Below are 206,960 nucleotides of genomic sequence, written 5' to 3'. Positions count from 1 at the left end.
TGCTGTCATGCCCGTTATCTTTTCTCCCCTCACGAGCGCACTCCAAATGCTGTTTTTCTAAAATTCCACCACTCCTGCCCCAGACAGCCCTGTGGCTCCAGCCAGAGCATCCTCTTGTCTGAAAATGTCTCCATCCCATTAAAGGGCCTCCTGTGACCTCAAGGAGCACAGACACAGAGGGAAGCAGATTGGTTGTCAAGGAGACAGCCTAATGCAAGGTCTTCAAAGGAATGAGTAAAACCACCAGGATTTGACCCCTACTGTGTGCACCTACTGTGTGCCTGCCCCTCACTAAGCTTTGAGTCACCTGCAGGGGACCCTGCGAGGACTGGCCTTGACCAGGGAAGTGTGAGCAGTAAGGCTCTTCCTGGGGCCAGGAGGGTGCCCAGCAGTCATGAGCACACTCTGAAGTGGGGCCAGGCCACCCGCGGGGTATTCACATTCCCAAACCTATGCTGGGCGGGGGGGGGGGGGGGGGGGGGGGGGGGGGATTGCCCTGAACTCACAAAGAGGATGCCGCAAACAAACAGGTGAGGGTGGAGGAGGAAGCATCCCCAGGGGGTGGAAGAGAGGAAATTTAGGAGGCAATCAAGAATCACCTGTCACACTTTAGTTGCATCTCTGGTGGCAGTGGAAGCTGGAAGACCCCAGGTCGCAAAGTAGGTGGGGTTCACTTTATACACATACCTCCCAGGAGAGAAGACACTGCAGAACCCTGCACACGGGGCTGATCTGCAAGGCTCAAGTGGAATTTCTTGTCACGATAACATATGTAAAAATATGAGGTAACTGGGGCATGTCTCACTGACAGCTGGAGGAAAGGACATAAGATCCTAAGATCTTGGCAGAAGCAGGATTGTTCTCTGCTCCTCATATCCCAGCAGGGTACCTGAGAAGCTGAGCAGGGCCAAGCTCTTTCTGCCCTAGGTCTCTCCTGCTTCCCAGGGAAGCCCAGCCAAGATGAACTGCAAGTCTCTGTGAAGGGGCCTCTAGTTTTCTCTGTGATACTCTCACCTGCCCCTGGGGGTCTGGAAGTAGAGACCCATGGAATTCTCTGCAGCCACGCATCAGCTCAGGCAAAGTACTAGGGGTCTTCAGAACATCTGCTCCAGCATCACCACCTCTAAACATCCACTCCTGCCTCCTCTGGGCAAGAGAGCCAAACAGCATCCTAGTGATGCATTTAGCCCACACCCACAGGACACAGAGCCAAGTAAAGCAAGACGTACACACCCCAAGGTCAGAACTTCATTTACCAGGACCCACCTTTACCTTGACGCAATTCCTTCCTTTTCCTGGGGAATTTTTGGCAGCAAACTATTGTCACTATTAGAAGCCCCGTAAAGTATGGCAGTGCTTCTCCTTTGCTGGGCAACGGCCACAGGCCCTCTTTGTCCCCTTTGTCCCCTGCTGGGGGCTGTGTGTAGTTGGGCCCTACCACAGACAAGACCCCTCCTGTCTGGACACACTGAACAACCAGCTCCCCAGCTTGCACAGAAGCAGCACATGGAACCCCCCACACGAGACAACTGCAGAGTCTCCAAGCCAGAGGAAGGCCCTGCACAGAGACACAGGGGTCCCATCAGGATGCCCCTTCTAGAAGTCATGCTGCCAGTGGACACTCAGAAGGCGGCGGGGATGGACGGGGACCTGCTCCACACCTGACCTGCAAGCCACCTTCTTCACCTGCACATGAAGCAGAGGGAAGAAGCGTTAGGGGATTTAGAGCACGTGCAGAAAGTGGCCCCTCGGCATCTGGCATGTAGTGAATGCATGAGAATATCACCTCCTTTATTACCAGGAACTGCAAGTGAGGAAGACATTCTCCTCAAGACGGGTGCTTTCTTTGGGTTCTTGGGTCTCTAATGAGGTCTTCTGAAACCTTACTCATAGACACAGATGACAAACAAGCCGATTAGGAGCAGGTGGCAAGGACAGTGTCACTGGCCAGGACCCATCTTTGGGACCTGGCACTGTGCTCCCTGCCCGCTCTGTATTGCCCCAACATCTATCTCTACAGAGTCCCCAAACTCACTTTTATGGGACTCTGGCAGACAGATAAGCTCAGGAAAGTAACACAGCCTGTTAGCAGATACATCTGGGTCCTCAGGGAAGAAAATCTCTTGACCCATCAGTTGTCCTCTCCTTCTACTAGGCTAGAGCCATGACCCAGGCGACAGCCAGGTCTATCCCTCTACTAATGACACCCACCCACCCCAACTCAGAACACTGCAGACCTGCAGCCAGCCCAGCCAGGCCCCTGAAAAGGCAGCAGGAAACCTTAGAGCCAGAGCACATTCTCCTTCCCACAGCTGGGGACACCCCCAGGTGGCCCATCTAGGAACCCACAGATGGCATCCACTTCTCCTTCCAGACGCTGGTGTTCTGTGCCCACTTCCAACCCCACAGACTCCTGGAGGGAGGGTATGTCCTCCTAGAGGCTTCCTGGACTACTCTCCCTCTAGTCCTGCCAAACCACTGACAGCCTGACACCTTCCTCAGTTCAAACCCTCCCTCACCCACCCCAAAATAAGAACAGATGACAAGAAGCCTGAGCAAAGGGTCAAGTGGTAATTGCAAAAAGCCTAGATGTGTTCAGAGTCTTCACATTAGGTTTTGTGTCTGGTAAACCACAGGCAGCCTTTGGAGCCAGAAGCTGTTCCTACCTGCCCCTCACCCAGCAGGTAAAGAGGGAAGTGTCTTCACATGGAGACAACCCACATCTGGCCTCTCCCATGTCCCCCCACCCCCACGGACACAAACTCGTCAGAGATTCTCACTGTTTAGTGGGATATGTCAGCCCCTCATGACAGCCCTTCTCTGTCCCCTCTCCATCCCCAACATAGGAAGGGAGGCCTTGCATCCCAGCTGAGCCAATCTCTCCATCTGGGCTTGATATCCTCTCCTTCCCACTACTGATTAAAGGGTCCCTAGAGTATCAACCATGTCCCATATTCCTCTTGAATATTTGATCACTCCCTCTAACCTGGACCCTTCCTGGGCCTTTTCAACCTTTCAGAAGCTTGAGGTATCCATGTTTAAAGAACATAATCTGTCTGGACTCCACACCCCAGCCCCACTACCTCTGCATCCCCACCCCCTTCACAACCACGTTTCTTAAGGAACTCAAATTTGCTGAATTTATTCCCCACTCTCCACTCCAATTGTCCTCCACCTACAGCAAGTGGAGGGTCACCACTAATGTCTATGCCACATCCCCATTGTCCTGCACATCCCTCCCTCCTTGACCCGTGAGTGCTCCCCACTTCGCCCTGTATCCCAAGCTTCTATTCCATCACCGTAAAGGTTCTTGCTGCTCCACTCACTGGCCCATCTGCCATGCCATGGACTCCTCTTCCAACCCCATCCCTGCTCATAACACCTTCTCACAGGACTCAAGCTTTTCCTTCCCCAGTCTCAGTAATCAGCTCCTTGAGCACAATCACTGGGGATCATCCTGGGTCCCAAATCCTGCCACTGCTATTTACTGAATCTTGCCAGAATCTGACCATTTTTCACCTCTCCAGCTGTTTTGTTTTGGTGGCAAATACTGACAAACTGATTGAAAATTCATATGGCAATTCAAGGAACATAGAGTAACCAAAACAATGAAATTGAACCCCTCTCACACCATACACAAAAATTAACACACAATGAGTCACAGATCTAGATCTAAATGTAAAAGCTAAAACTCTTGCCTAACATTATAGTAAATCTTCCTGACTTTGGGTTCGGCAGTGGTTTCTCAGATGCAACACAAAAGCATGCAATAAAAGAAAAAATGGGTAAGTCATACTTCATCAAAGTTTAAACTTTTGCATGTCAAACAATACCATCAATAAGGTGAGAAGACAACCCATAGACTCTATAATCATGTATCTGATAAGAGACTTCATTCAGAATACATAAAGAGCTCTTAAATTTTCATAATAAGACAAATAACACACTTTAAAAATGGGCAAATTATCTGAATAGACATTTTTCCAAAAACAACATATAAATGGCCAATATGCACATGAAAAGATCCTCAGTAGCTGCTCATTAGAGAAATGCTAATCAAACCCACAATGAGATACCACTTCACACCCACTAAAATGGCTATAATTAAAAAAAAAAGACCATAACAAGTACTGGAGATAATATGGAGAAACTGAAATCCTCATACATTGCCAATGGAAACACAAAATGGCACAATTACTTTGGAAAACAGTCTAATAAATCTTCAAAATATTAACCGGAGTTACCATATGACCTAACAATTCCACTCCAAGAAACAGATCCAGGAGAAATGAAAACATACATCCACACAAAGTTTTGTACACAACTATTGATCACAGCTTTATTCATACTAACCCAAAAATGGAAACAACCCGAGTGTGTCCATCAACTGCTGAACAGAATGCCACTTATTAATATTTGGCAACAAAAAGGGTTAAGATGTTCCTCTGTGGTAGAATGTGGTGAACCTCAAAATCAGACACAAAGACCACATGTTGTGCAGTCCCATATCTATGGAACAAAATCTGCAGAATTCCCGGTAATGGGAAGTCCACAGAGACAGAAAGCAGGTCAGGAGATTAGGAGATTGTACCTTTCCAAGGGTACAAATGGGGAGCGGCTGTTAATGGGAACAGGGTTTCATTCTGGGCTGACAAAAGTGTTCTGAAATTAAATGTGGACAGCGGAATGGCTATCACTATGCTAAGACCACTGAACCGTATTCTTCTAATGAGTGAATTATATGACATGTAAATTATACTGCAAGAGTGCTGTTTTTTTAACAGTTCCTGGCATACACACACAGGAAGGAGCCTAAGTGTGAATCTCATGACACACTGGAGCTCTCACTCACCAGAGCTCACCAGCGGGACTAGAACGACCAGCTCTAAGGAGGGGAGAGGCCCGCACATGTCAGATGGCCTCTGCGATGTCCTGCTTAGCCCAGGGGAGTGAATCTTGAGGACGTCAAGGGAGAGCAAGTCCTGCAGAACACCAGGTCACAGAAGAAACTGGGTGCGGGGTGGGTGAGGGCTGCCTCACACATCAGGGGCCATCCACAAAGGATTCAGTGTGTTCCGCGTAGCTTTAGGAGGACCACCAAGTGGATGTTCACAACAATAAGACAACAAGCGCTGCCTTACAAGAGATAGATTGCCTCCCGCTATGATGTGTGACCCCTGGCCGGGAGGCATATGGCTGGTCCCTGGAGCCACCTCTAGAGGCTCTTGCAAAGGGCAGGGGTCTGAGGGAGTTGCCTTTGGTTCTCCCAGCCTGGGTTCTGCGAGCCCATGTTCTGGTCTGGCCTGGACTCCCCCCACCCACTCCCTATCTTGGAGACCATGGAGGGCAGGGGGATGCATCAGAGACCCCACCCCAGCAGCTTAGTCAACACTGACAACCAGGAGGCATCATGAGCCAGGTCAGCATGAGTGCAGCACGGACACCCCTCTGCCATCAGAATGTGTCGGCAGCTTTATCGCTCAGCCAATCTCTCACCCACCCCAGCCTGTAACTAAACAAACACAGGGACCCCTGTCCTGCCCGTGCCTGTGCTTGCTGGGCATGCTCCAGCTGCCCCTGCCTGGGGTGCTGCTGCCCTGGACAGGGCAGGCCCCCTCAGCTTTCCTGGCTTCTTATGCAGGGTGAAACTTGGGCAGTGTGCATTCCTCCTCCTCTCTACCTCACATCACTTCAAAGACATGAACTGAATATATCCATTGAAAACCTGGGCCCTCGAATTGAGTGTAAACAAATCTTGCCATTTAAACATTCTTTTCTGTTTTTCATCTCAATCTTCATCCATCCCCTCAGCTTCAAGGCCTCCTTGCCTGCCACTCAGACATAAGGCAAAGCCCAGAAAGGCAGGGAGAAAAAGGTTAGGATAAAATTGTAGAAATAACTTAAGGCCCACACAAAACTGACCACATGTCACTGTAGACATTTGGGGGGAGCACAGCCCAGAATTCCACCCTCTAGACCCAGAGAATCTCTGAACCCAAAGCCCTGAGGTCCAAACCATGCCTCCGGAGGCAGGAAGGCAAGGCCCTTAAAGGGCACAAAGGCCCCTGTCACACAGCTCCCAGTGGCTGCAGAAGGCAATCTCGCACCTCTCCAAGTTCAGATTAAGACCCCCATCCCAGACCCTTGTTCCTAGGACCTTTCCCACATCTATGGGCCAGAACCTTGGTGGGTGCAGTGCATCTAGGAACCTGTGCTGGATGAACAGGCCCATGTCTTAGAAGGCTCCCTCCTCCACAGCATGGACAGCAGAGCAGGAACTAGAACAGAGCCCAGGACAGCTGGACAGAGCAGACGTGGCCTGGCCCAGCCAGTGGCAGAAGCTGGAGACTGGTATGGGATTTATTTGGGAAGGCTCCCCAGCACCATGTCTGTCTTTCCCAATTTGGAAATAAAATGTAAACCCAACATGAAGAATCCAGTACAAGACCTAGCAGGTAGAAGTGAAGATGTATACTAGAAAAGTAAATAAGGAGACAGGAATAAGGAGGGAAACTAGGTGAGACCTCCCACCCGACTCCAGAGGTCCAGAAAAAAGAGAACCAAAAAAATGGGAGAGAAAAGTATGAACTAAGTAATAAAAAATAATTTCCCAGAACTAAAGGAAATTATATTTTTAGATTGGAAGACCCATTAAGTACCCAGCTGTTAGTGAACACACACCTGCTCCAACCAAGCTGAGCCACAGTAAAATTCTGAACTACCAGGAGTACCGAGAGGGCCCTACAAGCTTCCACAGGGGAAAGGTCACAGACGAAAGATATTGTCAAAATGGTATCAGGTTTCTCAGTGAGGAAGCAAGAACTTCAAAACTGTAAGGTTGAAAATCAACCCGTATGCTGTCTATGCCCAGACAATATATCAATCAAGGGAAATAGTAGAATAAAAATACTTCCAGAGACACATAAGTCCCCAAAGCATGCCACCCACTGGACACTAAGTAAGCCAGGGGGAGAGGGGTGGGGATGATTATCTACAAGAAAAAGAAAAACAAAAACTTGTATGAGAAATAATCCTGGTATATATTACTTGGCCCAACAGTGAAAATAAATGGATAAAAAAAAATATATGCTGCTCAATGTAAGAAAGTTGCTCGAAGGGAAGGTAGCAGAAGAATCCAGCCCTGAAGCTATATATACATTACACTGGGTTTCTCCTGCAGCACAGCCCATGAACCCACAGTCCTGGGCAGACTAGGCCCTTGAGTCCCCCTAGTGTCAGACTCCAAGCAGGAGGAGAAAGCATCCCCTAGAAGGTCTGGCCTGAAGTGGAGTACAGGGCTGTCCCATGAACTGTGGATGAGGAGGGGGCTTTGGCATAGTGGGCAGCACCCGAGAGGAGGGAAGGGGTGTTGATCAAATAAGTATATATATTCAGGACAATGGAAACAGCCAAGTTATGGACAGAGCCCAAATGTCCATCAACTGACTAATGGATAAAGAAGATGTGGTTTATATATACAATGGAATACTACTTGGCAGTGAGAAAGAATGAAATCCTGCCATTTGCAGCAACATGGATGGAACTGGGGGATATTGTGATGAGTGAAATAAGTCAGTCAGAAAAGGAAAGAGCATATGTTTTCACTCATATGTGGAACTTGAGAAACTTAACAGAAGACCATGGGGGAAGGGAAGGTGGGGTGGGGAAAGTAGATACAAACAGAGAGGGAGGGAGGCAAACCACAAGAGACTCTTAAATACAGAGAACAACCTGAGGGTTGATGGGGTGGGGGAGAGGGGGAAGTGGGTGATGAGCATTGAGGAGGGCACTTGTTGGGATGAGCACTGGGTATTTTATGTAAGCCAATTTTACAATAAATTATATTCATTTAAAAAAAAAAGGATAATGGAAACCAGGTTTCTTGCTGTTGGGGCAAGAAGTTACACAGAAGGGCAGAAACCTAGAATACACCCTGTGGGGGAATTCATACTGGAGGGCATCAGTGTGAACTTGTGCTTTTCGACATATAGAGAAAATAAAGAAGTAAGTCCAGATGTAGGTGCAAGTATGCACGTGTGTAACTGTGTGTACGTGCACACACATGTCCACTGAAAGGCTGGGAGCACACCCAGCACCAAGCCCTCCCCCGAAAAGGTGCTGTGGGGTGGGTTCTAAGCTGTGGACAGGAAAGCACAACAGAAGCCTGGGGTGAGCAAGGATGCATTCAGAAAGCAATGGGGAAGCATCAGGACTTGAAGCCACTTTGGGTGGTCTCACTGGCCCACAAGGAGAGGCATCGAAATAACAATTATAGCCCATTGGATAAAATAAGTAATGAGTCAATACAGGGATCAATAAAAATAAATAAATTGGTAGTTTGATGATGAGTGAGGTATTTCCATAGTTTCCAAGTACCTTCCCCAAAACCTAGGAATTGTAAAGGGAAAAAAGTGTCATTGCAGCAGCAAAGGGTGGAATGGTGCCATCTAACCTGGTGACCAAAGTAACAGCATCAAGGTGCATGGAGAAGAGCCTCACACCTGGGTGTTTCCACATAAGCCAAGTCCAGTCATGGGAGCAGCCAACAAACCCAAATCGAGAGGCATTCTACAAAAAACTGACAAGCATTCTTCCGAAGGGTAAAAGTCATGACGAAGACTGAACACATAGCATGATTCTCAGCCCATCCTTTGAGGCATCTGGAGGAGTTTGGACACTGTCTGAGGACCAGATGCCCATACAGGTGACCATGATTCTGCAGGAGAAATTCTTCTTTGTTGGAAACACCCAAACAAGTGGGTCATGGACATAGACTTGGCAAATATACTCTCAAGTGCCTCAGGAAAAACGGGTTTTGTCCTGCATTTGAAACGTTTCCATGAGCTTGAGCTTGTTTCAAAATATATTTTAAAAATGTGGGGTGTGGGGTGTGATTTCACCAACAGGTGGTCAGGGGAGGCCTCTTTGAGGAGGGGTTGAAGCCAGAGCTTGGGAGAGGGGCCCTCAGGCCCCTCTAGCTTCATGTCTCCACCTTCTGGTCTCCAGTACTGCTCCTTAAAGCCTACAATGGCCAAAACATCCTGGGCCAAGAACAGCTCCAACTGTCTTAGCCTGCCCACTTCCCTCTAGAGAGCCCAGGGACAGCGGGACAGGGCGGGGCAGGCCCTCGGGAGAGTCTAACAACCCTGAAAACCCTAATGGAAGGGGCACCTTGTGCCCTGAACATTTCAGGTAGGGGCTGAAGGAAAGGTGGGGCACCCTCGAGACCTTTCATTCCCCCCCCCCAGATATTCCTGCAGCCCCCAGAAGCTCCCAGACCTGAGCAACCTGTCCTCAGCCCCCACTCCTCAGGGGTCCTTCTCTGCTCCAGGCCCTGGAAGGGCCAGCTCTGCTGCAGTGGGGTCTCTGTCCTGAGTTTGGGAGGTCTTGAGGCTGTGTTAGCATCCCACCCACTAGACCACCTTTTGGCAGGAAACACAATCAGGGCCAAGGGGAAAATGAGGGCAAGTTTTGCTCTTTTTTTTTTTTTTTTTTTTTAAGCTGGAATTCAGAGAGAAGTAAAATGGAGACTTGCTGAGTGGAGCAAAGCAGACCTGCTTTTGCTGAGTTTAGGTGAAAATGAGGGAAGAGAGAGGTGGGGGCAGGGGAGTTGGCAGTTCTATAGCTTTGCACATTTCTCTCATTATTTTGCTTCTAAATCAGCCTTGCTGGTACTTTCTCTATTCTATAAAAGCCAAATCCAAGCCATGTCCCTTAATCTCTCCAACAGCAGCTCACTGCTGGGAAAATAATACAGATGTAACTTCCAGCTTCATACACTTTCTTTTCCATTTATATGCAAATAGTGACCTTTCACCCAAGCTGTCTCAAAGAAGTGTTTCCTTAAAAATGCAAATAGCATGTTGCAGGCAGTTACTGTGGCTGAGTCTTTCCTATATTATTATTATTATTGCTTTTAACCTTACCAGTGCTGTAAAAACAACAGCTAAACTGCTTGGCATAATAATGACTTTCCGAAAGAAATCACAGGACAGCTCTCCAGGAGGCCTGTCAGTGAGCCCGCCAGCAGGGGAGGGAGGGTATCAGGATCGAGGGGAGAGTGCTCAGCCCCAGGGTGCCCAAGTGTCCCAGGAGGGGCACAACAGTGGCGACCTGCTTCTACCTCAGAGTCACCTGGGCCAGGCCTCCAACACCCAAGCAGGTGCCAGGAATGACGGCAACAGGAGCAGACCACTCAACACAACTGGGTCCTCCATGCAGGTCCACACGAATTTCAAGAACCTTTCCACCCCAAGTGGGGTTCAATGGTGACCCCAGTCGCCACCTCCACCCGGGCTGGTGAGTCAGCCAGCAAACTCACATGCGCTCTGCCCCCAGATGAGGAGCCAGGTGGCTTCCAAAAGCCCTTGCATTCCCACATCCCAGACCCCTCCAGGCCAACAGGAAAAACAGAGAACAGGAGGCTAGGAGAAGCAAGGAAGGAGCCCAAGGGAAATGGACGTAGCTAGTGTGTCTGCGAAGGCGTTGGCGTGGGGACCTCCGTCCCACTCCTCCTGACCAACCCCACTGACCAAGCCTGGCTGCAGGCCAGAGGAGGAGCTAGGGAAGGGGTCCACTTTATCACTGACACCCACTCACAGCCTCCAGGACCCCACCACCCGTTGCTGTGTCCGTGGCTGCTGCTCTCCAAGGCCCAGAGCATGGGACATGCCAGGTGCTCAGAAAGGAGGGTGTGGAAGGCTAAGCTGACCCCTGGGCCTGCCTCACTGAGCTGAGATCAGAGACACTGGCTACATCTAGAGTGACCTGCCTCAATCCTAGAGAGCACACGGGGAAACAAAGGCTGTGAGAAGGGAACAGGACGGCTCTGGCCTCATCCACCAGGTTGAGAACCAAGAGGGCTAGTTTCTGGGCACCCTCCCTGTAGGTCTCTGGGGTCTTCAGAGCACACACTGGCCTCCCAGGGTCAGGAGAGGCCTTCTCTGGAATTCTGCTCCTGTGCCTCCTGTCCATGAGTCCCAGAAACGCCTTTCTTAATCAGAACTGTCCAGCCCAGGGAGAGGAAGGATGGTCACTTCCGTCCTCATTGAAAACACACTTTATTTAGGGTTTGAAGGTGACCTGACTAGAATGGGCTCTCTCTCGTACAAGCAGTAAAAGTAAGCTGCTTGAAGCTTCCTTTAGGGTCTGTCTGCACCCTGGCTTGTGTCCCCCTCAGTCAGGAGAAGGCTCTCAGGCGGCTGACCTGAAAATCCAGGCAGGAAGAACATTCTGTAGGCAGGCACAGGCAGCTCAGGGGGCCTCAAAGCCCTGGGGGTGGGGGAGGCAGTTTCGACAACTGTGCCTTTTTCCTTCTCCCACCCCCAGTCCCTCTAACTGTAGGACATGGAAGCATTCCTGTTTCGGGGCAGAAAGGTGGGCCCCCAGGCGGCTGACATGATGCAGTTCTTCCCTGGTGAGTTTAATTGTAGCCTCAGCTCCAGGGCTGAGAGTCACCCCCAATTTTCAGGCGGGGGGGAGACCCACCTGTCATCCTCCTAGCACTGCCCAGGAACAGCCCACCTGGCTGCCTTTTAGGCTTAGAAATATTGGGGAGTGCACATGCTAATTTCCCAATCTGAGTGTTCAGTGCTCAGCACCCAGAGAACCAGCACTCAATAGAAATTGGAGAAAACAAAAACACTTCACACAGGCCATAAGCCACTGGCCAGGGAGTGACTCTGGGCAGGAAGGGGGCCCTCACTGGGAGGGTGCAAAGCAGGACAGGGCTGGGAGAACCTCCCACCCTGTGCTAACACATGTGCTCATCAGAGTGCTCTCTCTAGGAATGCATCCTGCATCACAAGAATGGGCTCTAACTCATTACCAGAGTCCATTTGGGCCTCTAGATGCCAGAGACGCAGCCCACAAGCTGAGCGAGAGAGCCCAGATGCTGGGGCATGAAGGGAGCTCCACACCCAGCTACAGGTTCAGAACTTAGAAGCCGAACGTGTGTGTTTGGCAGCCAGACAAGCAAAGCCAGGGCCCGGCAGCCGACAGCTGATCCCTCATGACCTGCTCCAGCCTTCCAGGGGGCTACAAAGCTTCGCCGGATGAAGTTCTAATAACAAATCTACCTTTCTTCTCCCTGTGGGCTGATGCACCGAGGACTCAGACCCCCAACTTCAGTACTTCAGGGCCTCTGTGGGCTTTTCTGACTGCTTCAGTGGCCTCTCTAGGAAGCATCAGAACCACTAGATGAGAGAAGGCTTTAGGCCCTTCACAGATGGTGGAAACTGCTGGCTTGTGTGTGTTGCAGGGAGGAGAACCCTCCCAGCTAATCTGCTTTGGTGCAAAATGAGGCCTCAAGAAGCACTCGCAGCTGGGATCGGGCTCCTGGGATTGGGGCCTCGGCTTTGTGGAAATAAAACAGATCACACAAAAATCTAAACCATCTCTCCAAAACAGTCAGACCATTACAAAGTACTAACAAGAGGCACTCTCTAGTTTGGATGCCAGACTCTGACTTTGCACAGTTCCATGTGCAAAACAGTGATCAACAAACCAATTAATTGTTCAGTTAGCAGTCCTGTGAGCAGGCTGCTTTGAACCACCTAGTCTAGGGGACCCTAGGACGGTCACTGCCCCAGAAAAACCAGCACTGAGAAGACCCCTGTCCCTAGGCTCCTTATTCACATCCCAGGAGAAGCTCTGAGTCTATGAAAGGCCTTTCGGAGAACAGCCTGCCCTTCCAGTTAGGAACCACTCGGATGTACACAGGTTGGCTGCTGATGCCGATTCATGTCAGGATTCAACAAGTCCCGTAAAGACTGAAGGGCTTCGAAATCAGCGATGCGCCTCAGGGACCCTCAGAACTACGGGTCTGGTGCACTGCGACCCAGGGCATCACTCCAGAGGCATTTGCTGCTGTCAGTTTGAGGTCTGGGAGAGCCACAGTCCCTCTAGGACCTTCTAAAACAGGCACCAGAGCCTGGTGGGGCGCTAAGGTCCTGCCCAGCAGAGAGAACCTGAGACCCTCTCCCTCCAGGGCAGAGGCAGAGCAGCCCTGGGGCTCCAGGGACCCTCTCCCTTGTGCTACTCCTCTCACGTGTCGTTTTTAGGCAACAAAGTGGGGAAAAGGGAGAGGACCCAGATGGCTTTTGCCGGCACCCTCAGACTGATGTCGAGCATGATCAAGGTGTGAAGCCAGGCGTGAGGGTGAGAGGTGGAAGCCCGGCAGGCTAATCTGTCAGCAACTCAGACCATATGGCGCGTCCGCTTTTCCTCACAACATCCAAATCACACACGCTCACTCGCACCTTGCCCACCACCCTGAGCGATGCAGGGAGACCGAGCCAGCCCGTCCTTCAAGGGCCTGCCACACGCACCCTCCGTGCAGGCCACAACCCCCTGGTGTACCGAATCCGAGCGATCCCGGGGCAAACCGCCCCTTCCGGTCCCCAGGGCTGGCCAGAAGGTGGCCACAAGGCCCTGGACGCTCGTCAGTGCTTGACAACCTCTCCAACCCCTGGACTAATCCCCACAGAGGCAGGTGTATTCACAGCCTGGCTGGGGCACATTGGAACTGTCCTCTGAGTTACTTGCACGTCATTTGATTGAAATAACATTGCGTTTTTTAAGTACACACTGTAAAAGGCAGGAAGGAAGAAACAATGGGTAAATCCCCTGTTCTCATAAGTAAAGCATCTTTGCTCCTAACCGCATAAGCCAAGCAAGGGGAAACGTGCGAAACCAACACAGGGTCGGCTTCAGTAATGCTGAAGATAAAGAGGACACCAATTGTAAGTATTCAGTAATCTATCTCCTGTGAAGCAAGCTTGATGGAAGTCTGAGAGCAAAAGCATTTCAAGTCAGGTGAAAAACGTCTATCCCGTTTTGTTTTGAGGATTTTCTTTAGGCGACATTTGGGGAAATTCAGCTGTTCATAAAAGACAGAAAATATGTGGAGAACCTCAAGACATTCCACTCCAGCAAGCACTCTAGGCTGGGTAGCAGGCTACCCCTATAGAGGGGCTTCTAAGAAAGAACAGGCCCTGGGGTCTTGAGGGAGCACAGAGCCATCCTGGATAGGGGGGGCGGTCTTCAGGGAGCACAGAGCCACCCTGGGCGGGGGGTGGTATTCAGGGAGCACAGAGCCATCCTGGGCGGGGTCTTCAAGGAGCACAGAGCCATCCTGGGTGGGGGGGTCTTCAGGGAGCACAGAGCCATCCTGGGTGGGGGGGTCTTCAGGGAGCACAGAGCCATCCTGGGGGGGTGGGTGGTCTTCAAGTAGCATAGAGCCACCCTGGGGGCACCACCAGTGGCAGCTGTTCTCATTCCTTCTGGGAAACACAGCATTTTGGGGGCTGATAATCTCGAAATGTTGCTGGCTCCCGAAGACCATTTTTTTAACGTTTATTTATTTTTGAGACAGAGAGAGACAGAGCATGAACAGGGGAGGGGCAGAGAGAGAGAGGGAGACACAGAATCTGAAACAGGCTCCAGGCTCCAAGCTGTCAGCACAGAGCCTGACGCGGGGCTCGAACTCACGGACCGTGAGATCATGACCTGAGCCGAAGTCGGACGCTTAACCGACCGAGCCACCCAGGCGCCCCCCGAAGACCATTTTTGTGTAAAAGTCACACCACAAAATTCCCATTAAGATTACGTCTGTAGACAACTAAATTCTGGCTTATTCCTGAGTGAGTTCACAAGGAAAGAGCAGAGGGGGAGAATCTAGAAGCTGAGGGGAGTAGAGGGAGGGCACCCCCAGCCAGGCCCCCTCTGGGCTCTCCTGTCCAGTACTCTACAAGATAAAAGCGAACAAAAGGGAGATCTGGAATGGGTCTTCCAGGGCCAGGACAGGCACAGGGTTTATCTTTCCAATATGCCTGAGTAATGTGCAAGTCTGGCTGCCCAGTGCCCTGTCTGCCCCAGGATCAGGTGACTACTGGCTGTCCCCTCCTGCCCAACAGACACACCTCGGTCCTGCCGGCCAGGCCAGCTTCCTGCCTCCCGGTCTGCTCCAGGACAAGAGCTGACCAAGGTGTTCTGGTCGACTCTGGTCTCACCATCCCCAGCCCAGGCAGGGTTAAGCAGCACCATGACCTGCTCACTCTTCACCCAGAAGACATGCCTCTTGAGTGGAGTCCATCAGGGAGGAGCTCGGCCCCACCAGCCTGCCCACTGCCATCAGGGTGGCTGTGGGAGGCCCAGGGGTACATGTCTAGTACATTTTCAGTCTGCAGGAAGCTTGTCCTGCTGTCTCTGCCCAGTGCTGGTCCACACAAACTTTTGCCCAAGGGTGGGTGCCCCCAGGACAGCGATCGGCCCAGCTCTGAGCCGCACACACTCCCAACTCCACCAACCAGAGTTAGCACAGACCCTCCCTGCCCCACCCCACATGCTCACTCAGAGCCACCCATGTCCTCATGGACACATTTGGTGACCCCAGACCAGAGGAGGACAAGAGGGCCCAGAGAGGAGGGCCTGGGCTCTGGGCGGCACCAAGGAAGAGTGCCCCCCACAGCCAGGGCCAGGGGATAGGTCAGCTGCCTGGGGCGCGTCCGAGTGCCCAGTGAGGGCTCCCATGGCAACACACTCTGCCAGCCTCTCCCTGATGCCTCTGGGCATTGACGGGGCTTTCCAGTAAAAGCTGCCGAGACCCCTGCCCCAGCTCCAGGACAGAGCAACTTTGTAGCACCAAAGGCTCTGCCCACAGATTCTCCCCCTCTGGCACCAGGAGGACTCAGGGCAATGGGTGACAGCTGCCTTTACCAGAATCTTCCAGGAGCGCCCAGAGCATTGGCTCTGAATATCTGGGGCTGCCTCCAGACCTGCGGACAATGCCTGAGGGTCACACAGACCCCCTGGGTTACACTTTACACAGAAGCAGCTCCCCTGCCCTGGAGAGCTCCCAGGCCCACATCTGGGCCCTGTGGTCCAAGGAAGTTAGAGCCCAGGTGGTTCCAGGATGGAAAGGCCTCCACGTCAAATTCTCACACACGTCAAGCTCTCCACGGCCCCTGCTCAGGTCCCTGGATCCTTAAACATCCTGTGAGGTCAGGTGGCGCCGGGGGTGGAGAGGGAACTTATAGGGGCCTCCAGTCTCCAGGTCCAGGGCACGCAACGGGTCATGAAACTGCCACCTCGTCTTTGCAAACAAACTGCTCTCTAAACCCCGATCAGCCTCCTCTGCACAGTGAACAACTCTGGGGAGACAGGCAGAGTCCTGCCCTGTTGGTGACACCCTCCCCGCTGGCACCACAAAACTCCAATCTCTGCTCTCTTACTATTTTGTTTACCATTAATTAACAGGGCCATATGGAAGGAGGTGATAATCACAGCCAAGGACCAATGGGAAGGAAGCCCTGGTGGTGAGGATCCTGGGCCTCTCCCCGGCTTCCACCCAGCCCCAGGCAAGGACACCCCCCACACACACCGCGCTGGAGTGAGGGCAGGGCGGGCTCTGCCAGCATCTCAAGAGTCAGAGTCCGAGCATAGCCGCTCGCCAGGACTGAGGCTCACCTCCTTGAGGTTTGTCCCACCACTGTTCCTGCCTTTTGTTCACTCAGCCACCAGGCTCAGAGATGCCCTCAGGTTCCTCTAACCTTAAGGTTTGTTTTTTAGACCACTGGGGCAAAATTCCTCACCTCCCTCTCCCAAAAGGATAATAGTAATAATCACTATCATTATCACCACTATAGTGACACAGCCTGACGGCCCACTACCAGACACACCTCTCAGATGTTTTGTTTCAGAAATTACATGCCCAACTTGACCAGCCAATGATGTCCACTGATGCGAAGGAGGCACTGAGGCCAGAAAAGCCCTCTGTGACTCAGAAACAGTAAGTAGCACCCTCGTGGTGAGGACCCGCCACCACAACACTAGGGCCACCATGGGCTTGTTTATTTCCTGATTCACAAAGAAGGAAATGAATCCAACGGACAAAACAAAGTCCCTCGCCCCAGAACACATCATCCCACGGGCAACGGCATTATGTTGTTCAAAGCTCACACCATCTTTCCTGGCCAACCCTGATTTTCAGTTTTAAATACACAAATTCAGTTACACTAATATTATAAGCAACCACACTCATGACCCCCCTCACGGCAGGAAACGGAGATGAGAAGGACAGCCAGTATTGAGTTCTGTGCGCCTACCCCACAAACACATGCACCCTAGACGCTGCTCCTTAAGTTTAGAAATACATGACACGCAAAGACAAAATGCTCACATGACCATCTCTCCTCGGTGTCTTGGGTGGGGGCTCACACGAGGTACCAACTCTGAGATCCCCACTTCAGAGAAGTCTTCTGTTTAACAAGGCAGCATTTCCCCCCACCACATAGCTGCTGGGTTCCTCTTCCAGAAATGCACATAAAGTTTCTTGCCTTGGTACACGATACCCCCAATGTCTTTTCTGTCAGACGCACTACGTGTCCACTAGACTCTCAGAGAGGCCGAGCGCGTGAACAAGCCAGGGAGAGACAGAAAAAGAGAAGGAAAACAGCCACGGGCAGACCCGGTAGGAGAAGAAAGCCTCAGTCCAACAGAGCAGCTTTAAAAAGCCATCCCCAGACCTGCTTTTCCTGCAAAGAAAGCCTTCATCTTAGAAATTAACTCTGCTCGCGCGCCCTCTCCCTGTCTCGGTCCAAGGGGAAAAGCCAAGCGCTTGGATATCTGCCTTTGTCAGCGAAAGAGCATAACATGGACTTACCTTTCCCCACAGCTATTGTCTGTCCTCCTTCAAAATGACATCACGGAAAGCAATCATGAAATTTACATGGGGGGGTGCAGGGTGGACGGGGGAGGAGAGGGGAGGCAGCTGCCTCCCTTACAGCGGTCACATGTGGGGAAGCCTGTGTGCGGGTTTCAATTAAATATCTTCTCCCCTTAGTGTGCGACTCCTAAGCCAGCTAAAGGCGACGTCTCATTTACTTAATGACCGCTCTCATTAGCAGCGGTGGCACGGGCTGGCGGAGAGGCTCCTTTGTAAATACGCTACCCATGAACCCTTGGGGCTCCAATATATCTGTTTACTCTCCGAGGTGAAATAAATTTACAGTATAGCATCAGAAAGATGGGTCTGCTGACTTGGGGAGTGAGAGGTGCCCAGGCCGGCAGAGCCCCTGTCTCCTGCTCCAAGCATCAGCCAACAGAAGGTGCCTGTGTTTGCCCACACTGAATCATAATTAATATGCAGCATGATTGGGGTTTTTTTATGCAAAACACACAAAAGGGCAGAGAGCGTCACAGCCGCCATACTCACCCCCCTGTGCTGTTTCCAGCAGTGGTTCAGTCCAATAATTCCTAATAGCAGCAACCAGAATGACAGATGCCCTGGGTTAGCACGGCTGCAGCGAAAGTACTTTACAATATTTATTGGTGGTTAGGAATATGACCTACCATCATAAAGAATGGACTGCAGAATTTATTACTCAGATGAACCAGGAGGGTTACATAAGTGGTTCATCTGCATGTTCAAGTATCAGTGACTTACAAGGATATGTGTGTGTGTGTTTGTTTTTTTTTTTTTTTTTTGAAGTTCGTAAAAGGTACCTATGACCACAGACCCAAAAATAAAGGCATACACACAAAGAATAGATCAGGAAAAGATATTTTTTCTTTTATCACACATTCCGTTTTTGGTTTAAGTTTTAAAATAATAAAATCCTCTTAATGAGATCTTGGGCACAAGTACTCTATGCCCTAAAGTCACTAAGCTTATCCCAACCAGAGGGAAACACACAGCTCAAGTTCTCTGCTCTTTTTGAGTCTTTTTCAACTGCCTGAAAGGAGCTATCCAATGAAAATCGAGAGGAGGAAAAGGCATCACACACATAATGGAACTGCCCACCTACTCCTCAAACAGCCGAATTGTTTTCCACTTTCAAGGATAAATGCAGGAACTACCTCAGTGAGAGCCAGGGTATTCTTGCTTACTATCCAAACTTCCTTCCAAACTTGCCTGATAAATCAGGCAAACAAACGTTCATTATCATAATCAGTTTGTTAGAAACTGTACCGTGAGACAGGACACAAGCTGGGTTTTAGATGCCTGTGAAGAGCCGCTGCCTCAGACCAGTGCAAAAGCAGGCCAGCCCTTGGCTCTGAAGTTCAGGGCAGAGATTTCAACGTAGTAAATATCATTTCCTGGTTCGTTATGCAGGAACACAACCCCCACCCCCACCCCCACCCCCACCCCGGCAACTTAATCAGCATTAAAAAGCTCAGGCTACCAAAAGCATGAATTAGAGAGAAGACAGTTAGCTTCCTCAGAGAAAGCATGTTCTAAAAATCAGCTGAAACTCTTCCGCAAGCGATTATTTTTAACACGCAGTGTTGTTGCCACATTACACGTAAACCAAGGAGCTTCATACTAAAAGCAAGTATGTTCAGTTCTTATATACACACACATTATTCTCAACAAACAAAATGCATAATGTACTCGGGGCAATCTTTTAAACTGAGTAAAAGGAAATAAACGCAAGCGTTCACTGGTAAAACTGAGGATGAAATATTAATTAGCCAAATGAGAACAGTTTGAGGCTCCTACAATGACTGCCTACCATTGTTTTTATTCTTTTGTGAGCTCACATCCATTAGCATAGAAGGACATATTCAGTTGAGAGCTCTCCTGAAAAGCCATTTTCTGTCTCCTCTGGACACGCTGTGAGTGCTGGGATATTTTACATCCCAAACCTTTGGCATTCAGAAATTCTATTAAACTCTTATCGGCAGGCTGCAGGCTCGGGCAGCCCTGCACGCCATTGTTCTGCGAGGAAGATAGAATCAAAGGGAGGGCCGGTGCTGAATCAGCCGTATTCCCCAACAATACCCAGTGTTTCATGAAAGTATTTAATTCAGATATGTGACAGTCAAACTTAGAGAACAACAACAAACAGAATCAACAACGGGGAGAGATCAGTATGTGCAACCAAAGGCCCCGGTGCAGCATAACTCTTTTCCAGGTAACATAAATTGTACTTGTGCAAACCTCTGCCTTTCAGCATTTCACACCTCCCCCATTGAGCAACCACGGCTTCCTGAGGTGTGTAGCTCCGGTGGCCGGGAATGGACCCTTCGGACTCCACCTGAGGCTGCTCGGGTGAGCATTTCTGAATGTGCTTGGAAATTTCAAATCGCTGCCTGTTCCAAGAACCTGGAGAGAAGCCCCGGGAGGTTACAGTTGAATGAGCCGTTTCAGAAGATGGGTTTTGATGAGGAAAGGTTCAAAATCTTTAGCCGACTCCATCTAGAGAACAAAGAGGGGTTACAGGCAAGGAGCAGGGAAGGGACTGTGCCGGCAACTTGCTAAGGTTTGGCTTCTTCCTTCAGCCCGAGCGGTGGGTGCGGACGCGCCTGCGGTCTGATCAGCACTTTGGACAGCGCTCCCGCCCCTGGAGCCAGGCCCTTTGTTCTCAGCACACTGAAGTCTTGTCGGGACTTCGGGCTGGGAGAAGCAAGTCTAACCCAAGTCCCCCGGCCCTGCTTGCAAGGGACAACAGCAAGGCATAACTGAAAACTTTCTTATACAGGGTGGAAAACTGCCAGGACTCTTTTAATCATAACATATTTTCTTTTCCATAACTAAGAATGGAGTATATTGTTCTTTAAGCTTTATTTGGTAAAAATCTGTCGGCAAGTTGCGTAGGACTTTTAAGTTTGGGAGATCCACAGGGAACAACATCCGTCCGACTGGAGGGTCCTCCTAACTCCACACAGGGAGAAAAGGGGGAGATTTGCAAAACCAAACTTGTGACTGCTTGCTAAGGAAGTGCTTTGTGGGAGGTGGGGGAAGCAGGCTTAATGATTGCTTAGCTGGTAAGATCATTTCAAATAAAATGTAATTACTTGTGCAAATCTGCACACAGACATTCCAAGTGTCAGTTCATTTGCTTCATAAAAACTCTTTCAAGTAATTTTGGTCTAAACTTTCTGCATCTGTAATTGGCACCTTCTCCGGTGACCAGCTGGGGGTGAGAGTTTTCTTGTTTCCTTCTGAAAGCTTCCCTGCAGATGGGCGCCCGCCTTAAAGCTGCAGACGACAATTAGGGCCGTTGTGTGTGGAGCCGAGATGGTCAGCATTAATATTGTATAGGAACAGCTGAGGGCGAGGGGGCCGCTGCCCCAGGCAGGCTCTGGCAGATGGAGCAAACAAAACCGAGAGCCTCTCTTACCAACACCCTGGGCTGACTCTGCCTGTCTCACACTTGCTGGGTTGTGAGCCTTTCACACACACACACACTCTCTCTCTCTCTCTCTCTCTCTCTCTCTCTCTCTCTCTCTCTGGCTCATATTGTGTGATGGTTTTATGCTGGAACATCAAACACACGAACCCTTTGACACTGTGTGAACATACATACTAAGAAGACATACAAATTTGGGGGGATATTGTGGGGCTCACACACTAATTCTTGCTCTAACACTGTGTTAATGTTTCACACACACACGCATACACACACACACACACACATACACACAGGACAACTCTGCACATGCTAGGAACACAAACAGCAGCAGTCCCAGCCAAAGCCCCTTTACTACAGTTAGTCTCAGGTGCATATTGGTCAGCATACACACATGCCTTCTTTCCACCCCACCTTCTCCCAGAGTCTCATGGTCCCTACACCTGCACACATACACCTCCCCCCACCCACTGTCCTTCTCACCTTCAACCTTTGAAGGCAAGCCCACAAACAGGGCAGCCTTAACAGGGGTGTCTGCAAGCCACACAATCAGCTGAAAGGAGAGGCATCAGGCCAAGGACCCTGGCCTCGCTCAGGAACAAGCGTATGTCTATCACCTCCTCAGCTGCCCAGAAAAGAGCACAGAGTGCTGACGGACACACAGCTAATTAGTCCCTTTGGCAGCCAGGCAGAAATGTGTGAACAGGCCCAGGGAGGGGTGCGCAGGGCTGGAGAAAGGTACGCACCCAGGAAGGTCCCACAGAGCATCATCCTGGCTGGGCGGGCACACCTCCACTCTGAAGCTTGGACACACGGTCACATCATGCTGGAAAAAGTTGCTACACAAACTTCTGTGTCACAGGGCCCTGGGGAGTCTCCTTCTCATGCAGCCAATCAGGGCCAGGGAGCAGATAATCACAAATTGATGCCCTGCCAATGAGGCTCCCTTCCCCACACAATGGGCTGGAGACCCCAGACAATGAGCCCCGCCTGCAGGTGGGGGAAAAGCAAAGAGGAAGCCCCCTCACGCCAGGGGACAAACAAATGAGGGAGGGGAGGGGCTCTTCCCACTTTCCCTCTCCCCACACTCTTTCTCCACTCCTTCTCCCCTCCCCTTCCTCCTCCTACTTTCCCTTTCTCTTTGCTGCACCCCAGACTGGAGTCAGGCCAGAAACCTGGTGGAAGACCAGGCTGGATGGGGTGGGGTGGGATCAGGTCCAGACTCCCCAGAGTCATAGCCTCCCCCTAACACAATGGGAGCCAAGGGGACAGGCCCCTGTGCCCCTGAACTATGGACTACTTACCACCCACGTGGAAAGGCTTGTGGGGAGGGGTGAAGGAAGGCGAATGGGAGGGCCAGGAACCAACTCCCTCAGAGATGTAAAGTTAGGAGGTATGGAACTTGCAGGGACAAGGGGAGGAACTTGGGTTGGGACCTTCAACTGCTCCCCAGACCAAGAGTGGGGATGGTGGGGGAGTGGAGGTGGAGGGTGGGAGTGGAGGAGGCCTTTCTGGCATGGCCCCTCTTGCCTCCTTCCATGTCTATGACCCGTCACTGCCTACCAGTACCCTTTGGCACAATGATCGGACCTGGCTGGACACTCCCAACTCAGAGCCTGGCCATCCCCTCTGCTAGATTTCCCTGATGCTGGGAGGAAGCTCCCACTTACCCCTGAGGCAACTCAGATGTCACCTCCTTAGGAAGCCCCATCCCATCCTTAGCTCTAGGTACTGGCCTGCTTGTGTGCAGGTGTCTACCTCCCACAGGTGGAGGCCTGGGTACAGTGTGTGGAGGCTGAGGCCCATAACAGGAGTCCTACATTCACTGACTCTGGAGCAGGCCTGAAGATAGGGCTGGGTGGGGCTCTCCAGGCTATGAAGGGCCCCAGGCATGGACCCCTGCAAGGTAAGAGGGGTACATGAAGCCCCATGTCTTCCAGAGCATTCCTCTAGAGCAGAAGCTCTCAAAAGTGGCCTCTCACGTGATATGGCTGAGAAAAGGAACTCCCAGTCTCTGTCTTCATAGACTCACCCTTAAATAAAGCCTATTGGTGATGAAAACCATCTGCTCAGGCCAGCAAGGGTGCCGGGCACTCCAAGGCTGTCTTGCAAGCTGGAGGAATAGGTGTTGGGGGGTCAGGCTTCACTATCCTGGAGCCAGGGGGAGGCAGATCTGGCAGACCCCCTATCCCCTCATAGCCCTGTGACTGGTTGAATGTCTCCACACCTGCAGTGAGGGCTCCAGTGAGGTCAACTGGCAGGAAATGGACAGGCAGGTGGTCCAAGGGCAAGAGTACCCCAGGTCAGGCTGCTGAGGGTCTAGATGTGAGGTGGGACTCCAGGCTGTAGCCTGAGCCATTGGTTGGGGGCAAAGCTGACTTACTAAGAAGGGGAGCTGTGGCAGGGGGAGCAGGTTTGTGGGAATTGGCAGCTCTGTTTTCCCCAGAATGTGGGCTCTAGTCTGAGGCTCAGGGCGAAGATCAGTCTGGAAATAAAAGATGAGTCATCTGGTTAGAGGTGGTACTGAGAGAGCCTGGTGAAGGTGTGGGGAGGCAGGGAGAACAGCGGCAGGTGGGGGAAACGGGCAGGTGGGAGGCAGAGCAGAGGCAAGTGGGAGTGGAGGCTACCGAAGTGGCTGCAGAGGCTGCAGGGCAGGGTGGGCAGTCCCTCCAGGTTGGTCACTGTCTCTCATCTACAGTGATGATGTGCTTGCAGAGAAGTGACCTCTTATCAAACCCTTCCGTGACTCAGTTTACTCATCTGCAAAGCCAGAGCAATTGGGACACCTTCCCTGCGGGTCCTCAGGTGGGGCCCATACGTGTTGGCTAGTGGTCATCCCCTCACACCCCCTGGCCTCTCAACCTTGGAGACCCCTTCCCTGAAAGTCTGAAAGGCTCCTTCCTGGCACCACAGATGCCATCTGGTTAGGACTCCCTAACTTTGGGAAAATGCATCCTTTGGATGTAATTAATTAAGAATGGTTATTTAAAGTCACAAAGGGGGGAGTCTGGGAACACTGGTGCTGTTTTCTTTACTAAAACCAAACAGCTTCATAATCCATCACGTGGCAAAACCACTTGGACAAGCTCAGAGTCAGCTGAGACAAAGAATGTACTCTCTGAAGGCCTGAGGGGCTGCAGGGAGTGGTCCTCAAGGTTCCTCCACCCCCCATGCACCATCCACCACCTGCCCCACCCTACCCCTGCTTAAAGTGTGCCCAGGGCCTTCACAAGAGCCTGTGTGACCTACAGACCCCCAGGGAGAGCTCTGTCTGTATGATACTTCTCCAGTTGTGCATGCAGCCACCACCCCAGGCTCTCCCAGGGGCTTTGTGCAGTCGCGGTACCTCCATTCCTTTGAGCAGAAGCCAGGACAGCATTGGGCACAGTCACCCTGACCCCTAGAAGGCCCAGCCACAGGTATATTCCTAGTTGAGACTTAAACAGGCCCCAGTGTTCAGCACTACATGATTGAAGAATAGGTAGAGTAGGGCCTTCCCTGTTGGGCCTGTTATGGTCTCCAAGGACCACAGATGCCCAGGCTGGGAAAGCATTTCATTTTTCTTCTTTTTTTGTTTTTAAGTAGGCCCCACGCCCAGCATGGGGCTCGAACTCATGACCCTGGAATCAAGAGTCACATGCTCCACCGACTGAGCCAGCCAGGTGCCCTGGAAGGCATTTCAGATCATGGCCATTGGAAGTTCAGGCTTGCACCTGGAAGTTCAGGCTTCCAGTGGGCTCCAACAGAGCCCCGCCCAATACATGTGCCCAAGAAGCCCCCCAGGTCTACCCCTTTGGTTCCCCTGTCTGCTTGTCTATGGGCAGCTCTCAGCAGATTTACCAAGTGCTCAGCCCCAGAAGGGAAGGTCACTGCACTGCCACAGCACAAGCACTCAGGTCAGACCTCAGAAAGAACCGGGGTGGTCCCAGAGAGGCTGAGTACCGCATGCCCAGACAGTGAAGGGTCACAGAGGAAGCTACGGGCAGACTACCCCAGGGCATGGGGAACCCAGGAAGCTGAGAGCAGTGTCTGATAGCCCCCGACCTCTGACCATCCTGGGGCAGAGCAGGGGAGGAAAGGGAGAGCAGAAGTGTCCAGACCTGGGGAATGAGCAAGCAGCTGGCTCTGCCTGACTGTTCTGGGCACACCCAGGACCAGGAACAGGACCAGAAGCCTCGTGAGGACAGAGAAGGCAAGAGGAAGAGATCAGCTGGACTGGTGGGAGAGAGACAGAGAACAGCCCCAGAGGCAAGGGGCTGGAGACCAGGTCAAGGAGATGGGACACAGAGATGGATATAGACAAGGAAAATAGGAGACCGCTGTGGGTATGAAGGAGAGACAAAGGCAGAGAGGTGAGGCAGAAATCAGATGGGCTCGGATGCACAGACAGACAGAGAGGTAAGGAAAGGAGAGAAAGGAGAGAGGTGAGGAAAGGAAACAGGGCACTAGGGCCCAGGAGCAAGTGAGGGCCGGGTGGAAGCCTGCCTGGATTCTATCTTTGCATCTCTGCGAGACTCGTGCCTCATCTGCGTGTGCGTGCGTGTGCATGCATGTGGTGTGAGTGTGTGTGGTTGCGTTCTTGAGTGTGTGCGCAGGCGTGTGTTTTCTCGCATGTGCACACACGTGGGAGGGTGGAGGGCTCCACTCCTTGCCCTGATCCAGGCTCTGTTTAAATGGCTCTGGAATTCTGCTCTCAGAACAGATGGCCTCAGAGATAAAGCTGCCCAGAGCCTGGACAGAGAGGGAGGCTGCGGGCGGTTGCCATGGCAGGCTGGGTTGGTGGCGCCCGCCTATTAGCGGCCACGAGAGCACAGCCCACAGTGTCAAGAGGGGTTCATGGGGAGGGGAGCTCCCCAGCAGAGCCCTGGGGGAGAAACATCCTTGCCTGAATGTCCAACCCCCACAGAAGCAGGAACGGATTTTGGAGCCAGTGAGTACTGGTTGGCCACAGGCTGAGGTCTGAGAACAACAGCCTAGTCACCTCAGGAGAAGTACTCCCTCCCAAGACTCAGTCGTGAGAAACCCAAGCTGGAGCCCAGGACACGCTGACCCTGGGGTGGTTCCAGCCACACCCAGCATTGGAGACCAAGAGCCTGGGGCCAATGCCACACTCTGGGTGTGACAGGAACAGATTCCTGGGTGAGTAAAGGGACAGAACTGTCAGTCCCCAGCCGCACATACAGTGCCCTGGGGTGAGGGCCGGAGGTGACTAGGGCCTCCCATCCCAGCCGGGGCCCCAGATCCCAGAAGAGGGAAAGGGCAGCTGGGGCTCTCCGTGGAGCTAGTAGTGGCAGACGGAGCCTGGTGCACGCTGTCTTGTCATCCCAACAAACACACTCGCCCCACCAAGGGAGCTAAGCAGGGTGTGCTTACTGGTTACCTGATCCACAGGTCTAGCCCCTGAGGAGGAAGAACAGGAGACATCCTATCTATGCTAGGTGTCACGCAGCTGCGTGCATGGACCCCCTACAGGGCCAACATTGTTGTTCTTGACTTGTAGATGTGGCCCCGAAGGGCTGGGGCTTCGGTACCGCAAAGAGAGGCTTCAGTGGTGGCTTCCTCAAGTGGGAGCCCACTGAGAAAGGGTTCTTAGTGAAAGCCTCTGGGTGAGGAAGGGCCCCACCATAGGATGAAAGGTAGAATGGGGGTGGGAGGGATGATGAGACTCAGCTGCTAGTCCCAGTCCTGAAGTGAGCGGGAGGCATCTGATGAGAACATGAACAAAGCCAGAAGGGCAGGGGGGAGCAGGAAGGATGGCTGAAGGGGCAGATGCCTGAAGGATACATCCACAAGGACAACCACAGAGAACAGAGGCCTCAGGGCTTTGTGCCTGGTCAGCCCAGGACTGCCCATGTGACCTAGCAGACCTAGCAGCTCTGCCCAGGGTCCCAAGGCTTCACCTTTCCCTGGACCCCAACCCAATTCAAGCTCTAGATATTCTAGCCTTCATGGGTAAGAGCAGCTTGGAACCTTCCAAACTCTGTGCAGCCCTCCCACCCCACCACACATACCAGAGCCCTGAACCTCCTGAATAAGGTTACAATGAGCCCATCAATAGCCCTGACTCCTCTGCACCCCAGCTCTTCCATCCATGAGTACCTGGATGGATGGGAGGCTGGGTGGATACATGGACGGGTGAGTGGAGGATGGGTGGATGGATGGGTGGGTGAGGGATGGTTAGGTGGGCAGACAGATGGGTGGGTGGGTAGGTGAATGGATAGGTGGGTGGCTGGTTGGATGGATGGGTGAGTGCACAGGTGGGGGGGAGGGGATCAGTGGGTGGATGGATGGATGGATGGCTGTCTGGCTGGATGTCTGGCTGGTTGGATGGATAGATGGCTGGGGGGATGGGTTTGTGAATAAAGGATAGAAGATTGGTGCATCATCAGGTTTGCTGGTGAAGATCAGTACATGTGGGAAGGGCTACAACCAGGTTTGGACACAGGGAACATGCCCCGTTGAGGCCATGAGGAAAATAATCCACAATGCTCCTGGAGCCCAGAACCCTGTGTCCCCCTACCTACCTGACCCTAACACACACACACACACACACACACACACACACACACACGCACACACACACCTGAATACATCCAGGCAAGGCAACCCCATGTGCGACCAGAGACCTGAATAACAACATTGACCCCAACACAAATGTCAGAATCCCTGAGTCTGGAAGGAAAGAGGGACAGGCCTACAGAACATGGCCACCCTAACCCCAGGAGCATAGGCCTGGGGGAAGGAGATATGAAAGAGGCTGCTGGAAGGGGGCCCAGAGCTGGCCCAAAAGAGGGTACTGTGAAACTGGAAGCTTCCCCAACCTTCACCAAGGTGGCAACCAGTTCCTGATGAGACCAGGAGAGTGAGACATTTCTGATCAGTGAGGCTCCCAGGGTGGCAGAAGGCCAAGAATGCCAAAGCAGTATCACAAAAATTGGGATGTGGGTCCAACATTTACATTTTAAAATTCAACCCTTTTTACATTTGGACTACTCACTAGATAATTGCTAGACTAATTTAAAAAAACAAAAACAATGCTTCAGACACACAGTGACATCAAGGTCTGTTGATGGACCTTCCAAGCCCCACCATTCTGGCTGAGCACCACCCCACTTGGAGGGAGCCCTGAAAGTCTTCATGGGAGTCCTTTGTGAAAGCTCATATCTGGGCCACAGGGTACTCCTCACACATCCTTTGTAGGCCGTTCCCCATGCCCCCCATCAACCCAATTATAGACAAGGAACTGAGCTCAGACAGTCACTAAGCAGGACAAGGCTCCCGGGGGAGCTAATGGCAGAACAAGGGCTCCCCAGAGGCTCCAGACACAAGAGCCTGCCTCCCCAACCAGCCCGGGAGTGAGGCCACAGCTCTGAGGAGGCAGCAGGGGGATAAACCCACTTTGCTAGTGGCCATTGTCTCACCACCTGTGCTCCCTTGCTGCGGCCCTCCCCGCGTGGGCTACTGAGCCCCGCCCCCACCCCTTCAGCTGCACCAGACAGGCGCACCTGTATGCAAATCCCGCGGTGGGGGGGGGGGGGGCGCACAAGGGGAGGGAGGGTTGAGAGGACCAGACAGAAGCAGGGTGCTGGAGAGGAGGGCAGGGGAGGAGGGAAGCCTCAAGGGAACCCGCTGACCTTGTGGAGACATCCATGTGCTTGGGGTGGCTGTAGGCTCGCACTCTGGAAGGGATAAGCAGGATCATGGGAGGAGGGGCTGTGAGCCCCCACCCTGAGCCTGGGAGCCCTGTGCCTGAGGAACGGGACACTCGGAGCATGGCCCTGCAGCCGACCCTGCATGTCAGTCATTGTGTGAACTTGAAGCTACGGCCTGTCCATTCAGGCAGCTGTGGAATCTCCTTGGAGACACTGCAGGCTTGAGTTTGCATAGAACAATAATGAAGGTCAGGACAGTGGCAGGAGGAAGAGAAGTGACCATTCAGTGAGCCCCTAGAAGGCACCACTTACACAGTTATTGTAGTGAATCATCCCTGCGTTTCAGGTAAGTGATTCTACCTGTTTTATAGACTCAAAAAGGTTAAATAAAGTGCTTCTTTGGGGTCCGCAGAATCAGGCCACAAGGGAGGCCTGGGGATGGCACCCCACCCTCCATGAGCCAGGATAGACTTGGAGGCTGGGAAACTCACTGATGTTCCACAAACGTCACATGAAGCAGACAGCACAAGAGCAGGAGACAGACCCTCGTGTGCATGTTGTGTACCCACAGGGCATTGGTGGGGGGGGTGGGGGATGGCGAATAGACACAGAATCCTGCCACCATGCAGAGCCCTGGGGTCAGACCCAGTTTGAAGCAGCTGAGACGGCTGGACGCCTACATGCCCCCACACAGTCTGGGTGCTGGGGGCATGACCCTCCAGCACCTTCACTGCTGGCTTGTCCTGGGCTCTCCCCAACCAACCTGGCCCTGACTCATATAACCTGACACTTGCTTCTCAATCCAAGAAAGAAGACTCTGGACACCACATCAGGCTCCAAATTGACAAGGCAGCCTGCAAACACCTACCATTCCTGCCATTTCCCTTTGTGTGACTGATCATTCATCATCGACGTTTGCAAAAAGCTGACTTCTCCAGTGTCGGGCAGGAGCCAATGCAAATGGAAAACCAGCAGGAGACTTATGTGTGACTGGTGCTTTCGGGTCATAACTGCCGCCTCTATCTCCAACTTCATCCTGGAGGGACAATGGGTTGGAAGCCCCTGGCAGCCCTCCAGCATCCTGTGGACAGAGGGGCCAGGACTGGATGGCACAGCAGCCGAGCTCAGAGCTGCACCTCCTCCGGGGGAGAGGCTGCCGTGTCCTCTTCTCAGTTCAGCGCCAAAGCCAACTCCAGGACTGTCCTCAGCCCAGGCCCAGTCACCTGTGGGGCTCGCCCACCCCAGGAGCCACACCAGCCCCCTGCCTGCACATTCCTGTGCTCCAACCATCCAGCAAGGCCGGTTCTGGCCAACCCAAGTTGCCTCGGATGCCCCAACCCTACGGCTCCTACACGTACCACCCCTGACCATGGAATGAACCTGAGGTTTACGTGTAGGGCTGTCTCACCCACTGAGACTCGAGCTCCACAAGAGCACGTTTAGTGCTCCTGGAACCTCAGAGTGCTCTCGATCAAACACTGAGCAGCCCAACTGGTCTCCTCCCAGGGCAGGGCACATCACGTCCTGCTCAGGCCCTCCAGTGGCTGCCCACAGAGACCCTCACCCCTCACTCCAGCCATGGCACTCTCCCTCTGTGTGCTGATCCTCTCCCCCTCCACAGCCGGCTCCTTAGGCCTCTCCTCCACTCCTCACCGAGGCCTCCCTGACACCCGCCCAGCCATCCCGGGCTTTTCACACCTGTCCCAGTTCCGGTGACCTTGGATGTGTGTCTCAGCCTACCCATTCTCCATGGCACTTCCTCCTCCCACAACAAAGTGGGGCCCGCCCTTCCTCCAACACCCCTAGGGAAGGGCCTGCCCACTCCCCACACAGCACCCTGACACTTAAAGCAGTGCTCAGCCGTCCTCCACATTTGGGCACTTTGTGTTTCCTGAATGAATCACGAGGACAAGAATAAGAGCAGTACAAAGCTCACCTGCTTCCAGCTCGCTGGAGGCCACCCGGGTCTACACCCTTCGCGGAGCTGAGGACAGGGATGAAGTAGCCATAACACAAAACTAGAAGCTCTGTAGCCCCAAACCAAGTGGCCCCTTCACAACCTGTTCCCAACTTCAAACAAACGCTCGGGGTCACCCACATCTCAGCAGGCTAGTTCATGCCCAGAGTGGCAGGAAAAGCTGAAACCATGTTCCTGTGGTCGGAAATGGGAGCACTGCTCTGGGTACCCCCCCCAAAGCACCCCACATCAGTAAGTCCCACCCACTGTGAGCCCCTGGGTCACAGAGTAGTCAGGCCAAGCCAGGCCAGGGTGTGGACAGCTGCCTTGCTGCCGTGCATGGGGCTGTGGACCCAGCAGGCTGGGTGGGAACACCAGCTGCCAGGTCAGCCGTGGGAGGAGGCAGGATCCTCCAGCACTGATTGCTGCCCTGACACCATGGTGGCATCACGCAGGCCACCCTGTAGGGGCAAGATGACAGGCCATCAACTGCAGTGAATCAGTCATCTCAGGGGCTTCATGGGTAGGCTCCCAGAGCCCACCTAAGAGTGGTGGAGCCCCCAACCCCAGTCAGATCTCCGTGGGTCAGTAGATTTTGTCCTTGAGCCAGGATTCAGAGCTAAAAGTTTTCGGCTCACTGGGACCACCTGATCCCACTCTGCCATTCACTTGGCCTTTTGACCAGAAGTTCTCCAAAAGTCGCTCAGAATGCGTAGGGTCTATAGCGGGTTGGCCCAACAGGGGTCTGGCTTCAAGGAGGACAGCATAGGAGGGGCCCATAGGTGTCACGCTCCAGGTGAGGACGAACCCGGTACGACCAACCCACTGCAGGGAAGTGACACCTGGCATCCCATGAACCCCAACCACTCCCATAAACAGAGCCCCTCCTCTTCTTTAGGAGCCTACCCACCCGACTCCTGGTCCCAGAGCACAGACACCAGAGTGGCACTGGTCTTACAAGAGGACTTAACATCACTGATGGCCCACCACCAGCCCCTGGGGCCATGCTAGCACACCGAATCCCTCCAGCAACCTGTGCATGAGATGCCAGTGTCCCCAGTCCACAGACAGGAAAACTAAGGCTCAGAGAAGAGAGTCAAAATTCAAACCCAGGCCTCCAGAGAGTACATTCTCATCCATGAGCTCTGCTGTCTCAAAGTGAGAACCCACAGATGGGAGAAGTGCCAGCTGGCAGCAGAAGCAGGGCTGCTCAGAGGGACTGCTGTGTGTGTGTGTTCTGTGTACGTGTGCGTGTACATGTGTGTACTACGAGCACATCTGTGGTTACAAGTCAGTGTGTGCACATCTTGGAGAAGTTTACATGCACATGCATGTGTGCTTGTGTGCGCACCTGTCTTTTGCATGGGTCTATGTGTCCATATTTGTGTGTGTCTGTACGTATACCTGTACATGTGTGCATGTGCATGCCTACGTGCTTGCACATATGTGCATCTGTGTGTGCGCGTGCATGTCTATGAGTCCATCTGTGTGTACACACCATTCCTGCCCCTACAGAGGGGATGGGAGCTGGAGAAAGCATCAGAGCTACAGGCCCAACCCCTCACCCGCCAGAGGACCCCGCAGGGACCAACCCCCCCTCCAGCAGCTGCCATCTAGTTGGGTGTGCTCCAGACATGGCCAGGGTGTAGCCCTCCCTACCCATCCTCACTGTGGTCTACCTCCCTCCCAACCCAGAGCCCCTCATGTTGCCTTACATCCCTCTCCTCAGACTCGGAGGCCTTCCTTGAGGTTGGCAGTGTGCATCCTGCCGATCGAGGCCCCTTGGGTCTCCCACTCCCACAGGCCTTTCTATGTGCTGGCCACAGCAAGGACATTCTCCAATTGCCCGCCATCGAAGGAAGAGGCTACATCTCAGGGACCCACTCAAGCAACCTTCCTCCAGAGGCTTGCCCTGCACCACACCCCCTTGGGGCCCCCCACCCCACCCTCTCCCTGTGCCCCATCTTTGGGCGCTCCCATCGGGCAAGGGGCCTTGTGAGCCAGGCACCCGGTCTGGAGAGAGTACCTGTCAGTGCCTCCTGGGACCCTCCTTCAAGCCTGAGCCTGCGGTGGGTCCACAGATCACAACCACGAGCTGCCTGCAGCATCCAAAGTGCCTTTATCTCCTTGCTCCTGAGGCCGTTTTTCACATTTATCCTGCAATGTGGGGCCGTTATGCTGTAAATTGCTTCAGGAAGTGAAAACTTGTAATGGGAACAGTGAGCACCAGGGAGACAGTCCTGGCCATTAAGCATCACTTGAGACCCCTCCGCCTTCCTCTGGTCTCATCCTGTGTCTGTGCAGAAGCCCTCAGTGTAGTGGGGGCTGGGAGGCCCGCAACCCCACGAACGAGCACACAGGGTCAGAAAGGAGACTCCGATGAAGCAAAATGTCTCTAACTTAAAGAGTTACCCTGGATTTGAAATGATGCCCTTTCAGGTAGGGGGCATCGAAAACATTTCCTGTTTTGAACCGATGGTGACACGAGTTCATGGTTCACAGCACCTTTCTGGGTCGTCCCACCATTTCTAACGGAATTTTCCTGGACATCTGCAAGTATGGAGCCCACCCCCTAGAATGCCTCAGTATCCCTTCCTTGGGGGTCTTCCCCCGTATACTCACCTGTTTGGTGGCACCTGTGGGGACAGGGAGCATGGATACCTGAATGTGCTGGGGCCAAGGGTAACAAGGCCCACTGAAGGCCACCAGCAGGTGTGGCCTCGGGCAGCCAGAACCAGACAGCGGTGACTGGACTCAGGTGTCGGTCTAACGAGCAGAGGCAGGCTGGATCCCTTCACCTTCTCCCATCAAGGGGCAAACCCCCCAGAGCCCTCCCCAGACCAGTTCGGCTATCTGCAGGGAGCTGTGTGGGCCTGCCTAGTCTGGCCCTATGACACGCGAGAGTACGACAGTCCCGAGTCAGGCATGCCCTTTCCCAGGCTGGAGAACAGATGGGGCCTGCACTCACTCACCCTGGTATTTGGAGTGCAGCCATCAGCACCACACCTGGCAGCTCCCTGCACCTACCTGACCCACCGCCCAATCCTGTGCCCCGCCCCTTTGGGCCTCCACCTGCCAGCCAGACCCCCTTCAGGCCTCAGGCCTCGCTCACCTGAGCTCAGCCACGTTCGGGTTTGCCCCCTCCCACCTCCCGGGATTTACCACACCCACCTCCTTCCCCAGATCCTCAGGCTAAGCCCTTCCTGGGAAGCTTCCAGTCTGGGTCCGGGTGTCCTTGGAGCTCTCCTGGCCCCTGGCCCTCCTCCCAGCAGCCTTATCAGATGGAATTGCACAGTAATTGTATCATCATCTGCCCAGCACCCAACTCCTCTGGGAGAGGCTGAGAGACAGCGTAGGTCTGCCTTACCCAGCACTCGGCTCAGGGCCTGCTCAGAGTTTCAGATCAGTGTGGATGGGTAAAGGAAGGAAGGGCACTGCTGAGGCCCACACACATCTCTGGGAGGCTGGGCTGGTGGGAGGGGTCTCCCAGAGGAGGCTCAGAGAACAGGCCTTCTTTGAGAGGCTGGGGGAGTGGGGAGGGGCAGGGCCGGAAGGCTTGGGGAGGGGTAGGTGGGTCCCCATACAAAGGGTTCTGTCTGCAAAGTCAGGCCTGCACCTGCCCCGCTCCCCCTCCGTCCATCCTTCTGGAAGAGGGGCCCAGGCCTCCGACCAGGGTTCTGCAGCACAGAAGAGCCACCTCCTCCATGCAGCTCAGGAGCTAACTCAGAATGCGCTTGCCACCTGCAGGGGCACAGGGCTGGGCACTCGCTCACCCTGGTATTCGGAGTGCAGAGGCCAGAGCCGCAGACAGAGGCTTCCTTCTGAGACATAACTCCCTACCTGGCCAAGGGGTGCAAGGGGTACCGGGCTGGGGGCCCCTGGAAGACAGAGAGTGGAGGCAGAGCTGGCATGTTCCTCCTCCCCAGAAAACTGGTGCAGACTCCTTTCCTCCTCTGAGGCCACAAAAGTGGCAGCAGCTGTGTGAGCAGAAAAGCCACAAACACCCAATGCCCTCAACACCCTGAGGGCAAGGATTTCGTCCTCCTCCCCCACCCCCACCCCCCCACAAGAGAGGTCAAGGAGGTCAGTGAGGGGGAGGAAGGGAGGGGAGGAAGGAGGAGGGAGGAGGAAGAGGTGGAGAGAGGTGGGGGAGGGAAGGGAGGTGCAGAGGGGAGGGGCTGGCTCTGGTCAGGGCTTTGAATTTGCACCCAGCACCCTGGCTCAGGGGTTGAGCTTCTAACCAGCGTTCTCTATCTTCTCTGAAAGCGACCCCATCGGGTTTCCCTTCCTTGTCACCCTACTTGCCCCGCTTCATTCTAGTCTCAGAGCCCGTGTCTCTGGGTGTCTCCCCTAGGCTGCCCCCCCTCCCCACCACAGACCTTCTAGAGAAGGTGGGGCGCTGTCAGGCTGGTGCAGGTTCTCTAGGAGAGCCCGGGAGGTGGGGGCCAGGAGTACATACAGCAGCCTGGCTGTTAATTCTCTCTAATTGCTTTAAAGTTGTACTAATTGAACTGATCGAAAACAAAGTCTGGGGGTGGGGGGTATGAAGGAAGGAGAGGATGCTGTCCAAGAAGTCACCAGCCCATCCCCCAGCCCGTGCTGAAGCCCCTCAGCTGCCCAGGGCCTCAGCCAGGGCAGCTCTTTGTCTCCTGACCACAGGCCTAGCCTGAGTCCCCTGCCAGGTTTGGAGTTGGGCTGGTGGGCACAGGAAGGAGGGGCCAGACTTAGAGCCAAGGAGTGTCCAACCCCAAGACAAGACAGGGCCCAGAGTCTCCCTGACACGCACAGATCCCACAAGTGGGTCCAAGGCTTCCTGCCAGGCCCCTGGGCTGCATATAGCCCAACCTGCTGGTCTGGTGATATACTTGACAAATATCAGTCCCTGCATATCAGGCCCAGGCCTGAGCACAAGGGCTCCCGGGCCCACCTGTCGCATATTGACGTGGCTGTGATAGATCTGTTCTCCCACCTGACCAGATCTGAAAAGCAGGCCTCGGCCGGATACTCCCCTGGATCCCAAGAGAAGGGGCTGTGAAACACTCGGGAAGGTGAGTGGGTATAAATGGCCCTTTACCAGCTCAAGATACAAGGTTTTTGTTTCTCTGGCTGGTGTGCTAAATGCATCCAGACCCTCCAAGCACAAAATCTGTGATTTCCTTCTTAAGCCTCTTCCACCAACATGTATACTCAGTTGAAACCACTGAGGACTTACCCAGTCCAAAGAGGGACCATTCCCGCCCTGCCCCCGGTTGAGACTCAGTCCTACTACTGAGCGGGCTGTGTGGCTCCAGTCATGGCCACAAGGTGTCGCTGTGGACCAGGTGTCCTGCACAGCCCCTGCAGCCTGGCTCACACTGGAGGAGGGGGTGGCTTGGGAAGGACCCCCGGGGCACCCGGGGCCCTGCCTGCTGGCTATCATCATTTGTCTTGCAGAGCAGAGCATGCACCAAGGAGCAAGCCCTGACTGGTTCAAAATGATCTGAGACAGGATGGTCACCAAATCTGATCTTCCCCGACTTTTCCCCTCCTGCCCAGAGGTAGAGACTTAGCATGCAAATGAAACCCACCATGTATGAAGAAGTGTGTTCTGTCCACTGTGCCTGCACCCCACTTTCCTGAGGCCTCCCGCCCCCATGCCCTCCCACCTTGGCTAGCTTGGGGAGCCAGTCTGTCAACTTCATCTCCCTGCAGCTGCAGCTCTTGCCCTAGTAAAACTTTGCCTGTGCCTTTAAATTTGGGGTCCAGACTCGTTTCTACTGTCACTGGGTCCAGGACCCTAGTTGGGTAACACTTGGCCTCTGCTGCAGCTCCCTGCAGGCTGCCGGGGTGGGGAGGGAAGGGAGCCTGACTCTGATGAGCCCGGGGCTCCCCACATTATCCCACATGCTCTGCCCACAGTGTCCAGGTTCTCGTGTGGAATCTGGACTTTCCCCTCCCCCTTGGAGTGAGCCCCTGTGGGGAGGGGCCCTGGTATCCTTCTCTGCCAGCAGGCTTTCGTCTGGACACTCAAACCCATCAGAGGGGTTCTAATAATGTTTGATCTAAGAAAGGAAGGGGCTGGTGGAATGGGGTAGTCTCTCTCCCTTTCCTCCCACGAGGCTCCAGTACAAATATGTCCTCCTTCCGAGCTGGGCCATGTGACGTGGCTGGACTGCCAGCAGGGAGGGGAAGCCCTCAGAAGAATATTTTGGGAGGCTCTGACTACAAGAAGTGCTCAGCCAGTTTCTCTGTACTGAGAGGCTTGGAGAGGACTCCACAAATGCCACCCAGAAGATTAATCTGTCACCCTCACAAAGGTCAGAAACCAAGGCTCCAGGTCTGCTGCCCGGTGGGGCAGGTGTCACGGGGTCCAAGTGCTGGGCAGGAGGTCTCTTCCACCCAAAGGATCCACCAGCTCGGGCTCCACTTTGCTTCAGCCCGATATGGGCTCACTCTGGGGCCAGCCTGCAGAGGGGACATGGGAAGGAGGGGATAAGGACTTCTGAGACTCCGTGGGAGTCACCCACCCATACACAAGAAGCGGTCAAGGTTCAGTGAATGAATGCACGAAGGTATGAACACATGTGAGAGGAACCTCAACACTCTACGAGGCACCTCCTGGGAGATGAAGCTATGCTGGGTTACCGACACCACCAACAGGAGCTGAGTGTTAGGGACATGGCCTGCTTAGGGACAGGAATGAGCCTCAGGCTCCCAAGTTTCGGTTTTATGTAACTCCCAGTCTTGTAGAGAGATGCCCAGAGACGTCCCAACAAGCTGAGGGGCTGTGACAAAGGTGAGGAGAGAGAGACAAGGCGAGGTCTGCCCTGGGGGGCTGCAAGGTTCAGGAGCCAGGAAAGGAGGAGAAGGCAGGACAGGTCAGCAGTGCCGTCTGCAGGCGGGACGGGTCATGGGGCACACAGCCTCTTCTAGAGCAGGGGAGCAGGACAGAGCAGGGCCCTCTGAGGCCGGCTGGAGAGGAGGAGTGACCCCGCCAGGAGTGGGTGGGCACACCTTGGAGCCCGGGGGCAGGGGAGGGTGCTGGAGGACGGCTGCAGGGGCAGGCATGGCAAACGGCAGGATTTGGGAAGTATCAGGAGCACGAGAAAGGTGGCTGGATAATGAGCTGATTGGCAAATGAGTAAACAGCAATTGCTTGATGAAAAATGTTTATGATGCAATTAGCAGCTGTGCCATAAATAAAAGTTTAACTGTGTTTATTATAAACTTGTTGAGCCACAGGAAACAGCTCCATGATTGAGCCAGCCTTTAATGCTCTGTTTACTGCATGAAACGTTCTCTGTATGATGCGTAATTAAGTGCGCTCTTAGCCTCAGCGCAAGAGGCTCGTTCTTTCAACCTGCAGCCCTCTCTCTTCCATACCCACGAGCTCAGCTCTATCCTGACCCTATACCTGACCCCTGAAGCCTGGACGGAGAGAAACTGGCCCCTCCCTGAGCCACACGTTGCCTCTACTGCCCAGATCCTGCGGTGTGATGCCGGTGCACAGCCCTACCCGCTCCCCGGGGCCCCACAAGTGTCATTCTGACTCTGTGGGACCTGCTTGGCATCAGCCTGCCTTAAGGCCAGAAACTGAGCACCTGCCTCACCCTTGGCCCACCCAACCTTCCCCAGATCCCTTTGCCCTGGACTCTTCCTCTTCTCTTCAGCTCTTCCTGCTACAAAATTCTGCCCGGGGCCCTCAAAGTCCTCCCTCTGTCCAGACCCAACACCGCCTGCTCCTTCCTCCACCACCTGGGGGTAAACTCCCTTCGGCGTGCTGTCTTTTCATCTCATTTCCCATAATCTGTTTGGTTTGGCTTGGTTTTTAAGCATGAAAGTGTTCAAAAACAGGGACGATGAGAAATGCTTGGGCCCTCACCACCCTCCCTAGAGAGCGTCTCTGAAATCGGTTTGTGTCATCTCTGCACATTTTCAGAGTCTTACCATTTGCAAACACACCCAAGAGCAACGCACTTGTATTCTGTGCAGATTGCATCAACGTGATCGCAAATAACAAAACCCTTTGCAGCTTCCTCTCAGGGCTCAACGCTATTTCTGATGCGTATCAGAGCTGGCCCTGCTGATTCTAAGCCCTGTGCAACACTGTGATGAGCAGAGAAACAGCACCTATGTATTTTCCTGCTGAGGGGTCTGCAGGCCCGCTATTTTGTCATGAGAAGCACATTTTCAATGCCTCTGTCTCCTTGCTGCCGGATGCCCCAGATGACCCAGGGTGCCTTGATGACCACAGGTTGCTGTGGGTGACCCGATGCCTCGGATAAGTTTTCTCCAGGGCTTGCGCTGGTCGCTCTCTTGCCACAGCATGAAGTTCACCGCTTCGCATCTATTTGCCTGCCCTTACGGTACCTGAGTTTTGGGTATTGCTAACCTCTTACGTTTTCTTGGTGACTAGTGAGATTGGGTGTCCTTCCATACAATTTGGGGCTGTAGAGGCAGCTTCGTGGACAGGCAGGACGTACCACACACTCAGGTTCCCAATTTGGTAGCCAATGACCCAGAAATCCAGGATTGTCACAAGGGCAGGTGAGGCTTCTCCCGGGTCTTGCTCCCGCAGAACCTCTGGGCCTGGAACATTCTCCATGCAAGACAGCCATGCATCACACCCTTTACCCTCAGGAAATTCGCTGTCTGCTGCCCCGCCCCCGCCCCCTGCCCCAGGACAGGGTTGTGAGTATCCTGGTGTCCTGCTTCTCATAGGCAGCCCAGGACCTACAAGGCCACTTCTTTGTCTGGGGAGAGAGGGAGGCAGCACTCAGGGTCCTCAAAACCATTTATCCACCCCCACTCCTGCACACCGCCTGTTGCCCTTTGTTTCTGTTGGTTGTGATTTTCTTATTGATTTGTAAACATTTCCATGTTTCCGGGAGTAACCCTTGCTCATTGCGTATGTTACAAATGTCGACATCCAGCTGGGGCTCCTCTCTTTCCTTCGGTTATGGCCCTTGTCACCTGAACCCCTGTATCTGCACAGCTTGCTGCCCTCACCCGCTCCCACGGTTCCCTCGCCCACGACAGGGGATCCTGGGCCTCGCTCTAGGAGCCAGCACCCCTCCATGTAGCAGCGTCGCTTCGCAGTACTTTGCTGCTACATACTTTAAACATGCGTTGTGTATTTTTTAATTTTTTTTAATGTTTATTTCTGAGACAGAGAGAGACAGAGCATGAGAGGGGGAGGGGCAGAGAGAGAGGGAGACACAGAATCTGAAGCAGGCTCCGGGCTCTGAGCTGTCAGCACAGAGCCCGACGTGGGGCTCGAACTCACGAACCCACAAACCGTGAGATCATGACCTGAGCTGAAGTCGGTCGCTCGACCGACTGAGCCACCCAGGCGCCCCAGGTTGTGCATTATTTAGAACCCCTTCTCATCACAGAAGGAATGGGATGATGTTACCAACCTGAAAAATAGGAAAGATAAGCACCTTTTTGGTATCCTAAGTGTGATTTCACATGGCTGTATCTATGCACACCCCACATAAAGCAGCTGAGCAAGCTCTTTGTGTTTGTACCTGTCTCTTCCGCGAGGCAGTGGTGCCTCGTGGAGGGTGGAGAGACGAGGAGGAGCTAGAAAAAGACTCAGAGCAGCAGCCTCTCCAGGGCAGTGAAGAGAAGGAGGTGGAGAGAGGCCTTGGGTTTGCTTCTTAGTGACAGACTGCTGAGCGTGTTTGAAGTCCACGGGGCAGGACTCAGATGCCCAAAGAGGAAGGGAGGAATCCTGCCAGGAGGGCATCTCCTCCCCAGCCCAGCCACACGCCCCCACACCCCCTACTGCCTCCTCGCAGGGCTCCCAAGTGCCATTCCCTGCCCCAGCCCTTCCACACACCCCCATACCCGCTCTCCCTTTCCTTTCTAGGCCACTAACGCCTCTTCCAGGCACGTCTGTCCGCCCGGAGTGTGGGCTCTGAACACAAAAACTGCACTTGCTTGGGCCATCTGGGTGCCTCAGTGGGTTGAGTGTCCTATTTTAGCTCAGGTCATGATCTCACGGCTCGTGTGTTCGAGCCCCGCGTCGGGCCCTGTGCTGACAGCTCGGAGCCTGGAGCCTGCTTCCGATTCTGTGTCTCCCTCTCTCTCTGCCCCTCCCCTGCTCACATTCTGTCTCTCTCTCTTTCTCTCTCTCTCTCTCTCTCTCTCTCTCTCTCATATAAACATTTTTTTTAATTTAAAACAAGAAAACTTTTGCTTGTAGGTAAATACATTTATCTCCAGTCCCGAGCAGCTACCCAGCCCACAGTTGCACCTGCCTTCCCTCCACATGGCGTCCTCCGTGGGGCCTGGGGTGGGGACGGTCTTGGGTGTAGGGACAGCTGCTGCCTCCGTGCCATCCCATGCCTCACCCGGCCCAAGGGTCAGAGGAAGGCCCCCAGCACCCAGTCAGAGGGCCACCAAGCAAAATCACCCACTGAGCCTGGGAATGATCACAAAAAGGTGAACTGTCCCTTTAATTTCTTCCCAGGCAAAGCCTTGAAGACTACAAAAACAACATTTTAATTTAAATTCCAATTCCACATTCATTCACGGAGCACCTCTGAGCAGGGATTTCATTAAAGGCTTTAATAGATTTTATAGGACTTGTCACATCCGGAAAGGTGATGGAGCAAATGCATTTTCTCTGCCCCCAGAATTTCAACAACGGCTTGGAAAACAAATTTACCATGAAAATGCAGAGCAGTCCAGCCTTGCACAGACAAGGAGAAACGACCTCACTCCAGGTAAACAGAGCCATGACAAACCCTCGCTTTCTTCCCCCACACAATGGGGCCACTGCCACCAAGGAAATCGAAGGATGGTCAAGACTCGGGGTGCACCGAGGATTTTGCCAGGAACAGGGGAACCAGGGGTCTCGGGTGGCCCGAGGCCCAGCGGCGCCCTGCGGGACCAGGCTGGACACCTCATTTGTGCACTGGTGGGTGTGGCATATAAGCAGTGTGGCCAACTGACCAGCGTTTTCCCAGGCCATCCTGATTTTAAAACGGAGAGTCCTGGAAGCCCCCCCGTTCAAGCAAGCCAGGATGGTGGGCTACGGGGTCAGACAGGCAACAGATCAGCCCCCCTGCCCCCCCGCCAGCCCATTCCACACTGCACCTGCCTGGGCCCCTATGGGTTCCCCAAATTCAACTGCCCTTAGCAGAGCCAATCAGACCTTGGATCCCCCTTCCCAGAGTGCTGGCAGCCTGCAGGGCAGGGCGTCCTGTGGGTCCTCCTCTGAGAGGAGGCCAGGGGCCCTGCACACACCAGTGGCCTCCCTCACACTGTCCACCCCCGCAGACCCTGCTCCATGCACGGCCCAGCATCATCCCCCGCCCCACCCCCACCCCACTGCCCCGGAGAGGTCCCAAGAGCTCAGCAGAGACAGCCCAGGGCTGGAAAGGCAGATCGTGGCTTTGTCCTGAGGGCCACCAGCTCATGGTCAGCTCACCCCACGCAGGTCTTTCTCCTTGGCCTCCAGAGCCTCCAAACTCCCAACCTCATCTCGCAGCCTAAGGGCTCTGTCCAACTCCCCCAGGGAGCTCCTCAAAGAGCCCCTTCCCAAGTCCCGCGCTGCTTCTATAACTGGTTCACCACCTTGTACCGGACGTGCCCAGCATCTAGCCCAGCCCCCACTCCTCCTCTGTCCCCCTGCCCAGAGCCACAGGGCACCTGCTGGCCACCTGCCTCTTGGCTGCTGCCTGAGGACCCTCGCAGGAGATTGGAGCCCGGGCACTTATTCTCACCCACAGGGCTCAGCTCCTGTAAGGCAGCCTTCTCCAGGTGCTCTCGGGTCTAGGGGTGGGCTCCACCTTACCCAGGGCAATCCTCCCGCCTACACCTCGGTCCCCTTTTTCAGCTCTCCTCAGTTTCCCAACTGGAGCGTGGGTCTCCTAGCTGGACCCTAACTGACACAGATCTCTAATTTGGATTGTATACCAAAATAAATCCGAATGGACCAAAGAGGCAAACATTTAAATATAACAATAGAAGTACTAGAATAGGGACGATATTATGAGCTCACAAAGCACAAACTATAAAAAGAATTTCACCTCGCATAGTGCAAACATTTCTACAAGGCAAAACTACTGTAAACAAAGATAAAAGTCAAATAACAAATGAAGAAAAATATTTGCAGGTGTTTAAGGATAAAGCCTTACTGCATAAAAAGGCTGTACAAATCAGTAAGACAAAGTCCAACAACCCAATAGAAAATGGGTCAAGGACATAAATAATTTATAGAACAAGGAGAAGTTACAAACTTTCAAACACATAGAAAGCTGTTCAACTTAGCTCCCGGTAGGAGAAACGCAATCTCAAACCGTGTCGACCCTCTTAGATTAGCAAAGATCCAAAGGTTTCTTGGCACAGACGCGTTGGGAGAATGGGGACGACACCTCACCCACTGCTGCAGGGCGGGGGCAGGCTCTGTGGGGGGCAACGAGACAACAGACCTTCCAAAGTTAAAACTACCCCGTATTCCTAGGGATCTACCCTGAGACAAGCTCACTATCGGGAAAGGCACACGTTCAGGGACATCGCTGCATCACTGTCCATGACGGAAAAGTGAAAAACAGCCTGAATGTCCATCAACAATGGCTAGTCAGCACCGTGGGCCACACGGGGACTCTCACAGACACAGAGCCACGTGGACGGGGCTGCCCTGGAGGCCCCGTGAGAGACTGATGGCAGAACAGATGCCTCTCTGTGGCTGAGAAGGCAGGAGAGGTTCCCTCCTCAGGGTGACCCTCTCTTGTGCCTTTTTCTTTTTGAATCATCTGCATGTATAACCTATTCCCCCTCCTCCAAAAAGGAAAAATAAAATGTATTAAAATATTTATATATACATTTTTGAATTCCCAATCCTGTAGCCAGCCCCAAAGGCTCTGACCCTGGGGACGGGATCGGGGGCCTCCCCATGTGATTTTATGTGTTGGCAGGCTTCCTTTTGGATGCTAGCCCCTCTGAGAGTCTAATGGGAGCTTCCGCTGACTCCCAGCACCCCACAGACGGGCCCCTCCCCCAGGAGCCCCTGGAAGCTGTCCCTGCGGGCACATGTGAGGGAACTCTGCCACCGTCTGGCAGATGAGAGAGGAGACACAGTCTGGGGACCCAGGTGGGTCCCCAGGACCCTGTTAAACCCTGGGGTGTTGCTCTGGGGCCACATTCTGTGTGATCCAGGGCTCTCTGTGAGGGTCCACGGGGACACACACTGGATCTGAATCAATCAGTGTGTTTGTCATACTTCAATTACAAATAAAGAAATAAAACCCAGGTGCCCGGCTCACCCTGACCTGCCTTGGCAGTGGGGTGGGGTCCTAAAGTTAATACAATCCCCAGAAGCTACTGAAGCAAGTGTTGGGGCCCTTTCCAACATGTCTGTGGACAAGACCAATGACCCCAGAGAGAAATGTGGTCTGACAACGCCCCCCCCCCAGAAGCCCCCAGGAATCCACTGGGACGGACAGAACTCAGGCTGGGGGTCCATGAGGACAGGTAGTGACAGGGGTCCCCACAGGATGTGAGAGAGGACACAACCCCCCCTAGGGCACCCCCACCTGGGTTTAGGGCTGAGTCTCAGGCCCCATCTGATGGGCTGCCCAGCCACTCTCGGCCCACAGCCCCAGCAGCGATCCTCACCCTGCCTCCTGTGTGCCCAGGGGACAGGCCCAGCCAGGTGCCTTGGAACAGGGCGTGCACAGACGGCCCACACCGTCCACTCTCTACCACAGGATCTACACTGCAGGGCATCTATACCGCAGCCAGCACGTCTACACTACAGAGGGTCCTCCCTGCACTACACCCTGTACATCCACCTTGCAGGATGCATAGTGGAGCATAGCCACCCCTGATGTGTCTACACTGCAGAGAATCTGCACCGCGCCCTCCAGGGCATGGGTCCCAGGGTGTACCCGCCTTGCGATCTGTCCGTGTTGGGATGCGTCTACAAACACATGTGCGCACAAACACGCACAGTCTGGAGCCAGGACTGCCAGAGCCACTTCTACTGCCATTTGTGGACTGAATGACGAAGCGTCGACAATCCAAGACAAACGTGCTAACGCTCCACCTTCGATACCCAACAGTTGCCCACATGACCCCTGCCTGCCCCTGGGCTGACCTCCGCCAGGACCATCTGCAGAAGTGACTGTGGCTGCAGAGCCTCGAACCCTGTTCTCAGTCCCAGGAGTTAGAACTAATGAAAGGAAAATAAAATCTTTGACGTGAGGATCATGATTTTACCTTTGAAAGTTTTTTCTTTAACATTTCGAGAATGATTTGTTTTCTGTCTTTTGCATTTTTTTTCTCAAAGGCTTCCCACTGCCTTTAGGAAAAGGTACAAAAGTCTCCATGACCCACCCCTCCTCCGGCCTCTCTCGTTTCCCGTAGGCCTGACCCCTCTATTTGGGGCTCCCCGCCAGCATAAAAGCACTGAATGCGTTTCCCGCCACAGATGGGGTGACTTAAAACAGCACAACTTCACTCTCTCACAGTTCCGGAAGGCAGAACTCCAAAGCCAAGGTGTCAGCAGAGCCACGCTCTCTCCCAATGTCTAGCTGGGCTTCCTCTCTCACCCCTCCCAGGTTCTGGTGGTCTCCAGGGTCCCAGTCTCCACCTCCATCGCACATCACCTAGCGCTCCGGCTGTATCTTCTGTGTCTGTATGCAAATTTTCCTCTTCTGATAAGGATTTCACTCCTGTCCCTACGACCTCATCTTAACCAATCACATCTGCAAATACCTACTTCCAAATAAGGTCACGTTCACAGGTGCTGGGGTTAGGACTTCAACATGTCTTTTTAAGGACCTGACTCAACCCACAACGCTCATTGATGAAGACACCAGTAAAATGTCACGACCCAGTTCAAAGGAAAATCCAAACCACAAACATAAACATAGGCGATCAAGAACCCTGAAATGAGTCTGTAAGTACGTGACGACTGGTCACCACTCAGAGAGCAACCCTCAGGTGCTTTCCACCGACAGAACTAATCTGCACTTCGGTGAAAAAGAACTGTCTGCACTACTATCAATTTTCTGGGATTATAGAGCTATGAATAGTTCAAAGATAATGAAAGACAGAAAATCTGTAAGGTAGAGCCAACAGGACACCCAAGAACTTTTGCTGACATTTCAAAGTCTTTTGGCTCACAAATCATCCCGACGACACCTCACGTGCACACAGAAGTGGAGAGAACACAGGACTAGCGTGCCTCCCACCACACCCTGTCAAAGATCCGCTCTGTCCACACTCCCAGGACTGTCTTCAGGCAAATCCCAAACACGATCTCATCTTTCGCTCATAAATCTTTAATGAGTAGTTTTCAAAGGATTTTAGAGACAAAAATGACATGACCCTACTGGATTTTAGAAAAATCACTCTGGTTGCCAAGTAGAGAAAGACTGAAGAAAATAGCAGAGGCAGAAAGGAGAACTCCCAGACACCCGGCACGTGTGAGCACGCAACACACAGTCCGCGAAACACACACGCACACTCAACACGCAGCGTATACACCGCACGCATGCACACGCAACACACAGTGTGTGCACGTGCACATCTCTTGCCCATCACACGAGCTCCTCACCAACGCAGGGACGACGCTTTCACACAGATCACGTGGAAATGTCAAGTCCCCAAAGCCCCACTGGGCACCTCTGGAGCCTTTCAAGCTGCTAGGCCCCCGCTCAGGCCCCCCGGCGCCTGCCTCATCTATCGTCCCCCTGGGCTCCAGGGAGCCTCCCGCTGCCCAGACACCTTCCCACCCTCAAAAGACCCCTGGACCCTCTTCTCTGCTATCTTGGGATGTAAGATTTGGCCACCAGTGTTGCCATCAGAGATCTGCACTGCCCCTGCCCCGCTGGGAAGAAAGCAGGCTGAAGCATCAGGCAGGGACTTAGCTAAGGCCTCTCCGGGCAGTTGAGACCTGTTAAGCCCCTCCCCGTGGATCCCTCTGCAACTGTTCTATCAGTTGCTATCTATCTAGCAACTGAGACTCCAGCCCCCGGTCTCCCAACATCAGGTGTCCCCACCTCTCTGTCTTCAAGGGTGCTGGTACCCATAACTCCCCTCCAAATCAGCCTGTCCCCAGGACCCACCTGCCAGTGTCCCCCTCCCCCACCAGACTGGGATCTCAGTGGCTCCAGTTCCCAGTGGCCACCTTTTGCCAGCCCCAACCCTCCTGTCCACCTTCCATCCAGCAGCCAGAATGATTGTTTTGAAACACAAACGCGGCCACATCACCCCTCTGCCTAAAACTGTCTGCAGTCCGCACTGCCCCAGATAGAGACCCATTAAGGTCTCTTCTCATTGTGGCCCTGCCGGCCCTCCAGCCTCACCCCTTCCCACCTCTGTCCTTGCTTGCTCCCTCTCATGCTCCTACACCCTCCCCAGGTAACCCTACTCACCCCTGGAAGCTAAGAGGCCACCTCTCTAGGAAGCCTGCCATAACTCGATCAGTGTTGGCCCATCAAAGAAAGACGAGCCTCTAGCATGATGAACATCAACCCCAGAATGGAACTACTTGAAGGTCAGCCACACGTGTCCCTGAATCCTCAGGAACACGCCCCCCCCACCCCCGCAACTGCCACAGAAGTTCACAAATGTGTTGAATGAGCCACGTGCAGTTCTGTCCCAAAGCCCGGGGTCCCACCACTGGGGCCTCCTTTCGGCGTGTCCAGGTTATTCTTTAGGAAAGTTCCAAGGGACCTGGGCTGGAGGGCCACCTCCCCCCCCCCCCCCCCGCCCCCGCCCTCCCCAAGCCAGCTGTCCTGTCCTCTCTGCAGCAGTGCTCATAACTGGCCACTAGGTGTCAGGGTTGGGCTGCATTGAGCAGAACTCACCGGGCCTGGGAGACAGAGGGGATCCTGCTCACACACCCCAACCCTAAGGAAAATGACTGCCTTGGCCGTTCAAAACTAGTCTGGGAGAGCCTCTTGGAAGACGGGGGGTTCGAGGTGCTTTGGGCCAGTGGCTAACCCGGTTTCTCAGTTCCCTGCACAACCTGATGATCCCCACCACACACCACCTCCAGGAACCCCTGTCCCCCCTGCACCCTGCAGTTCACAGCCCCTTACAGCCTCCTGTCCCACTTACAGCTGATGTGAGGCCAGTATTGACTCCAAGTGTCCATCTGAGCCGCCCAAGCCCCAGGCTGAGACCCCAGACCAGGCCCAGAGCAGCGTGGGCAGGTAGGACGGCAGGTTCATTCCAGCGTCCACAGGCAGTGGGCCCAGCCCGTGCAGGCAGCGAGCAGAGCAAGGCTCACACGGCAAGGACGGACCCGGCTCTAGACCAGCACTCCAGACCACCCTGCGGGGATATGGACAGAGACCTCAGGCAGGACCCACCTCCGCGGCAAGAGCCACCAGCTCTGAGGGTCTCTCAGCGAGAGCGCGAACTCTGCTCACGGCTACGCTCCTCGATCCCCGGGAAGGACGCAGGGGCTCCGGGTTTCCAGCTGCTCTGGAACCTGCCCGCAGAGGGCCAGGTTCTTGAGGGAGCAGCAGGTAGCTGACACCGGGGCCAGCCCCTGAGTGTCCTCCCGTGGAGGACGCTGACGGCAGCAGCTCCATCGGAAGCCAAGTGTGTCCGGTTGCTCTAGCATCACAAGCTCATGCCGGAGAAGCCCCGTCGGAGCCTGCTGTTTTCACCTACAAAGTAAGGCAAGACTGGTACCGCCTCCTGGGTCCTTACGGGCAGAAACAACACGAGGGCTGATAGGTCTGGCAGCACCCGGCCCATAGTGGCCACTCGGGTAAAGCAGAAGGAGACAGGCCAAGAGACTTGGGAAAGGGGACAAGACATCGTCTTCAGGCAGAGTCCAGGCCTTACGGGCTACAGCAGGCAGCCTTCCCTCTGGGGGAAGTGCCCTCCCACATGCACCCCGGCAGGCCCCATGGATAAATGGTTTGTCCAGAGCCAAGGCGTTTCCTGGAGTTCAGATGTTCGGTACTAAAACCCAGAGAGGCCCAGGTGCACCAGGACGGTCCTTCCCACAAAGGGGATGTCGGAGGCTGCAGGGTCACAGATGGGGAGGTGGGGGGCTCTTGAGAGGGTACAGTCAAGGTGGACACCCAGGTATGACCTGTTTGGACAGGATTGTCATGGAGACTAGAGAGGCTACACGTGAGTGGGAGCTGGGCCCTTGCTGACTCACCCAGGGCGGGTGTGGGGCCCAGAATCTCCTTCAAGACCTGGAGCTTCAAGAAGAGGCCTGGGGAGGAAGGACACCCAGGTCCTGGGCTCTAGACACAGCCTTGAGGACACACGGACCACACCACAGTCCTCAAGTCCAGTGAGAAGACAGAGAAGGAGCCCCAGTGAAGCACTTGGCGGGGCTCTGGGTACGAGAAGGCAACGCTGCTCAGGGCAGGAGGCCACCATTAAGCCGAGACCTGGAGTCTTTGCTATGAAACTGGGCCCCCCTGCCCCTCGCCTCCTCCAACCCCCATCCCCAGGCTGGCCTGCCTCTTCCATTCCAAGATGGAAGCCGTGAACTCTGTGCCCACACACCCCATTGACTCTGATCTTCCTCCCAGACCGCTCAGACCGCCAAACCACGTCAGCCCTTCCCAAGGTGCCCTCGCCTAGCCTGGCACCTGACCTCCTCCACGAACACGGTGTCACCCTTGCCAACTCCACCACTGCAGCACGGAGGAACTCCGGCACGGGCAACGTACTGTGCGCACACACGGCCTCCTCGCCTTCTCCATCCCCAGCTGATGGCACAGCTTGCTGGTCACCTGAGACAGAAATCACGGTGGGCAAGGGGTGGGGGGACTTCCAGTCTGGATTCAAACCTCCGTCCTCCCCTGGGAAACCACAACCACGGTGGCCACGGGCCCCGTGAAACTAGACTCTCCCCACGGATTGTTGCAGGGCCCAGCAGGCCAGGCCAAGCAGGTCAGCGCAGGGCTCTCCGGCCCACCCACTCGCAGGTCTATGCTTCGGTGCTGGACGGGGGCAGAAGTCCCAGGCAAGGAACTCTGAGCCCTGACCAAGCCACATGCCTGACCCGTAGCAAGCCCGCCTGTGCCACAGCACCAGCCCAGAGTTGTCCGCATGCCCTTGCACACACACCCAGCTCACATACGTGGACACCACGGCCACACCTGCACGGACAGCCTGCTCTGCCGTGACACACTCCCACCAGGTCTGGCTCGCAGCGGAAAACTCCCTCCACCTGCTGTCTCTCTCCCTCCCTGGAACCCTGGGTTGAGCGCACTCTGGTGGGGACAGAATGGTCGCAGACCCAGCCCAGGGCTCCACGAGGAGCCAGGCAGGGAGGAGAGACGTGTATCCTGCAGGACACGGGACCAGAAGAGCCAGGACAAGTGGCTCCTTAGACATGAAGCATCGCTCGCAGGTCTGTCTAGTTCAGTCTCTCAGACAGAAGCCCTCACCCCAGACTCTGGGAGCAGAGGCCACCCCTGCCCTACCCCAAGGCTCCAGGCTGGGTAGAGCAGCCATTCTTAGCTGGGTTGGTCCCAGCCTCAGCCCCTTATCCTGACCACTGCCAGAGTGGCAGCAAGAGGCCCCTCCTATAATCACTGGACAGAGGTGCTACCACAATCCTGCCAGGTCCCAGCCCAGCCCCGTCCCTAGCATTATTTCTAGGGCCTGGTGCACACACAGTAGGCCAACATCAGCGTCTGCTTCAGGGACCAGCAGAGGTTCAAGTGAGCCAAAGGGTGAGCGGAGTCCAGGGCAGCCCCATCGGCAGGAAGCCCAGTGTGGGGCATGCCTGTGGGTCCTGGGCTGGGCTGCCTCCCTCTACTCCTGGAGGCACCCTTTGTTCAGCAGCCATCACTGGCTTGTGGAGCAAAAGGCCAGGCCCTGCACAGAGGACGGGGACCTGGAGGGAGGGGCCAGAGCCAGCCCCGATGCCCCCCAGCTAAGCCCTGCTTCCTTCCCCACACTCCCCCGGCCCCAGGCACGGACCCTCCCCAACCCCCACAGAGCACCCAAAATCCCTCCCTGTGTCAGAGCCTTGCAGACACCGGGCCTGCCGGTCCCCACCACAGCAGGACCCTGGTCACCGACCACAGAGGCCAAAGAGAAGGTGCTCCAGGTGAAGGTGTCCGGGATGAGTAGACGAGACTCGAAAGCAGGAACGGGCGCTGGTGCCACGTGCAGCCCCGAGGCAGAGCCAGTCATGTGCACGCACGTGTCACCCAAGGGTGAGCCAGTACCACGGGGCGTGTCAGCATGACACGTGCGAGCAAGATGCTGCACACACGGGGCATGAAAACACGTGTGCTCACCAGCACCTGTATATGGAGCAGCGAGCACCTGACCTGGGGGCCCCACGCCTGCCCTGGCTGCCCTTCCCCCATCACCGATACCCCTGCAGCCAGAGAGGGCCCCTCGCCAGTGCCCGGTCTCAGTGGCCATCCCGGACAGCCCCACGCCACCATCTGGATGTAAAGATGGCAGGAGGGGTGTGGAATTGAGCAGGAGTTTCTGCAAGTGCGGGGGAGGAGGGCGTGTGTGCTGAGATCTGTGTGCAGTGCGGGAAGGTGTGCGTGCTATACTTCGTACAGGGCCCTGGGGTCGCCAAAGCTCATGCAGCAGGCCAGGCTCCCTCCTCTGTCCTTGGGGTCGGTGCCAGGCAGGTAGGGAAGGGAATAAGCAACCTTGCCCGGCAGGACCCGTCACTCTGGCCCTACTTGCTGCCAGCTCAGCCTGTCCTCCCCTGCCCAGGAGCCCCGAGGGCGACCTCATCCTGGCCTTACTCCACCAACTGTCCCACCCCTGCCTCATCTGCCCACAGTCTGAGAGCCGGGTCCAAGGTGAACAGGTCTGGCCTCTGGAGCATCCTATTCCCGGCTGCACCTGTGGAAAAGGCCGGCTGCCCACGTTCCCCGGGACCAGAAACAAGCTGAACTGTGTGGCATGAGCCCTGCACAGAAGGACAAGCACTGCCCAGCTCCAGAACCACCTCCTGGCCTGGCCTTCTGGTCTGAGTCATGGCTCTGCAGGAGTTTATTCGAGGATGAATCAGCCTTGCCTGTCTACTGACCTTCGGCATGAATTCGGGGACTGACAAGGAGGCCGGGCTCATGGATGGCTCCTTCCTGGGTCCCATCTCTGGCCCAGGGTGCTGGGCCACTCCAGGCGTAGGGAGAGGGTGTCCAGGTACATCCACAATCTCCCACCACCCACGTGCGTTTTTACATACGCAGATGTGCCTGTGACCCCTCCCACCTGAGACACATAGGCACCTGCACCCTCCCTCCCTGCCCTGCCCATGCTCTCCGAGCGACCACAGGAGCTCTGCTGGAGACAAGAGGAGACCCCCCTCCACCCCTCTCACTCCAAGTGCACCAGGACCACCCGGGGAGACGTGCCCCCCAACTCAGGACAGGGACACGTGCTTGGTGAAGCCCCCCTTCCCACCCAGTAGGGCCCACTTCTGGTTGCTGGAGCCTGAGCAGGAAGGAGGGGAGCCGCCACTACAAAGTTGCCCACACCTGCCGCCCCATTTCCATTTCAGCCTCCAAGCCCTCCTCATCCAAGTTTCTGGGGGACAGGAAGGGGTAGGCTGTCTGGTAATACAGCCAAATGACCCTCCCATGCTGAGAAGGGCCTGGCTTGCCTCGGGGAACCCTCGTGCCTCATTCCTGCCTGGGTTTAAGTCACCTAGAAGTTTCTCAGCTGGTGTCTGGAGAGGGAAGAGGGAGTGCGTGTGGGCAGGGCAGGGGCCGTATGCAGGGCAGGCAGGCTGTGCAAGCAGCCCAGGCCCTGGCCCAGGTTGCCCCAAACCCTGCCTCCCAAAGACCTCAGGTGGGGCTGGTGCCATCCACAGCCAACTGGACTCTGGACAATACGCCCCCTTCCAACCTGGCTGCCCCTACAGACCCCCGGCGGGGCTCCTGCACCAACCCCTCCCTCGTCCCCCTCAGCCCCCTCCACCCCCTCACCCCACAGACCCTCTCCACCTGAGGATGTGGCAGGACCATCCTCCCCTCCTCGAAGTTTTCACAGAGACAAGAGCCAGTACCCTGGTCCGGGCAGCCAAAGCCCCTGGTCCCTCCCTCCCGGAGACCCCTCCCTCCCCTTGTCCTTTGTCCTCAGCACACACACTTGCAAGGCTCTGCCACCTCCTTAGACTCTTGCGGCTCCAGCCTTCTCAGCAGGGCCACCCTCTCAAAGATGGACGGGGCGCCAGCATCGCCGGCAGGCCCCTCTGCTTTGCTCCCCCGTAGCACACCTCGTCTTGGACCACATCTCACGCCGCGCTCGATGCTTCCCTGCTACGGCATCAGCCCTGTGAGAGCGGGAAGACTTTCCTCTTTGCTCACTGCTGTATTCCTGGTCAAATGCTCGTGGAGCAAACTAATGACCCTGGGCCTAGAGTTGGGGTGTCTGAAAGTTGACTAAGCTGGAGCCCCTGTGGGACCCCAGTCTGGCTGCCCCGGGTTTCTCCCACCTGCCCTGAGCCAGAGGCCTCCCTAAGCACCTGGCACAAGAACCCCCAGGCCATGACCTCCCCCTGGGGACAGCTCAGCGCTCACTGGGTGTTAAAGGACGGGGAGACAGCTGGGCGCCCAGTGGCAGGGAGGGGAGGAGAGTCCCGTCCCCTCAGGGTTACACGTAGAGGGCTCTCTCTGCCTCCCGGAGAAGTGTGAGGACCTGGTTCCCATCCTAGGAAGACGGGCCGTGTCTTTTTCCAGGGAACTCAGCTTCTCAGTTACCTTCTTAGAGGCAGCTGGGGCCCAGGCACCTCCTCACCTGGTGAGCCGGTGAAGGAGAGAGCAGGAGAGCAGGCAGGCCTGGACCCCAACCTGCAGGGCAGAGTGCCTGTCGTCCCCACCAGGCCTGCCTGGGTGGAGCTGACATTGCCGAAACACAGGTGAGCACACGGGTGCTCGGTGCACACATGTGCACATGCGTGTGTGTGCATAAGTGTGTGTCTATATGTCTCCACGTGTCTCTGTACGTGTCTGCATATGCCTGTACAAGTGTGTGTGCACGCGCGTGTGTGTGTAAAGACCCAAGTCACCCGTTTCAGTCAGGGATAGGTGGAAGGTGGCTGCCACACCCACGTATCATGACAGAGTAAAGCTGACACGGCTAAGCTCGCTCGCGGCCTACATTGTCTCAGGGTCTAACGCTCATTACCCACTAGCCACACTGTCCGTGCTCCCCCGCCGCCCTGCTCTGAGGGGGACAAGGGCCCACTGGGCTCTCTGGACCTGCTTCCCCCCAAGCGTGCAGACCGGTGCACACAGCAGCACACAAACACAAATTCACCATCACACAAGATCACGCTCCCTCCCCCACGGCCCCCTGCCCGCATCTCTCCACAGGCTGACAGCATCTCACCTCACTCATTTCTGAAAATGGAACCGATCTCCCCGGAGTGACGTTCACACAGTGCCCAACCCACAGGGCAGGACAAAGGACCAGGGGGCAAGGGCTGGGGCCACGGTGTTGCCAGGGGCCTCAGCTGAGGTGCTTCTGTGGGAGGAAGGGGCATCTAGGAGAGTCACTGCGCCTGCAGGCCTGGCATTGGCTCCCTGGGGTCCCGAGACCCCCACCTGAATGTGCCAGGGGCTAGCTAAGCACCCGCACCTGGTGTCCCCATTCTCCCCCAGCCCCTGCTGCCTCTGGGCCCTCCACCCTCCCATCTTCTACCCCCCCATCCCACTTCAGAGGTGACAGCGGGGAGCCAGGCCAGCACCCAGGACAGACTTAGGAGGGCAGAGACCAGGTCTCAGAGGGGCTCAGAGTCCCAGACCCAGCCAGACACCGGTGGGGTGAAACCCAGAGTCCGGTTTGCCTCAGAGGAAGCCAAAGACACAGTGGGAAAGCCCACGAGAGGGTTCTTGTACTTCTGATACTGGGCTGTGGCCCCTCCCGAGCACTCAGGAAAAGGCCTGCCTGGAATCACCAGCTCCGGAGAAAGTTTGGGACGGCACTTGGTCCTTTGCTGAGCCGGGACAAAGCAGGAGGGATACAAGGGTCCCACCTGGGCAGGGCTTGCCGTGAAGAACCCCACTCCAGGGCCCGTGCTCAGGGCGAGACAGGACACCAGTCTGCTACGTGCTGGCCAGAGGGCAGACAGAGCCACAGACCCCTCCTAAGATGAGCAAGGGACGGGGACCCCGGCATCCCTCCCAGGGAAGGCCCACAGCCAGGCCCAGAGCGGTCAGCCACTCAGCACGGCCCGCACACCTGCCGACATGGCCAGTATGGCCAGACACTGTGGCCAGACACGAGCCTGACCCTCTCCTCTTCCTGTCTTCTGGCGTCCAGGAACCAGCACCTCAGCCCACCCGAAACATCCCCAAGTCCAGCCCCAGCCCCACATCCTCAGAGGGAGCCACCCCCAGGGCTTCTCCTCACAGTCCCTGACCACACATCCCCCAGCTTTGCTGGTTCTCAGCCTGGAGCTCACCGTCGGCCCAGAGACCATCCTGCCCGGGCCAGAGAGCCACTCCCTCCCTCCCAGGGTGCCCGGGCCCAGCCTGGTTCACAGAAGCAAGGCGGACAGCATTCTCTCCGGCCTCTTTCACTCTGCTTCTCAGAGAGAATGTCCTTGTTCACATCGACGAAGTCTGAGGGTATTCACACGGGACAGTGAATTGTTCCAAAGCGAGTTCTAGCGACAGTGCCCTACACACACCAGAAACAAATGCCTGCGTGCTCCTGCATGGAGGTGAGGGTCCTTGGGGCTGCCAGGGTATGGAGCAGACCCTGCTGGGGGCCCCGTGGGGTGGAGGCTCAGCCCTAGAGGGGTGGCCGGAGCCCCCAGCTGAGGCTCCCAGCACCCCCACCCGGCTATGCCCACCTCTGGGCCCGTGGGAGGAGAGGCTGGTGCACCCAGCCCCCGGCCTCGGGCCGGGTGACTTCAGGGTACTTGGGCAACTGCCCCGGCTCCTGTCCTGACCCAGGCCGCGGGGACACAGGAACTGCGGCTCTGGTGAAGGAAGCACAGCGAGGAAGGTGGGGAGACACCCAGCAGGAGGTAGGCAGCCTTGTCCTCCTAGACTGGAAACACACGGGCCCTTGACGCCGAAGTCCCTGCTGAGGACCTGCCCAGAGACGGTGCCGGGGACCGTCAGTAGCTGCAGCATTGCTGAAACAGCCCAGCTGTAAGGTATCGGGACTGAGCAAGTCTTTGAGAGTGGCTAGTGACAGTGGGCACTCAGGGAGGGACCAGGAGCTAGACAAGAACAAATCTCTCCGCACACTTCCACCGCATGTGTGGTTTTGGCACACGTACATGTCCTTCTTTCGGCAAGAGAGAGAGAGAGAGAGAGAGAGAGAGAGAGAGAATTGGGTTGTCTGCAGGCAATAGATCCTGCTTCCATACAAAGACATACAGGACCCCCCCCCCCCAGATTCCTAAATCTGGCTGGAACCTATGTAGACCGCCCCGCAGACCCAAGTACAGAGCTTTACGACAGAAACCGCACACGGACAGACACAGATGCACGATACACACGGGCACACACACAGGGTCAGGCACAAGACCTGCCAAGGCACCCACATATGCAGATAAGGGTGCCCAGGTCTACAGGGACCCACAGACAAAGGCACGGACGAGCTCAGTGGCGCGCACAGCCATGGCCAACAAACCTGGGCCTGCCCGAGGCCCCCACACACAGGCACACATGTGCACAGATGCACACGCACGCACGCATACACGCACACCAGGGCCGCCCACTGGAGACTCCAACCAGGCGAGTGAGCGTGGCAGCAACCCCGGGGACGACAGTAAGTGCTACCTCGGTTCCTGCCCCCACTTCCCCCGCCAGAGCTCCACGTCAACCAGCGGGATCCGCCTCCCTCCTTCTCAGCTCATTGGCGCTGCCACCAGGCTGGAGACCTTGTCGGGAAGGCAGCTCCCGCTGAGGCTGTTGGCCAGGCAGGTCCCGAAAGCCCCCCAGGAGATCAAGAGCTGACTGGGACCCTGATGAGCACCCGTCCATGGGGGCCACACCTCCCTCCTCCACCCTTGCCACAGCCTGAACTGGCCTCCTCCGCACGCCCACGGAGGCCACCAACCTCTGGCTCCATGTCATCGGACAGGTCAGTGGGGAAAAGAGCAGGTAGCCAGGCAGAAAGGGTGTGCGCTGTGACTGGGAGGGCTCTGGCTTCAGGACCCTGGGATTTGAAGGGGGCAGGGTGAGTCTGGGAGGCGTGTTTGCAAAGGCACTGCCTTGACCCCATGTAGAGTGTGCATGGGGGGCAGACAGGACAGGGAGGGGAGGATGGAGGGAGGCCCCGTGTGTCCTTAACCCTGGCAAAGTGGCCACAGCCTCTGCCAGAGAACTTGAGGCAGCTGCTGTTCCAAACGAACAGCCAGATCCCAGAGTTTCTCTTCTCTTTCTCAGAACCCAGCCCCAGGAGGCCCCCCGCCCAGACTCCCAACTCCACAGCACCTCCCACCGGCCCCTGGGAGCGAATCCTTATCAGTCCCACCTCAGGATGCAGGCTGCTGGGCTGGATCCCCTTGAAAGCAGAGGCTTCCCCTTCCAGGCTGCGGTGGGCGCCAACTTCTCCTGGGACAACGGCACCCGGGCACAATGTCACCCTCCCCGAGCCGCTGCCACCCTTCTACGTGCTCCTGCCAACGGTGTACTCTGTGATCTGTGCCATGGGGCTGGCAGGTAACACAGTGTCATCTACGTGATTCGGAGGGTGCCCAAGATGAAAACGGTGAGCAACGTGTTCATCTTGAACCTGGCCATCGCCGATGGCCTCTTCACGCTGGTGCTGCCTGTCAGCATCACGGAGCACCTCCTGCAGCGCTGGCCCTTCGGGGAGCCGCTCTGCAAACTGGTGCTGGCCATGGACCACTACAACATCTTCTCCAGCATCTACCTCCCGGCCACCACGAGTGTGGATCGCTACCTGGTGGTGCTGGCCACCACACAGTGCCGCCGGGTGCCCCAGCGCACCCTCCGCGGAGCGAAGATCACCAGCCTTTGTGTCTGGATCGGTGTCACCATCATGGTCCTGCCCTTCTCCTCCTTTGCTGGCGTCTACAGCAATCAGCTGCAGGTCACGAGTTGCGGGCTGATCTTCCCGCGGCCTGAGAGGGCCTGGTTCAAGGCCAGCCGCATCTACATGCTAGTCCTGGGCTTTGTGGTGCCCGTGTGTACCCTCTGCGTGCTCTACGTGGACCTGGTGCGTCGGCTGCGGGCCCTGCAGCTCCACTCCAGAACCAAAGCTCTGGGCAGAGCCAAGCGGAAGGTGACCACCCTGGTCCTGGCTGTGCTGGCCGTGGGCCTGCTCTGCTGGACGCCCTTCCACCTGGCCTCCGTCGTGGCCCTGACCACAGACGTGCCCCAGACGTCACTGGTCAGCGGCATCTCCTACGTCGTCACCAGCCTCAGCTATGCCAGCTCCTGTCTCAACCCTTTCCTCTACGCCTTCCTGGATGAGAACTTCCCAAACAGCTTCCGCAGCACCTTCCGGTGCTCAGGGGCCTCAGCGCCCTCTGCAGAGCCCCCGTGTGTCTGCTAGGAAAAGCGCTGTTCCCTTTGGAGGAAAGGCTCACCTGCTCACGTCCCATCGCCACCTTCTCCACACAGAGAGAGGAAGACCCGTGAAGGCCGCCCACCGGACCTGCAGAGACGACCGCGACATCTCTGCCACCTGGACAGCCCCTGGGCAGGCAGCTGCAGGGAGTCAGGTTCTGGCCCCACCCTGCCTGTCTGACCCCGGGCACAACAGGCATCCTGACTCTACTCACCTGCAGAGAGGCAGACAGACGACGTCCCCGGAGGCTCCTTCCCCGTCTTCCCTGACAATCATAATCTGGAGGGAAAGAAACCCACACTGTGATTGCATCCCGGGGCCACCACTGCACTCCACACTCGGCACCCTTGGGCTGGCTCCTCCCAAGACTGTGCTGAGATGGCAAAAGTGCAAGCACCTGGGGCAGGAAAGCCAGGTGTTACTGCAAAGGCCACAGACTCAATTATCAAATAAGGCCACGGAATGCATTCTCATAGCTTGAAACTTGGGCGGCATTTCACCAGGAGGCCTATGCCCACTTGGTGTCCTCTCTTGACCCTGCATGCTGTGTGGCCCATGCCCCTTTCGTGCCCTCCATGTCATAGTCTGTGGCCACCAGGACCCTTCTTCCAGGACCTTTGGACCCCCACGGTCTAGAGGGGGCATCTGGTACTTGGATGGGCTGACATCCGGACCCCTCCTCCCTGGGTTGTGGCCTGGGGCCTAGATTCAGCCAGCAGGAGCCCTGTGCTGAACCTCTGGGGTCAGGGTGGGGACACTTAGCTGCTGGCTATTCAGAGACCTGAAGCCTCAGCCAGGCTCCCCCGCCCTTAGCCCCGCGGCTCCCAGCTGGTTCCATGCTTGGTGCTCTAGCTGTGCCATTCTGTGCATCATCTAGCATCTCCCAGGACCCTCCTCAGCTCATGGTGCCCCAGGCTGGCTTCAGTCCTCATGGCACAGAGCTCTGAGCTGTCTGTCCAGCTGGCATGCAACACCCACCATTCACCATCCATGAGGTGCCCCCCAGGGGGCGTGACTGCCGCCCTTCACATACTCCAGCTTCTCCAGTCACGTGGTCCTTAAAGCTCAGACCCACATCCTTTTCCCCTCCTCTCTGTCAGCCTGAAACAACTTACAGCCACCTCTGTGCTGCCTCGTCCCCGACGACACCGGAATCTACTGCCGTATGATGAATTTCCCCTGATCCTAACAGCTTAAGACAACATTTTATTATTTCATAGCTCCTGTCGCTCAAGAATTTGAGAGACGTTTTGGAGTAGTTCTGGCTCAGAGTCTCTCATGAGGTTGTAGTCAGGCTGTTGGGTGAGGCTCTGGTCACCTGAAAGCTGGACTCACATTGGGTCGCTGCTTCCAAGGAGCCCCTCACATGGCCCGGCGCATGAGGCCTCAGGTCCTCCCCACATGGACTCTCCCCAGGGCTGCTTGGACACTGCCCCCGTGTGGCTGCTGGTCCCCCAGGGTGAACCAGTGGAGAGTGGGAGCCAGGAAGAGGCCTCAACACCATCTAAGACTGTCTTGGGGGGCACCTGGGTGGCTCAGTCGGTTGAGTGTCTGATTCTTGGTTTCGGCTCCGGTCATGATCCCAGGATCATGGGACCAAGCCCCACATTAGGCTCCCTGCTGAGCGCAGAGCCTGGCTAAGATTCTCTCTCCCTCTGCCCCTTTCCCCTACTCTCTCACTCACTCGCTCGCTCACTCTCTCAAAAATAAATAAAAACATTTTAAAAATTGGGGCGCCTGGGTGGCTCAGTCGATTAAAGCGTCCGACTTCAGCTCAGGTCACGATCTCGCGGTCCGTGAGTTCGAGCCCCGCGTGGGGCTCTGGGCTGATGGCTCAGAGCCTGGAGCCTGCTTCCGATTCTGTGTCTCTCTCTCTCTCTCTGCCCCTGCCCCGTTCATGCTCTGTCTCTCTCTGTTCCAAAAATAAATAAAACGTTAAAAAAAAATTAAAAAAAAAACATTTTAAAAATTAAAAAATAAATAAAAATAAAAATAAATTTTAAAAGACTATCTTGGAAGCCATTTGCCACATTCTAATCATTAGAAGTCAGCCACTAAGCCCAGCCCACACTCGGGGCTGTGGACATTTTTTAAGCCACCACTAACACCCACATCTCTCACTGGAAGATTCTGGGACCTGTTTGGTCACTGCAGGGCAGACACCTCCGCCAGCAGCAGCCCCAATTAGTGCCTCCGCACTGGCCCTGCCGTGCAAGCTTCTTGAGGAGAGGAGCTGAGGCTCTTGACACGTCTTCTAAGACCGCGGAGGTGAGAGCGGGTGTGAGGTGCAAATGAGTGAGTGAACAGGGCACAGCAGTCACAAAGGCTGGAGGGTGCGTTCCTGACAAGCGGTGGGAACAGAGGGGCGGGGAGGGGCGTGGCGCTGCTCAGAGACTCCTCAACACTTGACCCTGCCCCCTTCGCCCCCGGGCCCCAGCAACACTGGGAGGACGGACCGCGGCGTGGCAGGGACCAAGGCCAATCAGAATCAGCCAGGCAGCCCGCAGTTCCCCGCCCCACCCCATCCCCACGTCCGATGGGAGGGAGGGTCCTCACGCCAGGCCCCCGGAGACCCCAAGGACGGGGGCGGGGGAGGGGGTGGCCATGGGCCAGCCGAGATGAGGGGACAGGTGAATCCTCACCAAGGTTCCACCCAAGCGAGTTGCTGGGTCCCCAGGAAAATGCCAACCGCCCGCCTCCCCCGCTGGTTGTCTCCACACCCTCCACTGTGACTTCCTGAGGTGGAGTGGGGGGAGAGAAAGGAGTGTCCCCAACCTCTGAGCTCGTCGTCCAGGGGAGGACCCGGGGCTCCCCTCGGCTCTCCAAATCTCCCAGCTAGGGCGGGCCGGCTCCGCAGCGCAAAGTCCAGAGGGCAGGCGAGCCCTCCGCCTCCCTAGCAGGTGCAACCCGGCCGCTGACCCCTGCCCGCAGCCCCGGCCTGGTCCACAACCTGGGCCTTCCCCCACGAACCCGCAAGGAAGGTTCAGCCGTCCCTTTTGCAGAGGTGAGGAAACTGAGGCTCGGAGGAACCAGGAGACTTGACCAACCCCGGGGGCTGGTAGGGGCGGAGGCGAGGGGGGCAGGTGGGGGGGCAGGGCCACGGCCGACGCGGGAGGGGACGGAGGTGGGGACGCGGTGCGGGTGGAGGTGGGCAGCGGACGCCGTTGGGCAGGGGCGGACACAGTCCTGGAGAGCTTGGGTTGGGACCCTACGCCCACGGTCCTGCGGGCTACCTCACAGGCCCCTCACGCCTGCGTGGCGCGCCTCGTGTGACCCCTCACGGCCCATCTCCGCGCGGGTGCTCACTGCGGGGTCGGCCCTGCACGGACCCACCTTGAGCTCCTCCATCAGCAGAACCACAACTGTCCTGAGCATTCTTCACGCACCTCCGCCCTATGGCCGGTCACTCCCAAACTTTTCCTTGACGCTTACTTTTGGTTTTAAAAGCAAAGTGCCCGTCATTAAAACTTGTACCAAACCACACATTGGCACATCTGCCTGTGCCCAAACACCTCGGCCTGAGCTCGCCCTTGCTACCCACTCTGAGGGCCTCTTTCTGAGAGGGTCCTCGGCCAGTAGAGTCAACCTGGGCAGAACAGGGTCCCCACAGGGGCCAGGGGGGCGAATCCACATCTCAGGGCCACCAGGGGAGGCTGTTCTTTTCATCTTCCATCAAGACCCCCCCCTTAGACCTGCTCAAGGGAGGGGGAAGGGCTGGGGCAGGCAGGGGGCCTGCTGAACCTGTGACCCAGGTGGGAAGAGCACACCCCCACACTGGACCCGCAGGGAACCTCTAGCAGCCGGGGCAGGCTGGACGCACAGTAGTCGTTCAGGGAGAAACGGTTTGTGCTGGGGGAAAGGCAACAGACCTCCAGGGCATCGTGAACTAACTGGTCACATCCCTTCTCAAAGCCAGAGCCTGGCCAGGTGAGGAGCACAGAGGGAGTGGAAGGACTCACAGCCCCAACAGCCCCACCCCACAGGGGCCCAGAACACCTGCTCAGGAGGCAAGGGTTTATTACGGCCCTCCATGGGCCTAGAGGCATGATCAAGGTTGGTTACATGTAGGGGAAATCATGCTTGTTGCATGCATAAATACATGGAGATACATGTTACACCAGCACAAATTCACAAATCCTGCAGCCTTGGCAGGACAGTGCCCCAGCTGAGGCAGCCCCAGTGTCCAGAGCCCCCCCCCCCCCACCCACTGCAGCCAGCACAGCCCCATCCTCTCCAGGAGCAACCCCACAGGGCCAGGGCTCCCTGAAGCAGGAGAAGTCAGCCCAAAGTCAGTGCTTCGTGTTCTTTGCAGGTGCTTAAGGTCACCTGGCTGAGGTCTGCAGCTCAGCTCACAGGTGGAGGCAGAATAGTCTGTCCGGCGCTGGGAGTATTCCATAGTTTCTCTGCAGGAAGAGTGTTTGCAAAGTCACCAAACCACAGTTACATCTGCAGACCAGGGAGGGTGCTTCTCTGGTGACAACAGCAGGGAGACACCCTCCCCTCCAGTGTTTCCACAGCTGGACAGTCCTCACACTTGGCTCAAGCAGGCCCTGTCGAGCCCCACCCCTTACACCAGCTCTGCATGTGAAGCCATCCCGATGTGGCCCCAGGTAGGGTAAGTCCCGGCAGCAGGAAGCTCAGACCTGCCCCACAGACACTGGGAGGCTTGTAAATGAAGCAGGAATCAGTCACTTGGGGGGGGGGGGGGCCGCAAAGAAGACCCCATCCCCACTGCCACTCCTCTTCCACGGCCACCAGGATCCAAACACGGCGCAGGGTCCCGCCGGCTGCATAGCTGCTGACCTCTGATTTCAAGAGAGCCGGGGAGGACACACGGACCCCCAGACGGAGCATGGCAGAGCCCTCCCCAGCACCAAGCAGCCAAGACCAGGAACACAGGGCTGTTTCAGTAATGACAGAGTGGGGGCACCTGGGTGGTTCAGTTAGTTGAGCATCCGACTCTTGATTTCAGCTCGGGTCATGGTCCGGGGGTCGTGGGATTGAGCCCCACGTCGGGCTCTGCACTGAGCCTGCTTGGGATTCTCTTTCTCCCCCTCTGCCCCTCTCCCCCCCTTGTGTCCTCTCTCTCTCTCTCTCTAAAAAGAGAAACACAATTTTTAAAGAAGACATTTTAAAAAAGAAACAGCGGCCTGAGGTGATCAAGCAGCCCACAGGCCTTCTGAGCCGCCTCCGCACGCGCGGGCAGCACATCTGAGGCTGACAGTTCTTGGCGCTTCTGGAGGGAAAAGCCTCTGAGAGGCAGGTGGAGGACGAGAAGGGGAGCAGCTGAGGCACAGGCAAGTCCGTGCCAGCGGCTCCAAGCCCCGCTGCCCGCGGACGCCTTGCCAGCCCTCCAGTCAGTTCCAAGCCCAAGGAGACGGGGCAGCGCTCCACGCAGACGGCACGCCGCACAGGGGCACGGGGTGGGCACGCTGCTGTTACGCCTCCAGGTGTGTGCACGCCAAGAGCGCACAGGGTGCGGCGGGGCAGAGGCCAGAAGGGTCCCGAGGAGCGTAGGAGAGTTGGCGTGCGCTCTGGTCACGCACGCTCACCGCTGGGTCCTCGCGTCCCCTCTCCACCCTGAACCAGGAGGGCAGCTGTAGTCTGACCTGTCCCATGATGTCACCGGGCCCTCTGAAGCCACGGTGAAGTCTGTGAGTCCGGCGACGCTCAGGGCTCAGGTTGCCGTCAGCCTAGAGAGCAGTGACCTGGGTGAGCTCCGTGTTGGGTGTGGACGGGCTCTGTGGGCTGACAGGCACCATGGGCAGGTCCACGCCTAGTCATGCGGGCCGTGGTACTGTCTCGGAGGTCTTGCAGGCGAGGGCCACATCCTTGGCAATGCTGCGCACACGGTCAGACACCTGCATCTCCCGGCGCAGGGCAGGAGCACAGCAGAACTTTCGGAAGCAGGCCTTGAAATTCTCGTCCAAGAAAGCGTAGAGGATGGGGTTGAGGCAGCTGTTGACGTAGCCAAGGGCTGTGCAGAAACGCAGAATGGCCACTGCGGTCTCACTGCCCGGCTGAACGCCCAGCCCTTGGACCAGCACGAAGACCTGGACGGGCGTCCAGCAGCCCACGAACACCGCCACCACCACCAGCACCAGCCGCGTGATGCGCCTCAAGTTCCGGTCCTTCTCCCGGGAGCCGGACAGCAGGCGGACGCCACGCAGCCGCCGGATCATGAGGCTGTAGCAGATGGAGATGATGAGCACGGGGATGATGAAGGAGAAGAGGAAGATGCCGATGGCAAACACGGGGCCCCAGTAGTCCTGTGGGGCGGGGATCTCCACGAGACACTCAATCTCTGCAGGGAGAAACACAGGGTCAGGGTGAGCGAGCCGGCACGGGGCCCTCTGGGGCCAGAGGACGACAGCACGGGGGAGGGGGGCCACCCACTGACCTTCGTCCTCGACCTGCGCCGAGCCCATGATGGCGACAGGAACACCCACGACAGACGCCAGAGCCCAGATGGCCACGTTGACGGCCTGGGCCTTGCTGGACGTCCGGACATCGAGAGCGCGGATGGGGTGGCAGATGGCCACATAGCGGTCCACGCTCATGGCGGTCAGCGTGAAGGTGCTGGTAAACATGTTGTAATAGTCGATGGCAATGACTGTCTTGCACAGGGCATTTCCAAATGGCCAGAAGCCCAGGAGGACATCTGTGCCCTGGAAGGGCAGCGTCAGCAGCACCAAAGTGTCCGCCAGAGCCAGGTTAAAGATGTAAATGTTGGTGGCTGTCTTCATCTTGGTGTGCCTGCGGAGAGCACAGGGGGAGGGAAGACCTGGCCCAGTCCCTCTGGCTGGGGGCCTTTCTTGTTGCCGCCACCAGGAGCACCCGCCCCGAGACCCCTGTTGGAAGGCAGGCCCCCCGGCCCGGCACAAGGGACTTGGGGCACAAAACTGTGCTTCTGGCACACACAGAAGGCTTCCGAACCCCAAAACCGGTCCGCTTTGGGAAGGCTGGGATGTCAGGCAGCAGAGCACCCCTGTGACTCCACGTGGGAGCAAGGGGACAGGAATCTTCAGAAAAAGGACCAGTCCCCCTCCCTGCCTTCCAAGTCTTCCTGAAGACAGTCCACGGACTACGATGTTGGCCCTAGACACACCAGAGGTTCCTGAGGGCTCCAGAGTCTGTAACAGCACGTCAGAGGCCTTCCGACCCATGTTGTGGTCCGGCCATAGAGACAGGAAACGGCACCAGAAATGGGAGGTGTGCTAACAAGACCTGGCTGTATCCAAGGGACACAGCCTTGGGGACCTTATAGTTACGGAATAAACACCTGTCGAGTGGGGCACCTAGGTGGCTCAGTCACTTAAGTGCCCGACTGGCTCAGGTCACGATCTCGTGGTTCATGAGTCTGAGCCCCACATCAGGCTGTCAGCACAGAGCCTGTTTGGGACCCTCTGTCCCCCTCTCTCTGCCCCTCCCCCACTCGTTCTCTCTCCCTCCCTCTCTCTGTCTCTGTCCCTCAAAAGTAAATATATATTTTAAAAAATAATAAATAGGGGTGCCTGGGTGGCTCAGTTGGTTAAGCATCCAACTCTTGGTTTGGGCTCAGGTCATGATCTCATGGCTTCATGGGTTCAAGCCCCGCATCAAGCCTGCGCTGGCCGTGCAGAGACTGCTTGAGACTCTCTCCTCTCTCTCTGCCCCTCCCCTACTCGTACTGTCTGTGTCTCTTTCAGAATAGATCAATCAACTTTAAAAACTATCAAAAAATAATAAATAGCAAATAAATGCTTGTTGAATGAATCAATGTTATGATGGTGGCGATGGAGGTGGTGATTGTGGTGGGGATGGTGGTGGAGAGAATTCTGGTGATGGTGGTGATGATGGTGACTGTTGTGGCAGTGGTGCTAATTAAGGTGGTGGTGATCGTGGTGGTGGTGGTCGCACAACACCAAAGATGTTGCCGTCACCAGGAACACCAATGTTCCCTGTAAACTAAGCTTCCATAAGGGAATCTGGGTTCGGTTCTGCCTCTCAGAGAAGGATTAGAAAGAAGCACAAACAGACCTCAATTATGACCAAATAACAGCAACAATGCCCACAGCGGCAGACACCTGAGCCAAGCTCTCACATGGATTTTATCTCATTTAAATTTCAAAGATGCGGGCGCCTGGGTGACTCAGTCAGTTAAGCGTCCGACTTCAGCTCAGGTCGTGATCTCACGGTCCGTGAGTTCGAGCCCCGCGTCAGGCTCTGTGCTGACATCTCAGAGCCTGGAGCCTGCTTCGGATTCTGTGTCTCCCTCTCTCTCTGCCCTTCTCTCACTCACGCTCTGTCTCTGTCTCTCAAAAAAAAAAAAAAAAAAAATGACTAGGGGCGCCTGGGTGGCTCAGTCGGTTGAGCGTCCGACTTCGGCTCAGGTCATAAACTCGCGGTGTGTGGGTTCGAGCCCCGCATCGGGCTCTGTGCTGGCAGCTCAAGCCTGGAGCCCGCTTCGGATTCTGTGTCTCCCTCTCTCTCCGCCCCTCCCCTGCTCATGCTCTGACATTCTCTCTCCCTCAAAAATAAATAAACATTAAAATATTTTTTAATTTCAAAAATGCTATTTTGATCCCCACTCTATGCAAGAGGACCCTTAGGCTCAGAGGATCTAAGTGGCCTTGAAAAGAGCTGGCAGAAAAGCAGAGAGGATCAAGAGAACTAGAAGACGAGCCACAGACAGGAGGAAAGATTTGCCAGAGATGCATTTGATACAGGCTGCTGTCCAGAATACACAAGGCGGCTTAAAACTCGACAATAAGAAAACAGACAAAGACTTTAACAGACACCTCACCAGTGAAAACAGCAACGAGATACTGCTACACACCTCTTAGAACGAGCAATTTCCAGAACACTGACACCACACGCCGGTGAGGGTGTGGGGCGGCGGGAGCTCTCTTTCGTTGCCGGCGGGCATGCCAAACGGTGCAGCCACTTTGGGAGACAGTTCGTTGGTCTCTTACAAAACTAAACATACTCTTACCATACGATCCAGCAATCACACGCCTTGATATTTACCCAAAGTTGTTGAAAACTTGTATCTGCGTAAAAACCTGCACACAGATGTTTATAGCAGTTTTTTTCACAATTGCCAAAACTTGGAAGTGACCAAGATGCCCTTCAGCAGGTGATGGATTCGTAAACCGTGGTCCATCCAGAAAATGGAATATGATTCAGTGATAAAAAGACATGAAAAGATCTGGAAGAACTTAAGTGCATATTCCTCAGTGAAAGAAGCCAGTATGAGAAGGCTACACGCTGTATGACCCCAGCTACGTAACGCTCTAGAAAAGGCAAAACTATGGAGACAATAAAAATATCAGTGGTTTCCAGGGGTTGTGGGGTGTGGAGGGATGAACAGGCAGAGCACAGAAGATTTTTAGGGCAGTGAAACTGTTCTGTGTAATATTATGATAGTAGATACATGTCAAAACCCACAGGATGTACAACACCAAGAGTGAACCATAATGTAAACTATGGGCTTTGGGTGATTATGATGTGTTAACGTAGGTTCAATTGTAAAACTGAGTTGTAACTCGTTATAAAATGTACTAGTCTGGCGGAGATGTTGCTAACTGGGGAGACCATGCATGTTGGGGGGCAGAGGCATATGGGCAATCACTGTACCTTCCTCTCAATCTTGCTGTGAATCTAAAACTGCTCTAAAAATAAAGTATCTTTTAAAAAAGCAGGACTTGGGGTGCCTGGGTGGCTCAGCTGGTTGAGTGTCGGATTTCGGCTCAGGTCATAATCTCGAGGTTCGTGAGTTCGAGCCCCGCGTCGGGCTCTGTGCCGACAGCTCGGAGCCCGGAGCCTGCTTCCGATTCTGTGTCTCCCTCTCTCTCTGCCCCTCCCCCTCTCACGCTCTGTCTCTCTCTGTCTCTCAAAGATGAATACACGTTAAAAAAAATTTTTTTTTAAAGAGCAGGACTTGGAGCCGGGGTCCGGGACTGCAGAGGCAGTCCACCCCAGTCCACAGGCTCAGAATACACTGTGCTAATACTCGGACCAGGCCCCACACACCAGTGTCTCTGGGGACTGCTGTGGGCAAGACAACCTTCCCTGTCTGCTCTAATCAGGATGTGGCTCTGAGAGTCCTGATGCCACAGTGCGGACGAGACACACAGAGAAGTGACGACAGCAAGAGTGAATAAGACCACCCCGGGGCGCCCGGGTGGCCCAGTCGGTGAAGCCTCCAACTTCGGCTCAGGTCGTGATCTCACAGTTTGTGAGTTCGAGCCCTGGGTCGGGCTCTGCGCCGATAGCCCAGGGCCTGCTTGGGATTCTCTCTTCCTCTCTGTCTGTCTCTCTCTCTCTCTCAAAATAAGTAAGACTTAAGAAGACAAAGACCACCCCAGGTTGCTGCACTTGTCACCCACAACCCACCCTCCAGCCACAGAGGGGCACGTGTGTGAGTCCAGTGCCGCGGGGTCCAGCACTGGGCACAGCCAGCTGCTCTTCCTGGCCCCGGTGTGAGCACGTGCACCATGCACCTCGCACACATACGTGCGCACACTCGCATACGTGCACACGCCAGTGTTGACACGTGCACACGCTCACATACATGGACCTGTTCACATGCACGGACAACCCTAACCGTGCATGTACACACACTCATGCCTTCGTATGTGCACACACACACTCGTGTGTATACGCTGTGCATGCCTACCCCGCTTTAAACCACACACGCGTGCACGCACACGTATGGCACACTGACTCGTGTGCACCCACTCCCACACATACGTGTACACAGGCACACATGTATGTGTGTGGCTCACACTTGTGTGCACTCCTGCACGTGTGCATTCACCTTTTGTGTGCGCGCATGCCTTGTGTACACGCTCGGGCATGTGAGCACACGTGAACACACACACATGCGCACGTCCTCACGCTGTCGCCCCACACCATCCCCACACTGTTCCCCTACGATGGACCCCGACCCCACTCCCGGCCACCCCTCTTGGCCACAGGGGCTTTCCCATTCGGAGCACAAACATGCCGGAGTCAGCCCAGACGGCAGCAGCGAACACGACGCTGGAGCTGAAGGCAAGGGCTTCGGCACCTGCCCCGGCACGGGCCCCGGAACCGGCCGGCGAGAGCTGCCTCTTAGGGGCACGGTGAGGTCCAGGAGAGCCTCACGCCGCGGCTCAGCCAGGAAGCTGGCCCGCAGCTCAGGTCAGGGAGCGTTATCTGCCAGGAGTCAGAGTGACAGTCCGTCTGGGGCACGGATGCACCCTCTGCCCTCATCAGGACGGGGGTGAGCAGGGCTGATCCTTTCCTCTCCCTCTCCCCCTAGTCAGGTGCCCCAACCCTGAGGACTCGGAGCATCCGGGACCTCAGGACTGACCCTGACCCTGCTCCTGCCTGACAGGATGACCAGAAATGGAATGGGAAAAGTGGGAACCCCCCACCTGCCAGGCCCACCCAAAACAGCCCCCTGCCTCAGTTTCCCCTCTGCAGTAACGTGGGACTCACCAGTAGGGAACCTTGGCAGGTCCCCAGCCTACCTTAGGATGACATACATGACGAGGCAATTTCCCAGCAGTCCCCCAATGCAGACGGCCAGGTAAAGCCCTACGATGGTGACCTTGAGCCCAAGGGGCAGGAAGGCGCCGTGGCTGGCATTGAGCAGCAGGTTGGGGGGCAGCAGGCTGTGGTTGGGGCTCAGGAGGGACAGGTTGCCCTGCAGGTGGCTGCCGTAGAGGACCTCCCAAAATGGGGCAGGGAAGAGGGACTCCATGCCACCTCCCTGCGTGCAAAGCAACCTGGTACCTAGGAGAGGACAGGGACACATGAGCACAGCACCCAACACCCACCCGGCTGAGGCCTCCGAGCACAGTGTGTGTGGCCCAACAGGCACGTGGACCCCCCACACATACACACAGGCAGCCACAGACGCAGAGGCATACATCCACACACAGAAACAATGGAGGCAAGCAGACACGTATGCACAGATGGGAACACGCAGAGAGGCATGTAAGTCTCGTCAGACCTGTAGACTCCCACATGGGGCGTGTGGATGTAGTTACACTCCGGGACATGTGTCCACCCACAGGGACTCATGGACACACGGCCACCCGTGTGCACACATCACACACAGAGGTGTCCAAAGCTGACCTCGTGCACGCACAGGCACAAGAGGGTCAGAGACATACCCAGAAACACCTGCAGCACAGGACCGAGGCTGATCGAGCACTCAGCTCCCTCCCACCCCTCCCCAGTCCTGCCTGAGAGCTGCAGTCTGTCCACACCCGGCCCCCAGCAGCTTAGGCCTTACCTTAGCAACCTCCGTGGGAGCCAAGACTGTGGGGATGCTAACCGTCAGCGCTGGCAGAGCAGGGCTGGGCTCCCACGGCCCTCAGCGCCGGATCTGGACAGGGCTGCGGCAGGCGGCTGCTCCTTCCCTGTAGCTGCCAGACCAGACGCAGCAGCCTAGCGCGGAGCTGGGGGATGGGGAGGAGACTGCTGCTCCAGAGGGGGAGGGGCCACGCGGGGTGGAGGAGGGGGCCGCAGGGAAGGCGGGGGTCACCAGGCCCCACACTGGATGGGGAGAGACCAAAGGACCAGGACACACACTTAGAGATGAATGACAGACGGGCTCCGACACACGGACACAGGAACTGAGCCGGGGCACAGACATACACACAAGGACGCACGGGGACTCGGGGACGGGCACGGGGGACAGACACAGAGACACGGGACAGAGACAGAGTGGACACACGGGATGGAGACACAGGTAGGTGCACACACAGACTGGGACACAGACATGGGGGCTTGTCTCACACACAGAGACACTGCCTCGGACAGGCTCAGACCAGCCTCGGTCTGCACTCTGTGCCCAGAACAGCACCCTCAGCTGGGCTCCGGGGGAACTGAGGCACAGCAGGCCAATAGGTAGGTAGGTGGATACACAGTGCCCCCGCCCAGCCAGCCCCAAGCGGATCAGAGCCTTGTAGACAACAAGACGCCTAGACTCTACTGTGGACCCTGTGTCCCTGCTGTGTGCCCCGCACGTCCATCATGAACGCGAGCTCATCCGTCCCCATCATACCGGCTCATTGTCATCAGCATCACCTTCATGCAGACAGGAGCATTAAGCCTCAGAGGTGTGAAGTCACCTGTCGAAGTAGCAGAGACAGGGTTCAAACCCAGATCCACCTGCAGCTTTGAGACACCCCAAGGGCGTCTCGCCACAGCAGGGTCCCAGGGCAACATCTGAGCATCATTCCGTCACAGCCTGGGCCCCCACACCGACGCAGCCAAAGGGCTCCAGTGGGGCTGCCTCCTTCCCAGCCCTGGGGTCACATGTCGTGTGGGAGATCTCTCAGATCAGCTACCAGCCTTGCAATCATGGGGTCATTCTTCCTGCACAGGCTCTACTCACATAGCCCAGACCCTGCTTGGAGCATCCGTCTCCAAGGATGGGGACCTGGTTGCTAGGCGACTGGCAGCAGCGTCGCTAGGATACCTGGCAAATCAGAGAGGACAGGGCAGGCAGATGCCCCAGGACTCAGCATCCTAAGCTGTCCCCCAGGGCTTATCTCTGCATCTTCACTGCGGCTGACTCAGGGACACGTGTGGAGACATGGGGCACACCCACGGGGACACTCAGGACACAGGCTCACGTGCCTGCATGCACACACACAAAGATGCCCAAACAGGCACACGAGTGAACACACAAACACAAGCTCATGCTCAGAAATGCACAGACACCCGCAGGCACAAACACACGGACCACACACACGTGAACCCACGCCAACGTGCACTCAAGGCACATGAGCAGACAGGACAGAACAGGTGGACACACAGATCAAGGCCTTCAGACACCCAGGGGCCACACACGAGCACCACACTCTCCAGGTGAAGCTTGAAGTATGATCCTGCTGACCTCGGGAGCCCAGCAGGGGCAGGAACCCAAGGAGGCCAGGCTTGGCCTCCCGCAGCCTCCCCCAGCCGGGCTGACCGAGGTCTGAGCAGCCAATCCCAGCCCCTCCTGCCCCCGCTGCCTGCGCCCACCTGCCTGCTCACCGGCCCGCAGAGCTCGTTTCATAACGGCCTCCAGCTGCCTCCCAGCTCCGGCACAGACTAGGGGAAGGGAGGGCCATGAGGCTGGCCTGGAAAGGTATCCCGTGAGAGTGCACCCAATGGACCCAGCGCTAAGGACGGCTGGAAGCAGATACCTGGCCCCTCACAGGGATGGTCTCAGCCGAAGGTCAGGCTTGGTCACCTGGCCCGTGGGGGGTCAGGCTGGAATGCTGACTGTACTCCCTGGGTGTGACAGCGGCCCAGCCTTGGACCCTAAAGGGCTCCCACAAAGGGAGCTGGCAGCACCGAGGAAATAGCCCCTGCACAGCCAGGGTAAGACACAGAACACATGTGTCACACATGGGACAGCAGGGGACACGTTATGTGAGACAGCATTGGTATCAAAGCAGGACAACTCACGGGAGCCTGGGTGGCTCAGTCGGTTAAGCGTCTGACTTCAGCTCAGGTCATGATCTCGCGGTCCGTGAGTTCAAGCCCCGCATCGGGCTCTGTGCTGACCACTCGGAGCCTGGAGCCTGTTTCAGATTCTGTGTCTCCCTCTCTCTCTGACCCTCCCCCATTCATGCTCTGTCTCTGTCTCAAAAATAAATAAACGTTAAAAAAAAAAATTTTAAAGCAGGACAACTCAAACTCACATCATATGCAGGCAAAACAAAACACACAGGGGCACCAGGGACAGCCCAAGGCATGCGGCTTACGTGAATGACGGCACAGAACGCATGTCCACAAATTATGGTTGTAGCTGCCTGGGCTGCACTCAGGAGTCATGGGAATTTGTGGCAGGACCTGGTCCCAGAGAGATTTCCACCCACAAAGTGGGGCGAATGCACCTCACTCTTGCCCAGTGAGTCACAGCCGGGAAACGCCGCTACTCGTGGCCTCGGGCAGGCTCGCCGTCTGCTTCCGTCCATCTCTGGGTGCTTTGCTACCCCTGGGCGCGGCACAGGAATCCAAGCAAAGTCACCAGAGCCTAACAGGGAACAGCTGCCCTCGGGGAATTCAGTTCCCAGGTCATTTGTGCTGTTAAAAAGCGAAAGACCCTCCGGGCACCTGGGGGGCTCAGTCGGTGGAGCAGTTGAGCATCCGACTTTGGTTCAGGTCACGATCTCACGGTTGGTGAGTTCGAGCCCCGCGTCGAGCTCTGTGCTGACAGCTCAGAGCCTGGAGCCTGCTTCGGATTCTGTCTCTCTCTCTGCCCCTTCCCTGCTCATGCACTGTCTCTGTCTGTTCTCAAAACTGAACAAACGTTAAAAAAAATTTTTTTTTTTTAAGTGAAAGACCCAGGTTCCTGGGTGGCTCAGTTGGTTGAGCATCAGACTTTGGCTCAGATCAGGTCTCAAGGTTTGTGAGTTCAGGCCCCATGCAGGGCTCACTGCTGTCAGCACAGAGCCTGCCTCAGATCTTCTGCCCCTTTCTGCCCCTTCCCCATTTATACTCTCTCAAAAATAAATAAATCCTAAAAAAAATTAAATTAAAAGTGAAAGGACTCTTTCTTTCAAGTTTATCTATTTATTTATTTTGAGAAAGTGCACACCCAAGCAGGGAAGGAGCAGAGAGAGAAGGAGAATCTCAAACAGGTTCCACGCTCAGTGGGGAGCCCGTCGCGGGGCTCAATCCCACAAACCCAGAGATCATGACCTGACCCGAAGTCAAGAGTCTGATGCTTAGACTGAGCCACCCAGTGAGCCACCCAGACACCTCCAAGGACATTTTTTTTTAGTTTATTCATCCATTTTTTTAAAAGAGAAAGAACGTGCATGTGCACACGAGCACAAGCAGGGGAGGGACAGAGAGAGAGAGAGAGAGAGAGAGGATCCCAAGCAGGCTCCACGCTGATAGTGTGGGACTCGAACCCTCAAACTGTGAGATCATGACCTGAGCCAAGATCAAGAGTCAGATGCTTAACCTACTGAGCCACCCAGGTGCCCCTAAGAAAAAACCAAAATGGAAGGATTTTATCGGTTGTGAGTTTCATCATAATAAATTACTTTGTGTGATTTTAACTTTATAATATTTATATATGGCAACAAAAGAATTGACCTGTACATTTTCAATATAATGTTAAATTTTGTAGTCACTTCACAAGTGTCTTAATTTTTTTTGGAGTTTTATTCTCAGGCTTTGGCAGCAGTCAAAATGCTTTTAGATCCCAGCATTCCCATCAGCCCTTGAAAAACAGACGAGTCCTGGGCACAGAAATAGGTGGGAGACACCTACCTGGTGGCCTCGCACAGCTACTGGGCCCTAGACACTTGGAGATCCCCGTCCCACCCCCCCTTCCCGCCCCCCTCCCCAGGAAACTGCAGGGCGTGCAGAGGAGGAGCCCGAAGAAGCTGCTTTCAGGAATATGAGCTGTGTAGGCACCAAGCCCTCCAAGGATTAGGGAGGAGGGGTATCAAAGGTTTTCAGTCCTACAAAAACAGAGGGAAAGTTACAAGTCCCTTCTTGCAGGAGAGCAGCTCCCACTGGCCCCATAAACCCCCCTCCACTGCCAGAAGCCAGCAAGTAACTCCCCTTCTGCGAATGCTCCTGGCCCAGACCTGGGAAGCTGAGAGGAGAGCCAAGATCCCCGTCTCACAGCACTCACCAGGGTGGGAGCACAGAGTTGAACCTGAGGCAGCCCCTGCCTGACTGTGGGTATCCGGGAGGACTGCCTGGAGGAAGTGGCCTGCTACGTCAGACTCCCTAAGCCGTTGCTGCTTCTGGATCCCAGAGGCCTGTGTCTTCAACAAGCCCCAAGGCTGGTGCTGAATCCCAAGGCCCAGACCACACCCCAAAGGCACGTGCTGGGCAGGAAGGGGCAGCACCCCAGGAACAGCTTGTGCAAAGCCTTGGGGGCCAGAAGGATGGACAGTCATTCCATGGAGCTTGGGGCTGGTGCAGGCTCTGATGTACAGGGGCACAAAGTCATAGTTTACCCTTTCACCAGGAAGCCAGAGGAAGCTCCCAAAAACAAGGTGAACCGTCAACACCCTCGTGCACAAAGGCCAGGTCTCAGCTGAGACCCCATCCCCAGGACAGTTCCCACCTCAGGGCTGCAGGTCCTGAACCCCCAAAAAGGCATCATCATCCTTGGCACACAACCGTGAATGAAGGGGAGAGTTGTGCATGCACCATAACGAATTGTGGACTTAATGCAACAATTTTGGCCTAATGTAGCACCAGCACATGAATTAATGAGTTCTAAAGGGTTTTTTTTTTAATGTTTTTATTTATTTTTTGAGAGAGAGAGAGAGAGAGAGAGAGAGCAGGGACTGAGGATCCGAAGTGGGCTCTGTGCTGACAGCAGAGAGCCCCATGCAGGGCTCAAACTCACCAACTGTGAGTGAAGTCAGATGCTTAACCCACTGAGCCACCCAGGGGCCCCTCAATTAATGAATTCTAGAATAAACTGATGAGTGCATGCATGAGTTATAGAATTAATAAATTGAGAAGTGAGTTAGTTATGAAATATGATGACACTAACAAATACATTACAGAAATATAGGACCCAGGACCCAGAAATTTAGAGTTCGGGAAAACCTGGCTCCGGTCTTGCGGGACCCCTGAGACTCCAAACTTGACCTGGAAGAGGGTAGGTGTCCTCCTGAGCTCTGCCCCAGTTTCCCTTCCCTGTGAACGACAGTGGCGGTGAGAGGCCTTTTGGGTCCAGCAGCGGAGAACGCGTATCAGACAGGAAGGTCTCATTGCTACGCCCTCTGCCCCCAAAGCCACTCCCCAAAGACTTCTCCAGCCTGGAAGCTGGGACCACAGCTCCCAGAAGAGTACGTTTGGGGCTCCCAGAAAGGAAAGAAAGGGCACCCGGGCTGGAAAAACTGGCGGTCACCTCCTCGGGTCTGCTGCAGGGATTTCGCCCGTCGGATGTGGGCGCCCTCCAAGCACCTGGATGCTGACTCTGCCGGTGCCCCTCCCTCCCCAGGGGCAGGCCCGCCCCCGCCGTGCAGGGGGAGGGCGGGACTCCCGGTTGCCAGGCAACCGCGTCAACAAGTCCAGGAGAGTCAGGGCTCAGTTGGAGGCTCAGACCCCGGAAGGCGGAAAGTATGGGGTGTACGGATGGGGGACAAGAGCCGGCCCCTCGACCAATGTAGCAAGAATGAGTTGGGGGAGGGTGATGGCCTCCGGCAAATGCCGTGTTGTGTGGCTGTGCCTGCGGCCCACAGTGGGCCAGAACCTGGCCCAGGGTCCGGGGCCTGAGGTGCTGTGGGCTCGGAAGGAAGAAGTCCTGCAGGGCTGAACCAGGCCCCCTGGGCGTTCCCCTCTCCTCTCTCGTGGGCCCTCCCCGCCCTATCACCTCCGTGGGCTCTGCTTTCATCTAGACCCAGCAGGGGACAGGCTAGGAAGACAGGGTTCCCCCCAAACACGTCCAGGGCAGCAACTGTCCAAGTTGCTTTCGGCCTCCCACAGACACACACCTCCCAGAAGGACATGAGTCCTCTGCCCAGGGCAAAACGGAAGCCCACCGACTCTCATCTCCAGCCCCTAACACTAAGGCCGAGTAGAGCAACCCGCCCCCCCCCCCCTCCCGGGGTTGCAGTGCGGGAGCGGGGGGGAGACTGGGGGTTTGCCGACTGACCGTCAACCACAGACATGGGGGACTGGGGCACACTGAGGGTCCCAGAATTGTGGGGAAGGGCCTGCCAAGCTTAACATGTTCTCTACCCTGGGTAGGGCCCCAGGTCTCCGCATTTTCTCAGTGGACAGAGAACCAGCCGGTGGGCAGGAAGGGAATTTCCTGAAACTCAGCGGATCAGAAATGTCTGGTTGACAGCAGGGGTAAGGAGGACGGGTGCTAGGCCTGCGCAGAGGTGCTGAGTCTGCAGACGCAGGACCTAAGGCCAGCTGCGGGGAATCTAGAAGGGCCAGAACTGGGAGCGCACGGGGTGGGGGGTGGGGGGGGGCCGGGCCGGTGCCAGTGGGACTCACTCTTCCCTCGGCAGAGCGGGTCGAGCATGCAGTCGCCAGCAGAGAAGGAGGCCGGGCTCCGGGGCCCGCGGGAGCGAACCGGAAAGGGGTCCCTTGAGGAACGCGCCCGGGGGGCGCCCGCGGCGCAGCCCCCCAAGCCAGGGTGGGCCCTGACGCTGGAGGAGCTGGCGGCCATGAGCCCCGCGCAGCGTCACCGCCACCTGCTCTTCGGTGACCAGCTTGAGGACGCGGGCGCGGCCGCCTCTATCTTCCCGCGCGAGTCAGTGGAGCTGGGGAGCCGTATGCCCGACCCGCGTGCGTGGACGCAGTCACCGGAGCCGCCCGGCGTGCGCCAGGACCGGCTCCTCGGCGTCCTCAAGGCAGCCGAGGCCCGGGGACGAATCCGCGCCTTGCGGCTGCGCTACATCCGCATGCGGGTGAGGCTCGGGGCCGGAAGGAAGGGGCGCGCAGGCGAGAGGGTTGCGGGGCGGGGAGGGGACACCAGCCCGTGTGCCCCGAGGAAAGGGGTGGGGGTGGGGGGCGCCCTGCAGGAGGCGGCGGGCGGAGCTAGGGCAAAACATCGCGGAGGCTTGGAGACCCGAACCCCCGCCCCGCGACCCGCAGGCGGAGGAGATCTCGCTCCTCACCTGGCAGCAGAAGTCCGCGCGCGCCGCCATCCGGCTGGAGCTGTTCCTACCGCCGCAGCTGAAGCCCACGCGGATCCCGGACCCCCTGGATCGTCAAGAGGTGCCCACAAGCCCGGGAGGGGGTGGAGCGCGGGGGGGGGGGGGGTGCATCCCGGCCCGCGTCCCCGCACACCTGGCCCCAGCCGCTCTCGCCCACAGAGGCGGCGCGTGGAGACCATCCTGGAGGAGAAAGTTGACGGCAGCGTCTTCCCACGTTGACGCGGCCCCACCCTTCCACATAAAGTTCTCACGGTTCAAGCGCCGCCTGGTCATTAAGCCCCCTCTCTCCAGGTTCCCCGGGGAGGGAGGCGGGGGGGGGGGGGGGGGGGCGGGTGTGGATGCCGCCTTCTCTGCGTCCGATGTCACAGACATCGGGAGACACAGAGTGGGGCCCCTCCAACAAAGTAGAAGTGTGCAAGTGGCCAGGCGTCAGATCAGCAGAGGACACTGATGATCCCTCAAGCCCTGGGGCTGTCCCCATCCGGCAACCTGGTGCCCTGCAAGTCTGTGAGAGCCCCCAGTCTGAGGGGACAGGAGTAAGAATCTGATGGGCAACGGTCACACCTCCAGAATAAGAGCAACCTCAGGGAGAAAGTGGGGCCCAAGTGGGACCCCGGGTTGGAGGTCATTCCCATCAGGGATCAGAGAGGAGGGTGGCCTTCTGGGCAGGGAGAGTGACTGCACAAGCCAAAGGTGGTCTTTGGAACCAGCCGTGCCCAGGAGGTCCTCCAGAGGACGGAGACTGGGGAAGGGGAGACCCCCTCAGGGAGGCCTGCACTACCCCACAGAAAACCACCTTACCATCCTGAATGACCTCTTCAGTTCTGCTCGATCCCCCTTACGCCGCGCGCGCGCGCGCGCGCACACACACACACACACACACACACACACACAGGCGCGCGCATACGGGAAGGAACCCCCCCCTCCCCCCGTGTCCCATTCTGACAAACCCACTTCCTGCAAACCCTCTGGACTCTGAAGAGTCTCCCAAGTTTCTGGATATGTCTCCCCTTAGAGAGCTTACTCTTCTCCAGACACAAGCTCTTTGTAGAGCCTGGAACTTGGCCACCTTTCCTTTTTCTTCCCTCCTGGTCCCTAGCGGGCTCCAGAGGTGGAGGCTGAAAGATTTCAGACAGGTCATGTCTGAGTGGGCCTCCCGCTGAGTGGGCCCACAGCAAAGAACTGATCCTGGGGGGGGGGGGGGGGGGGGGGGCGGGTCATGCTTTACCCGCAGAGGTCAGAGCAGGGTCCAACAAGGACTCCTGCTCAGTGGTGGTCAGTGCCCCTCCCTGACCCGGCTCAGGACGGGGACCTAGCCTCATGGGGATGCGGGCCCTCTGAGCCCTCAGCAAGCCCTTCTCCCCCTGCACCTGACCCTTCACCCATTCTAGGCTGTTGCTGCCCTGGCCTTGATCCAAGCCCAGAACTGTGTGTGGAAGCTGGCTTCTGTGGCAGCTCTGGGAGGGAGGGGAGGGCTGTGTGTGGCAGCTGTGGGTGGGGGCTGATCTTTAGGCAGAGAGGGGGAAGGAGAAACAGGGGAAGAGAAGGTGGCTTGGGCTGAGGACAGAGATCTCTGTCCAGGAGTGGTGGCCACTTACACCCGGACACGAACGAGGAGGCTGACAGCCAGCCCTGACTCCCCTGGCCAAGCCCCCTTGTGATATGGACCAAAGCATCCTGTCCCTTGGGGATGTGCTGATCACCTAGGATGATTTCCTCTGCTTGGTAAACACGTATTTCATTTCGTCACTTGTCTGAGTCTCCATTTCTTTATCTTTAAAATAGAGATCTGGAGGGTCTCACCGGGCTGTGAGTGAACACAGTGAGTGCCCCATAAGGGTATGGTCACTCTGCATCAGGCAAACACAAGAGGACAGAGGCACAAGATAGACACACAAAGCCCTGAGAAGACCAGCAAGAGGGTGGCCTCACAGGTAGCTCTGCATCGAGCTGGCACGGGGCGGGGGGTGGGGGGTGGGGGGGGTCGCTGCACCAGGGAAGGGGCCCTAGCTCTGCAGAGGAATCCAGGGAAAGTGGCTGAGGACATCTCTGCCGGGCCCAGAAGAGGCTTCTGCTATGGGAGAGTGCAGCATGTGGGCCAGGACTCAATGTCCTGGGGACTGTAAGGGATCAGGTTGGTCCTGGAGCTGGGATCCTGCTCATGCTCTGGACAGCGAGTGCTGGGTTCAAGTCCCATATCCACCATTATCTGCTGCATGGCTTTGAACCAGTTCCTTCCCAGCCCATCTGGATCCCTCCCATGGAATATGGGGCACTCTCTGTTGAGACAGGCTCACCGGAGGAGGTGCAGGAGACCCAGAAAGGCCAGGGCAAGGGGAAAAGAGTGCACAGCCAAGTGGCCAGAGGAGGTACAGTGTATGGAGGGCCGGGAGGGCAGAGACGGTGTAGAGTGGCATGAGTGCAGGGAGAAGCGTGTGACCCCACACTTGGTCAGCTGCCCCACACATCTCTCAGGAGGTGGGTGGACACTCCACACCAAACACTGTGGGATCGGTGTGGCTGTGTGACACTGACCAGGTGCTGACCTGTCCTTGTAGGACCTACCTCTCAGGACTGTTACCTAGGTTAAATAAGAAGCTTCTGGCCTCTGGCCTCCCCTGGCCAGCCCGTCAGCCAGCTAGCTCTGTGGCCATGCCGGCCGAGGCCTCTGGGCACACAGCGTCAAGAGGCACCCCAGCCTCCAGGGCCCCTCTCGCCTCCCTGACCTTGTGCCACCCTCTCCTCCAGCGCGGCCCCCACTCTCCCAGGCCCCTGCACTGCTGTCCTGCCAACACCGTCCTTTGCTGAAGGACACCCCCCTCCTCGGCTGTATGGCTCTCCTTAGCCCTCCTCACCTCTCACCCAGTCTGCCAGTCTGTTTCTTGTCTGCTCCAGGGCTGGCCTATCTGACTTACTGTTAGGTGCCACTGCCTGGCGCACAGGGAGCACCCAGATGATCGCCGAATGAAGAGCACATACAAAATCTCCACTTCCCTTTACATCTTGAAGAAGAGTTCTGAAAAGCGTGTGCATATCGGCTTGTGCAATTGGAAGGCATTTTGTGAGCGGGACCCGGGCATCAGGAACTGACCAAGCTGAGTCCCTGCACTGGGGACAGGAGATGCACATGGTCCAAGGCCAGGGGGACGCAGACACTCTGCAGCCCATTTCCAGAGCAGCGTCAGGGCTGCTCTGGCACTGGCCCAAAGCATGCCAGGATAAGAAATTTAACTGACAGCTGTAACAGAGCATAAAATATCAGGAGAGTCAGCCAAAGAGAAGGGACAGGGCATTCGTTGCAACAGGGAGGGTGTGGCTTTAAGCTTGAGGACATCTCAGGGCAACTGGAGGGGTTGGAAAAGACTCAGGCCCCACAGACAGGAACATTTGGTGACTCCAGATGTAGGAACCCATACCGCCAGTATCCACCAGCACCGGGGAACAGGACGCCCCCTTTCTTGGGAAGGCCCCTAGAACCCTGTGCCGATGAGCTCTTAACCCCACTTTACAGGCCACAGCACATAGTCGCAGGGAGGCCAGGCCTGGGCCTGGAGGAACCACTATACAGTCCTTTCCAGCCTGGCAAGGAGCATATAGGACCGCAGGGTCTTAAGGGCTCTTGTGCCCAGGCACTGGACCAGAGTCTCAGGGGCACCCACAAGAATGGCAAAGCTGGACTGGCCCCCCTGAACAGAGTGGAGGACACGACCACACCCCCATCTACTGCAGTGCCAGCTCAGGCCGCCCTGTGTCCAGAGGCCCCATCATTAGCACCTCGTCTCCACGGGCCACCCTCAGCGACGGTGGGCACCTGGGTGCCCCGCCGAATCTAACGGGACGTGGGGAGGGGGCGGGTGGGGAGCAAGGCCAGCCGAGCGCGGGGCGGGGCGCGCCTGGCAGGGCGGGCCGGGCGCCTCCCCGCGCGAGGAAGTCCCGGCCCCGCGCTTTGGGGAAGTGCAGCCGAGGCGCCTGCGCACTGCACCCTGCGCCCCCTCCCCGACTATCGGGCCGGACCTCGGGGCGCGCGGGCCGGCGGCGGCGGCGCGAGCGGCTCGGGAGCGCGGCCGGTGAGTGCGCGCGCGCGGCGCCGAGGACGGCGGCCCTGCCCCTCCCGACCTGGGGCCCGGGGGCCGTCCCGGGCGGGAGCCTCAGGACCCGGCACCCCGATCCGCACCCCCACGGACTCCAGCCGCGGGGTCCACGTGGACCCTGGGCCGCGGCGGGACGGGAGCCAGTTCCCCGCGCGTGGGGGAGGGGGCGCTGCAAACCGGTTCCCCTTTTTCTGCAGCTCAAAGCCTGGGGAAGTGATTGCTCAAAGGGGGGGGGGGGGGCCGGAAGAACCCAGGTTTCCGCGTCTCCCGCCCCCCGCCCAGCCTGTTGGGGAGGGGCCGAGGCGGGACACCCTGTCCGTCCCCACCCCTGCCCCCTTGGATCTGGCAGCCACTCACCCTGCGAGGCGCAGGGGAGGCACTGCGCCCCCGGCCCCAGCTGATCTGGGGCTCCCGGCGCCGGCCTCCCTCCAGAACGCCGCAGGAGTACCTCCTGCCGTCTGACTTGAGTCCCGGCTGCTGCAGTGCACGCCCCTTCGGCAGCCAGGGTGGGGCCCAGAGGGAACCTGGCCTCTCCCGCCCCCACCTCGCCTTTGGGTCGATGGTGAGTGGGGCGCCATGGCGAGTTCCTTGAGGTAGGGGTGGGGGCGTCAGAGCCTGGAGGAAGGGGCCCCTGAAGGAGACAAGCTCTACCGGGCCAGACCTTGCCAGCAGAGAGAGGAAGAGAAAGAGAAATGGGTCGCCCCCACCTCTGCAGTGGGGGCAAGGGTCACCAGGCTTAGGAAGACCTGGCCAGCCTTGGAGGAGCCAGGCAGGGGCTCCCCCACCAGCTGAACGGGGGTAGCCTAGGAAAGGTGCTGAGTGCCATCAGAAGCAGGGAATGGAGCCCCTTTGTCCACCCTCCTCCCAAAGGTTATGGCATTTTTTTCTGGGATTGTCACATTTTCTTATTCTTTTTTTGGACTGGGCGGGCTCGGGGACGTTCTTTTTCCTTCTGTGGAGCAGAGTAGCAGCCGCTCCCAAGGGAGCCTCTCTGTCCCCAGAGGCCAGGCTTGCTGCCTGTCCAGCCCCTCCCATCCCAGACTTGGGGGCCAGAGCCTAAGGGGCTGGGAAATGCCAGCAAAATGCCAGGATGAGGGAGGGGCAGGGACCCTAGTTCAGGCCTTATGTGACCTCGGGGGGGGGGGGGGGGGAGCGGAGGGGGGGGGGGAAACAGGTGGCCCCAGTTAGCCTCAGGAAGGTGCAGGGAGCCAGGCCCAGGCCTGCAGCTAGGAGAGAAGACATTGACCCCAAAGTCAGCCTCCAGCCTCAGAGCCCCTAGCACGTGGGCCTGCACCCTCGGACAGGGCCCCTCCTCCAATTCAGAGCCAAGCCTTCGGGTGCTAGGGAGTGGAGTGGGGACAGAGCCCTGCCCCCACTCACGGTGGGTGGGGGCGCAGAGGAGGAAGAGCAGTTTTCTGCCTGGCTACCAGACCTCAGAAGTTGCCACACCCCTTCCCTTCCCTTCCCTTCTTCCCTTCCCTTCCCTAGAAGCTTGACCCCTGAGGGAAAGGCAAGCTGTGAGGCTGCTGCTTCCCCATCTGCTCGCTGGGAGTCTGTGGGACCCTAGACTTTACCCTAGTTCTGGGGCAGGGCAGGGCCTCGGCATCCCCGCACCCGGGAGGAAAGGGGGCCCTAAGCAGTGCCTACCTCGGGCACTGCCGCCTCAGATCGCCGCTCACATGCAGTCCTAGCGTCTCTGTTCCCAGAGCTGCCTGACCTGATTCTGCTGTGATGCCTACCCTAGAGCGTCCGCCTCCCCCTACCCTGGGAGACCCCAAGATGGGCCAAACAAGGAAAAAAAAGACCACAAGCTGAGGGAGGGGGGCAGCAGGGAGGATGGTAGTTAAAAGAGAAAATAAAGTGAAAGCAAGTCATGAGGCTCCTGGCCACCAAGATGGGGGTGTGGGGGTGGGACTGGACGGCTCAGGGGGGCCCTTGTCAGCTGTGCAGGGGAGCACCCCAGGCCCTGGGGGTCCTCACCTAGGCCAAGAAGGACACAGGCAAATGCAGTGGTGGAAAGGCATCTAAGACTGCTCCCCAAGGGCACTGATGGGCCACCCTGGCATGGATGCTGGGATCTATGGTTGGCCTCCCCTGGGGTGGGGGTGGGGGGATCAGACTCCTAACCCTGACTTGAGGCTTTGGTGCCCAGTGCCCCCTGCGCGCCCTCCCCATGAAACACGGGTGTGGACGCCGAGATGGAGGCTGGCCCTCACCCCCTCCAGGGACCCCGCATCTCTGACAGCCCAGCCCATTGCTGTCCCCCCCGCTCCCCTCCCCCACCGGCACACCAGGCCCGGTTGCCTTCGGCAGCCTGGCAGGGGAGGAGGAAGGGAGGCCAGGAGACCCTGGGTGTGGTAAGGTGCCAGCTAGGGTTGGGGTGCCCGGGGCAGCGCCCAGGACCAAGGAGCCACAGGCCCCCAGGCCCTCCTCACCCTTGCCCCGCTGCATTCCCACACCCTCAGAAAATCCTGCCCCAGTCAGATCCTTCACGCTGGAGGCCTAGTCAGCTGCAGACATGTTGGAACCCCCCCCGGGGCCACCTGGCAAATCTGGACTCCTAGTGGGGAGCAGTCCTCCTGCAGAAAACCCAGAACGGAGGGAGCTGAGGAAGGGGGTCTGAATGTCTGACCGCTACCCTTATGCGTTAACCTGACAGCCCCAGACTCTTGGGGGCCCCCAGCCCCTTGGGAGGGGCCAGGAGCCGGAAACCAAGAAAGAGGAACCCAGACTTCCGGCTTCCCAGGGACAGAGCAAATGGGGGTGTCCCGGAACCTTCTGTGGAGATCTCGTCTGGGGCCCCCCCTCACTGCCCCTGCCCCTGCTCACAGCCCTGGTGTAGGCTGGGGGCAGAGGTAGGAGCCTGAACAGAGTGGTCTAAAGCGGGCCGCTGCTCCCCTCAGGGCTCCTGGAAGGAGGGAGAGACTCTCAGGACCCCTTCTAGGGGACAGTGGAGACTGTGGTCTCAGGTTCTCAGGGAGAACCTCCACCTCTCTTCTCAGACTCTCAGGCTGTGGTGAGGGTCCCGGAGCCAGCACCACGGAGCCGGGGCGGCCTCCACCACCCACCCATGCCCACCCCGCATGAGACTGAGAAGCAGGTGCACCACCTACACCCCTGTCTCTGCCCCCCTTTGTGGGATCGGGGGCGGGGGAGACCCTTGAACACCTGGGAGGCCGGGAGGGCGACCACCGAGGGGAGTCAGGGAAGAGGTGTGTGCGGGGCCCTGGGTTCTGGCCTGGAGCTGAGGAAGCCCCCATCTCGCCAGCACATAGGGCCAGAGGAGGCAGACCAGCCCCCCTCGATGTCCAGTCATGACGCGGCCCCCCCGGCTGCCCCCAGCCGCAACCCCTGCTGCTTGTGCTGGTGTTGCTGTTGCGGCTGTTCCTGGTACGTGGGGATGGGGGCGGGGGGGGGGGCGGGGGGGTAATACAGGAGGGGACTGAGCAAGGAAGGTGGGCTGAGCAGACATAAGGCCCGGGGTCCCGCCGCTGGCCCCTCGGATGGGTTCTGAGGGGTCACCTGAAGGCAGGACGCCTCTGCTGCCCATAGCTCTCTACAGGGGTTGTTGGGCCCTGGTGACCCGTCGCCGCTGCCCCGACCCCTCTGTACGTGTGACTTTCGTGCCTGGTGTGTGCCTGAGGGTGTGTCCATGTGCAGGCACCTGGCCGACCCACATGTGTGCGCACTCATTTGTCCGCTTACTCAGCACATGCTTATATGAGGCCGCTGTGATCCAGCCTAAGCTGGCCCTGGGCACTTACAGAAGAACAAGACAGAAGCAGGTCCTACAGACTGTTAGGCGGGGGGACACTGGGCAGAGACTCGGCCCAGGGATGACAGGGACAGGCTTCCAGAGCGGCCATGCCAGAGGGCAGCTGTGGGGCCTCCCCGTGCTAACGGGCTTCTCTAGTGTGGAGAAGCTCTTGGGAGTTTTCACGCCTTGCAGAGGCCTGGTCCTATTCAGGCTTCCAGCTTGTGGCTGTTGAGTGGCCAGCGCCGTGGACCCAAAGGGGGATCTGCTGACCAGTGAGCAATTCCGGCCCGAGGCGGGAGGAGAGGGGCAGCCTGAGGGCAGAGGTGGGAGGCCATGAAGAATTAGGACGCACCGACAATTGGGCTTCAGGGGTCAAGGGAGAGTTTGGGGTCTAGCAGGCAGGGGAAGGGAAGAGGGCAGGTCTGTCTGGATGTTTGGGTTTGAGATGTCCGGTAGACATTTCACTGGCCCTACAGAGATCTGGCTGGAGGCATGGATATGGGAGCCAGCACTGACGCAGTGAGGAGCCAAGGGAGGGAAGAAGGCTCCCTGGGGAGAATCTGCAGTCACACTTGCAGGCTGGGGCTTTCCTACTGCATCAGCTGGGGCCTCTGGGAGAAAGGAGTCGGGGCTGAGGTCGGGCCAGGAAGGGAGGGGCACACCAGGAATCTGTGAAGTCCCAAAGGCTACAAGACGGTAAAGGTCTCCCCAGCACCGGTGAAACTGCCTTGGCCCCAGGGGAGAGACCGGAGGGAGGGGCGAAGGGCAGCCCGTGCAGACACTCCTTCCCTGGAGGGTGTGAAGGGAGCAGACGCCAGGGCTGCCTACCTGCAGGGGGCTGACACCCGGCCGAGAGCCCCCAGGCCACACGTGCCTGTGGAACACATCTGTGTGTGTGTGTGTGCGCGCGCGCGCGCGCCAAGACCACGTGTGCCAAGGAGGCCAGCGCCACCTTTCCCTCTGCGGTTAGGAACGAAGAGCGGCGGCGAGCGTGGCGGGCCTCCCGGGAGAACAAGCTGCAGCCCCTCCCCAGCTGCGAGGCGTGGTAGGTGTGGCCAGCCGTGCGCGCGCGCGTGTCCGGGGGGCGGGGGCGCGCGCCTGACCTGGCCTGGCGGGGAATGCCCACAGCGCCACGCCAAGCCCGGAGGAGGTGCGGAGCTGGGCGCAGTCGTTCGACAAGCTGATGCACAGCCCGGCGGGCCGAAGCGTGTTCCGGGAGTTCCTGCGCACCGAGTACAGCGAGGAGAACATGCTCTTCTGGCTGGCCTGCGAGGAGCTCAAGGCCGAGGCCAACCAGCACGTGGTGGATGAGAAAGCCAGGCTCATCTATGAGGACTACGTGTCCATCCTGTCCCCCAAGGAGGTGCACCGCCTTGTGGACCGGGGCTGGGGGCGGGGGCGGGGGTGGGGGGGCGCCTCCTGAGCCCCTGACGGTGGCATCCTGTCCCACAGGTGAGCCTGGACTCCCGAGTGCGGGAAGGCATTAACAAGAAGATGCAGGAGCCTTCGGCGCACACATTCGACGATGCGCAGCTGCAGATCTACACCCTCATGCACCGGGACTCCTACCCGCGCTTCCTCAGCTCCCCCACCTACCGTGCCCTGCTGTTCCAGGGAAGCTCCCAGTCCTCCAACGAGGCCTAGGCTGCCCACCACAGCGGCACAGACGTGGGACCCCTCTGGTGGGCACAGACTCGGTTACCGGCACCAGTGTGCGTCCGCGGATGTCCGGCACACCAGCGGGGCCCGGCACCCCTGAGGGCAGTCCCAGACAGGAGCCCCTCTCTCCCCCGGGGACCTGGGACCCGGAGGTCCTGCTGAGGGGAGGCGAGAGGGCCTCTTGACAGCAGGCAGTCTCTCCCCAGAAAGCTCCCCACGGGGCTCCTGCGTGGGGAGAGGGAGACCTCCCACGGGGTCTGGTGGACCCACCGGCCTCACTTAGGCCTCCTCCCCAAGCAGCCAGGGACCTTGAGAAATGCCTTTGGTGGGCAGTAGAAGCCTCTGTGTGTCTAGTTGTGACGGGAGGAGACAGACCCTCTAATTCAAGCTGTCTGCGCCCGGATCAGACCCAGAACCTCAGAACTAGGCTCAAGGCAACAGGAGCCAGTTTCTTTTTTATATTTCCATTAATTTTAAACCTGGAAACATGTCCTTACTGTATTTTATCAAAAAAAAAATGAAAAAGATGTTTTCATATTTATCTCCATTCCTCCTCCATCCAAAATAGGATCTTTTATTGAAGATATTTTTAAAGCAAAAGTCTCTCCTTTCTTTCCACATTTGGGGGTGGGAGATTAGAGAATGGATTGCCCCAAACCCAGAGCAGGGAGCAGCGGGCTCCAAGGACACCTGGCCCCGGTGGGCAGCTGTGCTCAGCCTCGCCCTTGGGACGGTGCCATGCCCCCTGGCAAGGGCGACCCCCACAGCGTCTCGCAAAGCTAGGGTTGGGCAAGGCACGTGCTTGCCAACCTGTTCCCTACATTTCTGGGAGGCAGAACATTTCACATCTGCAGCAGATCCAGGAAACTGAGACTCCGGCCCCGAGTCCACCCAATCCGCTCCATCGGATTGGAGCAGCCGATCACGGACGGCTTGGAGACCCACACTTGGCCTCCTGCCCTCGAGCCCTGGGCCCTGAGCTACAGCGGCTGGGGAGGCTCATGGGACCCTGGATCCTCTGTGTCCTGAGGCCCCCTCCCACCTGCACATGCTTATGCTGTGCGCCCCTGCACCTGTCCCTCCTCCATGGGCACACACAGGCAGGAATCTGGGTCCCTCCTGGGATCACCAGGCCCCTCCGAAGGCCAGCGGGCTCTTCCCTCCACCTCTGTTCCACTAGGGCCAAACCTAAGTGTCACCTGATCCCAGGGAGGAGGGCCGTCCCCAGTGGTGGGGGGGCAAGGGCGGCCCAGGTCACAGCCCAAGACCGTGCGTGGCCCACCAGAAGCAAGGGCCAGGAACAACACCATGGCAAAAAGAAACATTTAATAATTTGGGGGAAAGAGGAAGAAAGGTGTACTGCAGGCAGGGTGGGGGGGGGGGCAGGGTGCACAGCCCTCTGAGGAAGTCCAGGTAGGCACAGGGCAGGTCTCCAGAAGCTATGTCTGTCGACAGAGGACGCGGGGAAGGCCATGGCCAACGCTGGGCACGGCCCAAGGCTTCAGACATGTCAACGAGGGCTCAGCAGAACTGCAGCAGACGGGAGAGGCGTCAACCACGCAGCCTCCGTGACCCCCGCAGGGCGAGAGTCGGGGCTGGGATCTCCACCCACCTTGTCTCAAGTCCCGGGAGGCTGGCTGGGCATAGCTGTCCCCCATTTCACATCACACAGATCCCACACAGGCTGGAGACACCCGCGTCCAGAGAAGGCTCACCCACCTACCTTCCAGCGGTTTCCACACTCATTACAGACGACAAAGGTGGTCATGGGCTCATCAGAGCTGCGGGTCTGCACCTGTGAGAGCCCCCCACCCCAGGCCCAGGGATCAGTCACTCAGCAAGAGGCCCCAAGCAGCAAGTCTTCCATCAAGTGACAACTTGGGGAGGCTACCCATGCCCTCGGGTAGGGGCGGTATGGCAGCACCCAGGCCCCTGTGGGTGACCTGTGCTGAGGCTGCGCCAGTAACTCCAACCCTCCGGCCACCCCAACCCTTCTCCCGTTACCAGGGACCCCTGACGTGTCCCGAGGTCCACATCAGTGTCCACCTCCACGCACGGGCCTGAGCACAGTCCTGTGGCCACCGCCAGGCAGCCTACCCCACCCACTCCCTTGCCAGTGCAACGTTCCTCGCGGCCCCTCCGTGCTGGATGAGGCCAGCGCCCCCCAACGTTAGCGCCCAGAGCGAACCACCACCTGAGACGCTGCTTACTGGGGACCAGGGGTGCTGGCAAGGAGGAGGTCCCAAAGGTGGCCATCCCTCTCCCCGGCCCAGTCAGTACACATTCACAGTGCATGTGTCCGGACCCAAGTGCAGTCCCCGCCCCACAGAACTGGGGGCAGGTGCGGGCACCCCTCTTGCTGCCCTCAGGTCCCTGGGACCCCGGGAGGACGGCTAGCGACAGCTCACCTGCGTGTAAGTACAGCTCTTCTTCTTGCACTTCCCACAGGTGAAGAGGTCTGTCTGCGTGCCCCCCGTGCGGGCCATCTGGTGCTCTCGGATGGCCTCCTTGGTCATCGCCTTCCGAATCTCCTTCAGCTCGTCGCTGGCCATCTCCTGGGCAAGAAGCCGTGTACTTACCCACTGCTCACAGGGGTGGCCCCCGCATCCCTCCCGCAGGACTCACCTCTGACGTCATCACAGCGATCTGCTGGGGTGTTATGGCACCGCATAACACGTTCCGCCGCAGGTCGGGGTTCTTAGCGTCCTTGAGGTTGGAGATGCGGCTCCGCACACGGTTTTTATACTTCATGTCCGTGTTCCCCACGTCCCGGAAGATACGTGCAGGTGTTTAAGGACCTATCCAGAGGCCAGTGCTTCTGCCTTCCACCCACCCCCTCGGGCCAGCCGAAGGAGGCCAGTGAGGGCCTCCTCGTGGGGGCCCTGTCGGGGTAGGGGCTGGGAGGGGAAGGGGAGCCCAGCAACTCAGTACCCACCCACACCGGGCACCGAGGGGAAGGGCTGCCGGGCGGGGCCGCCACCAGACCCCCCCCCCACCACCACCGCCGTGGCTAAGGCCCAGCTGCAGGTTCAAAGCCCCAGTGACCCCCGCCCCACCAGCAGGCAGAATCCATCCCTCGGCAGGTCTGGGGAGGGCCCTCCCGGTCAAGACGGGTGAGCCCACCCAACTGACCGACCACCCGGTGAGGGCACTGGGGTGGTGGCCCCCAGGGGAAGCGGGGCCCGGCTGGCCTCACAGCTCGACCAGAAAGCCCCAGATCCCAAACCCCTGCGCAAAGGATATATTCCTCAATCTGGGCCGACAGGCCCTCGCAGTCTGCACCGACGGCCATGTGATCATCTGCAAGAAGCAGCCCTGACTAGCCGCCCCTCTGGCTCCACCACCTCCAGCCTGCCCCGCACCTGACGCCCAGGATCCGGGTGCTCTGGTGACCCCAGAGACCCCCTGCCCCCCACACCCGGGGTCAGCTGCAACGGCTAGGGGAGAGGGCTGTCCCCCAGGACCCTCTAAACTCAGGCCGCTGTGGGCAGGCAGAGTCCAGGCCACCCCGGAAGTCTGGGTGCGTATCAGGAGTCAGGACCCCCAGGCAGTCTGTGCAGCACCCGCCAGGGCACTCACGGTCTGTCTGCAGGGCGGCGGTCAACAGCTCACGGCACTTGTTGCGCACGGCATCACAGGTGACCGGCACCGGGGGAAACGTGGTGATCCTCGGGGCCGATGGCATCCTGGGCAGTTCTGGCCTCTTGCGGCTGGAGAAAGACAGGCCCGCTCAGGCCACGTATACCCCCGTGACACACCGGTCCCCACCAGGAAAGCCAGCAATACAGCCACAATCCCCCCCCATCCTGGTCGCTCTACCTTGACAGCAGCCCATGGTCCTGCCCGCCTGCAGTCCAGCCCCCCATGCCCCCATGCCCTCTGCCTAGTTGGTCAGAGGCGGTAAAGCCAACTGGGTGGGGTGTACTCTCCCGACGAGGGCACGATTGGGGCCGCATCACCTGTAACGGTCTCCACCCTCCAGGAGGCCGGATGCAGGGCCACGCTGCTCAAGACCAGCTGCCATTTCAGGGAGAGGCAGATGGTGTTGGTGGCTGCCCGAGACCACGGATGGCCGTGCCCAGCGCAGATGCCCCTCGAGCCGCTGGGCACTCCCTACAAGCTACCTGACGACCAGGTTGCATCCACCAAGCCCTCTCTCCTCACAGCCCTGCATCTTGTGACCCTGTGGCCCCCAGGTTAAGTCAGTGGGAGCAGGGGCCTCCTGGAGGAAAAACAACACGTGCAGGGGGGAGCAGACGAACCCACGGTCCTGCAACCACGCTATAAATCCAGAGCTCAGCCCTTCCTGGCCCCCGGCCCCTTCTGCCCAGTGGGGTCAAACACAAAGCAGCCTATTGGCCACAGCCCACCCCCAGAGGACCCCCAGTCTCCATGACTGCCCTCTCTGGGGTGGCAGCAGCGAGACCTCAGTGCCCCCAGAACTCGCATCATGCTGCAGGCTGGGGCACCCAAGGGAAAAAGAGTCCAGAAGCAAAGTGACACCAGGCTGAGGGGGATTGGCCAGAGTGGGCCAGTGAGAACCAGACCCAGGACGTGGATGTGCAGCTGGGGCGGAGGGGTGGCACAGCCCCCCCCCCCCCCACAGGCCTGTTCAGGACACGTAGCAGCTCCGTGCAGCCAGGTGGACACAGCCTCACCTCTCAGACGCTTGGGGCTAGAAAGACAGCGTCCAGAGGAGCTTTGGAAGAGAAGTGTGCAGCAAGAGGCCGACCAGGCCGGGCTCCCTGGGGAAAGTCCCTTCCAAGGAACCGAAAGGGCTGATGCCTTCGTATGACCTCAGCAGACCCAGGGCACAGGGAAACCAGCACCTTCATCTGCCGAGCACGGGGCACCCAGGGGGCAGGAGGGTGTGCACCTGCCTTCCAGATGCACGCTACCTGGGATCCTGGGCCTCAGGGGCCTCCTTCGAGGACGATGCGGGCAGAGGTCCACCCCTCCTCTGCTCCCTGGCTTTGGCGTCTGAAGCATCTGCAGGTGCCAGGAAAGGGGGAGGCTGGCTAGGGAGAGGCAGAGCCAGAGGGGAGGCCCAGGCCAGGGAAGGGAGAGGATCACCACCAAGACATAGCCTTAGCCAGACCACCAGCCCTAGGCCACCAACCCGAACCCCACCGGGGCCCCTAGCTGCTGAGCCTTCCACAACTGGGGCCCTCTGTCCTCCCCGCTCAGAAGGTCCCAAGACAGCCCCCACCCCCTCTTTCCTACCCCCCTCCTCAAACAGGCCACCTATAAGGATTCTCTGGGGTCTACCCCACTGCCCATCCAGGCAGGGAGGACTGCCATCTGCCCAAAGTGACCCTTGAGTATGGAGCCCCCCAAGTGACAGCCCCCACAGATGAAGCATGATGAGGCATGGTCATTCCTCAACTGGGCCTTGGGGGTCACAGAGAATTGCCATCCACTGAGCACGCCCCCACAAGGTTCCTGAAACCCTAGCCTGTGCTGGGGACCGGCCCACGGGATAAGGAGCAGCCCCCACACCACCAGGAGAAACACACTTGTCCAACACGTGGGCTAATGGCCACGCGGGAGTAGAAGAGACCCATTTCGCAAGGGTTTGGAGAGAGCCCAGGAGAGGCTGGGAAGGTGGGGAGTGGAGGAAGGGGGCCTCAGGGTCCCAAAGTCGGCATCTCTGCAACCCCCAGTCACCCTGTGCTGAGTGGCTGTGCCCCCTCTCCTCTCCCCTTGCCCCCCAAACCTTCTCCCCTCTTCCTCTCCCCCCACATCTCCTCCAGCTCCTTGCCCTCTAGCTGCCCTGACACCTCTCAGTGTGACCACCTGCCTGTGCCAGGTCCCTGCAGGGCCCCCCAGCCACCCTCAATGCAGTCCTGCTCCTATCTTGAACTTTCTTTTCTCCTTGCTCTACATGGAACGCCTCTCCCCCCAGCCCCAAGCCTTCCTGGACCTGTTCTGTCACACCCCCGCTCCCAGGTGGCCCTGGCTCAGGGACAGCACTGCCAGCACCCTACACAGTGCTGACCAGCGCTTCTCAGGGTTCCCCTTGCCCCAGCTCTCAGTCTGCTGCTGGACCCGCACCCAGGAGCTTCTTCCAGGACTTGATGAGCGACTTGGCCAGCGCGATGACCCCCTCATCAGAACTCTGCTTCCGCAGGGCGTTGACGGACATGCCGACGCGCGTAGACTGCAAGGCAAGCAGCCTGGGCTGAGGGGCAGCAGTCAGACCCTTCTCGCAGACCCTCCTAGGCTCCCACAGGGCAGGGGGTGGGGACCAGCTTGTGAGGCGGACGGCCTTTCCGAGGGTTACTGTCCCATGTGGAACCCAGGAACCTCGGCAAGGAACGGGGTGGGTTATCTTTGGATTCCCCTTTGTCTTCCTCAGCAACAAAGGCAGGGACGGTCTCTTCTGGGACAGACACCTGTGCCAACCAAGGCCCAGGGCATGGGCCAGGAAGCCCTGCCAGGTGCCCAGGAGCTGTCCCGGGCAGGAGGCACGCAGGGCCCTACCTGCAGCAGGTGCAGCGTGACGGGCATGGCCTTCAGCTCCCGCAGCAGGTCCATGGCTCCCTCCTGGAAGGAGAAGGGGGACCTTCATAAATGACTTCAAGGTCTTGGTGGGATGATCCCACCTCCTCCTACACACAAGGGTAGGGGGGCACAAACAGTGACAATTGGAGATCCACCTGTGGTCAGGTGCCCGGGGAGGGTCAGGACGAGAAGGAAAGCGTCTTTGTACACTCAATCCCAGCATTTTGGGTCACTGACCAAACCATGGCTACGGGAAACACCGTCAAGGACCTCAGCCCCTCTCTGGCAGCAGTGCCACACCTAGGTGCAGGTGTGGGGCCCCCGGGGTACTCACTGTCCTGTCCGGTCTCAGGACAGGTGGATTGGCAGCATACCCTGAGGTGGCCCCCCTACCCGCTCAGAGGGGGCGACCCAAGCAAGGTCAGTGTCCCCTGCTGAGGCCAAACGCTCTACTCCCACACCTACACCATATCCAGGTTCAAGTCCCGTGGCCTCGCCCTTCATCAATCCCTCCAGGCCTTGCCTGAACCCTCAGGCCAGCCACCTTTCCCACCTTGCCCCCTCCCACCCCACAGCTTTGTTTCTTCAAAGCTCTCTCCCATGCCAATGCCATGCCCAAATGGGCCATTCTCTCCACTCGAGGCTCAGCTTAATGTTCAAGTGTGCCAAGTTGCTTGCCCCAGGGCCTTTGCACCTGCTGCCCCCGCTGCCATAGAAATACCTCCCAAATAGCTACAGGTTTGTACTCTCCCGCCTTCAAAAGTTTGTTCAGATGACACCTTCTTGGCAAGACCTCTTCTACTTAACATTGAAATCACAACCCATGCAACACCCCCATCCTCCTCCCCTGCTTTGCTCTCTTCCACAGATGCTTCACTTTTTAACACACCGCTGTATTTTAATGTATGGGTCTCTCCCTTGACATGAAGGGGACAGAAGTAACCTGACCAGCCACCCAAGATTGAGAGCGCCCCATGTCCTGCAGCACAGGCCGTGGGAAGGGCTGGCCCCACTCCCAGCCGCCCCCGGCCCCCCCACCCGCCCACAATCTGGGTGGCACCTCTGTTCTGCAGCCCCCTCCCTGTCACCCCCAGCGGGCTCTGCCCCTCGGCCTGTGCAGAGTCCAGCCCTGAGGTGATCTCCTCAGGGAAGGAAGATGGTTGTCAGAGCCAAGGACACAGTGCTGCTCACTGATCATTTTCCCTGAGACAGAGCCTTGGGCTGTGTAAGGTCAGTTTCTCGTGGGCTCCAGACCAGAGGCATAAACACAATTCCCATCATGGCTCCCAAATCCCCAAGAAGCCTCACAGGGACTAGAACCGCCGCTGGCTCTCACTGCCCATGCCACAGCACCCCCAAACCCCTTAGACTGCCTTCCCAGTCTAGAGGGTGGTCGACACCCCCTCTTCAATCTCCCCTGGAGCTTCTATTCACGCTGTGGCCGTGCTTTCGACCTGCATACACCCTCCTCCCAGCTCTACCTGGCCCCAACCAGCCCTCCATGGGTTCTATAACCCATCTCTGTCCCCACCTGGGGGGTGCTGTCTCCTTCAAGAGAGGAAGCAGCTTCTTTCTCTGGTCATCTCTGGAAACAGCTAAAGATTGTTCCCACACCCTTGCTCTGTGCTGCCCACGGCCTCCCAGGGGTATGAAGACAATGTGTGTGGAGGGGGTGCCGCTTGCTGGATGAATGAATGAGTGGGAGCCAGCCACCCCTCTGGCCCCAGTGTAGACCCCTGTCCAGAACCTGGTCACCGGGGACCCAGGACGAGCCTGCTTAATCCCAAAAACCACCCGAAGCACCAGTGCAGGCGGACAGCCCTGGGGCGGCTGTGCAGGCATCTCAGGCCCGTGACTGAGCCTCCTCCACCACCTCCCTATTCTTAGTCTGCAGGGGAGGGCAGGTTGTGTTTATTCAGCCTCTCGGGAAGCCAGCCAGGACCCCTCCCAACATCCTAAAGGCAGGTGCCACCCACGAAGGATGCTTCCATGTGAGGGTACACAGGTTGCCAAAATCTCAAAGCTGAAGACGAGCTGCAATTGGAACCCCATCTACCTGCTTCCTCTTAGGGATCATGACACAGCCTCCTACAAAGGCTCACTGACCACAGGACAACAGAGGCCGGCCAGCATAGTGAGCACAGCTGGCGGGGGCGGGGGGCTCTAGCACCAAAGCACTCCCAGGCCAGGCTCACCAGACCTCCCAAGGGTCTTAAGCAGGGGTCTCTACATATCTACCCACTCCCCAGTTGCTGCTGGCTGAGTCCTGGCTAAGGAAGGGAAAGAATTTATTAGGGAAATCTGGTTCTTGTAGGGCAGGGACAGATACAGAGGAAAAGGGGGGCCTCTCCACCAGGAAAGGCCTCTGGCCCGCTTGTGAAGGGGTATGAGGGCCACAACCCCAGGCCCAACAGAGTTAAGCGCTGTAGCTCCAGGAGAAAAGGGGGTCCAATCTCACACTCCAAACTCTTGCACACTGAGAAAGGATGTGGGAGACCCAGGGTGGGGCAGAGGGCTCTGAGTCGGGATGGGGGGGGGGGGGGGGGAGGGAAGCTGTCTGCGGAGAGTCCTGAGAGCGAGAGGGAAACTGTGAGGATGCCCAGGCTGAGAAGGAGGAAGGCAAGGGGGGGGGCGGGGCAGCCAATAAGAGAGGTCTGAACGGGCTGGGGACTCCGCAAGGCCTGAGGGGCGGGACCGAGGAATGCTTCCGCTGGCCGGCCCTGGTAGGGGTGGGGTGGGGGAGTCCGGAGTTAGGGGGCAAGTAAGGAGACGGGTCTCAGGTCTGCGGGATCTCAGCCTGGTAGCTGGGGTCTGAGTCCAGAGAGGGCGGCTCCAGGGACAAGGTCCAGGCCCGACTGCGGCCTCTGCCGTGGGTGCGGGAGTGAAGGGCAGGGCTGGCCCAGGGCAGGGGTCTCGGCCACCGACGGGGGTCTCCCCGCGTCCCGGGAGTCTCTGCTGGGGCGGGGTCTCGTCCTGCCCCTCGGGTGGTCTCCCCGACCCTGAAGGGGGCTCGGCAGGCTCGGCAGGGGTCGGCGGGGCGGGGGTCCCGGGGTCCTGGCGGCCCGCGCCCCTCACCGCACTCTTCTTGGTCACCATCTTGTCCAGCCTCCGGGCGATCCGCGCAATCTCCTCTTCTTTGCCCATCATCGACACGGGGGCAGGGCCCCCAGCGCCCGCCGCGCCAGCCTCAGCCTCCGGGCCTAGACCCCCTGCCCCGGCCGTCGCCGCCTCCCGCACCCGTCGCAGCCGACGCAGCCCAGCCGCGGGCGGGAGACCCTCCGTTCAAACCCCCGGCCCCCGCGGCCGCCGCGCTGCATCCTGGGACATGTGGTTCTCGCGGCCGCCCGCCTCGCGCGCGCTCGCCACGCGCTGAACCACAACTCCCAGAAACCTTGCGGCTCGGCATGGCTTCCTGGGGAGTGTAGTCCTGACGCGGGCCGTCGCCGAAGGACGACGGGCCCGGAGGACTCACAATCCCACGAGCCCCCGCGCGAGGCGGTTAGCCGGCGGAGGGCGCTGCGGTAGCGCGAGGCCAGAACGTGAGTCCCGGCCCCTGCGCGACCCCGAGGAAGTCCCACCCCGGCCCTCCGCCCGGGAGCTGCCCGGGGTCCAGATACGTGGGACCCACAAAGGCACCTTGGGGTCCGTCCCCTATCTCCATCCGCTTCGAACGCTCCTCTTCCACCTTCGGCCGTCCGGGGACAGCCGGACCCGGCGGGAGACACCCCTCCCCCCCCCGACCCCACCCCACCCCCAAGCCTGCGCGGACCCCCTGCGCTCTCTGGCCTGGATTCTGGCCCCTGAGCCCTGGTGCCGGGCGCCCGGAGGTGGGAGGGAGCAGTAGCCGGATGCAGGGTTTGGAAGAAGCCGGGGCTGCGGTTCAGACGGTGCCGGGGGACTTGGGAGAGGCCGCTTGGGCAAGGCTCCTGCCTCAGGAGTCAGCTACCGGCTGTGAATCCCGGGCTCTGCCCTTGAGACCAGTCGTTAACCGCTGTGCGCCTCGGTCTTCCCATCTGTGAAACGAAGATGGTAACATTGTCTGCCTCAGAGGGCTGCTCTCAGGACGATGTGAGTTGGTACAAATCATGCGTTGAGAACAACAGATCAGGGGACACAGCGTGAGCAGTTCAGTGGTCACCTTTGCTGCTGGAGGTCCCTGGGAGTGGCCACACGGTACTCAAGTCGGAGGGATGGCGCTGGCAGTGAGAGGGCTGGGGAGGGGCAGAGCTCGCATCCCCTCCAGATGTCTGCCCCTTCCTCAGTGATGCAGATGCTGAGTGGTTTGCCGGACAGGGCACAGTTCTAGGGCGAGGGTAGAAGCCAGAGAACTGACGTCTATAGTGTTGTGGGCCCCACATTCGCTAAATTTCAGACCAGGTAATTGTGAGACCAGGTGCCTGGGTGACTCAGTCGGTTAACCTTCTGACTCTTGATTTCAGCTCAGGTCATGGTGTCCCTCTGTTGTCAGATCAAGCCCCGCGTCTGGCTCCATGGTGAGTGTGGAGCCTGCTTGGGATTCGGTCTCTCCCTCTCTCTCTGCCTCTCCCCTGCTCGTTTGCATGTGCTCTGTCTCTCTCTCAAAAAATAAATAAACCTTAAAAAAAAGTGACTCTAATGCGTGACCTAGGGAGCTGGTGAAGAATGAAGACCCTTGCGTCTTGTAACCCAAGGGTGGGGCCCTGAGGTCTTTGCCCTCTGTCCACAGGGGCAGAAGCACAGAACTGTGGCCAACCAGGCTGGACTCTGAACAGTGGGCACCCAGAGGCGGGCAGGGGCTCAGGAGGCCGGGGGGCTGTGTTCCAAGTGTGCAGATGGTGCAGACAGAGCCGTAACTGGGAGGTGGCTGGTGGTCTGGAGTTTGTGCCCAGCCCCATGACTTTGTCCGCGCTGCTGGGAAGAACAGAGGCAGTCACAGGACAGGGACTGTGGGGGGTTAGGGGGAGACGGGGCAGGTCTGGGAGCTGAAGAGGCGGACTTGGTGGGGTGGCCGGGAGAGCAGGACGCAGTCTCAACCTGGGGCTCAGGGACCAACACCCTGTCAGGAAGAAACCAGGTGGGAAGGAATCTTCGTGTCCTTCCCGTTGACCTCTAGTGGAAGCGTATTGTCCCTTTGGTTTTGAATGGAGCGATGGCCCACATCTCACAGCAGTGCCAGGACTGGCCACAGCACAGACGGGAGCCACTTCCCTCCACGGCCACCCTGCCGGTGCCCCGGGTGGTCACTGCTGCCGGAATCTGCAGCGGTGAAGAAGCGCTTAGGTTTCCGTGTCACACGTTTTTTGTTTTTCTGTATCACACGTTTTAGGAAATCCTTTGGTAGCTGTGTAGCGCTGTAACTGGTTTCCTTTGTAACCCTATGAATTTGACTTTCTGCTCGGGCCCCATGACATGGCACCAGAGTAAGGTCATGGGCCAGAGAAGAGGCTGTCAGCTGAGAACTAGGGCCCTTCCGCTACGCAGCCACGGTGAGAATCCTGGGCCTCCTGCCTTGGACCCTTTCTCCCCCACGAGAAACCAGGTGGTCTCCAGCAAAAGACTGGGCTGCAAGGCTGCAGTGGGGTGGCCCAGGGTGGGGCAGGTGTTGGGGAGGAGGACAGAATAGGTGGGGCTGGGTGGCAGAGGAGGCAGGGTGCTTCCAAGCTGGAGACCTGGAGGCCACAGCCCTTCCCCTGTGACAGGAGCCCTGAGCCATGGTGCAGTCCAGGGTATGGCCCCATGCTGCATGCATGAGTGCCCAGGGACCAAGTAGGGTGATCCTGCCCGGAGGCCTCTGTGGCCCTTGATGAACGAGCAGCGGCCTCTAGGTGGCGGGAGGGAGCCACAGACCAGCAGGCCAGCCAGCTACCCACCACCCTACCCCTTCGGAGGCCAATTCTGGCCACAACTGAGAAGTGGCCAGAGTGGGGCTGTGCTTAGTCGTGGAGAGAGACCCTCACCTGTGGGGGCTGTAGGTGGATCCCACCCTCGCTAGGGCAGCACCCACCAACCCCAAAATTCTCAGTATTCCACTTCAGAAGTTCCTGGTCACGGGGCCCCTCATGAGTTCACCACCTTTGGAACCTTGCTTAGGATGTTCACAGCCCACCGCAGACCCCTCGTGGACCCTCTTCAACCTTGGGAACTTACTCCCCAACAAGCCGCCTGAGCCCCTGGGGCCATCCAGCACCCTCAGAAAACTGGTCAAAGAGGGTAGCGTCACAACCACGGGATTCTCCCGGGGGGAGTGGTATGTAAACCTCGCTGTACCCCTACTAGGGGGGTACCCCTACTAGGGGACTCCAGGGCGGGGGCCTTCCTGGTCCCCTTCCTGGTCCAGGCCTCCTACCCTGACCCCTCTGCAAACGAAGAACTTCATTTCCCCCGTCTAGCCACACGCAACAGGGGAGACAGTTGCTCACGTGTGCACACGCTGGCCATACCTGAGGGCGCACGTGCACAGACACTCAAAACCCCCTGGGACTGTCCACGAGCTGGCTCCCAAGGACTGTCAGCTGGGAAAACCAGGCCTTCGTTCCACCCGCATCTGCAGCCCAAGACACCTAATAGCTGCTCAGTAAATATGTGTTTCATGAAGGAAGGAAAAAACAATAACCCGCAGTGGGTGGGCAGTAAGAGACCCACACTTACCAGCCACCACCCAGCAAGGGAGCCCTAAAGGCAGGCCCCACCCCCACCCCCAGGGAGGGCCAGCTCAGGGCTGATGTCTCCTGCTGCTTTAGGCCGAAGGCCTGACCCACAGATCTAGAACCAGATGGGGCCCTCCCTCCAGGACTCCCAGCATCTCCTGCTAAGATGGGCTGAAGCAGGGGAGGGGGGTGTGGGGGCAGAGAGTTGAGAGCTGAGTCAAGGCAGGTCCGGGCTGGGCTGGGTTAGGAGACCATGAGCCGTGAAAGTGTAGACGTGTGGGTGGAGGTCCAGCAGCTCCCGATCGGAGGTCAGAGGTGAAGGGGAACCAGCAAGAAGCAGAGAGGAACCCCCAAGGGACGGAAGGCAGTGTGCACTCCTTCCCAGACCCTCCCTGCCTGTCTTACTCCAGAAGGCCCTCCTGGACCCTCCGCAGGCCGCCTGGAAGTGAGGGTACCCAAGACGGCGCCATGGGGCAGCCCCCAGAGAAGAGAGCTGCACGGGCCGGCCCTCAGGAGCCCTCCTCTGTGTGGAGCCCGGCCCTACCCTGGGGGCTCAGGGGGAGGCACAGCCCCGACAGGGACCTGGGGACACCCCAGCGACACCCCCAGGGTCCACCACACATAGGCTGGACCACACCTTTGGCCCAGAGGCCTGCCCCTCCCCCATCCTCAGTCCGGAAACATCGGAAGCTCAGGCCATTTATTTTTCTATTTGCGTCCCCCGCCCCCTGCTCGCCCAAAGCCGGCCATGACCCAAGCAGGTCGCATCCGTGCTTCCTTTCTGGCTGAGGCAGGGGCCTCAGTGGGAAGGCCCAAGCCACTGAACTCACATCGAGCCCCACCTCTTGCTTCCCATGGCCACAGGGTGTGGGGGCATCTTGCAGCCCCAGAAGCCCCCACACTTTGTCCACTACCCTTAGGCAGCTCTCCCCGGGCCTAGGTGACCAGCTGTTTCTACATCCACCGGACCCTCCAGGCCGCCAGGGCGGCCACCACGGTGTCACTGCGGGGCCGTGACCCCAGCCAACCCCATCAGGGCTTCCCTCAGATCCTGGCCTCTGAAGTCAGGCAGGGCAGTGACCAGAGACTCATGCCCAGCAAGAGGCCTCATCCCGTGCACCAGCAGGTATCTCGGCTCTGCCGCTGCAGCAGCCCTCTCTCTGGACCTCAGTCTCCCAGTCTGCAGAATGGGAAGAGCTGCCCACCCAGGGTAGCATCTATAGGAAAGTCCCCACTCCAGCCCATAACCTTGGCCCAGGCCCAGCTCCCTCCCCCAGAGGCAGCACTTGGGGGAGGCAGAAGGCATCCCCCAGAGGCCACATGCAGTCCTGGCGGCCTGCTCCAGGCTCTAACAATGTGCTTCCCCCCACACAATTCCCAGAAACGCAGCCTCCCTGCCCTGCCAGCCAGCCTGGCGGCCACTCCACCCTCCCCATCCCCAGGGGCCCCAGGCGGGGGGTGGGGGGTGGGGGTGTCGGGGGTGGTCACGGGCCATAGGCGAAAGGAGGCAGTCTCACTCCCAGGGCACCAAACCCGGGGGTCCCCAAGGTAGCTTCTCCCAGGGGTCCAGGCACACCAATCCTGCCCTCCTGGAGGGGGACCAAGGAAACTCCTCAGGGAGGCAGTTTTCGGCTGAGGAGCGAGGCCTGCTCCGGGAGCTGCCCTCCTCCCCTTCTCTCCTGATACTAAGTCCATCCTTGCTGAGCCGCACATCTCCACACAGCAGCTGAGCTGAGGCTGTGAAAACTAAGTCACATCACACCCCTCCTCTGCTCAAAACCCTCCTAAAGTGACCAACTCTCCTTCAGAGGAAAAAAAAAAAAAGAGAGAGACCCTCCCAGGCCCCACACAGCAACCTGTCCCCTCCCTTCTGCACTCCCCACTTATCCTACATACCAGCACACCTCTGTGACCCAGGGCCTTTGCACGTGCTGCTCATGCAGTGTAAAACACTCTTCTCTGTGCATCCCCTCATCTCTTTCACATGTTTCCTTCTGGGGTTGGCTCAAAAGTGACCTCACGGAACAACAGGTCGCAAGCCCCCCTGACACAGCCCCTCCTTCCTCTTCCACATCTGCCAGCACCCTTCTTGCACATCGCAGCCTGGCACCCCATATTCTAACCTGCTTGTGGATTTGTTGATTGTCTGTCCCTCTCTATCGGAACAGGAAACCGCACCCCCAACCCTGGGCAAGGACCTGGGTCTGTTTTGTTCACTGCCAGACCCCCATCTCATAGAACAGAGCTGGGTTCGTAGCAGCCACATAGAAACAAACGAATGAATGCATGAATGAATGATTCTTGCCCTTGAGTGAGGGCCACTTGTCAAAGCCACTTGTCAGCACAGCTAGGGCAGCAGCAGCAAAGAAGTATAGCGGCAGGGCCCTCGGGGGGCTCTGCGCCTTCTCTCCACCATTCCCAGAACAGCTGAGGACTGTCACCAGACCCTGGCAGGAGAGAGGCCCAGCCATCCGAGGGCAGAGAGGTCAGGGTGGGCACTGCCCAGGATACCCACAGCGCCCCTCCCCACGTGGGACACACAGACAGCCCCCCCTCTGCTTCTCCAAGAGCCCCTGGGGGGCCGGGGGGGGGGTGCAGGGCACAAGTCCTATAGGGCTAGGACACCGGCAGACCCAGGCCCAGGCCACGCTGATGTGAATAAAGACAGCCATGCCAGCAGCTGCCCTGTGCCCTCACTGGGGGGCACTGGGGGCAGAGTGGGACAGAAGCTCCAGGCCTGGCCCGCCGGACGACCGGACAGACAGAGTGTCTGGCGCCTGCTCAGGCAGCCTGGCCCTCGGCTCCCTCCTCACAGCTGTGGCCTTCCTTCCTGAGCTGGCGTTTCCTGGCTCCTCCCTGCTGTTGCCACGGAAACCTAGAGCCCGGTTCCCATGGAGCCCCTGCTGAGCCTGAGTGGGGCCCACACAGCTCGCAGAAACCCCCAGGACACACATGGCCACACAACGCCCCCCCCCCCCCCGCCAGGGCTCACACAGCCCAACACCCCAACTCAGCGCAACACCCCAGCCTGGGCACCTTGACCGTCTACGGAAGTCACTCCTCCCACGTGGGACCCAAGGCTCATCTGTCGCCCTCCAGACACCCACAAGGCCCTGTGCCTCTCAACCCAGAGAAGCCCCCCCCCCCACCTGCTCAGCCCTGCCAGCCCCCCCAGCACTCAGGGGCAGACCCTCACCAAGCACCTGAAGGGCCCACAGTGACACCATCACGTCCACCCCCTCTGCTCATCCAAAAGGCTCGAGACCCTCAGCCAGTCCGACACCCCCCAGAGCACGCTGACACCCTCGTTCCCACAACACCCAGCCCAGCCCGTGGACTCAGGTCCACACGCCTGCGGCCAACTGTGACGCCAAAGCTGACCCTCTCGAGAGCTGCTGCCTATGAGCCTGAGCGCCCAGACCTGCTTCCTCACCCCCACCCCCACCCCCACCCCCACCTTCTCCCAGGGGCAAGGCCCAAAGTTCAGAACCCCCGTGGTTCTGTGCACAGCAGGCCCAGCATCCTAGGGCTGAGAGCAAGAAGGCACGGGGCGGGGCAAGCCAGCTGTCCTCAGGCATGAGCTCCGGTGCCCACCTGAACCAGGCCTGTCGCTGGGCGAGGGACCCCCATGCACATGCACGTGCCCACTTGGTACTAGGCCATTGGGCAGCCTCCTCAGAAGCCCTGAGCCCTGCACAAAGGTTGAGGCTGATCCTGCGCCTTGCCTCCCCCACCCCCCCACCCCCGCCCCAGCCCCTGGAGCGGCCTCAAGGAGGACCAGGACGAGGGCCGGGCCCAGAGCCCTGGTCTCAACGACCACAGGGTGGGATCTGACGCGAGCAGCCTGGCTGTAAAGCCAAGGTCTCAGAAGACAAGAGAGTCCCTTCTACCTGGACCTGTGTCTAACAGGGACCCCCACCCCCACCCTCCAGGAGAAGGAGGGTCCGGCCCCAAGGGACTGGGTAATTGGTCCCAGCCTCCCTGCTCCTGCAGCAGCCAGGGCTGGGTGGGTGGGAGCCTGTGAGGTCTGTGCCCCGGGGCAGCGCCTGGGAGGTCTGCCACTCCCAGAGCCCAGCCAACCCCCCACCCAGCACGGAGGGGGACTGCCCAGCATTCTCTGGTCCTGGCTGAGAGAGGAAGTGGGTGGAGGGCGGGGAGGGCAGTGTCCACTCGGCCCTCGGGCCAGCCCCACGCTCGCAGGGAAAGCTTGCCCCTCTACTCCCCCTTTCTGTCTGGGGAGCTGGGGGCTGCAGACAAGGCCCCCGCAAGGGTGAGCAGTAGCCAAGCTGGGCCAGGTCAGACAGAGATGGGTTCTGGAGGCAGAGGAATGCCCCGGGACTCACGACTCACCCCCACTTCGGACAGAGCTGGGGCCGCTCCAGAGAAGTCTTGGGGACCCCTCCCTTGGTAGGTGTTGAGGGTGAGGCCTTCACTGAGCAGGACCCCTATTCCACACCCTGTGGGACCCCATCTCACGGCAGGGTCCAGCCTCTGTCTGGCTCCTAAGGCCTTGGGCGGACTCCAACACTAGAGCCAACCTCACTCCACACTCAGGCAGACAGACACACAGACCTTCACCACCACGCAGACACAGAGACCACACACAAACACACAAACACGCACAGCTGATGCCCCTCCCCCCAGAACAGCTGACCACACCCACACCAGCCCTTGTATAGCGCTGGGGGAGTCCCCCAGCCCTGTTCCTCCGAGGTCAGGGCCACCCCGACTGCAGTCCCCACCCCCAGCTCCGCCACTGTCTTCCCGGTCCGGACCGTGGGCCAGAGCCACGGTCCTCACCCCTGCCACGCAGCACACACAGGAGGGTAGCCTGACCCCAAAGAGGTAGGGGGCACCCCAAGAGGCTCTCCTCTTGCCCCACCCAGCCCCGGCCCACAGGACACGACAGCCGGCCCCCCCCCCCCCCCCCGAGCAGCACAAGGTGCTACTCTGCCAAGAGGGAGGGTCCTCGGCTGGCGCCAGATGAGGCGGCAACCCTGGGGGATGCGGGGCACTGCCTTGGCGAGGTAGCGCTGGGTGCTGCAACCGCCAGTGGGTAACCGCTTCCGGAGCAGCTTGGTCAAACCTGGGCTTTCGGGAGCTGCAGAGGGCCAGGCAGGGCCCGGGGTGGGGGGGGGGACTGAAAATCCATCCCGATGTGGGGGGAGGCCGCAGTGGAGGACCCAGTGGGCCTCCTCCCCGAGCCCCAGTGACCGTCATCCCAGAGAGCTGCTGCCCTCGCCAAGCCAGGCCCCGGGAAGCCCAGACCACACCCAGCAGGGCAAAGGTAGTCTCTGCCGGGTGCCGGCTCCCGGGACCCATCCTCCGACCCGCAGTCTTCCTCGCGCATCGCCCCCCCCCCCCCCCCCCCCGTCAGGATGCCCAGTCCACCCTCTTACACTGGTCGGACGGGAGCTGGCCCTGCCAGGAGAGGCCCGTGGGCCTGTGGGCTCCCAGGCTGGGGAGCCCTGTGGGGCCACCCCAGGGCCCCATGTTCTTTCCTGCTAACCTTCCCCCTCGACCCAGAGAACCCACTTCTGGCGCCTTGACTGCTCCCAGTGGAGACAGGCTCCACGCTGCGGATTAAGCTCTGGGGCCCGGGGCATCCGGAAAACAGTCTGGGACGCACGACGCTCTAGTCCCCCGGCCAACGGACAAGACCCTACACGACAGAACCCGATGAGGGGACAGGACGGACATCCGACAGCCCTCGGGTTGAGGGACCCCTGTCGGGCTGTGGGCCTTTCCCAGGGGGGGAAAGCTCAGGAGCAGGCAATGGGGGCAGCCATCCCACTCACAAGCACTGCCTACGTGCCCTAGCCCAGGGTCGCTGACACCCGTGGCCCTGAGCCACGGAGCTGCCAGCACCTGGGGCAGAGGCTCCGCGACATGGGAAGGAGGGCTGCCCAGCTCCCAGGCTGCAAACAGTTGTGCAGGAGCGAAAACTCAGATCCCACCCCAGAGCTGGAAAGCACACTCCTCCCACCCCCAAGAGAACGCCCCTCAGCAGGAGGGTAGGGAAACAGCCCTCAGGGAGACCCCTCGGACTCCTCAGCTTCTGGAGCCCAAGCCCCTCCTGGACTGCCAGGAAGCTCCTCTGGAAACGCTCGCAGGCCTGGCGGCCCAGGGGAGGGGCTCCCCCGCTCCCCTCCACCTGCCCCAGCCCTGGATCCAGCTTCACTCTGATGTGGCAGCGGTGGCCCCAGCGGGGCAGGGCAACCAGTTACCACTGGTCCCACCCCCTGACCCCAACGGGTCCCGGAGGGGAGGAGGAACAAGGCCGCGGGCTCAGCGCCGTCTCTGGAGGCTCCTCTGCCCTCCGGGCTCCCTCCCACTGTGGGAAGCGTCCGGGGCACCTACTGCTGAGGTTTGACCTGTTTGCAGTGGGTTTGGGAGTGATGGAGGGGGCACGAAGACCAACTCTTTTAACTCCATGGACAGACAGGAGGAGCTCGAAGCCCCCAGTCGTGAAGACTCCACATGTACGGGAGGGGTGGGGGCCACGATTATCCAGAACACGCTCTCCCAAGACACAGGGCGCTTTCCCCAAAGTGCCCGGTACTTTTGAGCTAGACTCCAGGAAGCGTTCTTGGGAAGCTTCCCAGGAACATGGGGTTAAAATATGTCCCACTCACGGGGGGGGGGGGGGGAGTGGGGGTGGGCAGCCAGCCTCCCCCAGTTGCCGTCCGGGGGTCTGACTCCGTGGGTGGGGACGGCACCTCGTCTCTGAAAGTCTGACAGTCCCCGCGAGGACGCCCCCTTCCAAGCTCCAGCCCACATCGGCGGCCCGTTCCCACTGTGTGTGTGTGTGTGTGTGTGTTGGGAGGGGGGCGGGTGGCGGTCCCTCCTTCAGAGAGGGTGCGGGGGCAGCCGCGCGAAGGAGGCTGCGGTGGAATCCGGAGGGCCGGAGAAGAAAGGGAGCCCCCGGGGAGGGGGCGGCCCCAGCCCGCCCCGCCCCGCCCCGCCGCCTATTGGCCCCGCGCCGCTATATCTGGGCGCCCACCCGGCCCGAGGCCACCGCCGTCTCCACCGCCGTCCGCCCTGCCCTCCGAGCCCGGCTCCCGAAGTGCCCGCTCTCCCACCCTCCGCGCTCCCGCGCTCCGTTCCGCCCAGGCCGCGCCCAGCTGGAATGCAGAGATCGCCGCCCGGCTACGGCGCACAGGACGACCCGCCAGCCCGCCGCGACTGTGCATGGGCCCCGGGACCCGGGGCCGCCGCTGAGCCGCGCGGCCTCCCCGCCGCCCCCGCCGCCCTCGCCGCGCCCGCCGCTCCCGCCTCGCCGCCCAGCCCGCAGCGCAGCCCGACGCGAAGCCCCGAGCCGGGGCGCTATGGCCTCAGCCCGGCCGGCCGCGGGGAGCGCCAGGCTGCCGACGAGTCGCGCATCCGGCGGCCCATGAACGCCTTCATGGTGTGGGCGAAGGACGAGCGCAAGCGGCTGGCGCAGCAGAACCCGGACCTCCACAACGCGGTGCTCAGCAAGATGCTGGGTGAGGGGCGCGGGCGCGCGGGGAAGGGCGCGGGGCGGGGGTGGGGGGAGGGACCTGGGGCCGGGCCGGGCGGGGGCCGGGCGGGGCCCGCTGACCCGCACCCACGGTCCGCAGGCAAGGCGTGGAAGGAGCTGAGCGCGGCGGAGAAGCGGCCCTTCGTGGAGGAGGCGGAGCGGCTGCGCGTGCAGCACCTGCGGGACCATCCCAACTACAAGTATCGGCCGCGCCGCAAGAAGCAGGCGCGCAAGGCCCGGCGGCTGGAGCCCGGCCTCCTGCTCCCGGGCCTGGCGCCCCCCCCGCCGCCGCCGCCGCCGCCGCCGCCGCCGCCCCCGCCGCCGCCGCCGCCCCCCGAGCCCTTCTCCGCGGCGCCCGGCGCGGCCCGTGCCTTCCGCGAGCTGCCCCCGCTGGGCGCCGAGTTCGACGGCCTGGGGCTGCCCACGCCCGAGCGCTCGCCGCTGGACGGCCTGGAGCCCGGCGAGGCCGCCTTCTTCCCGCCGCCCGCGGCGCCCGAGGACTGCGCGCTCCGAGCCTTCCGCGCGCCCTACGCGCCCGCCGAGCTGCCCCGGGACCCCGGCGGCGGCTACGGGGCGCCCGCGGCCGAGGCGCTCAGGACCGCGCCCGCTCCCGCCGCGCCGCTCGCCGGCCTCTACTACGGCGCCCTGGCCGCGCCCGCAGCCGGCCCGTTCCCCGGCCCGCTGTCGCCGCCCCCCGAGGCCCCCCCGCCCGAGGGCGCCGAGACGCTGGGGCCCAGCGCCGACCTGTGGGCCGACGTGGACCTCACCGAGTTCGACCAGTACCTCAACTGCGGCCGGACTCGGCCCGACGCCGCCGGGCTCCCGTACCACGTGGCGCTGGCCAAGCTGGGCCCGCGCGCCATGTCCTGCCCCGAGGAGAGCAGCCTGATCGCCGCGCTGTCCGACGCCAGCAGCGCCGTCTACTACAGCGCCTGCATCTCGGGTTGAGCGGCCGCCGCCGCCGCCGTCGCGCGTGCCCGCCCGGCATCTCTCCAGGGCGCGCGCGTTTCGGCTACTCCCGGGCGCCCTGCGAGGGTGCCTCCCACGTGCCCTGGGGCCTCTCCCGGAATCCCAGGCCTGGGACCTGTTGGCTGGCCCTGCTAGGGTTAACTCTTTGAAGCGTCTAATGCTTTCCTTGCAGTGTATTTTCTAGAATCAGGCTGTATTTTTCGCTTTGCCTTTTTTATACACGTAATACAACATATTTAATTTTTAATTAAACTTTTAAACTTTTTCTTCCAAGGGGTTTCACTGACCAAAAGCACCAATGTAGCAATATGAGGAATACCAGTATTTGTTTGCTTTAAAGGAGGAGCAGGATCTGCACCCCCCCCCCCCCCCCCCCGGACCAGGCGAGGCCACAATAAAGTGACTCGCTCTTTCCTCTGCACACCCGAGTCTGTGGTTGTTGGGGGAAGGGGGAATGGACCCTGGCCTTGCCGTTTCCCAGAGCCTCCTGGGAGACTGCCCCCCAGCTTGGCCCCCAAAACACCCACCTCTCCATCCTTCCAGGATGCTCCTCCCCGGACAGAGTTGGTGGGAGGCATGAGGTGCAGGCACTCCCCACTCCCGCTTCCATTCCCCTCCTCTCCCAACCCCCCTTTTTAATTCGAGCGTAATAGGGGTTGGCGATGCCCCCACACCTCCATCCATGTTTCATTATCCTCAGCTCTTTTAAAACTTTCTTCAAAATAAATAAATTAAGTTAAATTAAAAATAAATACATAAATACAACTTCCTTCACACCTGGGGACTACTTCTCAGGACTGTGCTCCTCTCCAAAGGAGGCTGGCAGGGTGGACACCTATATGCCCACCCCCCCCCCCACCCCCGCCGCGGGGCCCTGTCATTCTTAAACCAGCGTCCCCGGAGTGGGCAGCCCCACGTCACACCCATGCTGCTTCCCGGTGACAGGTCGACGACCCGAGCAGGGAGGCTCAGGCCCCGATTCTGGAGCTCTCAGCCAGCCCTTCTCCCCTCCCAACAGAACTGGGCCTCCTCTTTGCACACTTCCTGGTCTCCTGGCCCCTTTCTCTGCCCCCCTCCCTGGCGAGCTGACATGCAAAAGTCAGTCCTGGCTCAGTCTCCCATGCATCTGGGAGCACGGGCTTCTGTGAGTCAAGTGGGGTCTGTACGATGCTGGGTGCAGCTGAGCCCGATTCTCACCGCACACGTGTGAGCCAGTGTGTGCAAGCACGTGTGTGTACGTGAGGCTCTGAGCATGGGTGTGATGCTGTGACACGGACCATCCATGCTCACTGTGTCCGTGTGCACATGGTGCAATAACCCTGGGGCTGGATGTGCACGTGTCAGTGTGTAAACCTAGGCGTCCACACACACGGGTCTGCTGCCTGAGTGTGTGTGGGGAGGCAAACAGGCGGTGGGGCTGTTTCTGCAGGTGTCCTGCTTCTCAGAGGCAGACTGACATCACCTCTATATTAAGTGGCATGGGCTACACACTTCACCTGGGTCCCCTATCCCTGCCTCGTCAGCAGCAAGGCCCCAAAAACTGAGACAGAGACAGAGATATAAAGGAACAGAGACAGACAAGCCGAAAAGGACAGGATTTGGACCCAGAGGCGGAGAGAGACACACACTGGGTGGGGAGAGGGGCAGAAATAGCCCACAGGACAACAAGGACACCATCTGCCCCCTCCAAGTGGACACAAGCATGGTGCATGGCAGGGATGCTGAGGCACAAAGGGAAAAGGGTGGTCCAGTTCAGCCACGTTTGTTACGGGTTCGGAGTGGGAGTGCTCAGAGGCCCCAGTGCTGAGTCCCAGACTCATGCCTGGAGAGGGGCACATGACCCAAGAGTGTACCTCATCAGCTGTCATGGCCCTCCAACTCCTGATCTGCTCTGGGCCTGCCCCCTGGTGGGGGGTCAGGTTGCCCACCCCCTCGAGCCCTGGGTCAGCTGGACCAAAGTGTGCCCCACTGCGGGGACCCATGGCAGCCAGAGTGCAGGAGTCTCTACCCCAGGTGTGGACCCTCCTATCTCCTCACTCCACCCACTGGCCAGGGCAGGTAGGAGGGAGGGAGGCCAGGGCAGGTAGGAGCCACCGTGAACAGCCCCACTAAGGGCCTCCCTGCCTGGGCTGAGGCACTGTCCATCGTCCCACCTGGGCCCCCGCCCCAGAGACACCCGTGGACACACAGAAGAAGATGCCGGACAAGCGGACACAGCCGGTTGTGTCTTTCTTTCCTGTTTCCTGGCACAGGCCGGGGCGATATTCTCCCACCCTCCGTTCTGGGCTCCTCACCCCACCCCCATGCCACCCAGAGGGCCCCTTGAGGTCAGTAGGATGGGGAGCCACAAGGGTGCTTCCGGGGGGCAGCACACAGCGTTGCCCCGTAGGGAGAAGGCAGAGCAGCTGGACCCCTAGAAGCCCCTCCCACGGTGGCAAGGCAGGAGGGCGGTGGGGGGCCCCAATTTGGAGCCAGTCCCCATCGCCAGGGGCTGGGGGACTCCAGGAGCAGGATCTGAACAAGGACATGAGAGGGCCTCCCACAGAGAGCAGCTGTTTCCAATAGCAGCTCCTCAGCTATTGCCCTCAGTGGTGGGCCAGCGCAGGAGGGTGGGGAGGGGTCTCTTCAAAGGACCCTCTGCCCAGGGCCCTGCCTGGGGAGCTATCCAAGGGGACTGGCTCTGCCCTGCCTGGACAGAACAGCTGTCTCAGGCAGAACCACAGCCTGTCCCCCCTCCCTGGCCTGGGCGGCTCCAGCCCTGGGTCAGGTTTCCCACCGTTCCCCCTCCTGGCTCCACCTACCTGCTTCCCCGAGGGTCAGAAAAGGGAAGTCCCCACCCCCAGCTCCCGCTGAGTCAGGCTGGCCAGGAACAGACCCTGGTGGCCTAGCTCCTGGCGGGAAGTTCTAGCAGCCCTGCCTGGCACAAGCCACAGCTCCCACGCCCAGGACTCAGCTGGGCCCTGGAGGGACCTGGGCCGGGGTGTTGAACCTTCCCCGGCAAGCAGCCCAGGGGAGGAGGGTCAGGGAGGGTGGGGCTGGGGGCAGGTTAGGGGCACCCTCTCCCTCTCAGGTCATCCCCTGGACACCCTTGGGAACACAACACACACACACACACACACACACACACACACACACAACTAGACAACTAGTCACATAGCCTACCAAGAGATACATCGGGGCCAAGGCTCTGCTCACTCATATGCCCGATCCCAACGAGGCCATGCTGGGCAGGCAAGGATGGACCTAAGTCACCCTCCACTTGGCCGGACAAACGCTCTCAACGACCCAAGGGTGTCAGCCCACATTCTACCAAACCTGCATAGGTTTTCTGGCAGCTAAGTCAGTGGTTTTAGTACATTCCCAGGACTGGGCGGCCACCACGCCTCTCATTTCAGTGTTTTCCCGCCTCTTCAAAAAGAAACCCTCACTTGTTAGCAGTGACTCCCCAGCCCCCAGGGAAACATCACCTACTTTCCGTGTCTGTGGGTCTGCCTGTTCTGGACATTTCACATAAATGGGATCGCACAAGAAGTGGGTTTGAGGCTGGCTTTGTTCACTGAGCATCAGCTTTCCCGGGTTCTCCCGTGTTGCAGCGTGTGAACCTCATTCCTTTGTAAGGCGGAGTACTATCCCACCGTCTGACCGGACCACGTTGTATCTGTTCACCCACCGGTGGACACTAAGATTGTTTCCACCCGCTGCGATTGCGAATAATGCCGCAGTGAACGCTGGTGTACCAAGGTTTTGCGTGGCGTGCATTTTCATTAAAATTACACAGGTTTATATCTCAAATGACCATCCGAGCAAGTAGGTTCAGCATGTTAGAGCCACGTATCCCAAGGCTCAGCCCTCCACCCAGCCACCCCCACTCCTGCCCCAGGCTGCGGAGGGGCCCCAGGGACCAGGTGTGTGGGAACTCCTGGCCCCGGACCTGGAGAGACGGAGAGACGGCGGTGTGAACGCCGAGGCTCCTCCTCCTCTCGGGCTCCCTCCTCACCTCCAGCCTCACGCGGAAGCCAGGCAGGGTGCGATGGGGCGGGCTCAGCATCGTAGGGGCTCCCCGTCCACCACCATGTTTCCTACGACCCCACGACCCCACTTGGCCCCCACGACCCAGTCCTGTCTCCGCGATCCTGCCTCCTGCCCGGCGACCCTGTCCCCGACCCTCATTCCCCAACCTGTGCCCCACGACCCAACCCTGTGCGCCGTGGCCCCGCCCCATACCCCATGACCCCGCCCCGTATCCCACGCTCCTGCCAGCCTGCGCACCCGAGAAAACAGGAAGGGGCGCGCAGCGGCGGCGCAGGGAGGAAATGCAGGAAGCGGCCGCCGGGTGCGGCGCTTATCTTGGGCCACAGCCGGGACCCCTGGCCTCACGCCCCGGCACAGGCCCGGCAGGGGACGCAGGGCGCGACCGGAGGACAGGGCCCGCTCACCTGGCGGGGAGCCCCGGCCACCTCACCCCCAAGATACGAAGGTCACAACTGGGCTGTGGAGGGAGGCAACGAGGCCAGTGACAGGATTTGACTGAGCCAGGCTGTGGCCATCCACAGATGTGAGCAGAAGTCCCGTTAAGACACAGCCCACGGGCACCTGCGTGGCCCAGTGGAAAGAGCATGCGTCTCTTTTTTTTTTTTTTTTTTAAAGATTTTTTTAATGTTTATTTTATTTTTGAGACAGAGGGAGACAGAGCACGGATGGGGGAGGGTCAGAGAGAGGGAGACACAGAATCCGAAACAGGTTCCAGGCTCTGAGCGGTCAGCACAGAGCCCGACGTGGGGCTCGAACCCACAGACCGTGAGATCATGACCTGAGCCGAAGTCAGAAGCTCAATTGACTGAGCCACCCAGGCGCCCCGAGCATGCGTCTCTTAATCCCAAGGCTGTGAGTTTGAGCCCCATGTTTGGGTGCAGAGATTACTAAAAAAATAAATGTAAACACACACACCGCACAGAGGTGACCCAGGGGCCAGTATCCAACCCCAGGATGGCCCTCTGCCACAATACATGCCCCTCAAGGTCCTGACCTCCCCCCCCCCGCAAAAAAAGGGCTCACTTCCCCTAGCAAGTGTGGGATCCCTGCCGGTTCTTCAGGAGGGAGGCTGTGGACGTGGGGGTTAGTTGGGGTTGGGGGGATGGTGGTTGTTGTTTGCTCCTGTGTTTATGAAGCTGGGTCTTTTCCTAGGGAGGAGACAGGATGGGGACTGTCCCTGAGAGCCCCCCAGGGTCCTGCAGGCCACTGGCAGGGACAATGGGCCGCAGCACCTGGCACCGCCCCCCCACCCCCCGGAGTATGTGCTTTGCTTCCTGGACTGGGGGCCCTTGTTTGTTTCCACACCAACCACAGATGGATCAGGCAGCCTCCTTGCACACCTGCAGGTTGGGGGACCCCACACTCAGGCTCACATGCAAAGGCCAAGTGCCAGGCGGGGCCAGCGCACCCTTCAGGTCTGGGTGCAGGTGTTTCCTCCCAGGCTGAGTGTGGCCCCATGCCTTCTCAGCACCCAGCGCCAGATGCAGGGGCTGGCTAACTCACATCCTGTCCCACAGCCGTGGCTCCATGAGCACCGGAGCTGCATCTGTCCAGGGTCCGGGCATGGCAGGCACACGTCTTTCCCACTACCTCCCTTTGCTCAATCAGGCCGCACCGGTAAGGGAGGGGTCATGGAGGGCGGTGCTGGGCAGGGCACAGGCGATCCGTAGTAGCCCTCGGAAGGATCGGCACACTGGGCTGGTATGGCCCCGCCCCCGCCTGCAAAGCAGCAGAGGTGGGAAGAGGGGGTGGGGAGAGAGGAGCGTGTGGGCGGGGGGGGGGGGGGGGTGGGAAACACACAAGTGGCAAAGTCGGGATGAACTTTTTGGTTTTCAAATCCAGAGACCAGTTTGCCAGTCGCCCATGTTCCAGATGTTCTTTCAAAGGCTCCCAGTCTGGGAAGGCCGTGGGACACAGGCTACCCTTCAAAGTCAGCCTGCCCCCCCTTCTTCTGGTGCTGCACATGGGGGGTCTGGCTCCCTGGTTTCAGGAAATTACACAACCCTGGCCAGTGCCCTGCGGCCCCATCTACCACCCTGGCACAGCCCCTCCTTCTGGGACCCAGCCCCCACCTCCCTGGAAGCAGTTGAGAAGGCTCGTGTGTGGGACAGGACACCACTGGGTGCAGGACCCAACCCAACCATGCATGTGCCCCAGAAACAACGTTTTCTGCAGGGGAAGAACCAGGCGCAGGCGACACGCCCCAGACCTCGGCAAGGAGGGCAGTGCCTCATGCAGGACAGGCCAAAGGCTCTGTCCCTGCTTGAGCACCCCATCTTCACTGGTTCTGGTCCGTTCCAGCCAGCAGTTCCTGCGCAAGCCACAGAAGGGGTCCTGGTGCTGAACACAAAAGCGAACATCTTGGGTTCCGAGCAGCGGATCCCTAGCTCTCCCTCTGGTCTGTCTTGGCTGGTCACTGTGGCTGTACACCCGTCCCCAGACCGGGTCTGGTTGGGCTATCCCCATGCTGGACAAGTGAACTTCGTCCCAGAAGCCAGAAGCCCCACTTGCTGCCATCCTATGTGAGGAAAGACTCGACAGTGTGTCGAATGGTGGCCCCAAGAACGAGATGCCCACCTCCCAGAACCCGGGAGTGGAATTCTTACTTAGAAAAAGGGTCTTGGCAGATAGGACTGAGGATCTTGAGATGAGATCAGCCTGGGTTATCCAGGGGCCCTAAGCCCAGGGCAAAGATCCTCGTAAAAAAGAGAGAGCCACGTGAAGCAGCAGCAGGCTGGAGCAACGCGGCCCCAGAGCACCTGGAGCCTCCGGACGCTGCAAGCAGCCAGGATGGGTTTGTCCTGGAGGGAGGTCAGCCCTACAACACCTTGATTTCAAGCCCGTGATCACGATCTTGGACTTCTGATCTCCAGAACCGTGGGGAAAGAAACTTCCGTTGTGTTAAGCCGCATGGCTTGTGATCATTTGTTACAGCAGTCGTAGGAAACCCATACAGATGGTGTCTGAGATATGGGGACGAGGGCCCAGGTCCCTGTGCCCAGAATGCTGGCCTGCCAGCAGCGTGTTCGCAGAGGCAGGACCCGGAAAGATGTGCAGGGCCTCCGCCCAGTGTGGAAGCCACTCATTCTGTCTGAGGTCTGAAGAGAAGGGGCAGCGGGCAGACAGGGTGCAGTGGGGTCTCATACCAAAGAACAACTTCGGTTCTGCTGGCTCAGGCCGCAGGCCTCCTCCAGTCCCTGACTCAACGTGCTGAATTTGCCAGGAAGGACCAGAGTTAGACTCCAGGAGGGCCACCCGCAAGTGGGGAGCTCTTCCAGGCAGGGGGAGGGCAAGACACACATGCACAGACCCCAAGGGACCCCATGCACAGACACACCCCCCCGCACGCACAGGAGCGTGCACGCACAGCTGTGTGCACATTCTCACGGGCAACCCCTCAGCACACCTGTGCGCGTGCTCACACACACGTACACACTACCAGATGGGCTCTGACAGGAGCGTCCAGGGAGGAAGAATGGGGTCAGAGTACAAGAGCACCTTGCCCACTCGCGTGGTCATGGGCCAGGACTCAGGGATTGTGTCCCTAGGACGCTGAGGCCTGTGCTCCCCCTCCTACCTGCCCCCTCCACCCAGGACAGCCTGACTGCTCTCCACTGCAGGAAGGGGGTGCTGACAGATGGGTGGAATGGCCCACCACACTGCAGGCGGTCCCCGCATCGCCACAACAGGGCCCCCAGGGCAGCTGCGCACTGTGGCCCGCGCACAGGGCACACACGGGGTGTAGCCACGCTCAAGGCCTGGGTCTCACCCCAGCCCTCACGCTTCCTGGCCGTGCCTCAGTCTCATCTACAAAACAGGGACAACAGGCCCTGCTGCACACGTACAGCGGGGTGCTGGGCCAGGGTCTGGTTCTCATTCTGTGCTAATGCTCACTGCCCCACCATGAAGGCCTTTCTGTATCCCCTCCCTGTCTGTTCCGCCAGGGTACCCCAGAGGCAAGGCCTGCTCTGGGGTCTCCTTGGTCCATCCACCTGTCAGAAAGGAGTACGTGAGGTGGAGCCCAACAGGCATCCTTGTTGGCCAGGCGCTCTGCGGACTGTACTTCCACTCCTCCACAGACTAGGATTGGGGAGGGGGTCACAGACACCTGGCTATCTCTGCAGCTGTGGGCAGGGGAGTTCAGGATCAGGACCCTCTCCCTGCCAAGCAAACATACGGTCCCAGAGCACAAGACAGCGGATCCCTGACCAGCCTGTCCAGGCCCACAGAGGGGGCCGTGGCCACCCCTCCCAGGGCCGCAGGAAATGGCCTGGCCCCACTTGCAGCCAGGGCCAGCGACTCTGGCTTCCCTTCAGGCCCGTTTCCTTTATCCGGTTGTTTTGCTCTGAGTTCACAAAGCTCAGCCTTCCCTTCCCCTCCATTTCCACCCCTTCCCCCATTCCAGAGAGGAGCAGGACGGAAACCGGACATTTCAGGGCCCGATAGAGCCCCTCCCCATCCACCCCCCAAGCCTAGGGGAGTCCCATCCAGCGTCCCCACTCGCCCCCTGCTGCCTGAGGCTGGGAGCGCAGCTGGAAGGGGGAGGGGTGGGGTGGGGGCCGGCCTCGTCCAGGTGTGGCGGGTAGTCCTGGTTCCCCTACCAAGCGGCCTGTTGCCCCCAGCGCCCGCTCCTGGCCCAGGCCCAGATCCAGGGGTGGTGGGCCCCACCCCAGCAGGCGAAGAGACCAGACCGCAGCACCAGCAGTTTATTGAGTCCTGGCTAGGTGCCTGGAGCATGTCCAGGGCCATGACAAGGAGGGGCCTGGGCCCAGCAGTAAGCCAACAAGAGGGAGAGGAGGCACCAAATGAAGCTCGTTCCCAGGCCCCTCGGCCCCGATGGCTCTTCTCTGGCCTGCGCAGGACGCGCTAGGAGTCCTCGGAGGCTGCTGCACGCAGCGCGAAGAGCTTCTCCCAGCAGGTGGCGACGGCGTCCAGGACTCGCAGGAGGAGCCGCCTGCGGCTGCGGCTGCGGCTGCGGCTGCGGCGACTCCGAGGAGGGTGCCTCTTGGGCCACCGGCTCCTCCTCCGCTGTCAGGGGCAGAAAGGTCAGCGAGTGACCACGGTCTCTGCGCCCTCCCCTCCCCCTCCCCCTCCCAGACGGGGACACCGCGGGACGGTGGGAGGCTCAGGGGACCTGTGGAAGGGGAGGGACCCGGGTCTGGCCCCACACACCTGGCGCATCATCCAGCAGTGGCGCCGCATCACTGCTTCGGTGCGCAGGGCTACAGTCCACGCGGCTTTCTCCAGTGCCCCGCGGCGGTGGCCCCGGGCCACCACCCTGTGCAGGGTCCGACCCAGGGACGCAATGGACAGCAGGATATCGTGCTCCTGGGGAAGGAAGGGAGGAAACTGGGGGCTGGGGAGAGAGCTCAGCGGGGAGGCCCCGGAGGGGAACAGAGTGAGTCTCCCCCCATACCTTCTGGGCACCGCAGGAAGCTCCCACCCGATCCCGATCCCGCCATCCGAGGACTGCAGCTCCAGTCAGGTTTTTCTGGATGAAATGGAGGTGTCGGGAGCCTGGCCCGACCTGCCTCACAGCAGCCTGCAGGTCCTCAAAGATGACCACGCGGTAGTGGCGGAGCACGTCAGGGATGCTGCAGGTGCGGAGCCCTGCCTGACCCGGTGCGAGCCCCAGCAGAGCCAGCAGGAGCGCCCAGAGTGCAGGCTTGGGAGGCACCTGGAAGGGACACGGGGTCAGGGTGGGGTGCCCAGGCCCGCAGAGGAGACCTTCCCTACAGCAACCCCTCAGGCGGTTTGCTTTGGACGGCCCCCTACCACAGCCACCAGGGACTCTCTGAACTACAGTAGAAAATGAAAGGTCACTGCGCCATTCATCACCCAAGCATGGGTCTAGCAGGACAAATCCCTTCCTGTTTCAAGTCTGAGGGAAGGACAGTAGGCCTGCGAACCAGACAGCTCAATGCTTGATGCACAGATTGGCGGGCTGGAGGATGGCCAGGGGTGAGGGTGAGGGTGGGGGGGAGGTGGGCTGGGAAGGCAGGCCCACTGAGCCCTGAGGGGCCAAGAGGGAGACAGAGGGCTCCAGAGCAGGAACACCTGGTGCTCTGTGTGCATGGGAACTAGGGGCTCACAAGACTGGAGGGCAGGGCTGACCCCTAGGTCTGGGGGTCCAGCGGGAAACACTACCTGCCGGTATGGCTACACCCCTGGCTATCCCCTAACTCAGCCCCACACCTCCCAGACATCAGTCCCCACCAGACAGCCAGGCTCTCTCCTCCTGATGAGCACCCCCTGATCCCCAGAACGTTGCTCACCTCTGGGTCCCCGGAGCAGGGGCAGAACTGACCCACCCCCACAGCCATGGGAAATGGGGTGCCCTTGCACCTCCAGCCCAACCAGGACAGGGGTGAGGGCTCAGAGCTCAAGGCCACACCCCTCTGAGGAGGGGGGGAAGTCTTGGGGAATCCCCCAGAGGCAAGGGAGAAAGGGGCCACATTGTGCCCCACCAGGCATCCCTTTCACGAGCCTCCCCCTCCAGAAGGGGCTGGCTTGGGGAGAAACCCACCACCACCCTCCCCCTAGAAGCCCAAACATCAAAGAGAAAGACCGGCTAGTTCCCAAACAGCGACTGGAAAATTAATCATGTGAACCCAGCGAGACGCAGGACTCGACTCGGCTTCCCAGCCCTGGGAGGGGAGCCTGACCGAGCTGGAGACCTGGGGTGCAGCGCTGGCAGGAGGAGTGGGTGCCTTTAGCTGTGGCCCCTCCTCAAATCTGCCCCCAGGCATGCTGGGGGTGGGGTCAGAGGTCACAGCAAGAACAAGAGCTGTGGCTGTGGAGAGCCGTCCACACGGGGGAGATTGGCTGCCCAGCTCTAGGAAGGCCTGCCTGTCCCCCACCCCAGCCAGTGAGAACGGAGCAGCCCTGGCACCGCCAGGCAGACCCCCTCCCTTCTCCCCCCCACCCCACCCCCCCCCACCCCCACTGCCGGAAGAACAGGCAAGAGCACCCAGGGCCAGGCCTGCCAGGCCCTCCAGGCCAAGGTGACGGGAACCAAGGGAGGTTTCCCAGTAGGGGACAGACGCTCAAGCAGCCTCCCCTGGACTACGCTCGGTCCCAAACCCTCGGCCAGAGTGAGCCCCCTCCCCAGTGGCCCCACGCTGCTCACCATGGGCCTCTGAGGGTGAGGCCCTCCCTCACTCCTGCCAGTGGGCCTTGCACATGATCCTGGGTCCTCAGGTAGGGAGTGTGGCTGCCACTCCAAGTCCTGCTCCAAGCCTGGCCAACAGGGCTTCCCAGGACAGGACACAGCAGGGAAGGCTGGCGGCAGGCAGACAAGGCTTTTGAAGTTGGCTCCTCTGAGCAGAGGAGGGAGGGAGTGGGAGGGAGGCCCCACAACCCCAGCCCTACCCCCTCCCTCTCCCCACCTCCTATCCAATTGCTTCTTCAATTAACCTGACCCTGGAGCCCGGCAGCTGCGGGCTCTCTTCCCATCCAGCGGGTCTTGGATCGAGCCATTGGCCCAAGAAGGTCTGTACTGTCGAGGGGGGGGGGGGGGTGTCCAGCGAGCACTGCTGGGCCCGCTGGGGTAGGGGAGCCAGAAGAGGCCAGGGGCCTGTCTGCACCCTCCACTGGGGCCTTCCTCAGCGGTCAGCAGGTGCTGCCTCTCCCAGGAACCCGGCTGCCAGCAGAACCAGGTGAGTCGGACCTAACTCGCCACAGCCACCAGCCCCCACACCCTGATGTCCCGGGGGGGGGGGGGGGGCGGGGGGGGGTCCTGCCCCAGCTGGTCCTGGCGAGGGGCTTCCCAGGCTTCTCCTACTGCCCATCCCTCCTGGGCCGAGGGGGTCTTTCGCTGGGGGAGGTCACGGCCACTCGCCCAAACAGGCTCTCAACCCTGCAAGCACCACCTCAGAACAAGGGCAGTGTGCAGAACCCGACTTGCCTTGAGCTGGAGCTCAAGAAATCCCAGCTGGAGACAAGCTGAGGTACATCTGTCCCAGGGAGAAAAGTCGTTTAACCACCTCAAAGCAAACAACCCCCATGCAGAGGAGGAGATATCCACACTGGATGATCCAGGTGCTCTGGAACATTCCAAGGGCTCTGCAGAAGGCCGCACCCGACACCGAGTTCAGAAATGTGTCCAGGAGAAGCCACATCCAACTCAGAGCACAGAAGGCTGCCAGCAGCCCCTGTGACTACAGCCAAGTCACCGTTGCTCCCTGGGCCTCGGTTTCTAGGTCTGTACAGGAATAGGCTGGCTTTCAAGCTCCTAAAACTCCAGGAGTATCTCTTCGATGTGATAAGTGTATCAGGCCGGATCCCTCCCGCCTCCTCCATGAGACAGAAGGAAACCCCAAAGACCCTGTGAACCTCCCTGCTCTGCTCCTCGGGCCTGGCCCACCTCAAGTGAGAAGCAGCATTTCCAGATTCACAGTCTGGGAGTAGGATCCAGGCCACGGGGGTGGTCCCTCCCCTGCTCTGGGATGGCAGTGTCCTTGTGGCTCCCAGAACATCAGAGGCGGACCCAGCAGGGCCTGACTCTCTAGGCACAGCTGCCCGTGCCTCAGGTGCTGACATCGAGGCACGTGTTCCCCAACCTTGGCTGCCTTGAGGGGGCTGAGCCGTGGGTCAGCGACTGATCCCCACAACAGTCTCCTCATCGGTGTCACCAGGAACCAAGAGGCACCAAGCAGCCTGTCTGGAATCTTCTCTAACATGAGCGTGTGGTGGGGCGCCTGGGTGGCTCGGTCGGTCAGGCGTCCGACTTCGGCTCAGGTCATGATCTCACGGTCCGCGAGTTCGAGCCCCGCGTCGGGCTCTGTGCTGACAGGTCAGAGCCTGGAGCCTGTTTCAGATTCTGTGTCTCCCTCTCTCTCTGCCCCTCCCCTGTTCATGCTCTGTCTCTCTCTGTCTCAAAAATAAATAAATGTTAAAAAAAAAAAAATTAAAAAAAACAAACCAACATGAGCGTGTGGGAACGGCTGCCAGCTACTCCCCTCGTCACCATATGTAACAAGTAGCATCTCCTCTCCTTGGCCCACAGCCTCTGGACAACCCATGACCTCTGGCCAGATGTCTGCAGCCATGGCTGACACACCCCTCCGAAGAGAATCTGCTGGTTTCCAGTTGAACACACACACACAGGGGTCCAAAGTATGAGGAAGCCCGTTATCCTCACACAGCATAAACAGTGCAAATACGCTAAGTCTCCCAGGTTATGCATTTTTCAATCCAGAGATGAGGACTTACAGGTGCTTTAGAACAAAATTGATTATACATTATTGATTATAAAAATAACGCCATGAGCAAATATGAGAAAAGCTCTTACCGGTAACATTTCTTTCCGACACACACCCGAGGGGCCTCCCCGTGAGCCCCTAGCAACATACTTGGGAGCCACTTTAGGAAGTTGGGCCCGCTGCCTGCACTCGCGCAGGACGGTCACTCACCCTGGCAGGCAGACCTGGGAGATGCCCAGGGGATCCCCAGCTGTTCCCAGAATGTGCACCGCCCCCCCCTTCCCACAGAATCTCAGGGGGTCCCACGGCTTCCCCCGCAGGGTTCAGGCTGTCTCCAAGAGCCCTAGTGAGCCCAGGACGCGGCCTGAGAGCACACGGGGGCAGCCAAAGCACCTACGGGAAGGCAGGGGAGAATGGCGCAGACAAAACCAGCAGGTCACCAACCCCGACGGGCTACCTGGAAAACCTTTAATTAAAGAGCAGGATGGGTGGCTCAGGGCCCCTTCCACCCCCTTGTCACTACCACACGCTCCTCTACGCGCTGTCCCGAGGGCCGCCCCCTACAGGCACCGGAGGGTCAGAAGGTGTTCTTGATGTGGGCTGCCACCAGCACTAGGATCTCCCCGATCTTCCTCTGCCAGTTGGCGATGTCCTTGGACACGGCACACCACAGCTCCCCGTGCCGTGGCTCCGCGTTCTCACAGCGCCTCCTCACCTCCTCCCGCTGCTCCTGGGCAAGGACCACAGGGCACTTGAGACGGGGCTCCTCCCAGGCTGCCCCTCACACGCGCCCCACCACGCTCGCCCGGCCCCACGGCCCTGGGCCTGGAGGGCAGGGGGGCACAAGTGGTGTCTGAGGTGCCCCGCTGCAGCGCTGATGGCACGCAGGTGCTGAGCCCAGCCGAGGCCAAGTGTGTGCCTCACACGAGTACCCCGAGCAGCTTCCCAGACCCCATGGGGCACGGCTTCCACTTCCCATGGGGTCTCCAGGACAGCTGCGACAACACTAAGCATTGTGTGTGTGTGTGTGTGGGGGGGGTGCTGCTGCCCAGGCCCCCCCAGGCTCACGTCCAGTAGGACAGAACTCGCCCAGGCAGGACAATCATCAGGGCTTGAATCCCATCCCCATTTCTACTGTGACCCCACGCCCCAGTCACCAACCAACTCATCAGAGATGCTAACAGACCACTTAAAATCACCCAAACATCTACATTTCAGGTTAAGAGGCTAAAGGCTGTAACGAGAAAGCAGACGCAGAAGCAAATACCGTCAGGAGGGACCCCTGTGCCTCTCCCCTCCACCCACCCATTGCCCAGAGGTGGGGGTGGAGAGCAGCAGGCAGCCGCAGCAGCACCTCACCTCTGTGCCATGCTGCAGCTCAAACTTGTAGAAGAACGCCCAGGCGTCCCCCAGGTCCGAGTCGATCTTCACCGTGCGGTGGAACCACTCCCTGGCCTTGGTGATCTTCCGCTCGCTCCAGAACAGCCTGTCCGCAAGCGTAAGTTCAGGGACCCAGCGTAAGTGGCCACGTCCGACGCTGCCTGAGGGGTGGTGGGGAGCCAGCTCTGGCAACATCAGGTCGATCCTCTCTCTGGCGAGCCCCTGAGCTCCCAACAGGAGAGCTGAGGAATGGGGCCTGGCTACCTGGGTATCGCTCCCACCACTAACCTGCAACTGTCCTTCAAGGGTCTAATCAGGCTGTTTCTTAAAAGAGTCCACACAGAGCAAGAATTTCAAACTCCTTTAAGTTATTAGTTTCCTCTGGGTAAAATACAGAAGATGAAAGGAAACTTTACAAAAAGTTAAGACTTTGATTAGGGAAAGTTCAGTGAAGTCAGCTCCTCAATAGATTCCTTCTGGAGCATCTGCCCCATGATGCAGTCCCTGGCAAGGGACCCAGCCAGCACGGACAAGCTGGGCCTCGGCTCAGCACCAGAACTGTGCTGAGCAGTGCCCACAGCAGACACAGACACCTGCAAACCAGGCCCACGCTGGAAGCTTCAAGCGAGGACACCAGAAACCCACTGAAGGACCTGTGCGCGCCCTCCCCCACACGTCAGGGAAGGCGGAAGGCAAGAGGGGGGAAGGACACTGGGGCAGCACTCTTTGACAGCTGAGACCCTGCGTGGCTTCCACCATCCGCCCAGTCCCAGTGTCCTCTGTGGCCACAGGCACAAAAGCAGACCGCCACACCACTGACACGCCATGCAGGGCGGCTGTGTGGGCTGGTCTCAGTTACAAAACGGAGTAATTTCATGCTCTGATAGCTTGATTGTTTTTTAAGCCCTGCGGTACTCTTAATTGCTGGGTGTTAGATAAACTATGACTTAAAGAGCACAAACTCAGATAGCAGGTTCACAGGACACCAACCTGGGAACAGCAAGGAGTGACTTATTTGCTTTAGCAAAGCCTTTTATGAGGTTTTACGGCCGCCCTATCAGAGCATCAAACAGAGCAGCCCTTCTGAGAGGCGGAAGCCCAGGGCAGAAGGGGGCCCCCGGGCAGGCCCAAGCCGGGCCTCAGGAGCCGGAGGGAAGCCTCCACGTGCAGCGTCCTCAGCCTCAAAGCAGCTGGAGGGGAGGTGCCCGGGAGGACCTGAGGAAGTGGGGCCGACACCACCTGTGCATGCCTCAGGATGGGCCAGACTCCCGCTTGGGCAGCAACAGCACGCAGGGGCTCCTGGGCACATATGCCACCTCCGCAAGGGGAGGCCTGAGCAGCAGTCCCGGGAGTCCAGCCAAGGCTCCTTCTGATGCCCCCCACTGCAAATGCAGTCACCTCCCGGCCTCCTCTGAGCGTACGCAGCCCCCACCCTGCTCGCAGGCCCCCCACGCGTCGGCCGTAACGTCACTTAATCTTGCCGAGGCCCCAAACTCCCTCCCACACCTCCCACACCGCGGGCCACCCCAGGGAGCCTCTGACCCAGCACCCAACGTATGAGCTGATGGTGCGAGGTCACTCGCTGACCTCCTGTTGCCCTTGAGACCATGCAACCCAAAGGAAAGATGGTCTGTGGCATGGCCATCTCCACACCTGCAGGCACGCTGATTGGGCCTGACTGATGGACCCTGGATTGTCCCCAAGGTCACCAAGGTGAAAGTGTCTGCTTTCTCACACTAACACGAGAAAAATAATTTCCTTGCTTATAGCCCTTTGAGCCGAAGGAGTCTTGCTTACTAAATTCCATGTGGACCAATGTCAGCAAGTTTGTCTCTGTCTTTCGACGTAGGACACGTGTATGTGTAAACCAAGAAGTGCCCAGACTGAGAGCAGTCCTGTCAGAAGGAGCCCAGGACAGAGGGAAGGAGGGCGGGGCTCAGAGGAAGCAGCCTATCTGTGGGTCAGGGGCAGTGCAGACCATTGGGACAGCACCTATCCGCATGGCCTCTGCCTGGAGATGTGCCTGCCTTGGGTCAAAGCAGAAGTGCTTCATTGTGGAATGCTGGTGGACAAGGACCCTAAGAGATCCCATCAGGTCCCAAAGGGTCAGCAACTTCACAAGGGCCCCTCACTCACTTGGCCACAGCCAGGAGCACGTGGGGGTCGTGCTCACACTTCTTCAGGGCGTCGACACTCTTGGTCTTCCTCTGGGGCCTTGCCTCAAGAAAAATGGCTTCAGACCACAGGACACCTAAAATTCAGACACAAGGATGCCACAACTCAGACCCCCACCTCTGCTTTCAGACACGGCCCATCCGTGCATAGGCTGCCCCGAGATGGGCCTGCCAACATTCTAACCCGGGGTGTCCTCAGACCACGGCTACGGCCTCCCACATGTCTGGGGGAGAGCCACAAAGGCTGCACTGACCACCTGCCCCACAGCAGCTCTGATGGCACAGGCCAGACAAAGTTGTGGCAGTGACTAGGTCGGCAGTACCCAAAACCTTCAAGGTTCACTCCCACTGACTCCATAATTTCATATCTAAGGATTTACTACAACAAAAAAATCAGAAATACTAATAAAGATTCAAATTGACCAATAGGTGCGTTGCAGATTTCTGGTATATATCTACACAGGCACTTTCAACTTTAAAACAAGTCCCGGGGTGCCCAGGCAGCTCAGTCGGTTAAGCGTCCGACTCTTGATTTCAGCTCAGGTCGTGATCTCACGATTTGTGGGTTCGAGCCCTACGTCGGGCTCTGCGATGACAGTGTGGAGCCTGCCTGAGATTCTCTCTCTCCCTCTTGCTCTCTGCCCCTCCCCCACTTGCTTGCGCTCTCTCTCTCTCTCTCTCTCTCTCTCAAAATAAAACAAGGGACAACACTAAACACACAGGACTTGGGTTTTGTGCAGGAACACAAGTTATGACAATACAAATAAGTCAAAAGTGACTTAAAGGTGAGTTTTAATATCCTTTTTTTTTTTTTTTTTACCCCAAATCTGTTCACAGTGCATGTATGTTTAAATGCAAAGTAAGATAACAGAAGTTAAGTTTCAGAAAAAAAGTAATGGTAGTGAACCAGAACACGAAGTCAAACCCACAACAACTGGGACTGGGGATTTAGTTCAAACGTCTGAAAGATCAGGTGCAGCTGAAACTCCGACAAACAAAACACTTTAATAGGGTGTCTGAACCCCGAGACCCACTCCCCCAGGAACTGCTGCTGCCTGGCAAGTCTGGGAAGCCGGGAAGTCCCTTACCGGAGTTGGGGCACTCCTGGAGCGCCTTGGCCATGAGCGTGTTGGCGATGTTCTTCAGCCCTGCGCGGTACTCCAGCCTGACAGACTCCAACCTCAGGAGAGAGGCCCAAAGGACAAGTCAGACCCCATCCACCGAAGCCCACTGGCAAGCCTAACAGTTCTCGAAGCTCCTGGGAAGCCACCGTGGCCAGAGCCACCTGCCCTGCCACGCAGAGCTCGTCCACCAGAGACGCAAGGCACTCGTGCCCACCCCGCCATCAGGCCTGCCAGCAGCCACCCCAGCCGAGGCCCGGACCCTGACATCATGTAGGCACAAGCAGACATGGAGGGCGAGGCCATGCTGGTGCTCCCAGGATGGCTGGGCACCACAGCAGCGGCATCCAGGACCTGCCCAACTCTCTGGGGTCTCCTTTGGCAACAGCTACACTGCAGCCCTGCGACGCTGTTTCCTACAGACAGAATGCCATCCTCTCCTGACAACTTCCTGTTCACCCTTAAAGCCCTGTCCAGATGCCACCTCCGCTGTGGGATGCACTTCCTCGGCCTCATCCATCCCTGATCCCCCATCGTTAGCTCCTGGCTCCCCTGGGCGCCTTCTACTAGAGCACAAATGAAACTGCACCCCACTATGTGCAGGCCTGCTCGTCAATGGAGCCCACCCGAGCTGGACCCTCCCAAGACAGGGACTGTGCTTCCTCCCAGCCAGCACCTGCCATCCTTCTCACGGAGCCTGAGCTGGAAACGCTGCACAAATGAGTCTGCACGAGCGACTGAGGGAGCACAGCCCCTCTGAGGGGCGAGCCCGGCTCGCCGGGACTCACCACAGGCCGGGGTTCTTCGGGTTCTTCAGGCGAGACTTCTCCAAAATGGCCCGAGCGCGGGTCAGCTGCCCAACCTTCTCCTCCAGCCGAGAAAGCAAAAGCCATAGAGGGGTGGAGTGGGGACATTTTTTCAACTGCAGCAACAAAGAAGAGAGGGATTGGCTGGTGTCAGGGAGGGGCTGTGACAGCTGTGGCAGGCTCCTGGGCCGGGAGTCAGGGATACCTGTGTCCACAGCCACCTGCCCACTTCAGGTCTGGGTGTGGGGTTTCACGTGCACGGCAGTGCTGTGCACAAGCGTATGTTTACTACGTGGCTGTGCACACATGCATGCGTGTGGGGCGCACACACGGCCGCCTGTACGTTAACTGTGCTATAACCCGCACTTGACTGAATGTGGTGCACACAGCTCTGTAGAAGGAAAAACACGGGTCTGAGTGAAGGGACCAGGGTCTGGCCCTGCCAGCACGCTACCAGCTGGGGCCCAAGTGAGTCACTGCCCGCTGGGCCTCCAATTCCTGAGCAAGGCGAGGCGTAAGGACACCCTGAGGCCAGGCGTCCAGTCTACAAGAGTCAGCTCGTAGCTGCAGCCAGGGGCACCAGCTCACCCCCTGGCTGTAGGCTTCCCGAGCCTTCTCCACCAACTCCTCCTGCTCCTCGATCTGCCCCTTCATCATCCACAGCTTAGGGAAGTCCTCATAGTGCTTCAGGGCCTCCTCACACAGCTCCTGGGCAGCCACGATGTTCCCCAGCACCCACTCCAGCTTCACAGACTTCATGAACACCTGCAAGACAACCAGACACGCTGTTAAGCAGCCCCTGCTCCCGCCCTGACCACCTGTCTGGACGGCACGGCGACGTCTAGCACTGTGCCCTGGAAGGACGGCGCCTTCACAATACACGCTTTGCACTACGGCTCCCCTTAAATGCCACTCATCCTGCTGTGTTTTATGGACCTCTGTAAGCTGTTTCACATCCTTTGGAACAAGGTGGGCGTCGAACACCGCAAATACGGGGCGCCTGGGTGGCTCAGTCGGTTGAGCATCCGACTTTGACTCAGGTCACGATCTCACAGCTCATGGGTTCGAGCCCCGCGTTGGGCTCTGTGCTGACAGCTCGGAGCCTGGAGCCCGCTTCCGATTCTGTGCCTCCCTCTCTGTCCCAACCCACTCGCGTTCTGTCTCGGTCTCTCTCAAAAATAAATGAACATTAAAAACACAAATACACCTCGCAGTCAAGTATGAACCAATAAGCCAAGAGTACCACAGCTTTAGGTGGTACCTCGCACCCTCCGGACACCACAGGCCCCAGGGACCCAGTATGGCCCCAACGCCCCGCTCACCCGGGCGGTGGGTGCGCTGCTCCGTGCCTTGGCCAGTAGCCGCCGGGCACGCTCGTACTCATTGTTCTCGGATTCCAGCTTCACAGCGGCCAGCCAGATCTCCTCGCTGTTGGGGTTGGCCTGGAGGGAGAGGTGGGATCAGAACAAAGTGGCCAGGGCTAGATTATACTTAATCAAGAGCAGCTAGCCTGGGCGCCAGGCCGGGCCTCACTCTGCTGCAGGGCAGTCTGATTCCAGAGCTAACAGATGACAGAGCAGGGTCCGGCCCAAGAGTGCTGACCCACCTGAAAACACGCCAGCCCATTTTCTAGGCACTCAGGCAACACCACCAGCAGCTGGAGAGCCGTCTTCTCCAGGACCCACCCTGAGCTGCAGCCAGGGGCACCGGCTCACCCCCCGGTTGCAGGCTTCCCCGAGTGGCCTCTCAAAGCCGGAACGGCTCGCTCACGTTCTACCCATGTGGATCTGCCATACCCAACCCTGTTCCCAAGCCTGGTGACAAGGGACTGGCCATCTCGGTGTGTCTGTGTGAGCAGGGAAGAATGATGCCCAGGGCATCACTGATGGCGTGGAAGGCTCCCAAGGGCTAGGACTGGGCCACGTACCAGCCAGAATCCAACAGACACACGGGTGCTACACTCGCGGCCTTCTGAAAGCACACTCGCCTGGCTGCATCACAGACCTCATCAACAGCCCCAGAGTGACCAGCAGGGAAAGGAGAGGGCACCTGGAGGGTGGTGCTGGGGACTGGCAGCGGTGCCCAGGCAGATGGCGGGAGAATGCTGTGATGGCTCCGACAGAAGGAGCGTCCTGAACATGTGACTGTCCTCCAACGGACAGGAAAAAGCAAAAGGCCAGATACCAGCCAGGCTCCTCTCATGGCATTTACTCAGGGAAGGACAAACTTAATTACGCTAGGCAGGGTTACAACACACTGATGTTCACACAGCACTCAACAGTTTATAAACATGGCTGCTACGAGCACTGAATAACATGAGAAGTGTTGAATCGCCATACTGCACACTTCCCAAAACTAACATAACACCGTGGGGGGGGGGGGGGCACCTGGGGGGCTCAGTTGGTTACGTGTCCGACTTTGGTTCAGGTCATGGTCTCGCGGTTTGTGGGTCTGAGCCCCACGTTGGGCTCTGTGCTGACAGCTCGGAGCCTGGAGCCTGCTTTGGATCCTGTGTCTCCCCCTCTCTCTGCCCCTCCCACACTAATGCTCTGTCTCTCTCTGTCTCTCAATAATAAATAAACATTTAAAAAAACCAAAAAACCAGGGGCGCCTGGGTGGCACAGTCGGTTAAGCGTCTGACTTCAGCCAGGTCACGATCTCGCGGTCCGTGAGTTCAAGCCCCGCGTCGGGCTCTGGGCTGATGGCTCGGAGCCTGGAGCCTGTTTCCGATTCTGTGTCTCCCTCTCTCTCTGCCCCTCCCCCATTCATGCTCTGTCTCTCTCTGTCCCAAAAATAAATAAAAAACGTTTAAAAAAAAAAAAAAAAAAAAAAAACCAAAAAACCAAAAACCAAAAACACCGTGGGTTAGCTCTGCTGGAACGAAAGTTAAAACACATTAAGCATGCTAACTGCTAACCCCACGCCGCCCGGGTCATGACACCAGCCCAAAGAAGCCTGGCTAGGTGTAGCCGTCTGAATGTAATCCCAACCACCTAAGGGCCCAGCAGCACCAGGAGGCCCACGAGTGGACTCTGTGCGCATCCTGTGTTCAGAGTACAGGGACGGAACAATCCAATTCTCACATGTGCTCTCCTGTGAGAAATGGCTGTATCTGGCTACTGCTCCACTCACCTGGGGAATGTCGCCTGCTTGCCCCGTGCTCTGTGTTCTGGAATATTTGGCCCATGGTTACACTGAATGGCCATGACCAAGAGGCAGGTCTGCCAGCTGGCCATTCTCCTACTCTTGGGCCCCCTCAGGACCCCAGCTGCCCGTAGAGCAGCCGAGTCTGGTGCATCAGGACCAACTCACTTCTCCTCTCTTAGGTCAGCTCCCATCGATGAGCAGGGGGAGGGCTCAAGGGCACATGCACGCTGCAGCCCTCGGGCCTCGACAGGCACTGAGGTGGGGGTTCAAGTGCACACGCCCCCTGGCAGCCCAGCGGACCCCTCAACCCACCTGGAAGGCCAGAGCCAGGATGCTCCTTGCCGCAGGCACATCCCCCGCCAGCCACTTGGACTTGGCACCCATAAGCCACAGCACCTCCGCTTTGGGGCAATGGGCCACAGCCCTCTGCAGGAGTGCCTCCAAGGACTCCCTGAAAGACAGAGGGCCACAGTCACCACCAGAGCATGCAGGGTGCTCACAGCATCAGCCTGGGTGCTGAAAAGACAGTTACTGCTCCAAAGTTCGGTGCTATAAATGATTTACCAAATTTTACGATGGGGAGAGTGTGGGGAAATCTTTTCTCTTCATAAAGGTTCTAAAATCAACTACCGAGGAGGGTGCTACAAAGCATGCATTGTTAAACAGCTAAGCCTGATGGAGGAACTTCTCAAGGGACCCTTTCATAGCCATGGGTCCTGAGGGGAGTGACAACTTCACAGTCTGGGTGACAGGAGAGCTCTTTTCATCTTTAACCACAGATCTGCTGATAAAGATTATGACCCAGAATCTGTTCTCTGGCATCCAAAGAAACGGTCTTATTGGAAGAAACTTATTTTGGTCACTACCGAGCAAGAATACCGCCAGCCTGGGTATCAGGCGGGAAGCCCCCAACCCTCAGGCGGCCACCACCCCTGTTGCACCGCCTGGCACACAAGCTCTCTGGGCCTCGGCAGCAAGACGAAGACAAAGGACTCACTCTGTGTGGAGAGAAGCCCAAGAGAGTCTGCAGCATGCTTCCCAGATGACACCAGAGCCAGGACCCCAGACCCTGAGCCCCTCGTGCCATTCCATGCCACGAGTCAGCCGGACAGGAAGGGTGCCAGAGCCGGGGAGGGGGCTGCCCCATGCCCAGGGCCCAAGAGGAGCAGTGCCAGTGAGGCACGTCCACAGACCACACCCAGCAGGAGAGGCCCTGCTCCGGACTTGGGACTGTCACGGGTGAACTTGTACAGGGTGAGCCGGCACGGTCATCTCAAAGCAGCCTCAGATGAGTCCACTCCAGAACACTAAACCAGATGGTGAGAGTGGGGAGGAGACAAAAGCCTCAGCAACACACATGGGAAGACACCCTGACCAGACTGAGATTCAACAATGCCGGGAAAGGAAAGAGAAAGGGGCTGGATGCTCCCAGCAAAAGCCCTGTGGAATGAGCAAGGCCTGTCCCCCCGCCCCAGCACGGGAAGGAGCAGCAGAGAGCCTGGGTGGAGAGTGCACAACATGAGGCTGCTACCCTGGAGAGGCACCCCTTGAACACCCGAAATTGCAACACCTAATTCAATCAGCAGTTACAGCCAATAAGGCAGACCCAAAAGGTTTTTTCAATTAAAGAACACAATTAGAGAAAATTGTCAAGGACCTCCTCAGAGCACAAAAACTAGCCGAAACCCAAAGTCAGCAGAGCTTAAATGAAAACCATGCCTGCCTGGGCCCAGATGCCGCACCGCCCACACTGCTAAATCCAGTGCTGGCACAGACGTGGAGCTTTAGAGCCCTGCCTCGCCCCAGGCACCCTTGGGCCACCAGGCGTCTGCCAACGCAGCTGTAGGCACTTCTGCAGAAATGCCCTCAGCGTCTCAGTTTCTCAACTATAAAAGAGTGATAATCCTATCTGGTACAGAAGGAGCCATAAAGACAGATCTCAAAGTCTCAAGTGCAGTAGAAGATTCTGTCCCTCATTGCAGAGGACTGGATCTCAAGTTGAGGTCCTTGCCCACCTATGGGGAGGGGAGGTTTCAACTCAGCTCTGCCCAACCTGGAGTCAGAAGGCCAATGGGCACACGGAGTGGAGAGCGCCACCAGGCACCCAGGGCCCAAGCACATACCTGGTGCCATGGTTCTTCTCGAAGTACGCGGCTCTCAGCCACACACTCTTCTTGCTGGGGAACACTTGCAGGGCGTAGGCATAGATAGCTCGTGCACACTCCAGGGCATTGTGGGCCACACACTAGAGCAGAAAGATAAGGGTGAGAGTGGGCAGCCCAGCCCTGGCCTCAGAGCAGGAGGCACGACGGCCCGTCTGCTCAGAACCACACCGTGGGAAACACGCCCCGGGAGAGCGAAACCCCGGAGGATGGGGAGTGAAACACACGGGGCCCGGCATGGGGCTGTCTGCCAGCCCGCATACACAGCAGGAGCTGGTGCAGGGGAACAGCAGCCGCCAGCTGCAGGGGAGAGCTGACCACACGCCACACACGCTGGTTCCTCTCTGAACTCGGGGTTAAGTGTGTGTTCTCCCTTATAAAAGCCATGCTCGTTAGAAACCTGTAAAACACAGAGGAGCACAAAGAGAAAGAAAGCATCTATCCACCTGAATGGCTGTGAACGGGTGTGGGCTCTGATGCGGGGAACAGAAAAACTCTGGCATCTGAGACCGCGGCGATGGCCGCACAACACCATGAGTGTGCTAGACACCATGGAATCACACGCTTCCAAGTGGCAAGAACGGCAAGCTTTATGATATGTGTATTTTACCACAATAAAAAATGTAGCTTACGGGGCACCTGGGTGGCTCAGTTGGTTAAGCATCCGACTCTTGAGTTTGGCTCAGATCATGATCTCACAGGTTCGTGAGATCGAGTCCCATGTTCAGGCTCCGCACTCACAGTGTGAAGCCCGCTTGGGGTTCTCTCTCTCCACCCCTCCCTCACAGACAGAGAACACTGTCTCTCAAAGAGAAATAAACTTGAAAGAAAGAAAGAAAGAAAGAAAGAAAGAAAGAAAGAAAGAAAGAAAGGAAGGAAGAAAAGAAAAAAGAAAGAGAAACAGTTTTCCTTTTTTTTTTTTTTAAATGTTTTATTTACTTTTGAGAGAGAGAGAGAGAGGGACAGAGAAAGCTAGGGAGGGGCACAGAGAGAGGGAGACACAGAATCTGAAGCAGGCTCCAGGCTCTGAGCTGTCAGCACAGAGACTGACGCGGGACTTGAACTCATGAATCGTGAGATCATGACCTGAGCCAAAGTTAGACGCTGAACTGACTGAGCCACCCAGGTGCCCTAGCTTTCCTTTAAAAAAAAAAAAAGAAAAAAAATGCAGCTGAAAAAAGAGAAAGGAAGAACCCATCCACTCAAACAGAACTTCCATAAACACTTGCTGCTACTTTCTCTGGATGTTTTTTTTCCTTATTGAAGAATGACTTTAGGGGGGCCTGGGTGGCTCAGTCAGTTAGGCATCCGACTTCGGCTCAGGTCATGATCTCATGGTTCGTGGGTTTGAGCCCCGCGTCAGGCTCTGTGCTGACAGCTTGGAGCCTGGAGCCTGGAGCCTGCTTTGGAATCTGTGTCTCCCTCTCTCTCTGCCCCTTCCCCACTCATGCTCTGTCTCTCTCTTTCTCTCTCTCTCTCAAACATAAATAAGCATTGGAAAAAAAAAAAAAAAAAGACAGAAAGAATGACTTTATTCGCTGGTTGGAATCAAGCAACACAAGAAAGCCAGTCGCTCTGTGAAAGCCATCTCTTGAGAAGGTCACGAGCCAGGGACGCTCACTGGAACAGGCTAACCCAGGGGAAAGGTAAGTGCCCCCCATACTCAACACCAGATGCTCGCGGACCACCTGAGAAACGAGCCGCCCTAAACACTCTGCACACGCAGGAAGCGTTCTCATACCAAGAAAGGGTTTTGTATTCTGAGGTAAGTGAAAAGCCACTAGGAACTGTGTTGGAAACAAAAGTTTTGCAGCAACGATCATCAAAATGTCACGGATGGAACCAGCTAGGCACCTCACAGAGCCAGCCAAGGCCACTTCCCAGACTGACAGCTGCATTCTCCAAGAGAACGGCTATAAGCCTCCTGTTGCACAAAGACCACCATGTGGAAATGGGTGTGGAGTTAAAAAACAGGGATGCAGCTTCGACCTCCTTGTTCAGACTGGGTTCCTTCTTGGTCACGTGGCCTCAATCTGACTCAAGCACCACAGAAACCAAGAAGGGCCCCTCTCGGGTGTGTCCTGACCAGTAGTGACGGAAAAAGTGACAGAAGATGTCAAGTGAGGATTAGACCCCATACAAACTGGTCTGTACTCTTTGTGACTTTTGACCAAGGTCCTGGAGGCCGGTTACAAAGACTTTCGGGCATCCGTGGCCCCACTGGATCAAGTGACAGCCCACCAGGGGTCTCAGGTGTGGGTGAGCCAGGCAGGGCCCCGTGGGGTGGGAGTATTATGAAAACACTTCACTCTTCTCAGCACAGAGACTTGAGCTCTTACTCCATAATTGCACAGCTTTGTGAAAGACAGCCGTGTTGTTCTACTACACGTGCAAGAGACAATAAAAAAGAAAAAGAAAATCTGAAATGGTTCGTGGGCTTCTGCTCCCACAATCTGTCATCCATAGGGCAAGGTCTATCCCCCCTCCGCTCCTCCCCTCGCCAGGCCTCCTATGCTGTCAAAGCAATAAGGAAAATAAAATGAAGTGAAGTGTTTAACTCCATATGCAGAATAAAAAGGGGCTCAACAACAAAAAACTAGGATTCTTTGGCATATTTGGGAATTTCCTTTCGATACAGACACTGAGCATATTTGTTACTCTTTATACTTCTTTGTGTCTTAAATGTTACATAATGAAAAGCTTTTAACAACCATCACGTTTGGCCTGTGTCTCCACTCGCCTAAAGAACCAAGGTATATTCGGTGTGCACTAGACCATCGGCAGGCCACAGGCCCCTGGAAGTGCATGGCATGGCCAGCACCTGTGCCCTGGGTCATAGCACATGTGGCGCTCAAGAGGTTATGTGAGCTCCACACCGGTGATGCCATCAGGGGCTATAATCTCCCAGAATGGAGTAGGGATCCTTGGCCTCTCCTAACAGAAAGAAACAAATACCCACGTGAATAAGGGAAAGGTCATTACTGTAGAATTCCAACTAATAAACTCTAATAAAATACAGAAGAAACGGTGTTGAGAAAAGCACTATTTGGCACCTGGGGGGCTCAGTCAGTTAGGTGTCCGACTTCGGCTCAGGTCATGATCTCACAGTTCGTGAGTTCGAGCCCCACGTTGGGCTCTGTGAGGACACTTCAGAGCCTGGAGCCTGCTTTGAATTCTGTCTCCTGGTCTCTCTGTCACTCTCCCGTTCATGCTCTGACTCTCTCTCTCAAAAATAGAAAGGAAGGAAGGAAGGAAGGAAGGAAGGAAGGAAGGAAGGAAGAAAGAAAGAAAGAAAGAAAGAAAGAAAGAAAGAAAGAAAGAAAGGCACTATTTGGCAAATACCATAGTAACTGATACAGGACAAAAACATCATTAATGGGCCTGCAAACTAGTAGGTCAAAGTTTGGCAAGAAACAGGATGTTTAATCTCAGAGTGCCTCCCCACAAGGCACTTATTAATTAGAAAGGAGAAAAAGAGTAACCTTCCAGTGGAGAAGCCTGATGGATGCCACTTGAGCTGCTCAGAGTTGAACGGGCACAGGCACCTACCAACACAACCTGCCAGGACACAACATCCCACAAAGATGCAGAACCCCAACCCCAATGTGGGGGCACATCATGGAGACCCAAATCAGGGGGCCACAAAGTCACAAAGTCAATCAGGGGGCCAGAAGTCAGACTCCTGAAAAACGACGACAGACCAAAGCCCTCTCTAGACTATCAGGGCCACGGAAACCTGAGGCTGTGACCGGGGGCGGCCGCTGCACCAGAACCAGCTGTGTTTTTCCTTCCTGTGAAAGGGACACTTAGGGAGGCAACTGGTGGAATTTGGCCTGCAAATTACATAATGGCACTGTGTCAACATTATTTCCTCATTTTGATAGCTATGTTGTGACTGTGTAAGAAAACATCGTCTTTTAAAGAAACGCTGCAGTACTTGGAGGAAAGGGGCCGTGACCTCTGCAATTTACTCGCAAATATTCAGAAGAAACAGTAAGGGGTGTGTGTGCATGTGTGTGCACGTGTGAGTGGAATGGGAAAGGCAAATGTGGTAAAACGGTCAAATTCGGAGGAATCTGGGTGAAGGGCATATAAGAAGCTTTCATACAGTTTGCAACATCTGTAAATCTAAAATTATTTCAAAATAAGCTAAAAAAAAAAAAAAAGAGAGCCACCTTTAAGGCACTGAATACCTAAAATACATACTGATTTTGACCCCCATTCTCTCTTCTCTGGAAGCCTATTCCAAGGAAATAATTTCAAAGTAGGCAAAAGCTTCGTATACAAAATGCCTCCTGAAGTGCAAGTTATAAAAGAACCCAGGGGGTAGATGTGGGGAGGTAAAAAACAGCTGAGAGAGCTCTGTAGGCTCCCACTCTGCTGGCTCCTGGTCCACAGCACATAGTCAGCCCACACAGAGCACAGAGCACTGCAGATCAGGAGGTCTGCAAGGAGTGGCTCTCCAGGTAAACCTGGGTTAGGAGAAATCTGTACTCCGTACAGCTACAACTATGTTTAAGAAAGTCAGCAGATCAGGGGCCCCTGGGTGGCTCTGACTCTTGAAAATCTTGATCTCGGCTCAGGTCATGATCTTGCAAGTTTGTGGGTTCGAGCCCCACGTCGGGCTCTGTGATGACAGCATGGAGCCTGCCTGGGATTCTCTCTCCTCTCTCTCCGACCCTCCAGCTCACGCACGCTCTCTCTCAAAATAAATAATACATTTTAAAAAATCAGCAGATCAAGAAGACTTTCACATCTGCAGCTAGTTCCCCACAGGTGCTTCAGGCCCACGTAGCCGGACTTACACTGTCAGCATCTTCCATCCAGGTGTGCTTCCGATCTTCCTCCTCGATCCCAATGCCAATCACGGCACGCATGACGGCCTGGCAGGTGGCCACACTCCCAGCCTTGTCACACTCCTCAGCATCCTGCAAGAGGGACACAAAACTATAGTCCAGAGCTGCAGGTGCCTGACAGGGGCACGCTACGCCCACATGAAGAGGACGGACAGCCCCTGCACCGCAGGTCGGTGCGCACCCAAGGCGCTGATGCCCATCGAGCCCTCCTGCAGCCCACCCGGCGAGGTAACCCTCCTTTCCACCCAGCAGATGAATGCTTGACAAATACCTAAGGACTTAACAAGGCTGCATCTATGCACTCCCAAGCACTGCACAAGCAGCTCTGTGTGCACAGCACTGTGGGAGACAGCTCAGTGGCCACACGAGGCTCTGCATGGAACACACTTCCAAAGTAGTAAGAACCAAGACAAGCTCACAAACATTTGCATCTGTTGGTCTAGAACTCAGGATTCAAAATGGACAAAAGGAGGAAACACTCTAACTGGATCCCAGGGCCTTGCAGGCCACAGCAAGAGCTCTGGGTTTTACTGCTGTGGGGCAGGCAGACACCAGAGGTTTTTTAAACTAGAGGAGGAGTTCCATAATCAGTCTCATTTTAAAAGGACAGCCCTAACCACTGTGTGGAGCATTAGCAGGGAAACACAACAGGACACACTGCCATGTCTGGGGGAAGCTGTGGTCTGGCCAAGGACTGCCACAACTGGGTGACAAGGTGCACCCGGACCAGGGACAGACGGCAAGACAGGCCACCCGGACCAGGGACAGACGGCAAGGCAGGCCACCCGGACCAGGGAGAGATGGGAAGGTAGGCTCAAACTGCTTGCCAGACGAGAGATAGGAGAAAAAGGAGTCAGCAGTGACTCATGAGGCATAAATGGTGGTGCTTCATACTGAGGTGAGCAAGGCTGAGGACTAGCACATTTTGTGGGCAAACCAGGAGATGCATCCTGGACACATCAGGCCCTGGTACTGTCCCATGTCACTGGGGGACGCAGGGCAGCAGGGGTGCAATCCAGGATGTGGGGAGCACCCAGAGCAGAGTCCACATTTGGGGGTTCCTGTCCTGTAAGTGCCATTCTTGCTTGGCAATGTGGTGAGACGAGACCCTCACAGAAGCACAGACAAGTCTCAGAAAGGGGCTGAGGGCCAAACCACCAAGCGATTTAGAAGAGAGGAGAGGGGCGCCTGGGTGGCTCCGTCGGTTGAGCGGCCGACTTCGGCTCAGGTCACGATCTCGCGGTCCGTGAGTTCGGGCCCCGCGTCGGGCTCTGTGCTGACAGCTCGGAGCCTGGAGCCTGTTTCAGATTCTGTGTCTCCCTCTCGCTGACCCTCCCCCGTTCATGCTCTGTCTCTCTCTGTCTCAAAAATAAATAAAACGTTAAAAAAAATTTTTTTTTTTAAATAAAAAAAAAATAGAGGAGAGAAGGAGAACCAGCAAAGGAGGGGAAATGGCAGCAGCAGGACGAAAGGAAAAGCATGTGAGTACATGCAGACACGGCTCGAGGGCACGGCTGGTGGAGCCAGGCCCGTCGCAGAGGCTCCTGAGGTGTCCAGCAGGGCCCGGGGTCAGGGCTGGGACTGGGTTCCACAAAGAATGGGAAGTAGGAAGTAAGAAGGCAAGGAGAAAACCCGTTCGGCAGAGCCTGGGGCTCAGGAAATGGTGACTTTGCTCAGAGGGCAAAACCCCTCAGCCGTAGCACTCTTTGCAGGACACCACAAAGACATGTTTTATATGCTAGCCTTAAAAAGACCAGGCAAGACTCGTGTGCTTTCAGATCCCTTCAGATCCCTTCATCACATTCAAATAGAAGCAAATAGCAGCAAAACACAAATTATGAGGAAAGCTTACTTTTTATTTAATTTTAAATGTTTACTTATTTTTGAGAGAGAAAGAGAGAAAAAGCATGAGCAGGGGAGGGGCAGAGGGGTGGACGGGAGAGAGAGGACCCCAAGCAGGCTCCAAGCTGCCAGCACAGAGCCCAACACGGGGCTCGAACACACAAACCGTGAGATCATGACCTGAGCTGAAATCAAGAGTCTGATGCTTAACCGACTGAGCCACCCAGGTGCCCCAAATTTTGAGGAAAATTTTAAAAACTTCTAGCTCGTGCTGTGTATTTCTATGCACAAAGCCAGTGTCTTAATGGAGGGTTTACAGGAAGCTGGTCTGAGAACCAGCAAGGAGACAGGACACCTACCACCCCCCTCCTGCAGTAACCCTTCCTGACAAGATGGAAACACAGGTTGGCAGAAGAAACGGGACTCACTGTGGCCAAGCCAGTGTGCCCCAAAAGGGGGGCTAGGAATGGTAATTGACGTGCGTGGGCATTTCCGGGGGCACAGGGCGCTCGCCTCCACTCTGTGCAAAACGGGGCTCCAGGGAGACCGAGAAGGCAGAGAGCTGGAGCAGGTAAGGCCTGCCAGGTGCACAGTCAGCCTCCAAAAAGCCCTCAGAGAACCAGAGAAGCTGCTGACTGAGCCGGAGCCCCCCTGCCCCCGCTCCTGAGACAACGAGAAATCCACACAACACCTGTGAAGCAGCCGTTGTCAAGACACTGGACACGGGTAACAAAGGGCTGTGAGGACTGAGACGCAGAAGCAGTCAAGGGGAGCCCCATGTTAGCCCAGCTCGTCGCCTGGAGAGTTCCAGGCCACAGAAAAGGGAGGGGGACCCAGGTGGGAACGCTGGAGGAGGCGGTGCTGAGCCTTAGAAGATGAAGAAGCATACAGTACACAGGATCAAGCACAAGAGAAGAAAAGTGCAGTGGAGAGACAACCCTGGCGATGTGCTCTGCAGAGAGCCACCTGGGGGTCTTCACTGAGCACCAAACAAAGCATGAGTGTTTGAAAAGAACCATCCACAATGGTTCGAGCACTCCTCAGAGCTCACATGGGGCCAGGAACAGTGCCTCTTTCCATGGCCAGACTGGAAACCCCCAAGAGACACAGGTCACTGGGCACAGTGCACAGAGAGGTCTCACCTCCACAGGGGGATTAGCCCTGAACTGTCCCAAACCCACTACTGCTGGGGTCCAACCTAGCAAAGCACTGAAGCAAGGTCCAAAGGACCAAAGCACCAGCTGGTCCAGTAGGAAAGCCTAGAGGATGTGCAGGAATGCAAAACTGCCCAGCACCCAGCAAGGGAAATTCACGGTATCTGGCAACAAGTTGAACATTACCAGCCATGCAAAGAAATAAGAATATGCAACTTGTAACGAGAGGATTAACAAATCTATCAAAATTAATCCCAGATGGACAAAGACATCAGAGTTAGGAGACAAGGGCACTAAAACAGTCGTTATATTGAGTCTGTGTGTCCAAAATAGCAGCACAAGGGTGTCTGGGTGGCTCTGTTGGTTGACCGTCCAACTCTTGATTTCAGGTCAGATCATGATCAAGCCCTGCACTGGGCTCTGCACTGAATGTGGAGCCTGCTTGGGATTCTCTCTCTCCCTCTCTGCCCCTCCTCCACTCGTATATACACTCTCTCTTAAAAAAAAAAAAAAAAAGGTTGTACAGATGTGAAAGACATTTTTTAAAAGACCAAAATTAAATTCACAGAAATGAAAACTACAAGATCTGAAGTGGAAAATCCCCTAGATGAGATAAACAGCAGATCAGATGTTACAGAAGAACAAACTTTGAGGACAAAGCCATACAAGTGATCCAAAACGAAATGGAAAGAAAAGAAGAAAAGCTCTTTAAAATATAACTAAGGCACCAATGAGCTACAGAGCTAACACCACGCTCCACAGGAAAACCTAGATATTTCCCCCTAAGATCAGGAGGAAGACAAAGATGTTGGTTCTCCCCACTTCTAGTCAACATTTCACTAGAGGTTCTAATCAGGGCAATTAGACAAGAAGTAAAAGGTATCCAGAAGGGGGAAGAAAAAAGAAGTAAAATCGTATAAGCAGATGGCATGATCTAGCATACCGAAAACCCTACAGAACCCATTAAATCTATTACAATTTAATAAATGATTTCAGCAAGGTCACACAAGTCACACAAGCTCAATATTCAGAAGTCTACTGTATTTCTATACACAAATAATGAACCACCTGAAAATGACACGAAAATCCCACTTACAATAGCATCAAAAATAACAACATATTTGGAATAAAACGAAAGAAGTGCAATACTAGTACACTGACACTGCTGAAAAAGCTGAAGACCCAAATAAATGGAAAGACAGCCCATGTTCATGGGTCAGAAGACTTAATACTGTCAGGATGCCAACAGTCCCCAAGGCAATCTGCAGGTCCCATGACATCCCTATCAAAATCCCAGCTGGTCCAAGTTTCTTTTATTTTTTAAAAAAAATTTTTTTAATGTTTTTATTTATTTTTGAGAGAGAGACAGAGCATGAGCAGGGGAGGGGCAGAGAGAGAGGGAGACACAGAATCCGAAGCAGGCTCCAGGCTCCGAGCTGTCAGCACAGAGCCCGACACGGGGCTCTAACTCACGGACTGCGAGATCATGATCTGAGCTGAAGTCAGACGCTTAACCGACTGAGCCACCCAGGCGCCCCCCAAGTTTCTCTTTTGCAGGAACTGACAAGCTGATCCTAAAATTCATATGGAAACACAAAGAATCAAGCACACCTAAAATAATCTTGTAGACGACAAAGGTCACTTCCTGATTTCAAAGCTTTCTACAAAGCTACAGCCATCCGAATACCACAGTGCTAGCATAAAGACATACAGTCCAAGGACTAGGACTGAGTTCAGAAATAAACTCTTACACCGATGACAACTGGCCATGCACGTGGAGAATGAAGTTAAAGCCTTCCCTCACACCACACCCAAAAACGAACTCAAATGAATCATAAATATAAATGTAAGAGCTACAACAGGGTCACCTGGATGGCTCAGTCGGTTAAGCATCCGACTTCAGCTTAGGTCACAGCTTCTAAGTTTGAGCCCCACATCAGGCTCTGTGAGGAGAGTTCAGAGCCTGGAGTCTGCTTCAGATTCTGGGTCTCCCTCTCTCTCTGTCCCTCCCCCTCCCCCGCTCACGTGCGCGCGCACGCTCTCTCAAAAATAAATAAACGTTAAAAAAAATTTAAGTCATTAATTGTTTTAAAAAGAAAGAGAAGATAATATGTATGAAGAAACAAAGATAAAGATGACAAATGCCTTATGGGAAATAACACACGAGAGAAGACAGTAAAGTTGTATCTTGAAAGTACTGCGGAACAAGACTGTCAACCTAAATTCTATACCAAGGGAAAACAGCTTTCAAAAACAGATCAAATACAGTTTCCAGACACGTAAAAACTGGAAGAATTTACATAAGAAACTGTTACAGCCCTTCAGGCAGAAGGAAGAAGACACAAGTTGGAAACGCGGGTCTCCATGGGTCTCCACAAAGGAACGAGGCATCGAAAAGTAACAACGTGGCTAAAAACACCAAGGAAATAAAGGGGCTGAATCTCAACGGCTGAATTTTAGAGGGACATGTGAGACCTTGCAGCCAGGATTAAAAAAAAAAAAAAAAAAAATGCCCAAACACAGAGAGGCCACATGGCATGACACCCACACAGGGCAGAGGTACTGATCAAGAGGGGATCCCTGGGAACAGGGCAGCACCCCTCGAGGCCACCTCCTCAGGAGGGGAGAGGCCCCCGGGCGGACAACTGGAGCTATAAGCCGACCTGCGGCAGCAGGAACACAAGAAGGAGGCGGCGGGAGGCCTGAGGCCACCTTCCCACCTTGTAATGCCAAGGGCAGTAGGCGAAACAAGAGGGCCGCCTGCATAGGGCCCTTGGTGGGGAGCAGATGGGGGTAAAGAAGCACTCCCCGCCCCAGGCTGACTCCACTACAGGCAGGGCCCCCAGGAGACGGGGAGTCCTGGCCCACAGAGCTCACGTGGTGAAAGTGGAAGGCAGGAGACGTCGCCCACCCTGGAAGCTGGGTCAGAAGATCTTCAGAGACTTCACCAGCCCCAGGCCTACCGTTCTCTTTAGATCGTATTATTTCTCCTTGAAAAGTGGTACTATTCACTAGAGTCCGTGTGCCGAAAGTTCTTCAGGGTATCCAACCCACAGGTGTCCTCAGGGTGTCAACTCTATAAAAACTAAGGAAAAGCCACACATGCCTGCTTTCCTGCCAGCGTCACGACCCTCAGTTAGCATCCACCAGCCCCTACCCTATGAGAGACTCCAACGTGTTTTGTTTTTTTTTTAAGTTTATTTATTTATTTTGAGAGAGAGAAAAAGCACATGCAAGCGGGAGAGGGGCAAGGTGGGGGCAGAGAGAGAGAGAGAGAGAGAGAGAGAGAGAGAATCCCAAACAGGCTCCACACTTTCACCACAGAGCCCGAGGCAGGGCTTGAACTCACGAACCATGAGATCATGACCTGAGCAGAAACCAAGAGTCAGACCTTGGTTTGACTGACTAAGCCACCCAGGCACCCCCCAACATGCATTTTTATTTTTATTTTTTTTTTAATTTATTTATTTTTTTTTTCAACGTTTATTTATTTTTGGGACAGAGAGAGACAGAGCATGAACGGGGGAGGGACAGAGAGAGAGGGAGACACAGAATCGGAAACAGGCTCCAGGCTCTGAGCCATCAGCCCAGAGCCTGACGCGGGGCTCGAACTCACGGACCGTGAGATCGTGACCTGGCTGAAGTCGGACGCTTAACCGACTGCGCCACCCAGGCGCCCCTTATTTTTTTTTTAATGTTTATTTATTTTTTAATTTTTTTTTTTTTTTAATGTTTATTTTTGAGACAGAGAGAGAGCGTGAACGGGGGAGGGTCAGAGAGAGGGAGACACAGAATCTGAAACAGGCTTCAGGCTCTGAGCTGTCAGCACAGAGCCCGACGCGGGGCTCGAACTCACGGACCGTGAGATCATGACCTGAGCCGAAGTCGGCCGCTTAACCGACTGAGCCACCCAGGCGCCACAATGTTTATTTATTTTTGAAAGAGAGAGAGAGCAGGGGAAGGGCAGAGAGAGAGGGGTTCAGAGGATCCGATACAGGCTCTAAGCTGTCAGCACAGAGCCCGACGCGGGGCTCGAACTCACAAACCATGAGATCATGACCTGAGCCACCTAGACGCCCCCCAACGTACATGTTTAAAGCAGACACCGAGACACAGCTGCTTACGGAGGAGAGTCCTACCTGCTGACCTCACCTGGATCCATTGTTCGCGGTTGATCTCCACACCGTTAGCCCGCAGCGAGGTGATGGCTCGGTCAATGATCTTCTCCACCATCTGCGTGTTGCCATTGGCTTCCTCCAGCTTGGCAGCCGTGATCCAGATGTGCCGGTCTGTAGGGATGTTCTCCCGGGCCTTATTTAAGACCTTGCGGGCATTTTCGTAGGTCTCCAGCCTTGCCAGAGCAAGCCAGAGCTGTGGGGAGACAACACCAGCAAACAAGAGGACAGCATTCAGTGCAACCCGCCAGGTCAAAGGTTGAGCCAACCTTAACAGGCCGCAGCACTTGCATAAACTTCTTTCTAACAGCTCTCAAGGATCCTTTAAACAGGGCCCATGAACGTATACAGCAACATTTTTCACCTGATCTGATTAACCGTGCGGTTCTGCTTCTGACTTATTTAGTGACTCTGGTGAACACGAGAAGTTGACAGATTCTCAGTCAAACATTTCAAACACCAGTTAAATGTACACACTGTGCCAGACTCATTCCAGGTGTGGCACAGAAGATGAGCAGGACACGACTGCGGACTTCACAAAGGACACCCGGGTGTTCAGCCTTCTGGGGTTCTCACATCCTGGCTGTTCATTCTGCAGCATTTCATCACCAAAGATGTGTATGGGCTCTATTTACTTTTACATAAATGAAGATTAATTTTGCTTGGAGAATTTCACAATACCCCTTAGGATAATTAAGGACATGTTGGATATCATAAAACCGACACTAAAAATCACTGCACAGAATGCTGTGAACCAGAATGCTTGAAACTAAAGAAACCCAACTAGTTTGAGGCAACGGACCTCTCATGCTGGGCTGAGAGAAAGACGCCATTAGTATTTTCTATCACCCTCCACTGTGCAGGACCCATTTACAAACTCTGAGCTGAATTAGAAGGACAGGCCCTTGCAAAAGAGTGCTCAAAACAGAATTCTCTGTAGGGGCCAGAGGCGAGCTAAGATTCCATTCTGCACTTCCACTAGCAGCACGAGTGACCACGGCCAGGCTGGCCATTCTGCCCAGCAGCCGCGTTACGAGGTGGCCTCGTATGATTTCACCCTGCCTTACGGCCCCAGAGATCACAGCCCCATGCTCAGCTGACGCCACTTCCAGACGCCGCACTTGGACTCGGGCAGAGTCTGCCAGACTCACCTCCACGCTGGTGGGGCAGCACTCCACAGCTCGGCTGAGCATGATTCTAGCATCTTCAGGCTCTTCCAGTTCAACGGCCGCCTTCCACAAGCGAACGGAGTTTGGAACATGTTCAAGGGCTGAGAAAGGTCAGACAAGAAATCGGGTCACAGAAAAGCAGAAGCAGAAGCAGGATGCTTGTGTCACAAAGAGCGCTGCCACCAGCAGGGCCAAAAGATCCCTCCCTTGGTGGCCAGGATCGCGGAGCAGCCCTTTATGTGGGTCCTCTCGAGTCTGGGGCAGATACAGCCAAGCCCAGGGCAGAACATCTTCAATCACAAGCAAGACCAGGACACAGCAGACAACTGAGGGAGGCACAGGGAGCTGTGTGCCATCTCTGCTCCCACTCAGGCCTGAAAACCAACGTTAAGAACCACAAGAAGGCAATCACCCACGTGTGAAGGGCTGGCCGGGAGGGTTGCACGTGAGTGAGTGTGCAGAAACCGGGGGAAAGAAAAGAGAAGTGGCCCTGGGATACACATCTCCCCAGGCTGGTGTGCATCTGAGGGCCAGCTGGGTGTGGGCTCCTTCTTGGCCCCTGAGGAGCGCTGAGCGCTGTGTGTCTGACGCAGACAGACTGGTTCTGCAGCAGGTGGGCTCCTTTGGTGGCCCACGGCAGCCAGCATATGGAGTGACATCAGAGAAGGGGGACGGACTCCCAGAAGAGGCTACAACTTTGTGCAGTCCAGAAACTTCCAAACTCTGTTTAAGCAACAGAACCCTTTCTTCATACACAATTTACCAAAAAGTCCAAAACAGAAGGCAGACCAACACAGAGCCCTGCAGCGTGAGTACTAGGGGAGGGCGAGGCCAGGCCTTCCGGGAGGCCCCCCGCAGGGGTGGGCTGATGGAGAACAGCACGGCTCAGGTCACTGGCCAGGAAAGCACAGCACTTCTGAGGCAGCTCTCTGATTTCATCTGAAATCAGGGCACAGACTGGGGCCTTCTGGGGGCACCCGGATGAAGCCAGGTTTCATCACCAGCAGATGAATTGGCAGGCCTCCCTGCCAATGGAGCTGAGCCTCCCTCACCAGCAGAAGCAATTGGCAGGCCTCCTCTTCAGGGGACGTGCCGCCCCCACCCAATCCACGGGGCTGCATACCAGCGCCACGGAGCAGGATCACAGAGGGCCATTCGGAGTTCACGGAATCCCTCCCAAGGGTGGCCTGACGATGCCCACCGCTGAGCTGAGTTCCCTCACCCGGAACCATTCCCTAGCCAGCCCCTGGATTGGGCCAACACCCTGGACCCATTCCATCGGGAGCGGCAGGGACTGGTTCTCTCTGGGTTGGAAGTGCCTTCCTGACTACAGAGCCCTTCCAGCACCACACATCCACCGTGTACTCAAGAAACCGATTTCACAGAGAAAAACGTGCAGCAAAGGGCTCAGACTGCGGGATCCCTTGGCCTTACCACATCCCCATCATTTGCAGCAAAGGCCTAGCAGAACAATGGGACACTGGTGAGCATTTCGAACATGGCTGGGAGAAACACCCCGAAGCCACAGGCCTCAACATCCTGGGATGCAACCGCCTACACGGGTGCTTCTCACGCAGCCAAAACGCACAGGTCCAGGAAGAAGCAGTGACATCCAAGCAGCTCCCCAGACTACAGGTCACAACCCACTGGGAAAGCTTGGTTCCCACCTGTGAACTCTGCAGGAAGCCTCAGAGCCACAGCTCTACCACACTGAAAGAAGAGCCCTCTGAGGCCACTGCACCAGCCCTGGCTGGAGAGGCGAACTCTCACCCCCAAGGGGAGACTGAGTGGCACTGTGTACTGCGGAAGGACAACCCATGACCAGAGCCCAGAGAGTGCTAAGGCCTGGCTTAGGGTTTCCACTTCCAAAGTCAGTTAATGGAAGTGTGGCAGCCCAAGAAAGCCAGACCGCTGAGGACCTAGCCACTTCAGGAGTTCACAGTTTGAGTCCCCGGTCCAGGAAAGGACCCTGACCAGGTAAGGTGCTAGCAGAGGGCACAAGCAGTGGAGGAAGAAAGTCCTGTCCTCCAGCCAAGTGACCAGCCAGAAACACGAGGACACACAAGTACACCCCTGCAGGCACACGTTAGCTACTTTGCCCCTGCTTCCCTTCTCCGCGTTACACTGCAGATCAGTGGAAGTAAACTTCATCATTCAGTCTCTAGCATCTGGAACTTTCCAGTGGGACTGAACTCACAGGGTCGTTACCTTCCCCAAGAGATGGGTACGACGCCCAGGGCTGGTGTGTGTCCACTTCTTGGGAAGACAGTGGGAACTCCTCCACCGCTGTCTCGTCAGCAGCCCGGAGGACTAAAGCTAAAGCCAGCTGTTGCTGGCCGGTTCGGCTCTTGCCAGAGCTCTTCCCAGAGGCCAGCTACCATGTTGAGAGGCTGCAGCCAGCCGGTATACAAGGGGCAGCCCAGGTAGGAAAAGAGCAGTCTGGAACAGACATGCCCGCAAGCAGAAGATGGGATCCCACAGAGGCCAACATGATCTCCAGCCGTGGCCCTGCAGGGAGGACACTCAGGTGCCATCCCTCTGCTCACAGTGACCCGACAGTGACGGCCACTGGAGGCTGCCATGATTTATGCACCAAAATATACGGTTTCAGGCTAAAATAACTCCACTTTTATGACTGTATTAATCGCAGAGTAACATAGACCTTCACGTCTATCATAGTGAGCCGAGTTGACAGGAGGCAGCCGATAGCCTAGCCTCAGGCCCACATGTTGCCCTTATACAGACAAGGACACCAGCTCAAAGGTCTAATACCTCGCTCAAGGTCACTCAGGTGTCAGACTAGCATTCCAAGTTCAAATCCTCCCAACAACGGACTAAGAGGTCAGCTGCATTCAGCTGAGACCCAGAGCTCCCATGCCAGCAACTGAGGGCTGGAGAGGTGTCCTAAGTCACTGATGGAAGTAGCTGTCACCTTGATTCTCACCAAGAGCTAACTGAAGCAGCACCCAGCTCTGCCCCAGGCATCTGAAAAAAGAATGCTGTTCTTGGAAATACTCTGAGGCCAGGGGCAGGCCAGGACCAAGAGCAGGGATTAGGGGCAGAGGCCAGCTTGGGGACTCCATGTTCTTTCTGCCTTAGCACAGCTCTCTGAGAGAAGCAGAGGCAGGAGAGCCGTTGCTCTAGAGATCCAGCACAGCTTGGAAAAGCCATCAGTCAACACTGCTCTGCAGGCCCCACCTCCATGCCCGCTCCCCTCTCCAAATCTGAAGCCAGATGGAAATGAATCCAGGTAATGTGGTGGTGAAGAAGGAGTGGCCACAAAGACATTCTGACCATTCATCATGAGTTGTGGCAGGCGAGATTCAGTAGAGCTTTCCTAAATAAATAATGCTAATTACCCACAGTTTAATATGTTTGTCATTAAAGAACTAATTTTCTGGCTAAAAAAAGACAAGCTAATTTCTATAAACCAAGACAGGTGCTAACTTTCTGCTCCTGGCCTCATTTTAAAAGACTGGCTGAGCACTTAACGGGTCATAGGGCTGCAATCAGGAACCAGACCCAAGAGAGGAAAACACGCATGAACACACACAGGCACAAGGGGGACTCTGCCCGGCCTCAATCAAACACAGAGAACAAACAGTCAGAAACTGTGTGAGAACACTCGCATGGCCTGAGGTCACACACCTCTTAACATCTCATTCAAACACCCACCTTAAAAACAAGGGCTGGGAACCTCTCACCGAACACTGCCCTCAATTCTACAAAACATACCTCGTTTTCCCCACACCACCAATTCAAGTAGAGTTATGCCACTGACACAGGTTTACTCCAGACCAGCCCTCTCATGCGCATCTGCTCTGGAACGGAGACCAGAAGCAGCATCCACTTCACAGGCTGTGCAGGGAGAAACGCTGCTCTCAACGCGAGCTCTGCAACAACGACAGTTCACCACACAGGCTCCATCTGGGCAGTGACTCCTGGGTGGGGACAGCCTCCTCGCCATACAAACCATTCACTGTGACAGGAGCCGATGGCACAAGCCACCCTGCTTGAAGCACCAGGCGAGAAGACAGGTGCTATCCCGTGACCCAGCAAGGGTTTCGTGAGACGGGAAGGACCCCATTAACACACAGCTCTGCTGTTACCACCCAGTTGGTCCAGCCTTAAAACCATGACACGCTACCTGCCACAGCGTCAGGCTCCTGCCAGTGGAGAAGATGGGCACCCCAAAGCCTGCTCTGGGCTGGCCCGGCTTGCCCCCCACAAACACCGCGACATCAAGCCCTAAGAAGCAGGTTCCGGGGGCGCCTGGGTGGCGCAGTCGGTTAAGCGTCCGACTTCAGCCAGGTCACGATCTCGCGGTCCGTGAGTTCGAGCCCCGCGTCAGGCTCTGGGCTGATGGCTCGGAGCCTGGAGCCTGTTTCCGATTCTGTGTCTCCCTCTCTCTCTGACCCTCCCCCGTTCATGCTCTGTCTCTCTCTGTCCCAAAAATAAATAAAAAAACGTTGAAAAAAAAAAAAATTTAAAAAAAAAAAAAAAAAAAAAAAAGAAGCAGGTTCCGAATGAGCACTGTTCTTACAGATGGGAAAACCTGGGCCACAGCGTGACTGCTTACCGTGCTCGAGGTCACAACGGGAAAAGGCAGGTGTGGGATATAAACCCGAGTGCCTCATCCAGAGTGGAAACTACCCCCCGATCCAAGAGGCTCCAAGAGCAGAGGCAACCCAGCCCAGAAAAAGGCCTGAAAACATCACCCATTCCCTAACCGCTTCCACCAAAAGCCTGAGCAAAGCAGTGAAGAGTCTGCTCTCCGAGTGAGAACACGGGCACCAGGAGTGGAGAAGGTGGCGCCTGCCTCACGTGGGTCACAGCCCCAGATGCATCTGCTGGTGACGGCAGCCCCAGGGAGGCTCACCTTTGCGAAGAACCCGCTTCTTGGCGCGAATGTCTGTTTCCAGCTCCGCTGCTCTGATGTAAATCCTGACAGACTGAGGGAGGTGACGGACAGCTTGGGCCACCACAGCTTTGGCCGTGTCCCCAGGCTGCAGCCTGGCTGCTTCTAGCCAGACATCTTCACTCTGTGAGGCAAAACAAAACAACAGAAGTGTCCGTGCAGGCAGTAAGCTGAGGCAGAGCAGCAGGCGACCCTGAAAGCCTCAGGAACAGGAGGGGCTGGGCTCATCAGACCCATGGCCCCAGGTTTTACAATCAAACCTAAGTCCGTCAGCTTGGCCTCAAACACGCCTGCACCGGGGGCCCCGTAATGCCAACGCTTGGGAATGTCGCTACAGCACCTCTGTGTCCAAGTCGGGGAAACACACAACACTACTAGAGACAAACAGTCTGCCCTTTGGGATGATGAGTCAATCGACAGATGAAATGGAGACGTATCAGCATGTGGCTGTGGGATTGCCTGGGAAGTTCTAATTTATGCCTGATGTCCTGTGTTAAGGGTTCAGAGAGGGTATCTTTCACTGCCAAGGGCACCCCATCTGCACAATAAATGTATGGTGCATTAGAGGGTCTCAAAGGACTTTTTAAAGCTTGTCTAGTCTCCCCACCTTTCAAAAAAGTACTGGACTAGTCTCCTAAGAGTGAGAATTAATCTTTATGTCTCTTATATTAGGTGGGGTGGAAAAGCTGACCAATTTAGCTGTCTGGTTAAGGTTATCCTGCCATTAAACTAACCGTAGATGAGCCTTAAACTCTAAGTGAAAATAAGCAGGAAAAAGCCCTTTCACACTTTTTGCCTCCTCCCCCTGGCCTGTCCAGCTGTGTGGAGTCTCGACACCAAGAGGCAGGCAGGTTCATTCTACCTCAAGTCTACCTCTCACAGACGCCCCGTGTGCTACAGACACTGAGGGTCCCTCCGCGGCTGGCATCGTGCAGCCTTCCAGGAAAACCCTAACCCGAGCCTTACCTTGGGGCACATCTCCGTCCCCTTCATAATGAGGTTTCGTGCTACTTGCAGCTTCCCGGTGACTTCTTCCAGGCGGGCGGATGCAATCCAGGCTGGTGGGTGGTGAGGGTTTGTCTCCCGCACAGACTTGAGGAGCAGCCGTGCCTTCTTGATGTCACTGCAAGGGTCGGAAGGCACACGGGGTCAGGCCACCACGTTGCTGAGGGGATGCCCAGGCCCAGAACGAAGACGCCAGTGCAGGAACTGTCAAATCTGATGTCCCAAGGGGCAAAACCCGCTCAAAGCTCTGACCAGCACCCTTCTGAGACGGCTGCGGAGCACCCGTGCAAACAGGCTTAAGACCTCTCCAGGCGCCAGGCAGGCACTGAGCTCGAGGGTCCTCGTGTGGGACACAGTTAGCAAGGTGCCTTCTAGTTCCGCATGCCCACCAATTTTGAATATTGTTTGTAACATATTTAATATCCACAACATACGTAACCGTACAGATAAAAATCAACCTATTTCACCACACGTTTTTTAGAATGTCCACGTCCTATTTCGGCTGCACACTTTTCAAATAAAATCCAAAACACTCTAGGCAACCTGAGTCCCACTCCTTCCCACCAGTTCCACAGAGCACTCACTTGATGTCCCCTCCGTGGGTCGGAATCATGGAGTTTAAATCCGTCAGATAGCCTTTGGGGTCAACCACAGTCTGCCCACTCACTGAGTCAGACACCTGCAAGGCAGGACAAGTCAAACAGGAACTGGAGGGGAGTCAAAGACGCCAAAACAAAGTACCCAGAAGCCCCAGGACCCCTCCCACAATCCTGACCACCAGTGAATACGGACACTATAAAGGTAGAAAAACAACACTAACTCAAAACAACACTTTGTGATGATCACACACATATATATAAAACAGAGTTATTAAAAAAAAAAAAAAATCATAAAAGCCCCAGGGGGAAAAAATCTAGCTAAACATAAGGTCTACCTATGAATGAGTAAAACCTAGAAATTATAAAGTAAAAAGATTATTTCAATAACTTTCTTTAAATTAGCAAATAGCAGTTCATTATACAATTCTCTCTGTGAACCTTAAAATTACCATGATAAACAGTAACAACAACAACAAAAAAGAAATGTGGACAGAGGGTCCTAAGTGAATTCAGCAAGACAAGAGAAAGAGGAAAGTGGTCTAGACTGGAATGGAAAAGATAAGGCTCTGTTTGCAGATGACTGTGTATGTAGAAAATCCAAAGAATCAACATAAAAATTCCCAGACTTAATAAGCAATTATAGCAAGGGTGTAGGATACAAGGTTGCATACAAAAGTCAATCACTTTCCCATATATCAGCAGTGAACAAAAGGAATCTGAAATTAAAAACAAAGTATCGGGTGCCTGGGTGGCTCAGTCTATTAAGCTTCTGACTTTGGCTCTCATGGTTCCTGAGCTCCAGCGCTGCTTGGGGTGAGCACGAGCCTCGCTTCAGGTGAGCCCCACTTCTCTCTCTTTCTCTCTCTTTCTCTTTCTCTCTGCCCCTCACTCGCTTGTGCCCTCTCTCTCTCTCTCTCTCAAAAAAAAAAAAAAAAAAATGCTAAAAATAATTTTAATTCCAAAAAAAAACCCAAAAAAGTATCATCTACTCTCCATGTTCCTGAAAAAAAGACTTAATATCATTAAGATATCAGTTCTTCCCACCTTGATCTATAGATTCAGTGCAATCCCAATCAAAATCCCAACCAGTTATTCCATGAGTATCAACACATTGATTCTAATGCTTATGTAGAAAGACAAAGGCCTGCAGTGGCCGACACAATATTGAAGCAGAAGAAAGAGGTCAGAGGGCTGATACTACCCAATTTTCAGACTCACTGCAAAGCCACAGTAACCAAGACAGTGTGTACTGTCGAAAAAATGGACAAATGGACCAGTGGTAGAGAACAGGGCCCAGGGGGCTAGTTCAGTCCGTAGAGCATGGGACTCTTGATCTCAGGGTTGTTGAGTTCAAGCCACATGTCGGGTGTGGAGCTTACTTTGGGGCGGGGGTGGGGGGCGAGCACAGAGCCCAGAAATACGGTCAACTGATCTTTGACAGAGGAGCAAAGGCAACATAATGGAGCAAGAACAGTCTCCTCAACAAATGGCACTAAACCCACTGGACATCCACATGCAAAGAAATGAATCTAGACACAGACTCTATACCCCTCACGAAAATTAATTCAAAATGGAATACAAACCTAAATATAAAACACGAAACTATAAAACTCTTACATGGTAGCATAGGAGAAAATGTAGATGATCTGGGGTTTGGTGAGGACTTTTTAGACACAACACCAAAGGCACCATCCATGAAAGCACTGATAAATTAGACTTCATTATATTAAAAAATTTCTGTCTGTGAAAGGCATTGTCTGGCACAAAAACAGACACTCAGATCAATGGAACAGAATAGAGAACCCAGAAATGGACCCACAAACGTATGGCCAACTGATCTCTGGCAAAGCAGGAAAGAATATCCAACGGAATAAAGACAGTCTCTTCAGCAAGTGGTGCTGGGAAAACTGGACAGCGACATGCAGAAGAATGAACCTGGACCATTTTCTTACACCAGACACAAAAATAAACTCAAAATGGATGAAAGACCCAAACGTAAGACAGGAAGCCATCAAAATCCTCGAGGAGAAAGCAGGCAAAAACCTCTTTGATCTTGGCTGCAGCAACTTCTTACTCAACACGTCTCTGGAGGCAAGGGAAACAAAAGCAAAAATGAACTACTAGGACCTCATCAAAATAAAAAGCTTCTGCACAGCGAAGGAAACAATCAGTAAAACTAAACGGCAACCGAAGGAATGGGAGAAGATATTTGCAAATGACATATCAGATAAAGAGTTAGTATCCAAAATCTATAAAGAACTTATCAAACTCAACACCCAAAACACAAATAATCCAGTGGAGAAATGGGCAAAAGACATGAACAGACACTTCTCCAAAGAAGACATCCAGATGGCCAATGGACACATGAGAAGATGCTCAACGTCATTTATCATCAGGGAAATACAAATCAAAACCACAATGAGATACCACCTCACCCCTGTCAGAATGACTAACATTAACAACTCAGGCAACAACAGATGTTGGCGAGGATGCGGAGAAAGGGGATCTCTCTTGTACTGCTGGTGGGAATGCAAGCTGGTGCAGCCACTCTGGAAAACAGTGTGGCGGTTCCTCAAAAAATAAAAAACAGAACTACCCTACGACCCAGCAATTGCACTACTAGGTATTTATCCAAGGGATACAGCTGTGCTATTTTGAAGGGACAATGCACCCTAATGTTTATAGCAGCACTATTGACAACAGCCCAAGTATGGAAAGAGCCCAAATGTCCATCAATGGATGAATGGATAAAGCCATGGTGTATATATGCAATGGAGTATTATTCGGCTATCAAAAAGAATGAAATCTTGCCATTCGCAACTACGTGGATAGAACTGGAGAGTATTATGCTAAGCGAAATCAGTCAGAGAAAGACAAAAATCATATGACTTCACTCACATGAGGACTTTAAGAGAAAAAACAGATGAACATAAGGGAGGAAAACAAAAATAATATAGAAACAGGGAGGGGGACAAAACAGAAGAGACTCACAAATATGGAGAACAAACTGAGAGTTACTGGAGGAGGTGTGGGAGGGGGGATGGGCTAAATGGGTCAGAGGCACTAAGGAATCTACTCCTGAAATCATTGTTGCACTAGATGCTAACTAACTTGGATGTAAATTTTAAAAATAAATTTAATAAAAAGGCATTGTCAAGGGAATAAAAAAACAAGCCGCAGACTGGGAACAAATACTCAAAAAGACAAATCTGATAAAGGACGTGTATCCAAAACATAGAAAGAGCAATTGAAACTCAATAATCTGAAAAGAATCCAATTAAAAACTGGGCCAAAGACACTAACAGACCCTTCACCAAAGATATACAGATGACAAATATAAATATGAAAAGATGCTCCACATCATATGTCACCAGAGAAATGCAAATGAAAACAAGATACTGCTACACATCTCTTAGAACGAGCAATTTCCAGGGGCGCCTGGGTGGCTCAGTCAGTTGAGCGCCGACTTCGGCTCAGGTCACGATCTCGCGGTCCGTGAGTTCGAGCCCCGCATCGGGCCCCTGTGCTGGCAGCTCAGAGCCCGGAGCCTGTTTCAAATTCTGTGTCTCCCTCTCTCTGACCCTCCCCCATTCATGCTCTGTCTCTCTCTGTCTCAAAAATAAATAAACGTTAAAAAAAAAAAAAAAAAAATTTAAAAAAAAAAAAAAAGAACGAGCAATTTCCAGAACACTGACACCACACGCCGGTGAGGGTGTGGGGCGGCGGGAGCTCTCTTTCGTTGCCGGCGGGCATGCCAAACGGTGCAGCCACTTTGGGAGACAGTTCGTTGGTCTCTTACAAAACTAAACATATTCTTACCATATAATCCAATAGTCACACTCTTTGGTATTTACCCAGAGTTAAAAAATTACACGTGCACACACACAAAACTGCACACGAACGTTTACAGCAGCTTTATTCAAAACTGCCAAAACTGGGACGCCTGGGTGGCTCAGTCGGTTAAGCGGCCGACTTCGGCTCAGGTCATGATCTCGCAGTCCGTGAGTTCGAGCCCCGCGTCAGGCTCTGTGCTGACAGCTCAGAGCCTGGAGCCTGCTTCAGATTCTGTGTCTCCCTCTCTCTGACCCTCCCCTGTTCATGCTGTGTCTCTCCCTGTCTCAAAAATAAACGTTGAAAAAAAAAACCAAAAAAAACAAACAAAACAAAACAAAAAAAACTGCCAAAACTTAGACGCAATCAAGATGTCCTTCAGTAGATGATGGATAAAATAGATCCAGAAAACGAGCAGTGCTCAGTGACAGAAAGAAATGAGCTGTGAAGCCATGAAAGGACATAAAGAAGCACACTTGAAATGAATGTAACATTGTGTCAGCCACACTTCAATTAAAAGCATTTTTTAAAAATTTTTTAAAAAGAAATAGCCACTAAGCATGCAAAAAGATGCCAAATCTTATTACAATTAAAGCTAACGTGAGGGGTGCCTGGGTCGCTTGGTGGCTCAGTCGGTGCGATGCCCGACACTGGCTCAGGTCATGACCTCACATGAGTCAAGCCCCACATCAAGCTTGCTGCTGTCGGCGTAGAGCCCGCTTCAGATCTTCTGTCCCCCTCCCTCTGCCCCTCCCCCGCTTGTAGTCTCACTCCCAAAAATAAACAAAACATCAAAAAAATGTTTTTAAGCTAATGTGAATTTAAAAAAAATAACAGAAAGGACACGGAAGAAATTTAAATGCGTGTTACTAACTGAAAGAAGCCAATCTGAGAAAGCTACACACTGAATGGTTCCAACCATATGGCATTCTGGAAAAGGCAGAACTATGAAGACAGTAAAAAGTTCAGTGATTGCTACAGGTGGAGAGGCAGGGAGGAATGAGCTGGCAGAGCTTATCAGGGGAATTTTTAAATCTCTTAAAAGGCAGTGAACCTCTTTTTAGTGATATAATAACTGACCCTTGAACAACATGGCTGAATTACATGGGTCTACAAAGATTTTCTTCAATACAGGATAATACTGTAAATGTATTTTCTCTTACGACTTTCTAAATAATGTTTTTTCTTGAGCTCCCTTTATCGTGAGGATACAGTTCATGATACATACAATGTAGAAAATAGGCGTTAATCAACAGTTAGTGATCAGTAAGGCTTCCAGTCAACAATAGGCTTTAGCAGTTAAGTTTCTGGGGAGTAAAAAGTTACACACGGATTTCCAATTGAGCAGGGAGTCACTGCCTCTAACCCTTGCGTTGTTCAAGAGTCAACTATGCAATGGTGGATACACGTTATTATACGTTTGTCCGAATCCATAAAACGCACAACACCAAGAGTGAACCCTAATACCAACTACAGGTTTGGATGATGATTTGTAAATGCAGGTTCATTAACTTTAAAGACTGGCCCGCTCAGATGGGAATGCTGGCAATAGAAGAGGCTACGCACGTGTGGCGGCAGAGGGCATATGGGAAATCTGTCTTTTTCTCGCAACTCCGGTGTGAAATCTAAAACTGCTCTTGAAAAAAAACGGGCAGCTCGTCCTCGGTGCTGTCGCTCCCCAGCATCGTGGCCGCCTTCAGACCTCAGGTGAAGCACAGCACCGTCAGAAAGGGAACCAAGAAGTTCATCCAGCACCAGTCAGACCCATATGTCAAATTAAACTCAACTGGCAGAAACCCAGAGGCACGGAAAATAGAGTGTACGGAAGGTTCAAGGGCCAGATCCTGATGGCCAGCACCGGTTACGGGAGCAACAAGAAAACAAAGCACACGCTCCCCAGTGGCTTCCGGAAGTTCCTCGTCCACGATGTCAAGGAGCTTGAAGCGTTGCTGATGTGCAACAGGTCTTACTATGCAGAGACCGCTCACAGGGTCCCTCCAGGAACCACAAAACCACTGTGGAAAGCGCAGCCCCGCCGGCCATGAGACTCACCAATCTCAAGCTAGGCTGTGCAGCAAACAAAATGAACAGGTTATGTGCACGTTGTATTTGTGTCAATAAAGCCATAACACCAAAAAAATGGGTAAAGGACTTGAGTAGACTTTTCTCCAAGGAAAAGACATGAGAAGACATTTCTCCACATGGAAAGACACTCAACGTTCATCAGGGAAACACAAATGAAAACCACAGCGACGAGACAGTACTCCACACCCGTTACGACGGCTATTACCAGGATATCCGAAAACAACAAATGTCCAGGATGGGGAGAAACTGCAACCCTTAGGCAGAGCTGCTCAAAGAAGTAAACAAAGAGTCACCACATGATCCACCAACCCACTTCTGGGTTTACACCCAAAGGAACTCGGAAGCAGGGACTCAAACAGCTACCTGCACACCCGTGTCCGCAGCAGCAAGGGTCACAATGGCCGAAAGGTGGAAGCGACCCACGCGTCTGTCGAAAGAACAGACAAAATGGGATCTATACACACACACGACGGAGTGTTTTTCAGCTTGAAAAAGAAAAGAGGTACCGACACACGCCACAGTTGGGATGAGCCTTGAGAACGTCACTCTAATGGAAATAAAGCCAGTCACAAAAGGACAGATGCTGTGCGAATCCACTCACGTGAGGGTACGTGCAAGAGTCAAGTCAAATTCGTAGAGACAGAAAGAAAAGAAGTTAATAGGGGCTGGAGGCGGAAACTGGGAAATTAGCATCGATGCGGACAGAGCTTCAGTTTGGGAAGATGAAGAAGTTCTGGAGTCGGGCGGCAATGACAGTCACGTAACAACATGAACGCACTCAACACCACTGTCTGTACACTTAAGTACGGGGGCGCCTGGGGGGCTCAGTCGGTTCAGCGTCCGACTTTGGCTCGGGTCATGATCTCACAGTTTGTGGGTTCGAGTCCCACCTCGGGCTCTGTGCTGACGGCTCGGAGCCTGGAGCCTGCTTCGGATTCTGCGCCTCCCTCTCTCTCTGCCCCTCCCCTGCTCACTCTGTCTCTCTCTCCTTCAAAAATAAACATTAAGAAAAATCATTAAAAATGGTAGGTTTTATCACATATATTTTACCACAAAAAAGTTACCATAAAGGATTTTTAAGAAATTACTCTGCATTCCATAAAAAACCCTAGAAGAGAAACAACTCCTGAAGACGCACACAACAGGGATGATGACTTACGTCAGAGCAGTGTCGAGACAAGAGGGAAGCGGACAAAGCAGGCGCCAGAAGCAGCGCTGACGGCACTGCTGGGACAGGAGACGCGCGGGAGAAGATGCCGCCATGCCACCGGCAAGAACGGAAGCGAGACGGAGGCTGGCTGGCCGCAGGGGGTTTGCCTCTCCAGTCGGAGACGGAGACGGAGACGGAGACGGAGACGGAGACGGAGACGGTGACGGTGACCACAGAGGCGATGCGTGCCCCGCCCCCAGCCGGCGCAGCCAGCCTCTGCTCACAAAAGCTGCCTCTGCTGTGTGTGCCGGCGAGACGGCTTAGCACTTAGGTGAAAAAAACCCGCAAGTCCATCTTAAAGATACACACACAAGCTCACCAAAGCGTGGTTTGTAACAGCAAAAAAATAATAATAATAATGAAACCCCACAAAGTCCCTCAAAGATTCAATCACGATACCCATAAACAGTGAACTACTTCCCAATTTATGAAGTATAGAGTAGGTACACATCCAGGAACATAAAAACGTGTAATTTTTTAGATGTGTAAGCTGATTTGTATTGTAAAATACTTGCTCACCGGAAAAAGCTCAAGTACAGTAAAAGTTCCCTGAAAACCTGAAAGTTTCTCGCTGCATCAAACAGTCACGGTTGAGATGTTCACTACACTGTTTTGCCACTTCTAGTCACAGCCCACGTCATCCACTGGTGGTGTGAGGGTGTAGGCCCGGACGCCTCCCAAGAATGTGCAGGTGCATCCGTGTGAGGCTGCACCGTGGAAGGTCATACATGCAACACAGGCAGTCGAGCACGTGAGGGTTCTTCTTCCCACATCGTGCATTCTTGTGAATTTACAGTCCTTTCTATCATGCAAAAGTTTACCGTTGGTACGTCATCAAATTGGAAATATTTCTCTTCGTGGTTTCCGACGTGCATGTCGTAATTAGAAAGGTTTTTGCACCTCACCTGGGTTTTCTAGAGCACTGACAAATTTACTCAAGTGCAGGCAGAAAATATGCACATTTAACTTTTTTTATTGAAGCAGAATTACCATACGAAGTATAACAGGTGTATAATGCTGAGTCGACAACTCCATACGTCACCCGGGGCTCACCACGATGCGGCCACCCACCGTACAACGCTGCCTCGACTTTCCTGACGATTCCCTACGCTGTACTTTTCACCACGGTGACTTGTTTTACAATAGGAGGTTTGTACCTCTTAAGCCCCATTTATCTATTTCACCTACCCTCCCTCCTCCCTCTGGCGACCACCAGTTTGTTCTCTGTATTGAAGAGTCCATTTTTTGGTTGGTTGTTTTTTCAATTCCACGTATAAATGAGATCATCTGGCATTTGTCTTTTTCTGTCTGACTTACTGCTTTTAGCACAGTATCTTCTGAGCCCACCCACGTTGCTGTAAATGACCAGCTCTCCCTCTTTAGTACGGCTGAGTGATACTCCACTGCGGATGTACACCCGCACTTAATTTCTGCATAAAGGTGGAAGGACCGAGCCGCACTGACAGCGAGCGCGCAGCTTGACATGAGTGCCTTCGTTCGGTCTGTCAGGCAGCCCTCTGTCACCTGCGACCACCCTCAGCTCCCCGAGAGGGAACAGGAGCGCCGCGCGGCCCGGCCTCTGCCGCTGGCGCTGACCGCACCACACCTGTGCACGCCCTGTAGGCAGACGCACAGGCCGCCTGGACGCAGGGTCCTGCCAGGACACTACATCGTCACAGGTCTGCGTATCCTGTGACAAAGCACTTCAAAATATGCACTTTTCACTAACTTACGTTAGTTTGACCATCAGAAAGCAATTTCTACATCGTAGGAAGATGCCACGCGACACAGACTCACCTGGCTCAGCCTCATGTCCATCAAAGTATTCCTCGCTTGGCCGATCTTCCTCATGTCCAGCTCACCTGTGCCAGGTGTCATCAATCCAGGTGTCATTCCACCTGGGTATGGGGTGTTCAGTCCACCTGGATAGGGTGTGTTAAGACCTCCAAATTGCTGGGGGAGGAGGGGGAGAGGACAAAAAACACTGGGTTGCATTTTCACGCACAAGAATCCCATCACCCTGAAATCTTTCCAGGGGAGCCTGATACACATGCAGCTGTACAGACTCAGCCACAGTTCAGCTTCTGAACCACAGAAGCACTTACTCTAACACCACCCATGGCTCCCACTACTGATCTCTCTAACGAGGCTAAAGACCTAGTCGCCTTCTCTTCAGATGCTCACAGTTTGTCGAGGATCCACTGAAGTATGGTTCTCTCCAGTCTGTAAATGTTTGGCGAAGAAACTGTCGGGAACGGGAGTCAGCTTCTCATAGCGCGGGTTCCGCTGGCGTTTGTTTCTGGCATCACCAACCTCGGGAATGCTCAGCCACTCTTCTTCTGTGACTTCTGCCAACTTCCTCTGGAGACATTCGACCCCCGAAAAACGTGAATCCTCTGGTAGACTTTCATGTGCACATGAAAAACTATGTTCTCCCTGACCCCTGGTCCCCAAATCATCATGGTTTAGAAAGAATTTTGATGCAGAGATTATCTACTTCACTCAGAAAATTCAATGTCTTGGATCTACTCTATTTCACTCAAATGTAAATTGTTCTGTCAAAGCCCAGAGGACTGTGTGGAGAACCTGATGCACAAACAGAATTAAAGTTACTAAGAAAATAAGCTCACAAGTCCCATTTTTTTCAGCAGAGGGAGAAAGAACTTTTTCTTTGCACACATATACATAAAATTAAACACTAAAGCAGGGACCTTCTCCTATCACATGAATTTAATAAAGAGCAAGCTGGGGCACCTGGGTGGCTCAGTCAGTTGCACACTCAACTCTCGATTTGGGCTCAGGTCACGATCCCATGGTTATGGGATGGAGCCCCGTGTCGGACTCGTCACTGAGCACAGAGCCTGCTTAGGATTTTCTCTCCCCCTTTCTCTCCCCCTCGCCTGCTCATGCTCACTCGCACTCTTTCAAAATAAATAAGTAAATATTTAAAAAGATAAAAAATTAAAAAAGAGCAAAGTTAGTAAAGTCTCATCAATCCTACCCCATTCTCTGCTGGGTAACTTAGATGCACGAGAAAGTGCACGCCATCCATCGACTTACTTTCAGATCTGAGAATTGTTGTTGGATTTTGGGCCGTTCCATTCGGTACTTCTCAATTTCTTCTTTCTCTCTTTGCTCCCTAGGAAGTAAAATGTGTGCATCCATTAGAAATACTCGACATCAGGGCACCTGGGTGGCTCAGTTGGTTAAGCATCCTACTCTCGATTTCAGCTCAGGTCATGATCCCAGGATCATGAGATTGAGGCCTGCATAAGGCTCTGTGCTGGGTATGGAGTCTGATTAAGATTCTCTCCCTCCCTCTCCCTCTCCCTCTGCCCCTTCCCCCACGTTCGCACATGCACACTCTCTCTCAAAAAAAGAGAAATACTGGACGTCAATTCTGAAACAAAATCATTTTATTATTCTTCGTTAAGTCACCAAAAGAATAATTCTACACACTCAGCAGCTAAATCAAATATACTTAAAGTATCAATGGATACGTCCATAATCATATTGACTCAATTATTTACCAAATGAAAACAGGCAGAAACCCACTAAAATAAAAGTAAGTTGGGGGTGCCTGGATGATTCGGTTAAGCATCCAACTCTTGATTTCAGCTCAGGTCATGATCCCATGCGTGGCTCATGAGATCCAACCCCACGTCAGGCTTTGCACTGACAGCACAAAGCCTGCTTAGGATTCTCTCTCTCTCTCTCTCTCTCTCTCTCTCTCTCACTGTCCCTCCCCCATGAGCTCAAGTGCACATGCTCTCTCCCCGCTCCCTCTCTCAAAATAAATAAACTTAAAAAAAAGGGGCAGGGGACAGGTTATCTTACCCTGATAAAAATACTTGCATTTGAATATGAGCACATTTACACCTTTAAAATTCTACAAAATCCCAAAGGTAGATCCATCCTATGAAAACTGAACCACTGTCCTAGTTGCTCACCTGACTCTCAGCCTGGCACTGCTTCCCTCCCTTCCAAGCAGTCAGTGCACCTCTAAAGACAGCTTTCTGCTCCGTGTGCCAGAACTAATGGGCTGTCTCATCAATCCATGCAACTGGCCTTCAGGGACAGAGAGCTACCGGGTTCTGGTGGTCTAGGACCAGGTCTAGGCACTGAGAAGAAATCTATGGGTTACTGTAACAAAGCATCAACCAAGTTAAACAAGAGTTAATGGGACCCACGTAACTAATACTTCCTAACATTGAGATTTACGTTTTCTTCATAAGGTAAAGAGGAAAACACCGGGCACGGGAATGTGTTATGACAAATGACGCGCTTGGAAAAGACGAGCACCTCCCCATAAGCTGGAGACAGTTAGTCCTCATGGCTCCTAATGAGAAGCAACACACATAGGGGAGAAGCTGCCCCTATCAGCTTTTCTGGTCAAACTCGTTTTACCTGATTTTAATGCAGCCTCAGGATCCCATTCCCACTCCACAGGGAATACTGTGAGCAGGTTAAGGACACCGGAGGAGATGGGCAGCCACTCCATAACTCACGCCCTGCCACCAAACAACTGATCTCTTCAAAAAGCCAATGGCACAAAAACTTTAAAAAGGCAGGGTAAAGGGACAGACTTAAGAGACAGGAAATGAGGAGTGGTTTTGATTGTATCTTGGTTTGGAAAAGAGCAGTTCTACTATGTTCTGGAGACCAGCAGAAAAATATGCGGGTGCCTGGGTGGCTCAGTTAGTTAAGCGCCCGACTTCAGCTCAGCTCAAGATCTCACAGTTGTTGAGTTTGAGCCCCGTGTCAGGCTCTGTGCTTGCGGACAGCTTGGAGCCTGGAGCCTGCTTCGGATTCTGTGTCCCTCCCTCTCTCTGCCCCTCCCCTGCTCACACTCTGTCTCTATCAAAAATAAATAAACACTGGGGCGCCTGGGTGGCTCAGTCAGTTGAGCATCTGACTTTAGCTCAGGTAATGGTCTCGCAATTTGTGGGTTTGAGCCCCGCATCGGGCTCTGTGCTAACAAACAGCTCAGAGCCTGCAGCCTGCTTCAGATTCTGTCTGTCTGTCTGTCTCTCTCTCTCCCCCCCCCCCCCCGCCGCTCCTCTGCTCATGCTCTCCCTCTGACTCTCAAAAATGAATAAATGTTAAAAATAATAAGTAAATGAATAAACATTAAAAAACTTTTTTCTTAAGAAAATACAGATATGGACTGGCTGTCAGGTAGTCATTGGAATAAAGCTTTGGGGTTCATGCTGCTGGGGCAATAAAGGTGCTGCACCAGTGCAGAGGATAAACTGACCCTGACACGACCCAGCAAAGACCACCAGCAGATGTGGGAGAAGCGAATGTACAAGCTGTGTAGCCAGGGCTGAGACTACATGAGGGCACCCGGTCGGCTGCACCGTCCCACTGGTTTGTATCGTAAAAAGTACTCCTAACAGAAGTTTTAAAAGTCAAGCATTTTTCCGAAACCACTTAATGAGATGACTTTCTACACATATCCATGTCCCCCAGTTTTTTAAGTGAATTCTAGAAGACTGAAATTCAACCTTCTTTAATGTGCAAAACCACACATACTTAATTATTAGAGGTATACAAAATAACGCACGTCTATGTAATAACAAATAACAAGCGTTACAAAAAGCCCTGAGCAACTGTATTTCGCCCTTCCAAAATGAAAACTCTACACACATTATGGGAAGTTACTAAATTGCATGTGTAAGAAGCAAGGTTAACTACCACTTTCTGGACTTATGACTAAATATAACCCTCTTATCTATACTTGGTCTCACTGTCCCAATATTCTATAATGAAAACACATTCTTTCAGTAGTAAAAAAAATTACAGCTTTTTTTTTTTTTTTAACGTTTATTTATTTTTTTTGAGACAGAGAGAGACAGAGCATGAACGGGGGAGGATCAGAGAGAGGGAGACACAGAATCGGAAACAGGCTCCAGGCTCTGAGCTGTCAGCACAGAGCCCGACGCGGGGCTTGAACTCACGGACCGCGAGATCGTGACCTGAGCTGAAGTTGGCCGCTTAACCGACTGAGCCACCCAGGCGCCCCACAGCTTTCTTATTTGTAACTTGTTTCATTTTTAAAATTTGTTTTTAAAAAAAATTTTTTTTTAACGTTTATTTATTTTTGAGATAGAGAGAGACAGAGCATGAACGGGGGAGGGGCAGAGAGAGAGGGAGACACAGAATCGGAAACAGGCTCCAGGCTCTGAGCCATCAGCCCAGAGCCTGACGCGGGGCTCGAACTCACGGACCGCGAGATCGTGACCTGAGCCGAAGTCGGACGCTTAACCGACTGAGCCACCCAGGCGCCCCTAAAATTTGTTTTACAAATCATAAAAAACTTATAAAACAATATAACTTATTATGGTTTAAAAGATTATGCATTCACTTTGTTTTAATTTCCCCAGAAACAAGGTCGGGGAATTCAGAAAGCTGCCATATCAAATGGAGACTGAAGTAACATCAACGAACAGATTTGCTAAACCAAAGTTCAGGGCAAGACACCCACCTGAGAACCCACAGAGAAACCACACCTTCTCTTGAACAGGCCCCCAAGGACAGAGTGCACCTGCTCCCTCCAGGCTCACCGTCACCTACCCCACCAGCCCAGCCTGACTCTCCACAGTCCCAATGCAGTCCCAGCGCTGTCGTGTGGACCAAGATTCTCAAGCCACAGCCCCTGCCTACAAGGACTTACATATTCATCTGTCATCTTCAGCTAACTTCCAAATTACTTAATAAATATCAACTAACATCACTACACCCCTCTCAAAGGCAGTAATCCTGATGTGTGATCAAAACAATCCCTCAAATTCTGTGGATTTCTGGAAAACAATAGAGTTCTTAAGCTCTCCACTCCAGTCCCCAGCCCTAAGACTACTCTCCAACAGCCTGGCACTTATCCAAGTGTGGCTGCCATAAATTAAGATCCAGGTGGCCTCAGAGCTGAGCAGACACATGCATTGCTCTTGCAACTTTTCTCCACATCTGAAGTAAGTCGAAGCAAATATCTCTTTTAAAGTTAGGTAAATACAGGGGCACCTGACTGGCTCAATCACTGAGCATATGACTCCTGATTTTGGGTGTGAGTTCAAACCCCACGGGTACAGAGATTAGTGCCTGGGTGGCTAGTCGGTTAAGCATCCAACTTCAGCTCAGGTCATGATCTCACAGTTTGTGGGCTCCAGCTGTGCTGACAGCAGGGAGCCTGGAGCCTGCTTTGGATTCTGTGTCTCCCTCTCTGCCCTTCCTCCACTTGCACTCTCTCTCTCTCAAAAATAAACAAACGTCAAAAAATAAATACAATACAATCTTAATGCAGCACCTGGGAGGCTCAGTTGGTGGAGCGTCCAACTTTGGCTCGGGTCATAATCTCACGGTTCATGGGTCCGAGCCCTGCATTGGGCTCTGCTCTTGACAGTTCAGAGCCTGCCAGGGATTCTCTCTCCCCCCTCTCTCTGTCATTCTCCCAATTCACGCAGGCATATTCTCTCTATCTCTCAAAATAAATAAACTATTAAAATAAATAAATAGAATTAAAAGCAAGAGAAAGAAAAAAGGAAGGAGAAAGAGAGTTGGGTAAATACAGTGTAAAGGGCAGAAATCTACATTACCTCCTTTCTTTTCTTCTCTCATCCATCCTTTTATCCAGAGCGGCATAAATAGCATCTGCTTCCTCGTCATCTTTTTCGTAGGGCCCACTGGAGAAGAGGCTCCCAGCATAACCATTAAACTAAGGACACAACAACATACTTAGAGGGTCAGCTTCACCCCCAACACAATCCCCACAAGCAGAAACAGAGAACACCGCTAGCTGTAAAACGTTTGTTAAACAATTTTTCTCAATCCGACAATCCCAAACTGAGGGAAAATAAAGTCAGTCATCTGTACTGCTCACAAGTATCATGGGCACGAAAGATAAAGGAGCTACCCAGATGGGAAGGGACCAAGAGACACAGCCAGTGCAGTGCGGAGTCCTGGACTGGGTGCACCAGAAAAAGACACCAGGGGAAAACGGATGGAACGCAAATGAGGCCTGCGGGTTAGGCACACAGCCAACACACAGCCAACAGTGTTGTGTCAATGTTAGTTTCCTGGTTTCAATAACTGTACTAAGGTCACATGAGATGAGGAGAAGCTAGTGAAGGCATTTTCCACGCGATTTTTGCAAGTTCCCTGGAAGTTTAAAATCATTTCAGAATTGGGGCGCCTGGGTGGCTCAGTCGGTTGAGCGTCCGACTTCAGCTCAGGTCATGATCTCGCGGTCTGTGGGTTCGAGCCCCATGTCGGGCTCTGTGCCGACAGCTCGGAGGCTGGAGCCTGCTTCGGATTCTGTGTCTCCCTCTCTCTCTGCCCCTCCCCTGCTCACGCCCTCTCTCTCTCTCTCTCTCTCTCTCTCTCAAAAATGAATAAACGTTAAAAAAAAAAATTTTTTTAATCATTTCAGAATTGAAATTTTTAAAATCTTTTCCTCTGAGTAAAAATGCCACCTGTTAGAACACACATGAAGAAAACCTCGACTGGCCAAATACTAACTAACTAAGAGAGTATGCACTGAAACAAAATAGAGAATCATCACCGATTCCACCTGGGATTTTAATTATTAAAAACAAGCCAAGACAAAACCCCAGGGCTAGTACATCTCTTCTGAAGAGACAACAGTGCACGTATCTTTGTCTGTCCTGCTCCCTTCCTGCCCTCTGCTGAAGGTACCCTGGGCACAGCAGAGGTGCTAGCTGTACTGGCCTCTCTGAGCCCGTCGCCAGAGATGCCAAGGGCACACGGGGTCAAGAAGCTGGTCGGCCCTTCTGGGGACTGGCTGGGAGCGCGCCACAAGTCACCTCATCGTAGTTGGTGTCATTCAGATCCTCATCGTCATCATCCGCAGCTTGGCTTTTCTTCATCTGGTCCCCGACGGTCCTCTTGCCCGGGGGCGCGTGGCGGTCATCCACAGGGTCATTTGCGTCCCGGGCGGGCCCAATGTCTGACCGGGTGGTGAAGCCAGTGGCACTGCAGGAGACCCCAAGACACCCATTTATCCAGGCGAACTTGTTCCTTTGTTCTCCCTCCAGAGTCCCCGCTTAATAACCCCTCTTTTTCTCACATCTCTGGGAAGGCACCAAAGCGCCAGGCAGTAAGGAACCAAGCACGCTGTGCTCGCCAACGTTACTAGTCTGTTCTCTTCGGGACAGAAAGCTTCTGACCTACCCTGAGGAGGTTACCAAGGCCCCACATTCTCCTTGAGAGACTCACCAGAGCATCAGACCTCCCTCTGCCCAGGTTCCCACCTCCCATTTCCAATAACCTGCTGATCGCGTCCCCCACACATCCAAGCAGGCCCTCAACCCCAACGTGACCCAACCAGAATTCCTTTTCTGTGCTTATCCTGCAGCCGCCCTGGGGTGTTTCCAAGTACCAGGCGGGCACCAGACCACCGGCCTCACCTCCGTGCCCTCTTCTCCATCCCATCAGTACCAAGTTCTACTGAGTCTACCTCTGAAACCCCTCCTCCCCAAACCTTGACTCCCATCACAGCCGGGAACCAACTTCGCTACCCCTGCCTCTAGCCTGCTCGTTTCAGCGCAGTCTGACCATGGCGCTCTGACGGCTCTGTCTCTCCTACAGGAACTCTGGCCCCTCCACCTCTGCACCTTCCACCCAACAGACCCCTTGAGAGTCCCTCAGCTTCCTCCACACCAGGCCTTTTTTCTTCACCACCCAACACACAGCGTCAGTCACACACATTTCTACATCCCTAAATCCCAATCTTCTACCAAATAGGGCTCAAATGCTACCACTCGATAGAGCATTCCCTGACAGCTGGGACCCAAGAGTTCCAAATCTGTTCCTTTTTAGGGGCACCTGCATGGCTCAGTGGTTAAGCATCGACTCTTTTTTTTTTAATGTTTATTTATATTTGAGAGAGAAACAGAGTGTGAGCAGGGAAGGGGCAGAGAGAGAGGGAGACACAGAATCCGAAGCAGGCTCCAGGCTCTGGGCTGTCAGCACAGAACCCGACATGGGGCTCGAACCCACGAACCGTGAGATCGTGACCTGAGCCGAAGTCGGACACTCAACTGACTGAGCCCCCCAGGCATCCCTGCGTTGACTGCTGATCACAGTCTGTGAGTTCAATCAAGCCCCACATCCAATGCCTCACTGACAGCGTGGAGACTGCTTGGGACTCTCTCCCTCCCTCTCCTTCTGCCCTTCCCCTCATGTACATGCGCGCTCTCTGTCTCTCTCTCAAAACAAATAAACTTTAGGGAAAAAAAGGCTTAAAAAATGAATCTGTTCCTCTTTATATATTTAGTAATGCAAAGACCTCACCTCTCCTGGTAGGTCTTCTGAAGATGATGCCAGTGAGACTTGTGTGTTCCCCACTCCAACCTTAACCCCCCACAGGGCAACCTGATAGCTTCCCTAAACAAATGAATAACCAAACAAATAGAATGATGATGACTGCTCATTTTTTCAACCTCTTGTGACAGTAATCTGTGTGACAGGCGCGGGAGACCCAGTCACAAGCCTCACAGATGCCCTGCCTGCCTGAGCTGAGAGTTCCAACACCCAGTGTATGACGACCAACACCACGGGGAAAGAAGGGGGCACTGGGAGCCGCCACACAGAGGAATCTGGCCGAGAAAGGACCACTTATGCTTTCGACAAGGGTGTGGGGTCTGCCTGGCCTGGGGAGAGTAGCCGCGGTGTTCCTACGACCCGTCAAAGATTCCCGTAGTCCTCACTGCAGACCTGCTCACAGATCATCTTACAGATCCAAACACGGGCTCACCCCCAACGCATGGTCAAAGCCCAAGCCTCGCGTCGTCTAGGGAGCAAGCAGAAGTGGTCCTCAGCTCTGGTCCATCCCAAAGCATCATTCTTCTACATGGATTAAACCAAGCCCAGGGACGTCTTGCAAACAGTGTGGCCACAGATCCTAATCTGTCATCCCTCTCGAGAAATCTTCCCCGTCGCCAAGCTCCCCAAATCCGACTGATTCCCGAGGAGAAGCGTCGGGTAGTGAGGACGGTCTTGTCCGGGCCCGGGCCGGCCCCCAGCCCCTCTTCCCCAAGCGCGCGCGGCCCGCTCTGCTCGCCGGGCCCCGGGGCCCGCGCCGCCGGCTCCCTCCCCTCAAGCGCCGCGGCTCGCCCCCAGCCTTACCCCCGGCCCAGCCCCGGCACATAGCCGAGAGGAGCGGGCATGCCCAAGAACGGCTTCTTCTTCTTGTTCATGGCGCCGGTGACGACCACCGCCGGAGAGGAAGAGGGGACGGAGGCCGCGACCGCAGGCAAAAGACCACAGACGTCCCAGGCTCCTCAACAGGAAGAGCTCCCGGGCCCTGCGTCACCCGCGCCCCGGAAGCAAAGGTCGCCGGCCGCACGAAGCCCCGCCCACTCCCCCCCCCCCCCATTCCTCGGGCGGAAGTTCCTGAAAACCGACTTCCGGCACCGGCGAAGGGGCGGGGATGTGGCAGGCGCACGCGCGGGGCGCCTGATACTGGGGAGGCGTGCGAACCGCCCAGCTGGAGACCTCCTGGAGCGACATCATCCTGGAAAAAAACCTGCAGGACCTCAAAACTCAGCCTGGGGCATCTTTACTTACTGCGTGCTTTCGACGCATTTCCGAGGAGACCTGCCTGCATGAGCGGGACCCATGGTCCCCTCCCCGAGTCCGCCTGACCGCCGGGGACCGCTCATAATCAGGCCTAGCCATTCACCTTTCCCTTCAGAATCGTCCTGGCCCTGGGGCAGGCCTTAACACATCTGAGCGGGGCTGCACCTGACTAGTTGTGGACAGCTTGTGTGCGGTGTATGTGTCCTGATCGTGGGCATACCTGTCTGCTCGTGCCCCAGGGTGCAGGCTGCTGTTCTAGTTCTCAGCGCTCAGGTTCCCCGGGCTCCAGTTCAGGCACCGGTCCCTGTACAGGCTCCACTCCCACCCCCACCACACCTTGAACATGGCAGTGAGGGCAGAAGTGCAGCCCCTACAGGGCCAATTGGCGAAAATAAGTAAAGGCAGTAGATATGTTGGGAACAATTCGGTATGTGGGCATGCGTGGCCACAGCATGTGGATGAATTCGGTGCAGATCTCTACTTGCGTGTGTTGGTGGACATGGGTACCAGTCAGATCACCCGTGCTCGTGTTTCAGGTGGACATACATGACGACTCTGCATACGTTTCTGTATCTCCGCGTGTACCTTTGCTCATTCTGTGAGACATCCTCCAGCAGCCCACATACACCTGGGGAGAGTGCTCAGACTTGGCAGAGCAAGCGAAACTCAGTGGGTAGCCTCTGGACAGGGCAGCCCCCAGCCCACCCTAGCACTTCTCAGCGGGGTCCTGGAACAAACACATCCCTCCTGCCTCCTGCAGCCTCCTTGGAGCTTCTCTCTCCTCCCCATTCCCAGCCAACCCCCTTTTGGTGCCACATCCTGAGCACTGAGTCAGATTCTGGGGCTACAGAGGGAAGGGGAGAGACCCTGGCTGTCTTCCTGGAGTTCACATTGTGGTGGGGGTTAAGAGAGGGTCTAGGGAAGCAAGTGCCCATTGGAGGAGAGATCTCTGGATAGGTGTGGAGAATGCGTAAATAAAGGAGTGAGTCGGTAATCTGAGGTAGGAGAACGAAGGGAAGTGGTTGCAAGGCATCGGTCTGGCTTTTGACCTGGGCTCCGGTGGACAGAAGATCCCAGGAGCAGGTAGGATACTCCCCTCCTACCCCTTCCTTCCCCGCGCGAAAGATCGCATCTTTATTTCCCTGCCTCAGAAGCCCCTTCAGACGTCTGGATCCCGTGATAGGTGCACAGAATCACTGTTCCTCGAAGCCATGCCCAGGTGCGTAAGGTCGTCCCTTACCCTGGCAGACACCCTTTGCATACGCAGACCTGCGCGCCGCCGACACACCTCGGAGCTCCCGGAGCGCGCCCAGCACTCAGGGCTCAGAGGCAGGTGCCTCGCCGCGCAGACTCGCCGGGCGCGGGGACCGGCTCGGGCGCGGGGCCGGCTGGGGCGGGGCAGCGGCGCGCGTTCCCCGCCGGCCACACGGGCCGCCTTGCGCCCGGCGAGGGGCGTGTGCACGGGCCCGGGATCCTTGGGCCCCATGTTCACGGAGCTAAGGACCAAGCTGAGCCCCCCGCGAGGCCGCGCCGGGGCTGTGCGCGCCGGCTTCGGGGAGCGCCGGGATGTGGACGGTGAGCAGGGCTTCGGGGATATCGCAGGTTGGGGGCTCGAGGACCGAGAGGAACGGGGGCGGGAACTGGCAGACTCCAAGTGGCGGCTTGGCGCGGACTGGGGGGCGCGTCCTGGCCCAACGGGGCCAACGGGGTCTCCGGTGTCTTTGTCCTGAGCTGGGGCGGCGGGGCGGGTAGCCTCAGGCCTCGGGGATCAGCGCACCCTTGGCTGGGAGGAGGTTATGGGCTGGGGCTCCTGTCCTCAGGCTCGCACCATCCTGCGGTCACCTTTTCCGTCGCGCGAGCTCCCCTTCCTTCCCCAGCTCTTGCAGTGGGGCCGAGAGGGAGCCGAGGCCACAGTCGGGCTTGGGCGCCCCCGCCCCATTTTATGCTGGAATTCTGACGTTGGGGCTAAGAGGGAGGGACGGAACGACGGGCAGACGGACGGAAAGATGGAGATCCCTCCCGGTGCTGGGCAGGAAATGGGCGGGGCTCGGCTGTACCCTGACAGGTGCAGCGCGCTCGGTGGCGTCCGACTGGTTCGCCCGGAGCTTAGCTCTGGGGCCCCGGCCCTGCACGGCTCCGCTCGCGAGGCCCTGAGACGCGAGGCCGAGCGGCACAGGCACCTGTGTCCTGCAAGGTTTATTAATCTTTTTCCACGATACTAGAAGCCACAACGGGGCAGCCACACCACACCTGGACCTCAATTTTAGAGTCACCTGGTGTCATCCAATTCCAGAACGTTGTAAGAATGAAGGGGAGATGTTAAGTCGGAGGAATCTTAAGGGGTAGAAGGAGGGGAAGTAATGGGTTTTCCCCGATACCGAGACCTCTTGGGCACATCGCCAAACCCTGCCCTCAGTTGTGGCTGCGAGGTTGTGTCCATGGGAGGCAGAGTCTCTCATTCGACTGCTGAGAGCCAGTGGGGCAAGCGCCCTGGCCAAGAACCTGATTCTGCCTGCTGAGTTGGGGCCTGGATGCTGTAAAGATGACGGGACCCCTGGGCCCTATATCTCCCTAGGGTTCTGTTGACTTGTGGATACCACACAGAGCCTTTGTCCACCCACCCACCCATCCATCCATCCATCCATTCATTAATCCACAGTATTTCTGGGCACCTCCTTTGTGCCCAGACCTGTGCAAGGTGTTGGGAGGAGCTCATCGGGGTGTCTGCCCTCCCATGACCTATGTCAGCAACAAGCCCAGAAATGAGAGTGAAACTGAAACTTCAAGAGTAAAATGAAGTCTGTGTGGGGAATAGAGGGTGCAAGGTGTCACTGGGCCCTCTGAGCATATGGCTGGACCCTGCACAACTGTGCTGAGCAGCCCATGCCCTCTGGAAGCCCACTACCCCCAGGAGCTGTCCTGAGCCAAGGGCTCTGCGGCAGGTGGAGGAGAGCAATCCTGGTTGTTGGCTGACCCAGAGTTCATTCAGGCCTCTTGTTGGTGGGTCAGCAGATGAGCAGAGCACAACAGGGCAGGAGCCAAGTCTCAGATGCTAGGTATGGCTGCAGAGACTGGGTGCCCTCACTGGTGAGGGGCAGGCAGCATACTCAGGGGGTTCCCACCATGCAGGCTCTCCCAGGACATAGGGGCCATTGCTCCCTCACAAGCAGGTCCTGTCTGTGTGCCCCACTCTGGTTCAGCACGTGTCAGCCCAAGGCAAGGGTAAGATCAGGCCTGACTCAGGATAGCCCCTCGCCAGGCTATAAGTCTTAGGCTCCCTGGTGGGCACGTTTCCTCTCTAATCTAGGCACAGTCCTGTTCCCCAGAGTATGAACTGTGTACTCAGAAAAGGAAAGGTGTTTCTAGGTCGTCATCCTTGGGCCGGGTGGGTGCTCAAGACAGCTCTTGTGTACTTCCTTTCTGCCTTTGGGGGGTGGGGAACCTCTAACTGGGAAGGTGGCTCTCTGTGTTGGGAGGGAAGATGGGTTGGGCAGGGAGCTGGTTTGCAGAGAGAGGGTCTTCTGGCCCTGTCCCTGACCACTCTGACCAGGCACCCGTGCTCTACAGCCACGGCACACTTCAGCTTCTGCCGAACCCTCCTGGATCACACAGTGTCCACTGAGAGCATCCCTTGTCACCTGCCTCGGACGCCAGGCACCAGCCTCACGTGGCACGACTCCCGTAGCCAGAGGGCCGCTGGCGGCCGGCCAGTCAAGCTCCTGCAGCAGCCTGGCACAGAGGCCCCCCAGGTACCCACCCAGCGTACCCACCTCAGCCCCTGCCCTCCCCATCACCTCACTCCACCTGCCACCCATCTCCCCTGCAGGGCCGGCTATACTCCGACCACTATGGTCTGTACCACACAAGTCCCTCACTGGGTGGCCTGACGAGGCCTGTGGTTCTGTGGAGTCAGCAGGACGTCTGCAAGTGGCTCAAGAAGCACTGTCCCCACAACTACCTCGTCTACGTGGAGGCCTTCTCCCAGCACGCCATCACAGGTACCCTCAGTTGCTGGGGGTGTGAGGGGCATAAGGATCCCCTGGAGAGCCCCCCTCAGCCTGCCTCAGTTTCTTTTGCTATCATTTCTTCCTGTCTTCTGTTTCCTTCTAGTCAACCTCTCCTTCTGGGTTTGTCTCTTTGCAGAATCTGCCATTGCCTCCCCAGTGCATTTCTATCTTTTTCTGGCTTTTCTCTGCCCCGGCTCTGTCCGTCCTTGCCTTTCCTCTGCCTGTCCCCCTCTTTCCTCTCCTTATTTCTCTGTCTCTGCCTCTCTTTCTCTTTAAGTCTATGTCCCCCTCTTCTCCCCCCCGCTTCTGCCTTGGCTCTTAATGCTCCTTGCGTGTTGACCTTGGCTTGACCCCTCCTCCCCTCTCTCCCAGGCCGGGCGCTGCTGAGGCTGAATGGGGAGAAACTGCAGCGGATGGGGCTGGCACAGGAGGCGCAGCGGCAGGAGGTGCTGCAGCAGGTGCTGCGCCTGCAGGTGCGCGAGGAGGGGCGGAGCCTGCAGCTGCTGAGCCAAGGTCAGTGGGAGGAGCCAGGGAGGCCTGAGAGTCTTGGGGGCGTGGGGGGGGGGGGCAGGGGGAGAGGCTGGGCCATGGGGCCAAGAGGAGGGTGGGTGAGTTGACCTCAGGGGGGCGGCTGTAGGACGATGGTAAGGGCCATCCTGTGCCTGGCAGAGTGGAAGACGCCAGAGATCTCCACCCCTCCTCACCCCTACCCACCCCGTAGCCTCCTTTGGAAACATGTCCTAGCTGCTGCCTGAGGCTTGAACCCCAGACCCCAGCACTGTGACCGGAGCCTGTGGCAAGGATGACGCATAGCTGGCACACAGCCCCTCTCGGACCCTGCAGGAGGCCCCAGGGGCTGAGCCCAGCCCGATGGACAGGTGGGACCAGGATTGCCATCTCTGGCTGTGCATTCTGGGCCGTTGAGCAGGTGCGGGCTGCTTGGGTGTGGCCCTTCCTTGCAGGACCTGAGCCCAAATGCACCCTCTGGTGCTGCTGGCAGCGTGTGGGGCAGCTACTTGGAGCCAGAGCAGGGTCTGGTTATCCCCCTAGACTCCCGGGGAGTCCGTTTATTTATATTCCCTTCACCCACACTGATGTCTGTGCCCCTGTTGCCTGCTGAATCACGCTTCCTTTGGGCATCCTGCCCTCCCCCAGGGCAAGAGTTCTGTCTGTCTGCCCATTTGTCCAGTTCTACACCCTCACCCAGCATCTAGAGGACAGGCGGAATAAGCTGTGGAAGCTCCCTCTGGCGAGTGCCCTCCCCTGCCCCACCCAGATAATCAGCAGCAGCCGCATCCCCAGGCACACCATGCCAAGTGCGTGCCCTCGTGATTTCTGAAACCCTCGCCACGCCCCCATCTGTTCCCAGGAACTGTGGCAAGAGAGGTCTGGGGGTTGCTCAGGCGCCCAAGACCTAACCCAGCACTATGAGCACCCTATGACGGGGATCAGGCCCAGCTGTCTCCTGGCCTTGGGTTTGGGTGTCCCCCCTCCTCCCACGGTTGCGGAGGCTGCCTCTGAGGGACAGTTGTGGGCATGTATTCTCACTGCTCCTCTCCCAAGAAAATCTGAATTCACACAAGAGACTGTCCTGAGGGCTGTGCCCCCGACCCCTGCCCACCAGAGATCCAGCCAGCACCTGAGCAACCACTCTGTGAGCCAGAGGGCCCAAGGTTTGTGATTGGTGCTGCCCAGCAGAGGGACAGTGAGGGCAGTCCTGGTAGCCCCCACCTTCTTGTTCCTCTGCCTGCCCACTCCCCTAGGGAGCCCTGAAAATCTCAGGGATTGAGGCTGAGCCTCCAGCCTCCTCTCTGTGCCCCAAGCCAGCCTCCAGATGGGAAGTGGCTTGTTGCAGGTCCCGAGTGGGATTTGGATAACTGGCCTGGTGCCCCCTATCCCACCGGCCCCAGTAGGAAGCCCCCTCGTCCTTTCTGGCCACCCTGATTGCCACAGCCCGCCTTGTGCCATCACAACGTTGTCTTCTCCAGGGGGTCCTTCCTATCACTGCCGCAGTCTTCTCCCTCCTTTGTCTTGCCCCCCACCCTGCCATGCTTGTCTTGTCTTCTTTGTTTTGCGCTTTTTTATATTCTGACAAAGACCAGAAATAAACCTGGTTCTCAACTGCCCCAGTGTGGTGTTTGGCTCAGGCCAACTGGGTGTTTGAGAGTGGGAAGAGTCCTGGATGGAGGGCCCCTGGCTGTGGGAGGAGGCAGTGCCCGGTGCCCAGTTCAGGTGTCTCCACAGGGCCACTAGGGGGCAGTGGTGTCGCATCTTGACAGCACACCTGTTTACCCCAGGGATGGGTGGGGAATCCTGGGCTCAGCCCTGTGGACTGCAGCCAGATGCACGGACACAGGTGAGTTACTTTCCTGGGGCCTCCATGACGAATGACAGCTGGGAAGCTTAACACAACAGAAACTGATTTCATCACAGTAATGCAGGCTACCAGTCTGAAAACCAGCAGGACCACAGTCCCTCCCGGAGCACAGGATAGAACCCTTCCTCACCTCTCCCAGCTTCTCGCGGCTGCTGCGGGGATCCCTGGGCACATCACTCCCATCTCAGCCCGTCGTGGTCAAATCACCTTCTGTGTCATATCTTCCTCTTACAAGGAAACTTGTCGCTGGATTTAAGGGCCACCTGGATAATCCCAGATGATCTTCTCACCTCAAGACCCTTAACTTAAGATCTGCAAAGACCTTTTCTCCAAATAAGGCCCCATTCGTGGGTTCCAGGGATTTGACATGGCAATCTTTGGAGGGCCCCCATTAAGCCCCTGACACAGGGTAATGCCCTAACATAGGAAACACATGGGTCACAACAACACCCTGACACATGTGCCCACACAGCAACCAGACACATGGTAAGGCAGAGGCAGAAACTGACCACGGGAGTCTGGAGACACAGAGACACAGTGATGCTGGTTTCCAGATGCACACTACACCGTGATACACAGTGACCCCCTAACAGAAACACAGGGGGCACAGGACACACAATGCCCTGACATCCAGACATTCTATAGCCTGGAGACACATCTGCTAAGATACAGATTTCCCTCCACACACGCACACACACACACCTTCCAACTGGTCACCTGGATACTAACATACAGATAGGCATGTTTTCCCCTAGTATGGGACACGTAGACATAACCCTGACATCAGACGTCTACACAGGAGACTGCCTGGCACACGTGGTCACTAAGGCACACACCTATCAACAGACGTGGACGTGCTCCATGCGTGGACATGCAGACTTACACGGGGAAAGATGAGAAACCTGGCTGGGTCTCACTCACTGACCCCTCCCCCAACCCTGGATGTCCTGTCCCCAGGGTGGGCACGGTCAACGAGGGAAGGACATTTCCTCTTCCTCCTGGGGCCACATGGACCTTTCTCTGGCTCTGATTTCCAAGGGAAGTTCTAACCCAATGAACGCTCCAAAGAGGGCCCCTACCCCTCTCTCTGGCGGCACTTTGTGCCAGCCATTAGAGAAGCAGGTCTCAAGAGTCCCCATGAGGAGAGGCAGGCCCTAATCTGACCGTGTCTTTTGTGCCCTGCCCTGAATCTATTGCAGGGTAGACAGAAGGGTGGCGTGGGGGGAGGTGCCGGGGGTGGGAAAGGCTTCAGGGAAGGAGGTGTGTCTTGTAACTCCGTTTCCCAACTAGCACCTCTTCCCCTGCTTTATTCACTCCCAAATCCTGGTAGGGATGGTACCCCATTACCCCCGGCCCTGATACCAGTGTCCCCTGGGTTCTGGGGCAAGGCAGAGCAAGGCACTGGCCCTGGCCACCCCCACCCGAAGCAGACAGAGGCTGGTCCAGTGGTCAGTAACCCCACAGAGCCCATGGCCTCAAACTGCTCCCCCAGCACTGTTAGTAGCCAGGCGGTCCCCTGACTGTGGCCACAGGCAGAGGTGGGCACAGGGCCGGTTGGAAGAGATCCAGATCCTGCTTTGCAGGCCCCAGTCTCCCAGGGGCCAGGAGTTCAGGCTCCCAGAGGACGGTGGTCTCCATTGCTGCACCTTCCCAGGGCCAACACCTAGAGGCATCTGGTCGCTTCAATCCGCGTACATTGGGATCGGGGCAGTTCCCAGCGTCCCGATAGTGCCTCAGTTTACCCCACTGCCTGAAAAAACGCCTCTTGCCCTACGGGCGGCATAACGGGCCACTTTGCACTGGAGCCCCAGCGGATGGAGGCGACGGACCCAGGAGCCGGGAGAGGGGGCCGGGCCGATGGGCCCCCTCCCCCCCAACCCGTTCCTCCCCGTCGCGGAGCGGCTGCAGGAATACCGCGAGAGTTCGCCCCCTCCCCCCCTACAGTAAAACTGTCAAAGGTGGGAGGGGCGGGAGCGCGCATGTGCGCAGCGCGGCGCGCAGCCTGCGCCGCCCGGACCCCGCGCCCCGCGCCCCGCGCCCCGGCCCCGGCCCCCCGCCTCGGCCGCCGTCCCGCAGGGCGCCGCAGGTAAGCACCCGGCCGCGCCCTGGGCCGGACCCCGGGGCAGCCCTCGCTCGGCCGCGTCCCCGACCCTGACCCCGCACGCAGGTCGTCGGGGGGGGGAACCGGGCCCGGAGCCCCCGCCCGCCGCCCCCCGCCGCGCCCCGACCCCCCCCACCCCGCCCCGCGCCGCGCCCCGCGCCCCGCGCCGGCGCCGCGCTCCTGTCTCCTCCTTCTCCAGAAAAAGTCGCCATTTTGGTTCACTGCCTTCGCCCCCCCCTCCCCCCCTGCACCCGCGATCGGCCCTTTCGGGGCCAGGCCGGGGCCCCGCACCCCGGCTGCAGGTGACAGGTGTGTGGCGAGGCCAGTCTCCAGGTGTACGTTTCCTGGCCGGGTTCATCCGCGCGCCCGGCCTGTGCCGAGGTCCCCCCGCCAGCGTTGTTTGTGGCGCCCCCTCCCCCCTGCGAGGGTCCCACCTTTGCCACCCTGCTGGGTCCTCGGACAGGGTGGAATCTCTTTTCCTCCTGTTGTTCTAGTCACAGGTCGTGGATGGAAGGAGGGTGTCTGCCCCCTAGGCCAGCCCTGGCCCCAGGCCCCCCAACTCTGAGTTCTCCGCCCAAGCCGGAGAGATTGCAAAGTGGGTTCTTGGTAGGCACCAACATCCCAGGCTGGTGGAATCATCATGGCGTTGGGATGACTGATGCTGGCATGTCTCCTTTGGAAGTTTTGGTGTGAAGACTTCAGAGAAGTTTGTTTAGGCCCGTGTAGACTCGAACCTCCCCCTGGGCCCTGGATATGGGCACCCCCTTGGTAATGAGCAGTGATTGTCCTTACCAGAGACCTCAGTCTCTGGACCCCCTCTAGGCCCTGCAGTCCCTCCCCGCTTCCTCTGATGTAAGTTCATTAGGAACTGCCAGAGGAGGGGCTGCCTGCCCACACAACACCCCCCCCCCCCCCCACCCTTCCTGTGGCCTTAGGTGTCCCTGTAGGAGGATCCTGTAGGGCTGAGCTCAAGAGTCCCTCCCCAGAGCTCTCAGGGTCTGGAGTCCCCCAGCAGAACAGGCCCAGGATGTCCAGCCTCAGGCAGCGGGGTAATCCCTGTGGCCGATGGCCTGGCAGTTTCTGGAGTGGCACTGGTGGACCTGTGGGGGGGGGGGGACAGATAGGCTTTTGAGGGTGGAGGTGGAGAGGAGGTCAGCCAGGTAGAGGGTGGCTGAGGGATTCCTGCTGGAGACAAGGCTGAGAAGAAAGTCAGGTAGAATGGTTCAGCTGGCATGGGGACTAGAAACAGGTGCTCCTGGGATCCTCAGTCCTTGATCTGCCCCTCCCCCCCCCCCCCCCCCCCCCGCCAGGGGAATTTATTCAGTTGAGTAGGCTAGGGGCCTGCAGTGCCCATCTTGGCCATCTTCCATCTGTGTCCTGGAGAGAAGGGTCCAGGGGTGCATGTCCAGGTGGGGTGGCATTGCCTTCGGTCTGAGTGGGGCTGTGGAGTAAGGTGTCCCAAGGTGCTGGGCCACAGCAGCTTGTGAGCTAGCAGCCATATTAGTGTCATAATTGGCCCCTGGGAGGGATGCTGTTGGTCTCTTTCTTCCTGAACGCTCCACCTCTTCAGGGGCTGCCCCCAGCTCAGTACCAGGTACGATTCATGGCACGTTTTAGGACTGTGTGTCTGGGGACAAAGGAAGTCTATGAGAGCTGATGAGGGTTTCAGGACAGTTAGGTGCTTCCAAGATGATTGTGTCTCCTGGATAATCTGGGGAGACCTCAGATGGGGAGCCCCTCCCCTAGACCAGAAGCCTCCATCACCTACCATACATGCACAGGTGGGCAGGCTCTCCTCCCCTGAGCCGGAGAGGGGCCTGTCTGGGGGCAGGGTTTAAGAGTAGTCCGTTCAAGTCCTGAGTCGGGCCCGGTGAGCCTCACAGGTTTGTCTACTTGCTCTGCAGAAATGACCGATCCCTTCTGTGTTGGAGGAGGCCGCCGGCTCCCCGGATCCACCAAGAGTGGACCTGGGAAGGATGGAGGCCGGAACGAAGTCCGACTTCCTGTGCTGCATGACCCACCAAAATTGGGTAAGAGGGATCAGGCCAAGGTCAACTCCAGGTGACCACAGGCAGCTGCTACTGGTTGCGGGACTCCTTTTTTCAGCTCCCAGCTCCCCCAGTAGTCTAGTTCCTGGGTGCTCAGCTGGGCCGCCTGGGCCCCTGGATTCTTGTCCTAGGCTGACTACAGTCACAGTCTCCCACTCCCCATGCTTCGCTGTGGGGGAAGTGGGGCTTCCTCCAGGCCTGAGCAGCCCCCTGGGTGGCAGGTGAGGCTGTGGGGAATGCAGCTTCCAAGCCTTGGCATATCATGTGTTGCAGGGATGCCGGTGGTCCGGGGCGGGCAGACAGTGCCCAGCCAGGGCCCACTCTGCTTTGACCCGGGAAGTCCAGCCAGTGATAGGACGGAAGGGAAGAAAAAGGGGCGTCCGAAAGCCGAGAACCAGGCCCTCCGAGACATTCCTGTGAGCTCCCTGAAAGCTGGGGTGGGACTCATGCTGGGGTCTGCTCGTCAAGGCCACCACCCTGCCTTTGCTTCCTTTTCACACACCAGCCCCAAGCCCTCAGCTTGCGTCAGAGGTCGCTCCGTGCTTTCTGGCTTCACGGTGCGCCCTGGGACCCAGTGGGTCACGTTTGTGGGGTTCCTAGAACAGGTCAAGTACACCGTCGCTGCTTGGGGTGGCCTGAATCTTGCTGCAGTTCTGAGGTTGAAGGGCTCCTCGAGCCTGTCTGCCCTGCGGGCCTGGGGAGGAGACTGAGGCTGGGCATGGGTTGGGTTGGCAGAGACTTGGCTGGCTGAGGGGTCAGCAGCCTCACCTTTTCCATGTCCAGCTCTCCCTGATGAACCAGTGGAAAGATGAATTCAAGGCGCACTCAAGGGTGAAGTGTCCAAACTCAGGGTGCTGGCTGGAGTTCCCCAGCATCTACGGGCTCAAGTACCATTACCAGCGGTGCCAAGGGGTAAGGGGCTGTGGGGCAGGGAAATAGAGGCCTGGGGCCCGCCCTGCCCCACCTGTCTGCTCAGGGTGTGTCTGGGCAGAGGCCTGGGCTGCCATCCCATGCCTGCCCTCTCCACCCAGGGTGCCATCTCAGAAAGGCTGACCTTTCCCTGCCCCTTCTGTGAGGCTGCATTCACTTCCAAGACCCAGCTGGAGAAGCACCGGATTTGGAACCACATGGACCGACCCCTGCCTGCCCCTAAGCCTGGGCCGGTCAGCCGGCCGGTCACTATCAGCCGGCCCGTTGGGGTCAGCAAGCCCATTGGAGTGAGCAAACCCGTCACTGTTGGCAAACCCGTGGGTGTCAGCAAACCCATCGGCATCAGCAAGCCAGTGACGGTCAGCAGGCCTGTGCCGGTCACCAAGCCAGTGACGGTCAGCAGACCTGTGCCGGTCACCAAGGCTATCACGGTCAGCAGGCCTGTGCCGGTCACCAAACCCATACCAGTCACCAAGTCCGTGCCGGTCACCAAACCCGTGCCGGTCACCAAGGGAGTGAGTCTCAACAAGCCAGTGCCAGTCACCAAGTCCGTGCCGGTGACCAAACCAGTGACCATCAACAAACCGGTGCCGATGACAAAACTTGTGACAGTTACGAAACCCATGCCAGTCACGAAGCCGGTGACGGTCAGCAGGCCCATTGTGGTCAGTAAGCCAGTGACGGTCAGCAGGCCCATTGCCATCAGCAGACACACACCACCTTGCAAAATGGTGCTGCTGACCAAGTCCGAGAACAAAACTCCTCGAGCCACAGGGAGGAGCAGTGGTAAGAAAAGGTACGGGGGCTCCTTCCAGGTTGGAGGTGGTAACAGGGTCAGAAGTGGGCCCTCCTGCCCCTCACCTGCCTGCTCCCTGCAGGGCTGCGGACAGCCTGGATGCATGCCCCATCCTGCCAAAGCAGGCGAGGCCGGAGAATGGGGAGTATGGCCCATCCACCACGGGCCACACCTCGGCCTTCCAGCTGAGCACAGACCCCGGCAGCAGCCCCCTTTCTCTGGGCAGCAGGCCCTTGGGGAGCAAGGAGGCACCGAGGGCCACAGGCCCTGTGTCCCCACCTGAGGAGGGAGCGGAGCGCACAAAGCACAGTAAGACGAGAGGGGGGAGGCAGTGGCTGGGGTGGGGGTAACGGTCTGTTGGCCCAGGCCTCCCGACGGTTATTTGACCAGAAACCCTGGGCCCTGTTTTCTCTCCCCCGAGTCAGGAAGGAAACAGAAGACACCCAAGAAGTTTACAGGGGAGCAGCCGTCCATCTCAGGGACCTTCGGACTCAAAGGTGAGGCCCTAGCCAGTACAGCATCTGGGGCTCGACACATGCACAAGTGTGCCTGCACCCTTGGCTCACACCTGCCCCACCCCGTATGTGCACACAGGCCTGGCCAAGGCAGAGGACAAATCCCGCATGCACCGTGCCAAGAAGCAGGAGGGGCCGGGCCCCGAGGATGTGCGCAAGAAGGTGCTGGCTCCTGCTAGCACGGTCAGCAAGGACGTGCCGGCCCCCACGGCCCACCCAGCTCCAGGTGGGGGGGCTGCCATGTGCAGGGCCCAGGACAGATCTCAACTCTGGGGCGGATCCTGGACCACAGGGACTGGGGGCTGAGCGTGGACCGTGGGTCCTGTGCTTGGCATCCAGGGCGTCCGGGAGCCCCCACCAGCCCCTGAGGCCCTGGCCCTGCCCTACAGGTGGCCCTGAGGAGCAGTGGCAGCGGGCCATCCATGAACGGGGGGAGGCTGTCTGCCCCACCTGCAATGTGGTCACCCGAAAGACCCTCGTGGGGCTTAAGAAGCACATGGAGGTGTGTCAGAAGGTAAGGCTGCCCGGGGTCCCAGGCGGGGAAGTGCCCAGACTCAGCTTCTCACGACAGGGGCATGTCTGCAGCTACAGGATGCTCTCAAGTGCCAGCACTGCCGGAAACAGTTCAAGTCCAAGGCCGGCCTCAACTACCACACCATGGCGGAGCACAGCGCCAAGGTACGCCCTGACCCACCAGCCGCTAGCCTCCTAGTCCATCTCACCCCACCCCACCCTGCCTGCCCTGCCCACTGACCCCTCGTCCCCATGTGGCAGCAGAACTTACTGGTTCCCATGCCTGACCTTGGACACCTGTGGCCCTGACCCCTGGGCTGGGGCAGGGGCCCTGTGGTGGTGGGGATATTAAGGCTGGGCCTGCCCCCCAGCCCTCTGACGCCGAGGCCTCGGAGGGGAGTGAGCAGGAGGAGCGGGAGCGGCTGCGCAAGGTGCTGAAGCAGATGGGGAGGCTGCGCTGCCCCCAGGAGGTCAGTGGGATGGGGGGGGGGGGGGGGGCGGGGCGCACTGCGCGGGGCGCTGGGCGTGGGGTGGGACACAGCCCCTTGCTGGCCACTTACCCGACTCTGACCCCAGGGCTGCGGGGCCGCCTTCTCCAGCCTCATGGGCTACCAGTACCACCAGCGACGCTGCGGAAAGCCTCCCTGTGAAGTGGACAGCCCCTCCTTTCCCTGCACCCACTGTGGAAAGACCTACCGCTCCAAGGCCGGACACGATTACCACATGCGCTCGGAGCACACAGCCCCAGTGAGCAGCCTGTGGCCTGGGTCCTCTTGCCCCTGGGGTACCAAGCATGTGTGTCGCGTGCCATCTGCTGCGTGTGCTCCCCCTTCCCTTTCTGGGGGCCACGTGCATGGGGCCTAGCAAGCCTGGGACCCCCGAGTGCCCGTGTTCGCTGCCTGGGGCACGTACCTCTGTCTCTCTGCGCCCCGTGCCACTTGGTCCCTGTTGCTCACCCTGTCTTCCTGCTCTGCAGCCGCCTGAGGAGCCTGAGGACAAGCCCCCCGAAACTGAGGACCTCTTGGGTGTGGAGCGGACCCCCAGCGGCCGCATCCGCCGCACGTCAGCCCAGGTTGCCGTGTTCCACCTGCAAGAGATTGCAGAGGACGAACTGGCTCGAGACTGGACCAAGCGGCGGGTGAAGGATGACTTAGTACCTGAGACTGCCCGGGTGAGCTGCCGCTGGGCCCCCGGCTCCCGTCCCCGAACAGGGTGTGACCTAGCTTGGGGTCCCCTGCAGCGGCCCCGCCCCTGCGACTTGGCCCATTTGCTGGCCTTCCAGGTTCACATCTGCCATCTGTGGGGGGCACAGTCAGGTCCTTGGAGCAGGTGGGCTCGGCTCTGGCCTGGCATTCAGTAGCCTCCCATTAACACAGGCCCCCTGGGCTCACCCTGGTGCTCACCTGCTTTTACAGCTCAACTATACTCGGCCAGGCCTCCCCACACTTAACCCCCAGTTGTTGGAGGCGTGGAAGAATGAAGTCAAGGAGAAAGGCCACGTCAACTGCCCCAATGACGTGAGTTGGGGCAGGCTGGTGGGTGGGTGTGGGGACCCTGGGGCTGAGGAATAAAGAGCCCAGGTGTGGCCCTGGGTAGGAGGTCTCCAAGTGATCAGCCAACCTGTGATCCCTGCAGGGTCCTTAGATGGAGCCCCATAATCTCAGCTTTAGAGGTCTAGCCTGCCCATATCCCAGGACCCCTGGGGTCAAGCCCCCCACTTACCCCAGAGGCCCCATAATCCCTCAGCCAGGGGTACACGTGTGTCTGTGTGGGGACATCTGCTGGGAGGCCCTCCCCCACTGTTGTCTCCTGTCCCCAGTGCTGTGAAGCCATCTACTCCAGTGTGTCCGGCCTTAAGGCCCACCTCGCCAGCTGCAGCAAGGTCAGTCCCCTGGCCCTTTCCCGTGGTGGGGTAGGTGCTCTGCACTCCCAGCCAACCCTTAGGGGCTCCGGCATGTTGGGTGTGTGACCCCACCCCGGTGGGGCAGGGACTGGCCAGTGCCCGATGGCCAGCCCAGCCCGGGACACTTCAGCATTCTCCAACCCTATCCATGAGTCCATTGGCCCAAGTTGTTCTGCCCACAGGGGCTTCTCGTCTGTGTGGGTGTAAGCGGGCACAGTGGACCTGGGCTTGGAGTGAGGGGCCTTAGGCCAAGGCTGCAGCCCTTCCCCGAGGCACCTTCCTCTTCCCATCCTCTCCTTATCCCTTACCTCCCCTGCAGCGGGGGCAGCTCAGAGGTCCTGCCACACAGAAGCCTTGATGGGTCCCTAAGCTCACCCATTGAGCACCCAACAAGATGAGCTGTAGTTGCTGCCCCGACCCTATAGCCACACAGGTGCGGGAAGAGGGCCGGGGTTCCCTGCTTAGATCTGGTGCTTCTGGTATTCCAAGGGGTGGGGGTGGGGTCCAATATCTGGGGGCTGGCCTGCCTAATGCCTTGCAGGGAGACCACCTGGTGGGAAAGTACTGCTGTCTGCTGTGTCCAAAGGAGTTCAGCTCTGAGAGTGGCGTCAAATATCACATCCTCAAGACCCATGCAGAGGTGGGATGGGCTGAGACACCTGCTGAGCCTGCAGCAGATGGGCTGGCCCCAGGCAGGGGACTGGGCCAGGGCGGGAATGGGGGGGGGTAATAGCTTGTGTGGCCTTTGAGCAAGCAGCCAAGGTTGAGAAATCTGGTGGTTTCAAAAAAAAAAAACAAACAACAACAAGAAAAGGAAAGAAGAAATCTGGTGGGGTTGTTTCAAAGTGGCTTCTGGCTTCCCTGGAGGCCGGGAGGAGCTTGGGCACCACTCCCCCGCACTCTGAGCAGGAGGCACCATAGCGCAGCGGCCTGCCGGGCCCCAGTGCCTAGCATCCTCCTGCCTCGGGGTCTACATTGCGGGCTTTTTCTTTCCAGAACTGGTTCCGTACTTCGGCTGACCCACTTCCCAAACACAGGAGCCAGGACTCACTGGCACCCAAGAAGGAAGAGAAGAAGAGTCTGGCAGGTGGGAAGAAGCGAGGCCGAAAGCCCAAGGAGCGGACCCCTGAGGAGCCCGCACCCAAGATGCCCCCACGTCGAGACGACTGGCCCCCAGGAGGCAGAGACAAAGGGGCCCGGGGCTCCGCTGGCCGGAAGGTGGGAGCCAGCAAAGCTCCTGAGAAGTGAGCAGAGTGGCTGGCAGGTGGGTGGGGCCTGGTCCCCACACTGGACACCAAGCCCACTCTGTTGAGGGTGGGGGTAGCTAGCTCCAGGACCTCCTGCCCTCCAGTTCTCCACCCCCCACCCCTGCCTATTCATCTGTCCAGCGGAGGCAGCCAGTCCCTCTCTCCTTCCTGACAGCCCTTCCCGTGTGCAGGCTGCACAGGGCACACCTGGGCTGGTTCTCTGGGGGGAGGCCTGTGGCAGCAACGGAAGTGCAATAGCTTGGAGGGACATTTATGGGCCTGGTGGAGTCTGGGGCCCTGGATGGGCAGGAAGAGGGTCTGTGGCTTAGGCCTCAGCGCCACGGGGTAGAGCAAGGCAGGCAGATGGCCTTCACCATGCAAGCTCCCGGCCCCGTCTGCTTTCTCAGGCCCAAGGCTTGGGGGTCCTCGGTGACCCATGGTTCTGGGCTGATGAGGGCACCTGAGCAGCCTCACCTTTCTACCCAACACTGGACCCCAGCACCCCCAGCTACCTCCCAGGACAGACCCTGAGTCTGACTGCTACCATGCTGACCAGACAGCCGCCCTACCGTGGCCTCCCTCGTCCTTCCACATTTGGCTCCTCTGCTTCTGTTCTCTACCTCTCCAGGCCCACCCTCCCCTGCCTGTGTGACCCCTGCTGTGCTCGGGCCCCTGCCCCACTGGCCCCTGTCCGTCACAGTGGGTGGAGGTGGCCCTGTTCGTGGGCTCTCCTGCCATCCTGTCTTCATGGGTGCTCCCTGCCTGGGGCAGGGGGAGGGTTCTGCTCTCACCTGCAGGGCTGCCGGAGCGGGGGGGGGGGGGGGCGGGGGGGGGTGGTGAAGGGGTCACATGGAGCATAGCTTTGCCTCCAATCTCCAGCTTTGCTAACACCACTGCTCTAGGTTGGGGCAGCCCAGTGGGTCAGGGATGGGCCAGTCTGGGCTGGGGCCCACAGGCATGTGGGGCATGGAACTGGGGCCCAGCTCTGAGGAGTAATCCCTGTGGGAATCAGCCTTCTGTCTGCTGGTCTGGGTTGGCCTGTGGCTAAGCTCCCATGGGAGTCCCCTTCCGCCCCCCCTTTTTTTTTTTACCTGCCCTTTTGTTTCTGGTTGTGTGGTCTTTCGATATGAGAGCTGAAGGCCAGGAGGGGGCTTGGCCAAGGTCACGTTGTGTTGGTGGCAGCTCTGTGCTGGCCCTTTTGGGACTCAGAGCGTGGCTGGGTCTGCAGGTTGACCAGGGTTCAGGCTGGAGTCCAGGGCACCCACAGGAGGTGGCCAAACCGCCTCTGGCCTCCTCCCTGGGCCCCACTTTCCAGCTTCGGCAGTGTAGGGAGGAGGAAGGTACTCAGAGCCACTGGGTTTGGACAGAGGTTATTTCCCACTGGGGGGTAGAGGGTGGGCTGAGGGCTCGGCCTTGCCGATCCTGGATGATGTGAATTTTGATATTTGCCCGTGTGCGTGTATCTCCTGGGTGTAGTGGATGCCAGTCTTGTTGCTGTGACAAGTAACAACCTTTTTTTTATTCTGTTTTTTATACAAAAACAACAATCCGACATTTTGGTGCTAAGGGTTTCCTGGTGCCGACGGTGGATCTAGGGGCTGAGGGGGTGTCTCTCCCCTGCTCAGGGAGGCGGTGCTGACCGGGCACCTCTCTGCCCCTCAGCTCCCGTCCTCATCTAGTCACAGGAGAGGAGGGGCCCTAAGCCAGGCTTGGCTCTCCTGGCCCTGCGGTAGGGAGACAGATTCCGGGGGGGCTTGGGGGCTGGTCGTGCTGCCCGTCTCCAGTTTCCTTCCTTTGGCCAAAAGGCTCTTGGGCAACCCCGGCCTGTGTGCTAGGGAGGGGGTGTAGAGACCTGGACTGCCCCCACTCACACACACCTTGATTTGATCGAAGACTGGAGGCATGGACGGATGGATGTGATCCAGTGTCAAACACGAAGGGAGGGCAGTGTGGGCAGAAAGACTTTTCTGTGTTCCTGGGTATCACTATGGTAATACAGCTGGTGGAGGCAGAGGTGGGGTCAGGCAGCCACTGTTGGGGGGGGGGGGGGGGGGCGCAGCCTTGGGCAGGGAGGGGATGCAGGTGCTGGCAGGAGCCCCAGGTGCATTTGTCTTTGTCACCAATGGCTGGAGGAGGTTGGACCTCAACACCTCTGCTGGGGACGGCCGCCCGCCCCAGCCTCTCAGGTACTTGGCCCTTGGGGAACGGGGGGCTGGTTTTTTGCTGGGGGGTGAGTTTCCAGGTCACCCCCTGAAGTCCACAGTTGGTCCCTGGTTTGGGAACCCTGCCTAGATGTGTGGGAAGAGGTGGGGTCCTGGATAACTTGATGTTTAGCACTTTAACCCCCTTCTTTGTCTTTAAAGTGGGTGTGGGGGGCTGCTGCCAAAAGTGACTATTGGGTCGGACCCCTCTCTCCCTTCTTCCCTTTCTGCTTCCCATGTTCTGGCGAGTGGCAGTGGCGAGCTGGTGGGCAGAGCCCTCCTCCAAAGTGGGCAGAGCCCTGGGCGGCTCAGCGGGATCCGCCCACCTCCCACTCTGGTGGGAATCCAGCCAGGTAACCGCCTGGCCTTGATTGACACCTTCAGTGAGAGGGACTGGAGTGGCAGACCCCCAGGGCATGGTGGGCGTGAACCCTGCCCAAGACCCAAGCCCAGGGCACAATGCCAGGTCCCTTTCTGAAGATCTACCTCTGGCCCAGCCCACCCACCCTTGCCCTGAGAACAGGAACGGCCCGACTGAAGGGGCTGACACTTCACACAAAAATAGGATGCACTTTATTTGCTTGTGCAAAGGCAGTTGAGGGTGTATCCTGGTGTGAGGTGACCAGTGGCCCTCCCAGCGGTAGCCCCCCTCCTGTCCCTCTGGTTCAGAAGGGAGAGAATGGGTGCACCCTGACCCACGGGGGCAGGGCTGTCCCGGTGTGTCCAGTTCGATGGGCCCCAGGTGGCTTACCCTGGAGGCCTGGGGTTCGCGGGCGGGGGCGGGGGGTGGGGGGGGGGCGCCGGCCAGTACCTCTGGCCTGGCAGCCACACATCCTGTGCTTTGGGTTTCTTGGTTTGGGTTTTTTAATGCCAGTTCTCCGTACATAAGTGCATTTCGGAAGAGAGGTTCCAGCTATCACTTGTAACCGTATATATACATATATATTCTATCTACAAAGTGTTTATTTGCAAGATGTTTTGACGGTGAGCTCGGGCCCTGCCCGCCTTGTGACCATCTGTCCCCGGTCCTCGTCCCCGCCTCCCGGCCCCATGTGGCGCGGGGGTGGGCCATCAACTGTATGTATTAAATATGACTGTATCAAATAAATGTTTATTGATTTTTTTCCAGGGGCTTTGTGCTGCTGAGTTTGTGGTAAAACTCGGGGTGGGATCTTTCCCCGCAGACGACGCCCGTCCGCCCGCTCGCAGCGGGTGAGGCCGGACTACGAGTCCCGGCACGCACAGCCGCACGGCCTTGTGGGACTTGTAGTCCGCACGGCGCGCCAGCGAGCGTGCGGCGCAAAGCCCCGAACTACGACTCCCGGCGGCCAGCCCCGGAGACGCGGCCCGCGGAGAGGCCTCAGAGTTCCATGGCGGCGCCCCCAGCCTCTGCTGACGCGCCCCGCTTGCCTCCGCCGCCCGCTGCGGCGGGAGACGGGCCCGACCGGCCGGCGGAGAGGAGCGAGGCCTCGTGCGAGGACCGGTAGGCGCGCCCCGCCGAGCACGGGCTGGGGGCCGCGCACGCCCTCTCGCGTCCGCCGTGTGAGCCGGAGCCCGCGGTGCGGTGGGGCGTCGGCCTGCGGGCAGGGCGACCTCGACGGGCTGGGTCTGGACACGCGGGGGGGCCCCGGCCGCGGTGGGAGGTTCCTCCGGGCCTGGCGGGGCCGGCGGCGCTGAGCCCGGAGGTGAGACCGTGTCCGCCCCGCCGCTCCTCGATGGCCGGCGGCACCGGGTTCATGGGCAGGGCCTGCCGGGCGCCCAGTCCGAGGTTCTGCGGATAAAGCGGATTCTGCACGTAGCTGGCGTGGACTTTGTTGTCTGTCCCGAGGGGACGGCGAGGACCCCTGGGCTGGAGCATCTGAGGTGGTCGGTGTGTTCTGGAATCCGCCGGAACTCAGGCTCTGCTCCACCTAAGAGGCCAGGGTTCGTGAGTCTGGGGTGGATCGTGGCTGCTGCCTTCCGCCTGCCCCACCTGTTGTGCCGTGCCGCCAGGCTCTGGGGAGGCTTTGCAAGAGTTGAAGTTGGAAGGGTAGAGCGGGGGCAGGGCCATTTTGTCACCCTGACTGGGGAGATGGAAGAGGCCAAGAGGAAATGGGCTCCTACTGAGCTCCTGGGGCCAGGCCCACCAGGGGGCGGTGGCTGAGCCGCGATCCGGAGCAGCCCCCTGCACTTCCGGGTCTAAACTGTCGCTTCAGGAAGGCTCTGCGAGGGCCGCAGGTTGTGGGGGTCCAAGGAAACCACGGTTCCAGCCCGGGCATCTCATCTCGGGACTTGGGTGATCTCTCCAAGGCAGAAATGCTGTGTGCCTGGATTCCTCCAGAATGGTCTGGGTGCCAGGGCAACCTCTTTCTTGGAGGGAGGAGAGGGGCGGGGGGGGGGGGGGGGGGGTAAGGGATGAGGCGAGGCTGCCCGGCGATGACAGCTCTCCTTCAGGAGCCGCCAGATCGCAGGAGGCTGCCCAGGCCCTGAGGAGCATTGTGTGTCCTTCCCATCTCACACCTGCCCAGCAAAAAGTGACTATATGCCTGGCACAGGACTTGAGTCTGTGACACCTGCTTGTTCCAAAGAATCTTTGAGGTAGCCCAAGATCAGAGAGGATAAAGCTAGGTAAGCCCTTGAGAAAAGCACTCCCTGAGAACACAGATAGGTGGCAGCTGCAGTCAGGGCCCCATCCTGCGTGCAGAATCATGTAGTGGGCTTGGGTGCCCCCCCCCCCCCCATGATGTCCAGGGAAGCGTAGGTCGTAGGAAGAGAGCCAGGACCTGGGAGCCGTAAGTGGAGACTCCAGCGCGCTTTCTCCAGAGGCCCATGGGGTCTACCCTGGAACTGCCTCTGGACTTCACGGTTGTCCCTTGATGCTGGCTGGTGTCCTGAGGGCTGTTCCTCTGTGCTGCCCCCACAGTCCCTGCACACCCCCCAAGGGCCCCGGAGCTGGGTCTGGTTGGCATTTTAGGTGTATGTGCCAGTGCCCCTGAGCTAAGGCTCTCCCCGACCACCCTTCCAGCTTCTTCCACGTCGTTGCGGACACATTGGTATGGTTTGTCCACTTTGCCCTTGTGTTTTATCTGCTTGCCCCTCTAGGGGGTTAGCTCCATGAGGACAGAGACTCCAACTCCCTTAGCACTGGACATGCTGATGGGTAAATGAGAATGGTGGTGATAACAGTGAACCCCTGGGGCTGTCTCCTGGTGCGGGCCGGGTGGAGGTGGGTTTGCAGCTATGGGAATGGAGGGAGGCTGGCTGGACCCGCCCAGAGCAGCAGGAACAAGGGACTTCTGCAGGGAGGTTTCCAGGGTAATGGGGTAGGGGCTGTGCAAGTCTCTGGAGCCTGTTTTTGGCTCCTTTAAGGCTGCAGCCCCCCAGTGTTCTACCTGCCCTGAGAATAATCCCCTGACACCTCTGTCTCTGAGCAGTCTGGGGTCCACTGGGGCCTGGCTCCTCCCTCCTCCATCCAGCCTCATTTGACTCATCCGGCAAACTTCCTAAACCTGGACAGGGTGTCAGGCACCAGTGAAGGCCCTGGTGCTGCATGCCCCGACTCTGCAGCCCTGTCCAGGACAGCTCCAGCCTCCCAAGTGTGGGCCAGCCCCTGCCTGCTTGTCCAGGCCAGGGAGCAGGAGGGGGAAGCTCTTGTGGGCAAAGTTGGACAGTTCTGCCTCCAAGTGCCTCTGGACAGGGAGACAGACACACCCTTGTTACCTGGGCGGCCAGGAGCGGCCCCTCTTCAGGTGTGTGAGCCCCATCTGGAATCTTCTCTTCCCTGAGCCTCCGTGTTGTTAGAAGCCAGCAGGAAAGCTGGAAAGGAGGCTGAGGACCTAGGGATGCAGACCGGTTCACACACTGCAGTAAAGATCTTTTGGCTGGCCCACCCTTGCTGAGGCTGGGGCTGAACCCATTCTTTCTCCTGCTGCCAGGCTAGAGAATGACTGTTTCCCCTGGCTGAACACGCAGCACTGGGTGGCCTTGGGGGATGAACTGGAGCCTACCCCTGGAGGGGGTGGGGCAGGTGGATAGAGTTTCAGGTTTGTTTATGCCTCTAGAAGGCACCTTGGGGCCAAGAGTGTGACGCTCGGCGCAGCATTGACATTCAGCAAGACTTGGCCAGGAGAGACCTCAGATTTCCCTGTTCTGTAGGGGTGTAGGAGAGGATTGGTTTTACAGTCCCGAGCAGGCCTGGGGTCTGGAGTTTTTTCCATGGTGTTCTAGGAGGGGTGCACTGTGGTCCTCAGCAAGCACTGGGCCGGCAGCGCACCAGCCGGTGCACAGGCCAGGGCAGGCCTGAGGTCTGCCAGGGCCACAGGACACTGTTCTTTTCAGCAGGGTCAGTGCTATTAATATCGGGAAAGTGCACAGCCCCCAGCCGGGTGATCCTCTTAATGCCCGTGGCCTCAGCCTCTGAGGCCGGCAGTGAGTGCCGTTCCTTCCACACGGGAGGCTCTTCGGACCCAACCCCAGCTCCTCACCCGCAGCACTTCCTGCCCACACATGGAGGGACAGTTCAGGCGTCTCCTGAGCTGTCCGAAGGGGCCACTGTGGGTCTAAGTGGCCCTGTGGAGATGCTCCTGCAGACACCTGGGATCACCCTGCTGTCCACTGTCCCCTGTGTCCCAGCCATGAGCAGCCCCCCAGCTTACCCTGGCATCAGGATCTCGGGATGCTGGGCCCTCGGAGCAGAAGGCAGGTGAGTGGCAGGCCTGTTGTCCCCCGCGGCTGTAGTGAGGCAACTGCCTTTGCAGTGTCTTGGCCGCTGGCAGCCCCATGTAGCGTGTGTCCGATCGACGTAGGGAAACAGGCCGGGTAGGTGCTCGCGAGGGGCCAGGCAGGGCTGGCCGCCAGCAGGGTCTGGTTTTGCTTGGGGCTGCCTGTTACAGGCGAGTCTCTGTTGTGGCTCATAATCCTTTGGTTTGAGATTAGCTTTTGTCACTGCAGCCAGAAGCACCCCGACCATCTGTTGACTGAGAAATGAGATCTTTTGTGTGATGTTCCCATTTCCAAGGTCGCGTCGCTGAGAAAATGGGGTGCAGCTTGCTCTGAGGTCACAGCGCGGCTTTGTCCCTGATTCCCAGAGAGAGACGGGGCTTTGGAGAAGGCAGTGCAGCTGGAGTTGGCTGCAGACCCAGCCTGATGCCTTCCCGGCCCATCACACGCCCTAGATGGGGCGGCGCCCTAGACGGGGCGGGTTTCTGGCAAAGCTCTCTCTGCCCTACTTTCAGCTCTTCCTGGCGCACGGGTACTCTTCCCTGGAATGGTCCCAGGCTGTTGGCAGCATGAGCCTCAGAAGTTGTCAGTGGTGGTGGCCGTCATTACCTCAGTAGTACAATGAACACTCACAAATAGGGACTCTGAGTTTCCTGCTGGAGAGGCCAGGCCACTGCGCTGGGGTGAGAAGCAGGGGACGGGAGCGATGCCAACCCCAGGCCTACGCTGCCCCGAGGCGGTCCTGCGTGGGCATGCTCAGCACGAGCGCACAAGAGTGCGTTCTTTGAGATGGGGAGGACTTCCTCCATTGCAAGTCAGGTTTTCCACATTGGAGTGTGCTCGCAGAAGGCACGGGGCTGGACTTTGTTCTCTGCCCACCGTCACCCCCAGGGCCACCGCAGGGCTGGCTCCACTCTCCCGAATGGGCCATCTGTCATCTCCAGAGCGAGCGGCGGGCCACCTGCTTGGGAGGGCAACACATTGGTGAGCCGTGGGGGCCGTGTGCTCGGTGTGGTTAGACGAATACGTCCGGGGTTAGATCACACAGCACTGCCCTCTGCCCAGGTCCTGGAGATACTGCTGCTTGGTGCATGCTTTCCCCACCCCCTCACCGTGTCCCTCTCTGGTTTGACTGAATGGGCGTGTGGACGGCACTGCTGGGGTGGCTCCATGCTGGGCAGAATCCCCCACGTGCTTGCTGTTGGGTGACAGTGCCTAGGGCTGTCCTCGCTCCAGATTGCTGTCTCCAGAGCCACAGAGGTGACACTGAGCACACAGACAGGCTAATCACCTCCAGCGGTGGCTCCTTGTGCTGTCCTGGCAAGGAGCAGCGGCAGTCCTGTGCTGTCTGTCCCCCAGGATGCGGCCACGTGTCTCCTGTCATGTGGTGGGTGGTTTCTTGCTGCTGAAGTTGTCCTCTCAACACACCAGTAGGCTCCCGAGCACTACCTGTCACGCCTTTGGCTTCAGCTAATTCCTCCCACCCCCAACACGTGTGCACCCCACCTTCCCGGCTCTTGCAGGCTGTTCCAGAGGCAGGAAGGCACTGTCACAGGCCTGGGTGAGCTGGCAGCACCCTTGCCGGGGCATGGGTCTGCGACCCGGTTCCAGGCACCCCGCGGCCCGACACTGCTGGCTGTAGGGGTGGCAGCAGACTTCACAGACCGTAGCCCTCTCTGTGCGCCCCATTTTGTTCACGCACCCTTAAATGAAGGCGTGTGCAGGCGGGCGGTTTTATGTAAATATATAAATGAGTTCGTGTCTCATGGCACCGGACTTTCTCACCTAGCCATACTTCCACGACGCCTTCCCTGTCTCTGTTCATCCCCGGCTCTCTTGCTAGTACTGTGAGCAGCACTCATCACCAGGGTCCTGGACCAGGGGTGGACAGGCAGTGCTGCAGAAAGCGTTCTGCAGGGACCGACTTGCCCAGCACGTCACATGGTTCCCTGCCCTGTCTTCCCACCCGCCGGGGGCTCTGCCCAGATTGTCAGTAGTTGTGCTGGGCCATGACCTGCCTTGAAGCCTCGGGAGCAGGTCAGCAAGGTGATGCTTTGGCCAGCCCAGTCTCTCTCTTATGTGGTGGCCAGAAATGCCTTCTCCCTGGGCTTGTCCTGGCCTTGCAGCCATCTTTACACCAGGCTTTTGTGTCCAAGCCTCTCAGCACAGACTCTGAGCAGGCATCAGGCAGACACTGCCTCCCAGCTGGGCCACTCAGCCAAATTGAATGTCCCTGGAGCTGCCGCTCTTGGGATTTGAGGCCTTGGGCCAGCAGTCACACCATACCCCTTCTGAAATGACAGAGACATCAGCATGTCCCTTCGGCACTAGGGGTACAGCATGGGCAGGACAGAACACAGATGCCGTCCGTGCCTTCCCTGGATTGAGTTTTCCAGCTCGTAGCCCCTGGGGGCCGCTGCCTTCTGCCCGGAGTTTGCAGCGTGCTGGAGGGCAAGAAGCAAGGGCTTCCCTGTAGGCCTCCCAGTGCAGGGCCTTCCTCCTGCACCCATCCACTCTGCCGCCCTGCCCAGCTTTCCCGCCAGCGGCTTCCTTCTCCGGAGCCCCTCTCCCTGTGTACCCTACGGGGTGGCAGGGATCAGATCATATAAAACAAGAGGACTGCCCAGAGAGTGTCCTGGGAGGAAACATAGTCCTTCACGGGGTCTTGACTGCCATTGGTGTGCCCCTCTCATCTCCTGAAAGGACAGGGGCCCTATGGAGCCAGCCGGTGCCCAGCCTACGAGGAAAGAGGAGCCAGGCCCAAGGTGGCGGTCCTCATTGCCCTGTGTTTGCTGTCCCTCCGAACTTGTGTGGGCAGTGGCGGTCCGAGGCCCAGAGCCCTGTGGATGGGCTGCGGGTGGTTTTTTGTGTATGCCCCAATTGAGTCTGCCCCCCGCCCCGCGCCGTGCCCGTGTGCCTGCACGGGGGGCTGCGCCCCACGGCGGCCACGCCAGGCCCGACACAGGACGGCAGAGGCGAGCGTGTACTCCTTCTCTGCAGCAGCAATGCGGAGTCCTTGGACAGGCTCCTCCCGGCTGTGGGCACCAGGCGCTCGCCCCGGAAGCGCACCACCAGCCAGTGCAAGTCTGAGCCGCCCCTGCTGCGCACCAGCAAGCGCACCATCTACACAGCCGGGCGGCCGCCCTGGTACAACGAGCATGGCACGCAGTCCAAGGAGGCCTTCGCCATCGGTGAGCAAGGCCCGCGGCGGGAGGGGGAGGTCAGGCAGGACCTGTCATCGAGCACCTGAGCAGCAGCTCCACTGATGTCAGCAGCCTCGTGCCCCTCAGTTGTGTCAGGGAACCCATCTGGGAGGATGGCTGGGCGGCCCTTGCTCAGGGTCACTCTGCCCCTTCCCGCAGGCCTGGGAGGTGGCAGCGCCTCCGGGAAGACAACTGTGGCCAGGATGATCATCGAGGCCCTGGACGTGCCCTGGGTGGTCTTGCTGTCCATGGACTCCTTCTACAAGGTGAGGAGCACTCCCGCACATGCAGGCCATGTCCTCAGAGGGGCCTGGAGCCCCCGCCCCGGCCCCGGCCCCGGGCATGGCGGGGAGGGGTGCACAGAGCCCCTGCCTGCTCCCCCTACAGGTGCTCACCACGCAGCAGCAGGAGCAGGCTGCCCGCAACAACTTCAACTTTGACCATCCAGACGCCTTTGACTTTGACCTCATTGTGTCCACCCTCAAGAAGCTGAAGCAGGGCAAGAGTGTCAAGGTTCCCGTGTACGACTTCACCACCCACAGCCGGAAGAAAGACTGGGTAGGCCCGCCGGGCTCAGCCTGTGCCTATCCTCCTGGGAGCACGGTGGGCACAGAGGGTGAACCACTGCACGATTCCTTTGCAGAAAACGCTCTATGGTGCAAACGTCATCATCTTCGAGGGCATCATGGCCTTTGCTGACAAGACACTGCTGGAGGTGAGAGTGGGGCTCGAGGCTGACGGCCGGGGACGCCCACCCCGGCTCAGCTCTCTGCCCCCCCGTGGTTCTAACCTCAAACCTGCCTCCTCCAAGCAGGCCAAGCCACTGGCTCTGACAGGTGCATGGCCACCTGTCCCGTCCTTGTGGTGCAGTCACTGGGTGTTGGGTGAGGAATGGCTACTCTGTGGGGAGCCAGTCAGGACGTTGGGTCAAGCAGACCCGCCACTCCCACAGAGAGACTGGAAATGCCCTTGGTGGGGGAGGCAGCCTGAGGAGGGGCTCCCTTCCAGGTGGGGGTGCAAGCCCTGGGCCGGGGCCTCTACTGTGTTTTCTTTCTCTTCTGATCCTTACTCACCCTCTTCATGTCTGTGTTTCCTTTGCTGTTCTTTGGGGCTCATGCAGGCACTGAGGTCAGAGTGACCTTGGGGTGGTGGGTGCAGGTTTGCGTGTGTGCACGTGCGTGCTCTTGCCTGGGATGGAGGCGGGCCCTTGTGTCTGTGCCGTCTGCGTGGTGCACCCCTGACCCCTGGCAGGCGTGCACAGCCGCATCCATCCCGCCAGGCCATGCTGTGCGGGGCTCCCTCTCCTGCCCCTGCTGAGGCCCATCGGGGGAGGCCTGTGCTCACAGCCAGCTGTGCTGTGCTCCTGGTTCCTTGTAGTTCTGAGGCCAGCGAGTTTGGGTTGAGGCTCAGGGAACTCCGCTGCCCACCGTACAGCAGTGCCCAGCCCCACATCCGCCCATTCTAGGCCAGACCTGAACTCACCAAGCCCAAGAACCATGGTGGGGGATGTGGTGGGGAGGGAACAAGTCCCCAGTCCCCTGGTGTGTGTGAGGGCATGTAGATAGCGGACGACCCACGGTCGTGGTGCCGGCTCCACCTGCCTCAGGAACCAGTACCCATCCAGTGGCCTTTGGCTGAAGCCCTTGGTGGACAGCGCCCCCGCGCAACGTGTACGTGCCCCCACAGCCACGCACACTGCCAGCCAGAGGTACCAGCCAGACCCTCAAGGTGCCCCAAGGTCGGCGCACAGCCCAGAGATCTTTGCAGGAACTGGTCCCGATGTCGCCCACACTGGCTCTGCCGGTGGCACGCCCCGCTCAGCAGCCGGCTCTCCCCATCCAGCTCCTGGACATGAAGATCTTTGTGGACACAGACTCTGACATCCGCCTTGTGCGACGGCTGCGCCGGGACATCAGCGAGCGAGGCCGAGACATTGAGGGCGTCATCAAGCAGTACAACAAGTTCGTCAAACCTGCCTTCGACCAGTACATCCAGCCCACCATGCGTGTGGCAGACATCGTGGTGCCCTGGGGTGAGCCTGCAGACCCCACCTGCCCTGGGGATGTGGGCAGAGGAGGCCTTGGTTGCCCGTGTCACCCTCCTGACCTGTCCTGTCCCATCCCAGGGAGCGGGAACACAGTGGCCATCGACTTGATCGTGCAGCACATGCACAGCCAGCTAGAGGAGGTGAGTCAGCTGGGCCAGGTTCCCAGGTACCTGCAGCCCGCCCGGCCCCACTCCCTGCCTCCCTGCAGCCACCATCCACAGCCACCTGCTCTGCAGCCCCCGTGTATTTACTGTCCCCTGCCACGTTCTGGCCCTCCAGTGTCCCAGGCCTGCTCGGTCAGCCTTGCTGCCCACCAGCCCCCGGCCCTTTGTGCTGGCCAAAGGCAGCTGGGTTCCCTGAGGAAGCGTGGAGTGTACAGGTGCCTTCTGGTGTTTCTGGCCTGAGCTGGGCCTTGAGTGGAAGGGTGCACTCCTGTTCTTCCCAAAGCTTCCAGGGACCGTTGGGTGTCAGTGCTGGGTGCTGTGTCCCGAACACTCCAGGAGGGGTGCCCCAACCTGAATTTACATGCGCCGGGCTGGCTAAGGGCACTGCCCACCACTCTGGGCAGGCTCCGTAATGGGGTGCTGGAAGTCTGAGGAATGAGGAACAGAGCCCCAGGAGTCCTGGCTCTTACTGCCCAGTCCAGAGGGTGCCCAGGTCACAGCCGTAACAGCTGGTTCCCTCCCATGGTTGGCAGCTGCCTCGGATGATCCGTTGGTGGGGCTGTGGCAGGTCCGTTCCTGGGTGGGGGTGGCCCAGCTGGCCAGGGTGCACGGTGGCGAGGGGCTGTGCTGTCCGGTGACTGCGAGGTGAGCAGCGCTACCATCACTGACGTGCCACCCCATTCCCTTGTGTCTCCCTGTGTTGCTGCCGCAGCGTGAGCTCAGTGTCAGGTAAGACTTCCTACACCTGTCTGCACAGACGGAGGCATTTCCAACATCCACAGGCAGCTCAGAATTTGGGTTGTCACCTGGGCAGGCGGGAGGGTCCTCTCCTCTCATGCCCACCCTTGGGCAGCCCTGCCCCAGGCACGGAAGGGACAGTGTGGTGGCCCCCACACTGCTTTTGCCTGTCCTTGTTGGCAGATGAGGAAACTAAGGCACAGAGATGTTAAGGAACTCGCCCAAGGTCACACAGAGCCCTGACTGTGCCCTGGTCAGACCTCTCTGGAGGCCTCTCCCTAGCATGGGGCTGGTTGCATGGGGTCTGACGCCAGAGGGCACAGCTGTGCTGAGCCAGCCCTGTTGGGTGCCTCCCAGGTCAGTGGCTACAGGCCTGCCCCTCAGAAGCTAGAGGGAGGGCCTGGGTTTATACCTCCTTTGCCTGATCTGAGGGTCCGGTCTGGATTCCCACAGATGGTGGTGAGGCCTCAGCCCCCTGGCCCCCTGCCCATCTGGCCCTGGAGAGAGAGAGAGCCAGGAGCTCTGAATGCACCAGGGCCCCAAGGGAGCAGAGGAAGCACCTACCCCACACAGTGCTCAGCATGAATGAATGAATGAATGAATGAATGACCTGCCTTTAGCCCAGGCTTTCTGTGGGATCGGGAAGCACCAGGAGAGCCCCCGGTTCACAACTGGGAGCCCCAGCTGCTGCGTTGGGAATGCCTCCAGGGCCAGTCACTGGCCCCTCCAGTGTCCTGCCCTCGCTTGAATCACTGCTTGGCTCTCCTCCAGACCAGGGCACCTGCAGGGATTGTCCTGTCAGGCCCTCTGGAAGCCTCTGTTGTGAGAATACAGTTCCTGGGGTTTCAGACTTGAGAAAACACCCAAATGCTGCTGCCGGCCAGTTCCCCTTCTCTGGCCAGCCACGGAAGTGGTGGCTGGTGGCCGCTTGCCTCTGTCAGCCCCAGGAAGTGTTGCTGGTGGGCGGTCGGCGGGGACAGGCAGGCAGGCAGGCCTCTGGGCGGGGGCCGTGCCTCGCAGAGCAAAGCCTCCAGGGGTCCCCCAGTCGCCCGCCACCTGCCTCTCTCTCTGAGGCCAGCTAGCCGGAGGCTGCAGGGGCTGCCCGCGCTCCCTTGCTAAATGCTCTTTTTCTCTTTGTTCTTTTCCTCTTTGTAAACCCTTGGGTTTCCTGCCCTGTTCCCTCCCCGAACGTACTCTTCACCTGGCGAGCAGAGGAAGCTGCGCTGGGATATGTGAGGACAGAGTGCGCTCTGGTTGTGCTGCTGCTGTGCTGTGCGCTGCTGGGGGAGGGGGGCTGCTGTCCCCGCCCCTGCTCCGCCCTCCCCCGGCTCTGCCCCGCCCCCTCTGCTCTGCTCCGCCCTCCCCCAGCTCCGCTCTCCCCCGCCCCCTCTGCTCTGCTCCGCCCTCCCCCCGCTCTGCCCCGCCCCTGCCCTCTGCTCCGCCCACCCCCGCTCTGCCCCGCCCCCTGCCCTCTGCCCCGCCCTCCCCCAGCTCTGCCCTCTGCTCCGCCCCCTCTGCTCTGCCCCGCCCTCCCCCAGCTCTGCCCTCTGCCCCGCCCCCTCTGTTCCCCACTTTCCCCCCTCCTCTCCCCGCTCCAGACCTGGTGCAGCAGGGGTGGCCCTGAGCTAGATTTGCTCCTGTCTTCTGAGAGGGTGGTGCATCACCTGGAGGGAAGGGTCAGGGTGAAGTTTGGCCCTGAAGCTCAGTTGTTGCCTAGAGAGACATGTTCTGGGGTTGGGGACCAGTCGCCCTTCCTGGGGGCTGAGACTCCTTCTCCCTCCCGCTGCCTGGTCCCCTTTCGCTTTCTCCCGAGCAAGGCCCGGAGGGGACTGGGGCTGGGAGGGGAGGCTGACACCGTAGCCCCTCGCTTTCCCACCTGAAGGTCAGCTGCTCTGCCTTCGCCTGGCGGGCGTATCTCGGGGGTGGGGCCCTCCCTCCAGGTCGGCCACAGGGAGGCGGCGGCCCCCACTCTGCACGCCCCACTGTCCCCCTCACATCTGCCCCACACACAGTGTCGGAGCGGGAGGATGGGGCGCCAGGAGGAGACACCCCTTCTTGAGTCCCCCAACTGGCTTGTGTTTCCAGGGCCGCACTGGCCTCGGCGCACCAGTGCCACCCTCTGCCTCAGACGCTGAGTGTCCTCGAGAGCACGCCGCAGGTGCGAGGCATGCACACCATCATCAGGTGAGAGCCCTTCTGTAGGACGAGGTGGCCCCTGGCGGCCCACCCCTTTGCTTAACGCCACCGGCCCACAGGGACAAGGAGACCAGCCGTGACGAATTCATCTTCTACTCCAAGCGGTTGATGCGGCTGCTCATTGAGCATGCGCTCTCCTTCCTGCCCTTCCAGGTGCGGGGCGGGGTGGGGACCGGCGGGGGGGGGGGGGTTGCGGGGGAGCGGGATGTGGGCGGCCCCTCGTGCTCACGAGCGCCCCCACCCCCTCTGTGCGCAGGACTGCGTCGTGCAGACCCCGCAGGGGCAGGACTACGCGGGCAAGTGCTATGCGGGGAAGCAGGTACCGGCGGGGCCGCAGCCAGGGGGGCGAGACTGGGGCAGCCGGGGAGGCGAGGCGGGAGGTCCGGCCAGCTCAACGCCCCCCACCCCCGGGCCCCCAGATCACTGGCGTGTCCATCCTGCGGGCCGGTGAGACGATGGAGCCCGCGCTGCGGGCCGTGTGCAAAGACGTGCGCATAGGCACTATCCTCATCCAGACCAACCAGCTCACTGGGGAGCCCGAGGTGCGGGGCCGGAAGGAGCCTGGAGGGCAGGGGCCAAGGGGCGCAGGGAGCCTGGAGGGCACGGGGCGGGGGGGGGGGGGGGGGGGGTGGGGGCGGGGGGAGGCGGTGGTAATCCGGGGCGGGGAGAGTCCGGAGGGCAGCCCTGGCTTTGTGCCGGCTCTGACTCCGGCTCCGACTCCGGCTCCTCGCAGCTCCACTACCTGCGGCTACCCAAGGACATTAGTGACGACCATGTCATCCTGATGGACTGCACCGTGTCCACGGGCGCTGCAGCCATGATGGCCGTGCGGGTGCTCTTGGTGAGTGGGTTGGAGGGGGCCGCCGGCCGCAGGGCTGGCTTGGAATTCACCGGCCCCGTACCGTGCAGGACCACGACGTGCCGGAGGACAAGATCTTCTTGCTGTCGCTGCTCATGGCGGAGATGGGTGTTCACTCGGTGGCGTATGCTTTCCCGCAAGTGAGGATCCTCACCACAGCTGTGGACAAGCGCGTCAATGACCTCTTCCGCATCATCCCTGGCATCGGTGAGGCGGCGCAGGGCCGGTCAGCGGTGCTGGGGGGGGGGGGGGGGGGCGGGGGCTGGCAGCTGGAATCCCCGCCACGAGGGCCTGCTTCCTTCCCCAGGGAACTTCGGTGACCGCTACTTCGGGACCGACGCTGTTCCTGACGGCAGTGATGAGGAAGAGTGGCCTCCGCGAGCGAGCCTGAGCGAGCCTGAGCGAGCCTGAGCCCTCCTGCCCTCGCCCCCACCCAGCCTCTTCCCGCCTCGCGTGGCCTTGCTTACGGAGATGTCGTAACTTATTTCAGTTTAAGGAAAGACGTTACCGCTGCAACTCACTCTGTACGTTTTATAAAATAAAGTTCAGGGAAACGAAGCCGTGACTGATGGGTGAGGGGCACCTGAGCGCTGCCCTGCCTGGGACCGAGGTGCAGAGAGCCACCACGGAGAGGAAGAGTCCAGGGGCCTGGCCTTCTCCACAGCACAACAGGCACCCCCGGTCTCGCGCTGGGCTTTCCCGGCGATCCGGGCTCAGTGCCGGATTTAGGAGGGCACAGCTCCTGGCTCTGCTAGACGGGCCCCTGGGTGGCCGCCTGGACCTGGGGCTCTGGGTCTCAAGAGACAGCCTCCGCAGCCGCCTCCCACCCCCACCATGTGTTCGTAGTACCGGGGAGCGGGGCGGAAATCAGCATGTGGGCGGCGGTAGGAGGGAGTGACGAGTGGATCCCAGCCACTGACAAGAGCCCCAAGTTGCAGCAGAGATGGCGGGGCCTCAGCGGCCGGCCGTGCTGTGTGGGGCCAGAAACCCACCTCCGGCCCTGCCTTCGTTGCCGCCGGGCTCGAGGGTGTGTGGGCTTCTCTCGCTCCCCTCCAGACGGTGGGTCTGTGGCAGGCCGGCCTGGGTGTGGGTGTGTGGGACGCAGACGCTTGGGCTGCTGGGGGTGGGCTGCCAGGCACCCCCAGCCTTCCTCCCCCTCTTTCTTCCAGGGCTGGCTCTTGCCGCTTTCCTGCCTTCCTGATCTCCTTGGTTCCCCCCCCCACCAAAGACCATGTCATGGAAAAGCTTGTGGGGGCGTGGACAGGAAGTCACTGGGTGGGGGCCAGGCCAAGGGCAGGCAGATAAAGGCAGGAGGCTGTCCGAGGGGTGGCCAGGCACCAGGGACAGAGCACGGGCATGGGGCCCGGAGGTCAGCAGGAGGGGCTTCTGCCCAAGCTGGTGAGTAGACCCCTCTCCCCATGCTCTGGGGCCCCCGCTCACCCATTCTGACACCCTTGTGCTGTCTGCTGGAACCTGGCCCTGCTTAGGAGGTACCCTGGGGCGGCGAGGCTGAGAACGTGCCATTCGCTCACACCGGGTCTTTCCAGAACAGAAATAGGGCACACCGTTAGTGAGGGTCCAGGCAGAGGCTAGGTTATTCCTCGGAGGGCCCCCCAGAGTCCAGCCAGGGGCTGACCAGCTCCCAGAGAGAGAAAAACTCAAACCCACACACGTACACCCACGTATCAACACCACGCACACACATCAGCACACAGCAAATCCGCAGGCACGTGTGCGTGTGCACAACGCAGCTGGAAGGAAAGGGCCCAGTTGCCCCTGCCCAACTCAGCCAGCCCCTGGGGGAGGACGAGTTCCTCCCGCTTCTTGAGGGTCAGTGGGGGCCTAGGGCAGAAGCGGGAGACGGGAAGCCTGAACCAGAGGACCTGCCCCCTCAGGCTGTGGTCCCTTCGTCCAAGGCAACTTGGGGAAGCTAGGCCATGGGCTTGGGGGGGGGGGGTGTGTTCTTGATCCCATCTCCTGCTGGGTCCTGTTGGGGGCAGGGAGTAGAAGTAGGTCACCTTGCAAATGGCGCTGGGGGAGGGTCTTCAGGCTGCCAGAGAAAGGAGGGGACAATTCCTCTGGGCCTTGGGGCCTCTTAGTCCCAGAGATAGGACCAGAATCCAAGGTCCAAGACTTTTCTGGGAACCACAATCAACACAGCTTCTGGGCACATCGGGGGGTTCCAGTTGGGGCAGAAGGCGTGGGTGAGGCCCTCCAGGGATGGATGAGCCCATCCCCAGGACACTCTCCGGTGGCCCTCATGCTGCCTTTCCGGGCATCTGGGCTCCTCCGGGCCCAGCAGAAGCTGAGGGGTGGGGGTGGGGGGGCAGGTGCCTGGGGGAGAAGTTGAGGAGAGCTGGGAAGACCGGGCTACAGCCGGGAGCCCATCCCACGCTGGTCCAGACGCTCCCATGACATGGTGGGTGTCCTTCACCAGCTGCCCCCGGGCGGTGCCTCCAGGACTGTCCAACCTGAGAATGGTGTCTCCGGGGTCCATCTCAGGTTCGTCAGCCCGTGAGGTGCCACCCCTTTGCCAGCGGCGGCTGCCACAAGGCGAGGAGCCATGCCCCCGGGGCCTGGCCGGAAGGGAAGCTTGGGGAGCCCCAGACCGGCATTAGGCACATCTGGTGGGCACGCTCAGTCGGGCAAGTCAGCCAGGTTGTCAGCAGTGGAGTCTGGGGGCTGCTACGGGCCTGGGGCAAGACTCCACCCCTCACGGGGCCTCAGCTGCCCCCCCCCCCCGCCCCGCCCCGCCCCGCCCCCCACCGAACCGCAAGGTGCCCGGATTCCTGGCCGGGCTCGCTCGGGCTCCGCAGCCCGGAGCCGTGGGTTTGCTCTGAGCAGGACGGGAGGGAGCGGCAGATTCAGAGGCGCGAAGGGGCCCGGCGGGGGTTAGCGGGTGGGTTTTTAGCTGGCCTCGGGTAGAAGGGCAAGAACGGGGTGATTCGCACATGGGGTTCACGAGGACCCACGTCTTTGACCGCCACAGGACGGGGCCAGAGGAGGGGCTGAGCTG

At 57.4% G+C, this 206,960-nt stretch overlaps 11 protein-coding genes and 1 long non-coding RNA gene across 36 annotated transcripts; 7 read left to right on the top strand and 5 right to left on the bottom strand.

Annotated features, from left to right (window-relative positions):
- Nucleotides 1–57,086: 57,086 nt before the first annotated feature.
- On the top strand, nt 57,087–58,190 carry NPBWR2 (neuropeptides B and W receptor 2). Its single transcript, XM_060646903.3, is given in 3 exon segments — nt 57,087–57,239; nt 57,241–57,337; nt 57,340–58,190. Coding segments are annotated over 3 exon segments (1,038 nt in total). The 5' UTR covers nt 57,087–57,149.
- A 5,239-nt stretch (nt 58,191–63,429) lies between these two features.
- OPRL1 (opioid related nociceptin receptor 1) lies at nt 63,430–72,649 on the bottom strand. 7 transcript variants are annotated; one of them, XM_060622778.3, is made up of 6 exons: nt 71,581–72,629; nt 71,248–71,314; nt 70,474–70,736; nt 69,704–69,968; nt 64,606–64,961; nt 63,430–64,509 (listed from the first exon to the last, which is right to left on the bottom strand). In XM_060622778.3, exons 4-6 carry the CDS (start codon nt 69,934–69,936, stop codon nt 63,986–63,988), a joined length of 1,113 nt encoding a protein of 370 aa, XP_060478761.1. In that variant the 5' UTR covers nt 69,937–69,968; nt 70,474–70,736; nt 71,248–71,314; nt 71,581–72,629; the 3' UTR covers nt 63,430–63,985. The 7 variants fall into 7 exon arrangements, with proteins under 7 accessions (XP_060478761.1, XP_060478743.1, XP_060478752.1 ...); XM_060622760.3 differs by lacking the exon at nt 70,474–70,736 and having other exon boundaries at nt 69,672–69,968; nt 71,581–72,649; XM_060622769.3 differs by lacking the exon at nt 71,581–72,629 and having other exon boundaries at nt 71,248–71,574.
- A 2,818-nt stretch (nt 72,650–75,467) lies between these two features.
- Nucleotides 75,468–77,887, bottom strand: LOC144615849 (uncharacterized). The gene is made up of 2 exons (XR_013554458.1): nt 77,792–77,887; nt 75,468–75,854 (listed from the first exon to the last, which is right to left on the bottom strand). It is a non-coding gene; the product is annotated as an uncharacterized LOC144615849 (long non-coding RNA).
- LKAAEAR1 (LKAAEAR motif containing 1) lies at nt 76,218–79,919 on the top strand. 6 transcript variants are annotated; one of them, XM_078443827.2, is made up of 5 exons: nt 76,296–76,437; nt 76,911–77,015; nt 77,180–77,581; nt 77,769–77,891; nt 79,616–79,919. In XM_078443827.2, exons 1-5 carry the CDS (start codon nt 76,336–76,338, stop codon nt 79,718–79,720), a joined length of 837 nt encoding a protein of 278 aa, XP_078299953.1. In that variant the 5' UTR covers nt 76,296–76,335; the 3' UTR covers nt 79,721–79,919. The 6 variants fall into 6 exon arrangements, with proteins under 6 accessions (XP_078299951.2, XP_081651543.1, XP_078299953.1 ...); XM_060624674.2 differs by lacking the exon at nt 79,616–79,919 and adding an exon at nt 77,990–78,088; XM_078443828.1 differs by lacking the exon at nt 79,616–79,919 and adding an exon at nt 77,974–78,088.
- A 1,683-nt stretch (nt 79,920–81,602) lies between these two features.
- RGS19 (regulator of G protein signaling 19) lies at nt 81,603–87,937 on the top strand. Of its 7 annotated transcripts, XM_078443832.1 has the most exons (7): nt 81,774–81,897; nt 82,354–82,483; nt 84,924–85,021; nt 85,190–85,311; nt 86,649–86,723; nt 86,807–87,041; nt 87,131–87,937. In XM_078443832.1, exons 3-7 carry the CDS (start codon nt 84,992–84,994, stop codon nt 87,320–87,322), a joined length of 654 nt encoding a protein of 217 aa, XP_078299958.1. In that variant the 5' UTR covers nt 81,774–81,897; nt 82,354–82,483; nt 84,924–84,991; the 3' UTR covers nt 87,323–87,937. The 7 variants fall into 7 exon arrangements, with proteins under 7 accessions (XP_078299963.1, XP_078299958.1, XP_078299959.1 ...); XM_078443837.1 differs by lacking the exon at nt 84,924–85,021 and having other exon boundaries at nt 81,603–81,897; XM_078443833.2 differs by lacking the exon at nt 82,354–82,483 and having other exon boundaries at nt 81,782–81,897.
- Nucleotides 87,938–88,646: 709 nt separating this feature from the next.
- TCEA2 (transcription elongation factor A2) lies at nt 88,647–97,197 on the bottom strand. Of its 2 annotated transcripts, none has more exons than XM_060622723.3 (10): nt 96,917–97,197; nt 93,821–93,883; nt 93,392–93,497; nt 92,236–92,326; nt 90,917–91,047; nt 90,581–90,637; nt 89,963–90,117; nt 89,746–89,889; nt 89,061–89,132; nt 88,647–88,867 (listed from the first exon to the last, which is right to left on the bottom strand). In XM_060622723.3, exons 1-10 carry the CDS (start codon nt 96,986–96,988, stop codon nt 88,859–88,861), a joined length of 900 nt encoding a protein of 299 aa, XP_060478706.1. In that variant the 5' UTR covers nt 96,989–97,197; the 3' UTR covers nt 88,647–88,858. The 2 variants fall into 2 exon arrangements, with proteins under 2 accessions (XP_060478706.1, XP_060478695.1); XM_060622712.3 differs by having other exon boundaries at nt 89,746–89,892; nt 96,917–97,176.
- Nucleotides 97,198–107,473: 10,276 nt separating this feature from the next.
- Nucleotides 107,474–109,202, top strand: SOX18 (SRY-box transcription factor 18). Its single transcript, XM_060627297.3, has 2 exons — nt 107,474–107,954; nt 108,069–109,202. The coding sequence occupies exons 1-2, from the start codon at nt 107,597–107,599 to the stop codon at nt 108,914–108,916; spliced, it is 1,206 nt and encodes a 401-aa protein (XP_060483280.2). The 5' UTR covers nt 107,474–107,596; the 3' UTR covers nt 108,917–109,202.
- An 8,461-nt stretch (nt 109,203–117,663) lies between these two features.
- CA3H20orf204 (chromosome A3 C20orf204 homolog) lies at nt 117,664–122,498 on the bottom strand. The gene is made up of 4 exons (XM_060628988.3): nt 120,099–122,498; nt 118,386–118,646; nt 118,142–118,297; nt 117,664–117,997 (listed from the first exon to the last, which is right to left on the bottom strand). Exons 1-4 carry the CDS (start codon nt 120,099–120,101, stop codon nt 117,836–117,838), a joined length of 582 nt encoding a protein of 193 aa, XP_060484971.3. The 5' UTR covers nt 120,102–122,498; the 3' UTR covers nt 117,664–117,835.
- A 121-nt stretch (nt 122,499–122,619) lies between these two features.
- Nucleotides 122,620–171,141, bottom strand: PRPF6 (pre-mRNA processing factor 6). Its single transcript, XM_060622703.3, has 21 exons — nt 170,949–171,141; nt 168,626–168,794; nt 167,399–167,517; nt 162,867–162,945; nt 161,991–162,167; nt 161,604–161,759; nt 152,666–152,760; nt 152,043–152,199; nt 151,038–151,200; nt 146,141–146,259; nt 144,967–145,185; nt 137,768–137,890; nt 132,924–133,045; nt 131,113–131,251; nt 128,976–129,095; nt 128,242–128,418; nt 127,636–127,769; nt 126,815–126,906; nt 125,689–125,803; nt 123,532–123,658; nt 122,620–122,902 (listed from the first exon to the last, which is right to left on the bottom strand). Exons 1-21 carry the CDS (start codon nt 171,017–171,019, stop codon nt 122,750–122,752), a joined length of 2,826 nt encoding a protein of 941 aa, XP_060478686.1. The 5' UTR covers nt 171,020–171,141; the 3' UTR covers nt 122,620–122,749.
- A 126-nt stretch (nt 171,142–171,267) lies between these two features.
- On the top strand, nt 171,268–177,533 carry SAMD10 (sterile alpha motif domain containing 10). Its single transcript, XM_060622694.3, has 5 exons — nt 171,268–172,976; nt 174,969–175,150; nt 175,228–175,399; nt 175,781–175,921; nt 176,130–177,533. The coding sequence occupies exons 1-5, from the start codon at nt 172,613–172,615 to the stop codon at nt 176,150–176,152; spliced, it is 882 nt and encodes a 293-aa protein (XP_060478677.1). The 5' UTR covers nt 171,268–172,612; the 3' UTR covers nt 176,153–177,533.
- Nucleotides 177,534–179,737: 2,204 nt separating this feature from the next.
- ZNF512B (zinc finger protein 512B) lies at nt 179,738–191,167 on the top strand. 2 transcript variants are annotated; one of them, XM_060622670.3, is made up of 17 exons: nt 179,738–179,871; nt 181,791–181,916; nt 182,208–182,350; nt 182,718–182,846; nt 182,966–183,660; nt 183,743–183,969; nt 184,086–184,157; nt 184,255–184,401; nt 184,565–184,689; nt 184,761–184,853; nt 185,060–185,158; nt 185,265–185,435; nt 185,665–185,859; nt 186,104–186,205; nt 186,508–186,570; nt 187,133–187,231; nt 187,588–191,167. In XM_060622670.3, exons 2-17 carry the CDS (start codon nt 181,793–181,795, stop codon nt 187,837–187,839), a joined length of 2,736 nt encoding a protein of 911 aa, XP_060478653.1. In that variant the 5' UTR covers nt 179,738–179,871; nt 181,791–181,792; the 3' UTR covers nt 187,840–191,167. The 2 variants fall into 2 exon arrangements, with proteins under 2 accessions (XP_060478653.1, XP_060478661.1); XM_060622678.3 differs by lacking the exon at nt 179,738–179,871 and adding an exon at nt 180,203–180,492.
- A 107-nt stretch (nt 191,168–191,274) lies between these two features.
- UCKL1 (uridine-cytidine kinase 1 like 1) lies at nt 191,275–204,502 on the top strand. 6 transcript variants are annotated; one of them, XM_078443842.1, is made up of 15 exons: nt 191,275–191,522; nt 197,741–197,928; nt 198,100–198,206; nt 198,328–198,498; nt 198,584–198,655; nt 199,783–199,972; nt 200,066–200,127; nt 202,102–202,121; nt 202,975–203,073; nt 203,145–203,238; nt 203,342–203,404; nt 203,505–203,627; nt 203,819–203,926; nt 203,995–204,151; nt 204,252–204,502. In XM_078443842.1, exons 1-15 carry the CDS (start codon nt 191,410–191,412, stop codon nt 204,353–204,355), a joined length of 1,671 nt encoding a protein of 556 aa, XP_078299968.1. In that variant the 5' UTR covers nt 191,275–191,409; the 3' UTR covers nt 204,356–204,502. The 6 variants fall into 6 exon arrangements, with proteins under 6 accessions (XP_078299968.1, XP_078299969.1, XP_078299966.1 ...); XM_078443843.1 differs by lacking the exon at nt 202,102–202,121 and adding an exon at nt 200,864–200,880; XM_078443840.1 differs by having other exon boundaries at nt 197,738–197,928.
- Nucleotides 204,503–206,960: the final 2,458 nt, after the last annotated feature.

This window comes from Panthera onca, chromosome A3 (genome assembly GCF_046562875.1).
Source record: "Panthera onca isolate mPanOnc1 chromosome A3, mPanOnc1 haplotype 2, whole genome shotgun sequence".
NCBI classification, from domain to species: Eukaryota; Metazoa; Chordata; class Mammalia; order Carnivora; family Felidae; genus Panthera; species Panthera onca.
Note: the sequence above shows the minus strand (reverse complement) of the source record. Positions and strands in the feature narration are given on the sequence as shown.

Coding starts and splice junctions, on each gene's coding strand:
- PRPF6 (XM_060622703.3), bottom strand. CDS start 171,019: ATGAACAAGAAGAAGAAGCCGTTCTTGGGCATGCCCGCTCCTCTCGGC. Junction 145,186..146,140: donor GCTGCCCCACCAGCGTGGAG/GTGAGTCTGGCA, acceptor GTCTCCCCACAG/CTCTGGCTTGCTCTGGCAAG. Junction 137,891..144,966: donor ACCGCGAACAATGGATCCAG/GTGAGGTCAGCA, acceptor TCCCTCTTGCAG/GATGCTGAGGAGTGTGACAA.
- LKAAEAR1 (XM_078443824.2), top strand. CDS start 76,336: ATGAGTTGGGGGAGGGTGATGGCCTCCGGCAAATGCCGTGTTGTGTGG. Junction 76,438..76,910: donor CCCAGGGTCCGGGGCCTGAG/GTGCTGTGGGCT, acceptor TACCCTGGGTAG/GGCCCCAGGTCTCCGCATTT. Junction 77,582..77,768: donor TGCGCTACATCCGCATGCGG/GTGAGGCTCGGG, acceptor CGCGACCCGCAG/GCGGAGGAGATCTCGCTCCT.
- RGS19 (XM_078443832.1), top strand. CDS start 84,992: ATGCCCACCCCGCATGAGACTGAGAAGCAG. Junction 86,724..86,806: donor CTCCCCAGCTGCGAGGCGTG/GTAGGTGTGGCC, acceptor GAATGCCCACAG/CGCCACGCCAAGCCCGGAGG. Junction 87,042..87,130: donor CCATCCTGTCCCCCAAGGAG/GTGCACCGCCTT, acceptor CCTGTCCCACAG/GTGAGCCTGGACTCCCGAGT.
- SAMD10 (XM_060622694.3), top strand. CDS start 172,613: ATGCCCAGGTGCGTAAGGTCGTCCCTTACCCTGGCAGACACCCTTTGC. Junction 172,977..174,968: donor GGAGCGCCGGGATGTGGACG/GTGAGCAGGGCT, acceptor CGTGCTCTACAG/CCACGGCACACTTCAGCTTC. Junction 175,400..175,780: donor CTCCCAGCACGCCATCACAG/GTACCCTCAGTT, acceptor CCTCTCTCCCAG/GCCGGGCGCTGCTGAGGCTG.
- UCKL1 (XM_078443838.2), top strand. CDS start 194,416: ATGCCCGTGGCCTCAGCCTCTGAGGCCGGCAGTGAGTGCCGTTCCTTC. Junction 198,499..198,583: donor ACAGCCGGAAGAAAGACTGG/GTAGGCCCGCCG, acceptor ATTCCTTTGCAG/AAAACGCTCTATGGTGCAAA. Junction 203,628..203,818: donor AGCTCACTGGGGAGCCCGAG/GTGCGGGGCCGG, acceptor GGCTCCTCGCAG/CTCCACTACCTGCGGCTACC.
- TCEA2 (XM_060622712.3), bottom strand. CDS start 96,988: ATGATGGGCAAAGAAGAGGAGATTGCGCGGATCGCCCGGAGGCTGGAC. Junction 90,118..90,580: donor GTCGGCCCAGATTGAGGAAT/ATATCCTTTGCG, acceptor AAACACCTGCAC/GTATCTTCCGGGACGTGGGG. Junction 89,133..89,745: donor AGAGCTGTACTTACACGCAG/GTGAGCTGTCGC, acceptor GGGCTCTCACAG/GTGCAGACCCGCAGCTCTGA.
- CA3H20orf204 (XM_060628988.3), bottom strand. Junction 118,298..118,385: donor CTTCCTGCGGTGCCCAGAAG/GTATGGGGGGAG, acceptor TTCCTTCCCCAG/GAGCACGATATCCTGCTGTC. Junction 117,998..118,141: donor ACTGCTGGATGATGCGCCAG/GTGTGTGGGGCC, acceptor TGCCCCTGACAG/CGGAGGAGGAGCCGGTGGCC.
- ZNF512B (XM_060622670.3), top strand. CDS start 181,793: ATGACCGATCCCTTCTGTGTTGGAGGAGGCCGCCGGCTCCCCGGATCC. Junction 182,351..182,717: donor AGGCCCTCCGAGACATTCCT/GTGAGCTCCCTG, acceptor TTCCATGTCCAG/CTCTCCCTGATGAACCAGTG. Junction 184,854..185,059: donor TGGCGGAGCACAGCGCCAAG/GTACGCCCTGAC, acceptor CCTGCCCCCCAG/CCCTCTGACGCCGAGGCCTC.
- SOX18 (XM_060627297.3), top strand. CDS start 107,597: ATGCAGAGATCGCCGCCCGGCTACGGCGCACAGGACGACCCGCCAGCC. Junction 107,955..108,068: donor GGTGCTCAGCAAGATGCTGG/GTGAGGGGCGCG, acceptor CACGGTCCGCAG/GCAAGGCGTGGAAGGAGCTG.
- OPRL1 (XM_060622753.3), bottom strand. CDS start 71,411: ATGTTGCCCTGGGACCCTGCTGTGGCGAGACGCCCTTGGGGTGTCTCA. Junction 64,962..69,671: donor CCTGCCAAGGTTCCCTACTG/GTGAGTCCCACG, acceptor TGCTCTCCGCAG/GCACACCAAGATGAAGACAG. Junction 64,510..64,605: donor GGCGCAGGTCGAGGACGAAG/GTCAGTGGGTGG, acceptor TTCTCCCTGCAG/AGATTGAGTGTCTCGTGGAG.